A 288358-nucleotide genomic window follows, 5' to 3' on the forward strand; every position below is an offset into this window, starting at 1 on the left:
TGGCAAGTAAGAATCCAGCAATGATTTTCATCAAAACATCATATACATCATGAATCGAGGAGAAATATAAATCAACATCAAACTTATTTTCAGCATAACTCGAGCAATAGTCAACCATTTTCAAAAACAAACATATCATGAGACTCAGCATGGAGAGATCTACACTAAGCAAGGCATGGATTTGAGAAATTGAGAGGTCGATTTCTTACCAGTTCTGAAGAGCAGATGAGGATTCAAGTGTTTTCTGGCCCTTAATGCTTGAAACAGATGGAGATTATACTTCCACAAGTTGAATGGTGAAGAAAGCTTGATTCATGGATGCTTGCTCGTGCTTGAAATCCAATCTGCCATGGATGGTCCTTTGAAAGAACAGAACTCGAAGCTGCTATACAGTTGATGTTTGCTGCTGCAAAAGGCTCTCAAATGTTGGCCAAGTGATGGAACAATGAAGATTTGCTTGAGTGCTTTGAAGGTTTTGAACAGAAATTGCAATTTGGTGAAAAATGCAAATTCAGAGAGAATGAGGATTTCTGTCGTGTTAGAGGCTGCTACTAGGGTTCACAATGACAGAAAATCATCTTTTAATTCTCTGTTTGAAGGTACAAATCAAAGTCCATGGATATGTGGGATAGAGTTGTTGAGAAATGTACTTTTTTTCCAATTTTCAAGCAACTAGGTGATGGGTGTATGTACTTGCACGAATTTGACTTTGAACATGTCCAAAATACAATTTCAGATCAATTCCCAATGGCCAAAATGATGGAAAAGGTTTATTTTAAAAAGTCAAAATTTCACTTCACTTGAAATTAATTCAAGTAAGTCAAAAAATGCCATTTTGATCCATAAGGTTTTGGTACATGAAAGTTACATTTTTGGAAAGAGGGGATCAAATGTGACTTGTAGGAAAAAACCCCACCCAAATTGGCCAAATGGTTTGGGAGATATGGCCTTTTGAAGTTCAAGAATTTCTGAAAACGATTCGATCATAACTTGCCAACCATACATGGGAATTGAGAGTTCTTGGACTTTTTGGAAATGGGAGAACAAGATCTTCAACTTTCATGTTAGGCAAAAATTCATTTGAAGCTTGTATCATGATGTAAGTTTGAGGATCAAGACTTTCCATTTTGGGCAGGTTTCAGTTACAGGTCCAGTTTCCATTTTTGGAAATTTCTGATCTGGCTTCAAATTCTTCCATGATGGTGTTTGACATGATATATGAGGACTATTGGGACATGAATAAGCTCTCTCAAACCAAATCCAATCATCAAATCACTGATTAAATGGACAGTTGACCAACAGTTGACTTTTAGGGTTTCTGACCGATTGTGCATTGACTGATGACTTCTGAACATCCAATCTTTGACCTAAACACTTCAAATGGATCCCCAAGTCATGTGAACATGTTGGACCAACCCTGAGGCCTTGGCTCCTTGAGAATTGTGCTTGCTTGCTTGGTTGACTGATCTCCTGATCAGTTTGACCTAATTTCTTGATTGGCTTGCACTTGAGGCAAATGGGACAATGCAATGCTATGCAGTGGACCATGTTATGCTATGACCTAATATGAGAATGTATGTACTGAAGGTGAGAAAAACAAGAAAGGGGGGGTTTGAATTGTTTGAAAAATAAGCGCTTTTGCAAAATGAAATCACACAATGATTTTATACTGGTTCGCTTATAACACAAAGCTACTCCAGTCCACCCGGCCAAGGTGATTTCGCCTTCAACAAGGACTTAATCCACTAATCTTGAAAGATTACAAACAACCCCTAAGAGAAAAGAAAATCTCTTAGTCCTCTCAAGTCTACAGACTACAAAGAGTCACTTGAGGAAATCAAATAAAAATAGATACAAGATGTGTAATCTAGAGTGCTTCTAAGAAAGCAAATATTACAAACTTAAGAACAATTTTTCACTTAATAAGCAAAAGCTTAGTGAAAATCTTTGAAGAACAAAGATGTTTTTCTTGAGCGTGATATGATTTCAGTATAGTTTTGGCTAGTGATTTCTTCGTGTATACTGAATGAGATTTCTTCTCTATTTATAGGAGTTGAAGTGGAGTTGAAGTAGCGTTGAATCTGTTGGATATTGAGATGTAATTACGCCATTCCATTAATAGCTTCTGCAGTAGACTTTTTCACTTAGAAGTGACTACTTACCACAATTAGTATCTTTTCTCTTGGAAGAGGAGATTAACGTCTCTTTCTAATTGAGGAAATCCATTTGCAGAACTTTAACTTGGCTTAAACGTTACTTCATCATGATTAACAATTCTGATTAGAGTCTTTGTGTATCTGGAGAAACTGGCTTCTGATGTTATCTCTTGAAAGTTCAGATGGCGCTGATAACTTCAGAATTTACAGAAGGCATTTGTTCAGAGTCAGAGCTTCTAGACTTTACTTCATGTTCAGATGCTTCTGATACTTTGCAGTTTTGTCCAGAGTCAGAGTTTCTTGAAACGAGATTCCACTTTAGATGCTTCTGATACTTGAGATTTTGCATCTGATCTTGTTGTACATCTGATGACATCATCAGATTTATTTCTTCTTTCTTTAGAACCCTGCACACTTAGAAACTTTTCGTTAGGGTGCCATTTTTGGTTTCATCCTTTGTTATCATCAAAATCATGGAATCTATTGTAGAACTATTTTTGTTCTTACAATCTCCCCCTTTTTGATGATGACAAAACAAATAAAATTATCAGATGAAACATGAAAAATATTAGATCAGATAGACAAAAGCTCCCCCTGAGTTAGTACTAGGGAGTTCAGAAGTTCTTACCAGAGCTTTCCAAGCAATAAGATTTCTGAAAACTTTCTGCAATTTCTTAATTTAATGTTAGAATTATTTAATCAGAGCTATTATTTAATCAGAGCTATTTATATCAGAACTAATTCTAAAATTGTTGCAGAATGCTTAAGGTTTTTAGACATAGTTTTCATCAGAGCTATTTAATAATTTCTCCCCCTTTTTGGCATAATCAAAAAGGCATAAAACATAAAAAAAATAAAATAGAGAGAAAAACACTTCATTAAACAAAAGCACAAAGGCAAGCAGCAGTCAAAACATCAGATTCAACAGAAATATCAGAGCTAAAAAAGAAAAGACAGAAGCAAAAACACTAGGCAAACAAAAGAAATCCTAAGTGCCTAAGGGTTTGGAGGAGGAGGAAGTCTCTGTAGTAGCATAGCAAACATATTCTGGAGGTTTTCATTCAGAGCGTCTTGCTTGTCCATCCTTGCCCGGAGCTCACTCTGATCTTGCTTGATCTCTTTCTGATCTTGCTTGATCTCCTTCAGAGTGTTAAGAATCAGAGGGATCGCAGAGGAAGACTCCCCCTGAATCAGAGCCTGCTGAGTTTCAGCTTCAGCAGCAGCTTGGGCTTCTGCATCTGCCTTAGCCTTGGCTTCAGCTTCCTGAATTCTCAGAAGTTCTGCTTCCTTTGCCAGGCGTTCTTCTTCCAACCTCTTAGCTTCTTCTTCAGCTTCCCTAGCCAATCTTTCTTCTTCTAATCTCTTGGCCTCAGCTTCTCTAGCCAGTCTCTCTTCCTCTAACCTTCTGGCCTCAGCTTCTCTAGCCAGTCTTTCCTGGAGTCTTTCCTCAGAGTCTCTGATGTAGCCATTTCTGACTTGTTCAGAGATACTCTTCAGCCTATAAGACTCAGAGGTCATCCAACTAATAACTCTGTTCCAGTGTGTCCTAACAGATTTAGGATCATCACTGACTTCAGAATTTTTAGCCAGAGACTTGATCTTCTGGACTGAGGATTCTGCAACCTGTATAATGGCCTCCTCAAGGGTAGGTGTGATAATTTTAGGTTCAGGTTCAGGTTCAGGAGTATTAGTTGGAGAGTTTGGGGAGCTGAGATTCAGAGAGGGAGTTTCAGTTTCTGGTTCTGGCTGGGGTTCAGATTCTGCTTCTGGTTGAAGTTCAGAATCTGGGGAAGAAGCATAGAGTGGGTTTACATCTAAGGGGTCAGAGTCTGGTTCAGGTACAGCGGGAATAAGTGGTGGAGTGATATAAGGTTCAGATGGTTGAATCACAGGTGGTTGGGTTTCAGAGGGTGTGGTGGTTGTTTGTGGTGGAAGGGAAGTTCGGAGGGGAGAGGTTACTTCAGTTTGTGTTTGAGTTTGTGGGGCGAAATTTTTAGCATAGATTTCAGCTATTGTTGGGGAGTTTGGGTCAGAGTGTTCTTGATCAGAGGACTCATGATCAGAGAACTCTTGGTCAGAAGAAGGGGAAAGGTAAGGTGGTGATTCATATTCAGAGGATGAGGAAGAGCTGTGGTGATATAGTTGATTAGGGTCAGAGGTTGTTGTAAAAGTACGGGCAATTTTTAGAACAGGTGGAGGTTGAGAGGTTCTGATGGTAGAAGGTGGTATTTCAGCGGTGGTATATATTGGTTGAGAGGAGAGAGGGTTAGAGAAAGCCATTACAGATTCAGAAGAGACAGGAGGAATGGACTTACCAGAGGAGACATTCAGAGGTGCTGAAGCTTTGGTGCCAGAGGTTTCTCCAAGTCTGGCTTTCTTTGCCTTCCTTGCTTCCTCAGCTATCTTCTTCTCAGAAAGGCCTCTTTTGTATCTGACCAGATCTTCTACAGAGTCCAGACAGTCTTCAAGGCGGAAATCAGAGATATCAATGCCTTCATCCAGACGATCCTGAAGATAGATAGCAATGGCATCTCTGGGTTCATTCTTGAAGAACCTTTCAAGGCCATGAGGCATCTTCCTCTGATCCTTCAGAGCTTCCCAGGTCACATTCATAGTGGGCTTGACTCTGATGTCCTTGATGATTCCCATACTCCTCAGATTTCTGGCATTCAGAGGCTTTCCAACGTCAATTGCCAGATCATCCATACATCTGGTCTTCTCCAGAGCATCTACCAGCCCATGCTCAATGAAGATGTCAGAGAGCAATCTTCCCAGAGGAATGTAGGATCTGGGCTTCATATTGTTCCTTGTTTCTCTGACTGAATCCCTCAGATATCTGAAGAGAAGAACAGGGAGGTTGATTGGAATACCCTTCTGAATACAGTAGAGGATGCACTTCTGATCAGCATTTATATAATCTGAAGAGTTGGAGGCTGGACGATGATGGATTGTTCCCAGAATAATCTTCAACCAAACTCGGAGGTTCTGATGAAGCTCCTTGTTCTTAGATGGGTTTCCTTCAACATTTGCTTTGAAGATAGTAGGGTTAATGACTTCTGTGATGCGCTTGGACCTTGGAGGAATGTTGTAAATCCTTTTACCTCCAGCTTTCTCCATATTCAGCAAAGAAGCAATAGACGCTTCTGTGATAATGATCTTCACACCCAGAACAAAAGAAACGATGAACTCATCATCAGCATCTGCACATCTCCAGAATTCCTTCACCAGAAGAGGATAGATTGGACCATACAATCTGTTGAAGTAGGTTTCCCAACCTTGCTTGCGAAGATCTTCAGTTAAATCAACGCCATTTCTTTTCAAATTCTCAAAATCCACCAGCGATTCACACAGTACATCCAAACCTTCAAAGGGAGTTGAAAGATGAATGTGTTGTTCACGTTCCAAAATGTGAGGTTCTTTGTAAACTGGGGTCGTGGTAACATCTACAACCATGGGTGTTTGAGTGTTTGAGGTTTGGGGGTTAGAAGCAGCTTCCATTTGTTGGGAGAAGTTAAAAACTGCTTGCTCTTGAGGATTCATGACGAAGATTGATGAAGAAGATGAAGAACTGAGAAGGTTGCAGAGAAAACTTCGAGAGAGGGTTTAGGGTTTAAGAGTGAGTGAGAGTGATAAGTGTGTGAAATGTGAGAAAAGTGTTTATATACTAAGGGTAAAAACACATGCAAAACGACACACATACCAGCGTTAGCACAAAAACCAAAATAGCACGTTTGGGGGAAAAATGATTACAGCTCATTAATGAATGTCTAATCCCAACAGTAAGCACACTGCTCAAGGAGATTTCAAGCGTTCTGACCTTTGATTTCTTTTGACAGCTGTCTAGAAGTTCTAGGGTTAGACGCATGTTCCCCACGTGTTGATGTTTCTGATCTTCAGGAATACCAAAGGATTTCTGAAGATTTCTAACTCAGATATCTTCTTAACTTGGTAGAAGTATCAGAGTCAGAGGCAGAAGTATATTTGTTTTGATCAGAGTCTCATTTTACATGTTCAGAGCCAAATTTTACTCAGGACAATTTTTAATGTTCATATTTTCTAAGATAAAAAGAAATCTATCTTCAGCTAGAGGCTTAGTAAAGATATCTGCCCATTGATGTTCTGTATCAATGAACTTCAGCGTTACTATCCCTTTCTGAACATAGTCTCTAATAAAATGATGTTTTATTTCTATGTGTTTGGCTCTGGAATGCAAAATGGGATTCTTACTCAAACAAATAGCAGCAGTATTGTCACAAAGGATAGGAATGTTACTCTCAAAGATTTGTAGATCTTCTAGCTGATGTTTCATCCAGAGCATCTGAGTTGTGCACAGTGATGCTGAGATATATTCTGCTTCTGCAGTTGATAGAGCGATAGTTGACTGTCTTTTGCTAGCCCAGGAGATTAGATTGTTTCCCAGAAGCTGGCAATTTCCAGATGTACTTTTTCGTTCTATTCTATCTCCTGCATAATCTGCATCACAATAACCAGAAAGCCTATACTCTGATGTTTTCTCATACATCAGGCCCAGGTTAGGGGTTCCTTTCAGATACTTAAGAATTCTCTTAACAGCTGTTAAATGAGATTCTCTAGGATCTGATTGGAATCTGGCACAAAGACAGACGCTAAAGAGAATATCAGGACGAGTAGCAGTCAGATAGAGAAGAGAGCCTATCATACCTCTATAGAGCTTCTGACAAACCTTGTTGCTTACCTCTTCCTTCTCCAGAATGCAAGTTGGATGCATGGGAGTCTTTGCAGAATTGCATTCAGACATATCAAACTTCTTTAGAACGTCTTTAATGTACTTGCTTTGATGAATGTACGTGACTTCTGGAGTTTGATTGATTTGAATTCCCAGAAAGAACTTTAGTTCTTGCATAAGACTCATTTCAAATTCTGCCTGCATTAACTTAGAAAATTCTTGGCAAACAGAGATATTAGCAGAACCAAAAATAATGTCATCAACATAAATTTGGCATATCATGAGATCATTTTTATGATTTTTACAGAAGAGTGTAGAATCAACTTTCCCTCTGATAAAATTTTGTTCCAGAAGAAAATTACTTAAGCGTTCATACCAAGCTCTGGGAGCTTGTTTAAGTCCATATAAGGATTTCTTAAGTTTGAAAACATGTTCTGGAAAATTTGAGTTTTCAAAACCAGGAGGTTGATTTACATACACTTCTTCTGAAATATAACCATTTAGAAATGCACTCTTGACATCCATTTGGTATAATTTTATAGAGTGATTAATAGCAAATGATACAAGAAGACGAATAGACTCTAACCTTGCGACTGGAGCAAAAGTTTCATTATAATCAATACCTTCTTGTTGACTATAACCTTGAGCTACCAGTCGTGCTTTGTTTCTGACAACTTCTCCTTTCTCGTTCAGTTTGTTTCTGAAAACCCATCTGGTTCCAATGACATGAGTGCCTCTGGGTTTAGGAACGAGATCCCAGACATCATTCTTGGAGAATTGATCTAACTCTTCTTGCATAGCTGCCACCCAATCATTATCTTGAAGAGCTTCATCACAGGACGTAGGCTCAATCAGAGACACTAGTCCCAGAGGAATATCTTCAGAAGTTCTGAAGGTAGATCTGGTTCTAACAGGTTCATCTTTGTTTCCCAGAATCAAATCTTCAGATACGTTGCTACGACTCTTGACTTTCCTTGGAATTTCTGGAGATTTAATTGCTTCAGAGTCTGGAGTGACAGTTGCTTCTGGAGTTTTCTCAGATTCTACCAGAGTGATCTCTAAATCTGCAAACTTTTCAACTAGCTTTGACTTTTCAGGGTCAAGCTTATCATCAAATCTAACATGAATTGATTCCTCCACAATTTTGGTTTCTGTGTTGTATACTCTGTAGCCTTTAGAGCGTTCTGAGTATCCTAACATAATACCTTTCTGTGCTTTGGAATCAAACTTGTTCAGATGTTCTTTAGTATTTAATATAAAGCAAATGCATCCAAAAGGATGAAAATAAGAAATGTTGGGTTTTCTTCCCTTACACAGTTCATAGGGAGTCTTATCCAGAATAGGTCTAATAGAGATTCTATTCTGAATGTAACACGCTGTATTTACAGCTTCTGCCCAGAAGTGCTTTGCTACATTTGTTTCATTGATCATGGTTCTGGCCATTTCTTGGAGTGTCCTATTCTTCCTCTCTACAACTCCATTTTGTTGTGGAGTTCTAGGGCAGGAGAAATCATGGGATATTCCATTAGAATCAAATAATTCTTCAAAATCTTTATTTTCAAATTCTCCACCATGATCACTTCTGACTCTAATAATTTTAGAGTCAAATTCTTTTTGCACTTTAGAACAGAAACTGGTGAATACAGAGTGAGACTCACTCTTGTGCTTTAGGAATTTTACCCATGTCCAGCGGCTGTAATCATCAACGATTACAAGTCCATACTTCTTTCCATTGACTGATGCTGTTTTCACAGGACCAAATAAGTCAATGTGAAGAAGCTCCAGAGGCTTGGAGGTAGAAACAACATTTTTCTTTTTAAAAAATGTTTTTGAAAACTTTCCTTTCTGACAAGCTTCACACAGAGCATCTGAAGAAAACTTCAGTTTAGGTAAGCCTCTGACTAACTCAAGTTTAGTTAGCTGAGAAAGTTTCCTCATGCTAATGTGGCCTAAGCGTCTATGCCATACCCATTGCTCTTCGTGAACTGACATTAAACATTTAACATTTTGATCTTTTAAATCAGAAAGATTTATTTTATAAATGTTGTTTTTCCTCTTGCCTGTGAAAAGGACAGAGCCATCGTTCTGATTAATGGCTTTACACGTTTTTTGATTAAAGATTACATCATAACCGTTATCACTTAATTGACTTATGGATAACAAGTTATGCATTAATCCTTCTACATAAAGAACATCAGATATAGAGGGAAGAGTACCATTACCAATAGTTCCGGAGCCTCTGATCCTTCCTTTCTGATCTCCTCCGAAGCCTACAAAGCCAGCGTCTTTAAGTTCCAGGCTTTGGAACATAGACTTTCTTCCCGTCATATGTCGCGAGCATCCAGAGTCCAGGTACCATGACTGGTGTCTGAACTTTGCTGCATAGGATATCTGCAACATAGATAATCTTATCTTTCGGTACCCAGAATCTCTTGGGTCCTTTTAGATTAGTCTTCCCAGAGTTTCTTACAACTTTGGGTCTTCTAGCATTTTTAAATTTGTGTTCTTGTGTGTGTGTATAGTGGTATGAAAAAGGTGATTTAATTTGGTTACTGATAGAAGTTTTATCAGAATCAGAATCATACCCAATACCCCTTTTATTATTCTGACCTACTCCATAAATCATGGATGCCATAATACTCCTATTTATCCCATTCTTCAGAAATTGTTGAAAGGCTTCTTCATATTTATAAATAATTTCATTTGAAGTTTGTGGTGCTTGAGACAACACTTCTTCTAATTTTAAGCTTTTTGTTTTAGCTCCATCTCTTTCTAACGTTAAAGATTTGATTGTATCTTCATGTGCTAGAATTGTTGTCTCAAGTTCACTACATTCTTCAGATTTTGCTTTAAGAAGGCCTTTAATGCTTTTAACTTTTTGTTTTAATTTCTGAAGAGAGGTAAGAGTTTCTGATAAACATGATTCTAAGTCAGATCTAGAAAGTTCAGAAAATACCTCTTCAGATTCTTCATCTGAGCTGCTGGATGTGGTAGCCATAAATGCTACGTTGGCTTGTTCATCAGAGTCAGATTCTGATGATCCTGATTCACTATCGTCCCAGGTCGCCATTAATCCCTTCTTTGTTCTGAAGGCATTTTTCTTGAAGCTTTCTTTCTTAGAGTTATCTTTCTTCAGCTTGGGGCATTCATTTCTATAATGACCTGTTTCTTTACATTCAAAACAGGTAATATCTTTATTAGGTTTACCTTTTGAAGTTGACTCTGATCTATCCCCTCTGGGTCTTGATCTTCTGAAGTTGTTGTTGTTCCTTCTTTTCCAGAGTTGCTTAACTCTTCTGGTTAGTAAGGACAGTTCTTCTTCATCATCAGAGTCTTCAGGTTCAGAGTCGTCAGTATCTGCAGTTTCTGCCTGGAGAGCTTTGGTTCTGTCTGACTTCCGTCTTTCAGGTCTGGACTTCAGCGCCACTGACTTGTTCCTTTTCTGAGGCTCATCCTCCTCTAGTTCTATCTCATGACTTCTGAGAGAACTAACAAGTTCTTCAAGGCTGATATTGTTCAGATCCTTTGATAACTTCAGAGCAGTAACCATTGGTCTCCATTTCTTTGGCAGACTTCTGACTATCTTCTTAACATGATCTGCAGTCGTGTATCCTTTGTCTAGCACTTTAAGACCTGCAATAAGAGTTTGGAATCTGGAAAACATAGCTTCTATAGCTTCGTCATCTTCCATCTTGAAGGCTTCATATTTCTGGATCAACGCCAGAGCCTTCGTCTCCTTGACTTGGGAGTTTCCTTCATGGGTCATCTTCAGAGAGTCAAGTATATCTTTAGCCGTCTCTCTGTTGGTGATCTTTTCGTATTCGTTGTATGATATAGCATTTAGAAGTATTGTTCTGGCCTTGTGATGATTTTTGAACTCACGTTTCTGATCTTCTGACATTTTGCTTCTGGGAACTTCAACTCCATTTAAGGTTGGAGGTTTGTATCCATCTGTGACAATGTCCCAGAGGTCAGCATCATAACCAAGAAAGAAACTTTCGATTCTATCTTTCCAGTAATCAAACTTTTCTCCATCAAAAACAGGAGGCTTGGCATTGTAAGAATCTTTCTCATTTGAGTGGGCCATTTGTTTTTCTCGCACTGGATCTCTCTACACGGTTAAGTGTTTGATTTGAAAATCAATAACAGAGCCGGAGCTCTGATACCAATTGAAGGTGAGAAAAACAAGAAAGGGGGGGTTTGAATTGTTTGAAAAATAAGCGCTTTTGCAAAATGAAATCACACAATGATTTTATACTGGTTCGCTTATAACACAAAGCTACTCCAGTCCACCCGGCCAAGGTGATTTCGCCTTCAACAAGGACTTAATCCACTAATCTTGAAAGATTACAAACAACCCCTAAGAGAAAAGAAAATCTCTTAGTCCTCTCAAGTCTACAGACTACAAAGAGTCACTTGAGGAAATCAAATAAAAATAGATACAAGATGTGTAATCTAGAGTGCTTCTAAGAAAGCAAATATTACAAACTTAAGAACAATTTTTCACTTAATAAGCAAAAGCTTAGTGAAAATCTTTGAAGAACAAAGATGTTTTTCTTGAGCGTGATATGATTTCAGTATAGTTTTGGCTAGTGATTTCTTCGTGTATACTGAATGAGATTTCTTCTCTATTTATAGGAGTTGAAGTGGAGTTGAAGTAGCGTTGAATCTGTTGGATATTGAGATGTAATTACGCCATTCCATTAATAGCTTCTGCAGTAGACTTTTTCACTTAGAAGTGACTACTTACCACAATTAGTATCTTTTCTCTTGGAAGAGGAGATTAACGTCTCTTTCTAATTGAGGAAATCCATTTGCAGAACTTTAACTTGGCTTAAACGTTACTTCATCATGATTAACAATTCTGATTAGAGTCTTTGTGTATCTGGAGAAACTGGCTTCTGATGTTATCTCTTGAAAGTTCAGATGGCGCTGATAACTTCAGAATTTACAGAAGGCATTTGTTCAGAGTCAGAGCTTCTAGACTTTACTTCATGTTCAGATGCTTCTGATACTTTGCAGTTTTGTCCAGAGTCAGAGTTTCTTGAAACGAGATTCCACTTTAGATGCTTCTGATACTTGAGATTTTGCATCTGATCTTGTTGTACATCTGATGACATCATCAGATTTATTTCTTCTTTCTTTAGAACCCTGCACACTTAGAAACTTTTCGTTAGGGTGCCATTTTTGGTTTCATCCTTTGTTATCATCAAAATCATGGAATCTATTGTAGAACTATTTTTGTTCTTACATGTACAATGATAGGTGCAAATTTGAGGTGCTACATGAAGGTATGAAAAATACAAGAAAATAGGGGGTTTGAATTGGATTTTAAAAACAATTTTTTTTACCAACTCAAAAACACCACTTAAATGTTAATAACAAAGAGATAAAAACATAAGTATTTTTATCCTGGTTTGCTTGAAACTCAAAGCTACTCCAGTCCACCCGCCAAAGGGATTTTGCTTTATACACATGGACGTAATCCACTATAATAAACTGATTACAATAATCATCAAGAATAACCTTCTTTGTCTTCTCAAGGATCCGACTATACCCTAGTCTCCTTAAGGAATCACAAAGAATAACCTTCTTTGTCTTCTCAAGGATCCGACTACACCCTAGTCTCCTTAAGGAATCAAACAAACAATTTGAACAATATTTTGTGTGTTACAAGTTGCTTCTACACAAGCAGATTTTACACAAATGAATTACAAACACTTAAAGGAAAACTGTGTACAAAATTGATCGCTTTCCAAAAAGAAATAAACTTGTCAAATTATTGTAACACTTTAGCATTCAGCATTTTCTTCAAGTCTCCAAGTCCCACTTATATAGCATAAGAAAAGAGACGGTTGGAGGGAAAATGGGGCAACCAAATATAGTGGTTGTCCACTATTGGGCATGTGAAAAGAGTGATACTACGTACTGTCCTTCGCCCAAAATTTCAGTGACAAGTGTGATGAATAATACTGTCCTTGCCCATGATATCAGGCAGTGGAAAGAATATTTGATTTATACTATGTACTATTTGATCACGTACCCATTTGATCTTATCTTTAAGTTCATTGGCTTCTGATGAAAGTTGATGAAGCATGAAATTAAGAAACATATAACTCGACTTAAAAACTTCGGAATCCTCAGTCAGAACCTTGACAGCGTTAGCAGTCTGACTTGAGATCTTCAGTATCTTTAGAATCTTAAGAGTCTTCAGAATCTATAGTCAAAACCTTGATAACATCAACGTCTGGCTTAAGATCTTTAGAATCTTCAGCTTAGTAACAAAACTTCAGAAGCTTGCCATTCTTCAGAAGCTTGACTTATCAGAGTCACGTCCAGAAGCAGAAGTGGAGAGAACGTTGCAGCAACAACCTAGCGTCTCTTCAGAAAAATTCTTAGGAGTGAATCAACAGAGAAGAAGAAAGAATATTGCAGCAACCACTTAGTATCCTTCAGAACTTCTTATGATTAGCGCAAAAGCGAAATTTAAAACACAATGTTCAGAAACTGATGACATTGCACAACTGGTTGTTAAAGCTACACAATAACGAACCATTAGGGTAACAAAATTGTTCTCACACAAATACAACATTGTTATAATAAAAAACTCAAGGTATAGATGCAAAATCAAATCTTGTTCTAACAATCTCCCCCTTTTTGATGATGACAAAAACATGTATTTTAATGAACAGGGTACTTACATAAGGATACATATTACATAAGCACAAAGCTCCTCCTGAGATGTATAATCCTAAAAAGATAAAATCAGAATGAAAGAATACTTTCTTGATTAACCTTTTTGAAGTACCAGAATGATCTTCCATTAGAATCTGGTTTATCTTCAGAAGTTGCTTGAAATCATCTAGAGCACTGGTTGTTAAGCTCAACATTCTGATGAGCTTCACTTCAGAAGCTTGATTGAATTATTTTGAAGATGCTCCAGAGTATGGTTGTCTTTTAAATTCTCTTTAAGAACTTCGTTACTTTTGACAAAATCTTACATTCTGATCTTAAACACTTCAAGAGCTTCTGTTGTTTTGAACTTATCCTTGTAAAACAATTAACAAATTATTCTTCGAAGTAGTTGTTATCAGAAACATAAAAAAATGTTTGGGTTCTTATTTAAGAATATAGGTATATCAAAATTGATTACGGTTTTCCCCTTAAATATGTTTATACCCCTTTGTCATCAATCAAAAAGACATAGATAAAATGTAAAGAATATATTGAAAGAAACAAACTAAGATTTTCATTAAAAATGCCAGAAGGCAGAAATGATACAATCATGATTGCAGGAACGAAAATACTTCAAAACATAATAGAGATACAAAAAATACTTAATGATATAAAAAGCACACACACACACTTAGACAAAATAAGGACACACGTGTGCGAAAACTATTTTTAAAACTAAGGGTTTTGGGGAGGAGGCGGCGGAACAACTGGGTAGTCATCCGATAGATTTAAGGGATCCACCAATGGATCAGTATTATCCTCGAGGCAAGTTTCCATGTAGTACGCCAATATTTTCGGAGGATCGATCTTGGTGAAGATAGGATAGTTTTTTGATGGGATATTAATACCACAAATTTCTTCCTTGGAGGGATGAGTGTTCTTATTGGCGACTGACTGAAAAGAAGATTGAGGTTGAGCTTGTTGTCATTGTTGTTTTTGACCAGCCATTGACATAAGTTGAAGGAGAGGATGAACTGTTGCAGAGAAGGGTGGGAGTATAGTGTGTGTAGTGTGAAAATGTGAGTGAAATGGGTTTATATAGGAGCTTTTTTTGCAAGATGACAAGTTAAAAAATAATCACACATGGGGGGAAGCATAAAAGATTTTAACTTAACTCCGAAAAGTGTGAAACCCAATGTGTCACACCATTATTACGCATGCTCAGGAAGTGGGGCAACTATCACCACTAAGAACCACACGATATCAATTGACAAGACAAGCATTTAATGCAACAACTGTTCATAATCAAGAAGACAAATTGATAAGCTTGCTTATGGAAGAACCTTTCTGATTCATGAAACTTTCTTACTTCAGAAATCTCATGTTTCAGAATCAACAAATAAATTGTCAGAACCTTAGCTAGAGTTCTGAAGACTTATCATTCTGAAATTCATCTTTTAATTATGGACAAAATTCCATAAATAAGTTTTTTAGAATGAAAATGGATCTATCTTCAACAAGGGGTTTTGTAAAGATATCAGCCCATTGATGGTCTGTATCAATAAATTTTAAGTGAAAAATACCCTTCCGAACATAGTAATGTAAAAAGTGATGTTTAACTTCAACATGCTTAACACTAGAATGCAAGATAGGATTCTTAGATAAATAAATAGCAGAAGTATTATCACAGAGAATAAGAATATTACTTTCGAATATCTGATAATCTTCCAGTTGACTCTTCATCGAGAGTATCTGAGTGTTGCATCTAGAAGATGCAATATACTCAATTTCGGATGTTGAAAGCGTAATTGTTGACTGTCTCTTACTGGACCATGAAATCAGATTGTCTCCCAGAAATTGATAACTTCCAGAAGTACTTTCCCTTTCTATTCTGTCTCAGTATAGTCAACATCACAATATCCTACTAATTTATATTCACTTCATTTTCTATAAAACAAACCAAGGTTAGTAGTACCTTTCAGATACCTAAAGATTCTCTTAACAGCAGTTAGGTGAGTCTCCCTAGGACCTGATTGGAAGCGAGCACATAAGCAGTCACTGAATAAAATATCAGGTCTAGAAGCGGTTAGATAAAGGAGAAAGCCTATCATACATCTGAATAGCTTTTGATTTACCTTACTGCTTACCTCTTCCTTCTCCATAATGCATGTAGGATGCATTATAATCTTTACTTGCTTGCATTTTGACAAGTTAAACTTCTTCAAAAATTCCCTTGTATATTTTCTCTGATGGATGTACGTTCCTTCTAAACGTTGATCAATATGGATTCCCATAAAGAACTTGAGTCCTCCCATCAGACTCATATCAAATTCTTCCTGCATTGACTTAGCAAAATCCTTGCACAACAAAGCATTAGTAGAACCAAAAATAATATTATCAACATAAATTTGCACAACTAGGGGGTTGGTGCACATACACTTCTTCAGAAATGTATCCATTTAAGAATGAACTCTTAACATCCACATGATAAAGAGTGATGTTTTGATTGGCTGTAAACAAAATTAAAAGATGAATAGACTCTAACCTGGACACTGGAGCAAAGGTTTATGTGTAGTATATACCTTATTGCTGACTATAACCTTGTGCTACTAGTCGAGCCTTGTTTCTAGTGACTTCTCCCTTCTCATTGAGCTTGTTTATGAAAACCCAAATGGTTCCAATGACATGGAAACCCCCTGATTTTTGAACAAGATCCCAGACGTCATTCTTGGTGAATTGATTCAGTTATTCTTGCATAGCCAGAATCCATTCATTATCCAGAAGATCTTCATCAATAGATGTGGGCTCTATCAAAGATACCAAACCCATAAGAGTTTCTGTATAACCTAAACCTTTCTTTCCATTTCTGCTAACTCCATAGATCAAAGAAGCCATTTTGCTTCTATCTATGCTTTTAGCCAGAAAGTATTGGAATGCTCTATCATATCTAATGACGCAATAAGTACCGAAAGCTTTTGAGACTATTTCTTCCTCTAACTTTGAAATTTTACTTTTCAAAGTAGAGTTGTTACTTTCTACAGAAAATACGTTTTCATTTAGAGAAGAAATATCTTTCTCAAGTTCATTGCGAGTTTCAGAAGTAGCTACTTGGACTTGTTTAAGGTCCTTCTACCCATTTTGAAGACTATGGTACTTGTCGTACCCCTAATTTTGACCATTTTCTCAGCTAACTTAGAGTTTAAATTACTCACATGTCCAAAACTTCTTACAGGCTATCTGGTCAACCCAAAGACTTAAAAAGTTAAAGGACCCTTTTGACTTTTTAGTCTCCCCTAAGGAGTTTGATCTTACATTAAGGTTTAATTGCTATTTTAGAATTTTTTTCAGGGTATAGTTTAATTTGTCAAGCTAACATATAATTGTATTAACTACTGAAAAAAACATATAGTTTGCAATCTATTAGAAAATATCGGTTAAAGTCATTTGGTCATTTGTTTAGTTAAGTAATTAGGCTAGAAAAATTATTAATTATTATTGACTAGGATGGTATTTTAATTAATGAACTATCTAAGTTTAAAATAGTTAAGATTGTTTCAAGGTTATTGAGATATTTAGATTGTTAACATATATGTTTGTCAAAGGTACTTTATTTCAGTTAATTAAAATAGCATAATTGGTAGAAGAGCATGTATAAGGGGTTGTTAGTGTGAAAAGACATGAGTTCAAATCCTATGTTTCTTCTATTTAGTATTTTTTTTCCTTTTATTTGTTTTAGATTCATTGGCTTGGACTTTAAGAAATTGAGAAAATCAACAGTTTAATTTCATTTAATTTTTTTAACCTAATTTTACCTATAAATAGTACCAACTTTTCACATTTTTGACCATCCACAATTTACAAACTCAGTCCCTAAAAGTTCTTGCTCTTCACACTGAAGAACAAGAACACCAAAATCCTAAAGCCTCCACCATCATCACCAATCTTTTTGAAAAGACAAGAGCAAAATAAGGGAAATAACGAGAAAGCCAAAAGCATGAAGAGCAAGGAAAAGTAAATGAAGAATCTTATCACCAGGGACAATCTCCTCCCCGTAGGTTGGTTGTCTCATATCGCGTAATTATTTAAAGTATTGTCTTGTTTGTTGTGGAATGAATATTGAATTTTTTTCTTCTATTTAGTGGTTAACTTGGCAATTAACATTATTCTAATCATATCAGAAAATTTCATAAAGAAAAATTATTTTTACAAACAATCAAGTTTCATCATATTTTAATAATTGATTTGTTTTGTACATATCTCCACTAAAATAAATATAAAAAAACAATAATAATTTTGATTAAATCATTTCAAATAAAATAATAGTTTTGATTAAATCATTTCCAAAATATTTATTTTCCCTTTAAATTAAAAAAAAATACAAAAATAATCTTTCTTTTAAAGTCAAGAATCAAAACAAAAACATATGTAATTAAATGTTTATTCAGGATTTTTAATTAAGATAAGAATATAACTAAGATAATTAGGCATAGTTAGGGTTAAATGAGACTATTATAATTCATATATAACTAATATAAAAAAATAAAAAGAACAAAAAATATAATTAAGGAATTAGGGTTAACTTGTGGGATAACATTATGGATAATTTTTTGGGATAATTATGGGATAGAAATTTGGGATAAAAAAATTAGGGATAATATGGTATAAGGTTATGGGATAAAACCCTAGGATTTTAAGGGATAAAAATTTATGGGATAAGTATAGGATAATTTAGGGATAAATTTTGGGACAATAAATAGGGATAAACTTTTAGGGTTTTAGGGATAAAAAATTAGGGATAAGGGATATAACACTTGGGTCTTTATAATTATCCTTTTAATTTTTTTCTTAAATAAACTAATGATTATATTTTTTGCAAATAATTAATTTGGATAATTTTAGGATAATATGGGATAAAACCTCAGACTTTTAAGCGATAAATATTTATGAGATAACTACGGGATGATTTAGAGATAACCTATGAGATAACTATGGGATAATTTAGGGGATAACTTTGGGATATTTTTGAGACAATAAATAGGGATACATTTTTAGGGTTTTAGGGATAAGGGATATAACCCTTGGATTTACATAATTACCCTTTTAATTTATTTTCTTAAATAAATTAATAATTATATTTCTACAAATAATTAAATGAGATAAAATTCTATAACAATTTCAAGGGATAAAAAACAAGGGATAAAAAACAAGGGATAAAACACAAGGGATAAAAAGAAGGGACAAATCAAGGGACAAATATATATATAATATCACGATATATATAATATGGGTTTACTTTCTTAAATAACAATAGTTAGATTTTTTTTATCAATCAAAAGGGGTATGTCATATAAATATATAATATTTAAGTATTATAACTTTTTGTTTATAATTAATGGGATAATCATTGAATAACTTAGGGATAACATGAGATAAAATTTATAACAATTGTTAGGGATAAAATCAGGGATTAAAGTCAGGGATAAGGGATACGGTCTTTGGGTTTCTAAATCAAACTTTTAATATTGGAATAATGATATAATATCACTATGGGTCATTTTCTTAAATCAAAGTAATGAGATTTTTTTTTTGCAATCAATCAAAGAGGGATAAAATCAAATTCAACACACTTCAAATTGTAAGACCTCTACCCTATTGTATTGAGACATTTTCTCCAAATTAATTACTTCTCCGCCCCGATGCGAGAGAATCTTTAAGGGATAAAAACAATAAACTAACCAACATTTTTTAAGGCGAACTACGGGGCTCTGATCCGTCAATAAATTTGAGGGTACGTAGGCATAGAGTTGTAAGACTCTAGCGAGTATAATAATCAAAAAACAATTTTTAGGGCTTCCATTATTAAAATAATAAAGCATTTTTGTAAATAATTAAACAATTAATAAATATTAAAGCAGACATTCCTTAGAAACACACTAACCCTAAAATTAGAGGAGGATCCCATTGAGTACAATGGAGGTAAAGGGTGCCTAACACCTTCCCCTTACTTAACCGACTCCCGGACCTTGTATCTCACCTTTAGTTAATAGGTTTCATCATTATTTCCCTGTTCCTTATGAACGAATAAAGGATGGTGGCGACTCTGTCAATTTTCCAGCCGCGACAGCTGGCGACTCTACTGAGGAATTCTTATACTTTCCCTAAAGAGAGTTCGTCTTAACATTTGGTTTTAGGGTTGTGTGTTCTTTATTTTCTTGTTTAGTTTTTATTTATTTATTTATTTACTCTTTTTATTTTTTATATATTTTATTGTATATTTCAATATTATATTATTATTCACATATCATATGAATGGGATTGTTACATGTGTGAAGCCAAAACCCAGGCTTGAGGAAAAAGTAATAAGCTTAAGTAAGGGGTCGTCCTGTCTCGGCCACCAGGGTTCTTATCCTGTAGGGTCTTTGATCACGATTCCACCCAGAATAGATCAATTCAAAAGGGTTGTCATGAGAAGGACAACACTTCTTCATGATAAAACTTTGAGTTCGGTCCATGACTCTGAGGACCTCTTCTAGAACCCTCTTAACTTAGGGTGACCTTATGTTATCAACCTACAAAGGTCGTTACTAAGGTCCTGCCTAGATGAGACTTATCCCGGAGGATTACTGTAGGAAGGCTTGCTACTTCTCATGATAAAACAAGGGTATAATCCATGACTCTAGGGCTATTATCCTACAAAAACTTTATATCCTACAAGTGAGGGGATTGGGTATTCTAAACTTAGAACTGACCTGTCATAAGAAGACCACTTTAGCTAGGTCATGCTTGCATAGTACCTTATTGTAGCGGGGTATTCGTTACCTTATGGTTTATTGACTAAACCAAAAGTAAACATACAATTCGAGTCGCCACCACACTTTTATTTGTCCAAAGGAAAGGCTAAAAAGCGAACAAAAGCCAAGTAAGAAGTTTTATCAAATCAAAAACTAATAAAAATGTCAGAGATCTGGGTAAGGGGGTTGGTTATGAAATGGGAAGGTTTTACGCACCCAAAACATCCTTAGTACTCTAAGGGAACCCTTTTTGCAAATATGTGTTGTAGGTTGGTATTTGTGAAAATATTTGTGCAAAGGATTTGAGGGATGAGAAGAGAATGAATTATATTTACAATTTTGTTGTTTGAATGGATGAACCCATTGCCTACGTACCATCACAAAGGTAGGATCAAAACCTCGTAGTTCGGGGTAAAAATCTCAAAGATTGGTGAATTGATGTGATCAAAATCCTTAAGGTCTTTTGTTATCAAAGGAAGAAAACTCAACCTAAACCAACAATCCACCATGTGAGGAAGGCTTCAACATGCTAGTGAGGGGTTAACCCTATAATAAGCATGGAAGACTTATAATCCAACCACTAAGGATAAGGTTAGGTTTACATCAACCACTATGATAACTCAAACCTATGACTAATGTTTATGAAAAGGTTTAACAAAGGTGGCCATTGGAACCACAAAAACAACTTGAAGTGAGTTGTATTTACAAGTTAGATTTATTTACAAAAATGAGGTCAAAGTTGGATTAAGATTTATTCACAAATGAGTATTAATGAAAATATTTTGAAAAGTCAAAGGCATAAGGCATAGGTTTCTAGTTTGAAAACAATGTCAAAGTTTGCACAAAAAGAGTTTGGCTTGGGTTAGAGTGAGGAGAAGAAGAGAAGGACTAGTCCTAAAGCATACAAGGATAAGAGAAGAGATAAAACCCTTGGAGTTCCTTTTCTTGAAATCATAGAGATGATTCAAGATGCTCATTTCCTTTGGACTTAGCAATCACTCAAGCAATCAAACAAATATAAGTTCAAGCTCCTAGGATATCCATTTGGTTTGTCTCTCTTAACTTGGCTATTCATGACAATGGTCCTTCTTACTATCTCAAGATGGAATCCCTATCACACAAGAACAAACATCAAAAAGTTCACAACACAATAAGAGGAACGAACAAAGAATAAGTTTGGAAAAGGAAGTCCTTTGAAGTCAACTTTGAGATTTAGCATTCTAAAGGCATGAAGCCTAGTTCCTCTTGAACAAGTTTAGCATTCTAAAGGCATGAAGCCTAGTTTCTATTGAACTCCTTTAAGCATAGGTAAGTCCTAATTCTAAGTCCTTTCTCCTTTTTGCATTGGGTTCACACAAACAAAGACAAAACAAACACAAGGCAACAATATATTTATATACAATAATGAGCTCAAATGAGAAAAGGAAAAATGACATAAAAATAAAATATGTGCTCAAGCGAGCGAAGTGAAAAGCAATATGAATAAATGAGCAAGAAAGTAAATTGCATTAAAGTAAATTGCAAGAAATTAAATGCTCAAATTAAAGTTAGTAGTTAGTATGGTTATGTTAGTTTGTCATAAGACAATTTAGCGATATGTTAAGCAATCGTAAGTGGACTAATGTAGTAGTCACACCTATCTGAGGCCGGTCAATAAAACTATAGGAAAATAAACACAAGTTAGAGATCATGACTAGTAAGCCAAGCTCCTAAAACTTGCCATGCCAAAAGAAAAGAGGAAAGACCTTGTATGGACTTTAGGTTTTTTGCTTGACCAAGAAGCAACCTATCTTGGACACAAAGCAACCCACTTGATCTTGGATCAAGTTGAGTTTGATTTGGATCAAAGAAGGTTAAACCTCTCATATGTCAAGACCAACCATAAGACATTAACTCATTGGCCAAAATAAAAAGAAAGAGATGAAGATGAAATGGATGGAAAGAGAAATAAAGTATCAAACACAATTGGTCAAAAGTGAATCAAACCATCATCAACCAATGCTAAACAGAAGAGAAATGAAGGTTATAAGTCAACAAGTCAAACATATTTTTTTGGTATTTTTGAATTAAAAATAAATGCAAAAATAAAATGGACAAAATATGGCCAAACCTCAAATTCAATTCAAATCAACTTCAACAAGTTCAATTAAATTCTCATAGGTCTAACATGGTCAAACAAGCTTTGACAAGATTTTTCAACAATTTTAGAAATCAGAAACTATTTTAAAACAATTAAAAACAATCAAAATAACACAATATGAATTAAAATCTCAAATAAATCTCAAACCAATAAAGAAATTGATGAGACCATTTTTCATTGACTTATCATGATCCATATGTGTTAAGAAAATATTTTTTGGATTTTTCAAATATCAAAAAGTATTTTAAAATGAATAAAAACTATTAAAAACCAAATAATTCACAAAAAATATTAAATGAAGTCACAAAAATAATTAAAAATCAAAATATGAAACTAGATTTTTCAAGAAATTTTTTGGCATTGGTCTCATATTTTTGTGACTTCAAATAAAATATTTATGAATTTTTGAAAATAAAATGGAATTAAAACATAAATAATGAAAATAGAAAAAACCAGCGCGCTTGGATCATTTCATTAAATGATGTGGCCATGATCTGAGGGTTCAGAGGCGCGGTCACACGGTGATCCTTGGTTAAGCGCGCAACATTTTGAATTAAAACAAGTCATAACAAGCAAGGGCCAGGATTATAACATTTGAACATCATTCAAAGACCATGAAGCTTCCACGTGGGGATGGTGGTGGAAACCACCATCTTCTCCTGCCAGACACCTAATTCCGGCCACCACGCGTAGGGATTTCAACTTTAATGAAAATGAAAAAGCAAGGTATCAAAATGAAGCTGAGGTGATGTACATCACCCCTGTAACCATGGATCCTTCTCAATGTTCCTATTTAGAGAGAAACAAGAGCTTGAAGATCATGGTGTTTGATATGAAATGTCACAATTTATGAAATTAAGACCACCACTGGCCTGCCTCATGCTTGAGGACTTCAGAAAACAGCACAAACTCAAGCAATTCACATTGTATTTCAAGATCTGAATCAAAAAAGTTTGGTGATATACCTCTGAAATGGAGCTTTAAACAACACGATTTGTCCAAGCTCTTGATCCAATTTTGATCAAGAAGTGTGATGATGATGCAAGGTTAAGGAATTAAGACTTGAAGATCAACTAATGATGTTGAAATTCAAGCTTGATATTGAAAATGAAAACTGAAATTCCTTTGAGTGAGGGTTTGGTTTTCAATCCAGCAGCGTTTCAGATCTCCTTCAGGTTGATTTTTGAATGAGCATGAGCTTCTATTTATTGCTGGAATGGATGCAAGGTGGTGTTTGGCTCGTGTGCATGAAACTTGGATCCTTCATGCATGGGCTTGTACAGGCGCGTGCAAAGCCCAATAATGAACGGAAATGCATGCTGAGATCAAATGTAGTTGAATTGGACGTGCACAAGAGGCTGCACAAGCTTGCATTCCAAGTTATGATGTGAATTGCAAAAATGATCATAAACATTAAGCTCTTCGAAACTCCCACATGGAAAATCCAAAAATGGTCATGTGAGTAATGGTTGGAAAGCTCTTGAAATAAGGAACAAAAGTCATGTTGGGAAAAAATTCATTTGGAGTTTGGAAATTTATGAAAACTGGCTGTGAAGTTAAGGGTACAAAACATGTTTAGGTTCCCCTTTGAAAAATTTGCCAAAAACAAGCAACTTCAATCCCTTATGTTTCAATGATGAAAGTCTCAAATGGAAAAACCTCCAACATAAAAGTTGTATATATTTTCAATATGATAAATTTAGACTCAAAATTTACATCATTTGGAGTTTTCATGAGAAAGTTATGGGCACTTGAAGTTGGACATTTTTCAAATTCAATGACTTTGGTCCAAAGTGACCTATAATGTTTTGTATTATCATATGTATTTATTTTAGGATTATGAAATTTTGTCCAACATAACATTTGAATTATACATCTTAATATTTCCAATTCATTTTGTCTCACCTCAAAATCATAAAAAATAAGGAAGTTAGGTCCTTGGGAAGTTGACCCAAAATTAGGGTTTCAGTCAAAATAACCTATAATGTTTTGAAATGAATGATGACCTTAAAAGTTTCAAATGGATTTTTGATGAACATGAAAGTTGTTCATATGGGTCTTAAGAATATTTTTTCTCTTGGGGTCATATTCATTTGACAAACACATCACAATTTGTGTCTCAATGATCCTCAGTTTAGTCAGATGACTTAACTAGTCAACTTCTCAAGGCCAAACTTCAAATCTTGATGAATGAATGATTGAGGATCCTCACATAGGCTCATATATGCATAAAATAATGAATGAAAGAACTTCCCTTTATTAAATTTGATCATAGGTTGAGGTTGCTTCATGAGCAAGGCATAGTCAATGCATAGTTGAATTAGGGTTTCCTTGGGAAACAATCCTCAAGCCCTTTGGGTTATCTTGATCAAATTGGAAAATTGAAATACTTGGGAGACATATATGATGATTAAGCACTTTGTGGACCATTGTCATGCTTGTTCTCCTCTTCATCTAGCCACTTCATTGAGCTTAGGAGCCTCTTAGGAGCATGGGATCACATGATTACTTGAGCTTCAAAACAAAAAAGAGTTAGTGACATATTTTTGTGCTTTTGGTTAGTAATCAAAATAATAAAAGCAATAACATTCAATACAAGCATGCCTGGTGGTCTCAAACCACTCACACAAGTCCCACCCCTAGGGTTAAGGAGCCACACATGCTATGATCCTTGAGGCAATGCAATGAGCAATGATATGATGCCATGAGGGATCTTAGGGTCAAAATTAGGGTCTTACAAATGCCCCTATTTAAGGTCATTCTAGCCGGAGATATGAAGTTTAGAATCTTCGTCTCGACGAGGTAGAATGGGCTTAAATAATAACAAAGAGACGAATTTTGGTCCCTAAGAGACCTCATGATGCAAAACGCATGTATGCAAAATAGAATCTTCATGGTGAATGATTGCCACAAAGGAAAAGAAATCAGAAAAAACTGAAAAATCCCTAGGAGTAACATGCTCACTAAGGAGACAGAGACTCTGGGGGAAAAGTAGGGTAAAATGCGTGAGCAGGTCAAGACTTGAAAACTTGCTGAGAGACACGAAGGGATTCCACGAAAATAAATCGATGGAAAGACTCGAGCTGACGCAAAGATGTATTGGGGAATATGCCAATACAGCGAAACTATCCGCAAAGGATACCTCGGATAAAAATCCGGACTCATACGGGAATGTCCACAAAGGACTCAGCTAAGAAAGAAACAACGAGATATCATCGGCTACTGGGTAATAAACTCAAAAGGGAGACATAGTGTCACATCACCAATTACTGGGTGAGAAAACGACATGCTCAGGGAGGAAGAATATCTAAGAACGGTATAAGGGTGAGAGATATCAATCATCTAAAAAATCTGAGGAGGACCTAAAAGGCACATCTCAACTCAGGAAAGTCTGACTCCATAGGGGACAAAAGTCATAATAGGGAGCAGAAGGAAGGAACACCAGCGATACCAGTTACTGGGTATATAATAGGTGACCAACCAGGCGTGAATTGGGAACATATCCAAGACACTCATCATCTGAAAGGAGGGCTGAAAAAGCAAACTCGATTTACAGGATGGACATTCGAATCCACAAGGAAATACGAATCTTACTCGACTGGGGAAGACAAAGACTTCGACTGAAGAGCGCATGAGATATATTATCTATTACCGTCATAACGTAGATAACATACTCGCATGGAAGATTATCCACAACCGGTTACTGGGTTAATAAAGGATAAATCGACCGAAAAGAAAGGACATCGGGATACCGGATACTGGGTATAAAATGATGACCAATCAAAAGGAGAAACAATCATCACCAAACAAGGGTAAATGAAATATGACTCGCAAGGGGATGAATTGCTTGATAAGAGCAATTATCTAAGAGATATATCATCGGCTACTGGGTGGTATACTCAGAAACGAAGGAATATCAATATCGAATATTGGATAAAGATAACCAACAAAGAGGGGATTACATCTACCGGTTACTGGGTAGAAAACCACAGAAATAGGACTTACAACTACCGGTTACTGGGTAGAAAGCCACAAAAATAGGACTTACAACTACCGGTTACTGGGTAGAAAGCCAAAAAGTTCACTGGGAAAAGATGGACAATTATTGGTTACTGAGCAATTGAACAACTAAACCACAGGGAACTGCAGGGGAATAAAAAGAAAAGAGTCAATCTAGGAACAAACTAGAAAGACACAATTAAACAAGACTCAACCCGATGAGGATATAACTCAGGGGAGTAATTCCATCCCAATACACGACTGGGGAGGAAACTGAAATAATAATCATCCACGAGGACGTAACTCAGTAGGGAATAAAGAAAGGAAGATAAACACTTTCTGCCTATGGGGCTGACTCTATATGGAGAGATCAGACACAAACATCTGCTTTGGGAAGAATATTTCACCAATAGCAGGAGATAACAAGCAAAAATATATGGTAAAGAATGCAATATGAATATCTGAATGCTATGATTATGCATGTATATGCATGGTTTATGTATGATTAATGCTGACGAACAGACATATCTAACACAAACAGGCTCAAGAGCCACGAACGTACATCTGGTATAACATCTTAAAAAAGACAAGGCCCAAAGGAGAAATCAGTTCTGGTGGGGATGCATCAAATACCAGGAGACACCAATCACCATTGGGGACATAGATCACTGCTAGGGATGGGCAAAGGTCACAACTTCCGACTGTCGGGGATATTCCAACAATTTTCGGGAACAGGTGACTGGATATCAATAAAATCTGTCGCAGAAGAAACTCTACTGGGGATCTTATCAAGGGATGATGTGAAATTCTGTGGGGAACAACCACCAAACAGATAGATATCAATCAAGCACTCCTTTCTAACTGTTGGAGAGACATCTCTGCTAAGGGGAGAGAGAACAAATGTTCCGCTGGGGGAAGGAAATAACACATCTTCCTCATCATTGTCAAATACTGGAAGAGATCTTCAACCACGGAGGGGATACAAATTATCAAGCTCGGATTGGGCAACCCTATTGGGGATGGACTGTAAGCAACCATACTAGGGATAAATTGCTAGTATTCCCGAAGGAACTGTCCTGGCCGAAGGAAACAGAAATGAATCCTTCATCAACAAGTGTCATGTTGGGGATAAAAAGGGACTCAAGCCCTTCACCAACTACTCTAATCAACTTCCTGCTTGAAGAGACAATTTATCTGGAAAGGCAGCTATGCAGGGAACACTTGCTTACTCCGCTGGAAACTTCTATTCATACTAGGGAAAGACAAACTTCCTCGTGAATAGATAGCATATCAACTTTTATCAATCTATAAGGGATTTTAGGTCAGTCCGCACAAGGGATGACAACCATATAATTGATAAAATACAAATGTTAGTGCCTGATATAGAGGGATACACGTCTCTAAAAGATCAAGGCGAGAACTGGAACAGAAGGGATCATCCACGGATCAACCATACAACCAATCATGAATTGCTAAGACTCCGCAGGGGAAACAAGCATGTATGCACAAACAAACTATCCGGGAATGTGTTGGATAAACATCCACAAATTCTGCTAGGAGAAAGCAATCCAATAAGATAGATCCACCCACTGCCATCAAGGAGAACTTCTCATATCAAACACTCTGGGAAGCTGATGAAGTATCACTCTTCTCTACGCTCGCTGGGGAGACAACTTGAAAGCTGATGAAGAGGATATACGAATTCCAGAAAATGAACAAATGTTCTACCCTTTTGGAAATCGTACTATCCTTGGGAGAGCACTGAAGACATTCCAACTATCCTTTTAGTCATCGTGAATGTTCACTTTGTTTAAAACAGTTTATAAAAACTTTATTTGTTTAAAACAATGATATTTATCAATTAAAAAATGCAAACATTTGTTAAACAGAAACAAATAAGAGTGCAAAAAATTGGATAAAGGCTCAAATTTATTTAATGGAATGGTAGTCCACAAATGGCGAGACTCCATGGATCTTTACAAATTTGAAATTGGTGATATATATTGGAAAAAGGGCTACATTGAACATAATGACCATTTCTCCACCAATTCTGAATCCAATGTATTTGAAGCTTCAGTTGACGATGACTGAGCGAGAATCTTTGACAAACAACAGGTTGTAGAATAAAAGTCTTGTCAGGATGCAGTTACTTGCCAAATCCCTAATTTTTGCCTAGATTGCCCCAGGGTGAGGTACTCAATCTAGCGGGATATATATTCATTTTTTTCATGTCTTTAACTTTTTCCTGGACCGTCCTTTCGGGTTTTCAATCCACCGAGACGCTCATTTTTGCCTAAGCCGCCCTTTCGGGTTTTCAACTTAGCAAGCTATTCTGTTTTTAGGCAAAGTATTTCTTGACTGCATCTGAATTCACAGGACGAGTGAAATCCTCCCCATCCATAGTTGTAAGCAACAAAGCACCGCCTGAAAAGGCTTTCTTAACAACATATGGACCTTCATAGTTTGGAGTCCACTTGCCCCTGGAATCGGGCGCGAAAGACAAGACTTTCTTGAGCACGAGGTCACCTTCTCTGAACACACGAGGCTTGACCTTCTTATCAAAAGCTTTCTTCATCCTCTGCTGATATAACTGACCATGGCACATGGCAGTTAATCTCTTCTCTTCAATCAAATTCAGTTGGTCATAACGACTCTGAACCCATTCAGCTTCAGTCAACTTGGCTTCCATCAAGACTCTCATTGATGGGATCTCAACCTCCACGGGGAGCACAACCTCCATGCCATATACAAGGGAGAAAGGGGTTGCCCCTGTTGAAGTGCAGACATATGTACGATATCCATGCAAAGCAAATGGTAGCATCTCATGCCAACCTTTGTACGTAACAACCATCTTTTGAATAATCTTCTTAATGTTCTTGTTAGCCGCTTCAACAGCTCCATTCATCTTGGGTCTATAGGGAGAAGAATTATGATGCACAATCTTGAACTCGCTACACAGCTCTTTCATCATCTTATTGTTCAAGTTAGATCCATTATCAGTAATGATCTTGTCTGGCACACCATATCGGAATATAAGTTGATTCTTGATAAACTTCACAACCACCTGCCTGGTCACATTTGCGTACGATGCCGCTTCAACCCACTTGGTGAAGTAATCAGTAGCTACGAGAATAAAACGGTGACCGTTTGAAGCCTTTGGCTCTATCATGCCAATCATGTCAATTCCCCACATGGAGAAAGGCCATGGTGAGGAAATAACATTCACAAGTGTCGGGGGAATATGAATCTTATCCGTATAAATCTGACACTTGTGGCATTTCTTCACATATTTGCAGCAGTCAGACTCCATTGTCAGCCAATAGTAACCTGCTCTCAACATCTTCTTTGCCATGGCATGTCCATTGGAATGAGTACCAAATGAACCCTCATGGACTTCAGTTATCAACAGGTCTGCTTCGTGTCTACCCACGCATCTGAGCAGAACCATGTCAAAGTTCCTCTTATAAAGCACATCACCATTAAGGTAAAAATTGCCAGATAATTTTCTCAAAGTCTTCTTATCTTTAACAGATGCCCCAGGCGGGTAAATCTGACTCTGAAGAAAACACTTGATATCATAATACCATGGCTTATCATCTCTCACTTCTTCAACTGCAAACACATGAGCTGGTCTATCCAAGCGCATCACGGTGATATTGGGAACTTCATTCCAATATTTCACCATAATTATTGAAGCAAGCGTAGCGAGAGCATCTGCCATCCGATTCTTATCTCGAGGAATATGATGGAAGTCAACCTTAGTAAAGAAAGTTGAAATCCTCCTCGCATAATCTCTATACGGGATGAGGCCAGGCTGATTCGTCTCCCATTCACCCTTAATCTGATTAATAACAAGGGCCGAATCACCATAAACATCAAGATGCTTGATTCTAAGATCAATACACTCTTTCAAACCCATAATACAAGCCTCATACTCCGCCATATTATTCGTGCATTTGAAAGTTAGCCTTGCTGTAAAAGGAAAATGTGTGCCTTGAGGAGTAATAATCACTGCCCCAATACCATTTCCATACTGATTAACAGCACCATCGAACACCATACCCCATCGTGAACCAGGCTCTGGCCCTTCATCGAGCGTAGGCTCATCACAATCTTTCATCTTCAAATATAGAATATCCTCATCCGAGAAGTCGTACTGCACAGACTGATAATCTTCAATTGGTTGATGTGCCAAATGGTCAGCCAAGATACTACCTTTAATAACTTTTTGAGCTCGATACTCAATATCATACTCAGATAACAACATCTGTCAACGGGCAATTCTCCCAGTTAAAGTAGGCTTCTCAAAGATATACTTGATTGGGTCCATTTTGGATATCAACCAAGTTGTATGATTCAACATATACTGGCGTAAGCGCTTAGCAGCCCAAGCCAAAGCACAACATGTCTTCTCAAGTGTTGAGTACCGAGACTCACAATTAGTGAACTTCTTACTCAAGTAGTATATCGCATATTCTTTCTTCCCTTATTCATCTTGCTGACCCAATACACAACCCATGGAGTCATCAAGCACGGTCAAGTACATAATCAATGGTCTCCCTTCAACAGGAGGAGACAGAATCGAAGGCTCAGACAGATACTCTTTGATACTGTCAAAGGCCTTCTGGCAATCCTCGGTCCAATCATAACGCTGATCTTTTCGGAGGAGCTTGAATATAGGCGCACATGTGGCAGTCATGTGGGATATAAATCTAGAAATGTAATTCAAGCGACCAAGAAAACCTCAGACTTGCTTCTCTGTTTTGGGCGCATGCATCTCTTGTATTGCTTTGACCTTGGCAGGGTCAACTGAAGGTGAGAAAAACAAGAAAGGGGGGTTTGAATTGTTTTGGAAAATAAGCGCTTTTTCAGAATACGAACACCCAGGATTTTATACTAGTTCGCTTATAACACAAAGCTACTCCAGTCCACCCGGCCAAGGTGATTTCGCCTTCAAAAAGGACTTAATCCACTAATCTTGAAAGATTATTACAACCAACGTCTAAGAGAAAGATCTCTTAGTCCTCCCAAGTATACAGACTGTGCAGAGTCACTTGAGGAACAATCAAAAAACAATTTAGGCAAAATAGAGTTTGTAATCTAGAGTGCTTCTAGGATAAAGCAAATATTACAGTAATTTGAGCAAGTAAAAGGTTTCACGTTATGAGCAAAAGCTCGTGAAAGACTAAGAGAGAGAGTGGAATATTTCTGTGCGTTCAGTTGTATCTCTCAAAGAAGTTTGCCGTCCTTTATATAGAGGTGAAGGGACCGTTGTTGATGGCAGATATTTTGTCTTTGATGAGAGTTTAATGCCATAACTTCTGTGTTTCTTGCCAAAACAAGTTTGTCTCCCTGAATAACTTCTTTCCAAATATAATTTCTTTCCATTTGTAGTTGTAGTTTCCGTTACTCTTTCTGGATAAGGAAATGTTTCGTCAGAGTCTGCGTTACTCTGTTAATCTGAGATCTTTGAGATGTGACATTAGAGCTTCTGATAGTCCTGTTCTATTAGATCCTCAGTGTTGATTCAAGAGGAAGTTGAGAGCTTCTGATATTCTGCTATGCTGTTTTTCTCAGAGTCAGAACTTCTAGAGCGCGCTTCTTCTTCAGATGCTTCTGATATTATGATATGTTGTTTTGCTCAGAGTCCTGCACACTTAGAAATTTTTCGTTAGAGTGCCATTTTTGGTTTCATCCTTTGTTATCATCAAAATCCTGGAATCTGTTGTAGAACTATTTTTGTTCTTACATCAACTTCAATACCTCTTTCACTGACAATAAAGCCCAATAACTTGCCGGAACGGACTCCAAATGTACACTTGTTCGGATTTAGGCGGAGTTTGTACTTCCTCAAATGCTGGAAAAGCTTCAACAAGTGTTCCACATGTTCAACTTCCGTTTTCGACTTTGCAATCATATCATCAACATATACCTCGATCTCCTTATGCATCATATCATGAAACAAGGTAGTCATAGCACGTTGATACGTGGCTCCAGCGTTCTTCAAACCGAAAGGCATCACTCGATAATAGAATGTTCCCTAAGGTGTGATGAATGTTGTCTTCTCCATATCCTCAGGTGCCATTTTAATCTGGTTATAATTAGAAAATCCGTCCATAAATGAGAAGACATTGAATTTAGTTGTATTGTCTAGCAACATATCAATGTGTGATAGAGGAAAATCATCTTTCAGACTAGCTTTATTCAAGTCACGGTAGTCCACACACATTCGGACTTTTCCATCTTTCTTAGGCACGGGTACAATATTGGCCACCCATTGAGGATATGTAGAACTCACCAGAAACCCCGCATCAATTTGCTTCTGAACTTCTTCTTTAATCTTCACTGCCATGTCAGGATGAGTTCTTCTGAGCTTCTACTTCACAGGCACACACTCAAGCTTCAATGGCAAGAAATGTTGCACAATATCAGTATCTAGTCCAGGCATGTCTTCATATGACCAGGAAAAGACGTCGACATATTCTCGTAGCAACTCAATCAACCCCTTCTTAACAGACTCTCCAAGGAGTGCCCCAATCTTCACTTCACGAATGCAGTCTTCTGACCCCAAGTTGACTGTTTCCGAATTCTCAAGATGCGGCTGAATGATCTTCTCCTCGTGCTCAAGCATACGGGTAATCTCATCAGGAATCTCTTCAACATCATCTTCTTCGGCCTCAAATACAGGGAACTCAAAGTTGGGAGATGGTGTTGGATCATTATGTTCAATGGGTTTGATCAACCTGCATAATGATTTTGAGTATAAAAGAGATTTCAAAATTCAAACAAGGCAAATCATTATGCAGATGAAAAGATTGATTTTATTCTCTTTTTAGGGTTTTATGGTGATCACCAATTTCATGCAAAAAGCAAAAAGGAAAAATAATTTGGAAAAAACAAACATTTAACATGTGATTATTTAATGAATATCATTGTATTAATCAAATTGCCAACAATGTTTCCACTTCTCCTTTTGGCATGGAAGAAGAGTTTTCAAAAAAAATGAACACATTACGTTGACTTATGGATAACCGTTGGAACATCAAAAGCGACCCAATTATTGCAGATTCCGCCAGGTATGAAAAAGTTGCAAAGGTCTTCCTCTTCATCATCTTCAACAATGGCAGCAACTTCCTGATCTTCAACCGTGTGGTTAAATCCTCCACTCTGGAACAACCCACACTCATTGGAAACACCAGAAGAGTACCCTATGCCAGCTCGGGATTTATTATCTTCCAACTTGATCATTTTCCCCAAACCAGTAGTTGCACCATGCTTAATGGCCAACTTAGCATCATTATAGGAGACAAATGAAGAAAGTCCTTTCCTCGAAGGCTCGACAATAGACAAGGTTTAGAACGGAGTCCCAACCTCATCCTTAACATCAATGTAGGATAAGGAAGATAAACGACTGACCAAGAGAGCCTTCTCTCCCCCTATCACCACCAACTTTTTGTTTTTCACAAACTTCAACTTCTGGTGTAGGGTGGATGTCACGGTTCCTGCCTCGTGAATCCATGGTCTGCCAAGCAAACAACTGTAAGACAGATGAATATTCATGACCTGGAAAGTGATCCGGAAATCACTAGGTCCAATCTTGATCGGGAGTTCTAATTCGCCGATCATAGTTTTGCGCGATCCATCAAACGCCTTCACAACCACTCCACTCTGCCTCATGGGAGGCCCCTGGTAAGAAAGTTTAGCCAGAGTGGATTTTGGCAACACATTAAGTGATGACCCTGTGTCCACCAACACATTGGACAAGGCATCATCCTTACAGTTCATTGAAATGTGTAGAGCTAAATTGTGGTCTTTTCCCTTCTCGGGAAGATCAACATCACAGAAGCTCAAGTTGTTGCAAGCAATTATATTTGCAACAATGCTATCAAACTGTTCTATAGTGACATCGTGGTCCACGTATGCCCCGTCCAACACCCTCTGCAAAGCTTCGCGGTATGGCTCAGAATTCATCAACAAAGATAAGACAGATATCTTTGATGGAGTTTGTAGCAACTGATCAACAACATTGTATTCACTCTTTTTGATGAGCCTCAGCATCTCATCCCCATCCTCTCTTATAATGCCAGACTGGCCAACTAGGATAGGAGTACTATTATTCTTCACAGCAATAGGGTCAACACCCTTCACAACAAGATTATTTGAAGAAGAAGTCCCCACAAGACCGACAGGATTAACAACTGTTCTCTTCACGACATCTTCGTGGGATTTCGGCGGAGCCAAGAAAACACGAATACTATGGGTCACACCACTGACATCTGAAATACTAACAACAGAGGTTGAGGGCAACGACACCTCCTTCCCATCTTCTAGCATTACAACACTATATCGATAGGGAACAACTTTGTCTGATGAATACGGGACAGGACCCGCTAGCTTGATCACAAGAGCTGGTGATACCTTCTTCTTGCTTCCATCATACTTGACAATAATAGGCTCAGGAAGTTTAAACACCGGGGTGATAACATCAACTTCGTCCTCATTACGATTCTGAAGTATTTCAATCATTCCCTGATCCAGCATCTCTTGGATGTCCTTTCTAACTTGTCGACATCCTCTCTCGTTGATAGTGCACACCTGGCACCTATCATGGTCATGCTCATAATGACTGTGTTTACACAACAACTTATGCATCTCGACCAAAGATTGCCTTATGTCATTAACATATAGGACTTTATACTTGCCAGGGCACCCCTGGACCATGTTAACTGCTGCCTTCCCATGCTCGGGCAATGGGTTCTTCTTAATATTAGGACCTACGTCCTCGAAAAACAATATACCGCTTCTCACAAGGTCTTGCACCTTGGTCTTCAACGGGTAACAATTCTCCACATCATGTCCGGGAGCACTGGAATGATATACACAATGAAGTTCTAGCTTATACCACCACTGAGGATTGGTTGGTACAGCAGGAGGGCCCATACCTCTTTGCTGAAGAGCTGTCATCCCTAGAGAAACCTTCTTCTCGGACCCCTTCTTCTAATCTCATCTCCATATTCACCATTTCGGTGAAGTCTGAGGGAGCAATGACGATCATTCTTTCATAATAGAAAGAGCTCAAAGTCTTCAAGAAGATCTTTGTCATCTCCTTATCTTCTAGGGGTGGCATTATCTGAGCTGCCAACTCTCACCATCTCTGGGCGTATTCTTTGAAGGTCTCTTTGTCCTTCTGCGACATCGCCCTCAACTGGTCCCTATCCAGAGCCATATCCACATTATATTTGTATTGCTTGACGAAGGCCTTGCCAAGATCATTGAAAGAGAGGATGCTCGCATTCTCCATCCCCATATTCCACCGTAGCGCAGCACCTGACAAACTATCCTGGAAGTAGTGGATAAGTAGTTGATCATTGTTAGTCTGAGTTGATATCTTGCGAGCATACATCACAAGATGGCTGAGCGGCATATGTTTCCCTTGTATTTCTCAAAGTCAGGCACTTTGAATTTTACAGGGATCTTCACGTTGGGCACTAGGCACAACTCAACAACACTTTTACCAAAGAGGTCTTTACCCCTCAGAGTCTTCAGTTCCTTGTGCAGCTCAAGGAATTGGTCTTTCATCTCGTCCATCTTTTCATAAACGTCTGGGCCCTCAGATGGCTCGGAATGATAGATGGTGTCTTCAACACGGGGTAAGGTGTGCACAACGGGAGGTGGCACAAAAAGGACCGGGCTAAATGCCGGCAAAGAAGCGAGAGTAGGAGCAAAACCCTCAGGCACAAAATTAGCGGGCATTCCCTAGGGGAACCCGGCTGGCATAGAAGGAGCGAAGTGGGCTGTTGTAGCAGGCACAGTCGAGGTAGCAACCTCAGAAATGACAGTCCTCGCGGGAGGAGTTGCAGGAGTTGGCGAAGCTTGGCTCTGGGCAGCCAGCACTGACTCCATCATGGCAGCCAACCTATCAATCTCTTCCTTCAGCTCTCTGTTCTCTTGCTCTAAGTGCTCCATTATCCTTGGATGATTAGTTCTTGTGTTATACTGGTGCGTCAGCTTGTCTTCAAAATAAATGAAGAGCAAAGTGTTAGACCACTGGTCGAGCTCAGAACAAAACCTGCTTATGCATATGATGCATACAATGTTTGTGCATATGATTTGTTTTTATCAGAGGAACTTTATAGAGATCTATTTGCAAATATTTGAAAATATTAACTTTTTAAGACATATATGGAATACTCATAGCAATAATTGTTTGGAAACTTTTTACACCAAAGAAATAGTACAGTTTTGGTAACCAAATACAATACAAGAGAAAAGGAGAATGAACATCCTATGGAGCCCTAGAAACAATCGTCCAAAGCTCTCGAGATCTGAAGATAAGCTGCACGAAGCCTCTTCACCTCTCTCTCATAAGCTGCTTCCATATCAGCCTTCTCCTTGGCGAGTCGATCATACTTCCTCTTCCAAAACCTAGATGACTGAGGAAGAAGAGAAGTAACCACATCATCGGGCTCATCAATAACCTGATGCTCCAGAAATTCTATCACTGCATCCTTATCTTTGAGCTGCTGAAGAAGTTCCTCTCGCTCACGAACCTAAGCACGCGATCGGTCTTCATCTCTCAACCCCTTTACTCCTTGGTTAGGGAGGGTTGAAGGCCCAACCATAACCATAGGGGTAGGTCTCGGATAATCATATGGCATGCGATACTCAAGAGCTCTCTTCCTCACCCAAGCGGTGTAGGGTTCCAAAGCAATACAATTCTTCGGACCAAGCTCTTTCCTTCCCTTCCTATGAACTTTCTAGGTCAAAGAGTGTTAGATAGATTTTTATTGAATAGTATGTTTGCAGAATACTTAAGGATTTAGACAATTTTTCATCAGAGCTGTTTGATTTCTCCCCCTTTTCATCAGAGCTGTTTGATTTCTCCCCCTTTCAGCAACGACTTTAGCTTCAGCTTCAGCAGTAACTTTTGCTTTGGCTTCAGCAGCAGCAGCGTCAGCTAGAGCTTTGGCTTCAGCTTCCTTTACCCTTTGAAGTTCTTCTTGTCTTGCTCTTTCTTCTGCTTCCCTTCTGGCTTCTTCCTCAGCTTCTCTGGCTAAGCGCTCTTGTAGTCTTGCCTCAACATCTCTGATGAAGTCGTTTCGGACTTGCTAAGAGAGGTTTTTCAGCTTGAAGGCCTCAGAGGTCATCCAGCCAATAACTCTGTTCCAGTGTGTCCTAACAGAGGAAGGATCATCACTGATGCCAGAGTTGAAGGTCAGAGACTGGACCTTTTCCACTGATGCTCCTGCAAACAGCATAATTGCCTCTTCTAGGGTTGACAGGGAGTGTTCAGGTTCAGATGGTGGAGGTGAGGAAGGGGGAGGGCTTAGGTTGAGAGTTTGAGGTTCAGTAGAAGTGTTTGGAGGGGAAATGTCAGAGGTGTTGGGGTCAGAGGGTTGAACGTCAGAGGGAGTGATGGTTGGTTGTTCTGTGGGTGGTGAGGTTACTTCAGGTTCAGGTGGAGGTTGTTGTGGTTGTTGTGAGGCACGGTTTTGAGTCTGAAGTTGGGCTAGAGTGGGAGAAGAGGGGTCAGAGAATTCTGTGTCAGATGAGATGATACAGTAAGGAGGTGATTCTGGGGCTGAAGATGAGGAGGTGGTTTCATTCATTTGTTCAGCTTCAGATAGGGGTAAGGAGGTATTGGCGAGGTTAAATTTTGGGAGTGGTTGAGATGTTCTGGTCGTTGAAGGAGGGGTTTCAGATGGGGTGTATAGAGGTGTTGGTAGAGGGATAGAAGAAGCAAGTTGCTGTACAGAAGGAGCAGGAAAGGCAGACTTACTAGAAGACTTATGCAGAGGTGCTGGAGGTCTTGATTCAGAGGGTTCTCCTAGCTTCGCTTTCTTCGCCTTCGATGTCTTCTCAGATGGACCTCTTTTATGCCTCATGAAGTTGGGAGCTTTATTTGGCAGTTCGCTCAACTTGAATTCTGAGATATCCACTCCTTCATCTTTCAGACCTTGGAGATAGTGGAGAATTGCTTCTTTGGGTTCTTCCTTGGAGAACAGATATAGACCATGGGGAATTTTCCTCTGATCTTTTAAGGCTTCCCAAGAGGTGTCCAGAGTAGGTCTAACGTTGACCTTCTCCAAAATCCCCATGCTCTTCAGATTCCTGGAGTTCAGAGGCTTTCCAGTGTCTATTGCCATGTCTTCCATGAGCCTGAGCTTTACCAGATGGTCCACGAGACCACTTTCTATCAGTACATCTGAGATGAGTCTTCCCAGAGGAATGTAAGTTCTGGGCTTCATGTGGTTTCTGGTTTCTCGTACAGAGTCTCTGAGGTATTTGAAGAGAAGTGCTGGGAGGCATAGCTTCAGACCTTTATGAATGCAGTACAGAATACATTTCTGATCTGTATTGATGTAATCTGATGAGTTTGACACTGGGCGATGATGGATTGTACCCAGAATGATCTTCAGCCAAACCCGGAGGTTCTGAAGTAGTTCCTTGTTCTTTGAGGGGTTGCCTTCTGCATTTTGTTTGAAGATTGTTGGATTGATTTCTTGAGATATGTATTTCTCCCTGGGGTTGATGTTGTAAATCCTTCTGCCTCCATCTTTCTCCATGTTTAGAAGAGCAGCGATGGACTTTTCAGTTATCACCATCTTTACTCCCAGAACATAGGAGACGATGAAGTGATCGTCAGCATCAGCAAATCTCCAGAATTCTTTAATGAGATTTGGGTAAACTGGACCGTAGAGGCGTTGAAAGTAGTTTCCCCAACCTTGTTTGCGAAGTTCTTCAGTGAGGTCTACGCCATTTTTTCTCATGTTATCGAAATCCACCAAGGATTCACACAACACTTCCAGTTTGTCAAAGGGCGTTGCAAGATGAATGTGAGGCTCACGATCAAGAATGTGAGGCTCCTTGTATACTGGTGTTGGAACTACGCCTGTAACCGTTGGAGTAGGGTTGCTTGTGCTTGGAACTTGATTGCTTGAGTCCATTTGCTGAGAGTAGTTGAACACAACTTGTTGTTGAGCATCCATGGTGTTGATGAGGAACTGAGATGAAGATGAACTGCTTGCAGAAATGCCTTGAGAGAACTGGGGTTTAAAGAGTGAGTGAGAGTGAAATGTGTGCAAAGTGAGAAAAGAGTGTTTAAATACCCAAATTTTGGGCGCATGCAAAACGACATAAAAATTAGAGTTTTAGCACAAAAACCAAGTTAGCACGTTTAGAGGGAGAAATGATTATAGCTCATAAATGATGTCTAATCCCAACAGTCAGCACACTGCTCGAGGAGATCTCAAGAGACTGTTCCTTGATTACTACTGGACAACTGTCTAGAAGTTCCAAGGTCAGACGCAAGACACTCCACGTGTTGATTTATCTGATCTTCAGGAATACCAAAGGATTGGTTCCTGGAGGTTTCCAACTTAGATAACTTCTAACTGAGTAGAAGTATCAGAGTCAGAGGCAGAATCCCTTTGTTTATGTCAGAGTCTCATTTAACAACCTCAGAGGCACATTTTATTCAGGGCAGTTTTGAATGTTCATATTTTCTAAGATAAAGAGGAATCTATCTTCAGCTAAGGGTTTAGTAAAGATATCTGCCCATTGATGATCTGTATCAATGAACTTAAATGTTACTATCCCTTTCTGAACATAGTCTCTGATAAAATGATGTTTTATTTCAATGTGCTTAGCTCTGGAGTGCAAAATGGGATTCTTACTTAAACAAATGGCAGCAGTATTATCACAAAAGATAGGAATGTTACTCTCGAAGATTTGCAGATCTTCTAACTGATTCTTCATCCAGAGCATCTGAGTAGTGCACAGTGATGCTGAGATGTATTCTGCTTCTGCCGTGGACTGGGAGATAGTTGATTGCCTTTTGCTTGCCCAGGATATCAGATTGTTTCCCAAGAGCTGACAATTTCCAGATGTGCTTTTACGTTCCAATCTATCTCCTGCGTAATCTGCATCACAATAACCAGAGAGTCTATACTCTGATGTTTTCTCATACATCAGGCCCAGGTTAGGAGTTCCTTTCAGATATTTGAGAATTCTCTTAACTGTTGTTAAGTGAGTTTCTCTAGGATCAGATTGAAATCTGGCACAGAAACAAACACTAAAGAGAATATCAGGTCGAGTAGCAGTCAGATAGAGAAGAGAGCCTATCATACCACGATAGAGCTTCTGACAAACCTTTTTACTGATTTCTTCCTTTTCAAGAATGCACGTTGGATGCATGGGAGTCTTTGCAGAGTTGCATTCAGCCATGTCAAATTTCTTCAGAACATCTTTTATGTATTTGCTTTGATGAACGTACGTGACTTCTGAAGTTTGGTTAATTTGAATTCCTAGAAAGAACTTTAGTTCTTGCATTAAGCTCATTTCAAACTCTGCCTGCATTAACTCAGAGAATTCTTGACAAACAAAGGCGTTAGCTGAACCAAAAATGATATCATCAATGTATATCTGGCATATCATGAGATCATTGTTAAGGTTTTTACAGAAGAGTGTGGAGTCAACTTTCCCTCTGATAAAATTATGTTCCAGAAGAAAGTTACTTAAACGTTCATACCAAGCTCTGGGAGCTTGTTTAAGTCCATATAAGGATTTTTTTAAGTTTAAAAACATGTTCTGGATAATTTGGTTTTTCAAAACCTGGAGGTTGGTTGACATACACTTCTTCTGATATATAACCATTAAGGAATGCGCTCTTGACATCCATTTGATACAATTTGATAGAATGATTTATAGCGAAGGATACAAGAAGACGAATAGATTCTAACCTGGCGACTGGAACAAAGGTTTCATTATAGTCAATACCTTCTTGTTGACTATAACCTTGAGCCACCAGTCGAGCTTTGTTTCTGACGACTTCTCCTTTCTCATTCAGCTTGTTTCTGAATACCCATCTGGTTCCGATAACGTGAGTACCTCTGGGCTTAGGAACAAGATCCCAGACATCGTTCTTTGTGAATTGATCTAGCTCCTATTGCATGGCTAGAACCCAGTCGTTATCTTGAAGTGCCTCATCACAGGACGTAGGATCAATCAGGGATACTAGTCCCAAAGAAGTTTCTTCAGAGGTCTTGAAGGTAGACCTGGTTCTGACAGGTTCGTCCTTGTTACCCAGAATCAACTCTTCAGATATGTTGAGGCGACTTTTAGCTTTCTTTGGGATTAATGGAAGGTTAATTTCTTCAGGATTTTGAATGGCAGTTGCTTCTGGAGCTTTGTCAGATCCTGCAAGAGTGATTTCCAAATCTGCAAAATTCTCAACTAGCTTTGACTTTTCAGGGTCAAGCTTATCGTCAAATCTGACATGAATTGATTCTTCCACAATTTTGGTTTTTGTATTGTATACTCTGTAGCCTTTAGAGCGTTCTGAGTATCCTAACATAATACCTTTCTGTGCTTTGGATTCAAACTTGTTCAAATGTTCTTTAGTGTTTAAAATAAAGCAGGAGCATCCAAAAGGATGAAAATATGAAATGTTTGGTTTTCTTCCTTTACACAGTTCATAGGGAGTCTTTTCCAGAATGGGTCTTATGGAGATTCTATTTTGAATATAACACGCTATATTTATAGCTTTGGCCCAAAAGTGCTTAGCCACATTTGTTTCATTGATCATAGTTCTTGCCATCTCTTGGAGTGTCCTATTCTTCCTCTCTACAACTCCATTTTGTTGTGGAGTTCTACGGCAGGAGAAATCATGGGATATTCCATTAGAGTCAAATAATTCCTCAAAAAAATTGTTTTCAAATTCCCCATCATGATCACTTCGGACTCTTACGATTTTAGAGTCAAATTCTTTTTGCACTTTGGAACAGAAGCTAGTGAATACAGAGTGAGACTCACTCTTGTGCTTTAGGAATTTCACCCATGTCCAGCGACTGAAATCATCAACAATGACTAGTCCATACTTCTTTCCTTTGACTGATGCTGTTTTCACAGGACCAAATAAATCAATGTGAAGAAGTTCCAGAGGCTTAGAGGTAGTAACAATAGTTTTCTTTTTGAAAGATGTTTTTGAAAATTTTCCTTTCTGACATGCTTCACATAGAGCATCTGAAGAGAACTTCAGTTTAGGTAGGCCTCTGACTAACTCGAGTTTATTTAGCTAAGATAATTTCCTCATGCTAATGTGGCTCAAGCGTCTATGCCATACCCATTGCTCTTCGTGAACGGACATCAGACACTTCATATTTTGTTCTTTTAAATCAGATAAATTAATTTTATAAATATTGTTTTTCCTCTTGCCTATGAATAGGACAGAACCATTGTTTTGATTTATGGTTTTACATGTTTTTTTATTAAAGATTACATCATAACCGTTATCACTTAATTGACTTATGGATAACAGGTTATGCATTAATCCTTCTACGTAAAGGACATCAGATATAAAGGGAAGAGTACCATTACCAATAGTTCCGGAGCCTCTGATCCTTCCTTTCTGATCTCCTCTGAAACCTACGAATCCAGCGTCTTTAAGTTCCAGGCTTTGGAACATAGACTTTCTTCCCGTCATGTGTCGCGAGCATCCAGAGTCCAGGTACCATGACTGGTGTTTGAACTTTGCTGCATAAGATATCTGCAACATAAACAATCTTATCTTTTGGTACCCAGAGTCTCTTGGGTCCTTTATGATTGGTTTTCCCAGAGTTTCTTATTACCTTGGGTTTTCTAGCATTATCAAATTTTTGCTCTTGTGTGTGTGTATAGTGATATGAAAATGGAGATTTAGGTTGATCACTAGTAGAAGTTTTATCTTCTTTAGGATCATACCCAATTCCTCTTCTATTGTTCTGACTGACTCCATAAATCATGGATGCCATTACACTCCTTCCTATCCCATTTTTCAGAAACTTTTAAAAGGCTTTTTCGTATTTATAAATTATTGTGTTTGAAGTTTGTGGAGCTTGAGATAACGCTTCTTCTAGTTTTAAACAATTTTTCTTTGCTGCATCTCTTAGTGATGTTAAAGCTTTGTTTTCATCTTTTAGTTCTAGAATTGTCATCTCAAGTTTCCCACATTCTTCAAATTTTTCTTCAAGACAACCTTTTATTGCTTTAAATTTTTGTTTTAGTTTCTGATATGAGCTAAGACTTTCAGACAAGCATGATTCTAGGTCAGATCGAGAGAGTTCAGAAAATACCTCTTCTGATTCAGATTCTTCATTTGAAGTGTTCCTGGATGTGGTAGCCATGAACGCCACGTTGGCCTGTTCATCAGAGTCAGATTCTGATGAGTCAGATTCACTATCATCCCAGGTGGCCATCAATCCCTTCTTGGTTCTGAGGGAGTTTTTCTTGAAGCTCTCTTTTCTGGAGCTGTCTTTCTTTAACTTGGGGCATTCGTTCCTATAGTGACCTATTTCTTTACATTCATAACAAGTAATATCTTTGTTAGTTTTACCTTTTGAGGTTGATTCTGATCGATCCCCTCTGGGTCTTGGTCTCCTGAAGTTATTGTTCCTCTTTTTCCAGAGTTGTTTAACTCTTCTAGTTAGGAGGGACAATTCTTTTTCATCATTAGAATCTTCCTGTTCAGAGTCCTCAGTATCTTCTGTTTCGGCCTGGAATGCTTTGTTTCTGTCAGATTTGCATCGCTCAGATCTGGACTTTAATGCTACAGTCTTGTTCTTCTTCTAGGGCTCATCTTCCTCTAGTTCTATCTCATGACTTCTGAGTGAACTGACAAGCTCTTCAAGACTGATGTTGCTCAGATCCTTTGAAATCTTTAAGGCAGTGACCATGGGTCTCCACTTCTTTGGCAAGCTTCTGACTATCTTTTTGACATGGTCTGCAGTTGTGTATCCTTTGTCTAGAACTTTGAGTCCTGCAATAAGAGTTTGGAATCTAGATAACATTACCTCTATGGCTTCGTCATCCTCCATTTTGAAGGCTTCGTATTTCTGGATTAGAGCCAGAGCCTTTGTTTCTTTGACCTGAGAGTTTCCTTCATGAGTCATCCTCAGGGAGTCGAGTATGTCTTTAGCTGTTTCTCTGTTGGTAATTTTTTCATACTCGTTGTAAGATATGGCATTGAGAAGTATCGTTCTGGCTTTGTGATGATTCTTGAATTCTCGCTTCTAATCGTTAGACATCTTACTCCTGGGAACTTCAACTCCAGCATCTGTTACAGGAGGTTTGTATCCATCTGTGACAATGTCCCAGAGATCAGCGTCATAGCCTAGAAAGAAACTTTCTATTCTATCTTTCCAGTAATCGAATTTCTCTCCATCAAAGACAGGAGGCTTAACATTGTAACTGTCTCTTTCATTTGTGTGGGCCATAGTTTTTCTCGTTCTGGATCTCTCTACACTGTTAAGTGTTTGATTAGAAAATCAATAACAGAGCCGAAGCTCTGATACCAATTGAAGGTGAGAAAAACAAGAAAGGGGGGTTTGAATTGTTTTGGAAAATAAGCGCTTTTTCAGAATACAAACACACAGGATTTTATACTGGTTCACTTATAACACAAAGCTACACCAGTCCACCTGGCCAAGGTGATTTCGCCTTCAAAAAGGACTTAATCCACTAATCTTGAAAGATTATTACAACCAACGTCTAAGAGAAAGATCTCTTAGTCCTCCCAAGTATACAGACTGCGCAGAGTCACTTGAGGAACAATCAAAAAACAATTTAGGCAAAACAGAGTTTGTAATCTAGAGTGCTTCTAGGATAAAGCAAATATTACAGTAATTTGAGCAAGTAAAAGGTTTCACGTTATGAGCAAAAGCTCGTGAAAGACTAAGAGAGAGAGTGGAACATTTCTGTGTGTTCAGTTGTATCTCTCAAAGAAGTTTGCCGTCCTTTATATAGAGGTGAAGGGACCGTTGTAGTGATGGTAGATATTTTGTCTTTGATGAGAGTTTAATGCCATAACTTCTGTGTTTCTTGCCAAAACAAGTTTTTCTCCCTGAATAACTTCTTTCCAAATATAATTTCTTTCCATTTGAAGTTGTAGTTTCCGTTACTCTTTCTGGATAAGGAAATGTTTCGTCAGAGTCTGCATTACTCTGTTAATCTGAGATCTTTGAGATGTGACATTAGAGCTTCTGATAGTCCTGTTCTATTAGATCCTCAGTGTTGATTCAAGAGGAAGTTGAGAGCTTCTGATATTCTGCTATGCTGTTTTTCTCAGAGTCAGAACTTCTAGAGCGCGCTTCTTCTTCAGATGCTTCTGATATTATGATATGCTGTTTTGCTCAGAGTCCTGCACACTTAGAAATTTTTCGTTAGAGTGCCATTTTTGGTTTCATGCTTTGTTATCATCAAAATCCTGGAATCTGTTGTAGAACTATTTTTGTTCTTACATCAACTTCAATACCTCTTTCACTGACAATAAAGCCCAATAACTTGCCGGAACGGACTCCAAATGTACACTTGTTCGGATTTAGGCGGAGTTTGTACTTCCTCAAATGCTGGAAAAGCTTCAACAAGTGTTCCACATGTTCAACTTCCATTTTCGACTTTGCAATCATATCATCAACATATACCTCGATCTCCTTATGCATCATATCATGAAACAAGGTAGTCATAGCACGTTGATACGTGGCTCCAGCGTTCTTCAAACCGAAAGGCATCACTCGATAATAGAATGTTCCCTAAGGTATGATGAATGTTGTCTTCTCCATATCCTCAGGTGCCATTTTAATCTGGTTATAATTAGAAAATCCGTCCATAAATGAGAAGACATTGAATTTAGTTGTATTGTCTAGCAACATATCAATGTGTGATAGAGGAAAATCATCTTTCAGACTAGCTTTATTCAAGTCACGGTAGTCCACACACATTCGGACTTTTCCATCTTTCTTAGGCACGGGTACAATATTGGCCACCCATTGAGGATATGTAGAAGTCACCAGAAACCCCGCATCAATTTGCTTATGAACTTCTTCTTTAATCTTCACTGCCATGTCAGGATGAGTTCCTCTGAGCTTCTGCTTCACAGGCACACACCCAGGCTTCAATGGCAAGAAATGTTGCACAATATCAGTATCTAGTCCAGGCATGTCTTCATATGACCAGGAAAAGACGTCGACATATTCTCGTAGCAACTCAATCAACCCCTTCTTAACAGACTCTCCAAGGAGTGCCCCAATCTTCACTTCACGAATGCAGTCTTCTGACCCCAAGTTGACTGTTTCCAAATTCTCAAGATGCGGCTGAATGATCTTCTCCTCGTGCTCAAGCATACGGGTAATCTCATCAGGAATCTCTTCAACATCATCTTCTTCGGCCTCAAATACAGGGAACTCAAAGTTGGGAGATGGTGTTGGATCATTATGTTCAATGGGTTTGATCAACCTGCATAATGATTTTGAGTATAAAAGAGATTTCAAAATTCAAACAAGGCAAATCATTATGCAGATGAAAAGATTGATTTTATTCTCTTTTTAGGGTTTTATGGTGATCACCAATTTCATGCAAAAAGCAAAAAGGAAAAATAATTTGGAAAAAACAAACATTTAACATGTGATTATTGAATGAATATCATTGTATTAATCAAATTGCCAACAATGTTTCCACTTCTCCTTTTGGCATGGAAGAAGGGTTTTCAAAAAAAATGAACACATTACGTTGACTTATGGATAACCGTTGGAACATCAAAAGCGACCCAATTATTGCAGATTCCGCCAGGTATGAAAAAGTTGCAAAGGTCTTCCTCTTCATCATCTTCAACAATGGAAGCAACTTCCTGATCTTCAACCGTGTGGATAAATCCTCCACTCTGGAACAACCCACACTCATTGGAAACACCGGAAGAGTACCCTATGCCAGCTCGGGATTTATTATCTTCCAACTTGATCATTTTCCCCAAACCAGTAGTTGCACCATGCTCAATGGCCAACTTAGCATCATTATAGGAGACAAATGAAGAAAGTCCTTTCCTCGAAGGCTCGGCAATAGACAAGGTTTAGAACGGAGTCCCAACCTCATCCTCAAAATCAATGTAGGATAAGGAAGATAAACGACTGACCAAGAGAGCCTTCTCTCCCCCTATCACCACCAACTTTTTGTTTTTCACAAACTTCAACTTCTGGTGTAGGGTGGATGTCACGGTTCCTGCCTCGTGAATCCATGGTCTGCCAAGCAAACAACTGTAAGACGGATGAATATCCATGACCTGGAAAGTGATCTGGAAATCACTAGGTCCAATCTTGATCGGGAGTTCTAATTCACCGATCACAGTTTTGCGCGATCCATCAAACGCCTTCACAACCACTCCACTCTGCCTCATGGGAGGCCCCTGGTAAGAAAGTTTAGCCAGAGTGGATTTTGGCAACACATTAAGTGATGACCCTGTGTCCACCAACACATTGGACAAGGCATCATCCTTACAGTTCATTGAAATGTGTAGAGCCAAATTGTGGTCTTTTCCCTTCTCGGGAAGATCAGCATACAAAAGCTAAAGTTGTTGCAAGCAGTTATATTTGCAACAATGCTATCAAACTGTTTTATAGTGACATCGTGGTCCACGTATGCCCCGTCCAACACCCTCTGCAAAGCTTCGCGGTATGGCTCAGAATTCATCAACAAATATAAGACAAATATCTTTGATGGAGTTTGTAGCAACTGATCAACAACATTGTATTCACTCTTTTTGATGAGCCTCAACATCTCATCCCCGTCCTCTTTTATAATGCCAGACTGGCCAACTAGGATAGGAGTACTATTATTCTTCACAGCAATAGGGTCAACACCCTTCACAACAAGATTATTTGAAGAAGAAGTCCCCACAAGACTGACTGGATTAACAACTATTCTCTTCACGACATCTTCGTGGGATTTCGGCGGAGCCAAGAAAACACGAACACTACGGGTCACACCACTGACATCTGAAATACTAACAACAGAGGTTGAGGGCAACGACACCTCCTTCCCATCTTCTAGCATTACAACACTGTATCGATAGGGAACAACTTTGTCTGATGAATACGGGTCAGGACCCGCTGCCTTGATCACAAGAGCTGGTGATACCTTCTTCTTCCTTCCATCATACTTGACAACAACAGGCTCAGGAAGTTTAAACACCGGGGTGATAACATCAACTTCGTCCTCATTACGATTCTGAAGTATTTCAATCATTCCCTGATCCAGCATCTCTTGGATGTCCTTTCTAACTTGTCGGCATCCTCTCACGTTGATAGCGCACACCTGGCACCTATCATGGTCATGCTCATAATGACTGTGTTCACACAACAACTTATGCATCTCGACCAAAGATTGCCTTATGTCATTAACATATAGGACTTTATACTTGCCAGGGCACCCCTGGACCATGTTAACTGCTGCCTTCCCATGCTCGGGCAACGGGTTCTTCTTAATATTAGGACCTACGTCCTCGAAAAACAATATACCGCTTCTCACAAGGTCTTGCACCTTGGTCTTCAACGGGTAACAATTCTCCACATCATGTCCGGGAGCACTGGAATGATATACACAATGAAGTTCTAGCTTATACCACCACTGAGGATTGATTGGTACAGCAGGAGGATCTCCTGGAGTGATCAGCTTTCTATCGATCAAAGAAGGATAGAGTTCAACATAAGTCATTGGAATCGGATCAAAAGTGACCCTCTTCCTCTCGTAATTGATGGTGCTGGTGTTGTTATTGTTTCGAGGCTGGTAGGCCTGTTGTTGTTGACGATGTTGTTGTTGTTGTTGTTGATGATGATGAACTTCTAGAAAAACAGGTGTTATATGAGCCACCTGGTGTTGGTTAACGGCAGGACGCACGTTCTTCCTCTTCACAAAGGGTCTTCTTTTAATATGGGAGGACACAACATGTGTCTCTCCCTCCTTCTTAGCAAAGCCCCCATACCTCTTTGCTGAAGAGCTGTCATCCCTAGAGAAACGTCCTTCTCGGACCCCTTCTTCTAATCTCATCCCCATATTCACCATTTCGGTGAAGTCTGAGGGAGCACTGACGATCATTCTTTCATAATAGAAAGAGCTCAAAGTCTTCAAGAAGATCTTTGTCATCTCCTTCTCTTCTAGGGGTGGCATTATCTGAGCTGCCAACTCTCGCCATCTCTGGGCGTATTCTTTGAAGGTCTCCTTGTCCTTCTGCGACATCGCCCTCAACTGGTCCCTATCCAGAGCCATATCCATATTATATTTGTATTGCTTGACGAAGGCCTTGCCAAGATCATTGAAAGAGAGGATGCTCGCATTCTCCAGCCCCATATACCACCGGAGCGCAGCACCTGACAAACTATCCTGGAAGTAGTGGATAAGTGTAGCACCTCAAATTTGCACCTATCATTGTACATACCATTTCATATTAGGTCATAGCATATCATGTTCCATTGCATAACATTTGCATTGTCCCCAGTTGCCTCGAGAGCAAGCAAGCAAGAATTAGGTCAAACTGATCAGGAGATCAGTCAACCAATCAAGCAAAGGTGTTTCTCAAGGAATCAAAGCCCTAGGGTTTGCCCAACAAGTTCACATGACTTGGAGGTCTTTTTGAAGTGTTCAAGTCAAGGGTTGAAGGCTCAGAGGTCAACAGTCAATGCACAGGCAGGTAGAAAACCCTAAACAGTCAACAGTCAGTCCAAGCAGTGGATGGTGGCCATTCTTGTGGAATTTGGGCACCATGATCAATCATTAAGAGTTCATATGTCTTGGGACATCATTTGAAGTCAAGGTCTCAAGGAACTAGGGTTTGGAATTCATCAGAAGTGCACAGTCAAGTCCAAAACCCTAGAAAGTCAAAGTTGGTCAACTGTGGTTGATTCTTTGGATTTGATGGATAGAAATAGTTTGAAGGAGCTTATTCATGTCCTAATAGGTCTTATATGTCATGGCAATCAATATCATGGAAGAAAATCAAGTCAATCAGAAACTTTCCCAAAATAGAAAGTGGACCTGTAATTTCAACTGCCAAAAATGGAAACTTCTTGATCCTCAACTTACATCATGATACAAGCTCCAAATGAATTTTTGCCCAACATGAAAGTTGAATATCTTGTTCTCCCATTTTCAAAAAGTCCAAGAACTCTCAAATCCCATGTATGGTTGTCAAGATATGATCAAATCATTTTCACCAATTTTTGAACTTCAAAGAGCCATATCTCTCAAACCATAAGGCCAAATTTGGTGGGGTTTTTTCCTACAAACCACATTTTTCATCCTCTTTCCAAAAATATAAATTTCATGACCTAAAACCTTGCCAATCAAAATGGCATTTTTGGACCTATTCCTTTAAAAATCAAAGTTTGACTCACAGTTGACTTTTTGATTTATGGACTTTTTCTCATTTTTGCCAATTGGGAAAGGTTTAAAATCACATTTGAAACTTGCCTCAAGTCCTAATTCATGCACATTCCATCACCATACCACAATTTTGGATAAAAATGCAAACTTGAAAATTTTGCAAGAAGCTTCACAAAAGCAAAACCAGTACAGCATTTCACATGTACAACCAAAATAGCAATTGGCAAGGTACTTGGCAGCCTGTTTAGAGCCCAAAATCGTGCAGCCACTACACCCCCATTTCCACATGCTCAAGTTTAGCAAGTTTGCAAATATTGGCATTAAGGCTAAACCAGTTTAGGCTTTGGATTAACTTGGCTAAACAGGGAGATAAAAGTTCATTTCTCAGCATTTCTAACCCTAGACTCAGCAGCCACAAGGACAGAACTCTCTCTACTCTCAAACCTCCATTTTTCACCAAATTGATTTTCTGTACAAAACCTTGGAAACCTTCGAGTAACCCTTCATTGGTCCTTCACTAGGACAACTTTAGGAAGCTTAATCAACCTCCATTCTCATACTGTAAAGCCATTTCTCACTCTGTTTTTTTCATCAAGCTCAACAATGGCAGATGGTTATTTGTTTGTTTCCAAGCATCCTTGAGTCAAGAGAACTTCACCATCCAACATCTCCAAGCATAAGGGCCACCTGTTTTGAGCTTTGAAGGCCAAGGAAGCACTGCATCATCACTGAACTTCAGTTGTGGTAAAATTTCGATTCATACATTTTTCCAAATGATGCCATGCTTTAAGTAGTTTACATCTTGCTGATTCCAACAAACTATAGATTGCTTGATTTGGTTGACCATGTTGCAAGAAATCTGGAATTTCATGTTCATGAGCAAATATATGTTTCTTCGATTTGGCTTGTTTACATTGATTTAGTGAAAAGTGATGATATATTTGTGATGCTTGAAGTATATTGATGCTATTGGTATGCATGATTTGGATTTCTGGACATTTCGAAATTTCCATGTTTGAACATTGAATGATGAATGCACTGTTGTATTGAACCCTACCCTGTCCAGGATTTTTCTCATGATTATGTGTGTTTTGTTGTTAGTTGATGTACATGTTAATGGTGTTTCATAGGTCATGATTATTGATGATTCTGTTTATGTTTTGGTTGTTCATAATTTTTGGTTGATGTTGATGATGAACATGAGCTGCCATGCTAGTAGAAACCCTAAAGTATGCATGAGAACCCAGAAAAATTGTGAAGTTCATTGGCTGTTGTTGCTTGTATTTGTATGAACATATTGTTATTGCTGTGCTGTTGGTTATGCTGTAGACTGATAATGAATTGATACTACTGCTGTCCAAACTTATGCCCTGTCCAGAATTTTCTCAGGATTTTGTTTGGTTTGTTGCTAATGATGCATAATGATGTTCCATTGGCCATGCTGTTGATTGTGCCTGTTTGAAGTTGTCTGTGTGATGATGAACACTGTTGATGATGAATATGCTATGCTGTTATAATGGCTGGTCGATTTCTGTGTTGCTGTTGATTACAAATGCCAATGCTGCTGTATTTGAAACCCTGGTCTTTTTCCAGAAATCATGTCTCTATGTATGCACAAGTTTGGTTGATGTTGTTGCTTGTGATTGTGTGATTGATTTCCATGGCCATGCTATTGTATCGTGTTACTTGATCTGTTGATGAATTTGATGAGCACATGCTAATAAAACCCTGCTGCTGTTTTGCTGCCTTAAGCTGCCAAGAAAATCTCATGAACATGTTTATGCTGTTGTTGGTTGATGATGCATGAGTTTGTATGCTTGGTCGAATCATGATGTTTGATGTTGCTGATACCATGAAGATAATGAACATTGCTGTTGTTTGCTTGCAAAACCTAGCTGTTAGAAACCCTAGGGTTTTTCCAAAACCAGAAATTTGAATGGATTGGTCGGTGCACTGTTCCATTGGCTGAGAGCCAATGAGAACATTTCCTCACACTCACCCAAAACGCACAGCTTAAGTAAGTAAGCTCGATATTACAAGAATGCCACGGTTGACCTTGGTTTGACCCCATATGCCTTGCTTATTTGCTCATGTTTCATCCAAATATCATCCAACTTCCATAATTCATTTTTAATTCATTTCAACTCCAAAAATTGTGGGATTTTTTGCATTAAACTCATGAATGTGTCCTTTATTTTATGGTGAATTTTAATTAATTTTTCAGTGGCTGGATTTTAAATGATAATTATTTTCTTGACATGTATGCCAAAATGATACATTGTGCCATTTCAATTGTGAAATACTCATGTCATATCCTTTGAGCCTGAAATTTTTTTGTGATGAAACTAGACACATTGTCCTTCATTTCCATATAAAGTTTGTGCATTTCTCATTTGTGGATTGAGAGTTATGATTTTCTGAAGTTATGTGTTACATTTGGTGCTATACCATGATCATGTATTTTCCCAATTTTCGTCCACATGCTTCCTCTCATCCAATTGACCCCAAATTTTGCATGAATGATCTCTTACATGTCTAGTGTGTGTATGAATTTTCTTGGAATTAATCTTGCTGTTTTCCATTTGATTGAGAATTTTCTTCCATGCTTAGTCATTTGTTGACTTTTTGTGCTATACATTGCCAAATCTTTTGTGAAATTCTCATATCATATTGTATGTTCATGAAATTTCATATGTGATAACTAGACATCTCAAGCTTTGCATTGGTGTTAATCTCATTCATTTCTCATCTGTTTTCAATTTGATATGATTTTTTGAAGTTGACCCATGCTTGTTGACTTTCTTTGTACATGCTTGAACTTGGTTTGACTTCATGATTTTAATTGACTGCCTTCCTCTCATCCAAATGCCATGAAATTTTGCATGTCTACCATGTTAGATGTTAGGATTGAGTGTGATTTATTTGATGATTTTTGAAATTGTTTGAGTTGACTTTTGATGCAAGTCATTCTGTTGACTTTTGTATGGTTTCCTTTGCCTTACTTTGACTTCAAATGTTCATGAAATGATCATAATGCATGATTTGAATGTGGGCCCAATTGTGTTAGCTTCTCAAATGTTTGACTTTGGTTTTAGTTGACTTTTACTTGCTGCTTTGACTTTTTTCTTTCATCTTTGACCCTAGGCTAGTCCTAGTGGTCTTCTAAGCTTATGTTGAGTTCATCTGTTTCAGGTTAAGCACTAATGCCTTGAGGATCACTCAAATGTGTTTTAGTGTGATTGTTTCATGTGCTAACACTTGTTTTGTAGGTGGCTCATATTGCTTGAGTCTTTGTGCCTTGCACAATTGATCCTTCTGTAGTTGACTGTTTATCCATTCCTTTGGTTTTAATTGTGGGACTGTGAACTGATCTGTTTGACTTTTGCAGGTACTTTAGTTGCTTAAGTTCTCTAAACTTGATTTGCTTTGCTTTTTAGCGACTTGCTTGAGGTATAATCTCTTTTACTACATGTAGTCTGGAGACCCGGTCTGTTATTTGACCGGGCAAACTGTCTGAAGTCCTCCTTAAGAGGCAATGCCTGTGTTTGTTTAAAATTGTCCCAAGCAGGAAAAGTCCTTCAAGTAAGGCAATTGGTGGAAGGTAGGGATATGCAATCTATCCCCCACTACTCTTGTTGTGTCATCCCTCTGCTCACACTGCTGTGTGTTGATGCATTGGGATACAAACCCAAGATCTTGTACAAAGTGTACAGTGTCAGAGTCTTCGAGTATAGAAGGGTTCCCACTTTCTGGACCCATGCTCATTTGTCTACTAGCTCTCCCTGGCCAGGGATAAGAGCTGTGAGGTCTCATCCTCACTTCATCCTTTCATCTGCTTCACCTTAGCCTCTCAATGGCAAGGTTAAGAGCACACTTACCCTATTCCAGTTGGCCCTAGTGCCTAACCCTTGTGTGAGCCTCTTGTATGCATATAGAGTGTGCTTCCTGTGATTGTATTTGCTTGCTTTGCCTCTTAGGTTTAGCTTAGACTTGCTCTTGTGCAAGATAGGTTTAGTTAGACTAATCCTTTCTTTCGCCCTCGTTGCGATCCTTTCTCTCGCCCTCGTTGCGATCGAGCCTTTTCCTTTCTCTCGCCCTCGTTGCGATAGAGTCCTTTTTCCCTGCCTGCCGAACTATGGCAACTCTGATTCTCACGTTCAGGTGAGATACGTAGGCACGAGACGCGATGTCTTGCCGAGTTTGACTAACCACTAACACTAACTCTTTTCTCTCACCCCTGTGTGATTGAGATATTTCTTTTCTCTCACCCTTGTTGTGATTGAGACCTCCCCTTTCTCTTGCCCTAGTTGCAATCGAGACCCCTGCTTCCTGTGCAAGCCGTGTCTAGGATAGGTTGGCCCGTGTGCCATTTAGCTAGAAACCTTAACTTAGGGTTGACTTTGCATGACAACATCTAGGCTCGAGTCGTAGTCTCCCTAGTGTTGTGTCTCCCTCTGTTATCTGGTTAGGCTAGATCTTTGTCCCTGCGTAGGGGAACTACATCGCCCTGATCTTCACACCAGATGAAGTATGTAGGCAGGAGATTGAGCTGATCTCTCCGGGCGCCTTTTTTTCTTTTTGTGTGTGTCGTCTGACCTTTGCTAGGCTCGAGTCCCCGTACTCCTTAGCATTTGCTGTCTGTCTGTTTGTGTGTGTTTGACAGTCGTAGGCTGAGTCCTCGACTCCCTATCTATCTGTTGTGTGTGTTTAGGTTCGGATGTCAATGTAAGTCCAGTGATTGGCATTTGGGCTCCATGTTTGCCTCTTTGTGTGTGTTTTAGGTTCGGATGCTGATGTAAGTCCAGTGATTGGCATTCAGGCTCCACGTTTGCCTGTGTTTGTGTTTGTTTGTGTGCGTGTCAGCCGAGCTACGAATGTTCTGATTCTTCTCTCGTCCGAGAAGATACGTATGCATAGGATGCGACATCCTAGCGAGCATGTGTCGTTTCCCCGGTCCGAACTACTTCGACTCTGATGTCTATGCCTGATAGACTAAGTAGGCCCAGGATGCGACATCCTGCCGAGTCAGTTTCAGTCAGTCTCTTTTGTCTCTTTCAGCCAGTGTGTGTGTGTTTGAGCAGCGTTTTAGCAACCATTTTCCTTCCTTTTGTGCGTGGATCCCGTAGAGTACTACGGATGCGTAGGGTGCCTAACACCTTCCCTTCGCATAACCGACTCCCGAACCCATCCTCTTTGGTCGCGAGACCATGTTCTTTCCTAGGTTTACTTCGAGCGTTTCCTTTCCCTCTTTTGGGATAAATAACGCACGGTGGCGGCTCTGTTGTTTCTTTCTTTTCCCGCTGGTTTTTCGCGCGATGCGACAGCTGGCGACTCTGCTGGGGACTAGAAGTTGACCTATGCTGGTCCATCTTCCCTGAGCGAGTCTCTCCTAGCGCTCTCTAGGTTAGGGTTTTGGTTGCTTTCTGCTTGTTGTATTTTATTGCATTCATTGTATATATTTGCATTTACTGTTTGCATTTATTGTTTGCATTAATGTTTGCATTCATATTCATTATTCATTCTGCCTGGCTGTGCTGTCTATGTTTCTCTGTTTGGGGGTGGGAGTCAGTTGAGGTAAAAGGTCCAATACCCAGACCATGAGTGAAATCTAGGAAACCTAGGAATAGAGTGATTCATGGGAAGCGGGTGGTATGGCGCCACTTAGCGGAACATTGATATCACGAGCAGTTCAGACCCTGGTGGGATATTATCGGTGCATACATCGGGTGTGCACAGGATGATATTCTGCGAAAGGTTATTTATGCTGCGTTTCTCTTGACCTTACCCTGGCCTAGACTACACCCGTGAGTGGGGAAGGGTTCATTTTAACAGGTACAGTTGGTGACTCCTGGTACTGATGGTGACTACGAGTTATATTTCTGGACGCCGGAGGTTTGACCCTGGTATTGATCCGAGGGTTCCGTTTATTTCGGATCCCTGGGCTGAATTTGAGGGTACTCGCTCAGATGGTGACTCAGTTCTCCAGACTTGGGTTCAAATGCCAGCTCCTCAGATGACTTTGGGGTTTCAGATGGTTCCTCAGATGCCAGTTCCTGCCAGTCTTGGCTCCATCATTTGCATCATAGCATATTTATTTTCAAAAAATAGTAATGCATGAAAAAAGTTAACTCGCATACGCATATCCTTTTCGGGATCATTCATGATAAAATAGCATCCGCATCATACACATATCATGTACATATCATCCTTGCATTACAGACATGTTTGGGGACGTGACTTCTCACTTTGGGTTTTGACTGAGACAGGATTGTTGATCACCGTCCGCACCACGACCAGACTCAATCATCAGAGAAGTATGGATCAGGTTCAGACGGAATTGGCCGAGATGAGGGCAAACATGGCCCAGTTCATGACGATGATGCAAGGAGTTGTTCAGGGGCAAGAGGAGCTGCGTGCCTTAGCCCAGAGACTGGAAGTCGTGATTCCTCCAGTCCACCATGCTCCACCAGTGGATGTACCCGTTCATGAGAATGCTGCTGCCACTATTCTCGTCAATAATTATGCCGTGGGTGATGAATTGAAGGGGATCAGAATCAGTGAACAGCCTCTTGCTGCAGAGACTGTTAATGTCAGAGCAACCCGCGCTCCGGTTCGCCATCCTGGCTCTTCAAGTTCTTCCAGTTCTAAGAAGACATACTCTGGGGCCTCCAAAAGGGGAGAAAGTGAAACAAATGTTGTGCACCGTCGGAGGAGTGCAAACAGAGGACAGAATCGTCAGGCTGCTGCTGTGACTATCCCAGCAACTCAACAACAGCAGAGAAGGCCAACTCAGCAGTATCAACATCAGCAACATCATCCTCAGCAGCAGGTTTCCCAGCAAGCCAGTACGAGTAATGAGAGGAAGAAGATCATTTTTGATCCAATCCCCACGTCCTACGCCGAACTGTATCCCTCTCTGTTAGAGCGGAACTTGATCACTCCCAGAGACCCGCCGCCCATACCCGTCAACCCGCGGTGGTGGTATAGGCCTGAACAGCATTGTGTGTATCACTCGGGCGCTCCTGGTCATGATGTGGATAGTTGTTTCCAGCTGAAGATGAAGGTTCAAGACCTTGTGAGGTCAGGTATTCTGATCTTGGAAGACTTAGGTCCCAATGCTAATCAAGCTTGAAGATAACAAGTCCTGGGCTGGTGCCGACTTTTTCTTCAGAAGGGTTGCTCAAAAACCAGAAGCTGCTGATGCAAGAGATACTGACAGTTGTCATCCCCGGTGGGATCTATCACAATTGGGTCACTGTGGGCTTTCCTACAGTTGTTCATAAGTCTTTGTAATAATCACTTTGTTTAAAAACCCTTCTCCCATGCCAAAAGGAGAAGTGATGGCATTGTTGGCAACATTTTGTGCAATGATATTTTCATTCAAATAAATTCATGTTAAACATTTGTTTTTCCATTTGTTTTCCCTTTTCGCCTTTTTGCATGAAATTGGTGATCACAAAAAACCTTAAAAACAAGAATAAAAGCAATCTTTTCGTCTGCATAACGATTGTCTTGTTTGATTTTTAAAAAAGCTTTTCATATCAAAATCTTTATGCAGGTTGTTTCTCAAACCCATTGAACATAATGATCGGACGTCATCTCCCAATTTTGAATTCCCTGTATTCGAAGCGGACGAAGATGATGTTGAAGGGATTCCTGACGAGATTTCCCGACTTCTTGAGCAAGAAAAGAAGATCACTCAGCTGCATCTCGAGAATCAGCAGAACAGCCAACTGGGGCATTTATCAAAAAAAAAAAAAAAAGAAAAAAAGAAAGAGGAGGGTGCAAAATCAAAAGAAATCAAGAGAAAATCAAAAGCAAAATCAAAAGAAAAAAAAACAAAAGAAAAAATAGCACCCTCAAAGTCCCAAGTTGGCTGATGCTGAATTCAAGCAAAAACAAGAGATCAACTGCCATGTGTCATGGTCAGTCATATCAGTAGAGAGTGAATAAGCATTCAACAAGAAGATCAAGCCTCGTGTGTTCCGAGGAACCTTGTGCTCAAGAAAGTCTTGTCTTTCGTGCCCGATTCCAGGGGCAAGTGAACTCTACAAATTATGAACGTCCGTATGTTTTCAAGAGAGCCTTTTCAGGCAGTGTTCTGACACTTACAACAATGGATGGAGAAGTTCACTCGTCCTGTGAATTCCCGATGCAGTCAAGAAATACTTCGCCTAGAACAAAAAAAAAAGCAAACAGCTCGCTAAGTCGAACACCCCAAAGGGCGACTTAGGCAAAAAGGAGCGTCTCGGTGGATTGAAAACCCGAAAGGGCGATCCAGGCAAAAGTTAGAGACATTGAAAAAAAAAAGAATTTGCATCCCGCTAGATTGATCACCTCACACTGGGGCAATCTAGGCAAAAATTAGGGATTTGGCAAGTAACTGCATCTTGACAAGACTGTGCTGTACATCTGTCATCTGTCAGGAATTCTCGATTCGTCGTCGACTGAAGCTTTGAATACATCGAAAATTCGGAATGGTAGAGGAAAGGTCATTATGTTCGATGTAGCCCTCTCCAATATATATCACCGATTTCAAACTTGTACAGATCTATGGAGTCTCGCCCTTTGCAGACTACCATTCCATCACATCAACTTGAGCTTTTATCCAATTATTTACATTCTTATTTGTTTCAACTCAACAAATGTTTTGCATGTTTTAATTGATAAAGTATCATTGTTTTCAAAATAAACAAAAAATTTTCAAAAACTGTTCTTAAACCAAGTGAACATTCACAATGATGGAAGAATACTTAGGAGACCCGCAGTGCTCTCCCGAGGGTGGTATGATTACCAACAGGTAAGACAATTGTTCGTATCTCGAGCATGACTGTATCTCTGTCCTGCAGAACCTCGTATGGTCTCTCCTCGGTGATTTTGCCCGATGCAGTGTTGGTTGAAGTTGTTCATCTTCATGTTCCCGGCAGTACAAATTCTTCCTCCAAGTCCCAATTAGCACCTATGGTGGGGCATCCCCAGTAGAGTGCTGCTTGCGCCCTACCGTGGGGCATTCCCAGCAAGGTTGCTGTTGAAATACTTTTGTGGGGCAGCTCCCCTAGCAGAGTGTTTATTGAAGACTTCAACTTTCGCCTCTCCAGCAGGCCAGTCTTCCTCTCCACCAACATGGGTGTTTTTCTTTGAAGATTCAGTGTTCGGTGGATCGACATCCCCATAATCCGGCATTCCCTCAGATAGATCCCTAGCGGAGTTGTTGGCATGATGAGCTTTATCAATGCCTATCTACTCTCGTCAGAGATCTGGTTGCTTCTTGGTATCCCTGATTTCCAGCACAAGTTGTTGTGGCGCATCCGCCTGTATGTTAAACTCTGTTCTCCGGTTGTGACCGACGATCCCTCCGGAAGCCTCTGGTGGCCTTCCTCCCCTGCAGGATAAGTGTTCCCTGATATCCCAGTCCCCAGTGGATTTTCTTTGCTCTCTGGTGGCTTTGGTTTTCTCTCCGGACGGTTGATTCCCGGACCTGCGTGTTGAGCATGTCTGTTTGTCAACATTCATCATGCATAATGCATACATGCATAATCATAAGCATTCGGATACTCATGTTGCAGCTGTTGCCGGGTATCTGTTGATTGTTACCTCCTGCTATTTGGTAATACAGATCTCTCCAGTAGATTTCCTTAAGCAGATGTGGGTGTGTCCGATCTCTCCATGTAGAGTCTACCCCTTAAGCAGAAAGTGTCTATCCTTTCTTGCCATTTCCCCACTGAGATACATCCTCGTGGATGACGGTTGTTTCCGTTCCCTCCCTACACGGGATGGGTTTTTCCCTATTGAGTTCTTTCCTCATTAGGATGAGTCTTGTTTCAGTCTGCCTTTTTGGATCAATCCTGAATTGGCTTCCTATTGGCTGTCTCTTGTGCTTCCCTGGGGCATAAATGAATAGTCGCTCACTAACCGGCACTCATTCATCTTATCCTCAGCGGAATTTGTGGGCCTCTACCACCAAACGGGTAGTTGTAAGTCCTATCTTTGTGGTTTTCTACCCACTAGCTGGTAGTTGTAAAATCCCACATTCCTCCCCTTGGTGGAGTTAACCCTTTGTGCTCATCCCGATGATGACTGGTTACCTTTCCATTGGCCTCTACCTACAAACCGGTAGTTGTAAGTCCTATCTTTGTGGTTTTCTACCCACTAGCCGGTAGTTGTAAAATCCCACTTTCATCTTATCCTCAGCGGAGTTTGTTGGGCCTCTACCTACAAACCGGTAGTTGTAAGTCCTATCTTCGTGGTTTTCTACCTACAAATCGGTAGTTGTAAAATCCCACTTTCACCCCCTAGCAGAGGTAACCTTTGTGGTTCATTCTGTTTGTTGGCCTCTACCTACAAACCGGTAGCTGTAAGTCCTATCTTTGTGGTTTTCTACCCACTAGCCGGTAGTTGTAAAATCCCACTTTCATCCCCTTGGTGGAGTTAACCCTTTGTGCTCATCCCGATGATGACTGGTTACTTTTCCGTGGTTTTCTGCCTACAAACCGGTAGATGTAATCCCCTCCTTGCAGTTATCAGTATCCAGTTTGCGGTATTGATATTCTTTCCCCTTTGGATACTTGCTCCGAGTTAGCAACTTTATCCTCTTTTGATTGGTCATCTTTGGCATACCTAGTCCTGGTACCCTGATGCCTTTCTTTTCGGTCGTTTATCCAGTTAACAACCTTCAACCCGGTTAGGGATAATCTTCCTTGCGAGTGTATCATCTACGTTTTTGACGGCTATAGATAATATCTCTCATGCACTCTTTGGTCAATCTTTTGATTGTTATCTCCAGCAGAGTAAGATTCGTATTCCTTGTGGAATCGAATGTTCGTCCTCTAACAAGACTGCTTTTTCTAGCCCTCTTCAGGATGTTGTGTGTTTTGGAAAACAAACAAATTCACGTTTGGTCGGTCACCCGTTTCATACCTACAACCCGGTATCCTTGGTGTTCCTTCCTGTTTGCTCGCTGTCGTGACCTTGTTCCCCAGTGAGACCCCCTGCAAGTGTTCAACCTTGCCCTGTCATCTTGTGGATGTCAGTATCCCGTCAGCACCCGCGTGTGTTGTTTCTTTGGTGTCGGTAAACACCATCCTTCGGTGATTTCCAGTCATGCGTAACTGTCTGGTCTTCTTTGGTGTCGGTAAACACCATCCTTCGGTGATTTCCAGTCATGCGTAAGTGTCTGGTCTGCTTTGGTGTCGGTAAACACCATCCGTCGGTGATTTCCAGTCATGCGTAAGTGTCTGGTCTTCTTTGGTGTCGGTAAACACCATCCTTTGGTGATTTCCAGTCATGCGTAAGTGTCTGGTTTTCTTGTGATGTCGGTAAACATCCTCTTTCGATGTTCATAACGTCGCTATCCCTTCCCTAGTGAAGATTCCTCCTCTCCGTTGGTGTCGATAAACGTGAGTCTCCCTTTCGTCCTATGATGTCTGGTTGAGTTTTTCCTCCTCTCCGTTGGTGTCTGTCATACGGTGAACTGGACTTTATCGGATTTGTAATCGCAATGTCGCGGTTAGCAAGAGTCGCCACCGACTTTTCTTTTATCCCCATAAGGAAAGGTGGAAAAGAACAGGAAAGACCTTAATTTTAAATTCTTAGGTTCGGGAGGTACTTTATACGAAGGGAAGGTGTTAGGCACCCTTCGTATCCATGGTTATCCATGGGCTCTTAATTGCTCAATCATTTATGTTTTCTAGGTTTGAAAAAGTGGTTGAGAAATGTGTGAAAAATGTTTTGAAAATGAGAATTTAACTTTGTAATGATTCTTGCATGAATGTATACAAAGTGGTTATCCCTCTTAATTTTGAAAATGGTTTAGAAAAATATAACTTGGCAATGATCCTAGTACGGATGTATGCTAAGTGGTGATTTTCTAAAAAAAGGAATGTTTGAAAGGTGTAAGGTGGGAAAAGTATTTTTTATTATGAATGAGCAATTAAGGTTGCACCTATCCGAGGTCTTTCCGGGCATTTCCCGTCCTTATGAGGGTAAAACCGTCCTTACTATTGAGAAGTAAGTAATTTTATCCTTGGGATGTTGAAGGGTCATCGTAGGGTCATCGATCGGTCATTGAAGGCAACAGTTGTGAGGATACCTTAGCATTCGAAGGGACTATCATCATTTAACCGTAGGCTACGCCGAAGGGACATCGAGGGACAAAATCGTATTTTCGAAGGCAACATCCGAGGGACCATGATTTATTTTATGATGATTTAACCGAAGGGTCTTTGCTAAGGGTATCCCCATATTCGCGGGACATGACCGTTTTATACCGTAGTACCGTAAGGCCGCAAAAAGAGGTCCAAGATCACTTATTTAAAGGTCATATTTTAAAGTCAATTAAGTAATTAAGTCCATACTAAAATCAATACATTAAAATTAATACATTGAAATTAAGACATTAAAATTAACACATTAAAATTAATTAGGCCACTTAGGGTGAGTCTCCACAAGGGTATCCCACAAATAAAGTGGAAGACCTAAACAGCAATCTTTTCCTGGGACATATGAACCTTTGCAAAATTCAGCAAACGGGTTAGAATACCAAATCGGGGTGTAATCGAAGATTACACCAAAACAGTAATAGTATCAGGTAAGCAAAGCATAGTTATAGTAAAACAGGTCAGGTGGGCAAGGATCAAAACAGAGCGAAGAAATAGCGGCATCCATTATAACAATTCAAAGTATCCAGGCATACTTAAGTCCACATGCAAACCTCAAATATATTTATGAGTTAAATTATGATATCACACGCGAGTTAAGAACATAAAGCGATATCGCATGCAAATTGAGAAAATGAAGCTGTAATAATAATGCAAACCTGTTTGCAATCGAATTGCACCCTTGAGTTGGCGAGCCGGATTGAATTGGACGGTGGTAGCTTTGCGGCCGCCGGCTTTTCCTTCAGGGTTTCCTTTAGGGTTACCCGGGGTAAGTTAAACAGTAGTCTTGTAAAACACAATGCCTAAGCTGTTGGAAAAGTAAATGCGCAAAAGCGAAAACGGCCACGGAAAAAGGAATGTGAAAAAGTCCCCTTTTTAGGTTTTCAAGGTGGCTATTTATATTAGTGTCATTAGGTCATGCATGCTGCCCAAAAAAAGTCTTCAACGTGCGCATGGATATAGTGGATGCAGGGCCCAACATTCCTCAACGGATCTTCAAGTCTCCGAAGCGTTACCTGCGCCTACAAAGTAGGGGAATGGTGTGACGTTCATCACACCATGTGTGACGCCCGTCACAGGGGTGTGTTGCGTGACGCTCGTCACGCCTTTTGTGACGCCCGTCACAAGGCTGTGTTGCGTGACGCTCGTCACGCCCTCTGTGACGTCCGTCACAGGCACAACATTTGTGTCTTGCGCTTTGGGCTGGGCTTTGCTGTTTGGTTCGTTTTATTTTCTTTTTGCACCCCTTTTCCTCCGCTTCCAAATAAACCACTTTCATATTATCACTGGGTGAGCGTGTAGGCCAGTTTGGGTCATACGCGAGCTGGGCCTGTGTTCCTTTAAGTGTCATAAAATGAGTCGGAGTGCCCTGAAATGTCTTGAAATATTAATGGGCAAATTTTGGGGTATGACAGCTGCCCCTGTTCAATATTCTTGAACCGAGAGAGTAGAATGGTATGTGCCGTTCGTGGTCTGGAGGTGAAAGATTATTGAACACTAGAATGCCCCGAAAATTTGCGCTTGCCAATTGGTCTTGGTGGAGATGGGCTTAAAGATGCCATCCAGGAAATTTGATGAGGGGAGCTTCAGACTGTGTCGTACGTTAGGCCAATTTGAAGACATGGGTGCCACACTGGGTCGTACATTAGACCGAATAATGAGTCATCCATTAGGCTGCCGACTTCGCTGGGGAGTCGGAGTGTGTCATATGCTGTTGGGGATAAAGGATCAGAATGGGTCATACACTGGACCGTATCTGAATACCAGAGTGAGCTGTTCGTTAGGCAGGTGACTTTGATGGGGATGAAAGATCAGAACGGATCGTACGCCAGATCGGTTTTGAGTTGCAGAATGAGCCGTCCGTTAGGCTGAATCTGCTTGAAGAGGGAGTAGTCGTATACTAGACTACCATTCAGGAATGTGCCTGTCCGAAGGTAGCACCTGAGAAAGGGAGTAGTCGTATACTCGACTACCATTCAGGAATGTACCTGTCCGAAGGTAGCACCTGAGAAAGGGAGTAGCCGTATACCAGACTACCATTCAGGAATGTACCTGTCCGAAGGTAGCACCTGAGTAAGGGAGTAGCCGTATACCAGACTACCATTCAGGAATGTACCTGTCCGAAGGTAGCACCTGAGTAAGGGAGTAGCTGTATACCAGACTACCATTCAGGAATGTACCTGTCCGAAGGTAGCACCTGAGTAAGGGAGTAGCCGTATACCAGACTACCATTCAGGAATGTACCTGTCCGAAGGTAGCACCTGAGTAAGGGAGTAGCCGTATACCAGACTACCATTCAGGAATGTACCTGTCCGAAGGTAGCACCTGAGTAAGGGAGTAGCCGTATACCAGACTACCATTCAGGAATGTACCTGTCCGAAGGTAGCACCTGAGTAAGGGAGTAGCCGTATACCAGACTACCATTCAGGAATGTACCTGTCCGAAGGTAGCACCTGAGTAAGGGAGTAGCCGTATACCAGACTACCATTCAGGAATGTACCTGTCCGAAGGTAGCACCTGAGCAAGGGGAGTAGCCGTATACCAGACTACCATTCAGGAATGTACCTGTCCGAAGGTAGCACCTGAGAAGATGAAGGTTTAACTTGGTCGTGCATTAGACTGTCTTTGAGTTATTGAAGGTCAGACTGGATCGTACGTTAGATCGTATCTGAGTTGAAAGAGTCATATGTTGAGCTGAATCAGAATGAACCGTATGTTAGGCTGTATCTGTATACGTTGTACTTGCAATAAATGTCTGGGATGGGCTTAAAGATGCCATCGCTAGGAGGATATCGAAGTGTTGTCAGAATGAATGTTCCCATGAATTGCATCTGGAATATGTATCTGAATTTTGTCTGTGATTGATAAAGGCGTCTGCCTGAATGAGCCTTTTACTTTGACTATATCAGGAGGATAATTAATCTGCAAAGAAAGGTTAGCGCTATGCTATGTCATGATGCGTGAGATGTTTTATGCTTTCGAAAATAAATGCGAATGTTGTATGCATGCGTATGTTGTGAAACGATGTAATGAATGAGTTATGCGTATGAGAAGTTCTGCTTGGGGACTCTACTGGGGAAAATAAATCCCCATCTACTGATTGGAGATATTCGTGTTGAGGACCCTCTCTCGGCTGGGGGTTCTGATTGATGGTAGAGATATTCAACAGAGCCTGGCTGGGGGTGGATGAGATGATCAATCTGTCTGATGATGCCGACCTCTGTTGGGGAATACTGCCAACTTCTTCTGGGGAAAAACAGGCTTGCTGGGGGAAGAGAATTGGTAGTGGATTCATTGGAAGCATGATTAGACCTTTTCCTTGATCCTGAAGTAGGGTAGTAATTGCTATTGCTATTCTATGCATGTATTTTGGTAAACATTGGTCATATTCAAATGCACATATTAATTCAAATTAAATCAATGGACATTTACGCAACCAAAACAGAAAAGTAAAAAACAAAAGCATCTTTTTTTGAAAGAGGGTTGTATTGATTTTTGAAAGAAGGCCTATAAACAGGCAAATTGTGTACAAGGAGACAGAAATCCTAGTAAGAGGAAATTGTCAAAAACAAAGAGAAAGCTATGCAGAAAAAGTCCTATTGATTTTAAGTCTACTACTGCCATTATGTCTTCAAGCATCTCATCCCCTGCTATCGGATAGAAGTGATTGGCTTGTTCAGTCCCTGGAACCGGGTTGAAGGGGCAGAGAACGAGACATAGTCATACGCTTTAATCCCTAATTTTTACCTGGACCGCCTTTTCAGGTTTTCAGTCCACCGGGATACCCCTTTTTGCCCAAGCCGCCTTTTCAGGTTTTCGACTTGCCGGGTATACGTCTTTATATATTTATCCCTAACTTTTGCCCGAACCCTTTTGGCTCGCCGGGATGCCCTTACTTTTGCCCAGGTACGTCGACCTAGCGGGTCTCTTTTATGCGTAGTATTTTTTAACTATGTCCGCGTTCACAGGATGCGGGAAGTCTTCGCCATCCATTGTAGCAAGTATCATGGCTCCACCAGAAAATACCTTCTTAACCACAAATGGCCCTTCGTATGTGGGGGTCCATTTGCCTCTGGGGTCAGTTTGTGGTAGGATGATGCGTTTGATTACCAAGTCGCCAATTTGATACACTTGTCTTTTGACCTTTTTGTTGAATGCCCTGGTCATGCGCTTCTGATATATCTGCCCGTGACATACAGCCGCAAGTCTCTTCTCATCCATCAAATTTATCTGATCGAGTCGAGTCTGAATCCATTCGTCCTCGTCTAAGCCCGCCTCTTTCATGATTCTTAGAGAGGGAATCTGGACTTCCACTGGTAAAACAGCTTCTGCTCCGTAGACTAAAGAGAAAGGAGTTGCCCCTGTCGAAGTGCGTACTGAGGTGCGATAACCATGGAGAGCAAATGGTAACATCTCATGCCAGTCTTTGTATGTTACTGTCATCTTTTGTATGATCTTCTTGATGTTCTTATTGGCAGCCTCCACGGCGCCATTCATCTTTGGCCGGTACGGAGAAGAATTATGATGCTTTATTTTGAACTGCGTGCAGAGTTCAGTAATCATCTTGTTGTTCAAATTAGTACCATTGTCAGTGATAATTCTTTCGGGGATGCCATACCGACAAATAAGACCATTCTTGATGAACCGTGCCACCACATTCTTAGTAACAGAAGCGAAGGAGGCTGCCTCCACCCACTTCGTGAAGTAATCAATAGCGACGAGAATGAAGCGATGTCCATTAGAAGCCGTAGGTTTAATCTCTCCAATCATATCGATGCCCCACATTGCAAAGGGCCAAGGCGCTGTTAGCACGTTCAATGGAGCAGGAGGTACATGTACTTTATCCGCGTAAATCTGACACTTGTGGCAGGTTCTGGAGTGATGGTGGCAATCAGCTTCCATGGTAGACCAATAATACCCTGATCTCAGAATCTTCTTGGCCATTGTATGTCCATTAGAATGAGTCCCAAAAATGCCGTCATGCATGTCTCCCATAATTCTTTCTGCTTCCTTTCTATCCACGCAGCGAAGCAGAGTCGAATCGTGATTGCGTTTGTATAACACTCCATTACTCAGAAAGAATTTAGCGGAGAACTTCCTCAGGAATTTTCTGTCCTTGATGGATGCCCCTTCAGGGTATTCCTGAGTTTCTAAATATCTTCTTACGTCGTGGAACCAAGGTTTCTCCTGTACCTCCTCAGTGTCAAGTTCATAGCAGTGTGCTGGTTCATCTAATCGTCCAATGGTAATCATGGGAGCTTCGCTACCCCATCTGACTCTGAACATAGATGACATGGTAGCTAATGCGTCTGCCAACTGATTCTCCTCTCGTGGAATATGTTCAAATGTAATCTTCTCAAAGTATGGGATCAATGTCATCACCCGCTCTCGATAAGGGATGAGATTTGGATGTTTAGTCTCCCAATCTCCGTTGATCTGACTGATTACCAAGGCCGAATCCCCGTACACACTCAAAAACTTGATTCGCCAATCTATAGCAGCTTTGAGTCCAAAGATACATGCTTCATACTCAGCCATATTATTGGTACAATGAAAACATAGTCTAGCAGTGAGAGGCGTATGGTAACCTCCAGGAGAAATGAGTACGACCCCAACACCATGGCCCAATGCATTAGAAGATCCATCAAAGACCATAGTCCATCGGGATCCCCATTCGGGTCCTTCATCTGGTTTAGGTTTTTCATTATCAGTAACAAACATGACATCCTCATCTGGGAACTCAAAATTCATGGATTGGTAATCATCCACCGCTTGATGAGCCAAATGATCAGCCAACACGCTTCCTTTGATTGCTTTCTGGGTAGTATACTGGATATCGTACTCTGTCAAGATCATCTGCCACCTTGCTATTCTTCCGGAGAGGGCAGGCTTTTCGAACATGTATTTGATGGGATCCATCCTAGAAATCAACAAAGTGGTATGGTTCAACATATACTGTCTTAGTCGGCGAGCAGCCCAGGCCAAAGCACAGCAAGTTCTCTCGAGCAGTGAGTATCTTGTTTCACAGTCGGTAAACTTTTTGCTCAGGTAGTATATGGCATGCTCTTTTCGACCAGACTCGTCATGTTGCCCCAATACGCACCCCATTGAATTTTCTAACACGGTCAAATACATGATTAGAGGTCTTCCTTCCACTGGGGGTATCAGAATCGGAGGTTCCTGGAGGTAGTTCTTGATTTTGTCAAAAGCTTCTTGGCATTCGTCATTCCACATCATCTCTTGATTTTTCCTCAGTAATTTGAAGATGGGTTTGCAGGTAGCGGTCAAGTGGGAGATAAATCGAGCAATGTAGTTCAAGCGTCCCAAGAAACCTCTGACCTCTTTCTCCGTACGGGGAACTGGCATTTCCTGAATAGCTCTCACTTTAGCCGGGTCAACCTCAATTCCTTTACCACTGACAATAAAGCCCAAGAGTTTACCGGATCTTACTCCAAAAGTGCATTTATTCGGATTCAATCTCAACTTGTACTTCTTCAACCTCTCGAACAGTTTGTATAAGTGATCGAGATGTTCTTCTTCAGTATGAGATCTAGCTATCATGTCATCCACATATACTTCTATCTCATGATGAATCATATCATGGAACAAAACCACCATAGCACGCTGGTACGTTGCCCCGGCGTTCTTTAGACCGAATGGCATTACTCTGTAACAGAAAGTGCCCCATTGCGTCACAAACGTAGTTTTCTCCATGTCCTCAGGTGCCATCTTAATTTGATTGTAACCTGAGAAACCATCCATGAAGGAGAATACTTTGTGTTGAGCGGTGTTATCTACCAGAACATCAATGTGCGGGAGTGGAAAGTCATCTTTGGGACTCGCTTTATTCAAATCTCTGTAATCTACGCACATTCGCACCTTACCATCTTTCTTTGGCACTGGCACCACATTAGCAACCCATTGCGGATAAGAAGTAACAGCTAAGAAACCGGCATTGAATTGTTTCATAACCTCGGCTTTGATTTTCTCGGACATTTCAGGACGCATGCGGCGAACCTTTTGCTTAACGGGACGACAGTCTTCCTTCATGGGCAGCCGATGCACCACTATATCAGTATCCAACCCGGGCATGTCTTCGTAAGACCAGGCAAAAACCTCTACATAGTCATGTAACATCCGAATCAATCTTTCTTTGACACTGTTTTCCAATCCTGCTCCTATTCTGACTTCTTTTCTTTCCACTTCAGTACCTAGATTTACGACTTCGAGTAACTCTTCATGCGGCCGTATAGTCCTTTCCTCTTGCAGTAACAGTCTGGCAAGCTCTCCAGGGACTTCACAATCTTCCTCACTTCCATCTTCGGCTTGGTAGATCGGATTTTCAAAGTCATAATGAACAGTAGCGGAATTATTGTCAATAGGATCCAGAGTGGATACGGATCTGCGATTTATGACGTGAGTGTGTGTAAGAATGCATAGCTTGTTTGAAAGACGACAGGAAAAATAAAGAGCGCAATATTTGAATGCGGAAAAGTCCATTGATTTATTGAATATGAATATGCTTATGAAATGACAAAACCCTTAACAAATTAGCTATTGTGCCCCGGGCGTAGACACAATGCTTTAAGAGGTTCAATTGAAAAAATAAAGATTTGCAATACTAAATGGACAATAACAATTACTCCTGACTAAAGGAAATCGGGATAGTGTCTTCAGCCTTCCAATTATTGAGTCCGTCGCCAATTGTTGGGTAGATCCAGCTATCCAGGTCGCAATCATCGTCAGCATCTTCTACAGCATTGATTTGATCTTTGACCATCCTTTCAGAGCTAAATCCCATACCAGCTTTGTCAGACTTGTACGGTACGTTGATCAGTTGACCCCAGCCAGTACAGCCACCATCTTCGACCACAGCTTGAGCATCTTTCAGAGAAATCATAGCAGGAGGAGCACGAATAACCTTGGGCACACAGGGAGTTGGCTTAAGGACAGGATCGGGCGGAGAAACCACTTCAAATGACTGAGTTGGAGTCTCGAAGAATTCACCATCCATCTCAACGTATCTGAAGGTATGCACACTACTGACAATGTATTCTTCTTCCCCACACACAGTGACAATCTTTCCCTCTATTGGATATCTCAGCTTTTGATGGAGAGACGAAGCTACAGCACCTGCCCCATGAATCCAGGGGCGTCCCAGCAAGCAGGAATAGGCGGGGCGAATGTTCATTACATGAAAGGTAGTGTTGAAGACTTGAGGTCCTATCTTGATAGGGAGAACAACTTCACCGTGGACAACACTCTTTGCACCATCGTAAGCCCGCACCACAATGTCACTAGGCTTCAGTTCAACGCTCTTGCAGTCAAGTTTCTCGAGCACGGTTTTTGGTAACACATTCAAAGAAGAGCCATTATCGATCAGCACATGAGACAGGGTGATCCCTTTACACTCAATGGAGATATGCAGAGCTTTATTGTGGTCTTTTCCTGCTGGTGTCAGGTCAGCATTGGAAAAACCTAGGCCGTCGTCAACAGTCAGGTTAGCAACATAGTTTTCGAACTGATCGACGGAGGTCTCCTGAGGTACATGGGCAGCCTTCAGGAATTTCATCAAAGCATGGGCATGAGATTCAGAGGATAACAACAAGGACAACATCGAGATTTTGGAAGGAGTATGCCCCAACTGTTCTACCACATCGAAATCACTCTTGCGGATGATTTTCAGCATTTCTTCCATTTCTCGTTTGGCAACATCTCCAGTAGTAGCTTTGATCGGTGTCTCTGACTGAGAAGGGTTGACTGGTTCTTTTCCTCGGTTTTCGGGAACCGGAGGTGAGATTTCTGGAGAGAAGATCCTTCCGCTTCGAGTAACTTTACTAGTCCCAACAATATCATTAGGATTAGCAGAATTGCCAACTTGCTTTACACCATGGATGTAAACATCACCTCCATAATTCCACGGAATGGCTTTGCTCGAGGAATATGGTACTGGGCCAGGTGTAGTAATGATCAGGGGAGCTACTCTGGGCTCAGCAATAATCTTCACAGGTATTCTGGGAGCAGTTATCTTCACTGGAATCTTGGACCTCGCAATCACAGATACTTCTTCAATAGGGTTTTCTGCCTTAGAAACCCTTTCAAAGAGGATTGTACGATCGTCCATCAGTCGTTGGATACCATTCTTCAATTCCAAACAGTCTTCGGGCCGGAGCATGCAGAGATTGCAATCTTCAGTACAACCTGGAAATAAACCAGCTTGCAATAAATTCCTCTTTATAATCGGGAGAGGAGATGTTAAATCTGCTACAGTAGTGATGAGAGGATTGTCATCGAGAGCATTAACAACCTTGTCATGATTAGGCATAGGAGCAGTGATGACATTAGGAGTCTCCGGAGGCTCGAACTCAATTTCCCCCGCGTCGATCATATCCTGAATTTTATTTTTTAACAGCCAACAATCGTTTGTATCATGTCCGGGGCTATCAGAGTGATATGCACACCTGGCATTGGGATTATACCGAGGCGAAGCAGTGTTGATATTTGCTGGAGGACCTCTGAGAGTGATTAAGTTTACCTTTAGCATACTTTGCAGTGCTTGTGCTAAGGTCATATTGAGTTTGGTAAACTGCCTTCTTGGTCTGTCTTGTCTTTGCTGGAAGTTTTGAGCTGGCGGGGCTGCGATTGTCACTGCTCCAACGGCGTGGTCACCATTTTTCTTATTATGATTCTTCTGACCATACACAGCATTCGATTCATTCTTCCCATGATAGGACTTCTTACTGCTTGTAGAAGTAGCTGCCTGTAACTTTCCACTTCGAATGCCGCTCTCTACCCGTTCACCTGTCAGTATAAGTTCAGTGAAGCCTGATGAAGAACTCCCCAGTAGGTGGCTGTAGAATGGGCCAGTCAGGGTACCCATGAACAGGTCTACTAATTCTCGGTCAGTCATAGGGGGTTTGACTCTGCCAGCCAAATCTCTCCATTTCTGAGCATACTCTTTGAAGCTTTCTTTAGATCCCATGGCCATGTTTTGCAACTGTAGCCGAGTAGGTGCTAATTCAGAATTGTACTGGTACTGCTTATAGAAAGCCGTTGCTAAATCAGTCCAGGTGCGGATGTCAGAGCTCTCGAGCTGATAATACCATTCCAACTGAGTGCCAGACAGACTTTCTTGGAAGAAGTGGATCCACAGTTTCTTATCAGTGGTATGCGGCTGAATCTTTCTCACATAAGCCCTTAAATGCATCTGAGGACAAGACGCACCATCATACTTAGTGAAAGTGGGGATTTTGAATTTGCGGGGAATGGTCACATCGGAGACCAGACCCAAACTTTCGAAATCCAGATCAGGTGTCTTCTGACCCTCCATGGCTAGCATGCGTTCTTCCAGCAGTTTGTACTTATCATCTCTCGGAGAGTACTGTTCATCTTCATACTCTTCATCTTCATCCTCAGGGTTAGAGAAATCAGGATTCTCCTCTTCTGAATCAATTTCCGCCCCCTCTTCTGGACCATTCGGGATTCCAAATTTGATTCCCGTAGCCTGTCCTTTACGCCTTCTGCCCGGGTTAATGAAGCTCACAGCTTTCTTGTCCTTCTTCTTTTCGGCCAAAAGAGCTTTCAGTTCCTCCTGCCCCTTGGATAAGCTTAGCATCATCTCCTTGAACTGAGCATTCTGAGTCTGGAGATCTTTGACAGTTTGTTCGAGATCCATTTTTCTGTTTAAGAGGCAGACCGTGAGAATATGGTCCTTTAGAACACCTGTTATGCAATGTTATGTTATGCGATGCAATGCATGAAATGTTTTCAAGGACTTTTGGGAATTTAACTTTGCGTAAATCATCTAATAAGAGAGAAATGTTTATTGCTAACTTTTTTCATTACAAAAGGAACAATAATAAAATATAATGAAAGCTCAAATCTCCCAGGGGCGACTTCTTTTTGGGCGAAGATATGCATTGAGCCTTCGTTCCTCGTTAAGCTGACCGGTGAGCTCTAGTACTTTCTTCCTTTCTGCATTGAACTGAGCTTCGAAAGTATCTCTCTCCTCCCTCAACTGGGTCCAGGATCTTTTCAATTCTTCATCATCAGTAGGCATATCTGGATAAGGAATGATCTGGGAAGTACCTCCTTCGACCTCGGATTCAACAATCAATGGTCCGACTGCAAGATATGGCATGACAAGTTCGCGAGCTCTGGCGCGTACCCATCTGAGATAAGGCTCCATAGGAATAGAATTCTTCTTTCCTAAATTGCTTCTTTTCACCATGCCCCAAGCTCGTACAAACCTTTGGCGGAGACCTTGAGAGTCATTGTCATAGTCAAACACTATACCTTGAATAATCATTTCATGTGGACCATCTCTTCGAGCATGCCCAAACTGACGTAGGGCTAAGGCAGGATTATAAGTAATACCTCCCCTTATCCCCATGAGTGGTACATTAGGGAATTCCCCACAACGGTCGATGATGATAACATTTTCTCTGAGGCTAGAACACCACCGGATGTCTGAATGGGAGAGTGCCATTATCCTTTGAGACCACTTCAGATTTTGATTACTCTTCAAGACTGATTGAGGAAGGTGCGAAATAAACCACCTAGACAATAAAGGTATGCAGCACATGAGAGTCCCTTGCCTTTTCGTAGTACGGGTGTGAAGGGAATGCAAGATGTCTCCAAGCAAGGTAGGCACAGGGTTATGAGTGAGGAATATCTTAATAGCATTCACGTCTATGAATTGGTCCGGATTAGGGAATAGCACCAAACCATAGATTAGCAATGCTAAAACATCTTCAAAAGCATGGACATTCATAACTTTTAGGAATTCTCGGGCCTTACTTATCAGAAATTTGGCAAGTAAACCTTTAATTCCACTTCTTGTTACCCAATTAGTTTCAATGTCGGACTTTGTCATGTGTAAAACTGCGGCAACTTCTTCGGCCTTTGGCATCTTTTCTAAACCACTGAAAGGTATTTGATCCAGGATAGGTATCCCAAGCAGCTTGGAAAACTCTTCCAATGTGGGTACCAACTGATAATCTGGGAAAGTGAAGCAATGATGCTTAGGATCGAAGAACTGGAATAGGACTCTCATCATATCTTCTTTGAAACCAGTGGTAACCAAATTGAGGAGATGACCATGTTTCTTGCTGAACTGAGCATGATCAGGGAGTTCTGACACCAAATCCTTGAGTTGAGGAGAGATTGCTACAAGATTGATCCGGATAGTCTTCCTGGAAGCCATAACCTGTTTAACAGAGCAAAGCTAAATTCCTAAGTCCTTGAAATGGTTAGTATGATGATGTTATGATGTTATGATGTTATGATGTTATGTAAGCACAAGCATGTCACCCAACAATTATTCCTAGATTTTAAGGCTTGCATGAGTTCCATAGGTAAGTACCCTCCCCACTGAAGTTTGGTTGGTTCAACCTGTCCTAGAATAGTAACCGGGTTCTAGAAGGATCTCAGATCATCGACCTTTCTTTAGGTCCACTTCAGTGCAACACCAAGTGGTTGACCGAAGCTTTCCTAAAGTCCAATCTCAAAGAGTGTAGTATCGAGTATCAACCAACCTCAGTCGGAACCGAAGTCAGTTATCTCACTACTTTCTAATGGCTAGGATGAGTCAATTAGGGTTCTAAAGGTCTGGTTAATGCTTTGAAGACACCACGCGGAAGCCAAATTTTTCCTCAAGTAACATGAGGAACATCAGGACAACCAAAGTGTCGCATTAACCGTAGCTATCATTTTAACCATTCCAGTATACGCCGGATAGTCGCGATGATCTATTGCTACTTACCTAAGGTACACTAGATCCGGGTGTAAGATCTTTCACTCAAAGCCCCCCTTAAAAGAAGGAAAACATAAATGATATTTTTTTTTTTTTTAAGATGGACCTCTCTTTTTAATCCCCAGCAGAGTCGCCAGTTCTGTCATACGGTGAACTGGACTTTATCGGATTTGTAATCGCAATGTCGCGGTTAGCAAGAGTCGCCACCGACTTTTCTTTTATCCCCATAAGGAAAGGTGGAAAAGAACAGGAAAGACCTTAATTTTAAATTCTTAGGTTCGGGAGGTACTTTATACGAAGGGAAGGTGTTAGGCACCCTTCGTATCCATGGTTATCCATGGGCTCTTAATTGCTCAATCATTTATGTTTTCTAGGTTTGAAAAAGTGGTTGAGAAATGTGTGAAAAATGTTTTGAAAATGAGAATTTAACTTTGTAATGATTCTTGCATGAATGTATACAAAGTGGTTATCCCTCTTAATTTTGAAAATGGTTTAGAAAAATATAACTTGGCAATGATCCTAGTACGGATGTATGCTAAGTGGTGATTTTCTAAAAAAAGGAATGTTTGAAAGGTGTAAGGTGGGAAAAGTATTTTTTATTATGAATGAGCAATTAAGGTTGCACCTATCCGAGGTCTTTCCGGGCATTTCCCGTCCTTATGAGGGTAAAACTGTCCTTACTATTGAGAAGTAAGTAATTTTATCCTTGGGATGTTGAAGGGTCATCGTAGGGTCATCGATCGGTCATTGAAGGCAACAGTTGTGAGGATACCTTAGCATTCGAAGGGACTATCATCATTTAACCGTAGGCTACGCCGAAGGGACATCGAGGGACAAAATCGTATTTTCGAAGGCAACATCCGAGGGACCATGATTTATTTTATGATGATTTAACCGAAGGGTCTTTGCTAAGGGTATCCCCATATTCGCGGGACATGACCGTTTTATACCGTAGTACCGTAAGGCCGCAAAAAGAGGTCCAAGATCACTTATTTAAAGGTCATATTTTAAAGTCAATTAAGTAATTAAGTCCATACTAAAATCAATACATTAAAATTAATACATTGAAATTAAGACATTAAAATTAACACATTAAAATTAATTAGGCCACTTAGGGTGAGTCTCCACAAGGGTATCCCACAAATAAAGTGGAAGACCTAAACAGCAATCTTTTCCTGGGACATATGAACCTTTGCAAAATTCAGCAAACGGGTTAGAATACCAAATCGGGGTGTAATCGAAGATTACACCAAAACAGTAATAGTATCAGGTAAGCAAAGCATAGTTATAGTAAAACAGGTCAGGTGGGCAAGGATCAAAACAGAGCGAAGAAATAGCGGCATCCATTATAACAATTCAAAGTATCCAGGCATACTTAAGTCCACATGCAAACCTCAAATATATTTATGAGTTAAATTATGATATCACACGCGAGTTAAGAACATAAAGCGATATCGCATGCAAATTGAGAAAATGAAGCTGTAATAATAATGCAAACCTGTTTGCAATCGAATTGCACCCTTGAGTTGGCGAGCCGGATTGAATTGGACGGTGGTAGCTTTGCGGCCGCCGGCTTTTCCTTCAGGGTTTCCTTTAGGGTTACCCGGGGTAAGTTAAACAGTAGTCTTGTAAAACACAATGCCTAAGCTGTTGGAAAAGTAAATGCGCAAAAGCGAAAACGGCCACGGAAAAAGGAATGTGAAAAAGTCCCCTTTTTAGGTTTTCAAGGTGGCTATTTATATTAGTGTCATTAGGTCATGCATGCTGCCCAAAAAAAGTCTTCAACGTGCGCATGGATATAGTGGATGCAGGGCCCAACATTCCTCAACGGATCTTCAAGTCTCCGAAGCGTTACCTGCGCCTACAAAGTAGGGGAATGGTGTGACGTTCATCACACCATGTGTGACGCCCGTCACAGGGGTGTGTTGCGTGACGCTCGTCACGCCTTTTGTGACGCCCGTCACAAGGCTGTGTTGCGTGACGCTCGTCACGCCCTCTGTGACGTCCGTCACAGGCACAACATTTGTGTCTTGCGCTTTGGGCTGGGCTTTGCTGTTTGGTTCGTTTTATTTTCTTTTTGCACCCCTTTTCCTCCGCTTCCAAATAAACCACTTTCATATTATCACTGGGTGAGCGTGTAGGCCAGTTTGGGTCATACGCGAGCTGGGCCTTTGTTCCTTTAAGTGTCATAAAATGAGTCGGAGTGCCCTGAAATGTCTTGAAATATTAATGGGCAAATTTTGGGGTATGACAGTGTCGATAAACGTGAGTCTCCCTTTCATCCTATGATGTCTGGTTGAGTTTTTCCTCCTCTCCGTTGGTGTCGATAAACGTGAGTCTCCCTTTCATCCTATGATGTCTGGTTGAAGTTTTCCTCCTCTCCGTTGGTGTCGATAAACGTGAGTCTCCCTTTCATCCTATGATGTCTGGTTGAAGTTTTCCTCCTCTCCGTTGGTGTCGATAAACGTGAGTCTCCCTTTCATCCTATGATGTCTGGTTGAAGTTTTCCTCCTCTCCGTTGGTGTCGATAAACGTGAGTCTCCCTTTCGTCCTATGACGTCTGGTTGAAGTTTTCCTCCTCTCCGTTGGTGTCGATAAACGTGAGTCTCCCTTTCATCCTATGATGTCTGGTTGAAGTTTTCCTCCTCTCCGTTGGTGTCGATAAACGTGAGTCTCCCTTTCGTCCTATGACGTCTGGTTGAAGTTTTCCTCCTCTCCGTTGGTGTCGATAAACGTGAGTCTCCCTTTCATCCTATGATGTCTGGTTGAAGTTTTCCTCCTCTCCGTTGGTGTCGATAAACGTGAGTCTACCTCTCGTCCTATGACGTCTGGTTGAAGTTTTCCTCCTCTCCGTTGGTGTCGATAAACGTGAGTCTACCTCTCGTCCTATGACGTCTGGTTGAAGTTTTCCTCCTCTCCGTTGGTGTCGATAAACGTGAGTCTTCCTATTCGTCCTATGACGTCTAGTTGTACCTGTCCCCTTGTGGATTTACCTCTCCGTTGGCCTTGGTAAACGTTGAGTTTTCTCCTAGTTGTCCGTTGGCATCTAGTTGGGATTTCTTTTCCCATTCGTCATCGTTGAGATGTCTGGATGTGGTTATACCCGTTAAAAAAAGAAAAAAAAATAATAATAATACCCAGTAATAAGAATCAAATCCCAGTGGACGTTTCCATTGGTGGATCCCAGTCGGTGCAAATTTCTACGGTTCTTTTGTATTCAATCCCTGTTTACCCTGAAAGTCTGACAGCCGTTGCTCTCATCCGTTCGGGTTCCCAGCTGATTGAATAGGGGCAGCTGTAGCACCTCAAATTTGCACCTATCATTGTACATACCATTTCATATTAGGTCATAGCATATCATGTTCCATTGCATAACATTTGCATTGTCCCCAGTTGCCTCGAGAGCAAGCAAGCAAGAATTAGGTCAAACTGATCAGGAGATCAGTCAACCAATCAAGCAAAGGTGTTTCTCAAGGAATCAAAGCCCTAGGGTTTGCCCAACAAGTTCACATGACTTGGAGGTCTTTTTGAAGTGTTCAAGTCAAGGGTTGAAGGCTCAGAGGTCAACAGTCAATGCACAGGCAGGTAGAAAACCCTAAACAGTCAACAGTCAGTCCAAGCAGTGGATGGTGGCCATTCTTGTGGAATTTGGGCACCATGATCAATCATTAAGAGTTCATATGTCTTGGGACATCATTTGAAGTCAAGGTCTCAAGGAACTAGGGTTTGGAATTCATCAGAAGTGCACAGTCAAGTCCAAAACCCTAGAAAGTCAAAGTTGGTCAACTGTGGTTGATTCTTTGGATTTGATGGATAGAAATAGTTTGAAGGAGCTTATTCATGTCCTAATAGGTCTTATATGTCATGGCAATCAATATCATGGAAGAAAATCAAGTCAATCAGAAACTTTCCCAAAATAGAAAGTGGACCTGTAATTTCAACTGCCAAAAATGGAAACTTCTTGATCCTCAACTTACATCATGATATAAGCTCCAAATGAATTTTTGCCCAACATGAAAGTTGAAGATCTTGTTCTCCCATTTTCAAAAAGTCCAAGAACTCTCAAATCCCATGTATGGTTGTCAAGATATGATCAAATCATTTTCACCAATTTTTGAACTTCAAAGAGCCATATCTCTCAAACCATAAGGCCAAATTTGGTGGGGTTTTTTCCTACAAACCACATTTTTCATCCTCTTTCCAAAAATATAAATTTCATGACCTAAAACCTTGCCAATCAAAATGGCATTTTTGGACCTATTCCTTTAAAAATCAAAGTTTGACTCACAGTTGACTTTTTGATTTATGGACTTTTTCTCATTTTTGCCAATTGGGAAAGGTTTAAAATCACATTTGAAACTTGCCTCAAGTCCTAATTCATGCACATTCCATCACCATACCAAAATTTTGGATAAAAATGCAAACTTGAAAATTTTGCAAGAAGCTTCACAAAAGCAAAACCAGTACAGCATTTCACATGTACAACCAAAACAGCAATTGGCAAGGTACTTGGCAGCCTGTTTAGAGCCCAAAATCGTGCATCCACTACACCCCCATTTCCACATGCTCAAGTTTAGCAAGTTTGCAAATATTGGCATTAAGGCTAAACCAGTTTAGGCTTTGGATTAACTTGGCTAAACAGGGAGATAAAAGTTCATTTCTCAGCATTTCTAACCCTAGACTCAGCAGCCACAAGGACAGAACTCTCTCTACTCTCAAACCTCCATTTTTCACCAAATTGATTTTCTGTACAAAACCTTGGAAACCTTCGAGTAACCCTTCATTGGTCCTTCACTAGGACAACTTTAGGAAGCTTAATCAACCTCCATTCTCATACTGTAAAGCCATTTCTCACTCTGTTTTTTTCATCAAGCTCAACAATGGCAGATGGTTATTTGTTTGTTTCCAAGCATCCTTGAGTCAAGAGAACTTCACCATCCAACATCTCCAAGCATAAGGGCCACCTGTTTTGAGCTTTGAAGGCCAAGGAAGCACTGCATCATCACTGAACTTCAGTTGTGGTAAAATTTCGATTCATACATTTTTCCAAATGATGCCATGCTTTAAGTAGTTTACATCTTGCTGATTCCAACAAACTATAGATTGCTTGATTTGGTTGACCATGTTGCAAGAAATCTGGAATTTCATGTTCATGAGCAAATATATGTTTCTTCGATTTGGCTTGTTTACATTGATTTAGTGAAAAGTGATGATATATTTGTGATGCTTGAAGTATATTGATGCTATTGGTATGCATGATTTGGATTTCTGGACATTTCGAAATTTCCATGTTTGAACATTGAATGATGAATGCACTGTTGTATTGAACCCTACCCTGTCCAGGATTTTTCTCATGATTATGTGTGTTTTGTTGTTAGTTGATGTACATGTTAATGGTGTTTCATAGGTCATGATTATTGATGATTCTGTTTATGTTTTGGTTGTTCATAATTTTTGGTTGATGTTGATGATGAACATGAGCTGCCATGCTAGTAGAAACCCTAAAGTATGCATGAGAACCCAGAAAAATTGTGAAGTTCATTGGCTGTTGTTGCTTGTATTTGTATGAACATATTGTTATTGCTGTGCTGTTGGTTATGCTGTAGACTGATAATGAATTGATACTACTGCTGTCCAAACTTATGCCCTGTCCAGAATTTTCTCAGGATTTTGTTTGGTTTGTTGCTAATGATGCATAATGATGTTCCATTGGCCATGCTGTTGATTGTGCCTGTTTGAAGTTGTCTGTGTGATGATGAACACTGTTGATGATGAATATGCTATGCTGTTATAATGGCTGGTCGATTTCTGTGTTGCTGTTGATTACAAATGCCAATGCTGCTGTATTTGAAACCCTGGTCTTTTTCCAGAAATCATGTCTCTATGTATGCACAAGTTTGGTTGATGTTGTTGCTTGTGATTGTGTGATTGATTTCCATGGCCATGCTATTGTATCGTGTTACTTGATCTGTTGATGAATTTGATGAGCACATGCTAATAAAACCCTGCTGCTGTTTTGCTGCCTTAAGCTGCCAAGAAAATCTCATGAACATGTTTATGCTGTTGTTGGTTGATGATGCATGAGTTTGTATGCTTGGTCGAATCATGATGTTTGATGTTGCTGATACCATGAAGATAATGAACATTGCTGTTGTTTGCTTGCAAAACCTAGCTGTTAGAAACCCTAGGGTTTTTCCAAAACCAGAAATTTGAATGGATTGGTCGGTGCACTGTTCCATTGGCTGAGAGCCAATGAGAACATTTCCTCACACTCACCCAAAACGCACAGCTTAAGTAAGTAAGCTCGATATTACAAGAATGCCACGGTTGACCTTGGTTTGACCCCATATGCCTTGCTTATTTGCTCATGTTTCATCCAAATATCATCCAACTTCCATAATTCATTTTTAATTCATTTCAACTCCAAAAATTGTGGGATTTTTTGCATTAAACTCATGAATGTGTCCTTTATTTTATGGTGAATTTTAATTAATTTTTCAGTGGCTGGATTTTAAATGATAATTATTTTCTTGACATGTATGCCAAAATGATACATTGTGCCATTTCAATTGTGAAATACTCATGTCATATCCTTTGAGCCTGAAATTTTTTTGTGATGAAACTAGACACATTGTCCTTCATTTCCATATAAAGTTTGTGCATTTCTCATTTGTGGATTGAGAGTTATGATTTTCTGAAGTTATGTGTTACATTTGGTGCTATACCATGATCATGTATTTTCCCAATTTTCGTCCACATGCTTCCTCTCATCCAATTGACCCCAAATTTTGCATGAATGATCTCTTACATGTCTAGTGTGTGTATGAATTTTCTTGGAATTAATCTTGCTGTTTTCCATTTGATTGAGAATTTTCTTCCATGCTTAGTCATTTGTTGACTTTTTGTGCTATACATTGCCAAATCTTTTGTGAAATTCTCATATCATATTGTATGTTCATGAAATTTCATATATGATAACTAGACATCTCAAGCTTTGCATTGGTGTTAATCTCATTCATTTCTCATCTGTTTTCAATTTGATATGATTTTTTGAAGTTGACCCATGCTTGTTGACTTTCTTTGTACATGCTTGAACTTGGTTTGACTTCATGATTTTAATTGACTGCCTTCCTCTCATCCAAATGCCATGAAATTTTGCATGTCTACCATGTTAGATGTTAGGATTGAGTGTGATTTATTTGATGATTTTTGAAATTGTTTGAGTTGACTTTTGATGCAAGTCATTATGTTGACTTTTGTATGCTTTCCTTTGCCTTACTTTGACTTCAAATGTTCATGAAATGATCATAATGCATGATTTGAATGTGGGCCCAATTGTGTTAGCTTCTCAAATGTTTGACTTTGGTTTTAGTTGACTTTTACTTGCTGCTTTGACTTTTTTCTTTCATCTTTGACCCTAGGCTAGTCCTAGTGGTCTTCTAAGCTTATGTTGAGTTCATCTGTTTCAGGTTAAGCACTAATGCCTTGAGGATCACTCAAATGTGTTTTAATGTGATTGTTTCATGTGCTAACACTTGTTTTGTAGGTGGCTCATATTGCTTGAGTCTTTGTGCCTTGCACAATTGATCCTTCTGTAGTTGACTGTTTATCCATTCCTTTGGTTTTAATTGTGGGACTGTGAACTGATCTGTTTGACTTTTGCAGGTACTTTAGTTGCTTAAGTTCTCTAAACTTGATTTGCTTTGCTTTTTAGCAACTTGCTTGAGGTATAATCTCTTTTACTACATGTAGTCTGGAGACCCGGTCTGTTATTTGACCGGGCAAACTGTCTGAAGTCCTCCTTAAGAGGCAATGCCTGTGTTTGTTTAAAATTGTCCCAAGCAGGAAAAGTCCTTCAAGTAAGGCAATTGGTGGAAGGTAGGGATATGCAATCTATCCCCCACTACTCTTGTTGTGTCATCCCTCTGCTCACACTGCTGTGTGTTGATGCATTGGGATACAAACCCAAGATCTTGTACAAAGTGTACAGTGTCAGAGTCTTCGAGTATAGAAGGGTTCCCACTTTCTGGACCCATGCTCATTTGTCTACTAGCTCTCCCTGGCCAGGGATAAGAGCTGTGAGGTCTCATCCTCACTTCATCCTTTCATCTGCTTCACCTTAGCCTCTCAATGGCAAGGTTAAGAGCACACTTACCCTATTCCAGTTGGCCCTAGTGCCTAACCCTTGTGTGAGCCTCTTGTATGCATATAGAGTGTGCTTCCTGTGATTGTATTTGCTTGCTTTGCCTCTTAGGTTTAGCTTAGACTTGCTCTTGTGCAAGATAGGTTTAGTTAGACTAATCCTTTCTTTCGCCCTCGTTGCGATCCTTTCTCTCGCCCTCGTTGCGATCGAGCCTTTTCCTTTCTCTCGCCCTCGTTGCGATAGAGTCCTTTTTCCCTGCCTGCCGAACTACGGCAACTCTGATTCTCACGTTCAGGTGAGATACGTAGGCACGAGACGCGATGTCTTGCCGAGTTTGACTAACCACTAACACTAACTCTTTTCTCTCACCCCTGTGTGATTGAGATATTTCTTTTCTCTCACCCTTGTTGTGATTGAGACCTCCCCTTTCTCTTGCCCTAGTTGCAATCGAGACCCCTGCTTCCTGTGCAAGCCGTGTCTAGGATAGGTTGGCCCGTGTGCCATTTAGCTAGAAACCTTAACTTAGGGTTGACTTTGCATGACAACATCTAGGCTCGAGTCGTAGTCTCCCTAGTGTTGTGTCTCCCTCTGTTATCTGGTTAGGCTAGATCTTTGTCCCTGCGTAGGGGAACTACATCGCCCTGATCTTCACACCAGATGAAGTATGTAGGCAGGAGATTGAGCTGATCTCTCCGGGCGCCTTTTTTTCTTTTTGTGTGTGTCGTCTGACCTTTGCTAGGCTCGAGTCCCCGTACTCCTTAGCATTTGCTGTCTGTCTGTTTGTGTGTGTTTGACAGTCGTAGGCTGAGTCCTCGACTCCCTATCTATCTGTTGTGTGTGTTTAGGTTCGGATGTCAATGTAAGTCCAGTGATTGGCATTTGGGCTCCATGTTTGCCTCTTTGTGTGTGTTTTAGGTTCGGATGCTGATGTAAGTCCAATGATTGGCATTCAGGCTCCACGTTTGCCTGTGTTTGTGTTTGTTTGTGTGCGTGTCAGCCGAGCTACGAATGTTCTGATTCTTCTCTCGTCCGAGAAGATACGTATGCATAGGATGCGACATCCTAGCGAGCATGTGTCATTTCCCCGGTCCGAACTACTTCGACTCTGATGTCTATGCCTGATAGACTAAGTAGGCCCAGGATGCGACATCCTGCCGAGTCAGTTTCAGTCAGTCTCTTTTGTCTCTTTCAGCCAGTGTGTGTGTGTTTGAGCAGCGTTTTAGCAACCATTTTCCTTCCTTTTGTGCGTGGATCCCGTAGAGTACTACGGATGCGTAGGGTGCCTAACACCTTCCCTTCGCATAACCGACTCCCGAACCCATCCTCTTTGGTCGCGAGACCATGTTCTTTCCTAGGTTTACTTCGAGCGTTTCCTTTCCCTCTTTTGGGATAAATAACGCACGGTGGCGGCTCTGTTGTTTCTTTCTTTTCCCGCCGGTTTTTCGCGCGATGCGACAATAAGTAGTTGATCATTGTCAGTCTGAGTTGATATCTTGCGAGCATACATCACAAGATGGCTGAGCGGCATGTGTTTCCCTTATATTTCTCAAAGTTGGGCACTTTGAATTTTACAGGAATCTTCATGTTGGGCACTAGGCACAACACAACAACACTTTTACCAAAGAGGTCTTTACCCCTCAGAGTCTTCAGTTCCTTGCGCAACTCAAGGAATTGGTCTTTCATCTCGTCCATCTTTTCATAAATGTCTGGGCCCTCAGATGGCTCGGAATGATAGATGGTGTCTTCAACACGGGGTAAGGTGTGCACAACGGGAGGTGGCACAAAAAGGACCGGGCTAGATGCCGGCAAAGAAGCGAGAGTAGGAGCAAAACCCTCAGGCACAAAATTAGCGGGCATTCCCTAGGGGAACCCGGCTGGCATAGAAGGAGCGAAGTGGGCTGTTGTAGCAGGCACAGTCGAGGTAGCAACCTCAGAAATGACAGTCCTCGCGGGAGGAGTTGCAGGAGTTGGCGAAGCTTGGCTCTGGGCAGCCAGCACTGACTCCATCATGGCAGCCAGCCTATCAATCTCTTCCTTCAGCTCTCTGTTCTCTTGCTCTAAGTGCTCCATTATCCTTGGATGATTAGCTCTTGTGTTATACTGGTGCGTCAGCTTGTCTTCAAAATAAATGAAGAGCAAAGTGTTAGACCACTGGTTGAGCTCAGAACAAAACCTGCTTATGCATATGATGCATGCAATGTTTGTGCATATGATTTATTTTTATCAGAGGAACTTTATAGACTATTTGCAAATATTTGAAAATATTACTTTTGAAAACATATATGGAATACTCATAGCAATAATGTTTGGAAACTTTTTACACCAAAGAAATAGTACAGTTTTGGTAACCAAATACAATACAAGAGAAAAGGAGAATGAACATCCTATGAAGCCCTAGAAACAATCGTCCAAAGCTCTCGAGATCTGAAGATAAGCTGCACGAAGCCTCTTCACCTCTCTCTCATAAGCTGCTTCCATATCAGCCTTCTCCTTGGCGAGTCGATCATACTTCCTCTTCCAAAACCTAAATGACTGAGGAAGAAGAGAAGTAACCACATCATCGGGCTCATCAATAACCTGATGCTCCAGAAATTCTATCACTGCATCCTTATCTTTGAGCTGCTGAAGAAGTTCCTCTCGCTCACGAACCTAAGCACGCGACTGGTCTTCATCTCTCAACTCCTCTACTCCTTGGTTAGGGAGGGTTGAAGGCCCAACCATAACCATAGGGGTAGGTCTCAGATAATCATATGGCATGCGATACTCAAGAGCTCTCTTCCTCACCCAAGCGGTGTAGGGTTCCAAAGCAATACAATTCTTCGGACCAAGCTCTTTCCTTCTTTTCCTATGAACTTTGCGCCAGGCGCGGACCATCCTTCCCTTCAAGTTTTGGGGATCTTTACCCTCTTGAAAGAACACACTTTCCAACAAAAGGTTGTTAGGTTTATCCTTTAAGGAGAACCCAAGCTGACGGCGAGCCAAAACAGGGTTGTAGTTAATTCCATCACATGTACCAAGAAGAGGCACATTGGAGAATTCATCACAAGAGTCAATAATTTGAATGCCATCATACACACGGTTATACCAAGAGATATCATCATTAGTGAGAGACATAAGTCTTACAGACCACCGTAGACATCCCTTGTTCTCCTTGAAGGCGAGCGTCTGAGGCAAGTGCGAAATAAACCACTTGTACAACAGAGGCAGACAACACACAATGGAACCACCACCCTTTGCATTCCTCATATGCAAAGAGAAATAAGTGTCACCCAACAGAGTAGGAACAGGATTAAGAGAAGAGAAAATCCTAAGAGCATTCACATCCACAAAATTGCCTATGTTGGGAAATAACACTAGCCGTAGATGAGTAGTACAAATATGGCTTCAAAAGCATCCTCACTCATGGCCTTCCCAAACAAAGTAGCTTGGGCGATGAGAAAATCAGATGGGAGACCTTGAATTCCATCTTTGGTAGTCATATGAGCAACAATATCAGATACATCTATGTGAAGCATGTCAGCAATCTCTTGGGAAGAAGGAACCCTCTCCAAACCACTGAACGGCAATTGATCCAAGATAGGTATACCCACATGATAGGCATACTCCTCAAGTGTAGGTAAAAGCTGGAAATCCGAAAAAGTGAAGCAACGATATAGAGGATCGTAGAACTGCACCAACACACTCATCAAACCTTCATCCACCTTGGTAGAAAGAATAGACAGAAGCTTCCCATGACGAGCTTTGAACTCCAAAGGCTCTAATACATAAGATGTCAAACTCCTTAAGTCTTTCAAGTCGGGTTGTCTGAAACTGTACTTCTTCGTATTCCTTCTTTGCTTATTCATGTCTGAAAATTTGCAAATAGGCCTCTTAAGTTCCTTGAAAATTCTCATTATTGATGATATGGATGTAAATGAATGCATGAATGCATGGATGCAATAATCACACTCAAGGATCAAGCAAGTTACACCATACAAAGGTTGCGGGGTGGCTCAATGCATCATCAATATCAATCATCCATTTTGGTGGATTATGGTTTACACCTTATCAACACCCAAGTTCCATTGATATTGAGGATGTACGAGAACAGATCAACCGTGAATCAAGGGTTTGTTGTAAGTCACGAGCATGGAGTCTCGGTTAAGAACCACCCAATGGGAGTGTACTATGGTTAAACCTGACAATCATGTTCTAACAAGGTCCTCATAGTCATCATCTCATCTTTAGGATGTTATCGGATAAAACGACTACTCGTATTCCAAAAATATTCTCAAGAGAAACTCTTATGAGTGTAGTATCGCGTAACAATCGTATCAAATCTTACACTTGAACGACCCTCGTACTACGTCCTAAAATAGGCCAAGATGGGCTAGGTATCTAAGGTCCTTGGCTTCTAAGGTTTATATTGGAAAGAGTAGTGCCTAACCACGACTACTCATGTGACATTATTGATCCCAATAAGACCTCCACCAAGTGAATGGGCTTGCAAGTAAACTTGCTAAGGAATAACTCCACACAAGTCAACAAGATTATGCCATTCTCCTATCATAAGTGCACTCGAGTTCGGGTATAGAACTCATCTCACAAGAGACCACCAAGCACACAAGCAATTAATATATCAAGCAATTCATACATTACAAACAATACAGTCATCCCAAATTTGCATAAAAATATGTCACAAAATAAATATACAACACACATAAGCAAAAAGTAGGCTAAACCCACTAGGGTAATTGGTTCCCCAGCAGAGTCGCCACTTTTCTGTAGCGGGGTATTCATTACCTTATGGTTTATTGACTAAACCAAAAGTAAACATACAATTCGAGTCGCCACCACACTTTTATTTGTCTAAAGGAAAGGCTAAAAAGCGAACAAAAGCCAAGTAAGAAGTTTTATCAAATCAAAAACTAATAAAAATGTCAGAGATTTGAGTAAGGGGGTTGGTTATGAAATGGGAAGGTTTTACGCATCCAAAACATCCTTAGTACTCTAAGGGAACCATTTTTGCAAATATGTGTTGTAGGTTGGTATTTGTGAAAATATTTGTGCAAAGGATTGGAGGGATGAGAAGAGAATGAATTATATTTACAATTTTGTTGTTTGAATGGATGAACCAATTGCCTACGTACCATCACAAAGGTAGGATCAAAACCTCGTAGTTCGGGGTAAAAATCTCAAAGATTGGTGAATTAATGTGATCAAAAGCCTTAAGGTCTTTTGTTATCAAAGGGAGAAAACTCAACCTAAACCAACAATCCACCATGTGAGGAAGGCTTCAACATGCTAGTGAGGGGTTAACCCTATAATAAGCATGGAAGACTTATAATCCAACCACTAAGGATAAGGTTAGGTTTACATCAACCACTATGATAACTCAAACCTATGACTAATGTTTATGAAAAGGTTTAACAAAGGTGGCCATTGGAACCACAAAAACAACTTGAAGTGAGTTTTATTTACAAGTTAGATTTATTTACAAAAATGAGGTCAAAGTTGGATTAAGATTTATTCACAAATGAGTATTAATGAAAAGATTTTGAAAAGTCAAAGGCATAAGGCCTAGGTTTCTAGTTTGAAAACAATGTCAAAGTTTGCACAAAAAGAGTTTGGCTTGGGTTAGAGTGAGGAGAAGAAGAGAAGGGCTAGTCCTAAAGCATACAAGGATAAGAGAAGAGATAAAACCCTTGGAGTTCCTTTTCTTTAAATCATAGAGATGATTCAAGATGCTCCTTTCCTTTGGACTTAGCAATCACTCAAGCAATCAAACAAGTATAAGTTCAAGCTCCTAGGATCTCCATTTGGTTTGTCTCTCTTAACTTGGCTATTCATGACAATGGTCCTTCTTACTATCTCAAGACGGAATCCTTATCACACAAGAACAAACATCAAAAAGTTCACAACACAATAAGAGGAATGGACAAAGAATAAGTTTGGAAAAGGAAGTCCTTTAAAGTCAACTTTGAGATTTAGCATTCTAAAGGCATGAGGCCTAGTTGCTCTTAAACAAGTTTAGCATTCTAAAGGCATGAGGCCTAGTTGCTCTTGAACTCCTTTAAGCATAGGTAAGTCCTAATTCTAAGTCCTTTCTCCTTTTTGTATTGGGTTCACACAAACAAAGACAAAACAAACACAAGGCAACAATATATTTATATACAATAATGAGCTCAAATGAGCAAAGGAAAAATGACATAAACATAAAATATGTGCTCAAGCGAGCAAAGTGAAAAGCAATATGAATAAATGAGCAAGAAAGTAAATTGCATTAAAGTAAATTGCAAGAAATTAAATGCTCAAATTAAAGTTAGTAGTTAGTATGGTTATGTTAGTTTGTCATAAGACAATTTAGCGCTATGTTAAGCAATCATAAGTGGACTAATGTAGTAGTCACACCTATCTGAGGCCGGTCAATAAAACTATAGGTAAATAAACACAAGTTAGGGATCATGACTAGTAAGCCAAGCTCCTAAAACTTGCCATGCCAAAAGAAAAGAGGAAAGACCTTGTATGGAATTTAGGTTTTTTGCTTGACCAAGAAGCAACCTATATTGGACACAAAGCAACCCACTTGATCTTGGATCAAGTTGAGTTTGATTTGGATCAAAGAAGGTTAAACCTCTCATATGTCAAGACCAACCATAAGACATTAACTCATTGGCCAAAATAAAAAGAAAGAGATGAAGATGAAATGGATGGAAAGAGAAATAAAGTATCAAACGCAATTGATCAAAAGTGAATCAAATCATCATCGACCAATGCTAAACAGAAGAGAAATGAAGGTTATAAGTCAACAAGTCAAACATATTTTTTTGGTATTTTTGAATTAAAAATAAATGCAAAAATAAAATGGACAAAATATGGCCAAACCTCAAATTTAATTCAAATCAACTTCAACAAGTTCAATTAAATTCTCATAGGTCTAACATGGTCAAACAAGCTTTGACAAGATTTTTCAACAATTTTAGAAATCAGAAACTATTTTAAAACAATTAAAAACAATCAAAATAACACAATATGAATTAAAATCTCAAATAAATCTTAAACCAATTAAGAAATTGATGAGACCATTTTTCATTGACTTATCATGATCCATATGTGTTAAGAAAATATTTTTTGGATTTTTCAAATATCAAAAAGTATTTTAAAATGAATAAAAACTATTAAAAACCAAATAATTCACAAAAAATATTAAATGAAGTCACAAAAATAATTAAAAATCAAAATATGAAACTAGATTTTTCAAGAAAATTTTTGGCCTTGGTCTCATATTTTTGTGACTTCAAATAAAATATTTATGAATTTTTGAAAATAAAATGAATTAAATGGAATTAAAACATAAATAATGAAAATAGAAAAAACCAGCGCGCTTGGATCATTTCATTAAATGACGTGGCCATGATCTGAGGGTTCAGAGGCGCGGTCACACGATGATCCTTGGTCAAGCGCGCAACATTTTGAATTAAAACAAGTCATAGCAAGCAAGGGCCAGGATTATAACATTTGAACATCATCCAAAGGCCATGAAGCTTCCACATGGGGATGGTGGTGGAAACCACCATCTTCTCCGGCCAGACAACTAATTCCAGCCACCACGCGCAGGGATTTCAAAATGAAGCTGAGGTGATGTACATCACCCCTGTAACCATGGATCCTTCTCAATGTTCCTATTTAGAGAGAAACAAGAGCTTGAAGATCATGGTGTTTGATCTGAAATGTCACGATTTATGAAATTAAGACCACCCCTGGCCTGCCTCATGCTTGAGGACTTCAGAAAACAGCACAAACTCAAGCAATTCACATTGTATTTCAAGATCTGAATCAAAAAAGTTTGGTGATATACCTCTGAAATGGAGCTTTAAACAGCATAATTTGTCCAAGCTCTTGATCCAATTTTGATCTGGAAGTGTGATGGTGATGCAAGGTTAAGGAATTAAGACTTGAAGATCAACTAATGATGTTGAAATTCAAGCTTGAAATTGAAAATGAAAACTGAAATTCCTTTGAGTGAGGGTTTGGTTTTCAACCCAGCAGCGTTTCAGATCTCCTTCGGGTTGATTTTTGAATGAGCATGAGCTTCTATTTATAGCTGGAATGGATGCAGGGTGGTGTTTGGCTCGTGTGCATTAAACTTGGATCCTTCATGCATGGGCCTGTACAGGCGCGTGCAAAGCCCAATAATGAATGGAAATGCATGATGAGATCAAATTTAGTTAAATTGTACGTGCACAAGAGGCTGCACAAGGTTGCATTCCAAGTTATGATGTGAATTGCAAAAATGATCATAAACATTAAGCTCTTCGAAACTCCCACATGGAAAATCCAAAAATGGTCATATGAGTAATGGTTGGAAAGCTCTTGAAATAAGGAACAAAAGTCATGTTGGGAAAAAATTCATTTGGAGTTTGTAAATTTATGAAAACTGGCTGTGAAGTTTAGGGTACAAAACATGTTTAGGTTCCCCTTTGAAAAATTTGCCAAAAACAAGCAACTTTAAGCCCTTCTATTTCAATGATGAAAGCCTGAAATGGAAAAACCTCCAACATCAAAGTTATATATCTTTTCAAGATGATAAATATATACTCAAATTTTGCATCATTTGGATTTTTCATGAGAAAGTTATGGGCACTTGAAGTTGGACATTTTTCAAATTCAATGACTTTGGTCCAAAGTGACCTATAATGTTTTGTATTATCACATTTATTTATTGTAGGATTATGAAATTTTGTCCAACATAACATTTGAATTAGACATCTTAAGATTTCCAATGAATTTGGTCTCACCTCAAAATCATAAAAATAAGGAAGTTAGGTCCTTGGGAAGTTGACCCAAAATTAGGGTTTCAATCAAAATGACCTATAATGTTTTGAAATGAATGATGACCTTCCAAGTTTCAAGTGGATTTTTGATGAACATGAAAGTTGTTCACATGGTTCTTAAGAACATTGTTTATCTTGGGGTTATCTTCATTTTATAAACACATTACAAGTTGTGTCTCAGTGATCCTCAGTTTAGTCAGATGACTTGACTGGTCAACTTCTCAAGGCCAAACTTCAAATCTTAATGAATGAAAGAACTTCCCTTGATTAAATTTGATCATAGGTTGAGGTTGCTTCATGAGCAAGGCACAATTAATGCATAGTTGAATTAGGGTTTCCTTGGGAAACAATCCTCAAGCCCTTTGGGTTATCTTGATCAAATTGGCAAATTGAGATACTTGGGAGACATATATTATGATTAAGAACTTTGTGGACCATTGTCATGCTTGTTCTCCTCTTCATCTAGCCACTTCATTGAGCTTAGGAGCCTCCTAGGAGCATGGGATCACATGATTACTTGAGCTTCAAAACAAAAAAGAGTTAGTGACATATTTTTGTGCTTTTGGTTAGTAATCAAAATAAGAAAAGAAATAACATTCAATACAAGCATGCTTGGTGGTCTCAAACCACTCACACAAGTCCCACCCCTAGGGTTAAGGAGCCACACATGCTATGATCCTTGAGGCAATGCAATGAGCAATGATATGATGCCATGAGGGATCTTAGGGTAAAAATTAGGGTCTTACACTTACCTATCCTTAAACCCATATATGGGTTCCATTACCTTTCATTATCCCTATGTACGTCACTATCTTAAACCCGTAAGGTTTTCCTTTTATCCGTTACTATCATAATGTGACACTTGCATTGCATAAAAAACACTTCTGGCATACCTTCAAAAAAAATATTTTTGCATACACATACATTTGCATATCCTTTCCGCTTTCACCCTTATCCAACTATCATCCAGCTAGCATACATCCTGATACTCACGAACGGACTCGAAGGACGTCTCAAGAAAATATAAAGGGACTCAATAAGGGCAAGTACCATTGAAGAGAGAAGGTAACCCTTTTCCATGCCATCCACGACCTACCTAGAGCCTCAAATACAACACTGGATGATACCACCGCAACAAGGTCTGCAACAGTATCTTCTTCAGCAGTAGCCTCATGTGCCTCATCAATCACAACAAATAAAGCCTGGAAGGAAACTGGATCCTACACCAATCTCTCATGACTTACTCAGAAGTGTCATAGTAAAGCTACAATCATTTGGTCTTTCTCCTCGTCTATACCCTATAAGTCATGACGAGAATGCCTGATGTAAGCACAAAGTACAAGACCTACAATTGACTTTCGAAGAAGGAGCTCCATTGGTGAACGACCACCCTTACTTTAACAAAGTGCAAGAACATCAAAAAGAATCCCCTAAAGACAGTGGATCAACAATGAAGCTCATCCCTGGGATCAAAAGAATTTATCAGTTCCAGTTGTAATTTCTTTTTTGCTAAGTGGTTTTTGTATTAAAAGTTGTACTCTTTGGGAAATAATTTTAGTAAAATGAGCATGCATGTTTTTGAAATCAATCCATTCGTTTACACTCTCTTTCTTATGCCATCATGAAAATAAAAATAAAAAACAATCAAACCTTTTATTTTCACTTCTCACCTATTAACAAACTTATGAGGAGAATGAAATAAAATAACTAAATTTTGCTGACTATGCTTTTAATAGTAAGACCTGACTGACGATGTAAGGCATTGTTTCACTTCCCAAACACTGGAGAAATAAGGAGATAATCCGTAGTCAACCCCCTCGAGCCAGAAGTTGGTGTTTATTTTTCTATTCATAAAACCCTTAATATTAACCGGGGGCAGGGTAGTTTTTCAATTAAGTGAATGATGCATTATGATCTCAAGAGAATTATTCCATCTAATCACAATGATAATAGGTTTAAGCACATCTTATTCCTCGCATACATCATCTACTATCAAGGAAGCAGTGAAAGAATAAAGCTCACAATAATTAACATGGAAGTCACAACCTTCAAAATCAAAAGCAAATATCACAAGAGTTGTTTCAAAAAAAGAAGCCCGCTAAGTCAAAAACTAAAACGGAGTTGACTTAGGAAAAAATTAGGGCATCCCGATGGACCATAATTCAAAAGAATTGGTCCATGCAAAAATATGGATTAAAAATAAAAAAAAATAAAAAATGGAAACAAGCTTGTAAGTGAAAGTAAGTGACTGCCACCTAGAGAATCTCACCAGTACTTGAATCATTACATCCACTTCCATCATTATCTATCAAAATTCTCTTGCAGACTAAATGCATTTGTTGAATTAATTGGATTTAGGAATGAAGATCTTTAAGGAGAAGGGTTGGGATAAAATTAAAATTTGAGCCTTATATCTTTTGTTTCATAAACCGTGAACCAGACCACATTATAACTGTTGATTCTAAGTGTTGGCAGCAATTTTGGTAAAACAAAGAGTGTTCACAAGATGTTATGTGTGATGTCTTAACATGAGATATCCTATGTACCTGCTGGAGTTCAAGAACATGTTCATGCTGGATTGTTTCAGAATGTCATACACAAGGTCATGGCATCTAATATATGTGTACCTGCTGGAGCTTAAATGAAAGACATGTTCATGCAGGATTGTTTCAAGATGTCATACACAAGGTCATGGCATCTGATATGGTTGTACCTGCTGGAAGTTATAAAAGGAATTATGGAATTATGCAGGATTTTTCCAGGATGTCAGACCCGATGTCATGACATCATGTACATAGAACATTCAGTGTGAATGTCTGGTGTTTTGTGATTGCACATTTAATGGCAATCTATGTATGATTGAAGATCTGATTTGCAGGCGCATTCAATCATGGATTACAACCTGATTTACTTATTTTCCAAAGAGATCTAACCAACTGTCATAAGAAGATTTGATTGGAAAATAGATTTAGGGTTTTCAAGATGTCCAAGCCCAGCTGAAAGCTTCTATAAAAAGGGACTTAGAAAACCTGTTTTACAACACAAACCAATACTTAGCAAAATATATAGAGAGAGATAGGGTTTGTGTCTGTTTAGTCGTGAGACTTGTAAGCCATTCAAGTCATCTTTTGATGATTGAATTGGACTGATTTGTGGTTGTAATTTGTCACTCTAAAGCTGTTAAGCAAGAGTGTGTGTCTACTTGATCAAAGCTGTGAAGCAAGATCAAGTGTGTGTCTTCTTGATCAAAGTTGTGAAGCAAGATCAAGAGTGTGTCTTCTTGATTGAAACTATGAAGTAAAATCAAGAGTGTGTTATTGAAAAGTGTTTTCTTTTCTCAAGGGATTGTTGTTTAAGATCACAAATGTGATTGTAGGGAAGTGAGTGGGTTCTCATATCTAAGAGTGCTTAGGTAGAAATTGCACGGGTAGAGATTAGGTGAGAAAGACTGTAACTTGTTGAAGTGTACGGAGAGTCTTTGAACTGATTCTATTTTAGTGAATTTTCTTCCTAGCTTGGTAGCCCCCAGACGTAGGTGAGTTGCACCTAACTGGGTTAACAATTGCTTGTGTCATTTGCTTTACCATTCTGTATCTCTATCTTGTTTGTGTTAACAGATATTAGTGTCATGACATTACATTCGACATCTTATATCTGATACCAGAATTTCAATTGGTATCAGAGCAGGCATCCTTCTCTGGTTCTGGGTGAGATCTAGGGACAATACTTTTTGGTACAATGGAAAGAGATGGAGGATCTGTTCATAGGCCACCAATTTTGGATGGTTCTAACTATGACTATTGGAAACCTCGAATGGTAGTCTTTCTAAAATCTCTTGATAACAAGGCTTGGAAGGCAGTGGTAACAGGCTGGGTGTATCCTGTAATTACTATAGAAGGAGAAGCCACTACTGAGAAGAAGCCTGAAGAACAATGGTCCAAGGAGGAGGATGATCTAGCCCTTGGAAATTCTAAAGCATTAAATGCAATATTCAATGGGGTAGACAAGAATATTTTCAGGTTGGTAAACAACTGTGAAGTGGCCAAAGATGCTTGGGACATTCTCAAGACCACTCATGAAGGCACCTCTAGGGTAAAGATGTCTAGACTTCAGTTGCTCACCTCCAAGTTTGAAAATTTAAGGATGAAAGAAGATGAGAATATCCATGAATTTCATATGAGTATCCTTGAATTAGCTAATGCCTCAGGAGCCCTGGGTGAAAAGATGTCAGATGAAAAATTGGTAAGAAAAATACTCAGGTCACTACCTAAGAGATTTGCTATGAAAGTAACTGCAATAGAAGAATCTCAAGACATCTCCAACATGAGAGTTGATGAGCTGGTTGGTTCTCTCCAAACATTTGAGATGGGATTAAATGATGGCTCTGAAAAGAAAACCAAAAACATTGCCTTCATATCAAACACAGAAGAAGAAAATAGTCAGGATGTTGATGAAGATTTGGCCAATGAAGTTGCAATATTGGGGAGACAGTTCAACAGATTGTTAAAAAAATGGATGTAAGATCCCAGGCAAATGTCAAGAACATCTCTTCTGACATCAACAATGGAATAAGAGCAAGGTCAGATGAAAAGCCCAAAGAAGGAAAAGAAGTAAAGTGCTATGAATATGATGGGTATGGACACATTAGAACTGAATGTGGAACCTAACTCAAGAAGCAGAAGATGAGTCTTGCTGCCACCTGGTCTGATGAAAGTGATACTGAGGAGGCTGCAAATCTAGTGACTGCATTGACAGGAAAATGGGGCTCTGATGAAGACTCAAGTGATGAAGAAGTGACTTTTGAAGAGTTGGCCTCTACCTACAGAAAGTTGTGTCACAAAAGTATGGAGTTGTGTAAACAGGTTGAAAGCCAAAAGAAGGGGATAACTCAACTTGAGAATGAGAAGGTAGAACAATTGGAAACCATCTCCAAATTAAAAACAGAAGCAGTGGCCCTAAAGGTCAAGCTAGATGAAAGTCAACAAGTTGAAAGCCAGAAGATAGTGCAGCTGGAGAATGAAAAGGCAGAACATGTGGAAACCATCTCCAAGTTAAAAACTGAAGCTATGCTCTTAAACTCAAAACTAGAAGAGATGATGTCGCATCACGCGAAAAACCGGCGGGAAAACAAAGAACAACAGAGCCGCCACCGTGCGTTATTTATCCCAAAAGAGGGAAAGGAAACGCTCAGAGTAAACCTAGGAAAGAACATGGTCTCGTGACCAAAGAGAATGGGTTCGGGAGTCGGTTATGCGAAGGGAAGGTATTAGCACCCCTACGCATCCGTCGTACTCGACGGGATCCACGCACAATAGAAAGGAAAATGGTTGCTAAAACACGCTGCTCAAACACACACACACTGGCTGAAAGAGACACAAGAAAACAGACAAAACTGACTCGGCAGGATATCGTATCCTGGGCCTACTTAGTCTATCAGGCATAGACATCAGAGTCGAAGTAGTTCGGACTGGGGAAAACACATGCTCGCTAGGATATCGCATCCTATGCATACGTATCTTCTCGGACGAGAGAAGAATCAGAGCACTCGTAGCTCGGCTGACACGCACACAAACAAACACTGGCAAAGGCAAACATGGAGCCTGAATGCCAATCACTGGACTTACGTCAGCATCCGAACCAAAACACACGCACACTGGAACCCAAATGCCACTCGATGGACTTACATCAGCTTCCAAGCACACAACAAGACAAAACAAAGACACAGGTGCCCGGAGAGATCTGCTCATCTCCTGCCTACGTACCTCATCTGGTATGAGGATCAGGGCGACGTAGTTCCCCTACGGAGGGATAAAGGACTAGCCTAACCAGATAACAGAGGGAGACACAACACTAGGGAGACTACGACTCGAGCCTAGATGTTATCATGCAAATTCATCCCTAAGTTAAGGTTTCTAGCTAACTTGCACAGGAAGCAAGCCTATCCTAAACATGACTCGCACAGGAAGCAAGCCACACACACACTTAACTTGCACAGGAAGCAAGCCAAGCAAAACCTAACTTGCACAGGAAGCAGGTCTAAACTAACCCTAACTTGCACAGGAAGCAAGTCAAACAAACATACAAGCACAAGTAGCACACACTATACACAAGCAAGTGGCTCAAACAAGGGTTAGGTTTTAGTCGAGGGGTCATATCAACCTCAACAAACAAACCTCTGGAACTGGGTGAATGTGCTCTTAACCTTGACATTGAGAGCCAAGGTGAAGCAGATGAAAGGTGAGTGAAGATAAGACTTCACAGCTCTTATCCCTGGCCTAGGAGAGCTTAAGACAAGAATGTGTGGGTTCAGAAAGTGGGAACCCTTCTACACATTTGAAACTGACTCAACTGTACAATTGTACAAGATCTTGGGTTTGTATCTGCAATGCATCAACACAGTGGTGTGAGCAAAGCAGATGACACACAGAATAGCAGGGGATAGGTTGCATATCCCTTGGGTTCTGCCCATTGCCTCTTCACTTAGGAGGTCTTTGACTCTATGCAAGGACAAAAGTAAACAGTCACAAACATTGCCTCTTAAGGAGGACTTCAGACAGTTGCCTGGCCAAGTAACAGGCCAGGTCTTCCAGACTACATGAAGATTAGAAGTATACCTCAATGCAAATTGCTTATACAAGCAAAGCAAAGTAAAAGTTCACAAGGAACTGAGCAACTAAAGTACCTGAAACCAGTCAAGCACAGTTAGTATACAAGTCAAAGTTAAATCCAAATGAAACAGATATCAACCAGTCAACACAAGCAAGTGAATGTGCAAGGCACAAGGCTCAAGGCATATGAGCCAAGCAACCTACAAAACAAAGAGGTTAGCTCATGATAATCAAATGAACTCAATCAAATTGTAATGATCTCTTTGAAGCATTTGTAGCTTAACCTGAAAACATGAACTCAAACATAAGCCACAGGACCACTAGGACAAGCCTAGGGTCAAAAATGAATGAGAAAGTCAAAACAGCAAAGGGCAAGTATCCAAAGTCATGTTCAAACAATCAAGGAACAAAACCAATTGGGTTCACATTCATATCAATCATCATCATCATTTCATAAGCAAAAGAAGTCAAAGCATGGCAAATGAGAGCTCATAGGAGTCAACAGAAAGACTTACATCAAAAGCAAACTCAAACATTTCCAAAAATCATCAAATAAATCATGATCAATCACAACCCACAGCATGGTAAGCATGTCAAATTTCATCTCATTTGGACGAGGGGAAGGCAGTCAATGAAAATCAGAAAGGCAAAGCAATTTTGAACATGCTCAATGAAGTCAACCAAACATGCATCAACTTAGAAAAATCATAAATCAGGGATGGTGTATGATAAATGAATGGGACTAAAACCATGGCAAATATGAGGGTGTCTAGTTATCTCATGTAAAATTTCAAGTCCATCTAATAAAGTATGAGAATTTCACAAATGAAATGGGAACATGTGTCACAAAAGGTCAACATATGACTAATCAGGGGAGAAAATCTCAAACAATTAGGAAATGCCACAAATAAATCCAGGAAAATTCACATGTAAACTAGACATACAAGAGTAGGTTCATGCAAAAAATCAATCCATTTGGAGGTCAGGAAGCATGGTATCAAAAATCATGAAGTTGCACATCAATGGTGTGACACAAATTGTCACACCCTACTTCAAAAATTCATAACTCACAATCCAGATAAGATAAATTCACAAGCTCTACATCAAAATCACCATGAGTGTGTCTAGTTTAAGCACAAAAATTTTCAGGGCCATTGGATAATGCATCACAATTTCACAAGAGATTTGGCAAAGTGTACAAAATTTGGTCACATGTTACAAATCCTAATGCCAAACAAAAACCAATGATCAGAAAATTCATTAAAAATCATGACAAAAAAGTAGGCATTCATGTGAATATGATGCAAAAATTCCCACTGGATTTGGAATTAAAATGAACAAGTTATGAATTTTCAAAGATTGATGATCAAATGAAATAATTATTGAAACAAAAATGAATTAAATTGGAATAATAATGAAGCGGATGGCATTGTTGTAATTTGGGAACTCACTAACTCAAACGACCGTGTTTAAGTGCAGCCAGGGGAATATTTTGATTGGTCAGCATGTCTCTACAATACCATGCACACGCGAAAACACAAGTTTCTGGGCAAAGGCAAATGAAGCTAGGGTTTATGCATTCAACATGAATGTTCATCTTCCCCAAATCGAGTTTTTTCACAAAAATCCCAGAATCCAAAATTAGATATACACAAATGTTCAGCATGGCATGGCAAACAACAATCTATCATTAATTTCCATTAAAGCATGTTGTGCATCATGAATTGAACAAAGGAAGATTCAACACCAAACTTTGCTCAAGAACAAACATTCCCAGAAATGATCAAAGAGCATATCAATAGAACCATTAAACCATATACATGACAAATCCACACTTCATTTTCATGGAAACAAGTTGTGGAGAGAGAATCGAACAAAAGATCACATGAACATCAACTTTCATTTCCAGATTTCTTGCTAAATACATAACCAAATTCTACCATTCAAAGCTCATAATGATCAGGGTACTAAGACCTACACTAAGCATGGCAAAGTTTTGGAAATAGAGAGAATCGAATACTAACCAAATCTGCAAGGCAGATGAAGATTCAGGTGTTTTCTGGCCCTTAATGCTTGAAACAGATGGAGATTATATTTCCACAAGTTGAATGGTGAAGATACTTGGTTCAATGAAGCTTGGAAATAACTCAAATCCGATCTGCCATGGAAGTGGTGTTGGAAGAACAGTCGAGCATAAACTCCTTCCAGCTGTGAAATGGCAGTTGAAATGTGTCCACAATGATGTTTGGATGATGAATGAACAAAGGCTTGCTCGAATTCTTTGGAGCTTTTTGACTGATTTTGGAAAATGCAAGCAAGATGGAATTTGAGAGAGAGTGGATTTCTGAGTGTTTTGGCAGCTGCTAGGGTTCTCATTTAGCAGAAAAAATGATGTACATCTGCTGTTTTTGTGGTACTAATGATGGTTCATGAAAATATGGAGTAGAGTGGGTGAAAAGTGTACTTTCTTTCCAATTTTCAAGCAACTAGGTGATGGCTATGTGTACTGCATAAAAATGGGCTTGCAACAAGTCATAAACCACATTTCTGAACTATTTCAATTGGCCAAATGGTTTAAAAATGATTATTTTGAAAAGTCAAAATTCAACTCACTTGAAATTAATTAAGGCAAGTTCAAAAAGGCCATTTTGATTGGTGAAGTTTTGGTACATTAAAGTTACATTTTTGGAAAGAGGGGATCAAATGTGACTTGTGGGAAAAAACCCCACCCAAATTGGCCAAATGGTTTGAGAGATATGGCCTTTTGAAGTTCAAGAATTTCTGAAAATGATTTGATCATAACTTGCCAACCATACATGGGAATTGAGTGTTCTTGGACTTTTTGGAAATGGGAGAACAAGATCTTCAACTTTCATGTTGGGCAAAAATTCATTTGAAGCTTGTATCATGATGTAAGTTTGAGGATCAAGACTTTCCATTTTGGGCAGGTTTCAATTACAGGTCCAGTTTCTACTTTTGGAAATTTCTGATCTGGCTTCAAATTCTTCCATGATGGTGTTTGCCATGATATATGAGGCCTATATGGACATGAATGAGCTCTCTCAAACCAAATCCATCCATCAAAACCACAAAATCAACCATAGTTGACCAAGTTTGACTTTTTAGGGTTTCTGACTGATTGTGCATTGACTGATGACTTCTGAACATCCAATCCTTGACCAAAACACTTCAAATGGATCCCCAAGTCATGTGAACATGTTGGACCAACCCTAGGGCCTTGGCTCCTTGAGAATTGTGCTTGCTTGCTTGACTGACTGATCTCCTGACCAGTTTGACCTAATTTCTTGATTGGCTTGCACTTGAGGCAAATGGGACAATGCAATGCTATGCAGTGGACCATGTTATGCTATGAACTAATATGAGAATGTATGTACAATGATAGGTGCAAATTTGAGGTGCTACAGATGACCAAGTATGTAAGGATGTTAAACAATGGATCTGACTCCTTAGACAAGATTCTCCAAACTGGACTAATCACAGGAGACAAATCTGGAATAGGGTACAATAATAGTAAGAGCAGTCTTGAGATGTCACAACATTACAGGAGAAGACAGCAGAAAGGGAAACACCAAAGATGGAGATGCCATTACTGTGGGAAATTTGGCCACCTAAAACCCTTCTGCTATAAGCTGTATGGTTACCCTACATCTGTCCATCAACAGACTCACTATCAACAGCACATGCCTATTAATGAGAAGCAATGGGTTCTTAAAACTAATGTTACAAGTCTATTAGCTCACATTCCCATCAGAATCTCAACCAAAGAAGAGTGGTATTTTGATAGTGGATGTTCCAGACACATGACTGGAAACCAAGACCTGCTAACTGACCTGCATCATCATACCATAAGCCATGTATCCTTTGGAGATGGAGCAAAAGGTGAAATCAAGGGAACAGGTAAGCTTGATTGTCTTGGAGTTCCTAAATTTGACAAGATTCTACTTGTTAAGGGCTTGACTGCAAATCTAATAAGCATCAGTCAATTATGTGATCAAGGTCTGAATGTTAACTTCACCAAAACTGAATGTCTAATTTTTAACAAAGATAGTGAAGTGATTATGAAAGGAATCAGGACCAAAGACAACTGTTACATGTGGAGCTCTCAAATGGGTTTTTCCTCAAAGTGTTCCTATGACAAAGAGGAAGAGATGAAAATAGCTACTAGAAGAACCCTCGAGTAATGAGAGACAAGTATGTGGGAAATGTCAGACAAGGATGTCGCATCAGAAGCTCAGACTTAAACTCACTTTCAAAGGAGAAAAGGTCACGATGGCCCAAATAGCTGAGAAGTTAGATCAAATGGGTGGACATGTGACTAAGCATATGCAATATGAAATTGGAAAGAGATTTGTTGGAACTGGACCACAAGGGACTATGTGTCTATCTCAAAGCAAAAGTACCAAGAACAATATGGAGAAGATTGAGATGAAGAGTGAAAGAACTCCTGCTCCTACACATTTAAAAGAAAAAAATGATGTTGATGATGAAAGTATATCAGATGAAAGCAGCTGTTCTCAACTAGGTTGGATAAAACTACTGATAATTGCATACAATGTCACACACGATGTCATGACATTGTATTATGACAACCTGTATGTTGCAACTATGTCCAAAAATCATATTCAGCACAGTTGGACCAAGTACATTATTTGCTGTCATCACTCAATCAGAAAATATGTGGAAAACAAATTCTTAGTTCTAAAGCATGAAATGCAACTAGCTGACAAGGCTGCAGGGGATTTGGATGATATTCACCTTAAATATGTAAGAGAGAAATTAGGGATTTGGATTCTTGAGAAATTATGGCAATTAATATGGAGTGGAAAAGGTAATAAAAATAGTGTCTGCCCAATTTAAAGAAAGAGCCACATTAATGATGAATCATTACCTTATATTGGAAATAGTATCTATGTCATATGCACACGCTACCTGAACACAACTCTTTCCATCTTCATCAAAACTCTCAGAGGACCTCTGCTAGGGCAAAGAACTTTCTCTCAAAAGTTCAACAACATGTCTCAACATCCTTCATCATCTGGGTCAAAACCCTCTCATCATGCAAATACTCCCTCCATGGAATTTCTAGATGAAGACGTGTTGGACGTCACTCCTCTGTGTGTGATACCCAGTGACGCCCCCGGTCCCTCTTCCACTGCTGGAAGTAAACAAGGTAATATCCCTGATAAATCTCCTCTTCCAAAGGACATGCATTATGCTGATCGTGCCATTAGGAACCTAGTTACTAGGATACTAAGTGAAGGGCATTCAGTCAAGGGTGTTTCTACCCCTCTGTTCAGAAGGGACCCCTCTTCTGAGGAGGAACCCCAAGCTGAGAAAGATGATGACTCATCTAGGTCAAAAAAGGAAGTGATTGTTGAGGGGCTATGTTCCCTAGGAAAAACCCTACCTAGCAAGAAACCAACAAATATGTCTCAGGAGAATAATATTAACCTAGAGGTAGAAAGCTCTGAAGAAGAGGATGACACTTTGGTCCATCTTGTAAAACCAAGTGTAGCTGAGAAACTGAGGACTAGAAAAGGAAAAAGTGTGGCTAAAATGAGAACAGCAAGAAGAGTGAAAAAGGCTGTTGGTGTAGGACCCTCCAAATCTTGGAGTAAAGTGGAGGTTAGGAAAAGGAAAGAAAGAGACAGTTCTGACTCTGATAAGGATGTCGAAGACGATGTCCCAAACATCTCCCCTGCAAAAAGGCAGGCTGTTAAGAAGTCTCCTGGCAAAGTTGCTGCTGTGCACCTAGACAATATCTCCTTCCATTTAGAAGATGGTGCTGCAAAATGGAAATTTGTCATTCAGAGGAGGGTAAATGTTGAAAGAGAGCTTGGAAAAGAGGCTGTAGAGGTAAAGGAAGTAATTGATTTGATCAAAAATGCTGGACTAATGAAGACTGTGGTTGCTCTACCCCAATGTTATGAGGGGTTAGTAAAAGAGTTTATTGTGAATATTCCTGAGGATATTTATGAAAGGAGCAGCAGGGAGTTCTGCAAGGTGTTTGTAAGGGGTAAATGTGTGAAATTCTCACCAAGCATTATCAACAAGTTCCTAGGAAGAGGAACTGATGGAGGAGTGGATCTAGAGACTACAGACAATGAGGTTTGTAGGATTATTACAGCTAGCCAAGTTAAGGAATGGCCTAGTAGGAATCACTTATCAGCTGGCAAGCTCACTGTCAAATATGCCATCTTACACAAGATTGGTTCAGCCAACTGGGTGCCTACTAATCATATCTCTACCATCTCCATTGGTCTTGGCAGAATCATTCATGCAATTGGAACCAGGATAAACTATGACTTTGGAAGGTTTGTATTTGATCAAACTATCAGACATGCCTCCATAAATGCTGTGAAGATGCCCATTGCCTTCCTGTCGCTCCCCGGATTTCCCGAATCCAAGTATAAACGCGAAAAAGAATGGCGAGGAAAAAAAGAATAGAGTCGCCAGCTATGTACTTTTATCCCAAGAGGAGGGAAAGGTAGTACTGCATAACCAAGAGGGAACGGATAAAACAAAGTCTCGAACCAAAGAAAACTGAGTAAGGGGGCCGATTACGTGAAGGGAAGGTTATCGCACCCCTTCACGTCTGTGGTACTCCACAGGATCCACACTCGCTATTTATGTCTAAAGTGTGCGTATAAAAAGTCCTATATGCGATGCGAAAAAGAGAAAATCAAAGTAGGGAAAAGAAAGAGTTATTGCTCGCACAGGCCCTACCCTGCTGCATACGTATCTCAGGAAGGATTGAGAATCAGAGCACCGTAGCTCGGCTAACCTATTTTTGTTTGTTTTGTGTTTTTTAGATGAACGACGTTACTACGCAATCTACCGGATGCTCGACCTTTGGAGACTTATTCACCTGTAGTAGAAGGAGTTAACATGTTGTTAGGAGAAGAAAAATCAATGAGTTTGTTTGTGTTTTAGGAATGCTCATGCAAAAAGGAAGTCCTAGACGAAGGAACCGTGCTACCTTAATTGACATGCAAACGAGAGACTATACGAAGTCTAGCAGTCCTATGGGTGAGACGATCACACCATACAAAAACATATAGCATAAAATAAACACACCAGCAAGCGGGTTCAAACATACATGGGTAGGGATTTAGTCAAGAGGGATCATATCAACCTCGACAAACAAGCCATGGAAAGGTAATCAAATGGGCTCTTAACCACTGACATTGGACGTCAGGGTGAGCAGATCAAAAGGGTAATGGGGATAAGACCTCATAGCTCTTAACTCTGGACAGGGTGAGCTCACGACAAAAAGTGGGGATTCAGGAAGGTGGAACCCTCTCCACTGGCTGACCGGACAAAAGATCTTAGGCTTTTGTTCTGAAGCATCGACACGTAGTGCGAGCATAAAGAATGACACACTGAATAACGGGGGATTGACTACTAATCCCTTTTATCCGTCAATTGCCTCTTCATGGAGGTCTTTAGCACTGGTGCCTCTTCTTGGAGGTCTTTGGGCACAAAAGTAAACACACAAGAACATTGCCTCCTATCGAGGTCTTCCAGCTAAGAAAACGGTAAAATGTTGAAAAGATGTAAAAGGGATCAAGAGATCTACGACACGGATAAAGACCCGAAGTAACAGTAACTAAAGAAATAAGAAACCCAGAGATCTCTCAAGCTAGCATCATCAAAGAAAGCAAGTCAGCAAAGTAATCAGAATAAATCTCCAAATGGTATCCCACAAATAAAGTGGAATACCAAGCAAGCTATCTCTTCAAGAGTCATGTGAGCCCTCACAAAAACTCAACAAACAAGTTAGGATAACAAGATGGGAGGCAATTAAGAGTTGCACCAGACAAAAGAATCATAGCAACCACATGAATCATGCTGTTAAAGTTCACAAAAAGCTCACAAAAAGCAACCAAGGATAGGAGGCCTAAACCTCTTGTCAAACAAATGCATCAAAAGGGTATCAAAACTCAAAGTCAGGGGGCAAGGATCCATACATCAAGACATGACATACATACTAAAACATGTGCCCGAATGCAATAGAAAGCATGTCATAACAAACACAAAACAAATTAGAGAGCAAACACGAAAACCAACTACTGTCACGATCGCTACTGCTTCGCTTAGCGAAGGCTTAGCGAAGCTTCGCTACAGGTTCGCTTAGCGATGGGCTAGCGAATGCCTGCGGGTTCAGGGTTCTTCATTGATAACAGTACGATTTCCGAAACCCCTAAATCCTATGGTACCCATTTCAGAAACTGAGTGATCAAACATTCAAGGCATTGTTCTACGCATTCATGCATATCTAAAGCCACATGTGAAACCTAACGATACCCACTCTTCCAAATTCACCCATGATGCCTCATACATTCAGAAATTTCAAATTGAAAGCATAAAGTAATGGAAATAGGGCAAACCTGATTGGAGAGATCGAATGAAATTGAATTGCACCGTTGGGTTTGCAGAGCAATGTTAGGGTTTATGTGAGATGGAATTGATAGAGGTGATTTCGTGCCAGTGAGTTCTTCAGAGTGTATGGAGGCTGCCTGAATTTCTCTTAGCTAGGTCTTCTCTTCTCCTCCTCTTTCAGGGTTTTTAGAGATGGAAGTGTAGAATTTATACTCTGATTTTCGTGGCTTTGTGGGCTCAAAAAGAGGGCAACTCAAACCCATGATTCTTCTGTTATATTTTTTTTATTTTTAAAAATGCGTGGGCATGACAGTTCAAACTTGGGACTCGCTAGGCGAATCATTCTGCTCGCCTAGCGAGCATAACAGTTCAAGTCATCTTTCCAAATTTGTAACTTGTGCGCTGGACCTTTGTTCCTTCAAGAGCAATATGTTGACTGATAAATAGACCCTATTTGAACATGTTGGAAGTAACTCAAGTCATTCCCTGGCCATTTCACCTTCAGTTGACCAACAGTTGTGAAATTCTGGTGTAGTCAGAGTTCAGATGTTCTACTCCAAGTAATGACATCTGATCCAACATTGTTACTAATACAGCAAGACAGTTATACAAATTAAAACCCAGTACTGATATGCACACTTTCACAGATGTTACGACATCTGCTACTATATCACCATAGAATGGAAGAACACCCAGTTCTGTCTATCTGGTACAAAGACACAACAGAGAATAACATTGGATGTTATGACATCCAATTCTGCGCAGACAAGAATGATGCAGAACTTAAATTTAAAGTGCAGTTAATAACACAAGGAATTGTTTACCCAGTTCGGTGTCACACACACCTACGTCTGGGGGCTACCAAGTCAGGGAGGAAATCCACTATTAGCAGTATTAATTCAGGCCTTAAACCACCTATTTAATCCTATCACTTAATACCTATCCAATGCAATTTCAATCTAAGCTAAGACCAGAGTTCCTACTCACTCCCCCTCAATCACCACAGTGATTACAACCTTTAAATAAGTTTAAAGTCAATTTTGAAGTTACACTTCAAACAACTCTTGATTGTGCTTAACAACTTTAATCAAGATACACGGCACTCACGCTTAAAAGCTTAGAGTGACACAACACTTACAACTCAATGAACACCCTAGTCCAATGCAATCATCTAGGTGATAATTTCTTGGCTCACAAGATACACCTAATACAAGACACACATAAAATACAGCAGTGAAGGGTACTGGAACAATGAATGCTTCACGCTAAAAACTCCTGAGTTCTGAAAGAAGGATTGCCATCCTTTTATATTGCAGCACTTGGGCCTTGTACTTGTATTTCCTAAAATTAAGGTTAAGCAAGTTAACCTAATTTCCACATATTAGGGTGCTAACAAATAGGCTATTTCTTAGGTTCATTGATTGTAGCTCAGTTGTTAGTTTCCTGGATTTTAGCTCAGCTGTTGGATTCCTGAAGAATAGCCTGAGAAAAATACTGAAACAGAAAAACTAACCATCCTACACTTTAGCATATGCTGTCAGGAATGAATGTCACAACATTCAGTTTGACGTCCAAAACATAGGCCATATGCTAGGTCTGTTATTTTCCTGAAAACAGACTGTACTAAATGTTGTACTGTAAAAGACCAACCAGTCTATACTTCAGTTTCAGCTGTCAGAGATAAATGTCATAACATCCAGTTTGACATTTAGACAATGAGCCTTATGCCAGGTCTGTTATCCTCCGGAAGAACAGACTGAAATAAATACTGAGCTGAAGCAGAAAAACCAACCTGCCTATTATTCAATATATGCTGTCACTGATGAAAGTCATAACATCCAGTTTGACATTCAGACAGTAGGCCTTATTCCAGGTCTCTTATCCCCTTGATAAACAAACTGAATTAAATACTGAGTTATAACAGACAACCAACTATTCTATACCTCAGTATCTGCTGTCAGGGATGAATGTCATAACATCTAATTTGACATTCAGTAAATCCTATATTAGCTAAACCTGCAGCATACTACTCAAGTATGTCATGACATCAGTCAAGACATCAGAGTACAATTAGATGTTTTAACATAAAATGCAGCCAATCAAACATCTACAAAGCATGTCATGACATCAGTCAAGACATCAGAGTATAGCTAGTGTTTTACCATAAAATGCAGCCAATCAAACATCTACAAGTTGTCTTTCGATTTCGCAGTTGAATTTTGAACTGTACTGAGCCCATTAAGCTTGGTCCTTTAAAGAAAAACCTCTGAAAATGAAACCAAGTGACTTGGATGATATCCGAGCTTCTCGGAAGATAAAATCTTGGAGCTAATTCTGATTGACATGCTGAAATGCAATATGAAGTGTTAAATGACCTAAAATGAATGCATGAATGAGGAGGGCAAATTTGAGGTGCTACAGCTGCCCCTATTCAATAAACTATGAACCTGAACGGATGAAAGCAGCGGCTATCAGACTTTCAAGGTAAATAGGGATTGAATACCAAAAGAACCGGAGAATTTGCACTCTGTATGTGATGAATCAAGGAAAGCGGGGCCATTTACCGATGGCAGCTTCAAAACAAAATTGATATTTACCGATATCAAGGAAAGCGAGGCCATTTACCGATGGCGGCTTCAAAACAAATTTGATATTTACCGATATCAAGGAAAGCGAGGCCATTTACCGATGGCGGCTTCACTGGGGAGGAAAAAGATGTTTACAAGTGAAACAAGACCAGACATTTACCGATGACTGGGAAGGGACTCGATGTTTACCGACATCGAACAAAGATGTTTACAAGTGAAACAAGACCAGACATTTACCGATGACTGGGAAGGAACTCGATGTTTACCGACATCGAATAATGATGTTTATAAGTGAAATAAGACCAGACATTTACCGATGACTGGGAAGGAACTCGATGTTTACCGACACCAAGGAAAGAATACGTTTATGAAACGAAAACCATTTACCGATGGCGAAAATGAGATACTCGATATTTACGGATAGCGAATCTGCTGGGGAATCTTAAACGACAAAACCATTTACCGATGGTTAACAAGTGGCTGATGTTTACCGAGATCGAATCAATGATGTTTACCGACACCAAAAAGGGAAAGGACACACACGGGTGTTGACAGAACGATTTTTTGTAGACACCACGAGAGACATGCCATTCACTGATGGCCAACGATTGGGATTCGACGTTTACCGACATCGAAAGATGATGTTCGCCGACACCAAAGAAAAGCACAAACATTTACGGGGATCAACACGACACTTACCGGTATCGCAAGGATGATATTTACATATGTCAAAATAAGGCAGACACTTACTGGTGACTAAATCGGAAGAGAATCAAGCTTTCCTTTCACGGACTGGTGAGAAAATAAATCTCACTGGGATTATCGATTCTGAATGTTGCCAAGAGCAACTGCTGCGAATGTGCTACACTGATGTTGAAAAATGATCCGTCTCTTCCGGAAATATGATCCAATCTGGTGTAATGCATGTATGCATATGCTTGAGTTTTTCATGGCGTAATGCTCCATACTGAATGGAAATGCTACGCGATTTGAGAATGCGAATGCAAATGATGATTACTACATGCAAGATGCAAAGGGAGGAAAACTCCTGCTGGGAAAGCAAATTATCACTTTACTGAGCATACAATTTCTGATTCGATCTTCCAGCTCTGTGGGGACATACAACAATTCTGCTGAGGATACTTACTGATCTGACATTCTCGGAACGGTAGAGAAACCAACTCAACTGGGGAGTCACTTGTTGGGAAAACACCAACCTCTCGACCATGCTGGGGAAACAAATCCTGAACTCGACCTAGACAACCCAACTTCTTACACGACTTGACAGTGTTGATACAAAAGGGTCTTCCTTCGAACAAACTTTGGCTCATCTGCTTTAGCCATCAATCAAAGATAGTAACCTGCAAAACGACAAGACATACATGCCCCAGGGGATCGTATGGACAAAATATACTCAAGTGTACTCAACATTCAAAATGATTTTCAGATGTTTTATCTTTCCGCACGTCATTGTCTAGCCTTCATGTTTTTTAAATGCAATGTTTATCAAAAATTCGGATGTTTTTTGCAAACAAAACAGTAGAAATAAAAAACAAGAGAGCAATTTGACTGAATAACGACTTTTATTGATTGAAAATGGCCTATAAAGGCAAATACATCAGGAAGCAATTCCTAGGAAGAGGTAATTGCGCCAAAAGAGAAAATAAACTATCCTATTGGCAATGTGAACACGGCATTCCACTATTTTCCAATTCTGTTATGACTCATAGATCTTCACTTTCCCCCAAATTCTTTGCTTTCTGAGAAGAGTGATTGGACCGATCATATCCTTCAAGATGGTAGACACTGAAACGCGATGAAGTACAGATAACTCAGACTGTAGTCTTCGCTTTAATCCCTCTTTTGCCTGGACCGCCTTTTCAGGTTTTCAATCCACCGGGATACCCATTTTTGCCTAAGCCGCCTTTGCAGGTTTTCGACTTACCGGGTGTACATATTATTTTTATTCTTTATCCCTAACTTTTGCCCGAACCTTTTCTTTTCTTTTTCTCTTGGTTCGCCGGGATGCCCTTTTTTGCCTGGACTTTCTTTTTTTTGTCCAGCGGGTCAGTTTATGCGAAGTATTTTTTGACTACCTCTGAATTCACAGGAGACGGAAAATCTTCACCATCCATAGTTGTAAGCATCAAGGCTCCACCAGAAAAGACCTTTTTAACAACATATGGACCTTCATAATTCGGAGTCCACTTGCCCCTGTTATCTGTACCGGGAGGAAGGATCCTCTTCAAAACTAAGTCACCTATCTGATAACTTCGAGGACGCACTTTCTGATCAAAGGCCTTCTTCATCCTTCTCTGATATAGTTGTCCATGGCACACAGCTGCTAATCGCTTTTCCTCAATTAAATTTAACTCATCAAACCTGGCTTGAACCCACTCAGCCTCGTCAAGTTTTACATCCATCATCACCCTCAAAGAAGGGATTTCAACTTCTACTAGTAAGACTTCCCCCATGCCGTACACAAGTGAAAACGGAGTTTCCCCGGTTGACGTACGCACTGAGGTACGATACCCATGCAAAGCGAAAGGCAACATCTCATGCCAATCCTTGTACGTCACAACCATCTTTTGCACAATCTTCTTAATGTTCTTATTTGCCGCCTCTACAGCACCATTCATCTTTGGTCTGTAAGGAGAAGAATTGTGGTGTTCGATCTTAAAGTCTTTGCAAAGCTCTTTCATCATCTTGTTATTGAGATTCGAACCATTATCAGTGATGATTCTCTCAGGAACCCCATAACGACAGATAATTTCTTTCTTAATGAATCGAGCAACCACTTGTCTGGTAACATTGGCATAGGAAGTTGCTTCCACCCACTTGGTAAAGTAATCAATCGCGACCAGGATGAAGCGATGTCCATTAGAAGCAGTAGGTTCAATCTTTCCAATCATATCGATGCCCCACATCGCGAATGGCCAAGGAGAATTCATAATATTCAGAGGGTTTGGTGGTACATGCACTTTATCTGCATAGATCTGAAATTTGTGGCACTTCCGAGCGTATTTGAAACAATCAGATTCCATGGTTATCTAGTAATAACCGGCTCTTAACAACTTTTTGGCCATTACATGACCACCAACATTGGTACCGAAAGATCCCTCGTGTACTTCCTGCATTAACATGTCTGCTTCGTGTCTAATCACGCATCTGAGCAGAACCATGTCAAAGTTCCTCTTGTACAACACATCATCCTTGTTCAAGTAAAAGCTTCCAGCCAGCCTTCTCAGTGTCTTCTTGTCTTTCTTTGACGCTCCTTCAGGATACTCTTGGCTTTTGAGGAAATTCTTAATATCATAAAACCACGGCTTCTCATCAATAACGGACTCGGCTGCAAACACATACGCAGGCCTCTCGAGTCGATTCACAGCAACGTGTGGCACATGATTATGCCAATGAACTTTAATCATGGAAGACAATGTGGCTAAGGCATCAGCCATTTGATTTTCATCTCGGGGTACATGATACAACTTTACTGTCTTGAAGAAAGTCAGGATCCTTCTGGTGTAATCTCTATAAGGAATCAAATGTGGCTGATGAGTATTCCAGTCTCCTTTGACTTGGTTAATCACTAGGGCAGAATCTCCATAAATGTCCATAGTTTTGATTCTTAGATCGATGGCTTCCTCAATCCCCATGATATAGGCCTCGTACTCAGCTTCGTTGTTGGTTACTTCAAAAGTCAATCTGGCAGAAAAAGGTAGGTGTGCACCTTTAGGATTAACGAGTACTGCCCCAACACCATTTCCATTCACATTTATCATGCTGTTAAAGTTGCACCAAACAAAAGAATCATAGCAACCACATGAATCATGCTATTAAAGTTCACAAAAAGCTCACAAAAAGCAACCAAGGATAGGAGGCCTAAACCTCTTGTCAAACAAATGCATCAAAAGGGTATCAAAACTCAAAGTCAGGGGGCAAGGATCCACACATCAAGACATGACATACATACTAAAACATGTGCCCGGATGCAATAGAAAGCATGTCATAACAAACACAAAACAAATTAGAGAGCAAACAGGAAAACCAACTACTGTCACAATCGCTACTGCTTCGCTTAGCGAAGGCTTAGCGAAGCTTCGCTACAGGTTCGCTTAGCGATGGGCTAGCGAATGCCTGCGGGTTCAGGGTTCTTCATTGATAACAGTATGATTTCCGAAACCCCTAAATCCTATGGTACCCATTTCAGAAACTGAGTGATCAAACATTCAAGGCATTGTTCTACACATTCATGCATATCTAAACCCACATGTGAAACCTAACGATACCCACTCTTCCAAATTCACCCATGATGCCTCATACATTCAGAAATTTCAAATTGAAAGCATAAAGTAATGGAAATAGGGCAAACCTGATTGGAGAGATCGAATGAAATTGAATTGCACCATTGGGTTTACAGAGCAATGTTAGGGTTTATGTGAGATGGAATTGATAGAGGTGATTTCGTGCCAGTGAGTTCTTCAGAGTGTATAGAGGCTGCCTGAATTTATCTTAGCTAGGTCTTCTCTTCTCCTCCTCTTTCAGGGTTTTTAGAGATGGAAGTGTAGAATTTATACTCTGATTTTCATGGCTTTGTGGGCTCAAAAAGAGGGCAACTCAAACCCATGATTCTTCTGTTATATTTTTTTTATTTTTAAAAACGCATGGGCTTCGCCTAGCGAAGGGCTTGCTCGCCTAGCGAGCATGACAGTTCAAACTTGGGACTCGCTAGGCGAATCATTCTGCTCGCCTAGCGAGCATAACAGTTCAAGTCATCTTTCCAAATTTGTAACCTGTGCGCTGGACCTTTGTTCCTTCAAGAGCAATATGTTGACTGATGAATAGACCCTATTTGAACATGTTGGAAGTAACTCAAGTCATTCCCTGGCCATTCCACCTTCAGTTGACCAACAGTTGTCTTTCGATTTCGCAGTTGAATTTTGAACTGTACTGATCCCATTAAGCTTGGTCCTTTAAAGAAAAACCTCTGAAAATGAAACCAAGTGACTTTGATGATATCCGAGCTTCTCGGAAGATAAACTCTTGGAGCTAATTCTGATTGACATGATGAAATGCAATATGAAGTGTTAAATGACCTAAAATGAATGCATGAATGAGGAGGGCAAATTTGAGGTGCTACACTTCCCATCCATTATTTGTGGTATTATATTGAGTCAACAACCAGACATACTCAATAAAAATGACATTCCAAGCAGAAGAAAGCCCCCACTATCCATTCATTATAAGTTGTTTGAGGGAAGTCATGTCAATGATGTTATCATGACATCTGCCAGAAGGGAGCCTGCATCTCAAGGAAGCTTAATTGATCAACTAAAAGATACCTGCAAGGAACTGGATAATGGTATAAGGGTAGCCAAGGCAAGAAAAGAATCTCTGGAAGTTCTTATTAGGAGCCTAGAAAAGGAAGAAATAAAGAAGGCTGGTGAAGATTCAGATGCCAATACCTCAAGAGAGAGGTCAAAAGCTCAATCCAGTGACAGCTCTGAAAGCTCTGAAGGCTCTGAAGGTGAAGGTGATACTTCTTCCTCTGATTGATGGTTCCCCTTTTGTGTTGAAGACTGAAGGTTGGGTGAGGTGTGCTGTGAAGATTGATGTTTTGGAAGCTGTTCTGATGCTGATGTTTGGAAGACTGAAGTTTTATTGTTTTTTTGAAAAATGTGTAATTTGTGGCAGTCTTCATTGATGCCTGTTTGTAATATTTTGGGCTCTTAATGAGTTCCTTGGATTTGTTCATTATCTCAGCTATCACAGTTGTGTATGATGATGGTTTGTATCTCCTAAACAATTATGTTTTAACATATTATATGTTATGACATCTGTGCTAACATTCTCCGCTAGGCTAATTGACATTTATTTTGTCTAATTGGTCACCTTTGGTCAATTTTGACTAAAAACGGGGAGAAGTGTTGATGTGGAGCTGGAGATGTGAGAAGATGTATGTGGCTGGACAGAAGGACAACTATTATTGAAGGAAATGCACAGGTGTTAAAACAGAATGTTGTTCTGTTTACAGATGTCAAAGGGGATGTCTGATGTGGTGAACAGGTGCTGTCGTTACAGTAGTTGTTATTTTCATAGAGATGAATGCACAGATTTAAGGGGAGAAGTAGTACCCTTGTGCATTTGTGTGTCTTACTAGTTGCATCCATAACTAGTAATTCTGTTTTTGTTGCACAGATTTAGGGGGAGGAGAAGTACCCTTGTGCATGTGTGTATTACTAGTAACTATAGCTAGTAATTGTGTTGCTTCTGCTGCTGTTTAAACTGTTGTTTAACTGCTGATAGTTGTCTTGTGAACAAAAAGGACAGATATATGTTTTAGCCAAAATTTTCCAAAGGGGGAGTTTGTTGATTCTAAGTGTTGGCAGCAATTTTGGTAAAACAAAGAGTGTTCACAAGATGTTATGTGTGATGTCTTAACATGAGATATCCTATGTACCTGCTGGAGTTCAAGAACATGTTCATGCAGGATTGTTTCAGAATGTCATACACAAGGTCATGGCATTTGATATATGTGTACCTGCTGGAGCTTAAATGAAAGACATGTTCATGCAGGATTGTTTCAAGATGTCATACACAAGGTCATGGCATCTGATATGGTTGTACCTGCTGGAAGTTATAAAAGGAATTATGGAATTATGCAGGATTTTTCCAGGATGTCAGACCCGATGTCATGACATCTTGTACACAAAACATTCAGTGTGAATGTCTGGTGTTTTGTGATTGCATATTTAATGGCAATCTATGTATGATTGAAGATCTGATTTGCAGGCGCATTCAATCATGGATTACAACCTGATTTACTTATTTTCCAAAGAGATCTAACCAGCTGTCATAAGAAGATTTGATTGGAAAATAGATTTAGGGTTTTCAAGATGTCCAAGCCCAGCTGAAAGCTTCTATAAAAAGGCACTTAGAAAACCTGTTTTACAACACAACCAATACTGAGCGAAATATAGAGAGAGAGCTAGGGTTTGTGTCTGTTTAGTCGTGAGACTTGTAAGCCATTCAAGTCATCTTTTGATGATTGAATTGGACTGATTTGTGGTTGTAATTTGTCACTCTAAAGCTGTTAAGCAAGAGTGTGTGTCTACTTGATCAAAGCTGTGAAGCAAGATCAAGTGTGTGTCTTCTTGATCAAAGCTGTGAAGCAAGATCAAGAGTGTGTCTTCTTGATTGAAACTGTGAAGTAAAATCAAGAGTGTGTTATTGAAAAGTGTTTTCTTTTCTCAAGGGATTGTTGTTTAAGATCACAAATGTGATTGTAGGGAAGTGAGTGGGTTCTCATATCTAAGAGTGCTTAGGTAGAAATTGCACGGGTAGAGATTAGGTGAGAAAGACTGTAACTTGTTGAAGTGTATGGAGAGTCTTTGAACTGATTCTATTTTAGTGAATTTCCTTCCTGGCTTGGTAGCCCCCAGACGTAGGTGAGTTGCACCGAACTGGGTTAACAATTGCTTGTGTCATTTGCTTTACCATTATGTATCTCTATCTTGTTTGTGTTAACAGATATTAGTGTCGTGACATTACATTCGACATCTTATATCTGATACCAGAATTTCAATAACATTTAAAAGTCCTAATTGAAGCTAGGTTCACTATGAAAGCATACTCAGAAAAATTGTTAAACTAACTCCAAATATTTGTTAAATCATTGATAACCATCTTGTTTTATCACATTTTCACATATTCATTTGTGCCAACCTCGTGGCCAGATATCATCTGTGTACACCATATCCATTTTCCATAACAATTTTCGATTTCAAAAACTTGCATGAGCATGATGTTAAAATTACTTTTCAAAAAGAACATTTTTCTCAAAAATCAATTCTTGGCATCAAGAAAATATCAGCAATAGTCTGATCAGAGGCACGCCACTTCGAGACATTATGGAGTAGGGGAAAGTCACCTAAGGATCCTTCCAATTAGAGGGAAAATCCTTATAATCATAGGGGCACATCATCTGAAGATCCTACTGATTAAAGGAGAAACCTTTTAATATTTGATACACCTATGTAAAATAACATCCATGACCCTCATGATTCAAGGAATACCTTTCAAGACTCTCATACTGGGGCATACCAACTCAAGGGCATAGTGAGGCCAATCACTCCAAAAAGTCAGCTAATCCGGGGTATACTTTTCAAAGAGTCAAATACTTGGGCAATTCATATAAAGGTCATATCGCAACATTGTGGGATCCAAGTTCCTTCTCAGGACACTCCTCCAAATCCTAATAATCAGGGACATACTTTTCAAGATTCATATACTAGGGCACTCCATATCAAATGCAAACTACAACATGATGGGATCCAAGTTCCTTTTCAGGAAATGCCCTCAAAGGCTCTATCAATCTGGGGCAGACCGCCGCAAGGCTTGATCAAAAGAGACTGCTTCAAAAGAACAGTTTATCAGGGGCAAATCATTCCAAGGGTCGATTAGTCAAGGACAAGTATCTCCAAGGATAATACTACAAAAGGGGTTCTATCAAGGGGTTCTACCAAGGGATTTTACCAAGGGGTTCTACCAAGGGATTTTACCAAGGGATTTTATCAAAGGAGTTTTATCAAAGGGGTTCAATCAAGGGGTTTTCATCAGAGCATTATCCATCAAGGGTTCACCAGGGTTTTACCAAGAAGTTTCAACAAAGTGTAATTATCAAGGGGTTTCATCATGGATTTATCAAAGGGTTTCACCAGAATTTTCTATCAAAGGCTTCCACTAGAATTTTATCAAGGGATTTTATTAAAAGGGTTTTGTCTGGGGATTTTATTAAAAGGGTTTATCAGGAATGTCATTGAAAGATTCCATCGAGGGGTTTTGCCAGAATTTTACCAATGGGTTTCATCCAGAGTGATCGGGGTATGGGTAAAGTACTACCCGATGCCCATAAAATGATTGGATGATCATGGGAATCGTATGCAAGTTTCACCCAAAAGGGTTAAAATTGATTAAAAAGGGTTTCATCAAGAGGTTTCATCAAAGGTACCATTAAGGGTTTCATTAGGGATTTCATCATACGTTTATCATAAAGGTTACATCAGGGTTTTATCAAAGGGTTCCACTAGGGTTTCACCGTGGGTTTTACCAAGGATTTTATTAGGGGTTTCATCAAAGGATTCTATAAAGGGGTTATATTAGGAGTGTCACCAAGGGGTTTCACCATATTTCTATCAAGGGGTTTCATCAAGGGATTTCATCAAAAGGGTTTAATCAAGGGTTTCACCTAGGGATTCTATCCAAAGTTTCATCAAAGGGTTCCATCAAGGGGTTCTACCAGAACCTTATCAAGGGGTTTCACCAGAGTATCACCAGAGAGGTATCAACCAGAGTTATTTTGATATTACTAAAGTTCTACCTGACTCCATCGACATGATCAAATGATTATAGGAATCATAAGCAAGTGTCACCCGAAGAGGTTGAAATTGATCACCAGGGATTTAGTCAAAGGGTTCCATGAGGGATTTGTCAAAAGGGTTTCCTCAAGGTCTTATCATCAAGGGTTCCATCAGAAGTTGTATTAGGGTTTCATCAAGAGTTTTGCCAGGGATTTTATTAAGAGTTTCATCAGGGGTTCTACTAGGGTTATCAAATAGAGACCGAAGGATCGTCCGAGTCCTGCCTGATTTCTGTGATTATGGGAATCGTGTGTAAGAAGATATTATCAGGGATACATCAAAGTGGGATGCCAACAGAGCACCAAGGAATGGTCAATCCTTGCTCGGCTCCGGAGTATATTAACCTCGCTATCAAAATTAGGGTTCCTCTTTATATTTAACTATCTCCTCTCTGAGAAGATGAAGACTCGACATCATCATCATCTCAGTTTGAAGCTGATTAAATAGGGGCAACTGTCGTACCCCTATTTTTGACCATTTTCTCAGCTAACTCAGAGTTTAGATTACTGACATGTCCAAAACTCCTTACAGGCTATCTGGTCAACCCAAAGACTTAAAAAGTTAAAGGGGGACCCTTTTGACTTTTTAGTCTCCCCTAAGGAGTTTGATCTTACATTAGGGTTTAATTACTATTTTAGAATTTTTTTCAGGGTATAGTTTAATTTGTCAAACTAACATATAATTGTATTAACTACTTAGAAAAATATATAGTTTGCAATCTATTAGAAAATATCGATTAAAGTCATTTGGTCATTTGTTTAGTTAAGTAATTAGGCTAGAAAAATTATTAATTATTATTGACTAGGATGGTATTTTAATTAGTGAACTATCTAAGTTTAAAATAGTTAAGATTGTTTCAAGGTTATTGAGATATTTAGATTGTTATCATATATGTTTGTCAAAGGTACTTTAATTCAATTAATTAAAATAGCACAATTGGTAGAAGAGCATGTATAAGGAGTTGTTAGTGTGAGAGGGCATGAGTTTGAATCATATATTTCTTACTTTTAGTATTTGTTTTCCTTTTATTTGTTTTACTTTTATTTGTTTTACTTTATTTCTAACTTTTCTATTCATTTTCAAAACTATAAAAAATTACAAAAATAACATTTTTTATTATTTAATTACTAATTTTTGTATTTTTATTTAAAGCATATTTTAAAATATTATTTTTCCATTAAAATTATGGTTTTATGAATAAAATCTCAAAAAATCAAAATAAATCAAAATCTTTTATTACTATTAGGGAATTAGCTTATTTTTATTTACTTAAAATATTTTTTTCATCTAAATTCACCAAGCCATGAATCCATCCAGATTCATTGGCTTGGGCTTTAAGAAATTGAGAGAATCAGGTTAAATTAAAATATTCCTAAACAGTTTAATTTCATTTAATTTTTTTAACCTAATTTTACCTATAAATGGTACCAACTTTTCACATTTTTGACCATCCACAGTTTACAAACTCAGTCCCTAAAAGTTCTTGCTCTTCACACTGAAGAACAAGAACACCAAAATCCTAAAGCCTCCACCATCATCACCAATCTTTTTGAAAAGACAAGAGCAAAATAAGGGAAATAACGAGAATGTCAAAAGCATGAAGAGCAAGGAAAAGTAAATGAAGAATCTTATCACCGGGGACAATCTCCTCCCCGTAGGTTGGTTGTCTCATATCGCGTAATTATTTAAAGTATTGTCTTGTTTGTTGTGGAATGAATATTGAATTTGTTTTTTTCTATTTAGTGGTTAACTTGGCAATTAACATTATTCTAATCATATCAGAAAATTTCATAAAGAAAAATTATTTTTACAAACAATCAAGTTTCATCATATTTTAATAATTGATTTGTTTTGTACATATCTCCACTAAAATAAATATTTAAAAAACGATAATAATTTTCATTAAATCATTTCAAATAAAATAATAGTTTTGATTAAATCATTTCAAAAATATTTATTTTCCCTTTAAATTAAAAAAAACATACAAAAATAGTCTTTCTTTTAAAGTCAAGAATCAAAACAAAAATACACAAAAACATATATAATTAAGGGCTTGTTTGATTGTGTTTTGATTTTTAGTTTTTGAAAATTCTATTATAAATCAATTTTTATAAACTCTTTTTAAGAATAAAACTTGTTTGGTAATCTAATTTTTGAAAATAATTTTAGAAAAGAAAAAAGAAAAAATTTGTTTGGTCATTCTATTTTTGAAAATGATTTTAAAAAAGAGAAAATAAAATATTTGTTTTGTAAATTTGTTTTCATTATAAATTTTTTAAAATTAAAAAGTTAAAATTATATTTGCCTCATATTATTAAATAAATATAGTTGTAGGTTATTGTTTACATTTTTTTTAAGTAATGTTTATCTAAGTTATTGGTTGGTTTCCAATATATTCATGTGGCACAAATATTTCATGTAAAAAGATAGGGTGTCGTAGATGTTATTATTAATAAACTGACATTGTAATTTAAATGTTAAACTTATTTTAAATCAATTAAAAAAGATTTTAAAAGAATGTTGGTGTTCTTTTTAATAAATCTACTTAACTAAAAATGTAAGACTATAAGTACATGATAAAAAAATATTTTAAATATATTATGTGGATTTATTTAAATAAAAATGAATAATATTTTTTATTATTAATATTATAGTTATAATAATCTAATGAATGACATATTCAAATAAATATTTATATAAAATAAGTAGATGTGATAATTCAAGTTTGACTTTATAATTTTAAAAAAAATCAAACCTCATTGAAAGCAGTTACAAAATAGTCATTAATGATATTTTAATTCATAATAATTTATTTATTTTTATTTTTTATTTTAATTTAATTTAATAATTTAATTACATTAAATATTATCCACGGATTAAAATTATATTTATTTAATAAAATATATTTTTTTTGATAAGTTATTGTTCAAATAATTTAATTTACATGAGATGAAATACTAATAGTTTTTTACTAAGTAATTATTAAATAAAATATATTAATATTACTATGGGGAACGGGGGCAAGAAGGAGTTTAAGGTATCAAGAAATATTTTTGTATACTTGTGCACATTAATATGATAAATGCATTTTTTTATCCATTTAGCAAAAAAATTAACCATGAAGTTATCACCCCTTGTTTGAAGTCCCTTTGAGTATATTTATCTAATTTTAATTGCTTAAAATATATTTAAAAACTAAATATACATTTTTCTAATTTTTATTATTTGTTTAATTTTTAATCAATTATGAAAAACTATTTTTCTCATCAAAAATGAAAAGTTGTTATTAAAAGAAAAGAAAAATATTATAATATTAATAATAATAAATGCTATTCAAATTCAGTGAAATCTTTTTATAAATAATGATAATAAAATAAAAGAATATTGAATCTTGTTATTCTCCACACTTAAAACAATTACAAAAATATATTTTTACTATTTTTAAATTGACAATTATTACATTAATGTCATTAATGAAAAGTGTCATGTTTCTCCGTGTTTTTTTAAAATTAAAAAGTAAAATTGAAAACAAAAACTAGTTTTTGATGTTTCAATATTTTAGTTTTAAAAACATCAAAATTGCAAACAGTTTTTGAAAACTATTTTACAAAATCATATAGCCAAACAAATTTTTAATATTTAAATTTTTAAAAACTAAAAAACTGTTTTTAGAAAGAGAATCAAACAGGCTCTAAATGTTTATTCAGGATTTTTAATTAAGATAAGAATATAACTAAGATAATTAGGCATAGTTAGGGTTAAATGAGACTATTATAATTCATATATAACTAATATAAAAAATATAAAAAGAACAAAAAATATAATTAAGGAATTAGGGTTAACCTATGGGATAACATTATGGATAATTTTTTGGGATAATTATGGGATAGAAATTTGGGATAAAAAAAATTAGGGATAATATGTTATAAGGTTATGGGATAAAACCCTAAGATTTTAAGGGATAAAAATTTATGAGATAACTATAGGATAATTTAGGGATAATTTTGGAACAATAAATAGGAATAAACTTTTAGGATTTTAGGGATAAAAAATTTGGGATAAGGCTTGGGTCTTTATAATTATCCTTTTAACTTTTTTTTCTTAAATAACCTAATGATTATATTTTTTGCAAATAATTAATTTGGATAATTTTAGGATAATATGGGATAATTATATGGGATCAAACCTCAGACTTTTAAGCGATAAATATTTATGAGATAACTACGGGATGATTTAGAGATAACCTATGAGATAATTATGGGATAATTTAGGGGATAGCTTTGGGATAATTTTTGGGATAATAAATAAGGATACATTTTTAGAGTTTTAGGGATAAGGGATATAACCCTTGGATTTACATAATTACCCTTTTAATTTATTTTCTTAAATAAATTAATAATTATATTTCTACAAATAATTAAATGAGATAAAATTATATAACAATTTCAAGGGATAAAAAACAGGGGATATAAAACAGGGGATATAAAACAAGGGATAAAACACCAGGGATAAAAAGAAGGGACAAATCAAGGGACAAATATATATATATATATATATAATATCACGATATATATGATATGGGTTTACTTTCTTAAATAAAAATAGTTAGATTTTTTTTATCAATCAAAAGGAGTATGTCATATAAATATATAATATTTAAGTATTATAACTTTTTGTTTATAATTAATGGGATAATCATTTAATAACTTAGGGATAACATGAGATAAAATCTATAATAATTGTTAGGGATAAAATCAGGGATTAAAGTCAGGGATAAGGGATACGGTCTTTGGGTTTCTAAATCAAACTTTTAATATTGGAATAATGATATAATATCACTAGGGGTCATTTTCTTAAATCAAAGTAATGAGATTTTTTTTGCAATCAATCAAAGAGGGATAAAATCAAATTCAACACACTTTAAATTGTAAGACCTCTACCCTATTATATTGAGGCATTTTCTCCAAATCAATTACTTCTCCGTCCCCGATGCGTGAGAATTTTCAAGGGATAAAAACAATAAATCAACCAACATTTTTTAAGACGAACTACGGGGTTCTGATCCCTCAATAAATTTGAGGGTACATAGGCATAGAGTTGTAAGACTCTAGCGAGTATAATAATCAAAAAACAATTTTTAGGGCTTCCATTATTAAAATAATAAAGCATTTTTGTAAATAATTAAACAATTAATAAATATTAAAGCAGACATTCCTTAGAAACACACTAACCCTAAAATTAGAGGAGGATCCCATTGAGTACAATGAAGGTAAAAGGTGCCTAACACCTTCCCCTTACTTAACCGACTCTCGAACCTAGTATCTCTCACCTTTAGTTAATAGGTTTTATCATTATTTCCCTGTTCCTTATGAACGAATAAAGGATGGTGGCGACTTTGTCATTTTTCTAGCCGCGACAATACTTTTCCAGTATTTCAAAGAGACGTGATTCTAAATCAGAGCGAGATAGTTCAGAAAATACCTCTTTAAAATTGGAGTCTGATTCTGATTTTGACAACATCTTGTCTTTTAGTTCGTCAGAACCTTCTAGACTAGTTGTTGTTTCCATCAATGCAACATTAGCTTGTTCTTCGTCAGAATCTTCTTCTTCGGATTATGAGTTATCCCATGTAGCCATTAGTCCTTTCCAGCCTTTAGAAAATCTTTTCTTAGGTCTTCTGTCCTTTTTATGCTTAGAACATTCATTTTTGTAGTGACCTGACTCCTTACACTCAAAGCAGGTAATTTATTTACCAGAACCTTGCTTCTTCTGTCCATACGAAGAATTAGAACGACCAACAGTTCTTCTAGCTCCTATGAACTTCCCTTGCCCATTCTGCCTATGTTTCCAGAATCTGCTGACCCTCTTAGAAATCAAAGACAACTCATCATCATCTTCTGAGTCTTCATCAGAAGCATATTATTCTTCCTCGGCTTGATAAACTCTTGTCTTATTAGGCCTGGACTTTAAAGCAACAGATTTCCTCGCTTATGAGGTTCATCTTCCTCGAGTTAAATCTCGTGACTTCTCAAAGAACTAACAAGTTCTTCAAGACTGATATTATTAAGATCTTTTGCCAACTTCAAAGAAGTTACCATAACTCTCCATTTTTTAGAGAGACTTCTAATTATATTTTTGACATGGTCAGCTGTAGAGTATCCTTTATCCAGAACTTTCAGTCCTGCAATAAGCATCTGAAATCTTGAGAACATAGTCTCATAGGTTTCATCATCTTCCATTCTGAATGCTTCGCACTTATGGATTAAGGCCAAAGCCTTTGTCTCATTTACTTGAGCATTCCCCTCACGAGTCATCCTTAAAGAGTCAAATATGGATTTGGTAGAATCTATGTTTGTTATATTCTCATACTTACTATAAGAGATAGCATTTAGCAATATAGTTCGGACCTTGTGATAATTTTTGAAATCCTTTTTCTGTTGATCTGTCATAACACTTCAGTCAACCCACCAAGGTGATTTCTCCAACTCACCAAGGTGATTTCTCCAACTCAATCCTTTTTCTGACCTTGTGATAATTTTTAACAACAAAAGCTTTTTACCAACTCAAAAACACCACTTAAATGTTAATAATAAAGAGATAAAATCACAAGTATTTTTATCCTGGTTCCCTTGAAACTCAAAGTTACCCCAGTCAACCCACCAAGGTGATTTCTCCTTATACACAAGGACTTAATCCACTATAATCAATTGATTACAATAATCACAAAGAGTAAGATTCCTTGTCTTCTCAAGGATCCTATTATACCCTGGTCTCCTTAAGGAATCACAAAGAATAACCTTCTTTGTCTTCTCAAGGATCCGACTATACCCTAGTCACCTTAAGGAATCAAACAAGTAATTTGTATAATATTTTGTGTGTTACAAGTTGCTTCTACACAAGCAGATTTTACATAAGTGAATTATAAACATTTAAAGAAAAAATGTATACAAAATTGATAGCTTTTCACAAAGAAATAGACTTGTGAAATGTTGTAGCGCTTCAGCATTCAACATTTTCTTAAAGTCTCAAAGTCCCACTTATATAGCATAATAAAAGAGATTGTTGGAGGGGAAAATGGGGAACCAAATAGAGAAGTTGTCCACTGTTGGATAAGTGAAAGGACTGATATTGCGTACCATCATTCGCCCATAAATTCAATGATATGTGTGATGAATAATATTGTCCTTGCCCGCGGTATCAGGTAGTGGAGATAATATTTGATTTGTACTATGTACTATTTGATCACGTATCCATTTGATCTTATCTTCAAGTTCATTGGCTTTTGATGAAAGTTTTTGAAGCATGAAATGAAGAAACATACAATTGAATTCAGAAACTTCGGAATCCTCAATCAGAACCTTGATAACATCAGCAGTCTGGCTTTAGATCTTCAGTATCTTCAGAATCTTCAGAGTTTTCAGAATCTATAGTCAGAACCTTGATAAACTCAACGTCTGGCTTAAGATCTTTAGAATCTCCAGCTTAGTAACAGAACTTCAGAAGCTTGTCATTCTACAAAAGCTTTACTTATCAGAGTCACGTCCAGAAGTAGAAGTGGTGAGAACGTTGCAGTAGCAACCTAGCGTTTCTTCAGAAAATTTCTTAGGAGTGAATCAACACAGAAGCAGAAAGAACATTGCAACAACACCTTGATATCTTTCAGAACTTTTCATGATTAGCGCAGAAGGCTAATTTGGAACACAATGTTCAGAAACTGATGACGTTGCGCGTCATATACTTAGAATCAGAACTTGTTGTTAAAGCTACACAATAACAAACCATTAGGGTACCAAAATTATTCTCACACAAATCCAACATTATTATCATCAAAACTCAACGTATAGATACATAGCCAAATCTTGTTCTAACACATTCAAATTAGAATACTTAGAAACTCTAAGCTTTTTCTGATTCTTTCAAATAAAATTCAGTCTCTCTAATTCCATCATAGTAAATCCATCAACTAAAAGTTATTGAAATAACCGCCTTGAGCGGAACAAAGTTTGAGGTTCATTGCTTCTTGTTTGAATTCTAAATGTAAGCCATTCTCTAATGGTAAGGTTATTCCTCTTGGTTACCTTCTTCCCGTTTATTTCCCTATAAAGCATACCATTTCAAAAACCATCATCGCCTCTTGGAAACAAAAGTGGATATTGATATGCCGTATAACTTGGATGAAACTCACTAATTATTTTCAACCTACCACTCTGTCTTTCAAGTATAATATATCTTTTATCCCTTGTATCAACATCACCAATAATAAGTCCAGCTACCTCTGAAACTGTTGGTTGGTTGTAAATTCGTCCATCCGTGGATCTTTCAGAAATTAACTTTAACTTCAGATCAAGAAATTCATAGTGTTTTAATCTTTTGGATGCCATTTGAAAAATACTTTGCATCTGGGTTGACATCATCCAACATACATTTCAATTCTTTAACAATGTTTGACAGAATATTAGATTTGTTGTTGCATGTAGGAACAAACTATTTATTATAATAACACAACTAAAGGTTAAATCATTATAAAGCTTATGATAATATAATGTATTTGTAATAATTTCTTTATAGTTAAGTAGAATTATAATACTTACCCAAGACCTTGTATCCTATTACCAATCCCATTGTCGGTGTCGTATATATATAACTGAGTAAACTTTGGTGAATGTCTAGGAAAAGGAAGCATTCTTAAAATTTTATGGCAATTATGTCCTTGAATTCTTATGTTAGGCGGTCCTCTTCCTCTTTGATTGTTAACAATTTTTATTCCAGGCGATGTGAATGTAAACATGGTGTTGTATAATCTACAGTGCTTTTGGTAATTTTGACCGTTTGGTTCATTGTTGTTAAATAACAGATGCTAAAGTAATAATGGATGTGTTTTTATAAATGGAAACTGAACCTTACCATTTCAATAACATAACTGGTACTTAGGCACTCTGGTGTATTTTTTTTTAGTCCTCTCTTGATACCACATAAGGGCTCCACAACGAACGCATTCAATGAAAGGATCACCAATGTCTGAATATTCTGCACCAAATGAAATGTTGTTTAGCAAAATACTCAACCCTAACAAATGGATTCAAATTATAAGACATAGCTTTATTATATGATATGTAAATAAGAACGAAAAACTTAAATACGGAAAATACTAATGTTAATGATACATACATATATTTTCAAAACCATCAATTGTAAATTCTAAATCATATACTTCATCATCATCATTAATAACTGAACTTGAATCAGAATAATCATCTACATCTTGGTATTCACCCATTTCTTCACTTGAATAATCATCAAATGAGTCTTCATCATCTTGTAACACCTCAAAATTTGCCCTCCTCTCTTGGGACTAGCTTAGCATATTGCATTTCATCTTGTAGGTCATTAGTCATTGCATCTTTGCATATCATATGGAGACAATAAGCAAGTCATCCTCCTAAGTCTTGTTCAGAAGATAAAGAGGTTAAAAGATTCAAGCCTGAGGGTTTCATTAGATTGATCACTAATCATCTGAGGGTTTGTGCTTCAGATTAGGGTTTCTTGGCTCCTCAAGGAGATTGATCATTATCCTGGTTGAAATGGTATATCACCATCATCATGGATACATCATCATCACCAAGAGGTTCATTGTGCTTGATCAGATTCCTTGAGATCAGGGTTTTGACCTCTGGTCAACCCTAATCATCTGCATTATGCCAATCAGGGCTTGTCAAGGAGATGAGGTCTTCATTGAGATGGGGATCATTATATGGTTTTATTGAGCTTGTGGAAGCTAGGGTTTCATTTTTGGAGCCATGTCATCAGGAGATTGAGGCTCAAGCTCAACAGTCAAGCTGAAATTCATCTATCAACTGAAAAAGTCAACCAAAAGTCAACTGATGGATTTGGAGGTGGGAGAGGGTTAGAGAGACTTCATTCATGTTCAAACAAGTCTCATTTGACATTTCAAACATCATCATGGAAGAAAATAAAGTCAGATGAAAACTTTCCAAAAATAGAAAGTGACTTGTAATTCAAGATTGCCAAAAATGGAAAGGTTTTCTCCTCAAGATTACATCATCAAAAATGCTTCAAATGAAATTTTTTCCAACATGAAAGTTGTAGATATTGTTCTCCCATTTCCAAAAAGTCAAAGAACATGAATTTCCCATGTGTGGTTGGAAAGTTATGGATCAATCTTGGTCAAGATAATTTGAACTTCAAAAGTGCATAACTTTTGAACCAAAAGACCAAATGGAGTGGGATTTTTTTCCACATTCTTGTTTTGACATGCTCTATCCAATTCAAGCATCATAATCCATGAATTTCCATTGCAAAAAAAATTGACTTTTCATTTGAAATTTGGAGGGAAAAGTCAAGTTCAAAAATTATTCATTGAATTCACTTCCTAACACTTGCCTTGGTTTCTGCACAGCATTTTGAAGTGAATTGAAGCCTAAAACTTGCACTGTTCCATTGGTATATGCACATGAGGGTGAATTGCAAAATTGGTCATAAAACTTGGTTTTTGCTTAATCTTTTGCATTTTGGCTAATTGTGATTAGCAACATCATTAACAGAACATATAAGAGGCTAATCATAACTGTTTTCTTCATTAGCATAACAGAATTCTGAAATCTAGATCTAGATCCAAAAACTCTTCATTTTTTCTCTCTCACTTTTCTCCAATTTTCTTCGCAAACATAGCATTGTTCTTGATCCAATCATCATCTACTAGCATAATCGAGGCTATTGGAAGCAAGATTCAGAGGATTAACACAAGATTCGAGGACTGTTGCAAGTTAAGCTCATCCATGGCAGTTTGATTTTCTGGACATATCAAGCGCGATCAACTTCCAAACCTTGCTTCATTCATGCATATGAGAGCTGAGGAATTTCTGTTTTGACCTTACCAAGCCTGAAACAACCGATTCCACTTTTGTACATCATTGAAGGTCAGTTTTCGAATGTTATAATTCATAAAATTGATGTGTGATTCTGGTAGATCTTTGAACATAGATCACACTGAGCTTTAGATCTTGGAATTTCGTTGAGAAATGAGAAAGTTACATTGATTTTAAGTTTGATGAGTGAAACTTCCATGGCTCGAATCTTTGAATCTAGGATGAATTAGGTCAAATTGAGTTTAGATTGATGATGTACACTGAAAGATGAACACAATGATATATCCATTTCGCATTTCTGGCAAAAATGTTCTTGATCTGGAAATTTGCGAAGAACATGGATGAACACTAGGGTTTTCAATTCCAGAAATTGTTTGATCTTCATAGCCTCGTGTTTGCATGCGTTTTGTGTTTCTAGGCCATGTATTGGACCACGTGTCCTGGTGCTTTAAGTGAAACGGTGAGTTTCACACTGTAGCGCGCTCAATTTCAAAACCAGCCTCCCTTCGATACTTGGCTCTAGCAGTTTCCATTTTGCCTTTTGCATTATTTTCATGTTATTCCATGTAGTTCATACCATGCCTTGTTCATGCTTTTTAATTTTTTCTTTCATTTAAAAATTCATAAGTGCATGAATATTAATCCAAATAATGTGTGGTTTTTTTTGTTGTTTTCCTCATGATCTCTAGAATTTTATGGTGATTTTTCCAGAAATTGTGCACGCATGAATTTTTATTTTACTTAGGGATTGTGTATGTGTATGTTTTCTTGACCTACTTTGCCATTTTGATTGTGAAATGATGAGATTTTATCCAACACTCTTGAAATTTTGCATGCTTAAAATAGACACCTTAATGGACGTTTTGGTATAAAGTTTGCATTTTTCTCATTTCTGGTTGTTGAGATATGATATGATAAATGTAGGTGAGACAATGTGTGTCACACCTTTGCTTGCTTGACTTGTTGATTTTATTTACTATGCCAATTCAATGCCAAATGATGTGAATTTTTGCATGATGCTACTTCTGGATGTTAGGATTGCTTGTGAATGTTTGTAGAATTTTTGGAATGATTTATGATTTGTTTGAGATTTTCTCTTCTGGCTTGTCATTTGTGGACTTTTTGATAGTCATGAACTTAAAAGATTTGTGAAATGCTTGATGTTTCTCCTATGGGCTTGAAATTTTGCACATTGATTCTAGACACTTTAAAGTTTATCTTGGCTTTGGTTTGAGACATTTATCATTTGTCAATTCTGTTTTAGGCTTGTGTGAAGTTGATGTATGAAATTGTGCCTCATTTGAGCTTGTTTTGCCTTGCCTTGCCTTATGGAATTTATTTGACATGCTTCCACTTGTCCAAGTGCCTTGAATTTTGGTATAATGATCTTGTGATGTGTGCTGTTTAGCCATGATTTTTCTTGGGATTTATTGAACTATTTTTGAGTGGATATGGATTGGTTCATTCTGTTTGCTTCAATGAGCTTTCAACTTGCATGCTTTTCCTTAGATGCTTTGTGAAATGAAATTGGTTGATGATATGGACATGAGACCACTTGGATTTTGTTCTACTTTGATCGAACTTGATTCTTGCCAATTTTCATGTTCTGTTTTGAATTATTTCTCCCTCTTTGACCCTAGGCCTTGTCCTAGTGGTTAGTGCTTATGTTTGAGTTGTGTTTTCAGGACAAGAAGCATATGGCCTTGAGGAGTTTGATTCATTTGCTCATTTGGATTGATGTTTGATTGATATTGATTAACATTAAGTTGTTTTGCAGGTGGATTAGCTCCTTTGAGTTGAGCTTGTGCTTTGCTTTGATGCATTGCTTATTGTCTGTTTGTATAGTTAACTGTTGACCATTAGTTTGTCTGTTTGACTGTTTGAGTTGAATACTAACTGAGCTAGATTGTTTTCAGGTACATTAGTTGTTATAGTTCTTTTGAACTTGCTTTTGCTGTTGCTTGGTTGCTTAACCAATTGAGGTATAACTCACTGACTTCATGTAGTCTGGAAGACCTGTCCTGTTACTTGGGCAGGCACCTGTCTGAAGCCCTCCTTAAGAGGCAATGCTTGTGTTTGTTTATCTTTGTGCCAAGCAGGAAAAGACCTTTGATAAGGCAATTGGCAGATACAAGAGATGTGCAATCCATCTCCTGCTATTCAGTTGAGTCATCCCTTTGCTCACACAACTGGTGTTGATGCATTGTGGATATTAACCCAAGATCCTTGTTGAGTCAGTCATAAGTGTAGAAGGGTTCCCACTTTCTGAACCCACACTTTCATTTGTCTGAAGCTCTCCCTGGCCAGGGATAAGAGCTGTGAGGCACACCCCTCACTTCCCATTTCATCTGCTTCACCCTAACTCTCAATGTTAGGGTTAAGAGCTAACATCACCCGACTACAGTTGGCTTGTGTTTCACAGCCTAACCCTTGTGTGAGCCCACTTTGCTTGTATATAGTGTGTGCTAATTGTGTGTATGTTTGCTTTGTTTTTGCTTGTTTGCTTTGTTTGTCCTGATTAGGATAGCTTGCTGTCTGTGCAAGTTAGATAGAAAACTCAACCTAGGACCATTGTGGAATGCATGATAACTATTAGGCTCGAGTCAGTCTCCCTTCTAGTTTGTCATTTCCCAGTCTCTGGTTAGGAGAAAGTTTCTCCCCTGTTAAGGGGAACTACGTTGCCCTGATCCTCATACCAGATGAGGTACGTAGGCAGGAGGTCGTACGAGATCTCTCCGGGCATCCTTTTTTTTCCTTTGTGTGTGTTTGCTCGACAGTTATTAGGCTCGAGTGCCAGACTCCCTATTAACTTGTTGTTTGTCATCCTTCTTGTGTGTGTAGGAGATGGATGTAAGACCAGCGATTGGCATTCCGTATCCTATTGTTGTGTGCTTGGAGTCCGATGTAAGTCCAGCAATTGGCATTTGGTTTCCAGTGTGTGTTTGTTTGGTTCGGAGTCTGATGTAAGTCCAGCGATTGGCATTCGGTTTCCATGTTTGCCTGTTTATGTGTTTGTTTTGACGTCTCAGCGTCTGTGCGTGTGTTTTGTTTCGGCGTGTGTGAGCTGAACTACGGTAGCTCTGATTCTCATTTCAGATGAGATACGTAGGCATAGGATGCGATATCCTAGCGAGCCCTTTTCCCTCTTCTCCCACCTGTGTTTCTTTCTAGTGTGTGTGTGTGTGATGTTTGTGAGCAACTTCTGTTTTAGCAACCTTTTTCTTTCCTTTTGAGCGTGGATCCCGTCGAGTACGACGGATGCGTAGGGGTGCTAATACCTTCCCTTCGCATAACCGAATCCCGTACCCTGTTATCTTTGGTCGCGAGACCATGTCTTTTCCAGGTTTACTTCGAGCGTTTCCTTTCCCTCTTTTGGGATAAATAACGCACGGTGGCGGCTCTATTTGTTTTGTTTTAGCCCGCCGGTTGTTTTTCGCGGATGCGACAGCTGGCGACTCTACTGGGGACTATAGAAGTTGACCTATTGCTGGTCCATCTTCCCTAAGCGAGTCTCTCCTAGCGCTCTCTAGGATAGTTTAGGTTGCTTGTGTTGCTCTATTTATTGCATTGATTATTATGTTGTGTATATATTTGCATAAATATTTGCATGCATCATACTATCATGTTGCTGTCCTCTGTACAGGTGGTTCCTATGATTTGGGGTGGGTGTTCTGAGTGGGGCTAAAACCCAGGCCCGAGTATACACCTAGGATTAGTGTGGTCTCACGTTCCTCACATGCTGGTTGGGCATGTTGTTGCGACGTGACATACCACATGCCGGACGAGGTTCATCTGAGAGAGCTCTTCCATTGTGGAGTATTCCACTTTGGTCTGGTTAACTCTTTTGAGCTATTGACTTCGGTGACCGACCTTTCCCGGATCTTTGGTTTAGACGATCTTAAGAGAGCTACAACGGCACACCCGAAAGGGCAAACCCGTTGAGTATCATTGCCCGATTGTCGAGACTATTATCCGCCTTAGCGTGACCTGATTAGAATTCACCTGTGAGGGGAGGGTTGATTCTTACAGATGCATGTTCTGATGGTGACTTTGGTGGTGACTAATGGTTCCGTTGATCAGAGTCCTATTTATAAGTCGGATTTATGGACATTTATTTCTGAGACGCCGGAGTTCTGTCCGTGTTATTTATCAGTGGGGATCCGTTCATTTCAGGATTCCCCGGGCTGGTTCAGAGGGGCTTGTGGTTATCAGATCAGTAGTTCTCTGGTGATGATGGTGATGTATCTTTCAGTTCCGTTTATTTCGGAACCCTGAGTCGGATTTGTGGTTACATATTCCTTCAGATGGTTGTGATCAGTTCAGAGATCAGGCTTCAGTGTAGCAGTTGTTCAGATGACTTGGAGGATGGCACAATACATTACATTCATTCATCAGCATCATTCACATTTTGCATTTACCTGCATCTAACTCATGTTTATCCATATGCAGGGACATTCTTGATCGAGATTCTGGTTAAGAGACTTCTTTGCTCAGATATGAGGCCCGGTTTGAAAGACGATGTTGTCTATAGTTTCTTTGATCCAGAGATCAGTATGCTGAAGGATATAATAGCATTGATTACGCCCGACCATGTGGGGATGTTTCGTGAGATGTATGGGGGTATTCTGAAGATGGTTTTCAAGCTCACTGACAGAGATAGGAGTGCCATCCATACTCTTCTCCAGTTTTATGACCCTGGTTTGAGGTGTTTCGTCTTCCCGGATTACTTATTGGGGCCTTTGATGGAGGACTATGCTGGTATCTTGGGCATTCAGATCAGAAATCAGGTTCCTTTCTATGCTACTAAGAAAGAACCTGATATTGGCGGGATCTCCCGTGCTCTTTATTTGAGTCCAGAGATGATTAAGGGGAGTCTGAAAGAGAAGGGGAAGTTGCCTGGTTTCCATCTGAGTTTCCTAGAGGTAAAGGCCAAGGAGCATGCTGAGTTGGGTAACTGGAAAGCTGTCTGTGCTTTGATTGTTGTGGGCATCTATGGTATCATCCTATTCCCCAACCAGAAGAACTTTGTGGATATTAATGCCGTCCGTTTGTTTGTTCAGAGGAATCCTATTCCTACTTTGGTTGGAGATGTCTATTACTCGGTCCACAATCGGAACGAGAAGAGGCGTGGGGGATTGATCCGATGTTGCACTCAGCTACTATACAAATGGTTTATGGGATATTTGCCTTCCAGGGGTGCGTTTGTTCTTCTCGACCATACGGTCAATTGGGCGACCAAGCTGATGGGTTTACGGGCCAAAGACATAGCTTGGACTCACAGTAGAGGGGTTGGACAGGACTTCATTTGCAGTTGTGGGAGTTTTCCCAATGTGCCTCTTATAGGAGTGCAGGGTTGCATTAATTATAACCTGACACTTCTTAAGAGACAAATGGGATTCGCTATGGAGGTTCCTCCTCTCAAGAGTGACATTCAGGAAACTTTGTACTTCCCGGTTGAGGGCAATCAGGCCAGGTTGAAACAGGTATCTGATGCATGGCGCAGCATTCAAAGGAAAGGCAAGTTTTCTTGGGGTAGAGCTAATAACAGGTCTTTTCCTCCGTTTGATGACTGGCTCAGCAAGAGAGTGGAGCTTACTTGTCTACCATTTCCTATGGTTGATCCTTGGTATCCGTTGATTGAGGAATCTCCTTCTTCTGTCAGTATGGAAGAATTCTTAGAGATGAAGAGAGAGAGAGATCAGCTGCAGGCAGAGAAGACTGAATTAGAGATGAGGGTTGTTCGGGTTCAGATGGCTAATCAGGAGATCAGAGGGAGGATGGAAGATCAGGATAAGAGACATGCTATTGTGGTGAAGCGCTTTGAGATGGATACCGCTTATTATGGTAAGGTTAGCCAAGCTTTAGAGTCGTCCACGAGGGAGCACGACATCACCAAGGAGAGGTTAGCCAGAGCTTCGAAGGTCATTGAAGATGAGAAGAGGAGGCAAATCCTTGTGAGAGATCAGAGAGATGCCAGAGTTAGAGTCCTTATCGCTGAGTGGGAGGCAAAGCTGAAGATTAAGGAAGCGGAGAACGTGAAGATCATTGCTGAGAGAGATCATTATCTCGCTGAAAGAGATCATTACTTCAGACAGATGAAGATTGGCCAGAAGGAGGTCGGGAGATTGCAGCAGGAGAACACCGAGCTCAGGTTCGCCGCAGAGTTTGCTAGGATGGTTGATGATGTAGGGCCTTCTGTGGGACCTTCGTCAGGCTAGACCTTTCTCATTTGTGTGGATTACCGTCAGGCTTGTTGACGGAATTCATTTGCTTGTATTTCCTTTCTGATTCTGGAGAATTGTATTTGGTTTGTCTCAGACTTGATGTATGACTGTGGCACTTATCGTGCATTTTTGATATGCAGTGGTTTTTTTCATTCAATGATTGATCGTCAAGCTTTATTTGCTTTCCCGTATGCACTCACACAACACACACATGGTTGGGTGATATCTTTGCTAAATCATATATCTCTGATCTGTACGATGAATCAAATGGTGAATATCGAAATATTGCTGCCGGATTATTATCTGTCTCGATGAAGCCAGGATCAAAAGACAGAGTGTTCCTCATGTGGATAAACACTGCATCCATGCATGATCATAATAACTTGTTTTTTATTTTGCAGGTATCAGTTCTAACGTGCTTGATTGTTACAGGAATCATTGCTCGTGCTCGTAGAGTTGTACCTTTGCACTCAACACGTCCTCACAGATACTTCACCAGACGCAATACTCCAAGATTGATGGATCTACCTAATGCAGATGTTCTCGAACTGAAGGATAAAATGAATGAGCTGATTAACATCATACAAGGTTTTGCTGTGGGCCAGAAGGCACTGGATGATAAAGTTGAGAAGCTCGAGCGGGCTTCAGCTGCCAACAGCGGTGTCAACCTGGATGGTGTCTCCAACCAGGGGCTTGGTGGTTCTAGGGAAGGCGGAAAGAGAACGACTGTGGGTGTAGTGAACAATGCTGGTGGTTTTGGTGCTGCCACAGGGGGTCAACCTGGTCCGATGGGTCATAATATGAAGGACAGTCTGTTTCCTCCGTTCTTTGGGGCTGAGGATGATAGGGAGGAAGACAGAGAAGCTGATCAATTCTCTATGCATAATGAGCCGTTTGGGCAGTATGGTGTCCAGCCACCCAATAAAGAAATTCAGTTGTTGGGAGAGAAAATCAGAGCTCTAGAAAGCTATGCCACTCCCGGGGTTGTGAACATGTCGAATATGGGGCTGGTTGAGGGGATTGTGATCCCACAGAAGCTCAAGGCGCCCGCATTTGATAAGTACAATGGAAGTTCCTGCCCAGAAACTCACCTTCAAGCTTTTGTTCGCAAGATTTCTACGTATACAATGGATCAGAAGCTTTGGATGTACTTCTTCCAGGACAGTCTGTCTGGAGGATCCTTGGAGTGGTACACCAAGCTGAAGTCTTCCGACATTAAGAGCTGGCAAGATCTTGGCGATGCCTTCTTTAAACAGTATCAATTCAACGCTGATATGGCTCCTAGTCGTACCCAGCTGCAGGGTATGTCTCAGAAGCCTAGTGAGGGGTTTAAAGAGTATGCTCAAAGGTGGAGGGAGTTGGCTGCCAGAGTTCAACCTCCCCTGGTGGATCGGGAGATGTCTGACTTGTTTATGGGTACCCTGCAGGGGGCATTTGCTGAGAGAATGGTCGGTTGTCCGGTGACCAACTTTGCTGATATTGTGGTAGCTGGAGAGAGAATAGAGAGTTGGCTGAAGTTGGGGAAGATTCAGGGTAATGCTTCGTCATCTGGTGCGAAGAAGCCCTTTGGAAATGGCCAAAGGAAGAAAAAGGGTGATACCAGTGCTGTATACGCTCAAAGAGGACAAAGTAGGGATCGTTACTTTCAGCACACTGCTGCGGTAACTATTCCTGCTGATAATCCGCCTGCACAACAACTACAACAGCAACAACCGCAACAACAGCGTCAACCGTTTCAACAGAGGCCACAGAGGGCTGGGTATCAAGTCAGGGGAAGAATGAATGATCGGCAGTTTGATAGGCCGCCTGTAACCTATTCTTTCCTGTTGAAAAAGTTGAAGGACTTGGGGTTGGTACAATTGAGAACTTTGGCTCCTTTGAGACCTGATCAGAGGCCAGCCAGTTTTGATGAGAATGCAAAATGTGAATTTCATTCAGGTGCTCCGGGGCATAACGTGGAAAACTGCAAAGATTTTAAGCATGTGGTTCAAGACCTGGTGGATTCCAAAGCGATCAACTTTGCACCATCTCCCAATGTGAATGTTAATCCCATGCCTGCGCATGGTCAAATGGGGGTGAATGCAATTTCTGAGGAAAGCAGAATTTGGCTGTTGTCTGTTGACCAGTTGAAGACTCCGTTGGCTGAGGTCAAGAGGCAGTTGTTGTTGAATGGGGTCTTTCCGGGCTGTGGTGTTGGTTGTGCTGCGTGCACTGTTACTTCTGAGGGGTGTATATTGTTGAGAGAGGCTATCCAGAGGCTGATGGACGAAGGAAGCCTCAGGTTCGAGAAGGTGGATTTGGGGAAGGAAGAAGTCTCCACCATAACTATTTACTTCGACCCGGTTGATTTGTCAACTCTGGCTGAGGCGGCTCCAGTTACTATCACGGTACCTGGGCCGATTCCTTATGACAAAGATGATGCCGTGCCGTGGCATTATGGTGGGGAAGTTTATTGTAATGGAGAAAAAGTGGAAGACCAAGCTGCAAGTGAAACCACCGTTTCAAGGGTGGATAATACCGGACCTAGTGGTTTCACTCGTAGTGGGAGGTTATTTGCACCGGAGGCTTTGAGAAGTGAGGAAGGAGAAAAAGAAAAGAAAGAAAAGGCCGAGGCTTTAGCCAGGGCAAAAGGAAAACAAGTAGTAATCAATGAAGGTACTCTTGTGGTGACACCGGCGCTTGGTGGGTCGGAGAAAGAACTTGATGATGAAGCGGAGGAATTTTTAAGGATCATCAAGAAGTCTGAGTACAAGCTTGTTGACCATCTGCAGCAGACCCCATCTAAAATCTCAATTTTGTCGTTGTTGCTGAGCTCTGAGGGGCATAGAGAGGCTTTGCTGAAAATTCTGAAGAGAGCCTATGTTCCTCAAGAGATAACGATTAATCAGTTGGAGACGGTGGTGTCTAATGTTCATGCCAGCCACGGGCTGGGTTTCACCGATATGGATCTGACTGTGGATGGGAGGAATCATAACCGGGCTTTACACATTGCGATGGAATGTAAAGGGGCCGTGCTTTCGCACGTGTTGGTTGATACCGGCTCCTCTTTAAATGTATTGCCAAAGAAAGCCTTGGCAAAGCTGAATTGTGAAGGGTTGATCCTGACGCCCACTGACCTGATAGTGAGGGCTTTTGATGGGTCGAAACGGGCGGTGTTCGGAGAGGTTGAGCTCCCGGTGAAGATCGGACCTGAGGTGTTTAAGTCGGTATTCTATGTCATGGATATTCAGCCGGCATACAGTTGCCTGTTGGGTCGACCATGGATCCATGCTGCAGGGGCAGTGACTTCGACTTTGCACCAGAAACTGAAGTATATCTGGGACGGGCAGGTCGTCACCGTTTGCGGAGAAGAAGATATCTTCGTCAGCCACCTGTCATCGTTCAAGTACGTGGAAATGGACGGTGAGATATGGGAGACCCCGAGTCAAGCATTCGAAACCGTTAAGGTGGAGAATGCTCTTTTTGCAAAAGAAGAGGAGAAACCGTCCATTTCTTCATACAAGCAGGCTGCCGAGGTGGTGAAGAGTGGAGAAGCTCCTGGTTGGGGGAAGATGATGGACATCTCCGCCAAGAAAGGCCGATTTGGAGTGGGTTATCAGCCGGGCCGAGGCTCGTCAGGACAAGGCAGAGGACGCCGTACGTCATTCACATTCACCAGTGCTGGAATGCTAGATCCAGATCACATCTGTATGGTGGATGGAGAAGTCGACAGTGACTGTGAAATGGATCAGTGGATAAAGTCGTGCGCACCAGGGATGGGAGTCCAGAACTGGAAGGCTGAAAGGATCATCACTGTCACTCTGCTCGAAGAGTAATATTTTCCTATTTTCAATTTTATGTGCATGAAAGCCATACGTGTTGCCCGACACGTAATGGTTCATTGTAAGGGCCACCTCATGTTTCATTTTGCAACTTTTTTGCATCATAAATAAAAGGATGTTTTTCAATTAAAAGCGGTGTTCCCTGTTTTTCATTTATTTTTGCAGTTTAAAAACAACAAAAAATGGCAATGTTTTCATTTTCCTTTTCAATTTGTCTCGCTCCGGTTCTAAAGCAGTGCATGAATCCACATTCATGCAGATGCGGTCTTCCTCCGGATCTCATTGATAACAATTCGGTTACACCCTCATATGACTTCGACAATCCGATCTATCATGCCGAAGAAGAAGGCGAAGAAGATTGTGAACTGCCAAGGGAATTATCCAGGTTGTTGAAACAAGTAAAGAAGGTGATTCAGCCGCATGAAGAGCAAGTTGAAATTATGAATCTGGGTACCGAAGAGGTCAGAAAAGAGGTGAAAATCGGGGCTGCTTTGGAGGCAAGTGTTAAGAGCAGAATGGTGGCATTGTTGAAAGAGTATGTCGACATCTTTGCCTGGTCTTATCAAGATATGCCAGGGTTGGATTCCGATATTGTTATGCACAAGCTACCGTTAAGAGCAGATTATCCTCCAGTGAAGCAGAAGTTGCACAGAACTCGACCTGAGATGGCGATGAAAATTAAAGAGGAAGTGCAGAAGCAGTGGGATGCTGGTTTCCTTGCTGTCACTAATTATCCACCTTGGGTCGCGAACATAGTGCCGGTGCCGAAGAAAGATGGGAAGGTAAGAATGTGTGTGGACTACCGGGATCTGAACAGAGCTAGCCCGAAGGATGATTTTCCGCTACCTCACATTGATGTGTTGGTAGATAATACAACTCAATTCGCGGTGTTTTCCTTCATGGATGGCTTTTCTGGCTATAATCAAATCAAAATGTCGCCAGATGATATGGAGAAAACAACGTTCATCACACCGTGGGGCACTTTTTGTTATAAGGTGATGCCATTCGGTCTCAAGAACACCGGTGCTACTTATCAGAGGGCCATGGTGACTTTGTTTCATGATATGATTCATCATGAAATTGAATGTTATGTTGATGACATGATAGCAAAGTCCCAAACGGAAGAGGGGCATTTGGTAGATCTGGCCAAGTTGTTCGACCGGTTGAGACAGTTCAGACTGAGGTTGAATCCGAATAAGTGCACTTTCGGAGTGCGGTCCGGTAAATTGCTGGGGTTCATTGTGAGTGAAAAAGGAATCGAGGTTGATCCTGCTAAAGTAAAAGCAATAAGAGAAATGCCTGAACCGAGAACGGAGAAAGAGGTTCGTGGTTTCTTAGGTAGATTGAACTACATTTCACGGTTCATATCTCACCTAACAGCCACGTGTGAACCTATATTCAAGTTGTTGAGAAAAGATCAAACGGTCAGGTGGAATAATGATTGCCAAGCGGCATTTGAAAAAATAAAAGAGTATTTGCAGGAGCCTCCGATTCGGATGCCTCATGTGGAGGGACGACCGTTAATTCTGTACTTAACGGTCCTCGAGGGGTCTATGGGGTGTGTATTGGGGCAGCATGACGAGTCTGGCCGAAAAGAGTATGCCATATACTACCTTAGCAAAAAGTTTACCGACTGTGAAACAAGATATTCACTGCTCGAGAAAACTTGTTGTGCTTTGGTCTGGGCTGCTCGCCGACTGAGACAGTATATGCTGGTTCATACCACTTTATTGATTTCCAAGATGGATCCAATCAAGTACATTTTTGAGAAACCAGCATTGACCGGACGGGTTGCGAGGTGGCAAATGATTTTGACCGAATATGATATTCAGTATACCTCTTAGAAAGCAATCAAGGGGAGCGTATTGTCTGATTACCTCGCCCAGCAACCCATTGAGGATTATCAACCAATGAAGTTTGAATTCCCTGATGAGGACATCATGTTTCTCCAACCAAAGGATTGTGAGGAACCGATCCCGGAGGAGGGGCCTGACCCTGAATCCGAATGGATTCTGATGTTTGATGGGGCCGTTAACGTGAATGGTAGCGGTGTTGGTGTTATTTTGGTTACGCCGAAAGGATCCCACATTCCTTTTGCTGCCCGGCTAACATTTGAGTGCACCAACAACGTGGCTGAATACGAAGCTTGTATCCTGGGGATTGAAGAGGCGATTGATTTGAGGATCAAGAACCTTGTTATATATGGAGATTCAGCTTTGGTTGTGAACCAGGTTAACGGAAAATGGTATACGCATCAGTCTCATTTAGTTCCATACCGGGATTATACGAGGAGATTATTGACGTTTTTCACCAAGGTGGTATTGCATCATGTGCCGAGAGAAGAGAATCCTTTGGCAGATGCTTTGGCTACTCTGGCTGCCTTGATTAAGGTGCAGTGGTGGAATCAGTTCCCTAGTGTTGAGGTGGGACGTCTGGATAGACCGGCTTATGTGTTTGCTGTTGACACAGTGCCTGATGATGAGAAGCCATGGTATTACGATATCAAGCGCTATCTAGAGACTCAAGAGTCTCCTGAGGGAGCATCCAAGAAGGACCGAAAGACTCTGCGGAGGTTGGCCATGGTGTTCTACTTGAATAAGGATGGGGTTCTGTATAAGAGAAATTTTGATTGGGTCTTGCTCAGATGTGTTGATGATAAAGAAGCAAGCCAGTTGATGAAAGAGGTTCATGAGGGGTCGTTCGGTACACATGCCAGTGGGAATGCAATGGTGAAGAAGCTGCTAAGGGCAGGTTATTACTGGATGACAATGGAGGCCCAATGTTTCAATTTCGTGCGGAAGTGTCATAAATGCCAGACTTATGCTGACAAGGTGCACGTGCCTCCAAATCCGTTGAGTTTGATGTCGTCTCCATGGCCGTTTGCTATGTGGGGCATTGATATGATCGGAAAGATTGAGCCTACGGCTTCGAATGGGCATCGGTTCATATTAGTGGCTATTGATTATTTCACCAAGTGGGTGGAAGCAACCTCTTATACGAAAGTGACGAAGCAGGTCGTTGTCAGATTCCTGAAGAAGGACATCATTTGCAGATATGGGGTTCCCGAAAGAATCATTACTAATAATGGTTCTAATTTGAACAACAAGATGATGGCAGAACTGTGCCGGGAATTCAAGATCGAGCATCACAATTCTTCTCCTTATCGTCCGAAGATGAATGGGGCGGTTGAGGCAGCCAATAAGAATATAAAGAAGATTGTGCAGAAAATGGTTGTGACCTATAAAGACTGGCATGAGATGTTGCCGTTTGCATTGCATGGGTATCGAACTTCGGTGCGTACATCTACTGGGGCAACGCCTTTCTCGTTGGTATATGGAATGGAAGCGGTGCTACCGGTCGAGGTTCAAATTCCCTCTTTGAGAGTCCTGATGGACGTGAAATTGCAAGAGGCGGAATGGGTAAGGACCCGGTATGAAGAGTTGAGCTTGATTGAAGAAAAGAGGCTGGCAGTCATCTGTCATGGGCAGTTGTACCAGCAGCGGATGAAGCGTGCTTTTGACCGAAAGGTGTGACCTCGAGTATATCACGTAGGTGATATGGTGTTGAAAAGGATCCTTCCTCCTCAAAACGATCGTAGGGGCAAGTGGACACCCAACTATGAAGGCCCATTCGTGGTCAAGAAGGTTTTCTCTGGCGGAGCCTTGTTGCTGACGACCATGGATGGCGAAGATTTTCCATCCCCTGTGAATGCGGACGCAGTTAAAAAATACTTCGTATAAGAGACCCGCTGGACGAAAAGAATAAAATAGTCCAGGCAAAAATGGGCATCCCGGCGAACCGAAAAAAAATGATGGAAAGGTTCGGGCAAAAATTAGGGATAAAAAGAAAAAATGTACACCCGGCAAGTCGAAAACCTGAAAGGGCGGCTTGGGCAAAAAAGGGTATCCCGGTGGATTGAAAACCCGAAAGGGCGGTCCAGGCAAAAGAGGGATTGAAACGAACAACTGCGTCTAGCATGATCGTTTGTACTTTGGATATGACATGGATAATACCCGGCAGGGATCAATCAGAAACGTCTTGTTCAGAAGGCAGAAAGCGGAGAGTCTGAGGACATATGGGGTGTAACCGAGTTGGAACTCGATGAGATCACGGGTTTCACATTGCCATTAGGATAGATTTTTCCTTTTGTGCGCAATTACCTCTTTTCAGGAATTGTTTCCTTTGTATTGCTCATTTATGAGCCACACTTTTTCAATCAATAAAATGCATATTCAGTCAAATAATTTTGTTTTTGTTTTCATTACCGCTTTGATTGCGAAAACATCCAATTGTTTGTGATAAAGAATCTTTGCATTTTAAGACATACAGGTCCCTTCCAATGCATGTTTATAAGATTGGAAATTTGAAATCTTATTCGGAAGGTTGAGTGACCCAAGTGTTGAAATCTTGACACGCCTGGGGCACGGTTTTATCTAACGATCTCTTTTGCAGGTGCTGTTAGATCTTTTCACTCACTTGCAGGTTGTGATGTGGAAGCTTTTGACAAAAGATCTCCACGGAGTCTAATCAGGGACGAATGAATAGAAGAATGGTGAAAAGACGGCGAGAGACGTACGACGATCCTGGATATTAATCAAGAAGACTCTTCAAAGTCTGAAGATTGGAAAGTCTGTATGAATCCCAGGAATTCGATCGTCGTGGAGTACGGAGACGTCAGGGATACAAGGTGATGAATCAGAAAAGTCCAGACGAGTCTGGGAGCTCTCAAAAGTGGAAAGCTGACATTGGGTTTAGATGTTGAATGCCAGGGTTCGACGAGTCGACGGGTGTTCTGTACCAGACTTTCCTCATTTCCCCAAGCAGAGTCGGATTGTTGCATCCTCAGCAGATCCAAGGTCTGTGTCTTTCCTAGCAGGGTCAGGATGGTTATCTCCCCGGCAGGTTGGAGATCGGTGTTTCCTCAGCAGCCAGGCTTGGAGGTTGTTATTTCCCAGCGAAGGTATCTGTTGGTAAGGGTTTCCCCAAGCAAGAGTCGCGATTGATATTCCCCAGCAAGTCAGAGACCGTTGTTTCCCCACAGAGTGCGTTGGTGGTTCCTTCCCTAGTGATGTCCCCAAGTGGATCGGGTGCAGAGGAGGTTTTCCCGAGCAAGGGTTGCCTATTTCCCAGCAGCAGTGCTATTCCCCAGCAGGGTGGAGATCGGAGTGTTGTCGAGTTCCTCAGCAGAGTGCCTCGAGCTCCTTAGAGGAGTCCCTGGAGGGGGATACTTTTTCATGCATTCATCATGTAGATAAGCATAGCATATTGCATAATAAATCGCGTAGCATTTCCATAATTGTGGAGCATTACGCTAAAAATCATGCATCATCATTGCAAGCATAGGCTAGTCTCAAGTCGTGGTTATCGTTTGAGATTTGGTTTCACCAAGGTGAAGATGCTGCTCAAGCCGTGGTTACCGTTTGAGGAGTGGTTTTGCTAGTTGGGAAATCAGCAGCATTGCAAGTATCAGTTATTCGAGTCGTGGTTACCGCTTGGGGTTTGGTTTCGCCGGATGGTGAAGATGTTACTCTGAGGAGTTTAGCATCATGACGTCAAATCAGCAATGTTCCCCAGTAGTACGATACTGGAGGAAACTTTTCCGTCGGACAGAGATGGAAATGAAGATCGCGATCAGCGCGACTCGAGCCGTGGTTACCGCTTGGGGTTTGGTTTCGCCGGATGGTGAAGATGTTACTCTGAGGAGTTTAGCATCATGACGTCAAATCAGCAATGTTCCCCAGTAGTACGATACTGGAGGAAACTTTTCCGTCGGACAGAGATGGAAATGAAGATCGCGATCAGCGCGACTCGAGCCGGGGTTACCGCTTGAGGTTTGGTTTCGCCAGATGGTGAAGATGTTATTCTGAGGAGTTTAGCATCATGACGTCAAATCAGCAGTGTTCCCCAGTATTGCGATACTGGAGGAAACTTTTCCGTCGGGCGGAGGTGGAAATAAAATCAAAGGATGTTACGCGATCAGCGCAAAAATACAGTTCAATTGGAGAAAAGGAAGTGTTGAGACATTTTCTGGAGAACGGGGTTCAAATGGAGATTGGAGTTGAAGATTATATCTGGGATGAGGTCCTCAGGATTATCTTCTGTTCATGTGTCACCTAAGACTTTGGGCCGAGGCTGATAGAGGTCGTTATGGGTGTCTTCTGAGGAAGAGATGCACATGTTACTTTCCTTTTGTGAAGGTTTACCCTCTGATATATCGCCATCAGAGCGGTGTTTTGGTGTTATTTCCGGCGTTGCCAGCGGAATTATCACAAGAAAGTGGAGAGCGGGGTTTAAATGGAGAAAAGGAAGTGTTGAGGCATTTTCTGGAGAACGGGGTCCAAATGGAGAAAGGGAGACACGAGGTGTTTTTTGGAGAACGGGGTTCACAATGACGATCACAAGTTATCGTCAGGCGACTGGGGTTCGAATGGACAGTGGGCTTCATTATTGGCAAACAAGATGTTGGGGTTCAAACGCGGTGATCCGGGATCATACGCAAGAAAATGTTTGTTCGGGGTTCAAGAAAACGAAAAAGAGGAAATCATCAGAAAGTTTTGGGGTTCAAGAAAAGTAAAAAAAGAAGAAGTAATAATGATCCCCAGCGGATGTGGTGTTCAGGCCATGGTTATCCCTGTGTTACCATTTATTTTGGTATACAGGTCAAGTTTCTGTTTCAGTATTCCGGCCGACTTTCTCCGTACCAGACGGGTTTTTCTTTCAAGATTGCTTCTTCGCCGATTCTGACAGGCATGGTTAATTATTTCCCATCAGAGTGCAAATTGTTCGTCTGTTCTTGGTATTCAATCACTCTTCACCCTGATCATCGGAAAGCCGAGGCTATTCATATCAACAAGTTCACAGTGGATTGAATAGGGGCAGCTGTAACACCTCAAAATTTGCCATCCTCTCTTGGGACTAGCTTAGCATATTGCATTTCATCTTGTAGGTCATTAGTCATTGCATCTTTGCATATCATATGGAGACAATAAGCATGTCATCCTCCTAAGTCTTGTTCAGAAGATAAAGAGGTTAAAAGATTCAAGCCTGAGGGTTTCATTGGATTGATCACTAATCATCTGAGGGTTTGTGCTTCAGATTAGGGTTTCTTGGCTCCTCAAGGAGATTGATCATTATCCTAGTTGAAATGGTATATCACCATCATCATGGATACATCATCATCACCAAGAGGTTCATTGTGCTTGATCAGATTCCTTGAGATTAGGGTTTTGACCTCTGGTCAACCCTAATCATCTGCATTATGCCAATCAGGGCTTGTCAAGGAGATGAGGTCTTCATTGAGATGGGGATCATTATATGGTTTTATTGAGCTTGTGGAAGCTAGGGTTTCATTTTTGGAGCCATGTCATCAGGAGATTGAGGCTCAAGCTCAACAGTCAAGCTGAAATTCATCTATCAACTGAAAAAGTCAACCAAAAGCCAACTGATGGATTTGGAGGTGGGAGAGGGTTAGAGAGACTTCATTCATGTTCAAACAAGTCTCATTTGACATTTCAAACATCATCATGGGAGAAAATAAAGTCAGATGAAAACTTTCCAAAAATAGAAAGTGACTTGTAATTCAAGATTGCCAAAAATGGAAAGGTTTTCTCCTCAAGATTACATCATAAAAAATGCTTCAAATGAAATTTTTTCCAACATGAAAGTTGTATATCTTGTTCTCCCATTTCCAAAAAGTCAAAGAACATGAATTTCCCATGTGTGGTTGGAAAGTTATGGATCAATCTTGGTCAAGATAATTTGAACTTCAAAAGTGCATAACTTTTGAACCAAAAGACCAAATGGAGTGGGATTTTTTGCCACGTTCTTGTTTTGACATGCTCTATCCAATTCAAGCATCATAATCCATGAATTTCCATTGCAAAAAAATTTGACTTTTCATTTGAAATTTGGAGGGAAAAGTCAAGTTCAAAAATTATTCATTGAATTCACTTCCTAACACTTGCCTTGGTTTCTGCACAGCATTTTGAAGTGAATTGAAGCCTAAAACTTGCACTGTTCCATTGGTATATGCACATGAGGGTGAATTGCAAAATTGGTCATAAAACTTGGTTTTTGCTTAATCTTTTGCATTTTGGCTAATTGTGATTAGCAACATCATTAACATAATATATATAAGAGGCTAATCATAACTGTTTTCTTCATTAGCATAACAGAATTCTGAAATCTAGATCTAGATCCAAAAACTCTTCATTTTTTCTCTCTCACTTTTCTCCAATTTTCTTCGCAAACATAGCATTGTTCTTGATCCAATCATCATCTACTAGCATAATCGAGGCTATTGGAAGCAAGATTCAGAGGATTAACACAAGATTCGAGGACTTTTGCAAGTTAAGCTCATCCATGGTAGTTTGATTTTCTGGACATATCAAGCGCGATCAACTTCCAAACCTTGCTTCATTCATGCATATGAGAGCTGAGGAATTTCTGTTTTGACCTTACCAAGCCTGAAACAACCGATTCCACTTCTGTACATCATTGAAGGTCAGTTTTCGAATGTTATAATTCATAAAATTGATGTGTGATTCTGGTAGATCTTTGAACATAGATCACACTTAGCTTTAGATCTTGGAATTTCGTTGAGAAATGAGAAAGTTACATTGATTTTAAGTTTGATGAGTGAAACTTCCATGGCTCGAATCTTTGAATCTAGGATGAATTAGGTCAAATTGAGTTTAGATTGATGATGTACACTGAAAGATGAACACAATGATATATCCATTTCGCATTTCTGGCAAAAATGTTCTTGATCTGGAAATTTGCGAAGAACATGGATGAACACTAGGGTTTTCAATTCCAGAAATTGTTTGATCTTCATAGCCTCGTGTTTGCATGCGTTTTGTGTTTCTAGGCCATGTATTGGACCACGTGTCCTGGTGCTTTAAGTGAAACGGTGAGTTTCACACTGTAGCGCGCTCAATTTCAAAACCAGCCTCCCTTCGATACTTGGCTCTAGCAGTTTCCATTTTGCCTTTTGCATTATTTTCATGTTATTCCATGTAGTTCATACCATGCCTTGTTCATGTTTTTAATTTTTTCTTTCATTTAAAAATTCATAAGTGCATGAATATTAATCCAAATAATGTGTGGTTTTTTTTGTTGTTTTCCTCATGATCTCTAGAATTTTATGGTGATTTTTCCAGAAATTGTGCACGCACGAATTTTTATTTTACTTAGGGATTGTGTATGTGTATGTTTTCTTGACCTACTTTTCCATTTTGATTGTGAAATGATGAGATTTTATCCAACACTCTTGAAAGTTTGCATGCTTAAAATAGACACCATAATGGACGTTTTGGTATAGAGTTTGCATTTTTCTCATTTCTGGTTGTTGAGATATGATATGATAAATGTAGGTGTGACAATGTGTGTCACACCTTTGCTTGCTTGACTTGTTGATTTTATTTACCATGTCAATTCAATGCCAAATGATGTGAATTTTTGCATGATGCTACTTATGGATGTTAGGATTGCTTATGAATATTTGTAGAATTTTTGGAATGATTTATGATTTGTTTGAGATTTTCTCTTCTGGCTTGTCATTTGTGGACTTTTTGATAGTCATGAACTTAAAAGATTTGTGAAATGCTTGATGTTTCTCCTATGAGCTTGAAATTTTGCACATTGATTCTAGACACTTTGAAGTTTATCTTGGCTTTGGTTTGAGACATTTATCATTTGTCAATTCTGTTTTAGGCTTGTGTGAAGTTGATGTATGAAATTGTGCCTCATTTGAGCTTGTTTTGCCTTGCCTTGCATTATGGAATTTATTTGACATGCTTCCACTTGTCCAAATGCCTTGAATTTTGGTATGATGATCATGTGATGTGTTCTGTTTAGCCATGATTTTTCTTGGGATTTATTGAACTATTTTTGAATGGATATGGATTGGTTCATTCTGTTTGCTTCAATGAGCTTTCAACTTGCATGCTTTGCCTTAGATGCTTTGTGAAATGAAATTGGTTGATGATATGGACATGAGACCACTTGGATTTTGTTCTACTTTGATCGAACTTGATTCTTGCCAATTTTCATGTTCTGTTTTGAATTATTTCTCCCTCTTTGACCCTAGGCCTTGTCCTAGTGGTTAGTGCTTATGTTTGAGTTGTGTTTTCAGGACAAGAAGCATATGGCCTTGAGGAGTTTGATTCATTTGATCATTTGGATTGATGTTTGATTGATATTGATTAACATTAAGTTGTTTTGCAGGTGGATTAGCTCCTTTGAGTTGAGTTTGTGCTTTGCTTTGATGCATTGCTTGTTGTCTGTTTGTACAGTTAACTGTTGACCATTAGTTTGTCTGTTTGACTGTTTGAGTGGAATACTAACTGAGCTAGATTGTTTTCAGGTACATTAGTTGCTATAGTTCTTTTGAACTTGCTTTTGCTGTTGCTTGGTTGCTTAACCAATTGAGGTATAACTCACTGACTTCATGTAGTCTGGAAGACCTATCCTGTTACCTGGGCAGGCACCTGTCTGAAGCCCTCCTTAAGAGGCAATGCTTGTGTTTGTTTATCTTTGTGCCAAGCAGGAAAAGACCTTTGATAAGGCAATTGGCAGATACAAGAGATGTGCAATCCATCTCCTGCTATTCAGTTGAGTCATCCCTTTGCTCACACAACTGGTGTTGATGCATTGTGGATATTAACCCAAAATCCTTGTTGAGTCAGTCATAAGTGTAGAAGGGTTTCCACTTTCTGAACCCACACTTTCATTTGTCTGAAGCTCTCCCTGGCCAGGGATAAGAGCTGTGAGGCACACCCCTCACTTCCCATTTCATCTGCTTCACCCTAACTCTCAATGTTAGGGTTAAGAGCTAACATCACCCGACTACAGTTGGCTTGTGTTTCACAACCTAACCCTTGTGTGAGCCCACTTTGCTTGTATATAGTGTGTGCTAATTGTGTGTATGTTTGCTTTGTTTTTGCTTGTTTGCTTTGTTTGTCCTGATTAGGATAGCTTGTTGTCTGTGCAAGTTAGATAGAAAACTCAACCTAGGACTATTGTGGAATGCATGATAACTATTAGGCTCGAGTCAGTCTCCCTTCTAGTTTGTCATTTCCCAGTCTCTGGTTAGGAGAAAGTTTCTCCCCTGTTAAGGGGAACTACGTTGCCCTGATCCTCATACCAGATGAGGTACGTAGGCAGGAGGTCGTACGAGATCTCTCCGGGCACCCTTTTTTTTCTTTTGTGTGTGTTTGCTCGACAGTTATTAGGCTCGAGTGCCAGACTCCCTATTAACTTGTTGTTTGTCATCCTTCTTATGTGTGTAGGAGATGGATGTAAGACCAGCGATTGACATTCCGTATCCTATTGTTGTGTGCTTGGAGTCCGATGTAAGTCCAGCAATTGGCATTTGGTTTCTAGTGTGGGTTTGTTTGGTTCGGAGTCTGATGTAAGTCCAGCGATTGGCATTCGGTTTCCATGTTTGCCTGTTTATGTGTTTGTTTTGACGTCTCAGCGTCTGTGCGTGTGTTTTGTTTCGGCGTGTGTGAGCCGAACTACGGTAGCTCTGATTCTCATTTCAGATGAGATACGTAGGCATAGGATGCGATATCCTAGCGAGCCATTTTCCCTCTTCTCCCACCTGTGTTTCTTTCTAGTGTGTGTGTGTGATGTTTGTGAGCAACTTCTGTTTTAGCAACCTTTTTCTTTCCTTTTGAGCGTGGATCCCGTCGAGTACGACGGATGCGTAGGGGTGCTAATACCTTCCCTTCGCATAACCGACTCCCGTACCCTGTTATCTTTGGTCGCGAGACCATGTCTTTTCCAGGTTTACTTCGAGCGTTTCCTTTCCCTCTTTTGGGATAAATAACGCACGGTGGCGACTCTGTTTGTTTTGTTTTAGCCCGCCGGTTGTTTTTCGCGGATGCGACACATCTGACATAGCATTTGCAGTATGTGGACTTGGAGTAAAAGTAGAAGGTGTAGAATCACTTGTTGGTATATGACTTGTTGATGAAGAAGCTTCATGATGATTTTCATTTATAATTTTTTTGAAGAGATTGACACCAAGAGATCTTACCACATCAACTTTGATTCTTCTTACAGATTGCAATATTACTTCACTTGGATGCGTGTTATTACACTGATTTCTCATATTAAGAACTGTAGAAGTTACATCATTAAGTGGTGTGGTGTGGTGAATGGAAGATTTGTTGGAGCTATGAATGTATCAATACTTTCATCTGTCCTTTTGAAATTTTCATAAGTTTTCTATTTTCTTGATCTTCTTTCTTTAAGAATCTATTTTCTCTTATGACATGCAACTGCGACATTGTAATGTCTTTTAACACTTAAAATATCCATCGGGAAATTGTAACGAACATTACCTGTTGCATAAACAAATCATACGACAGAAATTTAAGGTATGATATAAATGTTACAACATAAGTTGAACTCATATGGTTACAATTGTAGGTTGGTTGGATATCATGAAGATTCTGTCTAAAAATAACTACAACACATGGTAGAGTGGAAAGGTTAACACGTAGAAAATTGTTTTAGTTTAAAAAATGTGATTGTATTCATTAATTGCTTCAATTATTATTACAGTAAAACATTTAATTAAGGCGAAAGAGAAACTTTACAACTATTATTATAGCAACTAACAATCTGCAAAAAAAAAAAACTGTTAACTTAATGTGTATATTTAGTGATGATAGCAGCCAATGTTTAGTAACCGAAACATGAGGTAATACATCATCAGTTTATTGTTTATACATCGTGTGATTAACACATAGTACAAAGCATTGTAATTTAATGCATACATTAGTTAAATGTAATATTGGTTTAATGCAATACATGATTATTACATAAAGCATCTTTAGATGAAATGATGTGATTAATGACAACCGTTCAATTACTCCATTAAGGTGTTGGAAAAGAATAACAATCGACTATTTTTTAAAGTATCAACTTAAGCTTCATCAAAGATCAATCTATCATATCTTCTTCCTCGTCTAGCAGGTTTTACAGTTCAAAACTCACATATCTAAAAAAAATACTTTTGTTGTTTCTGTGTAACATAACATGTACTACTATGATTAAATGAAATGGCGATCTTTCTCTATTTGCACCATTTCTTCAATGGACACAGATGAAATCAGGGAAATAATAGGTGGAATGGTTAGAGAGGTGAGGCAACCACAACCTCAAAACGTAGGTATGGATGCTGCACGGTTTCCTAAAATAAACAGGGTTGAAGTGAATACGGTACATGGGGAAGGACATCAACATAACACAGTCGAAGACATTGCTCAACAGGTGAATGTAGTACAAAATATCCCAGCTTAGAAGAACGTGAATGTGGATAACTTGGAACCAGATTTATACTGGGAGAAATGTATCACAAAGGCTTTAAAGGGTGGAATTGTGATTTCTTAACCAAATGTATCTTGCATGGAATTTTTCCATGACATACACTATAATTTTTCTTAGTTATTCAGTTTATTAATAATATAAAAACTGACAAAACCTTATAATTATGTAGCATTTTCCAGCTGAAATTGTTAGGAGGGGACTACGTGTGGACCAGACTGAACTCACATTGATGGACATTGAAACAATGAGATTCTGGGACCGTGTCATTTTGAAAGCCAACAGACCAGATAGGGAGAACAAACCAAATATGGAGAAAAAACAAACCCAAATAAGTAACATTGAAAATACTATTAATATTGGATAAAGTAGTTAAAAACATAACAACAAAGGATATATATATATATATATATATATATATATATATATATATATATATATATATATATATATATATATATATATATATATATATATATATATATATATATATATATATATATATATATATATATATATATATATATATATATATATGAAATTATAGAGTCAACTGCAACATCATCATGAGTGGATGGTTCATCGGGGTTTAGTTTGGACATATGCTAAAAAATAAGAAAGATAAAAAATTTATCTGATTATAGAAAAATTCTACAACCACATAGGTTAGTGTTTAATATAAGAACCCCTATTTAGTTGGAAACTTGTCCCTTAACTTTTTAATAGAATCTTCACTGTCTCTGAAACAACCAATAGATAATCTACCATACTTAGGCTGATAAATACCCCTGATTTCTAACCTTATTCAACATTGAGTCCGATGGATATGGAAATTCAAGTGGATCGTCTTCACCAGCCTAATATATATCTCAACTTAAAATCACTTTAACACAGACATTCAACTTTTTTTTTGCTATGTGTACCATTCATTTGAACTTGAGTTACTTTATTAACTCCGCCAATTACATCTAAGACTGAATCAATAAACCAAATAAATGAAGCAAAATTAAATAGCTATTAACAATGCATCTAAAGAAACTGATAATAGATTACCAACTAAAATTTATGGTTGAAACTTCCCCGCAAGCATGTCTTCGAAACTTGTGAACCCAAAATTGTTCAAGGGAATATTTGAAAAATCTGCAGCCCTTGCAGAAGTTTCTCCATAAGAATCATCTTAAAGTTATGTGTTGTAGCCTTAAATGTCAAATCATTTTTAGCCACCTTGAAGTTTTGAATGATGTATGTCTTTCCTATTTAAAAGTATCTTAGTGCTTTGGAACCAAATGTGGTGGTACAATAACTTTGGATCATGCCTTTCTGAAAAATCAATAAAAAAACAAACAAGCATATTAATCCCAAAACATAACAATGAAATATCTGCCATTAAGATATCAACTTCCTGTAAAAAAATTGCTTAAACAATGAAGAAATTGACTTTAAAAATTAAAATTGTAATGGGTGATTACATGATACCTTTGAATCAATCACCACCATTTCAAAATGTTATTTGTTAGCCATGGTTATAACAAACCATAAATCTTTGATTCTAATAGCAATCTTCCATAAATCCTTAAAATCATTTATGTTCTTAATATCTTCAACTGGGCGAGCAATTCTAAAATGTATAGAAGCTGGGACAAAAACATGAATTAGAAAAACTTCCACAAAACATATTTAAATAGATTTCATTTGAACGAAAAATTGAAGCAAGTGAACGAAGCACGAAGAAGGAAGACGAAGGAGGAGGAAGAAGAACGAAACATGAAGAAGAATCATACCAACCTGAATCATGGAGAACGGACGTGACCACTATCATTTTGACGATTAACCGGAACGTTGGAGGAAGAAGAAGCAGATTAATGGAGGAAGAATGGAAGTAAAAATAGTGAAGTTGAGAGTTGGAGTGAGAGGTTCGGTTGATGATATGAGTGTATAATGTGTAGTGTAAATTAAACTTCCAACATTGTAATAATGAGTGCATAGTGTGTCATGTAAATTAAATCATATACATTGTAAATCTAAAATATCTTCATGTATTCTATAGGTATTCCATTGGTAGTAGTTAAAAAAACGGTTGCAATAATAATATACTATTGAGCTATGCTATTTTGACACTCCTTTTGCATACATCATATTTTACATAGTAAATTTTATCAAAGGAAAAAGTTCTTGCACAAAAATCAAGACAAAATAAATTGTTAAAAAGATAGAACTTGTGCATGGTATGTATACATATACGATGTTAATGTAAGAAAACTGTGCCAAGTTATCATTTCTTTATATTATTGTTGTAGTAAATTTTGAATTTTAATTAAATAGACTGAATCGTCCTTGATTTTAGAAGCCTGAAAGAGCATAATCGTCAGATCAATATATTAATCTTTTACAAGTTAGATATTAGATAAATTTGCATCATCAAGATAGAATCATAAACTAGCATAATTCGAGAGTGTATTCCTCTCAAAATTTTAGATTTGAATTTTATTTGGTGCTAACAATTTTTCTACTAAGTTATTTCATACAACTTGTTTGCTATCATATGATGACCATGATGACCACGATAAGACCAAAAGTGCATTGTACTATTTTTTTAAATTTTTTTGAATGATGTTAAGATTAGATATACATCTATTAAAAATTATTTATCTCTATTTTATAACAAAATTAAATATTATTTATTGGTTAGTGAGATTTTGGTTAATAAGGTCAATTAATGAAATTGATCATCAAATTTAATAACTTTTGCATTGAAATATATGCCATTATGAATGCTCCGTTGTGATAGAGTTTTTAACACAATATTTTTTTAATTAAATTTTAGGATTCATTAGTCGAGCTAAAACTTGTTATTGTCAAATCTTGACATTAATGTTTGATGGATCTAGAACTCGGGGAAGTACTAGAGCTAACATGATCATCGTTATCCCATAAGGGAGAAATGGAAATTCAAATGCCTAGTAGATTATAAGTTCTATAACAATAAAGTCAAGTGTGAGAATATAATCATAGGACTTAAGATAATAGAAAACATGGTTAGAGACTATGATCACATATAAGTGATGGTGAATCTCCGTTAGTGATAAAATACGTTGCATGAGAATATGATTGTCTGATCTCAAAACTTCGAAGGAACTGCAAAATAACTAGCAAACTATTTGTATGTTTGCCGATGAAGAGGTCTAACATGTACTTGTGAGGAAATGGAGAGGCTAGTAACTTAGGAGTATTCAATAGGCCTCAAGTTACAAGAAAACATGTTCTAACTTTTTACATAAGGAAAAATAATGTGGAATGATGCGTGCATTTGGTTTGAAGTTGGATCTACTTGAATGATGGATATACTTCAACCAACTTCAAGTTGAAGAAAAAAACACTTAACTACATGTTGATAAATGCGTACTTATAAAAGAGAAGATTTTATTGTGTCCTCCAAATATGTATGGGAAAGACATAGTGTTTCAAGGTCATGGGTCAGGTCTATAAGGGGATTTATGGATCCTAAAGAGTTGGTCCTATGATAAAATGGACCATCTATCTCCATGAATATTGTCAAACTACCTATGGGTTTCAATATTATAAAGGATATATGTTAAAATTGATTAGTTCATATGGATCGGTCCGTCAAACCTGATAAACATAATATTCGAACATTAAAATTAGGGTCTTAATTATTTCAATTTTTTGCTTAATTCTAAAAAAACCCAGGTATGAGTCGTGGGTATCTCAGTTGTCCCGCATATTTACAAATTATAAAAATTATATTGATATTTATGTTGTCTCACTAAAAATAACACATTGAATTTCATCACATCACTAAGTTCACCCTTTTTCTTATATCCAATATTCCTATTTAAAATATTAAACATGAATATATTTAATTTAACATTAAATTGTTTCATGTTTCACTTTACTACTTCTTTATATTCTATTAGTGTGTTATGTTTGATATTTATACATTATTTTCAATTAATTCATACATATATTATTTAAAAACATGTCATAGTATTTTAAAAAGTAATATAGTACTTGTTTTAATTTGTTGACTCACAATAATAAAAATTCTTCTATGCTTATTAGTAAATATTTTAGACATAAAAAAACAATCATGTATCATATTTCTTCTTCAATATGGAATGTCATTAAACGTGTTTTTTTTCCTAGAGGAATATAATAGATAATAGGTTGGTTTACACATCATATGTTCCTTTAGGTTAGTCAATGCAAGTTATTTTTTTGTTGATTTTGACAATTTTTTTAGGGATAGGTTGAGCATGTTCAATTATCATTTTTCTAGTTGTTTAATAAGTTAGATTTTATGCCCCTTATTTGTTATTCCCTTTTTATTCAATAATTTTCCTTGAACCATACTCATCAAAGAAAGAAGGTAGTCTTTCCAAGTAGCTAGCATGACCAATAATATGTCTCTTATAATATGAAGATGATGAGTTCTCCATTTTCCTATGAATATAGAAACTCTAAGATAGTTAATGGTGTATGGTCCTATTGACCTGAGATTTTCTACCTAGTAGGAAAATTAAGTGAATGTTACATTTGATGAAGTACTAAGTATAAAAGTGAGGGACAAGAGTCGACAATGATGGTTTGAGTGCAACTTCCGTTAGATATATCTTGCATGATGTCAAAACTAGGATATTTTAGTGTTAATGTATATTGGATGAAATCATCTGATTCTCTATGTGCATCTTAGCATTATGAAGCATAAAAGCATTTGGAAACAAGTTGGAAAAGGTCTCATGCATCAAAAGTACATGAAAAATAATTTTTGTGTAAAATTGCATTATAGGTCGGCACATACGACTACATGTCGACCTATAGAAAGATATTTTTCTGCTATAGGTCGACGCCCATACTTCATTATTAAAGCCTGTAGGTTCTGTTCCATGTGCCACCTCTTCAGGTCGACACATAAGCAGCACATGATATTCATGGGTCGAAGCATGACCTTATAGAGGCTGGCCTATGCGTCGAATAGGTCGGCACATGACTTTCATAGGTCGACCTACGCAACAAAAATTTCTAAAATTTCACAATTTTTTCGAATCTTTTGCATTCCTTTTGCCTTCAAACCATATAAATACTTCATATATGCATCATTTACGAGTAAGGTTTATAGTGAGTAAAACTTATATGAAACTGAGATTCCAAAGCATTCTCATCATGTTCAACACTTCTTCTATGCATACACACAATCAAACTACACATAATTATTTTTTGATTGAGTGTCATCTAGATTAGGGTTGATAACGTCCAATTTGGGTTTGTTGTATTATAAAATTGGGTTGAGAACTTTGAGGGTTTCAAATCAGAAAACCAAGGTGAGGTTTTCCTTCCAGATCTTTTAGGGTTTTAAGGTTTTGGACAAAATTACTCAATTCAGATATGATAGAGTGAAGTCTTTGAAGAATGGAAGGTTCTTGCAAAGGAGTAATGTTGAACAATGGATCGCATTGGTAAATCACGGGTTTCAAAACTGTGCGCTTGGAATTAATTCGACCGAGTCAAAGATTTGAAGAACAAGAGGTTTTGCTCAAAGAAGTAGCGTGAGATGGTGAATTGAAGTGACATTGTTGGTTACTTGATCAATCTTTAATCAAGGGAAGAGAATATGATGAAATCAACACCAAGCATAGGGTTTGTAGGGTTATATTGCTACATCTCTCTTATATTTATACATTTATAAAGTAAGTTATATTACACTATCTCAATTTGCATTCGAATTGAGGGTAGACGTAAGCATGAAGAGGTTGGTTGGGGAACTTCCTAAGCAAATCCTTTTGCACTTTCTCTCTCTCTCTCTCTCTCTCTCTCTCTCTCTCTCTCTCTCTCTCTCTCTCTCTCTGTCTCTCTTTCTCTCTTATTTTAGGTTTGCAAATTGTCGATTGTATTGATCGTTTGATCAATTTTGTTTAAATCATAATTTTGAACATATTTTGAAATTGGTGTTGTTGTGTAGATAAAACATCATTTGGTTGTGATTGGATTTTTAGAACAACAATAATGTTAGTTCTATGTTTTTATGATTGGAAGCAATTTTGTTAAAACTTGTATCACAACAAGATGTTGAGCAAGATGTCGTGACATGTTGATCATACATCTTTGCATGTTTTATTTTACTTCTTGGAATACTTATTTTGTCATGAGATATCCGAAGATTCTCTGAATATTTAGCTATCATATCTGACTGTCTAAGAAGGTTTATTTTAGAAACTCTTGTTTCGTTTCCAGCTGTGCACATGTTTCATAAAAGGGATGCTGAGATTTGATTTGATTTTGAAGAAGATTGTGCATAATGTATGTCGAAACATTTATTGAGACATCAAATTTGATTATGCAGAACAGATGTCGAAACATTTATAGAGATGTCAAATTTGATTATGCAGAATAGATGTCGAAATATTTAAGGAAACATTTGATTGTGCAGACTGGATGTCAAAACATTTATGGAGACATCATATTTGATTATGCAGAACAGATGTTGAAACATTTAAGAAAACATTTCATTGTGCAGACTAGATGTCGAAACATTTAATGAGACATCATATTTGATTTGACCATATTTGATTTGATTTAGTTTGTTTGATCTACTATTTTTTTAGCCCGAAGCTCATGCTTACCAAAGGCTATTTAACGAGGACGTTACTAAACCTAATTGACAAGAAGAAGAAGCACTGGAAATTGTCTTTGTTAGGGTTTAGTTGTAATTGTTATTTGTGAGCCATTCTAGTATCTCTTTGATACTTGAATTAAACTGGGTTTATTGAGTTGTAATTGTGAATCACTTATGAGATTTTAAGCAAAAGTGCATTCTGTCTCATTGGAAGTGTATCTTCTATTCTTTGATTGTTTTTCAGTTATTATCACTGTTGTGTGATTGAAGGAAAATGAGAAGGGTCTCATATCTAGGAGAGTCTTAGATAGAAATTCCACGGGTAGTGATTAGGTGAGAAGTTTGTAAAACCAGAGGCTGTTTAGAACTTCAAACTAATATTGTTATAGTGGATTTCCTTCTTTTCTTGGTATCCCCCAGATGTAGGTGATGTTGCACCGAACTGGGTTAACAACTGATTGTGTCATTTCCTATCATACTGTTATTTAAATCCTGTTACTGTTTGTGGTGTGATAATGTGCTGACCCTAAGGTCGTGACATCGTGTACGACATCATGGATATGCTTTCCAGAATCTCAATTGGTATCAGAGCAGGCATCCTACTCTGTTTCTGGGTGAGATCAGGGAAGATACTTTCTGGTACCATGGAAGGAGGATTTATTAATAGACCATCCATCTTAGATGGCACCATCTATGACTATTGGAAGGCACGTATGGTGGCATTCCTATAATCTATGGATAGCAAGACTTGGAAAGCTGTCATCAAGGGTTGAGAACATCCTCTTATGAAGGACAAAGATGGGAAAACTACTACTGACTTGAAGCCTGAAGAGGACTGGTCTAAGGAAGAAGATGACTCGACCCTTGGAAACTACAAAGTTTTGAATGCTCTATTCAATGGAATTGACAAAAACATATTCAGGTTAATAAACACCTGTACTGTGGCCAAAGATGCATGGGAAATTCTCAGAACCACCCATGAAGGCACATCTAAAATGAAGATGTCTAGACTTCAACTTCTCACTACCAGATTTGAGAATCTAAAGATGAAAGATGATGAGGTATTCATGATTTTCACATGAATGTTCTTGAAATTGCAAATTCATCTAGTGCCTTGGGAGAGAAGATGTCAGAAGAAAAACTGGTTAGAAAAATTCTTAGGTCCCTACCTAAGAAATTTGACATGAAGTCACAATCATTGAAGAAGCCAAAGACATCAATAATATGAGAGTAGATGAACTTGTTGGATCACTCCAAACTTTTGAATTGGGTATTAGTGACAGATCTGAAAAGAAGAATACAAGCATAACTTTTGTATCCAACACTGAAGATGAAGAGGACTAATGTGACTTGGATACTGATGAGGGAATGTATAATGTTATTGTACTACTTAAGAGACAATTCAACAAGGTGTTGAAGGGAATGGACAGGAAGTCGAGATCAAATGTCAAGAACATCTCATCTGACATCAGCAAGAATAGTGATTCCCAGAAAAAAAAAAGAACACAAGAAAATCATAATCAAGGAAAAGGTATTCAATGTCATGAATATGAGGGTTTTGGTCACATTAGATCAGAATGTCCCACGTATCTCAAGAAACAACAAAAGGGCTTGTCTATTTCTTCGTCTGATGATTCTGAAGGTGAAACTGATGATGGAACTGCTAAGCATGTTACAACTTTCATTGGTAGATATTGTAGCGGTGTATTCGTTACCATTGGAACTATTAACTAAATCCAAGGTAAATCATACAAAGTCGAGTCGCCACCGCACTTCTATTTATCCAAAGGAATGGCTAGAAAGCGAACAAAAGCCTATAAAGTTTTACAAACAAAACTAGTAAAAGGGGGTCAGAGATCTGGGTAAGGGGATTGGTTATGTCATGGGAAGGTGTTAGGCACCCACAACATCCTAGGTACTCCTAGGGATCCCTTTTCACGCTTGTTGCAAAAGGTTATTGTTTATGAAATATTTTGTGCAAACATGATTGAAGAGATGAGAAAAGAATATACAAGTTTATTTACATTTTTATGTTTGGATGGATGAACCCATTGCCTACGTACCCTCTCATGAAAGATAAGGATCAAAACCCCGTAGTTCGGGTAAAAGATTTCAAAACAAGTGAGTGGATTGATTTTAAACAAAATCCTTTAAGTCTTTCATTATCAAAGGGAGAAAACTCGACCTGAACCAACAATCCACCATGTGAGAATAGCTTCGACATGCTAGTGAGGGGTTAACTCTATAATAAGCATAGAAGGCTTACAATTCGATCACTAAGGATGCGGTGAGATTTACATCAACCACTAAGATAATTCAGATTTATGGCTAATGCATGAAAATTTGATTAAGAAGTGGACAAGGGCCACAAAAGCAATTGAGTGGGTTGAATTAACCAATTAGAAGTATTCACAAAGATGGTCAAAGTTGACTTAAAGTTCAATTCAAAATGAGTATTATGAAAAGAAAGTTTGAAAATCAAAGGCATAAGGCCTAGGTTTCTAATGTTGAAAACAAGTCAAATGTTTGCACAAAAGTTTTCTGGTCTGAGTTAAGGATGAAAAAAGGTTAAGCATGAAAGGGTGAGGGTTAAGGGATAAAGCCACAAATAGGAGTTCCTTTCTCGAGACCATAGAGATGATCCAAGTAAGTTCCTTTGGAATTAGGCAACACAAGGTAAAAGCAATAAGCTAGTCTCATAAGAGAACAACAAAACTGGAAACAGAAGGCCAATAAATGGACTTACATCCAACTCCACAAAGCAAAATAGGAAACAAAATGCCAATAGATGGACTTACATCTAACTCCACAAACAAAATAGGAAACAGAATTCCAATAGATGGACTTACATCTAACTCCACAAACAAAATAGGAAACAGAATGCCAATAGATGGTCTTATATCCAACTCCTAACAAACAAAAATGCATGAAAAATAAACACATGAAAGATTCACAAGTAAGCCAAACAAGCAATCAAACATCACACTCTATATACACACAAGAGGCTCAGACAAATGGTTGGGCTTTAGTCAAGAGGGGTCATATCAACCTCGACAAACAAGCCAAAACTGTAGGGGTGTTCTGAAGCTCTTAACCACTAACATTGAGAGTTAGGGTGAAGCTGATGAAAGGAAATGAGGATGAGACCTTATGCTCTTAACCCTGGCCTGGGTGAGCTTATGAAAAAAGAAAGTGTGGGGATACAGAATGAGGGACCCTATTCCACTTGACTGACTCTATACAAAGATCTTGGGTTATGTTCAAGAGCATCAGCACGTAGTGCGAGCATAATGAACGACTCACTGAATAACAGAGGATTGATTGCTAATCCCTTCTATCTGTCAATTTCCTCTTCACTTAGGAGGACTTATCAAGTAACATGCCTCATTTGGAGGTCTTTAGCACAAATGTAAACAATCACAAACATGCCCTCATAAGGAGGACTTCAGCCAAATGCCTGCCAAAAAGGCGACAGGACTTCCAGAATACATGGAGTAAGAGGGATAAACTACCTCAGTGGTGTATCAACCACACTCCAAAGCAAAGGCTAAGCAAAATCTAGCTAGCAACTAATGTACCTGTACAAAAGCCAAACAGTTAATATTGTATTCAGAAAACCAACAGACAAACAACAGTGGAACTTTCCAATATCTACACAATGTAAGTCACAAGTGCAAGCACTCAAGTGAGTTCATCACATCAATGGACCTACAACACAACAAGAGTTAGTGATCAAATCAAATGGCGTCTCAAATAATGAGGCCACACCAACCATTAGTGCTAAATACCTGAAACACAAAACATAATTGGTGAGTACAACCCACTAGTACAAAGACTAGGGTCAAAGGCAAGTCAAATGACCAAAACAGAAGCCAATATTTTGCATAATGCAATTTCAATCAATCAAGAAAATGTCCTCAAAAGTACCAAGTTCAATTCACATGGCAAAGGCATAAAATGATCATGTTAAAGCAAAGGCAAACAATATGCACAAAGTTGGACATCCAAAATAGAAAATCCAAATCAAAACAGAAAAGCATCCAATGATCATGAAATTTTTTATGTGAATTCAACACGTTATGAACAAGCATCATGAAAATATTTAGGTCCAGAAGAGCTCAAATGATATGTAAATGAAAATGCACAAATGCAACATCAAATATGTGACACAAATTGGCACACCATATGTTCATGTGTCCAAACCAGTGATGGCATATGATAAAAATCTCAAACCAAAGCTCAAACATCAAATCATATGTTAGGATCATGCATGTCAAATTTCAAAGCAATTGGATAAACCATGAGCATTTTACAATCAAATGAATGCAACATATCAATATGGCATCATGTTCAATCACAAATTCACAATTTAAAATCCAGCAACAAACAAATCATGAAAATAACATCAAAAAATAATAGACATCAACACAAGTATGTGAAAAAAATTTGGATCAATTTGGACATGTTTAAAATTTTTTGTGATTTTTTGAAGTTGAATGAATAAAATGGATTAATATGAAATAATGTGGAAAATAAAATGTGAATGGAAATCAGAATGTACATCATCAGGTCTCGAACACATGCAAGCCAGGTTAATAAGAGAAACACAAATGCAATTCAGAAAATGCTTGAGCGGAGGATCGAACCAACGCTCTAAGGCTCAAAGGCGCTGGATCAAAACGCAGTGTTCCAATCCAAATGAGGAATCAAATGGAAATTTCAAAACGCTCGCGCCAAGATTCGAACACAGGTATGCACGGTCAAATGCACGCTCAAACGAAATTAAAAAAAAGCAAAGCGAAGGTTCGAACACAGGTCTGGACGGTTCAAGGCGCATCAAGCCAAAACCCTAAGGCACTGAACCAGACGGCCGGAATAGTGATTCCTGTCGTCTTCTCCGGTTGCATCTCCGGTGGAGGTTCATCAAAAATTTCCAGAATCGCACGAAAAGCATACCATTCGAAAGCTCTCACAATGCACAGTCCAAATCCATATTTAATTCAAACTATTTCTTCCTAACAAGAGCGGATCGAGCAAAAACAAATTGAACATCCAAACTTCAAGTTCATGTATTTAACTCATTTATCAACCAAATCGAAATCTAAAGCTATCAGAATTCTCAGCAAAGCACGATCTATCTAATCATGTACATGAAACAACAAATGGTGAAGATCCAATTTCACTTACTTGGAACTTGCAGTGTTCAAATTCGTGCGTTCAAGCTTTTATACTTTCCAGATCTTCTCCTATAACCTCAACTTGAAGCTTGATGCAAGAAAGGATGGTTGAAAGCACTCAAATCCAGCTCAATTTCAGAACTCCATCTTCATGTTCATGCACTTGTATAGCTTGAATCTGCACTGAATTGCCACGAATAATGGATGAATCTTGCCCCAAATTCTACCAGGATCATGAATGTGCAAAGAGATTCAAGGTTTGTGTGAAGAATTTTGAAATTCAAGGAGAGAAAAAAATGGAGGGAATGTGAATTTTCAGATCTAGAATTGTTGTTATGGCAAATACAGTTAGGTTTTAGTATTTATATGATGTGTTAATGATGCTGTAATCAAGATTAGGCTTTGGCTAATTGAAAATTAAGGAGATGTAAGGTGTAATGCCAAAAATGCAAGTGTGAGGTAGCATGATAAATGTGCACGTGAACAGTGCCATGCAAGGTGCAATTTCACTCAAAATCAATCCATAAACATCATGGAATGGTTAAATGGCTTGTATGATTCACTAATTTTGAATTCTCCATTTTCCCTCCAAAATGTACATGTTTGGACACTTGATCATGTGAGCTTCTTTCATGCAAGGCAATGATTGATTTGAAATCTCTTGGTCATAAGGAGCATTTTGCAAAAAGAGTGGCTCAATTTGGAGTTTTGAATCAAAAGTTATGGCATTTTGAACTTCCATGTATACTTTGTGATCATTTGTTCATAACTTCTCAACCAATTATCAGATGGACATGATATAGGACTTTTTGAAAAGAGGAGAGAAAGATCTTCAACTTTAATGTTCACCAAAAATTCATTTGAAGCTTCTTTGATGTTGGAAAGTCAAGTTGAATATGGACAAAAAACTTGCCATTTTTGGAAACTTGAAATTACAGGTCACTTTCCATTTTGGGAAACTTTTGATTTGACTTCAAAAATCTTCAAGATAGATGTTTGACATGATGAAAAGGCCTTGTATGAACATGATTAGGATGAGGAAATTCCATTCCTCAACTCAAAGCCCTCAGTTGACTGCATAGTTGATAATATGGTTCTCAGATGACCTTGACAATGCCTGATGAACTTGAGCCTTTACCACTTGGGGAATTTGTTTCAAAATGAACCTCTAGCTCATATAAGCTCAATATGATCAAATGGTCCTCATCTCAAGGAAATGCCTCATCTTGTGCACAAAGGGATTCCTTGAATTGCTTGACCTGTGGTTTCTTAGACTGCAAAACAAATGTTTAAATGACATATTTTTGGTGCCTTTGGTTAGTGATTAAAACAAGAAAAGCAATGATATATAATGTAAGCAAGTATGGTGATCTCAAACACTCACAGGAGATCCCACCCAAGGGGAAAGGAAGGCAAGATGCTCAAAGATCCTTGAGGCTATGTAATGAAATGATATGATGCCATGAGGGATCTTAGGGACAAAATTGGGGTCTTACAGATGCCCCTATTTAAGGTCATTCTTGCCGGAGAAATGAAGGTTAAGATCTTCATCTTGACGAGGTAGAATGGGCTTAAATAATAACAAAGAGACAAATTTTGGTCCCTGAGAGACCTCATGATGCAAATGTATCTATGCAAAACAAACTATCTTTGTGGGGATATGTGTCCACAAAGAAGAAAAGAAATCAGGAGAAATTGAAAATCCATAGGAGTAATACACTCATTGATGGAACAGAGACTCTTACGGGACTCTTACGGGGATAAGAAAGAAGAAAAATGTGTGAGCAGGACACGACTTGAAACTGGAGACTTTACTGGGGAGAAGAATTCGAAAGGAAAACAAATCTGATGGAAGGACTCAAGTTGACTCAAAGATGCATGTGCTGGGGAATACACCAACACAGCAAAACTATCCACAATGGAAACATCGGATAAAAATCCGGACTCAGGTTGGGGAAAGAGCTGACAAGACAACTCTGCCGGGAAAATGCATGTATTGGGGAATATGCCAACACAGCACAAGGCGAATCACAACAACAACTCCGCTGGGGAAATCTAAGAGACTCTCCAGGGGAAGCAAAAGGATGAGGTGTTACCGGTTAGTGGGCAACAAGCTCAGGAAGAATGAATATCTAAGACCGGTATAAGGGTGAGAGATATCAATCAACCAAGCATCTGAGGAAGACCTGAAAAGGTATATTTCAACTCAGGGAAAGCTGACTCCACAGGGGACCGAGGTCATAATAGGGAGCAGACAGGAAGGAACACCAGGGATACCAGGTAGTAGGTATATAATAGGTGACCGACCGAGGCGTGAATTGGTGTGTGTTCCAAAACACTCATCATCCTAGAAGAGAGCAAAAGCAAACTTGTTAAAGGATGGACATTCGACTCCACAACGGGAAAACGAATCTTACTCGAATGGGGAAGGACAGAAGGCTTCAAGCAAAGAGCGCATGAGATGTATTATCTATTGCCGTCATAACGTAGATAATATACTCGCATGGAAGATTATCAGTAATCGGGTTGTAGGTTGTTAAAGGATAATCGACCGAAACGTGAATTGGTTTGTGTTCCAAAACACTCATCATCCTGGAAGAGAGCAAAAGCAAACTTGTTAAAGGATGGACATTCGATTCCACAAGGAATACGAATCTTACTCAACTGAAGAAAGACAAATTTTCGACTGAAGAATGCATGAGATATATTATCTATTGCCGTCATAACGTAGATAATATACTCGCATGGAAGATTATCCGTAACCGGGTTGTAGGTTGTCAAAGGATAATCGACCGAAAAGAAAGGCATCGAGATACCGAACTAGGTATGTAAAGATGACCAATCAAAGGGCACAACAAACATTATCGGCAAACGGTAAATGAAGGAGGACCCGCTGGGGATAAAATTGCTTACTCGGAGCAATTATCCACAAGAAGGAGGGAATATCAAGACCGAAAATTGGATAATGATAACCGTCAAAGAGGGGATTACATCTACCGGTTACTGGGTAGAAAACCACAAAAAAGTAACTGTCATCAACTGGGATGAACAACAAGGGTTAACTCTGTAAGGGGAGAAATATAGGGTTTACAACTACCGGTTTGTAGGTAGAAAACCGCAGACTCCGACGGGGAGAAAAAGATGTAGGATTTACAACTACCGGTTAGTAGGTAGAAGACCGAAAATTCCGCTGGGGAAATAAGATGGATGAGTGTCGGTTAGTGAGCAACTATTCATTTATACCACAGGGAAGCACAAGAGACAGTCACAAAAAAAGCCAATTCAGGATCGAACCAAAAAGGCAAAACTGAATCAAGACTCATCCTAATGAGGAAATAACTCAAATAGGGAAACCCGTCCCAATATATGCGTTGGGAGGAAACGGAAACAACCGTCATCCACGAGGATATAACTCGGTGGGGAAATGGCAGAAGGAAAGATAAACATTTTCTGCTAAAGGGGCTGACTCTATATTGAGAGATTAGACATCCGACATCTGCTTGGGGAGATCTACTGGGGAGATCTATATCACCAATTAGCAGGAGACAACAATCAAAAGATATATGGCAAAGAATGCGACATGAATATCTGAATGTTAATGATTATGCATGTATATGCGTGGTTTATGTTTGATGAATGCTGACAAGCAGACATATCTAACACAAACAGGTCCAGGAATCAAACACCCGGTACTACATCTCAAGCGAGAAAGCCAGGATAACCGGAGAACAGTCAATCTGCCGGGAGTCCAAAACAACAAAATCTCTGCAGAGATGAATCATCAGTCTCAGCTGGGTAAAGGAGCTTATTGCACAGGCAGAAACTGTCACAACAACAACTCCAAGCAACTCCACTGGGGAATCTACTAAGGGGTATAATAGGAGTCTGGGGAACAACCACCAAAAACCAAACTCACTAAGGAGATCACACTCGCTGAGGAGCAAAGATCACACAAGTAGAATCTGCCACACACGCAACTTTACTGGGGATCAGAGACATCAGGGAATCACCCAACCCCTGTAGGGGAGGAAAACATAAGATGTTCCGGAGGGATCATCAGTCACAACCGGAGAAAAGAGTTCATCGCACAGGCAAAAACGGCCACAAAACAAACTCTGCTGGCAACTTCACTGCGGAAGAGATGAGAGGAAACTGGTGATCAAACACCGAGTACCCAACCTGCTGAGGAAATTACATCCTGCTGAGGAGAGAGGATCTCTGCTCTGCTGCCGAAAGGGAGAATGGTGAACCTCTCAACAAACATATCACTCAGGGATGAACCAACATAGATAAAGTTCACCACACCAACCACTCTGATGGGGATATATCCGAAGGAAATCTGGGGATCAACCACCAAATACCAAATCTTCCAGAGAGTATCACACCTGCTGGTGAGGAAAGATTGTTGCTCTGCTAGAGAAATGAAGGTTTAAATCTTCAACAAGCGCTCAGCTTAGGAACTGCCCCACAATAGTGTTCAAACAACACTTTACTAGGAATGCACCACGAAAGGGGCCCGGAGGAGGAAGATACAAAGATGCAAGGGATACGAACAGATGCGTTACCCTGTTGGGAATCATACCACCCTTGGGAGAGCACTGAGGATCTCTTAAGTATCTTTTATCATTGTGAATGTTCACTTTGTTTAAAAACAAGTTATGAAAAATTCATTTTTCAAAACAATGATATTTTATCAATTAAAACATGCAAAACATTTGTTGAATAGAAATAAATAAGAGTGCAAATAATTGGATAAAAAGCTCAAATTTATTTGATGGAATGGTAGCCTACAAATGGCAAGACTCCATAGATCTGTACAAGTTTGAAATTGGTGATATATATTGGAAAAGGGCTACATTGAACATAATGACCATTTCTCCACCAATTCCGAATTCGATGTATTCGAAGCTTCAGTTGACGACGAATCAAGAATTTCTGGCGAATGACAGATGTAGAACACAGTCTTGTCAGGATGCAGTTACTTGCCAAATCCCTATTTTTTGCCTAGATTGCCCCAGGGTGAGGTACTCAATCTAGCGGAATGAAAAATATATTCTCTTTTTCAATGTCTCTAATTTTTGCCTGGATCGCCCTTTCGGGTTTTCAATCCACCGAGACGCTCATTTTTGCCTAAGCCGCCCTTTCGGGTTTTCAACTTAGCGAGCTATTCTGTTTTTATTTTTAGGCAAAGTATTTCTTGACTGCATCTGAATTCACAGGACGAGTGAAATCCTCCCCATCCATAGTTATTAGCATCGAAGCACCGCCTGAAAAGGCTCGCTTGACAACATACGGACCTTCGTAGTTTGGAGTCCACTTGCCCCTGGAATCGGGCGCGAAAGACAAGACTTTCTTGAGCACAAGGTCACCTTCTTGGAACACACGAGGCTTGACCTTCTTATCGAACGCTTTCTTCATTCTCTGCTGATATAACTGACCATGGCACATGGCAGACAATCTCTTCTCTTCAATCAGATTCAGTTGGTCGTAACGACTCTGAATCCATTCAGTATCAGTCAACTTGGTTTCCATCAAGACTCTCATTGATGGGATCTCTACCTCTACTGGGAGTACAGCCTCCATGCTGTAAACAAGAGAGAAAGGGGTTGCCCCTGTTGAAGTGCGAACAGATGTACGATATCCATGCAAAGCAAATGGCAGCATCTCATGCCAATCTTTGTACGTGACAACCATCTTCTGGATAATCTTCTTGATATTCTTGTTAGCATCTTCAACAGCCCCATTCATCTTGGGTCTGCAAGGAGAATAATTATGATGTGCAATCTTGAACTCACTACACAGCTCTTCCATCATCTTGTTGTTCAAATTAGATCCATTATCAGTAATGATCTTATCTGGCACCTCATAACGGTATATGAGCTGATTCTTGATAAACTTTACGACCACCTGCCTGGTCACATTCGCATACGATGCAGCTTCAACCCACTTGGTGAAGTAATTAATTTCTACGAGAATAAACCTGTGTCCATTGGACGCTTTCGGTTCAATCATGCCAATCATGTCGATTCCCCACATAGAGAAAGGCCATGGTGATGAAATCACATTCAGAAGTGTCAGAGGAATATGAATCTTATCCGCATAAATCTGACACTTATGGCATTTCTTCACGTATTTGCAGCAGTCAGACTCCATTGTCAGCCAATAGTAGCCTGCTCTCAACATCTTTTTAGCCATGGCATGTCCATTGGAATGAGTACCAAATGAACCTTCATGGACCTCAGTCATCAACAGGTCTGCTTCGTGTCTATCCACGCATCTGAGCAGAACCATGTCAAAATTCCTCTTATAAAGCACTTCGCCATTGAGGTAGAAACTACCTGACAACCTTCTCAAAGTTTTCCTGTCCTTCACAGATGCCCCAGGCTGGTAGATCTGGCTCTGAAGGAAACACTTGATGTCGTAATACCACGGCTTATCGTCTTGTACTTCTTCAACTGCGAATACATGAGCTGGTCTATCCAAGCGCATCATGGTGATATTGGGAACCTCAATCCAATACTTGACCACAATCATTGAAGCCAGCGTAGCAAGAGCGTCTGCCATTCGATTATCCTCTCGAGGAATATGATGAAAGTCAACTTCTGTACAGAACGTTGAAATCCTCCTCGCATAATCTCTGTATGGAATAAGACCAGGTTGATTTGTTTCCCATTCACCCTTGATCTGATTGACAACGAGGGCCGAATCACCATACACATCGAGATGCTTGATCCTCAGATCAATGCATTCTTCCAATCCCATAATACAGGCCTCGTACTCAGCCATATTATTCGTGCATTTGAAAGTTAGCCTTGCTGTAAAAGGAATATGTGTGCCTTGAGGAGTAATGATTACTGCCCCAATACCATTTCCGTACTAATTTACAGCGCCATCAAATACCATACTCCATCTGGAACCAGGCTCTGGCCCTTCATCGAGTGTAGGCTCATCACAATCTTTCATTTTCAAATACAGAATCTCCTCGTCTGGGAAGTCGTATTGAACTGACTGATGATCTTCAATCGGCTGGTGTGCCAAGTGGTCAGCCAAGATACTACCTTTAATAGCTTTCTGAGCTCGATACTCGATATCATACTCATATAACAACATCTGCCAACGGGCAATCCTCCCGGTTAAAGCAGGCTTCTCGAAGATGTACTTGATTGGATCCATTCTGAATATTAACCAAGTTGTATGATTTATCATGTACTGGCGTAGACGCTTAGCGGACCAAGCCAAAGCACATCATGTCTTCTCATGCATTGAGTATCGAGACTCACAATCAGTGAACTTCTTACTCAGGTAGTAAATAGCATATTCTTTCTTCCCGAGTTCATCTTGCTGACCAAGGACACAACCCATCGAGTCTTCAAGAACAGTCAGATACATGATCAGAGGTCTTCCTTCTACAGGCGGAGACAAGATCAGAGGTTCAGACAGATACTCTTTGATACTGTTGAAAGCTTTCTGACAATCCTCGGTCCAATCATGAGACTGATCTTTCTGGAGGAGCTTGAATATCGGCGTACATGTGGCAGTCATGTGGGATATAAATCTGGAAACATAATTCAAGCGGCCAAGAAAACCTCGAACTTCCTTCTCAGTTTTGGGCGCAGGCATCTCTTGTATTGCTTTGACCTTTGCAGGATCAACCTCAATACCTCTTTCGCTGACGATAAAGCCCAATAACTTGCCATAACGGACTCCAAATGTACATTTGTTGGGATTCAGACGAAGCTTGAACTTCCTCAAACGCTGAAAAAGCTTCAACAAATGCTCTACATGTTCAACTTCCGTTCGTGACTTAGCAATCATATCATCAACATAGACCTCGATCTCCTTGTGCATCATATCATGAAACAAGGTAGTCATAGCTCGTTGATACGTGGCTCCGGCGTTCTTCAAACCGAAGGGCATCACTCGATAACAGAATGTTCCCCAAGGTGTGATGAATGTTGTCTTCTCCATATCCTCGGGTGCCATCTTGATCTGATTATATCCGGAAAATCCGTCCATGAATGAGAAGATATTGAATTTAGCTGTATTGTCTACCAACATATCAATGTGTGGTAGAGGGAAATCATCTTTCGGACTAGCTTTATTCAAATCACGATAGTCCACACACATCCGGACTTTTCCGTCTTTCTTAGGCACGGGCACAATATTGGCCACCCATTGAGGATACGTAGAAGTCACCAGAAACCCCGCATCAATTTGCTTCTGAACTTCCTCTTTGATCTTCACTGCCATATCAGGATGAGTTCTTCTGAGCTTCTGCTTCACAGGCACGCACTCAGGCTTCAAAGGCAGGAAATGTTGCACAATATATGTATCTAGACCTGGCATGTCTTCATACGACCAAGTAAAGATATCGGAATATTCTCGTAGCAATTCGATCAACCCCTTCTTAACAGACTCTTCAAGGAGTGCCCCAATCTTCACCATTCGAACACAATCCTCAGACCCCAAGTTGACTGTTTCCAGATTCTCGAGATGCGGCTGAATGATTTTCTCTTCATGCTCAAGAAGACGGGTAATCTCATCAGGAATCTCTTCAACATCATCTTCCTCTGCCTCGAATACAGGGAATTCAAAATTGGGAGATGGCGTTGGATCATTATGTTCAATGGGTTTGATTAACAACCTGCATAATGATTTTAGATATCAAAAGCTTTTTAGAAATCAAACAAGGAAATCATTATGCAGATGAAAAGATTGCTTTTATTCTTGTTTTTAGGGTTTTTTGTGATCACCAATTTCATGCAAAAAGCAAAAAGGGAAAACAATGGAAAAACAAACATTTAACATGAATTTATTGAATGAAAATATCATTGTATTAAATGTTGCCAACAATGTCATCACTTCTCCTTTTGGCATGGGAAAAGGGTTTTCAAACAAAGTGATTATTACTTTGATTTATGGATAACTGTAGGAACATCCACAGCGACCCAATTGTTGCAGATCCCGCCAGGGATGACAAAATTGTCAGAATCCTCTAATCCTCTTCCAGAATAGCAGCAACTTCCTCACTCTGACCGGTGTGGATAAAACCTTCACTCTTGAACAACCCTTTCTCATTGAAGACCCCAGAAGAATAGCCAATGCCAGCCCGGGATTTGTTGTCTTCAAGTTCGATCATTTTTCCTAGACCAGCAACTGCACCACATTCAATGGCCAGTTTTGCATCTCAATAGGAAGCAAATGAAGGAGTTCTCTTCTCAACAGGCTCAGCTATAGATAAAGCTTAGAAAGGCGTTCCAACTTCATCCTAAGCATCTATGTATGAGAAGGAAGACAAATGGCTAACCAGGAGAGCCTTTTTTTCCCCTACCACAACCAGTTTCTTGTTCTTCACGAATTTCAGCTTCTGGTGTATGGTGGATGTCACGGCGCCAGCCTCGTGAATCCATGGTCTGCCAAGGAGACAGCTATAAGATGGGTGGATATCCATAACCTGGAAGGTAACCTAGAAATCACTTGGTCCAATCTTGATTGGGAGATCAACTTCCCCAATCACGGTCTTACGCGACCCATCAAAAGCTTTCACAACAACTCCACTTTGCTTCATGGGAGACCCTTGAAATGACAATCTAGAGAGAGTGGATTTCGGCAATACATTTAGGGATAACCCAGTGTCCACCAGCACGTTGGACATGGCATCGTCTTTGCAATTCATGGAAATGTGTAAAGCCAAGTTGTGGTCTCTTCCCTCCTCGGGGAGATCAGAGTCACAGAAACTCAAAGTGTTACAAGCAGTAATGTTTGCAAAAATGCTATCAAACTGTTCTATAGTGACATCATGATCAACATATGCCACATCCAAGACTTTCTGCAGAGCTTCTCTATGCGGTTCTGAATTCAGAAGCAACGATAACACGGAAATCTTGGATGGTGTTTGTAGAAGTTGGTCTACAACACTGTACTCACTCTTCTTGATGAGCTTCAGCATCTCATCACAGTCTTCTTTCGAATTGCCACTAGGGCCAACAGAAGCAGGAGTCTTTTGTACAGAGGAGGGTTTAGCAACAGGTGCCGGGTTCGGAGAATTCGCCGCATTCCCAACCGGACGCTCAACAGAGTCAGCAACAGCCTGAGGCTTCGGGGGTGTAGAAAACACACGACCGCTACGGGTCAACCCGCTCACATCAGCAATATTCACCACAGAGGAGGATGGCAAAGGCACTTCTTTCCCATCTTCCACAGCAACAGCATTGTATCGGAATGGAATCGCCTTGTCGGAAGAATACGGCACGGGGCCTGCAGGTTTGATAATTAGGGAAGGAGAAACCTTCTGCTTGCTACCATCATACTTAATGATAACAGGCTCGGGTATCCTGAACACCGGAGAAATCACGTTAACCTCTGGTTCATCTTCATCAACATTCTTGTTTTGAAGGATCTCAATGACGCCTTCATCCAGCAATTCCTGAAGATCTTTACGCACTTGGCGACAGCCCAAACGGTTAACAGAGCAGATTCGGCATTTATCATGGTCGTGCTCCAGATGACTGTAATCACACAGTAAACGATGCAACTCGACCAATGACTGTCGAATATGGCTAACATATTTGACCTTGTACTTGCCAGGGCAGCCTTGGACCATGTTAACTGACTTCCCATGCTCGGGCAACGAGTTCTTTTTAACATTAGGACCTACGTCCTCAAAGCTCAGAATACCACACCTTACAAGGTCTTGCACCTTGATCTTCAGCTGTAAGCAATTATCCACGTCGTGGCCGGGAGCACCCGAATGATACACACAATGCAACTCAGGCTTATACCACCACTGAGGGTTAACAGGTATAGCCGGTGGGTCTCTGGGAGTAATCAGTTTCCGCTCTATCAAAGAGGGATACAGTTCTGCATATGACATCGGAATCGGATCAAAAGTGATCTTCTTCCTCTCATAACTCGTACTGGCTTGATTACTATTGCGAGGCTGGTAGGCCTGCTGTTGAGGACGATGCTGAGATGGTTGCTGATTATGATGTTGATATTGCTGATTATCTCGGAAAACAGGTGCTATATGAGCCACCTGATGCTGATTGCTGGCTGAACGCACAGGCTTCCTCTTCACAGAGGGTCTTCTGGATTTCACATGGGATTGCACAGCATGTGCCTCTCCATCTTTCTTCTTCGCAAACGCCCCATATCGTTTGGTAGAAGAGCCTTCATCTTTGGTTAGCCGTCCTTCACGGACTCCTTCCTCTAGACGCATCCCCATGTTCACCATCTCGGTGAAGTCCGAAGAAGCGCTACCAATCATCCGCTCGTAATAGAATGAGCTCAAGGTCTTCAGAAAGATCTTGGTCATTTCCTTCTCTTCCAGCGGAGGCACAATCTGAGCTGCCAACTCTCGCCACCTCTGGGCGTACTCTTTGAATGTTTCCTTGTCCTTCTGGGACATGGCCCGCAACTGATCCCGATCGGGAGCCATATCCATGTTGTACTTGTACTGCTTGACGAAGGCTTCGCCAAGACCATTGAAGGAACGGATGTTCGCACTGTCCAGACTCATATACCAACGCAGTGCAGCACCGGACAGACTGTCCTGGAAATAATGAATGAGTAGCTGATCATTATCCGTTTGAGTTGACATTTTCCTGGCATACATTACCAGGTGGCTGAGAGGGCAGGTGTTCCCCTTGTATTTCTCAAAGTCAGGGACTTTGAATTTCACAGGAATTTTAACACCGGGAACCAAACAAAGCTCGGCTGCAGATTTGCCGAAGAGGTCCTTTCCTCGAAGATTCTTCAATTCCTTGCGCAGCTCAAGAAATTGGTTATTTATAGCGTCCATCTTTTCATGAACATCTGGGCCCTCAGACGGCTCAGAATGATAGATGGTGTCGTCTACCCTAGGAACGGTATGCACGACAGGAGGAGGAACAGCAAGGACCGGGCTAGATGCTGGCATCGAAGCAAAAGTCGGAGCGGGAATATCAGGCATAAAGCCGGGAGGCATCCCCCACGGAAACCCGGACGGCATGGCTGTTGGCACAAAGTGAGCACTGGCAGCAGGCACACTAGAGGAAACAATCTCAGAGATAACTGTCCTCTGGGGAGGAGTTGAAGGTGTTGGAGACGACTGATTCTGAGCTGCCAGGAAAGATTCCATCAAAGCACTCAGTCTGGCGACTTCCTCCTTGAGTTCACGGTTCTCTTGCTCTAGATGATCCATCAATCTGGAAGAGTTGGCTCTGGTGTAGTACCGGTGAGTCAGCTTGTCTTCAAAATAAATGAAGAGCACAGAGTTAGACCACAAGACCAGAGGCTGAGAACAACACCTGCTTATGCAAATGATGCATGCAATGCTTGTGCACATGATTTGTTTTTATTTCAAAGGAACTTTTAGGGTATTATTTGCAAACTTTGAAATATTAAGCATTTTATCGCATATGGAAAATATCTCATCAAATATATCTGAGAAAAGAAGTACAACATTGTCAATCATTACAAGAGAAAAGGAAAATAACATCCTATGGATCCCTAGAAGCTCGGGACGCAGGAAGATAAGCTGCACGAAGCCTTTTAACCTCTCTCTCATAGGCTGCTTCCATATCCGCCTTCTCTTTGACGAGTCTGTCATACCTCCTTTTCCAGAACTTGGAAGACTGAGGAAGTAGAGAAGTCCATGCATCATCAGGATCATCAATGACCTGATGCTCGAGGAACTCGATCAGAGCATCCTTCTCCTTAAGTTGTTGAAGTTACTCTTCTCTTTCACGGATCCAGGCACGTGAAAGGTCTTCGTCTCTCAACTCCTCTACTCCTTGGTTAGGGAGGGTTGAAGGCCCAGCCACAACCAAAGGTGTAGGTCTCGGATAATTGTAAGGCATGAGATACTCAGACGCTCTCTTCCTTACCCAAGAAGTGTATGGCTCCAAAGCAATGCAATTCTTAGGACCCAACTCATTCCTGCCTTTCCTATGGATCTTGCGCCAAGCGCGAACCATTCTGTCTTTCAAGCCTTGGGGATCTTTACTCTCCTGAAAGAACACACCTTCTAACAGAATGTTATTAGGTTTATCCTTTAGGGGGAACCCAAGCTGACGACGTGCTAACACAGGGTTGTAGCTAATCCCACCACATGTACCAAGAAGAGGCACATTGGAGAATTCACCACAAGAGTCGATAATCTGCACACCATCATATACACGATTATACCAAGAGATATCGTCATTAGTGAGAGACATAAGTCTCGTGGACCACCGTAGACATCCATTGTTCTCCTTGAAGGCGATCGTCTGAGGTAAGTGAGAAATAAACCACTTATACAACAGAGGCAAACATCACACAATAGCGCCACCACCCTTTGCATTCCTCAAATGCAAAGAGACATAGGTATCACCCGACAGAGTCGGAACGGGATTAAGAGCAGAGAAGATCCTAATAGCGTTCACATCCACAAATTTGTCGATGTTGGGGAACAATACCAATCCATAGATGAGAAGTACAAATATGGCTTCAAAGGCATCCTCACTCATGGCCTTCCCATACACGGTAGCTTGAGCAATGAGGAACTCAGAAGGGAGACCTTGAATTCCACCTTTGGTAGTCATATGAGCATGAATCAGAGCTTCATCTATGTGCAACAGGTCAGCTATCTCTTGAGAAGTAGGAATACTCTCCAAGCCACTGAACGGCACCTGATCCAGGATAGGTATACCCACCAGATAAGCATACTCCTCAAGGGTAGGCAACAGCTGAAAGTCCAGAAAAGAGAAGCAATGGTACAGAGGATCATAAAACTGCACCAAAGTACCCATCAACCCTTCATCAACCTGAGTAGTCAGAAGAGGAAGAAGTTTCCCAAAGCGAGCTTTGAAACCCAAGGGATCTAGTACATAGGATGTCAGATTCCTTAACTCTTTCAGATCGGGTTGTCTGAAGCTGTACTTCTTTGTATTCCTTTTTTGTCTTTCCATATCTGAAAATTTTGCAAATAACCCCTTAAGTTCCTTGAAAATTTTCTTTTTATCTGATGATATGGATGCAGATGAATGCATGAATGCATGAATGCAGCAATCACACTCAAGGATCAAGCAAAGCACACCAGACAAAGATCATGGGATGGCTCATATTATCCTTAATATCAATCATCCATTTTGGTGGATTATGGTTTTCACCTTATCAACACCCAAGTTCCATTGATATTAACGATATATGAACGGTTCAACCCTCCTTAATATCAATCATCCATTTTGGTGGATTATGGTTTACACCTTATCAACACCCAAGTTCCATTGATATTAAGGATGTATGAACGGATCAACCATGAATCACGGGTTTGTTGCAAGTCACGAGCATGGAATCTCGGTTAAGAACCACCCAAAGGGAGTGTACTAGGGTTTAAATCTGCCGAGCATGTTCTACCAGAGGTTCCCATAGTCATCATCCCATCTTTCGAATATTATCGGAGGAACGAATACTCGTATTCCAAAAATATTCTCAAGAGAGACTCTTATGAGTGTAGTATCGCGTAACAATTGTATCAAATCTTACATTTGAACGACCTCCGCACTACGTCCTAAAAATAGGCCAAGATGGGTTTGGTAAACTAAGGTCCTTGGCTTCTAAGGCACATATTGGAAAGATAATGTCTAACCACAAATGACTTGTGTGACATTATTATCCCAACATGACCTCCACCAAGTGAATGGACTCGCAAGTCAACTTGCTAAGGAATAAATCCACACAAGTCAGTGAGACTATGCCATTCTCCTATCCTAAGGTGCACTCGAGTTCGGGTACATAACTCATCTCACAGAGATCACCAAGCAAACAAGCAATTGATATATCAAGCAATTCAATCATTACACTCAATACAGTAATCCCAAATTGCACCAAAAATATGTCAAAAACAATATAACACAACAATTGTGAAAAGTTGGCAAAACCCACCAAGGATTAAGCAATGTTGTCCCCAGCAGAGTCGCCACTTTTCTATAGCAGTGTATTCGTTACCATTGGAAATATTAACTAAATCCAAGGTAAATCATACAAAGTCGAGTCGCCATCGCACTTCTATTTATCCAAAGGAATGGCTAGAAAGCGAACAAAAGCCTATAAAGTTTTACAAACAAAACTAGTAAAAGGGGGTCAGAGATCTGGGTAAGGGGGTTGGTTATGTCATGGGAAGGTGTTAGGCACCCACAACATCCTAGGTACTCCTAGGGAGCCCTTTTCACGCTTGTTGCAAAAGGTTATTGTTTATGAAATATTTTGTGAAAACGTGATTGAAGAGATGAGAAAAGAATATACAAGTTTATTTACATTTTGGTGTTTGGATGGATGAACCCATTGCCTACGTACCCTCTCATGAAAGATAAGGATCAAAACCCCGTAGTTCGGGTAAAAGATTTCAAAACAAGTGAGTGGATTGATTTTAAACAAAAGCCTTAAGGTCTTTCATTATCAAAGGGAGAAAACTCGACCTGAACCAACAATCCACCATGTGGGAATAGCTTCGACATGCTAGTGAGGGGTTAACCCTATAATAAGCATGGAAGGCTTACAATTCGATCACTAAGGATGCGGTGAGATTTACATCAACCACTAAGATAATTCAGATCTATGGCTAATGCATGAAAATTTGATTAAGAAGTGGACAAGGGCCACAAAAGCAATTGAGTGGGTTGAATTAACCAATTAAAAGTATTCACAAAGATGGTCAAAGTTGACTTAAAGTTCAATTCAAAATGAGTATTATGAAAAGAAAGTTTGAAAATCAAAGGCATAAGGCCTAGGTTTCTAATGTTGAAAACAAGTCAAATGTTTGCACAAAAGTTTTCTGGTCTGAGTTAAGGATGAAAAAAGGTTAAGCATAAAAGGGTGAGGGTTAAGGGACAAAGCCACAAATAGGAGTTCCTTTCTCGAGACCGTAGAGATGATCCAAGTAAGTTCCTTTGGAATTAGGCAACACAAGGTAAAAGCAATAATCTAGTCTCATAAGAGAACAACAAAACTGGAAACAGAAGGCCAATAAATGGACTTACATCCAACTCCACAAAGCAAAATAGGAAACAAAATGCCAATAGATGGACTTACATCTAACTCCACAAACAAAATAGGAAACAGAATGCCAATAGATGGACTTACATCTAACTCCACAAACAAAATAGGAAACAGAATGCCAATAGATGGTCTTATATCCAACTCCTAACAAACAAAAATGCATGAAAAACAAACACATGAAAGATTCACAAGTAAGCCAAACAAGCAATCAAACATCACACTCTATATACAAACAAGAGGCTCAGACAAATGGTTGGGCTTTAGTCAAGAGGGGTCATATCAACCTCGACAAACAAGCCAAAATTGTAGGGGTGTTCTGAAGCTCTTAACCACTAACATTGAGAGTTAGGGTGAAGCTGATGAAAGGAAATGAGGATGAGACCTCATGCTCTTAACCCTGGCCTGGGTGAGCTTATGACAAAAGAAAGTGTGGGGATCCAGAATGAGGGACCCTATTCCACTTGACTGACTCTATACAAAGATCTTGGGTTATGTTCAAGAGCATCAGCACGTAGTGCGAGCATAATGAATGACTCACTGAATAACAGAGGATTGATTGCTAATCCCTTCTATCTGTCAATTGCCTCTTCACTTAGGAGGACTTATCAAGTAACATGCCTCATTTGGAGGTCTTTAGCACAAATGTAAACAATCACAAACATGGCCTCATAAGGAGGACTTCAGCCAAATGCCTGCCAAAAAGGCGACAGGACTTCCAGAATACATGGAGTAAGAGGGCTAAACTACCTCAGGGGTGTATCAACCACACTCCAAAGCAAAGGCTAAGCAAAAGCTAGCTAGTAACTAATGTACCTGTACAAAAGCCAAATAGTTAATATTGTATTCAGAAAACCAACAGACAAACAACAGTGGAACTTTCCAATATCTACACAATGTAAGTCACAAGTGCAAGCACTCAAGTGAGTTCATCACATCAATGGACCTACAACACAACAAGAGTTAGTGATCAAAGCAAATGGCGTCTCAAATAATGAGGCCACACCAAGCATTAGTGCTAAATACCTGAAACACAAAACACAATTGGTGAGTACAACCCACTAGTACAAAGACTAGGGTCAAAGGCAAGTCAAATGACCAAAACAGAAGCCAATATTTTTCATAATGCAAGTCCAAGCAATCAAGAAAATGTCCTCAAAAGGACCAAGTTCAATTCACATGGCAAAGGCATCAAATGATCATGTTAAAGCAAAGGCAAACAATATGCACAAAGTTGGACATCCAAAATAGAAAATCCAAATCAAAACAGAAAAGCATCCAATGATCATGATTTTTTTTATGTGAACTCAACATGTTATGAACAAGCATCATGCAAAAAAAGTAGGTCCAGAAGAGCTCAAATGATATGTAAATGAAAATGCACAAATGCAACATCAAATATGTGACACAAATTGGCACACCATATGTTCATGTGTCCAAAACAGTGATGGCATATGATAAAAATCTCAAACCAAAGCTCAAACATCAAATCATATGTTAGGATCATGCATGTCAAATTTCAAAGCAATTGGATAAACCATGAGCATTTTACAATCAAATGAATGCAACATATCAATATGGCATCATGTTCAATCACAAATTCACAATTTAAAATCCAGCAACAAACAAACCATGAAAATAACATCAAAAAATAATAGACATCAACACAAGCATGTGAAAACAATTTGGATCAATTTGGACATGTTTAATATTTTTTGTGATTTTTTGAAGTTGAATGAATAAAATGGATTAATATGAAATAATGTGGAAAATAAAATGTGAATGGAAATCAGAATGTACATCATCAGGTCTCGAACACATGCAAGCCAGGTTAATAAGAGAAACACAAATGCAATTCAGAAAATGCTTGAGCGGAGGATCGAACCAACGCTCTAAGGCTCAAAGGCGTTGGATCAAAACGCAACGTTCCAATCCAAATGAGGAATCAAATGGAAATTTCAAAACGCTCGCCCCAGGATTCTAACACAGGTATGCACGGTCAAATGTGCGCTCAAACGAAATTAAAAAAAGAAAAGCGAAGGTTCGAACACAGATCTGGACGGTTCAAGGCGCATCAAGCCAAAACCCTAAGGCACTGAACCAGACGGCCGGAATAGTGATTCCGGTCGTCTTCTCCGGTTGTATCTCCGGTGGAGGTTCATCAAAAATTTCCAGAATCGCACAAAAAGCATACCATTCGAAAGCTCTCACGATGCACAGTCCAAATCCATATTTAATTCAAACTAATTCTTCCTAACAAGAGCGGATCGAGCAAAAACAAATTGAACATCCAAACTTCAAGTTCATGTATCTAACTCATTTCTCAACCATATCGAAATCTAAAGCTATCAGAATTCTCAACAAAGCACGATCTATCTAATCATGTACATGAAATAACAAATGGTGAAGATCGAATTTCACTTACTTGGAACTTGCAGTGTTCAAATTTGTGTGTTCAAGCTTCTATACTTTCCAGATCTTCTCCTATAACCTCAACTTGAAGCTTGATGCAAGAAAGGATGGTTGAAAGCACTCAAATCCAGCTCAATTTCAGAACTCCATCTTCATGTTCATGCACTTGTATAGCTTGAATCTGCACTGAATTGCCACGAATAATGGATGAATCTTGCCCCAAATTCCACCAGGATCATGAATGTGCAAAGAGATTCAAGGTTTGTGTGAAGAATTTTGAAATTTAAGGAGAGAATAAAAATGGAGGGAATGTGAATTTTCAGATCTAGAATTGTTGTTATGGCAAATACAGTTAGGTTTTAGTATTTATATGATGTGTTAATGATGCTGTAATCAAGATTAGGCTTTGGCTAATTGAAAATTAAGGAGATGTAAGGTGTAATGCCAAAAATGCAAGTGTGAGGTAGCATGATAAATGTGCACGTGAACAGTGCCATGCAAGGTGCAATTTCACTCAAAATCAATCCATAAACATCATGGAATGGTTAAATGGCTTGTATGATTCACTAATTTTGAATTCTCCATTTTCCCTCCAAAATGTACATGTTTGGACACTTGATCATGTGAGCTTCTTTCATGCAAGGCAATGATTGATTTGAAATCTCTTGGTCATAAGGAGCATTTTGCAAAAAGAGTGGCTCAATTTGGAGTTTTGAATCAAAAGTTATGGCATTTTGAACTTCCATGTATACTTTGTGATCATTTGTTCATAACTTCTCAACCAATTATCAGATGGACATGATATAGGACTTTTTGAAAAGAGGAGAGAAAGATCTTCAACTTTAATGTTCACCAAAAATTCATTTGAAGCTTCTTTGATGTTGGAAAGTCAAGTTGAATATGGACAAAAAAACTTGCCATTTTTGGAAACTTGAAATTATAGGTCACTTTCCATTTTGGGAAACTTTTGATTTGACTTCAAAAATCTTCAAGATAGATGTTTGACATGATGAAAAGGCCTTGTATGAACATGATTAGGATGAGGAAATTCCATTTCTCAACTCAAAGCCCTCAGTTGACTGCACAGTTGATAATATGGTTCTCAGATGACCTTGACAATGCCTGATGAACTTGAGCCTTTACCACTTGGGGAATTTGTTTCAAAATGAACCTCTAGCTCATATAAGCTCAATATGATCAAATGGTCCTCATATCAAGGAAATGCCTCATCTTGTGCACAAAGGGATTCCTTGAATTACTTGACCTGTGGTTGCTTAGACTGCAAAACAAATGTTTAGATGACATATTTTTGGTGCTTTTGGTTAGTGATTAAAACAAGAAAAACAATGATATATAATGCAAGCAAGCCTGGTGATCTCAAACACTCACAGGAGATCCCACTCAAGGGGAAAGGAAGGCAAGATGCTCAAAGATCCTTGAGGCTATGTAATGAAATGATATGATGCCATGAGGGATCTTAGGGACAAAATTGGGGTCTTACAGATATGAATCTGATGAAGATTCTTGTGATGAGGATGTCTCTTATGAATATTCGGTTTCTTCCTACAAAGAGCTTTGTGTAAGAAGTGAAGAGGTGTGTAAGACAGGAGAAGAGCAAAAGAGAATCATAACTCAACTACAAGCTGAAAAAGAGAAACTTTTATCTACTGTAACTGATCTTGAAAATGAGGTAACTCTATTGTCTTCTAAACTTGAAAACATGACCAAACCCATAAGAATGTTGAACATTGGGTCTAATATGCTGGATGAAATTCTTCAAGTTGGAAAAGAGGCTGGAAACTTAAAAGATATATGTTTTAATCACCAATATCAAAATAAACAAGGAAAAACCCATGTGACAAAATTTATTCCTCAAGAAAGGAAGTATGAGCCCATGATGTTGACTAAATGTTACAACATCCTGCCAGACATCAGAAAACTCAAACTAAAGTCAAGTTTTTGCCTTGGAAATATCATTACTATGGTAAATATGGACATATAAAGCCTTTCTGCTACATACTGCATGGTTATCCAAAACATCCAACACATCCCAGGTCTAATCATGTAATGATTAAAACTAGAAAGGAGTGGAAACCTAAGGTTGTTCCACATGAAACTACTTGTTCTTCCACATGCCTAGTGTCCAAGGAAGATGAAGTCAAGTTGTGGCACCAGAAACTTGGACATCTGAATCTCAAAGGGATATCTCTTGGTTACTCTATAAATAGTAGAGCTTACAAAGTATTTGACTCCAGAACCAAGGGCGTGATGGAATCCATTAATTTTGTGGTTGATGATTCAATTATTGTAAAAGGGATTGATGTTGATGAAGATGTTAGAACATCATCTCAGCAGACTGATGCTTCAAAAAATATGGAAAACATTGAGTCAAACATTGAGTCAGTGAGGAATGAATCAAACATTGAAACAGTAGATAAATTTTCATCATCAAGATAGAATCATAAATTAGCATAATTCGAGAGTGCATTCCTCTCAAAATTTTAGATTTAAATTTTGTTAGGTGTTAACGATTTTCCTACTAAGTTATTTCATACAACTTATTTGCTATCATATGATGACCATGATGAGCACGATAAGACCAAAAATGCATTGTACTATTTTTTGTAAAATTTTGAATGATGTTAAGATTATATATACATTTATTAAAAATTATTTATCTCTATTTTATAACAAACTTAAATATCATTTATTAGTTAATGAGATTTTGGTTAATGGACATACATTATAAGGTCAATTAATGAAATTGATCATTAAACTCAATAACTTTTGCATTGAAATATATGCCATTATGAATGGCTACGTTATGGTTGAGTTTTTAGCACAACATTTTTTTGTATTAAATTCTAGGATTCATTATTCGAGCTAAAACTTGTTATTGTCAAACCTTGACATTAATGTTTGATGGATCTAGAACTCGGGGAAGTACTAGAGCTAACATGATCATCATTATCTCATAAGGGAGAGTTTGAAAATTCAAATGCCTAGTAGATTATAAGTTCTATAACAATAAATTCAAGTGTGAGAATATAGTCATAGAACTTAAGATAATAGAAAACATGGTTAGAGACTATGATCACATATAAGTGATGGTGAATCTCTGTTAGTGATAAAATGCGTTGCATGAGAGTATAATTGTTTGATCTCAAAACTTCGAAGGAACTGCAAAACAACTAGCAAACTACTTTGTATGTTTGCCAATGAAGATGTCTAACATATACTTGTGAGAAAATGGAGAGGCTAATAACTTATGAGTATTCAATAGGCCTCTAGTTACAAGAAAACACGTTCTAACTTTATACATAAGGAAAAATAATATGGAATGATGCATGCATTTGGTTTTAAATTGGATATACTTGAATGATGCATATACTTCAACCAACTTCAAGTTGAAGAAAAAAATACTTAACTACATGTTGATAAATGGGTACTTATAAAAGAGAAGATTTTATTTTATCCTCCAAAGATGTATGGGAAAGACATAGTGTTTCAAGGTCATGGGTCAGGTCTATAAGGGGATTTATGGATCCTAAAGAGCTGGTCCTATGATAAAATTGACCATTTATCTCCATGGATATTGTCAAAACTACTGATGGGTTTCAATATTATAAAGTAGATATGTTAAAATGGATTAGTTGATATGGGTCAGTCCGTCAAACCTGATAAACATAGTATTCGAGCATTAAAATTAGGGTCTTAATTATTTCAAATTTTTGCTTAATCCTAAAAAACCCCATGTATGAGTCATGAGTATCTCAGTTGGCCCGCATATTTGCAAATTATAAAAATTATATTGATATTTATGTTGTCTCACTAAAAATAACACATTGAATTTCATCACATCACTAAGTTCACTTTTTTAATTATATCCAATCTTTCTATTTAAAATATTATACATGAATATATTTAATTTAACATTAAATTGTTTCATGTTTCACTTTACTACTTCTTTGATTCTATTAGTTTATGTTATGTTTGAATTTATATATTATTTTGAATAAATTCATACATATATTATATTTAAAAACATGTCATAGTATTTTAAAAAGTAATATAGTACTTGTTTGAATTTATTGACTAACAATAATCAATAATCTTCTATACTTATTAGTAGATATTTTAGACACAACAAATCAATCGCGCATCATATTTATTCTTCAATATAGAATGTCATTAAGCATTTTTTTTCTTTCTAGAGGAACATAGTATATGGCAGGTTGGTTTACACTATATGTTCCTTTAGGTTAATCATTGCATATTTTTTGTTGATTATGATAATTTTTTGAGGGATAGGTTGAGCATGTCCAATTATCATTTTTCTAATTGTTTAATAAGTTAGATTTATGCCCTATTTATTCTTCCCTTTTAATTCAATAATTTTTCTTGAACCCTACTCATAATAAAAAGAAGATAGTATTTCCAGGTAGCTAGCATGGTCAATAATATATCTCTTATGATATGAAGATGACGAGTTCTCTGTTTGCCCATGAATATAGAAACTCTAAGATAGTAAAATGGTGTGTGGTTCTATTGACATGAGATTTTCTAACTAGTAGGAAAATTAAGTCAATATTGCATTTGATGAAGTACTAAGTGTAACAAGTGATGGAAAATAGTTGACAATGATGAGACGTCGGCTAGAGCTTTTCGACTCACATATTGAGATATAGTTTGGAAGAATCTTAAGAGGATGTCTTGAGAAATTAGTTGAAGGAGTACCAGGAATAGACTTAAGTGACTATTCGACACCATGTCAAGGGAGTACTCTCTAACAGACTCTGGATACTTAGAAGATTGAGGAAACCAAAGATGAAGAGCTTTATCGACTCAGTGACCGTCTTCGACGAGTAGGCAGTTACTAGCCTCTAAGAAGTTAGAGAATGCAGGGTAATGGTTTTAGCAGTTTCAAAGCCTTGACCACGTGGCAAGATGAGAAGATAAAAGTTGCATGCATTTGAATGACGTGTCCGCTTTTGTAGAGTTAAACTATCGAAGGCAGTTATTCTTAGTTAATATTTATAGCAGACTCATGTATTATAAGAACGGTTTGCAAGTTTTCACTTCCATTCTCTATAGAACTGGAGTACCCAAGGCAAAGAACGAAGCTATTTGTGAGCAATTAAGTCAGTTTGTGTCCCCTTTTTATTTTTTACTTTATGTACTCTTAACTGAAACACCTCCATATTCTTATCATTTACTACATTTCATTTAATGTTGCTTATTTCAAGTTATTTTTACTTTAATATAAGCTTTACTGTCTGTAAAGTTTATTTTCACTTTGTCTGCAACTAGACACTTTTAGTTACGTTTTACACGTACGTCATATTAATATTTTTCAAAATGCTGTTGGTGGCCTAGGCTATTCCATCAAGAAAAAACTAGATACTCAGTACCTTAGAGATATGGTCCAACTAGCAGATAGGGTACGACAGGTTGAGCGCTTAAAGGCTGAAAATGCCAAATCAAGTAAGTACATAAAAATGAAAAAGTAGCTTTTGTGGAGATAGATGAAATATATAGTTTATTCGACACAAATAACGACTGTTTTGAAGAGAATGAGGTAAATATGGCAGAACTAAAGCCATGAACTCCTTATGTGTGTAAATTATTGAAGCCTTCAAATGGGAAAAACACCATAAAACCAAAAAACAAAAAATTCGTCACAAAGACTTATACATTCGATGTAAGTAAGTGTGACGAGATTTTTGACCTTTATTTTCTGATGGCCAGATAATGATTCCTAACGGATTAAAAACTCCGCCGTTAGAATAGAGAAAGAAAAAAGGTTTTTGTAAATTTCATAATTTTCTTGGACATAAAACCTCACAATGTGTACTTTTCAGGGATTTGGTTCAAAATGCATTGAAGGATGGAAGACTCAAATTTGCTGAAAAGTCGAATGCTCGACCAGAAGACCATCAAGTTATTTAGCTAAACCAATCTTACTTAAATCCTTCCTTGTCTATATTATACATTTGTCAGTTTCAAAAATAAGATTGTAATCCCACTCTTTACACATTTTTGAATATGAGATCAAGTTAACTTTAAATTTAGGCAACTAAAGAACATCTTCAGTGATTAAATCATTAGATAATTTGACAATCCCACATATAGGTGCAACTATTGGATTTCCATTTGGTAGATTAACCAGTATAAGACTGATTGTAAGTTTATGCACGCTATCTAAGAGGGGGTGAATTAGATTTATTGGATTTTTCACAATTTGAAGCGTTAGCAATGGGTTTGTTATTTTTCAGAAACGATATGAAAGTAAACATGCTGGAAAATAAATGCAGAAAATAAAAGACACAACGATATATCCTGGTTCCCTCACAATTCGAGAGTACTCCAGTCCCCTCACTCTCTGTGAGAGATTTTCCACTATGTCAAATCTTTTTACAAGTCTTCCACCAAGACCTATCCTACAATCTTCCAACATAAGCAACACAACCAAAAAGGACAATCCCCTTATGATATTTACGATGTGCAACAAGGGAACAATCCTCCCTTATTCACTCTCTTGCTTCCAACAATCATGGATGGCGAGGAAATCACAACAATTTGAATTTTTACAAGTGTTTGAAGTTGTATAACAATGTATATCAATTCCTAGAATTGATCTTCTCTATCAAGTAGACAATTCACAATATGTAGCACAAGTGCTCAATGATTATAGTGTTGAAACTTTCAGAGATGAATAAAAATGTATACAGAAAGTTTCAAACAAAAAGTTAAGTCACAAGACACTTGTTTTGAAAATGAGAGAGTAATGAGTTTGAATTGCTATGAAAGAGATATGAGTTTCAAATTTTGAAATGCATGATATATATAGTGTCTTAACACATCTCTGAAAACTTGTGTATGCATGAAAAGATACCATAGTTGATAATAGCATTCAAAAATTCGTTTGGATCAGAAAATGAGTGAACCATTGTCACTGCTTCAATGGTAACCGATTACCAAAAAAAGCGTAACCAGTTATACCTGAAGCAGTACTCAAACATGAAATTTTTTGAATGTGTAACCGGTTATCAGAAATTGTGTAACCGGTTACACCTGACATATTTTCAAAAAATAAGGTATTTTTACATTTGGAGTAAATGGTTAAAATTATGGCGATTATTTAGTACTGTTACGGCGTTTTCAAATGCCATAATTTACCAAAAACAGAATGGTTAATTTCAAAATCATTTTAGAAGATGCATGAAAGGTCTAATATGAATATGCATGATTTTTATGAGAAATTAAGAGATATATACTTGAATTCTAATGCATATTCAACCATCTTAATTCTTTCATTAATTTTTCAAAGTTTTTTGATAATTTGAACTTGATTGCTCTAGTATTCAAGCTTTGACTTCTTCTTTTTATTGATGTGTTTGTCTTCATCAAAACTATACCCAATGACAAGAAGAACTCTTCTTTACACTGATCTCGCCATAATTAATAAACCAACCTAAAGAATGACATATATGATGTGTAGCTCTAGTGTCCAATATCCAATTTACACTACTATGAACATTTAAGCTAACAATGTAAGGTTTACCTCCCCTAATTAGGTTAATGGATCATGTGTTCTTCTTCAACAATTCCACCAGGTTCTAGTATTGGCTTTTGGTCAGGTCATGCTTCCATTGTCACTAGTTGATCTTATTGCTGATTTTGCTTCTCCATCTTCACCCTCTACTTGATTTACATATGAATTTCCTCTTCCAACATTGGTTGGACATCCATGCTTATTGTAGCAACTATCAATGATGTGGCATGTTTTTTCACAGTAAGTGCAAACCTTCATGTTTCCTCAACCTCTTCCTGCATAAGAGTTGTTATTTCCTCTTCCTCTTCCACTTCCAAATTGTCTTTGTCATTCAACTACATTCACCATACATGTGCCATATTCTACGATAGTTGCATTTGAAGAACTTGCACCATATTGTATCTTTCTTGCTGCATAACTAGAGAGAAACCATTGTTTATTTGTGGCAACGGATCCATCAACAAAACTTGTAACACCACTCCTTGATATTCTTCATTTAATCCAATAAGGAACTGGATTATCCTATTCTCAGCTCTAAAATTTTTGGCGTTCCTCATTACTGAACAAGCACAAGCCACGCGACAAGTGCAACTAGGCATTGGTCTATATTGATCCAATTCCTCCCATAAGCTTCTTAGTTTAATAAAGTAATCTGAAACTTTCTTGCTACCTTGATGCAACTGAGCAACTCTAATTTGACCGCCTCTTATGAATCTATCCTTGAGATCATTCCACATATCGACTGCATTATCAACGAACACCACACTTTGAGCAATTGATGGTGTAATGGAATCGATTATCCATGTATGCACCAAATTGTTACACTTCTGACATGTTGTGTAATTCAAGCCGCCTTCATCAGGAACCTCAATTAATCCATCCACAAACTTGAACTTGTTCTTCATCGCCAAAGCTTTTCTCATCTTCATCGATCAAGCATGATAATTTTCACCTGATAACGTAAGAGTTACATATACGATAAATTTTATGAAGGATGAAAATAGTAAGGATCAAGCTGATCCTCCTGACCTTGATTATTGTTGTTATGATTTCTCGTCATTGAGAACAAAGAAAAACTTTCACACAAATGGAACATAAAAAGAATGAACTTCAAGAACGAAGTTTCAAACAAAATTCAAATCTTTAAAATTTATATATATATATATATATATATATATATATATATATATATATATATATATATATATATATATATATATATATATATATATATATATATATATATATATATATATATATATATATATATATATATATATATATATATATATCACCGTGAAACAAGATGCCATCTAAACAATTTGATAACCATGAAAGAGAGACAAAATAAAAATAAAAAAGATGAAAACTAAATTGATTCATTGATTGATGAATAGAAAGTAGTTACATGAACTCTTGTATAGTTGCACTAATCACAAAAACAATTATGCGAACTAAGCATGTTATAACAAATTTACTAAAGCCGCATGATGAATGATACATAGAAAGATAAACAACAATGCATAATAGCATAGGGCTATGTATGGTGAAATAAAATGCCCGGTATCATAAGCAACAAACTGTCCAATCTATAGTAATGAATATATGCATTAGTATGATTATAAATACACTATGATAGTACTTGATCAGAATAATTTAATAAAAATGTTATTTAATAAAAAAATAATATTATATTCTTTCTCTATATTATATGTATTTTTAATCAATGTAAAATAGTAAAATTAATTACTTATTATAGATCAATGGAAGTTGTAAAAAAAAGTTCAATAAAATACATTTTTTAAAATAAAAACGCCATTTAGCCAAAAGTATATATAAGAAAATTGTTGTCATGCATTAATAATATATTAATTTTATCATACAATAATTACTTCTCTCTTTCTTCTTATTCTGCCATTTTTGGTTAACTATTGGATCTAGAATATTCGTACTGTATTGTTTTTTCTCAATTATAATATAAATCTTTTCTCATTTTAATATTATTATATTTTAAGAATTTATTTGAATAATCTATATTTTTAATTAAATTTTCTAAACTAATTTATTTTCAAATAAAAAATTAAAACTAACATGAATATAGCCAACAATTCCAACACCGATTTTTATTTATTTAAAAATAACTACTTATTCCAATTTAAATATCAAAATAATTGATTTTTTAAATTATTTACCAAAATAGCTATCTATCACTACTGATGTGCCAAATGAACTGGCGCATCCAATAACCATTCAAAGGAGACGTCATTGGAGCTGACACATGCTTGCAATGCATTGTCCTTAGGCGTCCATGTATTTGGCGCATGCATGTGCGCTTGTGAGTGTGCGTCACATGATGCATGTGTTATGTGTGTGTGACGCCTAGGGCATTACGCCTAAGGACATGTCGCATAAAGCAAGGCATGCATGTGTTATGTGTGTGTGACGCCTAGAACATGGCGCATAAAGTAAGTCATGCACCCTTAGCTTTGGCGCCACTCCCTTGCATGCTTAAAAGTAAGTCATGCGCCCTTAGTCTTGACGCCTACTACCATGCATGCCCAATTACATGCATGCGCCCTTAGCCTTGGCGCCTACTCTCATGTTTCACATGTATGCGTCCTTAGCCTTGACCCCTACTCCCATGCTTCACAATATTCACATGCTGCAAATTGCAAACCTATCTCATTTATAAATATTGCAGCAACTCACAACACTCAACATCTGCAACACTCAATATTTGTAACACTCAATATCTGCAATACTCAACCTCTGCAACACTCAATCTCTCTGCAACATTATGTCTCTATTGACTATGTGTGATGAATATCGATGAACAATCGATAATATTACGACATTTGTATGTTATCACTTATTCTCATTCTTATTCTTATTTCGTAACAAAATGTCTCTATTATTTATTACTTCTTCTTACTTATTTCTTACTTATGTTTTATTAGAACCCAAAGAGATTTCGATGTCGTGTACATGAATATGTACCACACGATCCTTTCATAGAACCATATATTCGAGGATGCGGTTTTGATAATCTACTCAACATAGTCTCATACTCGGTTGACTACATATTTATTCTTGCTTTATTGGAGAGATGGAGACCTGAGACCCACACATTTCACATTCCTTTCGGTGAGTGTACCATCACACTTAAGGACATCTACATGTTCTTGGTCTATGTATCGATGGTAAAACCGTAAATGATAGAGTTAACCAAGATAACTCTATAAGCGATGAATTGTTAGGTGCCCTTTGTGTGAAGACACAACTACGAGAGAGACTTCTGGTTAAGCTAGGGGTCAAGGTATTAATTTAAAATATCTTAAACAATATTATGCAAGTATAACACTAACAGAAGAATCTATTGAGTATGAAAAGATAATTAAAGCTCGGTGTTATATTATGATTCTATTTGATACCTTTTTATTTCCTGAAAGTATTGGTAATACGGTAAATATTATGTATTTGTCGTTGTTACGAAACATAAATAAGGTAAGCACATATAGTTGGGATTCATCTATTTTGTCTCATCTATATAGTTCGTTGTGTAAAAATGCCAAAAAAAATACTTGTACGTTTTATTCATGCGCCTATTTGCGACAAGCATGGGGTTGGTCAAGAATGTCGTCACTCGCCCCGGTAAACGAGAAGTCATTCATATTCCCCTTTTCAATAAAGTAAGTTTAAAATTTTACCATCTAATTTATTAGACTTTATATTACAACCAACTGTAAATAATATTTTTCAAATCTTTTCGATCTAGGTGGTCAGTTAAAAGGATGAACTACAACAGGTGTCTGAAACACGCTGTAGTAGTCTATCGCAATCTATTAGACCATATTGGACCAGACGATGTAATACTACTACACAACTCTACATTTGATTTAAAAAAATTATCCAATTACATATCATCTAATCATGTCATATTCTTGTACAGTTTATCTGGAGGTCATATCTGGGTCTTGATCATCAGGTTAACCATGATGATGTTGTAGTTTGGACAACAAAAACATCAATTATCCGGTTCACTACTGTGGAGATGCACCAGAGTGACCGTGTACAACTGCAGTTCGACATGCAACAACAAATTCCAGAACCTCCGACGTGTTTGGGAGATTGACATCAATAAAGAGTCGATGACCAATGAGATTATTCCGACTGGAGAGACTTCGCAAAAGAGATGTGTCATCATTGGAGGAGTCGACGACAACACATCTTAAACGAACTAGTCATACATGGTGCTAGACCAACTCAACATTATATGGCACGGTTTAAGTTGGTTACAACGCCACAATTTATGTCTGAGCCAATGTATTTGATTGATCCACGCCAACGTGCTTCATCATCATACACCCAACAACAAATCCTCGTCCAAGAACAATATCAACCCACCCAAACCCAACGACCAACCTCACACCACCACCCTACCATATACACTCAACCACCAAAAACCTAACCTCACAACCAATTCATGCCACACACCCAAACTCAAAACCAAGAATCAAACCCTAACCACCAACAACCATACACATCCACCACAGCAGTATGTAGTCCAAATGATTCATACGATTCAGCATCATGCCATCGTATCCCCCACCAATGAACACCCAAACATCCCATCGCCACAACACCCAACCATTGTTTGACTTTAGTACACCACAAGAACCATTGCTTCGTTTCCGAAATGATTCAATATTCCAATTCGGGCAACCATACCGTCCACAATTCACCTAATCACAACGACCCAACTATGACAACATGGGCACCGAACTCAATTACGGAAGCGCCGTTGGCAACAACCCCCCAGCTATTGGGGACAAATGATGACAAATCTATCAAATACCGCTGAACCTTCCACCGGACCTTCATACTTGCCACCATTGGATCATGTCAGCATTCAAAGACCCAAAACACCTCAGGAAAATCGCAGGAGACCTCGAAGACATGCTAATGCACCTGGATGTGGAACATGGGACATTTCAATCAGGCGGGTCATTGAATTTCTTGTCAATTCTATGTATTTTTACTTTATAATATAATATAAATTTTTATTTAAGTATTTAATTTAATTAATTATAATTATAATTATTTTTTTAAAATGGAAGGTGCATGCGCCACATGTATTGGCGCATACACTGTGTAGTGTATGCATTCACCAATGCATGTGACATCAAGGCATGCATGTGGCAGATGCATGGGTGTCTACATGCATTGACATTACAAACATGCGTCAGCTCCAATGTCGCATTCTTTGAAAGGTAATTGGATACGCCAATTCAACTGACACATCAATAGAGAAAAAATATTATTTTAGTAGTTAATTAAAAAAATTAATTATTTTGGTATTTAAATTTAAAAAAATGATTATTTTAAAAAAAATCTCCAACACCTCTTAGTTTTATATACTTTTTTAAAATAATTAGTTTGAAAAATAAATAAAAACATTAATTACTTTGAAAATTTAATTAAAAATATTAATTATTTGGATTAAAAAAAATCATTAAAAGTTAAATGTTTCAAAAATGTAATTTTTAAATCAATGTATTTTATGATTTAAAATGTATTTTTTAACATTAATTCAATTTTATCACTTTATTATGCCATTTTATCACATTTATTCTGAAATATTATTATAATTATATACTTAAAAAATAGTGGGAATCAATTTTTTTAAGAATAAATATTTTAGTTTATTTAAAATTATAGCCTTTAAATAAAATTTAATTAAATAAAAATACTAATTAATTATTAAATTCAATTCAATTTAAAAATTATAAGATAGAGTAAGCTAAAAAAAAATATTTCGAAAATAGATTATGTCCACTGTTTATAAAAATAAAAATGAGTGAAAAAGATTGATACAAATAAAAATTACCATTTTCTATCATTTTCCACTTAATTATTATAATTAAATAAAAATAAAGTCACTGTCGTTCCAGACAATCTTAACATGAAAATAACATAAATACTTATAGAAATAAAAATTAGCTACCAAAGGTGAAAAAAAATTCCTTTCCCATTATAATTTAAAAACAAACAGTTCAATGCACGCCTCTATTCTATACACAGTGTAAAACCATTTATTATTAAAAGATTCACACACAGCTTTGAAAAAATATACCGCATAATTAATGGTAACAGAGATAAAAGCAGTAACCATTCCTAATTTTCACACTGTCCCAATTTATTTAGTTTTTCTCAAAATAAAGAGAAGCATGTACAGTTGTTTCTGTTTTGCCATTGTGTGAGAAGAAAAAAAAGAGAGAGAAATGAGAGGAGGAAGAATGCACAGAAAAACAGACTCAGAAGAAACAACCAACAGCAACGAACAATCTTCCTCCTCTCCGCCGCGTTCACCTCCGCGGCGACCACTTTACTACGTCCAGAGTCCTTCAAACCACGACGTCGAGAAAATGTCTTACGGTTCGAGTCCTATAGGTTCACCGCATCATCAAAATTTCCACTACTACATCTCTTCTCCCATTCATCACTCTCGCGAATCTTCCACCTCTCGTTACTCCGCTTCGCTGAAAAACCCTCGCAACATTCCAGCTTCCTCTTGGAAGAAACTGAATAACAGGAACAGTCATGACGATCTTGACCTAGACGAAGACGAAGACGATGGAGGCGTTTATGACAATACTCGCAATTTTCGGTTGTATTTTTGCTTCTTCGTGCTCTTCGTGGTGCTTTTTACTCTGTTTTCGTTGATTCTTTGGGGTGCTAGCAAAAGCTACAAGCCTCGGATCGTTGTTAAGGTTCGTGCTTTTTCGTACTGAGTTGATGTTTCGCAACTCGGTTAAATTACATTGATTATTAATTAATTTAATTTATTTGATGATTATTATTGTCATCATGCGTGCATGCCTCGTAACACTGCCCTTGGATTCTTTTCTTTTAGCTTTTCACTTTTCACTTATCACTTTTCAGTATCAAAAGTATGTGATTGTGTGATGAAATACCAGAATTACCCTCTAGCTGTGTTTTTTTTTCATTCTTCTGATATTTGTTTTTATTTTAATTTTTAAATTAACAGAGTATAGTGTTTGAGAATCTGAATGTACAATCTGGGAACGATGGAACGGGAGTACCAACAGATATGTTGTCATTGAATTCAACGGTTAAGATCTTATACAAAAATCCTGCAACTTTCTTTGGTGTGCATGTCACGTCAACTCCTCTGCAACTTAGCTATTACCAGCTCACACTGGCTTCTGGCCAGGTACCACCTTCGTCTATCCTTTATTGCTTAAATTAATTTCGAATATTCACTTTCTAAACCGTTTATCTTATTTTTAACTAAATTTTAAGAGATTAGTCTCTCCATTTGTACTGGTTTATAAGAAAAAAGAAATAGTGTTACAATATGAAAATAAGGGCATATTTGAGAGTTTCGGAGTCTCCAACGGTTGGTTTGTTAGAATCTGTGGGGTGGGGACAAATTTGTGCATCGATTGGAGACCAATGAGAAAAAAAATGTGTGTGGGAACATAGACATGTATGCTGAAAAAGTTCAAATTAATTGGTCCTCTTTATGGGGCAATGGGACTCAAGCTCCTACTTGTAGGTAGGGGACCCCAAAAAATGAATAAAGTGAGTATTTCTTTTTTGTTTATGGAGTAAAAAATTGGTTGATTATTCGTTTGATGAACTGCGATTCTCATTTTTCACATTGGAATGGTTAATACTTAATGGTAATGGGCAATTACATACTGTACTCTCACGTGGGTTCACATAGGCTTTATTGCATCACAGTTATAGAATCATTGGAATTATTACAGTTTTTAGTAAAACAAGGGTGTATCGTATAGTGTACTTTTTGTGTATTTGAAGAAAGATTTGTGTACAAAGGAAAGATTTTAAAGGTTGCTTATGTAGATTATTTGATGTAATTTTAGCAACTTGGTATTTATCAGCTATTTTTATATCCGAACAAATGAGATGAAAAGTAATGTTAAGGAGTATGTATGGTTGAAAATTGAAAATTGAAAAAGAGAACTTTGAGTTTTATCTTGAAATTTTCTGTGTTATAGATGCAGGAGTTCTATCAATCAAGGAAGAGTCATAGGATGATAGCTGTTGTGGTGTTTGCATACCAAGTTCCACTCTACGGTGGGGTCTCGGTTCTTGGAAATAGTAACACAGAACACATGAACAGTGTTGCATTACCAATGAACCTAACGTTTGAAGTGAGATCAAGAGCTTATGTTTTGGGAAGATTGGTTAAGTCTACATTCTACCGGAGAATCAGATGTTCAATCACCATCCATGGAAACAAGCTTGGAAAACATCTTAATTTGACTGATTCATGTGTCTACAAGTAATCATTTATTCATGTCTACTGGGTCCTGCTTTTGGTGATGATACAAAGTGTTCTTGTGTTCTATGTCCTTTTAATTTCTTGCTTATGCTGTATTTGTTGAGGCCTAACATGATTGTATCACTTTTACTACAAAACTAATGAAATTAAACTGCTAATCTCACCTAGCTTTATGCATGTCAAACATCTTAAAATCGGTGTTGTTATGTTTCATACGTTTGTTCCACGACAAAAATTGGAGTCAGTTGATGTGATTCAAACTGTTCATGTGTTCTGTTAGATGGGATTGTCCAAGATTCATGACATGCAGTACATATGTGAAGTCTAGTTGAATTCAAACTGTCCAAGACGCAAAAAATTGAGAACACTAGACTGTAAAACTAGGGGCTAAAACACATAGCAGTCTTAAGTTTTTTAAGACATGCTTAGATAACCCTTGGTTCAACTTTTATAAAACAAATAGAGATTTTATTTAAAATATTCTAATAATAAAAAATATTTTATGAGGTCTTATTGAACTATCATTTAACTATGATAGATTTTGAATCAATAATCCATCTTACAAGCATTCAAAAACAACATTGCTAAAATAGGCGAAGTTCTAGAAGTGAATATCTATGAACTATTACACAGGGGTCCTATTCTCAAAGCTATAATTAAGATGGATGCATAGATTTCTTTGGTGGATTTTTGGAATGATAAGATGTCAATGTTTTGTTTTCTTTGTGGCATGGTTGGACACAAATGATGAGTGCTGCAAAAGTTCAAAGAAACCATGCCAATGTATTACTAAAATAAACCCGTTGGAACATCAGTCAATACAACCTTGCCCCTCAAGCTATTATAGACCAAATGGCTAGATTGACAATAAAGGACAAGGCTAAAAATATTACTTCTTTGGTCTCAAAATAATTATCATATTTGAAAAAAATGTTTTGTCTAAAAATATTTGGTACTTTGGCTTTCTAATACAATTTTAATTTTTATCTTTTAATTAAATCATCTAATTAATACTTTTAATTTATTATTTTTTAACATAACATTAATGCTAATTCGAATACACCAATATTCGATAAGGATAGTTTGGTAAAGTCATTATTCTTTCTCTTTCATTTCTTACATTTTCTTATCTATTTGAAGTGTTAAATATGACACTTATTTTAAAACGAATGAAGTATTGTACAACAACAATATGAATAGAACATTAAAGAACAATTACAAATAACTGAGATGATGAGTGTTCTAGACAAAAGTTTTAGAAACTTGCCACGGTGGAAAATTACCGGACCATAACATTGGTAAAGAAAAATATGACAAGCCTTGTGATCAAATCCTTTCTTGAAACCGTCATGGTCTAGATAATCCATACATTGTTCGAGCTTAAAAAACTCATTACTCTTAATACATCTGATACTTTATTTATGTTAAAGCTATTTTGAGTAATTCAAGTATTGTAATAGGTTAATACGAGGATGTAATTGGTTACAATAAGATAAAAAAAACATTTGAATTGTAGAAAAGTGAAATCTTCGAGGGTGTAACCGGTTAACATCAGAGGTTAACCGATTACTACCGAAAGTGTTATTATTTTCATGTTAGTTGTAACCGGTTACATATTTAGTATAATCAGTTATAGACTCGAGTTTTTACATTTTTCTGTTACGTAATAGCTAATAGGCTAAAAACCCTTGTAACAATGAGCTTAAAAGTATTAGAAGCGATTTCTAAAGTAGAAACAAAGAAGGAGGGTCATGCTTTTAGAATAGAGCACAAATAAGTTGTCATCATTCTGGTTGGATTGTGACCGAGCTTTCAAATCTACTGAGCTCCTAGACAACACAACTCATCAAAAATTTGTTCCCACTCAGCATCATATGGTACATTATGCGAGCCCTTTCTCATTTGGATGCCAGACTCTTCTGGTGCTTGCAAATCCAACAACTTGTTAATAGCATCACTATTATAATCAATGACCTTACCCCTTACAAAGGAAACAAGTTGGCTAGGAGCTCTGTTGTGAGAGTTTGCATAAAATTCAAAAGCAATCGTTCGATTGCTATCATTGATCTGATTTTTCAGCTTCATATAATTTCTAGGCCATAGCTCCCCAAGAAATATCGGATGGTCATGCAAGACTTTAGCTTTAAACCTTCTCTCTTGAATGCATAAATATTTAAGTGCAAAAAACTCCCAAGATGATCTCTTGAGACAAACTTATCAGATGAGAAACGAAAAGGCGTTGAACGCTGTGAAGTAGTGTTTCTTGATGATCCCACTTTTCTTCCTCTCTTGGTAGGTGTAGCCATTGCTATTAAGACAATGTTAGAACAAAGACACACAAAAAGAAGCTTGTTATGAGGTTAGTAGATGAATGAATAAGAGAAAATATGGAAATAATAAGGACTGAGGCAAGGTTTTGAGGTAGAGCGTACGAACTGATCAACATCTACTATTTATAGGCAATTGTTTCTTAAAATTGTGCCTCTCATTAAGTGCTTTTTTAATGTCATTAGCATGATTGTTATGGCTCTAAGGCTTAGACAATATTAAGGACACATTTTCTGTAAGAAACCCGCCTCTAACATAATTCTTTAGCGTCTGACCATTTATCGTGAACGTGTGTGCATCTCCCAGGTCTTGAATCTACACAACATCATTCAGAGATTTGTCCTTGACGATAAAAGGCTCTATCCATTTAGATTTCAACTTCAAAGGGAACAATCTCAGACTAGTGGTATAAAGTAACGCCTATTGTCTTGGATAAAACTCTCATTTAACTAGGTTTATATCATGGTACATTTTTGTCATCTCTTTATAAATTGCAACATTCTCATAAGCTTGCATTCACATATCTTGCAATTCATCCAAATTTAGAAGCATTTTCCTTCAATCCATTTTCTCATAAAAAATAAAAAATTTAACCTTGTGTTCTAGTTCGACCGAAAAGTGATAAACTTTTCCATAGACAAGATGGTAAGGAGAAAATCCCAAACGAGTCTTAAAACGTGTAATATATCCCCAGAGAACATCATCTAGCTTTTTCGATAAATCTTTCCTTGATGCAACAACTATTTTCTATAAGATCTGATTTACCTACCTATTTGATTCTTATACTTAGCCATAGGTCGGAAGGTGATATGGTTTTGACACTTTATGTTTCATGTTATACTTTATAAACACACATTATAAATACTTGCTGCATAAATGCTCCCCCCATCACTGGTCAAAACTCTAGGGACTATGAACCTAGCAAAAACATTCTTTTTTAAAAAGTTAATCACAGTGTGGGCATCATTAGCTACACAATCAATCAATTCAAACCATTTAGTTACATAATCAACACAAACAAAACTGTATTGATTAGAATGAGATGAAAGAAAATGACCCATAAAATCTATTCCCCAATAGTTAAAAGGTTCTACATCAAGGATTCCATTTAAGGGCATTTCATCCCTCTTAGAAATATTATTTGTCTTTTGGAATTTAGGAAAAGTTTAAACATATTGCTTACAATCCTTGAATAATGTAGGTAACCAAAAACCACATTGGAGTACTTTTGCAGTAGTTCGCTCACCACTATTAGAACCTCCATTAGTTGAGCTATGGGAGTTCCACATGATACTACTAGTTTTTTTTACCTATAATACATCTTATAATTAAACCGTCAGGACTTACCTTAAAAAAATATGAATCATCCCATAAATAAAAGTTTGCTTCCTTGTATAATCTCTTCTTTTTGGTTACAATTGTACTCTTTCGAGGCACTTTTTGTTGCTTTGTAGTTATCCATATCTCTGAACCATAATCTTTCATTTACCGCTAATAAAAATGCTCATCCGAAAACTCTTCAATGATGTTCTTTTCCTTTTAAATCACTTTTGTGTTATCAAACCTTGACCAATGATCAATTAATACATTGTCAAATCCTTTTTTATACTTGACCTCCAAGTCAAACTATTGTAGAAACAATATCCACCTTAGCAACTGGGTTTTGGAGTCTCCCTTTGTGAATATGTAATTGATTGTTGCATGATCTGTAAAAATAACACCCTTGGAACCAATTAGGTACGAGCAAAACTTTTCCAATGAAAATACTACAAATAGCAACTCCTTTTAGGTAGTTTTATAATTCACTTGGTTTTTATTCAGGACCTTGCTAGCATAGTAGATGACATGGAAAAATTTCTCATTTCGTTGGCCTAAGTCTGCTTCGACTATGTAATCACTTTCATTGCACATAAGCTCAAAAGGAAGTTCTCAGTTAAGAGAAATGATTACAGGTGTGGTAACCAACTTTTCTTTAATAGCATAAAAATAATTTAAACAATCATTATAAAAAATAATTCTCTTTCACAAGGAGGTTGCTTAAAGGTTTTGCAATCTTAAAGAAGTCTTTTATGAAACAACGGTAAAAACTAGTATGTCCTAAGAAACTTCTCACTCCTTACACATTAGTAGGAGGAAATAATTTTTCTATCGCTTATATCTTTGCTTTATCAACCTCAATACCTTCTGAAGAGATTTTATGCCCCAAAACAACTCCTTCATTCACCATTAAGTGAAATTTTCCCAGTTTAAAATAAGGTTCTTTTGATATATCTCTTAAGAACGACATTTAGGTTATCAAGACAATCATCAAATTTATTATCGAAAATAGAAAAATCATCCATAAATACCTCAATTGAGCTTTCAATCATATCATCAAAAATAGAATGCATGCACCTTTGGAAAGTAGCCGAAGCATTGCATAAACTGAAAGGCATCCCCCGAATGGACATGTGAATGTAGTATTTTCCTGATCAGTGGGGTTTACAACAATTTAATTATAACCTGAATAGCCATCTAGAAAACAATAATTAACTTTTCGTGCTAGTCTCTCCAACATCAGATCCATGAATGGTAAAGGAAAATGATCATTCCTCTTTGCTTGGTTTAGCCACCGGTAAGCAACACAATACTAACCCATGAGATATCCTTATTGCTTGGTTTAGCCGTCGGTATACCACCCCATAACTGTATGAATCAAAATTAACTCATTTTTCTCATTTCTGATGACTGTCATTCCTACCTTCTTTGGAATCACATGAACCATAGTAACCCATGAGCTATCATAAATAGTATAAGCCATATCTGCTTCTAGTAACTTATGTTTCTCCTTTTTCACTACCTTTTTATTGTAGGATTAGGTCTTTACTAATGTTGAACCAATGGTTTGAATTCTTCCTCCAGTTTGTTTTATGCATACAATAATTTGGACTTATTCCCTTAGAATGAGTGATGTTCCATCTAAGAGACTTTCTATTTTCCAAAACTCTCATGAGCTTTTCTTCTTCCACTTTAGATAAGGCTCTACTGAAGGAGAAGAGCGATCCAAAACACAGCAGAATTTAACAATTTCTCCTTTAGTGATCCTTACGAATGGGCATGATCAGTGATAGAATCGTTACCTCTTGTGGCGATTGAAACCTTTGATGCAGATCTACGAAGCAATCACGAACGTTGAATGGTGATAACGCCTCTACTCAGTCCATACGAACGGATTCCTTCAATCTCAGTGCTAACTGCTACGAATGAAGGCTTTAAGTGAGTGAGAGTGAGAGAGAGAGAAACGAAATTACAACTGCACAAATGCTTTTGCACAAGGGTTCTATTTATAAAACCACTTGTGTGGGCTGCAAGCTAAAAAGCCCATTTAAGTGTATGTGGCCCATATCATATGCCAAAATCACTTAATCGTGTGGTACCTTACCATATTTCGTATTCTACTTAAGTACACCGTACCTTACGATGTTCTACAATTCACTTAAGTGCACCGTGCCTTACGGTGTTCCTTAGTTACTCTATCTCTCATCAATCCATCCTTTTGTGTGTGACCCTGTAGGTTTTCGCGACATTAGCAATTATATTAAATCACGCATTTAACATGATAAATAGTTAGTGGTATCTAGCAACAAATCACTACTACCTGTCGCATCTCGAAAAATACGATTCCTCGTGATGGTCGTGGAAAAAATTACGTTCGAACAGAGTCGCACCGAACTTTATTTATCCCAATGAAGGAATAGGAAAATATCGATAAAACCTTTAGGAAATGGAATAATGGTCGTCGCAACCATATTCGGGTTCGGGAGTGGATTACGTAAGGGGAAGGTATTAGCACCCCTTACGTCCGTTGTACTCAACGGGAACCTTTTAGTTCTAATTTGCGTTTCGAGTGTTAATTTATGTTTGTTCGTTATCTTTGGGTTATAAAATTATTAAAAATAGAAATGGATGAGGATCTCAAAAAGGGAAATGGGAGGTTTTTTTATTAGTGTGCTCACGAAGATACATCAATCTCCTGCCTACGTATCCTTATGGTGTAATAAGGAAGTCAGAGCATTCGTAGTCCTGGAACTACGGTTGGTTGGTGTCTTTTAGTGAACAACTGTTTTAAATCGCGTTCTAAAGGCTAAACGCTGACTTGTCTACTCTCGCCTGAGGCTTAAGCATTGGTTTGTTGTGCGTATTAGAAAGGATTAACAGTGTTCTGAAAGAATTTTGGTCATGCGGAGGGTGACGAGTTGGTTTGATGTGTTTGATGTTTTTTTGGTTGGATGACGATTACTCGGATAATCGAGTAAGACAACTCGTATCCTAATAGTCGGGAAAGGGAATGGAAGACTCTATACCGCTTTCTGTTTCATCTGAGTAATTATGAAAATAAGGTTGTACATGGCTGACGTATTTTTATAATAAACGACAAGTACTTGAATGATTGAGTAAAACAACTCATATCCAAGCATTTGAGAAGAGGAGTTGAAAGCTCAAAACCATCTCATTTTTCGTATAGTTCGTTAAGAAAATGATTTTATTAAGTTGTATATTTGTGGAAAAATGACAATTGTTCGACTGATCGAGTACAAGAGTTTGTGTTCAAATAATCGAGGAGAGGAGTTGAAAACTCAAAACCATTACCTCTTTTATTCTTAAGTGAAATAGTATTTGATTGTGATTAGGTGTTTTTAATTCTTAATAAAGAATACTCGATGTTGGATCGAGGTTTTTTAAATTTTTATTTTTTGTGAATGAATTGAATTTATTTAGTGAATAGTTCATCTAGTCGATTAATGAAAACCGAATAGGTCTCATTGTAAGAAGGCCCAAGAGTAAGCCATGTGAGATTGATGGCGATACTTTTACAAGTAATCGACTTACAAAGGTGTTTTGAATTGATTTGGAAAAGGCGCACTCTATATTGACCGAGGTTTGTATTTATATGTGTATATGAATTGAATTATGAAAATGGTCTCGAAATGAGATTGCTTGTGAATTTTAGCTTATGCAACGTGAATGCAAAGTAACCAACAAGAAATTAAAGAGTCTCATTGTAAGGTAGCCCAAGAGAAAGCCTTTTGTGTGCAAAAGTGACCTATGCTAAACAAAGGATAATGGTCTTACAAACATGTCCCTCTAAGGTGGTGCCATGATGCCATTCTTACAACATGCATGTAAGTTACGGATGAAAATCTAAGTGTTTACAATGTATCACAAAGAATAAAGGAAGGCTTCCAAGCAAAGGTCCTAAGATGAAATCCTCTAAGTCCTAGTTGATTAAGAGTGGAGTGAATATTTTTGGTCTTACCATTTTATCATGTTTTTGTTATTTTTAATGTATGATGACAATAAAATAAATAACAACTAAATAAACATGCATGATGAGTTTGTACAATGATGATGATAATGAGTACTTGAATGTAAATTACAAGGTAATGACATAAAAGTAAATCACAAGATAAAGAATGACAATATCACAATTATAATGGTTAGTGAATGTAAATGAACAATAAAATAAATTGCAAGGAAGTAAAGTGCAATAATGTAAATGTTAGGAGTTAGTAGTTAGTAGTTAGTGGTTAGTAGAATAACAATAAGCAAATAGAATAACAAGTTAATGTAAAGAAAAATGGTTTCATCTATGTATCAAATGACCCAAACATGGTTGAAATAAAGGCAACCTATCAATGCCTCAAAGTATCATGAAGGATCTATTGATCAATCATTAATAGATTTGAAACATTGAAGGTTTTATCAACTCTAAACAATCATGGCCATGATCTAATAGATCTCATCAACCAAATAAATGTAACAACAAGCCAACAATAAATATTAAATGATAACAAGAAACAAATTTTGATTAAAAATGGTGGATAAAAAGTAGTAAGAGCAAAAAATCCCCAAAAGGGTGTAAGCCCAACAAAAAAACCACTTGTCTCAAAGTTGACTCAAATCTCTCTCAAAACACAACCCAAGAGTAAAAACTCATTTTCAAACAGAAAACAAAACCAAAAATGTTAAGGAGTTTGAGTCCAAAATATTACCAAGAGTGTGGTGTCAAAACTAGGTTATTGTTGTGTTTAGGTTTGAGAAGGAAGCAAAAAGCTTGGAAGAGGGTGGCTATGGTTGTTGTGGTAGGAAAATGGAAGAGAAGGAAGGTGTATGTTTATATGGTGGTGGTGAATGATTATGTAAGTGAAGGTCATAAGTTTGCTATTGTTTTTGTTGTGTGGAGATTGTAGATTTTTACGTCGTGGTTGGGTGGTTCAAAGAAGAAAAGAGGGTTTGGGTGAGTTAGGGTTTAGGTTGAAAAAAGGGAGCTTGAATGTGATTTGGACAGAGGTTTTGTGGCTTTCCAGCTTGAAAAATGAGTGGGGATATGACTCTATTTATAAAGGAAGCAAAGGGGTTTAAGTGGGTGAACTAAAAGGTACTCTAAGTAAAAAACAGAGCTACTACTCTGTCTGCGCAGGTGTAATCGATTACCATGATTAGGGTAATCGATTACACAGTCCAAAATGGCTAAAAAATCAATTTTTTGTCTGTGTAATCGATTACCATGATTAGGGTAATCGATTACACAGTCCAAAATGGCCAAAAAATCAATTTTTTATCTGGGTAATTGATTACCATGATTAGGGTAATCGATTACCCAGTCCAATTTTGTTTTCTTTAGAACTTTAACCGGATAACCCTAGTTTTTCCGGGTGTAAACACCATGCCTTGAGTCCGTGTAATATGTATTTGGTTATGAAAGTTCAATGAAATTATGACAATGAAATAATGAAAGCATGCATGTGAAGTAGGGCTATGGATCAGATGAAAGTTGTATTATGGTAGAGACAAAATTGGGGTATGACAGCTGCCCCTATTTAATTACCTTGAACCAGAAAGTACGAATGACAGCAGTCTTCGTACATTCACGGTGGAAGATAATTAAATACTTGAAAGACCCGAATTTTGTCCTTTGAAATGTAAGGAAGAAATGCGGAAACAAAATGCAGTGAGAAATATAGTAAGAAAAGGTTATCGAAAGGTAAAATAAAACAATCAAGACTTTCTAGGAATTATTAGAGCAACATCTTGGATGCCATGATCGAGATATTTCGACAATAGAACGATACCTCAATGGTATCTAAGACTTTTTTCTTTTAAATTAGCAGAACATTGTTTTGAACAGAAACATAATATTCTCTGGGGATCAACGGAGCAGTTGCTTACATGATATAATCGAGATATTCCAACAAGGGAATGATACCTCAATCGTATCTAAGATTCTTCGAGGATATTAGAGCAATATCTTGAAAACAAAAATGAGATTCTTCAAATGAATGAAGCAGTATCTCAAACAGACAAATGAGATTCTTCGGATAAATGAAGCAGTATCTCAAACAGTAAAAATGAGATTCTCTGTATTGAGTCGAAACAGCATCTTATATGATAGAATTAAGATATTCCAGCAAGGGAAAAATACCTTAACCGAATCTAAGACTCTCCGATGATATTAGAGCAGTATCTCTAAAAGAATCTGAAATGAGACTCTTCATATTGATGAAGCAACATCTCAAACAGTAAAAATGAGATTCTCTGTATCGAGTCGAAGCAGCATCTTATATGATAGAATTAAGATATTCCAACAAGGGAAAGATACCTTAATTGAATCTAAGACTCTCCGAGGATATTAGAGCAGTATCTCTAAAAGAATCTGAAATGAGACTCTTCATATTGATGAAGCAGCATCTCAAACAGTAAAAATGAGATTCTCTGTATCGAGTTGAAGCAGCATCTTATATGATAGAATTAAGATATTCCAGTAAGGGAAAAATACCTTAACCGAATCTAAGACTCTCTGAGGATATTAGAGCAGTATCTCTAAAAGATACATGAGATTCTTCAGATAAACGAAGCAGTATCTCAAACAGATAAATGAGATTCTTCAGATAAATGAAGCAGTATCTCAAACAGATAAATGAGATTCTTCAGCAAAATGAAGTAGTATCTCAAACAGATAAATGAGATTCTTCAGATAGATGAAGCAGTATCTTAAACAAATAAATGAGATTCTTCAGATAAACGAAGCAGTATCTCAAACAGATAAATGATATTCTTCAGATAAATGAAGCAGTATCTCGAATATTCGTCTGTTGGGGGAATTTTTGAAAAGAAAGGACTCCTTTGAGGGAGATTTACTAGAAATGCTCTGCAGGGGGAAAAGCTTACAAGAGACTTTTTAGGGTAACCTCTGCTTGGGGAGCAATGATTTTAAAGAAAAATGCTGGGAATATCATAATTAATCATAAAGTTGAAAAATGATTTGCTACGAAATAATCCCACGAGCATATGTAGGGTAATAACTTCATTTGGAAATGAGAAATGTCCAAGATACACACGAATGACCTTGGATCCTGATATTTTATATTTGATTTTTGTATGATGTTCCACTTTAGGTGGGAATTCCATGCATGGGATGGTGCATGGGATGTATGCAAGTATGCAATTTGCTGGGGATATTTGGATGTGCATGTAGGAATGCGAATGATTTTTATCTTATTGAAATTCCCATTTTGTGGGAGTATTATGCATGAGTATGTTGATGACTGGTACGACTGTGTTTTTTAATTTTCTGTTTGGTAGGAAAACCATGTATGGATGATTCATGTGATGCATGTGGGAATGCAACTGGGTAATTAGATATTTTTGTAGGGTTTAATTCTTGATTGCCAACGAGGTTGGACTTTAAATGGGAACTGTCAGATGAGAACTGGTGAAGGATATTGAATTGCCAAATGAGGACAACACTTGAAGGATATGTTACCAGACGCGAACTGGTGAAAATAATTGAAATGTCAGACGGGACTGAATTTGTTTTTGTTTGTCAGATAGGAACTGATTTTTTTAAAGTAGGCTACCAGACGAGAACTGGTGAAAATAATTGACTACCAGACGAGAACTGGTATCAAAATAGGTGACCTACCAGACGAGAACTGATATTAAGAGATAACTTACCAGACGAGAACTGGTATTAAGAGATAATTTACCAGACGAGAATTGGTATTAAGAGATAATTTACCAGACGAGAACTGGTATTTGGAAAATGATTTGTCGTACAAGAACTGATTTTTGATATAGTTTTCCAGACGAGATTTGGACTTTGGAATAAGTTTCCAGACGAGAACTGGACTTTGAAATAAATTGCCAGACGGGAACCAGGCTTTGAAATTAATTTCCAGACGGGAACTGTTTTTTTGAAAAAGGTTTGCCAAACGGGAACTAGGCTTTGAAATAAATTGCTAGACAAGAACTAGACTTTGAAATGGCCAAGCGATGTTGGGCTTTGGTGTCAGATTTTGTGTTTCAAGGCTTTTTGATGCCAGGTTCATGTTATGGGGTTAGACCCGATGAATCTTATGATATGCATGGTTTTATCTTAGAGCAAAGTGACATGACTAGTGCATGATGATGATTCATGTAATGATTTGCAGGTTTTCAAAATGCCCCTGCGTGGGTATTGGGAGAGAAGGTTCTTTGCAGAAAGGCTTTTGTCTGCTAGATGGTTGTTTTATGGGATGATATCATGATTCCCCGACACTTGTCTCGAACTCCATGGTTGCTGACGTGCAACCAAACTTTTTGATTGACCAACTTGAAAACATGGAGAGGACTTGCTCATATGTGGCTCATCTTGCCCCAGTTTGTTGGGTCTTTGCGGACGTTTACCTCAAAAGGATTTCGAAAGAAATTGTACCATAATTTGGAGATGGCTTGCCCCAAAATTTAAAGTCATGAAAATATTTTTCCTTGAGTAACCGACTCTCGAAGTGGTTTACTTTTCTATACTTTTGAGGTAGCTTGCCCTAGTATGAGCGTTGAAGTGACTTAACTCACCCTGATTGAACATTGAAGGGGTTTGCCCCTGGCCAACATAACCTCTAGGTGATCTTCCCCAGTTAATAGAATTCTGAGGTGATCTACTCTGGATTAAATGATTCTTGAAATGACTTGCCCTTGATTAACAAATGTTTGAAGATAGTCTTGATTCTGGTGAATGATCAGGTTCCATTGGTTGCTCTTTATTGAAATTTCAATGATGTCGAGTACTGAATTGCAATTAAAATTGTTCGCTTTTAAATGGTAATCTTAATGCGATATTCATGCAAGTTTTGAAAAAGAATCATTTATTGGAATGATGTGATAGCGTGTGACGAGTGGACCATGAGTCCAAATGTAATGCTGATTTAGCAATTTAAAGTGTGAAAGACACAGCGAGAATAATGACATTGATGTTGAATATTAGCAAATCTTTAGGAGTCAGTTTACGCAATTTTGCTGTAATATGCTTTCGGAAATAACCTTACCTCAATTAGGTCTTTTGAGGGTTGTAACGTGGCTTGGTTCATGGTTATTGAAACAAAAAGATATAAGGCTCAAAGTTTATTTTAACCCACCCATTCTTCATTATGATCTCCAATCCTACGTTCAATTAATTCAACATACACTTACTCTTACGAGATTTTAGCAGTGTAAGATCTTTTTGAAATGACAGTCACTTACTTCGCTCTTTATGGATGTTGGTGATCTTTTCATTTGGATATGGTAGTCACTGAATCTCGTTTTGTTTTGTTGAGGGTTTTTCGTGACCTTTTTTGATTTTTTTTCTTGATCCCTAACTTTTGCATGGACCGCTTTTTGAAGCTTTAGTCCATCGGGATTGCCCCAGTTTTTGCCTAAGTCTCCTTTTGGGGTATCGACTTAGCGGGCTTTTTTATTGATTCCCTTTTTTAGAATGTGACTGCCAAGTCATTGGTCATTGAAGAACAACCTTCATAACTTTTTGATTTTTCAAGGTTCCTTCGACACTTTAGGATGTGTGCGAAGAATGGCATGTAGTTGATCCACAAACGAGATGTTTCATCTTGAAATTTGAATGCGTAGTCAGATTAACTGAACACTACCCTTCCCCAGGTTAAACATAAGGGTTTGTTCATCCGAAAGAAACACCTACTTCTAGGCTCAAAGTGGTTGACTAGGGATTAACTCCTTATCTCTCCAGTGTTTGGGAATTTGAAACAATGTTTGTACATCATCAGCAGGATTTTATCCAAAAGCATATAGTCAGCAATTATGGGTATCTTGTTTTCGTTATCCTCCCTCAAATCTTTGCTAAACCAAAAGTTATGATAAAGAAAAGTGAATGGGAGAAACACTGATGTATTTTTTGTTTTTGATATAAGAGAAGAAAAATGAGAGAATGCGAGATAATTAATCCAAAACATGCATCATTACTTCATCAATATTACCATTAAAAACAACAATGTTTAAACACAAGCAACTTTTAACAACAAAGAAACTACAAATGCAAAAATAGAAACAAATAAGTCCAACGATTGCCAGTGTTGAGGATGTCTTCCTGTCTGAACTACTGGCATTAGGAGATACTCTATGAAATCTTTGAACTCATTCTGACGAGAGGTTAACATGCACCAACAGGCTTCCTTATAAAAAGGGTATGTACCTTTTGTCGATCAATTGTTGCACTTTAACCTTGAAAGCATTGCAATCTTCAGTTGAATGCCCTATTGTTCCGACATGATATCCACATTGCACATCAAGATCATATCTTGGTGGGTATGGTTCTAACAATGGCCTGAGAGACATGGGCTCCACTAGCGAGCTTTGAATCAGACATGGAAAAAGTTGACTGTATGACATAGGGATTGGATCGAGAGGAGCGTTCCTTCTTTCCAGATTGTTTCGAGGCCTATGCTGGTTTTGATGCTGATTTTTTTGATATCCTTGACCACGAGATCTTTGATTTGTATGAGGAACAATCCATGGTTGCTTGAATGGTGCTCTAGGCCTTGCCGGTTTCCTATAAGGATAACGTGGTGTTGGAGATGGTGATTGCTGAGAAGGTGGAGAACCATAAGGTATGGCTGGTGCATCGTGAGAATACCTAACATCTACCATGATTGTATTTGTTTCATCATCTTCTTCATTTTGGGAATCACTGAGGGATTCTGTCTCGCTAGCTTGGTTGCTCGAGGTGCCTTGGATTCTTCCATTTTTTAGGGCACTCTCGATGCATTCTCCAATTGTCACTAAGTTAGCGAAGTCTGATGCTGCACTGCTAATCATCCTTTAAGTATGGACTTTGCAGGGTGTCCCTGAATAATTCCATCAATTCTTTGTCTAAGAGAGGTGGCTCAACGTAAGCCGCTAACTCTCTCCATCTTTGGAAATACCCTCTGAAGGATTCATTGCTCTCTTTAGATAAGGCTCTCAGCTGCATGCGATCAGGAGCTATGTCCAAATTATATTTGTAGTGCTTCAAGAAGCTGTTAGCTAGGTCCAACCATGATTAAATGTGACTTCTTTCTAACTTCATGTACCAACTCAACGATGCCCCGGTCAAGCTGTCCTGAAAATAGTGAATCATTAGCTTATCATCGTGGGCATGAGAGGTCATTTTTCGAAAAAACATCACCAAATGGTGCTTTGGAAAACCATCCCCTTTGTACTTCTCAAATTACGGTACTTTGAATTTTAGGGGTATAACCAGGTCAGGTACCAAACACATGCCTAAGGCATTCAGTTCAACCGTATCTTGCCTTTCTATCGCCTTGAGTCTTTTCTCTAGCACGCAGCATCTTTTAGCAATCTCATCATCTTGTGGTTGTTCAGCATTAACCACTAGGCTTGTTCCATGAGAATTTGGCATGGAGAATGCAAAACTGTGATACTCAACAACATCATGACGTGAGGAATCTTGAACAACATGACATTCTTGTACAATAGAGTTATCAACTGGGGTTCACACAAGCTGAGGTTGAGTAGGACCATTTACTGGAGCTAGAATAACATTCTCTACGACTGCAGTCTGCTGAATGTTGTCCTCCCTCTTTTCTAAATCTATCATAGCCTCCACAAGTTGGTCTACCTGGTTTTCATCGAGTCAACATCTCCTCTTAATGCAATGTGATTTTGCTCCAATGGATCCATGGTTTTTCAAGAGCTACTTTTAGTCTGATATAAGTGTCGGGAAATCAACTGCAGGTTATGGACGAAGGATGGATGAGTTTTTTTGTATTTATTATTTTTTTTGGTGAAAAATGATATGCAATGCATGACGATTGCAGATGCAATGATACGTGTATGAGTGTAGTGACATGTTCAGGATCACAGGTTCAAAGTGTTTTTAGATAGATCAGAATAATAGGTAAATAGTGGGTATCTCTGGTTAATGTAACCCTAGGGGTAGGCTCTACAGTTGGTAGGTTCCTAGAGTCACAAATATTTCTTGAGAACGTCACTGCCGTGACGAAGACTCGTTGGACAATAATATCCTTAAGAAGATCTCGTCTAGGTGAGGTCTTCGTATTGTCCCAACAAGGAAGGCTCCATGGGGATTCTACTACACGACTCTCGAGTCCAGGGTTCTAACAAGGTTCTCAGAGTCGTAGATCGAGATTGGAAATATTACTGTAAGATAATAATACGTCCAAGGGATCTCATCTGATTGGGGCTTTCGTATTAACCCAACAAGTCTGAAACTTTGTAGGTTGATACTACATAACCGCCGGATAGAGTGGGTTAAAAGGTACCTAGAGTCATTGATCCAACTTGAGAATAATATCTTCGTGACGAAGACTTGTCGGGCAATAATATCTCAAGAGAATCTCCTCTAGGCGGGGTCTTTATTTCTTCCCAGTAAGGAAGACTCCTTGTGGGCGCCCACTACGCAACCACCAACTTAATCTTATGGTTTTTCTCAGACTCGGGTGGAGAGCCTATCTCACAAAGTATCACCAACCAGAGAACCCCAAATAAGACATAGTTAATAAATCACAATATAATAATTATGACAGAATAATAATAGCAGAATAAAAAATAACAGATAAACAAACAAGATTAACACACAATACAGTAACTGAACTAAATTAGACTTCACTCTCTTTTGCTTGGAGCTAGTCCCCAGCAGAGTCGCCATATGTCGCATCTCGAAAAATACGATTCCTCGCGATGGTCGCGGAAAAAATTACGTTCGAACAGAGTCGCCACCGAACTTTATTTATCCCAATGAAGGAATAGGAAAATATCGACAAAACCTTTAGGAAATGGAATAATGGTCGTCGCAACCATATTCGGGTTCGGGAGTGGATTACGTAAGGGGAAGGTATTAGCACCCCTTACATCCACTGTACTCAGCGGGAACCTTTTAGTTCTAATTTGCGTTTCGAGTGTTAATTTATGTTTGTTCGTTATCTTTGGGTTATAAAATTATTAAAAATAGAAATGGATGAGCATCTCAGAAAGGGAAATGGGAGGTTTTTTTTATTAGTGTGCTCGCGAAGATACATCAATCTCCTACCTACGTATCCTTATGGTGTAATAAGGAAGTCAGAGCATTCGTAGTTCTGGAACTACGGTTGGTTGGTGTCTTTTAGTGAACAACTATTTTAAATCGCGTTCTAAAGGCTAAACGCTGGCTTGTCTACTCTCGCATGAGGCTTAAGCATTGGTTTGTTGTGCGTATTAGAAAGGATTAACAGTGTTCTGAAAGAATTTTGGTGACGCGGAGGGTGACGAGTTGGTTTGATGTGTTTGATGTTTTTTTGGTTGGATGACGATTACTCGGATAATCGAGTAAGACAACTCGTATCCTAATAGTCGGGAAAGGGAATAGAAGACTCTAGACCGCTTTCTGTTTCATCTGAGTAATTATGAAAATAAGGTTGTACATGGCTGACGTATTTTTATAATAAACGACAAGTACTTGAATGATTGAGTAAAACAACTCATATCCAAGCATTTAAGAAGAGGAGTTGAAAGCTCAAAACCATCTCATTTTTTGTATAGTTCGTTAAGAAAATGATTTGATTAAGTTGTATGTTTGTGGGAAAATGAAAATTGTTCGACTGATCGAGTACAGGATTTCGTGTTCAAATAATCGAGGAGAGGAGTTGAAAACTCAAAACCATTACCTCTTTTATTCTTAAGTGAAATAGTATTTGATTGTGATTAGGTGTTTTTAATTCTTAATAAAGAATACTCGATGTTGGGTCGAGGTTTTTTAAATTTGTATTTTTTGTGAATGAATTGAATTTATTTAGTGAATAGTTCATCTAATCGATTAATGAAAACCGAATAGGTCTCATTGTAAGAAGGCCCAAGAGTAAGCCATGTGAGGTTGATGGCGATACTTTTACAAGTAATCGACTTACAAAGGTGTTTTGAATTGATTTGGAAAAGGCGCACTCGATATTGACCGAGGTTTGTATTTATATGTGTATATGAATTAAATTATGAAAATGGTCTTGAAATGAAATTGCTTATGAATTTTAGCTTATGCAACGTGAATGCAAAGTAACCAACAAGAAATTAAATGGTCTCATTGTAAGGTAGCCCAAGAGAAAGCCTTTTTTGTGTGTGCAAAAGTGACCTATGCTAAACAAAGGATAATGGTCTTACAAACATGTCCCCCTAAGGTGGTGCCATGATGCCATTATTACAACATGCTGTAAGACCCTAATTTTGACCCTAAGATCCCTCATGGCATCATATCATTGCTCATTGCATTGCCTCAAGGATCATAACATGTGTGGCTCCTTACCCTAGGGGTGGGACTTGTGTGAGTTGGTTTGAGACCACCAAGCATGCTTGAATTATGTATTATTGCTTTTATTATTTTATTTACTAACCAAAAGCACAAAAATATGTCACTAACTCTTTTTGTTTTGAAGCTCAAGTAATCATGGGATCCCCTGCTCCTAGGAGGCTCCTATGCTCAATGAAATGGCTAGATGAAGGTGAAAGCAAGCATGAAAATGGTCCAAAAAGATCCCAATCATCATATATGTCTCCCAAGTATCTCAATTTGCCAATTTGATCAAGATAGACCAAAGGGCTTGAGGATTGTTTCCCAAGGAAACCCTAATTCAACTGTGCATTGATTGTGCCTTGCTCATGAAGCAACCTCAACCTATGATCAAATTCAATCAAGGGAATTTCTTTAATTCGTTATTTTATGCATATATGAGCCTTTGTGAGTATCCTCAATCATTTATTCATCAAGATTTGAGGTTTGGCCTTGAGAAGTTGACCAGTCAAGTCATCTGACTAAACTGAGGATCACTGAGACACAACTTTTGATGTGTTTGTCAAATGAAGATGACCCCAAGAGAAACAATGTTATTAAGAACCATATTAAAAACTTTCATGTTCATCCAAAATCCATTTGAAACTTGGAAGGTCATCATTCATTTCAAAACATTATAGGTCATTTTGACTGAAACCCTAATTTTGGGTCAACTTCCCAAGGACCTAACTTCTTCATGTTTTATGATGTTGAGGTGAGACCAATTGCATTGGAAATCTTGATATATATAATTAAAATGTTATGTTGGACAAAATTTCATAATCCTAAAATAAACACATGTGATAATACAAACCATTATAGGTCACTTTGGACCAAAACCATTGAATTTGAAAAAAGTCCAACTTCAAGTGCCCATAACTTTCTCATAAAAAATCTAAATGATGCAAACTTTAAGTCCAAATTGATAATATTGAAAATATATACAACTTTAATGTTGGAGGTTTTTCCATTTGAGGCTTTCATCACTGAAACAGAAGGGCTTGAAGTTGGTCACTTTTGGGGAAAAATTTCAAAGGGAACTTATACATGTTTTGTACCTCAAACTTCAAGACCAGTTTTCATAAATTTCCAAACTCCAAATGGATTTTTTCCCAACATAGCTTTTGTTCCTTAAGTCAAGGCCTTTCCAACCATTACTCACATGTCTATGTTTGGATTTTCTATGTGTGACTTTCGAAGAGTTGAACATTTGTGATCAAATATGCAATTCACATGGAATATTCATGCACAAGCTATTACAGTCCCAATTGCACGTCCAATTCAACTTGGTATGATATCATCTTGCAATTACACTTGATTTTGGGCCTCACATGCGCCTGTACAGGCCCATGCATGGTGGACCCAAAGCTTCATGCACACGAGTTCTTCACCTCATTGCTTGCAACTCAGCTATAAATACAATGCCTTGCACATTCAAATGGGAACCCTTTGGTGATCTGAAGCTCTGCTGAAATCCATACCCAACCATACTCAAAGGAATTCTGATTTTTATTTCTCAATTTGAAATTTGAATTTCAACTTCCTTGGTTGATCTTCAAGTTCCAATTCCTAAGCCTTGCATCATCATTATCTCCTGATCAAAGTAGAAGCAAGAATTGGAGTGGATCGTGCTGTTTAAGGCTGCACTTCAAAGGTTTACCATCTAACTGTTTTGATCTATATCTTGCTCCATGATGTGAATTTCTTGTGTTCAAATTGTTTTCTGAAGTCCTCGAGCAAGAGGCAGGCCAGTGGTGGTCTTGATTTTGTGTTTTGAAGCATTTCAGTTTGCACACCTTGAATTTCAAGCTCAAATTTCTCACTTGATAGAGATCTTGAGGACAATCCAAGGTTACAGGGGTGATGTACATCACCCCATCTTCATTTTGGTACCTGACTCGTGCATTTTTATTGAGGTTCAAAAACCTGCAACTGGTGGCCGAAGTTGGTTGGTCCACCGGAGAAGATGGTGGTTTCCACCACCATCCCCACGTGGATGAGTCTGATCCCTTGGATCTCCTTCCAACGTTTTAATCATGGCCTTTGATATATTTGACTTTTTTAAATTCAGTGTGTGACGCGTTTGACTTGAGACTATGATGGAAACGCGCTTCTGAGCCCTTGGATGTTGCCACGTCAATTAATGAAATTGATCCAAGGGGCGCTGATTTTTCATATTTGCTATTTTCTTTTAATTCCATTTTATTTCAAAAATTCATAACTATTTTATTTGGAATCACAAAAATATAAGACCAACACTAAAATTTTTCTTGAAAAATCTAGTTTCATAATCTGGTTTTTAATTATTTTTGTGATTCCATTTAATATTTTTTGTGAATTATTTTGTTTTTAATAGTTTTTAATTCATTTTAAATACTTTTTGATATCCAAAAACTCCAAAAATATTTTCTTAATACATATGGATCATGATAAGTCTATGAAAATATTATCATCAATTTCTTAATTGATTTGAGATTTATTTGAGATTTTAATTCATTTGTGTTATATTTTATTATTTTTAATTGATTTTAAAATAGTTTCTGTTTTCAAAAAATGTTGAGAAAATTTGTCAAACCTTGTTTGACCATGTTAGACCTATGATGATTCAATTGGACTTGTTGGAGTTGATTTGAATTGAATTTGAGGTTTGACCATATTTTAACCATTTTAATTTTGCATTTATTTTAGTTTCAAAAATACCAAAAAAAATATGTTTGACTTGGTTGACTTCTAACCTTCATTTCTCTTCTGTTTTACATTGGTTGATGATGATTCCATTCACATTTGATCATTGTGTTTTGATTATTCCATTTGAATTCTTCTTTATCCATTTCATTTCAACTTCATCTTCATCTTCTTTTTATTTTGGCCAATGAGTTAATGATTTGTGGTTGGTCTTGACATATGAGAGGCTTAACCTTCTTTGATCCAAATCAAACTCAACTTAATCAAAGATCAAGTGAGTTACTTTGTGTCCAAGATAGGTTGCTTCTTGGTCAAGCAAAAAGCCTAAAATCCATACAAGGTCTTCCTTATTTTCTTTTGGCATGGCAAGTTGTAGGAGCTTGGCTTACTAGTCATGATCTCTAACTTGTGTTTATTTGGCTATAGTTTTATTGACCGGCCTCAGATAGGTGTGACTACTACATTAGTCCACTTACGATTGCTTAACATAGCGCTAAATTGTCTTATGACACACTAACATTAACTACTAAATACTAACTTTAATTCAAGCTTTTAATTTCTTGCAATTTACTTTAATGCAATTTAATTTCTTGCTCATTTATTCATATTGCCTTTTCCCTTTGCTCACTTGAGCTCATATTTTATGTTTATGCCATTTTTCTTTTGCTCATTTGAGCTCATTATTGTATATAAATATATTGTTGTCTTGTGTTTGTTTTTGTGATTGTTTGTGTGAACCCAATGCAAAAAATGAGAAAGGACTTAGAATTAGGACCTTACCTATGCTTAAAGGAGTTCAAGAGCAACTAGGCTTCATGCCTTTAGAATGCTAAACTTATTGAAGAGCAACTAGGCCTCATGCCTTTAGAATGCTAAATCTTATAGTTGACTTCAAAGGACCCCTAATCTAAACTCATTCTTTGTCCATTCCTCTTATTATATTGTGAACCTTTTGATTGTTTGTTCTTGTGTGATAGGGATTCCAAACTTGAGATAGTAATGAGGACCATTGTCATGAGTATCCAAGTTAAGAGAGACAAGCCAAATGGAGATCCTAGGAACTTGAATATTATATTTGTTTGATTACTTGAGTGATTGCTAAGTCCAAAGGAAAGGAGCATCTTGAATCATCTTTATGATCTCAAGAGAAGGAACTCCAAGGGTTTTATCTCTTCTCTTATCTTTGCATGTTTAGGAGTAACCCTTCTCTTCTTATCTCCACTCTAACCCAAGCCAAACTCATTTTGTGCAAACTTTGACATCATTTTCAAATTAGAAACCTAGGCCTTATGCCTTTGATTTTTCAAACTCTTTTCACTAATACTTATTTTGAATGAATCTTAAGTCAACTTTGACTTCATTTTATGAATACTTCTAACTTGTAAATACAACTCACTTCAAGTTAATTTTGTGGTTCCAATGGCCACCTTTGTTAAAACGTTTCATAAACATTAGCCATAGGTTTGAGTTATCATAGGGGTTGATGTAAACCTCACCTTATTGTCGCATTACGCAAAAAACCGGCGGGAAAACAAGAACAACAGAGCCGCCACCGTGCGTTATTTATCCCAAAAGAGGGAAAGGAAACGCTCAGAGTAAACCTGGGAAAAGGCGTGGTCTCGCGACCAAAGAGAATGGGATCGGGAGTCGGTTATGCGAAGGGAAGGTATTAGCACCCCTACGCATCCGTCGTACTCGACGGGATCCACGCACAATAGGAAGGGAAATTGGTTGCTAAAACACTGCTCAAATAAACATCTATACAGGCTGAAAGAGACACGAGGAAACAAACAAGACTGACTCGGCAGGACATCGCGTCCTGGGCCTACTTAGTCTATCAGGCATAGACATCAGAGTCTAAGTAGTTCGGACTGGGGGAAACGACACATGCTCGCTAGGATGTCGCATCCTATGCATACGTATCTCCTTTGGACGAAGGAGAATCAGAGCATTCGTAGCTCAGCTAACACGCACACAAACAAACACAGGCAAAGGCAAACGTGGAGCCTGAATGCCAATCACTGGGCTTACATCAGCATCCGAACCCAAAACACACGCAAGAAGGCTAACATGGAGCCTGAATGCCAATCACTGGGCTTACCTCAGCATCCGAACCAAACGAACTCACACTGGAACCCGAATGCCACTCGATGGACTTACATCAGCTTCCAAGCACACAACAAGACACAGGATGTGGAATGCCAATCGCTGGGCTTACATCCACCTCCTAACACCAACACAGGAAGAAGGAGGGTCTCGATTGCAACTAGGGCAAGAGAAAGGGGAGGTCTCAATCGCAACGAGGGCGAGAGAAAAGAATTAGTGTTAGTTGTTAGTCAAACTCGACAAGACATCGCATCTCGTGCCTACGTATCTCATCTGGACATGAGAATCAGAGTTGCCGTAGTTCGGCTAAACTATTCCTGTTGGTTTGTGTTTTTTAAGTGGACAACGTCACTACGCAATCTACCGGATGCTCGACCTTTGGAGACTTACTCACCTGTAGTAGAAGGAGCTGACGTATCCTTAAGAGGGGATAATGTTTGTTTGTGTTTTAGGAAAGCTCAAGCAAGAAAGGAAGTCCTATACGAAGGAACCGTGCTACCTTAATTGACATGCAAACGAGACTACGCGGAGTCTAGCAAACCTAGGGGATACAATCACACCACACAAACATATACAGCATGAAATAAACACACTAACAAGGGGCTCAAACATCAGGGCTAGGCTTTAGTCGAGGGGTCATATCAACCTCAACAAACAAGCCTCTGTATCGGGGTCAGGTTAGCTCTTAACCTTGCCATTGAGGGGCTAAGGTGAAGCCAGATGAAAGGTGATGAGGGGTGTGCCTCATTGCTTCTATCTCTGGTCAGAGAGAGCATCAGACAAGGGAGCGTGGGTCCAGAATGGGGGGACCCTTCTACGCTCAGGACATAGACTCGACTGTACAATGTACAAGATCTTGGGCTTGGATCTCGATGCTACAACCATGTAATGGGAGCAAGGAGAAGACTCACAGAATAGTGGGGGATAGATTGCTTATCCCTACCTTCCACCAATTGCCTCAAATGAGGACTTTTCCTGCTTGGGACAAATATAAACATACACAAGCATTGCCTCTTAAGGAGGACTTCAGACAGTTTGCCCGGCCCGGTAACAGCCGGGTCTCCAGACTACATGAAGAAGAAGGCTCTATACCTCAATGCCAATTGCTTATAAGCAAAGCAATGCAAGTTCTTAAGAGAACTGAGCAACTAAGGGTACCTGGAAACAGTCAAACAGAATCAGCATCCCATTCATAATCAAACAACAATACAATAATCAACAATGTACAATCATAATCAAACAATAATGTGCATAGCACAAAGCTCAACATGAACCATCATCCTACAAAACAGCCACATTAGTTTACAAGTCAAGTAAGATAATCCCAAATGTGAAACAATTCCTTTAATCATTAACTTCTTAACCTGAAAAGCCAAAAACAAGTTCAAATGTAAGTGACAAGACCACTAGGACTAGCCTAGGGTCCAAAAGAAGGAAAAATCCTAAAACAGCAACCAATCCATGATCAAAGTCAAGCTATTTCAACAACAAAGGGATCCCAATTGGTCCCATATCCAAACTATACACCTATCTCAATCTATGCAACATGTAAGGCAAAGTGAGCAATGTTAAACCACATATGAGCAATCAGCAAGATCACATCACAAAAAATATCAAAACAGCATGGAAAATTCCACAAAAATTATATCCTAAACAGAGGACATTCAACAAGCTACATGTCAATTTTCAAGCAATTTGGACTAGTGGAACTATCGGAATTAATTAAACATGTCAAAGCATGCAAAAACAACATCAAATGAAGTCCAAAGGTATACGTCAACTTCAATTAAATGGTAAACAGTGAGATTAAATGGGAAATGGATGGAACCAAAGCCAAATGAAAGCTACACATGTCAGGAACTATTCTACCAAATTTCATGGTCATATCATTCATCATGCTCATTCTATGCACAAAATAAGGCAAACTAGTTCAAAGGAAGCACTAAGCATACAAACAGAACTATGGCATTCAAATCCACATCAACACAATCCCAAAAATTCTCAAATAAATTACGCCTAAACAGGGGATAATCAAGGTCTACCATGTCAAATTTGAGCTCAATTGGGCAAATGGAACCATGTCAATAAAAATCAACAAAAACAGACACAATTATAGGCTCCAAATCACAACATCAACACATGCTCCCACTTCAAAAATCCATAACTCAATGAAAACAAAAAAGAAATGGATGAGACCAAAACAGGGAGGTCCTAACATGTGTCTATTACAAGCATGCCAAATTTCATGAATATCCAATACACTATGAGCATTTCACAATGATTCTATCAACCTAGGTCACATGGATTTGCAAATTCAACCACCAGAAATGAAAAATCATGATCAATTAGAAAACACAATGAACAATTCCACAAAAATTCACAAAGGATCCTAACATGTTAATGAGCATCCATACCAAATTTCAATCAATTCTAACAAGTATAGGTCATACTAAAAAATCCAACAAATTGGCATCAAGAGGTGTGACACCAATTGTCACACCTAAGTTCAAAAATTCATAACTCCATAGCCAGGTATCAGAAACTCATAAAATTTATATGGAAATAAGCATCATCCAGTCAACAACCATCACAAAAATTTCCAGACATTTATTTTACAATATGAGAATTTCATGATCAAATTAGTCTAAGGTATCAAAATATACACATGTGGAAGAAACCCTAGGTCAAATGAAAAATATTCCATGCACAACTTTGACCAATAGGTCAAAATCATCTATACTCAATGACAAAGTCAACAAAATTATTTTCACAATTTTCTGATTTTTCTACATTTTTCTATGATTTTTCTAAGGTGTTAGGTATTTTTTATGATTTTTAAAGAATTTATTGAATTAATTAAATTATAACCAGTGGCAGAAACGTAATTATTGGGCGCGGGGGAGGGAAACTCCCAATTCAAATTTTCAAAATGCATTTCAGATCAAACAGCTTATCTTCTTCGTTCTCAACATGAAATTTCCCAGAATTTTCAACAATGGCTCAAGAACATCAAAACCACAAATCCTAACCAAAACTAGCAATCTTATATCCGTTGGAATCGCACGAGCACGTAGAACATGAATATACATTCCAATTAACCTAAAACTTCCTAAATCTCAAGAATCGTGCAAGTTAGGGTTCTAGATCTAAACTTCGAGTTAAGATTTCTTACACTACAGTTCACCATTCTCAATTCTAAAAGTATCACTGTGATCTACATAACATACTCTACACCACGCACACAACACTTCAACGAAGCATGCGATTCGAATTTTGGACGAACCTGCTATGGCAGTGGTATAATCGGTGGAATTGGCGCGCGTTTGGATGAAACAGAAGCAGTGCAAGCTCGTGGCAGCAGTATGTGATGCTCAGGTTTGATCAACTTTGCTCCAATTGTTCAAAATCAACAATCACCATTGAAGAAGCTTGGATGTACAGTTGGGAATGGCGCGGCAATGGAGGTTCTCGTGCATAAACAGACGGAGCTTTTGATGATGCAAGATTGATGCAACACGAATTTTGCAAATTGATGCAAAATTGAAGAAGTTTGATGAACTTTTGTCTTTGAATGTTCTTGAAGGATCTTGGAGATTTTTGGTGATTTTGGATCTGAATTTTTGGTGAATGAAATTCTGTTACGTTTATGAGATGTTTAAGCTTTTATATGTTAGCTTAATCATGATTAATCAATGTAATTAATCAAATTGGCATTGTAAGCAAAAATGCATTTTCCTTCAATTTGGCCAAAATGCCCTTCCTTCAAAACAGTCCAAATAGCAGCTCAATTTTGGTTCCAACAAGTCTAAAATACCATGTGTAATGTGTAGAAACAAGTTTCATTTCAATTGGATGCCTATTTTGCAATTTCACCATTTGATAGAAAAAGGTCCAATTTTCACACTTCCATTTTTCAAACCACATCTCAATTTACAAAGCCTAGCCATGAAATGAGGATTCAAACACACTCCAAATGCCATTCCTGAGGTGTTACAAAAAGTCCCATCTCAAAATTCCAAATATTTTGACATTTGGACAATTTTGCCCCTGATCCAATTTAACAGTCCAGTTGAAAAGTGACTTTTTGCATTGGCCCTTTTTGGAAAAATCCAATGATGCACCCTTGAAGTACATGTCAAATGGAGTTTGTGCATATAAAGAACTTGCAATTTGGACAAACCATGTGGAAATTATGGCCTCCTGATTACGGGTCTTTTTTGAAATTCATCTGACCATATCTTGCAAACGACACATTGGATTTTTGAGTTCTTGGACTTTTTGGAATGGTGAGAACAAGATCTTCAACTTTCATGTTGGACACAATTCCATTTGAAGCTTGTATGATGAAGTTATTTTGAGGAGAAAAAGTTTCCATTTTGGGCAGCTGAAATTACAGGTCATCTGCTATTTTTGGAAACTTTCTGTCTGGCCTCCAAATCTTCAACCTTGGTCTTTGGCATGTCAAATGAGACTTATATGGACATGAATGAGGCCTTTCAAACCATTTCCCACCTTCCAATCCATAGAATCGGGCACAGTTGACCACAGTTGACCACAGTTGACTTTCTAGGGTTTCTGGTTGACTGAACAATGACTGGTGACTTCTGAGCATTCAATCTTTGGCCAAACCACTTCAAAATGATCCTTGGACCATATGAGCTTGAAAAATCAACCCTAGGGCTTTGTCTCAATAAAAAATGGCACTTGCTTGCTTGATTGACCTGATCTCCTGACCAGTTTGTCCTGATTCATCAGCTGAGCTTGCACTTGGGCACATGGACAATGCAATGTTATGCAGTGGACATTGTTAATGCTATGACCTAATATGCAATGAATGTACACAATGGTAGGGTGCAAATTTGAGGTGCTACAGCTGCCCCTATTCAATCAACTGGGAACCCGAATGGATGAGAGCAATGACTGTCAGACTTTCAGGGTAAACAGGGATTGAATACCAAGAACCGTAGAAATTTGCACACTGCTGGGAATTTTTCTTATTTTCTTCTTTCTCCTATCTTCTCTTCAAAAGCACAACCACATCCAGACATCGACACACGATGACTGGGATCAGAAATCTCAACTAGATGCCAGCGGACAACTAGGAAAAACTCAACGTTTACCAAGACCAACGGAGAGGTAAATCAACTCTACTGGGGATAACCAGGAAAGGATACAACCATACGTCAGCGGACGCAATGGGAAAAACTCAGCGTTTACCAAAACCAACGGAGAGGTAACCAAACATCATCGGATGAATGGGAAGAGAGATACAACCATACGTCAGCGGACGAAATGGGGAAAAACTCAACGTTTACCAAGACCAACGGAGAGGTAACCAATCATTAATGAATGAATGGAAAGAGAGATACAACCATACGTCAGCGGACGAAATGGGGAAAAACTCAACGTTTACCAAAACCAACGGAGAGGTAACCAGACATCATAGGATGAATGGGAAGACTCGACCAGACGTCATAGGATGAAAGGGAGAAGCTCGACGTTTATCGACACCAACGGAGAAGGAGAAAACTCAACCAGACGTCATAGGACGAAAGGGAGACTCAACCAGACGTCATAGGACGAAAGGGAGAAGGAGAAAACTCAGCCAGACGTCATAGGACGAAAGGGAGACTCAACGTTTATCGACACCAACGGAGAAGGAGAAAACTCAGCCAAGACGTCATAGGACGAAAGGGAGACTCGACCAGACGTCATAGGACGAAAGGGAGAAGGAGAAAGCCATTTCACGAGGGAAAGGCACCACAACCGGAAACCGAATAGGACGTCTACTGGGAATTCTGGCTGGGGAATCAACCAGACATTAATGAATGACTGGGAATAGAGTATACAATCAAACGTCATCGGACGAATGAGAAAAACACAACGTTTATCGAAACCAACGGGGAGGTAAATCCACTTGGGGAAAGGTACAACTAGGCATCATAGGACGACTAGGAAAAACTCGACGCTTATCGACACCAACGGAGAGGAGGAAACTCTGAGGGGAATCATCTGGCATTACCAAATGACCTGCGGGGAATAAGCAACCAGACGTCATAGGACGTACAGGAAAAACTCGACGTTTATCGACACCAACGGAGAGGAGGAAACTTCACTAGGGAAGGGACGACGTTATGAACATCGAAAGATGATGTTTACAGACACCAAAGAATACCAGACACTACGCATGACTGGGAAAACACCGAAAGATGGTGTTTACCGACACCAAAGAAGCAACACACGCGGGTGCTGACAGGACGACATCTACACATGTCAAGGCAAGGCTACACACTTGCAGGGGATCTCACTGGGGAACAAGGTCACGACAGTGAGCAAACAGGAAGGAACACCATGGATACCGGGTTGTAGGTATGAAACAGGTGACCGACCAAAGCGTGAATTGGTTTGTTGTCCCAAAACACTCAACATCCTGAAGAGGGCTAGAAAAGCAGTCTTGTTAAAGGATGGACATTCGATTCCATAGGGAATACGAATCTTACTCTGCTGGAGAAAACAATCAAAAGACTGACCAGAGAGTGCATGAGACATATTATCTATAGTCGTCAAAACGTAGATAACACACTCGCATGGAAGATTATCCATAACCGGATTGCAGGTTGTTAAATGGATAAACGACCGAAAAGAAAGGCATCAGGGTACCAGGAATAGGTATGCAAAAGATGACCAATCAAAAAAGGATGAAGTTGCTAACTCGGAGCAAATACCCAAAGGAAGTGAGAAACCCACTGGGGACAATACTGCTTGATCAAGGCAAGTATCCAGGGGAAAAGAATATCAGCACCACAAACTGAAGACTGATAACTGCAAAGAGGGGATTACCTCTACCGGTTTGTAGGTAGAAAACCACAGAAAAGTAACCAGTCATCAATAGGATGAGCACACAGGGTTAATTCCACCAAGGGGAGAACGTGGGATTTTACAACTACCAGCTTGTAGGTAGAAAACCACAAAGATAGGACTTACAGCTACCGGTTTGTGGGTAGAGGCCAACAACCAGAACGAACCACAAAGGTTATCTCCGCTAGGGGGATGAAAGTGGGATTTTACAACTACCGACTGATAGGTAGAAAACCACAAAGATAGGACTTACAGCTACCGGCTTGCGGGTAGAGGCCAACAAATTCCACTGAGGATAAGATGAATGAGTGCCGGTTAGTGAGCAACTATTCATTTATGCCCCATGGAAGCACAAGAGACAGCCAACAAGAAGCCAATTTAGGATCGATCCAAAAAGGCAGATTGCATCAAAACTCATCCTAATGAGGAAAGAACTCAATAGGAAAAACCATCCCGTGCAGGGAGGAAACGGAAACAACCGTCATCCACGAGGATCTAACTTAGTGGGGAGTGCAGGAGGAAATGGTAGACACTTTCTGCTTAAGGGGTAGACTCTACATGGAGAGATCAGACACACCCACATTTGCTAGGGGATTTGGCCCAAGCTCTGTAAAATGCTGCCAACTTCTGGGAGTAACACTGCTGGGGATACCCACTTCTGAAGCCGATCCAATGGCGCGATGCTAAACTCTTTCCAACAACCCAATCTCGGCTGGACACCACGGTCTAGGGCTAATGGATATGTTTGCAATGTTGGTGCACGAGTTTTTTTTTTGTTCTACACAATGCCCCATGATTATGGAATGCTATTAATGATGCAATACGCCATGTTTATCTACATGATGAATGCATACACACGTCTCCTCCAGAGACAACACCGGGGAACTCCAGGAACTGTGCTGAGGATCTCATTACCACATCAATTTCCACCCTGCTGGAGAAAGACAACCCTTGCTGGGAGTATCAAGACAACTTGCTAGGGATAATCAGGCGCCTTCACTGGGGAGAGCCAACCAATCCACAAGTAGGACCAACTCTGCTTTGGGAAATAAATACTACTTCGCTGGGGACGATCCCCACAACCCACAGATAGAATACACTCAGCCGGGGATGCAAATATCAATTTGCTATGAAAACCCGTCCAATCCGCAAGTAGGATTGACTCTGCCGGAGAAATATTTCATTGAAACCCGCTCCGCTCGGGGAACTTGCTGAGGAAAAACCACACCGTTCTGCTGAGGAGAACAACTCTGGTGGGGATGATAACACATCATATCATACTGGAGATAGACCTTCACAACCCTGCTGGGAGAAGCTCTCACGGCCGTGCTGGGGATAACATATCACAAACCCAACTGTTGGGAATCGACATCCTCATGACAAACTCCGCTGGGGAAACCTGCCAACACAGGCCTGCTGAGGGTATGCAATCCTTACATCTGCTGAGGAAAGAAGGTACTATCCACAGACATTTCCGTAGGGGAACACAGCTCGGACAGCTCTCAAACTTGCTTTGGAGAAAATATCTGCTGGGGAACGTCCTCAACCCTGCGAAACATTATGCTCCTGACATCCCCACTGGGGACATGGCAACCTTCACTGCCTACTGAGGAGACACTGATCTCGAATCTGTCGGGGAGATACGGCTTGTTTGACATGGGATGCCAATCGACTTATCGAACACTGGTATTCATCATCCACCCTTTTGAGAACTCCCCGACTCGCCTGGACTTTTCTGCTCCGTCATCTGGTATCCCCCACTTGTCCGTACTTCACGGAGATCGAACTTTTGGGATCCACACATACTTTCCAATCATCAGACTTTGAAGAGTCTTCTTGATTACCCTTCCAGGATCGTCGTTGTAATCCTTCGCCGTCTTTTCACCGTTCATCTATCCCTTGCCCCTGGTCGGGCTCTGTAGGGATCTCTTATCAAAAAGGGGTTCACACTACCACTGACAAGTGAATGAAGATATCCAACAGTACCTGCACAAGAGATCGTCAGATAACAGCGTGCCCCAGGTATGCCCCAGGCGTTCCAATGTTTCAACACTTAGGTCACTCAAACTTCCGAATAAGATTTCCAGATTTCAATCTCATAAGCATGCATCGGAAGGGACCAGTATGTTTCAAAATGCAAATATTCTTATCAAAATAAACAAACGTTTTCGTAATCAAAGCGGTAATGACACAAAAACAAAATTTATTTGACTGAACACACGCTTTATTGACTGGAACAAAAGATAGCTCACAACCGAGCAACACACAGGAAGCAAACCCTGGAAAGAGGTGATTGCACACAAAAGGAAAAATCTATCCTAATGGCAACGTGAAACCGTGATCTCATCGGGTTCCAACTCAGTTACACCTCATATGCCCTCAAGACTTTCCGCACTTTCTGCCTTCTGAACAAGACGTTTCCGATCGGTCTCTGTCGGAGATTAACCGAGTCTTCATGAGCACAAACGATCATGCTGGACGCAGTTGTTCGTTTCAATCCCTCTTTTGCCTGGACCGCCCTTTCGGGTTTCAGTCCACCGGGATACCCTTTTTTGCCCAAGTCGCCCTTGAGGGGTTTTCAACTTGCCGGGTGTACAGTTCTTTTCTTTTCGTATCCCTAACTTTTGCCCGAACCTTTCTCTTTTTCTTGGTTCGCCGGGATGCCCATTTTTGCCTGGACTCTTTTGTTCTTTTTGTCCAGCGGGTCTCTTTCACGAAGTATCTTCTAACTGCGTCCGCATTCACAGGGGATGGAAAATCGTCGTCATCCGTGGTCATCATCAACAAGGCTCAATCAGAGGAAACCTTCTTGACCACGAATGGACCCTCATAATTGTTCATCCACTTGTCCCACGATCGTCTTGAGGAGGAAGGATCCTTTTCAACCAACTCATATGGTACGCACGAGGTCGCACTTCCCGGTCAACAACACGCTTCATCCCCTGGGCCCAACTGCCCCATGACAAGTAACTTCCAGCCTTTTCCCTCAGTTGGGTTCAACGTGTCATACCGAGTCCTTATCCATTCAGTCTTCTCTGATCAAGACATCAGATGGTAGCATCAATTCCCTCTCGGACACCTATGAGGAAGACACTGCCCCAGTAGATGCACATCCTGAGGTTCAATACCCAGGATACATACTTTATGTTCAGCCACCATCGTTGGTGCAGTCGAATGTGATCCGGGAAGTACTACCTCATCCGCCTCTTAACCTCCCCATCAGACATCAGAATCCGTTCGGATTCAGGGTCAAGCCCCTCCTCCGGGATCGGTCACTCTCAATCTTTCGATTTGAGTACCTCGAGATGTCCTCATCAGGGACCTCAAACTTCCTTGGTTGATAATTCTCCATGGGTTATTGGGCAAGATAATCAGGCCTCACACTTACTGCTTTCCGGGAGGTTTGAACACCATGTTCAATCAACAGCATTCGCCCTCATCCAGTCACTGCTAACTTCTCAAGCACACGCTTGACCAGATCCATTTTGGACATCCACAAAGTGGTATGAATCAGCATACACTGTCTCAGTCGGCGAGCAGCCTATGCTAAAGTACATCAAGTTTTTTCGAACAGTGCGTGTATTGTTACACAGTTGATAAACTTTTTGCTAAGGTAAATTGCATGCTCTTTTCGACAAGACTAGTCATACTGACCCAATACGCGCCTCATAGACCCCTCGAGGGCTGTCAAGTACCAGATTAATAGTCGTTCCTTTTACTGGAGTATCGGAATCAGAGGTTCCTGCAACTTACTCTTTTGTTTTTTTCAATGCCCCTTGGCGATCATTATTCACCTGACCGTCTGATCTTCTCTTCTTTTTTGGTTTCGGTTCAGGCATTTCTTGTATTGTTGTTTTTTTTATTATTTTTTTTTTCAACAGGATTAAACTTGATTCCTCTGACTTGCTCACAACAAGCCTCGGTAGCTTGACGGGCAGCACTCCATAAGTGCACTGATTCAGACTCAACAGTATGAGTGACCTTGGTCGGCCAAACACCTTGCCCCGGCCTGCCGGATGCTCCTGTTCTGTTTGGGACTTTGCCATCATGTCATGAAACAAAGTCACTATAGACTTCTGATACGTGGCACCGGCCTCTTGCGACTGAATGGCATCCCTTCATACCAAGGAGGTGCCCCTTGTGTGATGGACATTGTTTACTTCATATCATTTGGCAGCAACGCAATCTGGTCCTGGCCCAGAATCCATCCATGAAGATAAACACTGAGACTTGAGCTGTATAATCAACCGATACTCATTGTGACGTACCGGGAATCCATCTTTCAGATTAGCTCCATTCTCACTTTGGGGGTCCATACACCTTTTCTCTTTCTCATCCTTTTCAGGCCTCAGCTTCTGTTTCAATGGAGAACAGTTTTCTCTTGATGGTAGCTTGTGCCCCCCAACATTAGTATTCCACCTTGGTGTATCTTGATACAACCAGGCACAACTATCAAACTGCTCTTTCAACAGGGCTACCACTCTGTTCTTGACTTGTCTCTGAAGCGGCCTCAACTTTCACTTTCTGACCTCGGCGGAGCTTGGAATAACAAATCTTGAATCGCCCCTCGAGCGGTTGAATCACCTTCTCCTCTTGTCTTAACAACTTGGCTAGTTCCAGCAGATCACAATCTTCTGCGCCTTCTTCTTTGGCATGATAGATCGGATTGTCAAAGTCATACAGAGGTGTAACCGAATTGTTATCGATGAGATCCGGAGAATAATCACCGGTGAGGTGAGACCAATCTCAAAAGGAAAAACAAAAGAAAAACATTGCCATTTTTATTTGTTTTTGAAACTGCAAAAATAAATGAAAAACAGGGAATACCGCTTTTAACTACAAAAACATCCATTTATCATTGATGCAAAATGTTGCAAAATGAAACACATGAGGTGGCCCTTACAATGGACCAATACGTTTCGGGCAAAACGTATGGCTTTCATGCAAACAAGAATTGAAAAACAGAAATACTACACTTCTGGATGAGTGACAGTGATGCTGTTGGAAGCCTTCCAGTTGTCTGGTACGCACGACTTTATCCACGCCTCAAGCTCGCGGTTGCTGTCAACGTCTTCATCCACTGAACGGGCATGACCAGGATCCAACATTCCCGCACTGACGAAGATATACGGTGAGCGACGTCCTCTGTTCGGTCTAGACGACTCTTGATCCGGATAACCAATCCCGAACATGTCTGCCTTCACCACAATGTCGATGATTCTTCCCCAGCCTTGGGCCTCTTGGTTCTTCACCACCTCTAGAGCTTGCTTGTAAGAAGAAATGGACAGCTTCTTCTCTTTCCCAGCCACAAGAGCACTCTCCGCCTTGACGGTTTCGATTACTTGGCTGGGTGTTTCTTTTTCATTGTCCAGTTCTACTTCCTTCATCCTTTGGGTCGTATCTCCTGTCAGCATACATCCCTCTGTGGTGACGGTTGCACAAGTATCATCAACAGCAGGGAAAGCTCCATCCTGCATCAGCGATTTGGGGACCACAGCCATTGGAACTTTTAACTGATCTTCCTCAGTCACCTCCATCCCTTTCTTGGCCTTCTTTACCATCTTGACTTTCACAGGACCCCGCCTGGGCACAGGGTTGACATCCCCCTTCATGATCTGTGCTAAGTTGATGGTCTTAGAGTCCACCATGTCCTGGATAACATGCTTAAAAGCTCTACAGCCCTCAATGCTATGTCCGGGCATCTCAGAATGAAACACACAACTAGCATTCTCATCATAGTTTGGAGGCCTGTTCTGCCGTTCTATGGGAATCAATATCCTTGGCCGGATTAAACCAAGATCCATCAACCTCTGGAACAGGAGGGCATAAGTCATCGGTGGCTCCTCAAACTGACGATCCTCTTTCTTCTTCTTCACCTGGCTTTTAGCTCTCGGTGCCTTCGGTTGAGGTGGTGGTTGTTGCTGTTGAGCAGGTGGATTACCAACAGGAATGGTTACAGCAGCAGCATAAGGATGATAACGATCCTTACTGCGTTCTTTCTTTGCTGGCACACCACCTGGCTCAACCTCCTTCTTGAAAGGACCACCGTCAGAGAATTTCTTTGCTACAGATTCAGAGGGATTTGTCACTTCGGATGATGGAGCTTTTCTCTGAACTTTCTCCTTGATCATCCAGCCCTCAATCCTTTCCAATCTCTCGGCCATGGCTTTCTGCCCCAAGGCAAGCCCTTGCACAATACCGAACAAATCTCTCACCATCTCTTTCAGTTCGAGGATATCGGCGTTGGGAAGACCCATCAGCTTGGATTTGGTAGACCTTTAGCAGGTTATCTGAACAGACAAGCTATGCGCACCGGTTGAGTACTGAAACCTATAAAACAACAAATGGGTTAGTATGACTCACACATGCAATGTCTGTCCGTACTAGGAATATTCTGTCCTTTGATTCCGGTTTCATCGAGACATATAAAATTTTATCAACAACATTCTGACATCTGGATGTCTCTCAACCTGAGCCTTAATTTAAAAATAATGGACTTTGAGTACGGACAGACATGGGTTGAATGCAGATGAATGCGAAATGAGACCGATGCAAATGCATGAATGCAGGTCACTGTGCCGTCAGGTCATCTGAAGACCCATTACTTCTCTGAACCAGTCACAGTTATCTGAGGGACTAGGTCACCATCAATCCAACTTGGGGAGTTCCGAAATAAACGGAACCGGAGATTACATCCCTATCTTCACAGGAACATCCATTGAACGGATGACAAACGGATCCTCTGAACAAGTACTCTCAACTCAACCCGGGGCTCCGAAATAAACGGAACCCGCTGATAAACCACGGACAGAACTCTGGCGTCCCAGAAACAAACGTCCGCAATTCATGGTCGCCATCAGTACCAAGAGTCACCAACAAGTCACCAGCAAATCAGCAACTGTACCTGTAACGATCAACCCCTCCCCACTCACGGGTGTCATCTAGGCCAGGGTAAGGTCAAGAGAAACGCAGGATAAACAACCCTTTCAAGAATATCGTCCTGTGCACACCAGATGTATGCACCGATAATACCCCATCAGAGTCTGAACTGCTCGTGATATCACTGTTCCGCTAAGTGGCGTACACCACCCGCTTCCCATGAATCACTCTATTCCTAGGTTCCTAGATTGCACTCATAGCCTGGGTATTGGGCTTTTACCTTGAGTATCACCCACCCCAAACAGAGAACACACAGCCAACACAGCAGATGAATATGAATGAATGCAAAATTAATGCACACAATAAATGCAAACAATAAATGCACATATATACAAATGAATGCAATAAATAAAGCAGCATATAACAACCAAGGCCCTAACCTAGAGAGCGCTAGGAGAGACTCGCTTAGGGAAGAAGGACCAGCACAGGTCAACTTCTCTATGATATCCCCAGCAGAGTCGCCAGCTGTCGCATTACGCGAAAAACCGGCGGGAGAAAACAAGAACAACAGAGCCGCCACCGTGCGTTATTTATCCCAAAAGAGGGAAAGAAACGCTCAGAGTAAACCTGGGAAAAGGCGTGGTCTCGCGACCAAAGAGAATGGGATCGGGAGTCGGTTATGCGAAGGGAAGGTATTAGACCCCTACGCATCCGTCGTACTCGACGGGATCCACGCACAATAGGAAGGGAAATTGGTTGCTAAAACACTGCTCATGTAAACATCTATACAGGCTGAAAGAGACACGAGGAAACAAACAAGACTGACTCGGCAGGACATCGCGTCCTGGGCCTACTTAGTCTATCAGGCATAGACATCAGAGTCTAAGTAGTTCGGACTGGGGGAAACGACACATGCTCGCTAGGATGTCGCATCCTATGCATACGTATCTCCTTTGGACGAAGGAGAATCAGAGCATTCGTAGCTCGGCTAACACGCACACAAACAAACACAGGCAAAGGCAAACGTGGAGCCTGAATGCCAATCACTGGGCTTACATCAGCATCCGAACCCAAAACACACGCAAGAAGGCTAACATGGAGCCTGAATGCCAATCACTGGGCTTACCTCAGCATCCGAACCAAACGAATCACACTGGAACCCGAATGCCACTCGATGGACTTACATCAGCTTCCAAGCACACAATTCAAGATGACAGGATCTGGGAATGCCAATCGCTGGGCTTACATCCACCTCCTAACACACATGCACAGGAAGAAGGAGGGTCACGATTGCAACTAGGGCAAGAGAAAGGGGAGGTCTCAATCGCAACGAGGGCGAGAGAAATGGGAATTAGTGTTAGTTGTTAGTCAAACTCGACAAGACATCGCATCTCGTGCCTACGTATCTCATCTGGACATGAGAATCAGAGTTGCCGTAGTTCGATCTAAAAGTATTCCTAAGTTTGTGTTTTTTAAGTGGACAACGTCACTACGCAATCTACCGGATGCTCGTGCTTTTAAGACTTACTCACCTGTAGTAGAACTGTTTTGACGTATCCTTAAGAGGGGATATTGTTTTGTTTGTGTTTTAGGAAAGCTCAAGCAAGAAAGGAAGGCCAGTGGTGGTCTTGATTTTGTGTTTTGAAGCATTTCAGTTTGCACACCTTGAATTTCAAGCTCAAATTTCTCACTTGATAGAGATCTTGAGGACAATCCAAGGTTACAGGGGTGATGTACATCACCCCATCTTCATTTTGGTACCTGACTCGTGCATTTTTATTGAGGTTCAAAAACCTGCAACTGGTGGCCGAAGTTGGTTGGTCCACCGGAGAAGATGGTGGTTTCCACCACCATCCCCACGTGGATGAGTCTGATCCCTTGGATCTCCTTCCAACGTTTTAATCATGGCCTTTGATATATTTGACTTTTTTAAATTCAGTGTGTGACGCGTTTGACTTGAGACTATGATGGAAACGCGCTTCTGAGCCCTTGGATGTTGCCACGTCAATTAATGAAATTGATCCAAGGGGCGCTGATTTTTCATATTTGCTATTTTCTTTTAATTCCATTTTATTTCAAAAATTCATAACTATTTTATTTGGAATCACAAAAATATAAGACCAACACTAAAATTTTTCTTGAAAAATCTAGTTTCATAATCTGGTTTTTAATTATTTTTGTGATTCCATTTAATATTTTTTGTGAATTATTTTGTTTTTAATAGTTTTTAATTCATTTTAAATACTTTTTGATATCCAAAAACTCCAAAAATATTTTCTTAATACATATGGATCATGATAAGTCTATGAAAATATTATCATCAATTTCTTAATTGATTTGAGATTTATTTGAGATTTTAATTCATTTGTGTTATATTTTATTATTTTTAATTGATTTTAAAATAGTTTCTGTTTTCAAAAAATGTTGAGAAAATTTGTCAAACCTTGTTTGACCATGTTAGACCTATGATGATTCAATTGGACTTGTTGGAGTTGATTTGAATTGAATTTGAGGTTTGACCATATTTTAACCATTTTAATTTTGCATTTATTTTAGTTTCAAAAATACCAAAAAAATATGTTTGACTTGGTTGACTTCTAACCTTCATTTCTCTTCTGTTTTACATTGGTTGATGATGATTCCATTCACATTTGATCATTGTGTTTTGATTATTCCATTTGAATTCTTCTTTATCCATTTCATTTCAACTTCATCTTCATCTTCTTTTTATTTTGGCCAATGAGTTAATGATTTGTGGTTGGTCTTGACATATGAGAGGCTTAACCTTCTTTGATCCAAATCAAACTCAACTTAATCAAAGATCAAGTGAGTTACTTTGTGTCCAAGATAGGTTGCTTCTTGGTCAAGCAAAAAGCCTAAAATCCATACAAGGTCTTCCTTATTTTCTTTTGGCATGGCAAGTTGTAGGAGCTTGGCTTACTAGTCATGATCTCTAACTTGTGTTTATTTGGCTATAGTTTTATTGACCGGCCTCAGATAGGTGTGACTACTACATTAGTCCACTTACGATTGCTTAACATAGCGCTAAATTGTCTTATGACACACTAACATTAACTACTAAATACTAACTTTAATTCAAGCTTTTAATTTCTTGCAATTTACTTTAATGCAATTTAATTTCTTGCTCATTTATTCATATTGCCTTTTCCCTTTGCTCACTTGAGCTCATATTTTATGTTTATGCCATTTTTCTTTTGCTCATTTGAGCTCATTATTGTATATAAATATATTGTTGTCTTGTGTTTGTTTTTGTGATTGTTTGTGTGAACCCAATGCAAAAAATGAGAAAGGACTTAGAATTAGGACCTTACCTATGCTTAAAGGAGTTCAAGAGCAACTAGGCTTCATGCCTTTAGAATGCTAAACTTATTGAAGAGCAACTAGGCCTCATGCCTTTAGAATGCTAAATCTTATAGTTGACTTCAAAGGACCCCTAATCTAAACTCATTCTTTGTCCATTCCTCTTATTATATTGTGAACCTTTTGATTGTTTGTTCTTGTGTGATAGGGATTCCAAACTTGAGATAGTAATGAGGACCATTGTCATGAGTATCCAAGTTAAGAGAGACAAGCCAAATGGAGATCCTAGGAGCTTGAATATTATATTTGTTTGATTACTTGAGTGATTGCTAAGTCCAAAGGAAAGGAGCATCTTGAATCATCTTTATGATCTCAAGAGAAGGAACTCCAAGGGTTTTATCTCTTCTCTTATCTTTGCATGTTTAGGAGTAACCCTTCTCTTCTTATCTCCACTCTAACCCAAGCCAAACTCATTTTGTGCAAACTTTGACATCATTTTCAAATTAGAAACCTAGGCCTTATGCCTTTGATTTTTCAAACTCTTTTCACTAATACTTATTTTGAATGAATCTTAAGTCAACTTTGACTTCATTTTATGAATACTTCTAACTTGTAAATACAACTCACTTCAAGTTAATTTTGTGGTTCCAATGGCCACCTTTGTTAAAACGTTTCATAAACATTAGCCATAGGTTTGAGTTATCATAGGGGTTGATGTAAACCTCACCTTATTGTCGCATTACGCGAAAAACCGGCGGGAAAACAAGAACAACAGAGCCGCCACCGTGCGTTATTTATCCCAAAAGAGGGAAAGGAAACGCTCAGAGTAAACCTGGGAAAAGGCGTGGTCTCGCGACCAAAGAGAATGGGATCGGGAGTCGGTTATGCGAAGGGAAGGTATTAGCACCCCTACGCATCCGTCGTACTCGACGGGATCCACGCACAATAGGAAGGGAAATTGGTTGCTAAAACACTGCTCAAATAAACATCTATACAGGCTGAAAGAGACACGAGGAAACAAACAAGACTGACTCGGCAGGACATCGCGTCCTGGGCCTACTTAGTCTATCAGGCATAGACATCAGAGTCTAAGTAGTTCGGACTGGGGGAAACGACACATGCTCGCTAGGATGTCGCATCCTATGCATACGTATCTCCTTTGGACGAAGGAGAATCAGAGCATTCGTAGCTCAGCTAACACGCACACAAACAAACACAGGCAAAGGCAAACGTGGAGCCTGAATGCCAATCACTGGGCTTACATCAGCATCCGAACCCAAAACACACGCAAGAAGGCTAACATGGAGCCTGAATGCCAATCACTGGGCTTACCTCAGCATCCGAACCAAACGAACTCACACTGGAACCCGAATGCCACTCGATGGACTTACATCAGCTTCCAAGCACACAACAAGACACAGGATGTGGAATGCCAATCGCTGGGCTTACATCCACCTCCTAACACCAACACAGGAAGAAGGAGGGTCTCGATTGCAACTAGGGCAAGAGAAAGGGGAGGTCTCAATCGCAACGAGGGCGAGAGAAAAGAATTAGTGTTAGTTGTTAGTCAAACTCGACAAGACATCGCATCTCGTGCCTACGTATCTCATCTGGACATGAGAATCAGAGTTGCCGTAGTTCGGCTAAACTATTCCTGTTGGTTTGTGTTTTTTAAGTGGACAACGTCACTACGCAATCTACCGGATGCTCGACCTTTGAAGACTTACTCACCTGTAGTAGAAGGAGCTGACGTATCCTTAAGAGGGGATAATGTTTGTTTGTGTTTTAGGAAAGCTCAAGCAAGAAAGGAAGTCCTATACGAAGGAACCGTGCTACCTTAATTGACATGCAAACGAGACTACGCGGAGTCTAGCAAACCTAGGGGATACAATCACACCACACAAACATATACAGCATGAAATAAACACACCAACAAGGGGCTCAAACATCAGGGCTAGGCTTTAGTCGAGGGGTCATATCAACCTCAACAAACAAGCCTCTGTATCGGGGTCAGGTTAGCTCTTAACCTTGCCATTGAGGGGCTAAGGTGAAGCCAGATGAAAGGTGATGAGGGGTGTGCCTCATTGCTTCTATCTCTGGTCAGAGAGAGCATCAGACAAGGGAGCGTGGGTCCAGAATGGGGGGACCCTTCTACGCTCAGGACATAGACTCGACTGTACAATGTACAAGATCTTGGGCTTGGATCTCGATGCTACAACCATGTAATGGGAGCAAGGAGAAGACTCACAGAATAGTGGGGGATAGATTGCTTATCCCTACCTTCCACCAATTGCCTCAAATGAGGACTTTTCCTGCTTGGGACAAATATAAACATACACAAGCATTGCCTCTTAAGGAGGACTTCAGACAGTTTGCCCGGCCCGGTAACAGCCGGGTCTCCAGACTACATGAAGAAGAAGGCTCTATACCTCAATGCCAATTGCTTATAAGCAAAGCAATACAAGTTCTTAAGAGAACTGAGCAACTAAGGGTACCTGGAAACAGTCAAACAGAATCAGCATCCCATTCATAATCAAACAACAATACAATAATCAACAATGTACAATCATAATCAAACAATAATGTGCATAGCACAAAGCTCAACATGAACCATCATCCTACAAAACAGCCACATTAGTTTACAAGTCAAGTAAGATAATCCCAAATGTGAAACAATTCCTTTAATCATTAACTTCTTAACCTGAAAAGCCAAAAACAAGTTCAAATGTAAGTGACAAGACCACTAGGACTAGCCTAGGGTCCAAAAGAAGGAAAAATCCTAAAACAGCAACCAATCCATGATCAAAGTCAAGCTATTTCAACAACAAAGGGATCCCAATTGGTCCCATATCCAAACTATACACCTATCTCAATCTATGCAACATGTAAGGCAAAGTGAGCAATGTTAAACCACATATGAGCAATCAGCAAGATCACATCACAAAAAATATCAAAACAGCATGGAAAATTCCACAAAAATTATATCCTAAACAGAGGACATTCAACAAGCTACATGTCAATTTTCAAGCAATTTGGACTAGTGGAACTATCGGAATTAATTAAACATGTCAAAGCATGCAAAAACAACATCAAATGAAGTCCAAAGGTATACGTCAACTTCAATTAAATGGTAAACAGTGAGATTAAATGGGAAATGGATGGAACCAAAGCCAAATGAAAGCTACACATGTCAGGAACTATTCTACCAAATTTCATGGTCATATCATTCATCATGCTCATTCTATGCACAAAATAAGGCAAACTAGTTCAAAGGAAGCACTAAGCATACAAACAGAACTATGGCATTCAAATCCACATCAACACAATCCCAAAAATTCTCAAATAAATTACGCCTAAACAGGGGATAATCAAGGTCTACCATGTCAAATTTGAGCTCAATTGGGCAAATGGAACCATGTCAATAAAAATCAACAAAAACAGACACAATTATAGGCTCCAAATCACAACATCAACACATGCTCCCACTTCAAAAATCCATAACTCAATGAAAACAAAAAAGAAATGGATGAGACCAAAACAGGGAGGTCCTAACATGTGTCTATTACAAGCATGCCAAATTTCATGAATATCCAATACACTATGAGCATTTCACAATGATTCTATCAACCTAGGTCACATGGATTTGCAAATTCAACCACCAGAAATGAAAAATCATGATCAATTAGAAAACACAATGAACAATTCCACAAAAATTCACAAAGGATCCTAACATGTTAATGAGCATCCATACCAAATTTCAATCAATTCTAACAAGTATAGGTCATACTAAAAAATCCAACAAATTGGCATCAAGAGGTGTGACACCAATTGTCACACCTAAGTTCAAAAATTCATAACTCCATAGCCAGGTATCAGAAACTCATAAAATTTATATGGAAATAAGCATCATCCAGTCAACAACCATCACAAAAATTTCCAGACATTTATTTTACAATATGAGAATTTCATGATCAAATTAGTCTAAGGTATCAAAATATACACATGTGGAAGAAACCCTAGGTCAAATGAAAAATATTCCATGCACAACTTTGACCAATAGGTCAAAATCATCTATACTCAATGACAAAGTCAACAAAATTATTTTCACAATTTTCTGATTTTTCTACATTTTTCTATGATTTTTCTAAGGTGTTAGGTATTTTTTATGATTTTTAAAGAATTTATTGAATTAATTAAATTATAACCAGTGGCAGAAACGTAATTATTGGGCGCGGGGGAGGGAAACTCCCAATTCAAATTTTCAAAATGCATTTCAGATCAAACAGCTTATCTTCTTCGTTCTCAACATGAAATTTCCCAGAATTTTCAACAATGGCTCAAGAACATCAAAACCACAAATCCTAACCAAAACTAGCAATCTTATATCCGTTGGAATCGCACGAGCACGTAGAACATGAATATACATTCCAATTAACCTAAAACTTCCTAAATCTCAAGAATCATGCAAGTTAGGGTTCTAGATCTAAACTTCGAGTTAAGATTTCTTACACTACAGTTCACCATTCTCAATTCTAAAAGTATCACTGTGATCTACATAACATACTCTACACCACGCACACAACACTTCAACGAAGCATGCGATTCGAATTTTGGACGAACCTGCTATGGCAGTGGTATAATCGGTGGAATTGGCGCGCGTTTGGATGAAACAGAAGCAGTGCAAGCTCGTGGCAGCAGTATGTGATGCTCAGGTTTGATCAACTTTGCTCCAATTGTTCAAAATCAACAATCACCATTGAAGAAGCTTGGATGTACAGTTGGGAATGGCGCGGCAATGGAGGTTCTCGTGCATAAACAGACGGAGCTTTTGATGATGCAAGATTGATGCAACACGAATTTTGCAAATTGATGCAAAATTGAAGAAGTTTGATGAACTTTTGTCTTTGAATGTTCTTGAAGGATCTTGGAGATTTTTGGTGATTTTGGATCTGAATTTTTGGTGAATGAAATTCTGTTACGTTTATGAGATGTTTAAGCTTTTATATGTTAGCTTAATCATGATTAATCAATGTAATTAATCAAATTGGCATTGTAAGCAAAAATGCATTTTCCTTCAATTTGGCCAAAATGCCCTTCCTTCAAAACAGTCCAAATAGCAGCTCAATTTTGGTTCCAACAAGTCTAAAATACCATGTGTAATGTGTAGAAACAAGTTTCATTTCAATTGGATGCCTATTTTGCAATTTCACCATTTGATAGAAAAAGGTCCAATTTTCACACTTCCATTTTTCAAACCACATCTCAATTTACAAAGCCTAGCCATGAAATGAGGATTCAAACACACTCCAAATGCCATTCCTGAGGTGTTACAAAAAGTCCCATCTCAAAATTCCAAATATTTTGACATTTGGACAATTTTGCCCCTGATCCAATTTAACAGTCCAGTTGAAAAGTGACTTTTTGCATTGGCCCTTTTTGGAAAAATCCAATGATGCACCCTTAAAGTACATGTCAAATGGAGTTTGTGCATATAAAGAACTTGCAATTTGGACAAACCATGTGGAAATTATGGCCTCCTGATTACGGGTCTTTTTTGAAATTCATCTGACCATATCTTGCAAACCACACATTGGATTTTTGAGTTCTTGGACTTTTTGGAATGGTGAGAACAAGATCTTCAACTTTCATGTTGGACACAATTCCATTTGAAGCTTGTATGATGAATTTATTTTGAGGAGAAAAAGTTTCCATTTTGGGCAGCTGAAATTACAGGTCATCTGCTATTTTTGGAAACTTTCTGTCTGGCCTCCAAATCTTCAACCTTGGTCTTTGGCATGTCAAATGAGACTTATATGGACATGAATGAGGCCTTTCAAACCATTTCCCACCTTCCAATCCATAGAATCGGGCACAGTTGACCACAGTTGACCACAGTTGACTTTCTAGGGTTTCTGGTTGACTGAACAATGACTGGTGACTTCTGAGCATTCAATCTTTGGCCAAACCACTTCAAAATGATCCTTGGACCATATGAGCTTGAAAAATCAACCCTAGGGCTTTGTCTCAATAAAAAATGGCACTTGCTTGCTTGATTGACCTGATCTCCTGACCAGTTTGTCCTGATTCATCAGCTGAGCTTGCACTTGGGCACATGGACAATGCAATGTTATGCAGTGGACATTGTTAATGCTATGACCTAATATGCAATGAATGTACACAATGGTAGGGTGCAAATTTGAGGTGCTACAGCTGCCCCTATTCAATCAACTGGGAACCCGAATGGATGAGAGCAATGACTGTCAGACTTTCAGGGTAAACAGGGATTGAATACCAAGAACCGTAGAAATTTGCACACTGCTGGGAATTTTTCTTGTTTTCTTCTTTCTCCTATCTTCTCTTCAAAAGCACAACCACATCCAGACATCGACACACGATGACTGGGATCAGAAATCTCAACTAGATGCCAGCGGACAACTAGGAAAAACTCAACGTTTACCAAGACCAACGGAGAGGTAAATCAACTCTACTGGGGATAACCAGGAAAGGATACAACCATACGTCAGCGGACGCAATGGGAAAAACTCAGCGTTTACCAAAACCAACGGAGAGGTAACCAAACATCATCGGATGAATGGGAAGAGAGATACAACCATACGTCAGCGGACGAAATGGGGAAAAACTCAACGTTTACCAAGACCAACGGAGAGGTAACCAATCATTAATGAATGAATGGAAAGAGAGATACAACCATACGTCAGCGGACGAAATGGGGAAAAACTCAACGTTTACCAAAACCAACGGAGAGGTAACCAGACATCATAGGATGAATGGGAAGACTCGACCAGACGTCATAGGACGAAAGGGAGAAGCTCGACGTTTATCGACACCAACGGAGAAGGAGAAAACTCAACCAGACGTCATAGGACGAAAGGGAGACTCAACCAGACGTCATAGGACGAAAGGGAGAAGGAGAAAACTCAGCCAGACGTCATAGGACGAAAGGGAGACTCAACGTTTATCGACACCAACGGAGAAGGAGAAAACTCAGCCAAGACGTCATAGGACGAAAGGGAGACTCGACCAGACGTCATAGGACGAAAGGGAGAAGGAGAAAGCCATTTCACGAGGGAAAGGCACCACAACCGGAAACCGAATAGGACGTCTACTGGGAATTCTGGCTGGGGAATCAACCAGACATTAATGAATGACTGGGAATAGAGTATACAATCAAACGTCATCGGACGAATGAGAAAAACACAACGTTTATCGAAACCAACGGGGAGGTAAATCCACTTGGGGAAAGGTACAACTAGGCATCATAGGACGACTAGGAAAAACTCGACGCTTATCGACACCAACGGAGAGGAGGAAACTCTGAGGGGAATCATCTGGCATTACCAAATGACCTGCGGGGAATAAGCAACCAGACGTCATAGGACGTACAGGAAAAACTCGACGTTTATCGACACCAACGGAGAGGAGGAAACTTCACTAGGGAAGGGACGACGTTATGAACATCGAAAGATGATGTTTACAGACACCAAAGAATACCAGACACTACGCATGACTGGGAAAACACCGAAAGATGGTGTTTACCGACACCAAAGAAGCAACACACGCGGGTGCTGACAGGACGACATCTACACATGTCAAGGCAAGGCTACACACTTGCAGGGGATCTCACTGGGGAACAAGGTCACGACAGTGAGCAAACAGGAAGGAACACCATGGATACCGGGTTGTAGGTATGAAACAGGTGACCGACCAAAGCGTGAATTGGTTTGTTGTCCCAAAACACTCAACATCCTGAAGAGGGCTAGAAAAGCAGTCTTGTTAAAGGATGGACATTCGATTCCATAGGGAATACGAATCTTACTCTGCTGGAGAAAACAATCAAAAGACTGACCAGAGAGTGCATGAGACATATTATCTATAGTCGTCAAAACGTAGATAACACACTCGCATGGAAGATTATCCATAACCGGATTGCAGGTTGTTAAATGGATAAACGACCGAAAAGAAAGGCATCAGGGTACCAGGAATAGGTATGCAAAAGATGACCAATCAAAAAAGGATGAAGTTGCTAACTCGGAGCAAATACCCAAAGGAAGTGAGAAACCCACTGGGGACAATACTGCTTGATCAAGGCAAGTATCCAGGGGAAAAGAATATCAGCACCACAAACTGAAGACTGATAACTGCAAAGAGGGGATTACCTCTACCGGTTTGTAGGTAGAAAACCACAGAAAAGTAACCAGTCATCAATAGGATGAGCACACAGGGTTAATTCCACCAAGGGGAGAACGTGGGATTTTACAACTACCAGCTTGTAGGTAGAAAACCACAAAGATAGGACTTACAGCTACCGGTTTGTGGGTAGAGGCCAACAACCAGAACGAACCACAAAGGTTATCTCCGCTAGGGGGATGAAAGTGGGATTTTACAACTACCGACTGATAGGTAGAAAACCACAAAGATAGGACTTACAGCTACCGGCTTGCGGGTAGAGGCCAACAAATTCCACTGAGGATAAGATGAATGAGTGCCGGTTAGTGAGCAACTATTCATTTATGCCCCATGGAAGCACAAGAGACAGCCAACAAGAAGCCAATTTAGGATCGATCCAAAAAGGCAGATTGCATCAAAACTCATCCTAATGAGGAAAGAACTCAATAGGAAAAACCATCCCGTGCAGGGAGGAAACGGAAACAACCGTCATCCACGAGGATCTAACTTAGTGGGGAGTGCAGGAGGAAATGGTAGACACTTTCTGCTTAAGGGGTAGACTCTACATGGAGAGATCAGACACACCCACATTTGCTAGGGGATTTGGCCCAAGCTCTGTAAAATGCTGCCAACTTCTGGGAGTAACACTGCTGGGGATACCCACTTCTGAAGCCGATCCAATGGCGCGATGCTAAACTCTTTCCAACAACCCAATCTCGGCTGGACACCACGGTCTAGGGCTAATGGATATGTTTGCAATGTTGGTGCACGAGTTTTTTTTTTGTTCTACACAATGCCCCATGATTATGGAATGCTATTAATGATGCAATACGCCATGTTTATCTACATGATGAATGCATACACACGTCTCCTCCAGAGACAACACCGGGGAACTCCAGGAACTGTGCTGAGGATCTCATTACCACATCAATTTCCACCCTGCTGGAGAAAGACAACCCTTGCTGGGAGTATCAAGACAACTTGCTAGGGATAATCAGGCGCCTTCACTGGGGAGAGCCAACCAATCCACAAGTAGGACCAACTCTGCTTTGGGAAATAAATACTACTTCGCTGGGGACGATCCCCACAACCCACAGATAGAATACACTCAGCCGGGGATGCAAATATCAATTTGCTATGAAAACCCGTCCAATCCGCAAGTAGGATTGACTCTGCCGGAGAAATATTTCATTGAAACCCGCTCCGCTCGGGGAACTTGCTGAGGAAAAACCACACCGTTCTGCTGAGGAGAACAACTCTGGTGGGGATGATAACACATCATATCATACTGGAGATAGACCTTCACAACCCTGCTGGGAGAAGCTCTCACGGCCGTGCTGGGGATAACATATCACAAACCCAACTGTTGGGAATCGACATCCTCATGACAAACTCCGCTGGGGAAACCTGCCAACACAGGCCTGCTGAGGGTATGCAATCCTTACATCTGCTGAGGAAAGAAGGTACTATCCACAGACATTTCCGTAGGGGAACACAGCTCAGACAGCTCTCAAACTTGCTTTGGAGAAAATATCTGCTGGGGAACGTCCTCAACCCTGCGAAACATTATGCTCCTGACATCCCCACTGGGGACATGGCAACCTTCACTGCCTACTGAGGAGACACTGATCTCGAATCTGTCGGGGAGATACGGCTTGTTTGACATGGGATGCCAATCGACTTATCGAACACTGGTATTCATCATCCACCCTTTTGAGAACTCCCCGACTCGCCTGGACTTTTCTGCTCCGTCATCTGGTATCCCCCACTTGTCCGTACTTCACGGAGATCGAACTTTTGGGATCCACACATACTTTCCAATCATCAGACTTTGAAGAGTCTTCTTGATTACCCTTCCAGGATCGTCGTCGTAATCCTTCGCCGTCTTTTCACCGTTCATCTATCCCTTGCCCCTGGTCGGGCTCTGTAGGGATCTCTTATCAAAAAGGGGTTCACACTACCACTGACAAGTGAATGAAGATATCCAACAGTACCTGCACAAGAGATCGTCAGATAACAGCGTGCCTCAGGTATGCCCCAGGCGTTCCAATGTTTCAACACTTAGGTCACTCAAACTTCCGAATAAGATTTCCAGATTTCAATCTCATAAGCATGCATCGGAAGGGACCAGTATGTTTCAAAATGCAAATATTCTTATCAAAATAAACAAACGTTTTCGTAATCAAAGCGGTAATGACACAAAAACAAAATTTATTTGACTGAACACACGCTTTATTGACTGGAACAAAAGATAGCTCACAACCGAGCAACACACAGGAAGCAAACCCTGGAAAGAGGTGATTGCACACAAAAGGAAAAATCTATCCTAATGGCAACGTGAAACCGTGATCTCATCGGGTTCCAACTCAGTTACACCTCATATGCCCTCAAGACTTTCCGCACTTTCTGCCTTCTGAACAAGACGTTTCCGATCGGTCTCTGTCGGAGATTAACCGAGTCTTCATGAGCACAAACGATCATGCTGGACGCAGTTGTTCGTTTCAATCCCTCTTTTGCCTGGACCGCCCTTTCGGGTTTCAGTCCACCGGGATACCCTTTTTTGCCCAAGTCGCCCTTGAGGGGTTTTCAACTTGCCGGGTGTACAGTTCTTTTCTTTTCGTATCCCTAACTTTTGCCCGAACCTTTCTCTTTTTCTTGGTTCGCCGGGATGCCCATTTTTGCCTGGACTCTTTTGTTCTTTTTGTCCAGCGGGTCTCTTTCACGAAGTATCTTCTAACTGCGTCCGCATTCACAGGGGATGGAAAATCGTCGTCATCCGTGGTCATCATCAACAAGGCTCAATCAGAGGAAACCTTCTTGACCACGAATGGACCCTCATAATTGTTCATCCACTTGTCCCACGATCGTCTTGAGGAGGAAGGATCCTTTTCAACCAACTCATATGGTACGCACGAGGTCGCACTTCCCGGTCAACAACACGCTTCATCCCCTGGGCCCAACTGCCCCATGACAAGTAACTTCCAGCCTTTTCCCTCAGTTGGGTTCAACGTGTCATACCGAGTCCTTATCCATTCAGTCTTCTCTGATCAAGACATCAGATGGTAGCATCAATTCCCTCTCGGACACCTATGAGGAAGACACTGCCCCAGTAGATGCACATCCTGAGGTTCAATACCCAGGATACATACTTTATGTTCAGCCACCATCGTTGGTGCAGTCGAATGTGATCCGGGAAGTACTACCTCATCCGCCTCTTAACCTCCCCATCAGACATCAGAATCCGTTCGGATTCAGGGTCAAGCCCCTCCTCCGGGATCGGTCACTCTCAATCTTTCGATTTGAGTACCTCGAGATGTCCTCATCAGGGACCTCAAACTTCCTTGGTTGATAATTCTCCATGGGTTATTGGGCAAGATAATCAGGCCTCACACTTACTGCTTTCCGGGAGGTTTGAACACCATGTTCAATCAACAGCATTCGCCCTCATCCAGTCACTGCTAACTTCTCAAGCACACGCTTGACCAGATCCATTTTGGACATCCACAAAGTGGTATGAATCAGCATACACTGTCTCAGTCGGCGAGCAGCCTATGCTAAAGTACATCAAGTTTTTTCGAACAGTGCGTGTATTGTTACACAGTTGATAAACTTTTTGCTAAGGTAAATTGCATGCTCTTTTCGACAAGACTAGTCATACTGACCCAATACGCGCCTCATAGACCCCTCGAGGGCTGTCAAGTACCAGATTAATAGTCGTTCCTTTTACTGGAGTATCGGAATCAGAGGTTCCTGCAACTTACTCTTTTGTTTTTTTCAATGCCCCTTGGCGATCATTATTCACCTGACCGTCTGATCTTCTCTTCTTTTTTGGTTTCGGTTCAGGCATTTCTTGTATTGTTGTTTTTTTTATTATTTTTTTTTTCAACAGGATTAAACTTGATTCCTCTGACTTGCTCACAACAAGCCTCGGTAGCTTGACGGGCAGCACTCCATAAGTGCACTGATTCAGACTCAACAGTATGAGTGACCTTGGTCGGCCAAACACCTTGCCCCGGCCTGCCGGATGCTCCTGTTCTGTTTGGGACTTTGCCATCATGTCATGAAACAAAGTCACTATAGACTTCTGATACGTGGCACCGGCCTCTTGCGACTGAATGGCATCCCTTCATACCAAGGAGGTGCCCCTTGTGTGATGGACATTGTTTACTTCATATCATTTGGCAGCAACGCAATCTGGTCCTGGCCCAGAATCCATCCATGAAGATAAACACTGAGACTTGAGCTGTATAATCAACCGATACTCATTGTGACGTACCGGGAATCCATCTTTCAGATTAGCTCCATTCTCACTTTGGGGGTCCATACACCTTTTCTCTTTCTCATCCTTTTCAGGCCTCAGCTTCTGTTTCAATGGAGAACAGTTTTCTCTTGATGGTAGCTTGTGCCCCCCAACATTAGTATTCCACCTTGGTGTATCTTGATACAACCAGGCACAACTATCAAACTGCTCTTTCAACAGGGCTACCACTCTGTTCTTGACTTGTCTCTGAAGCGGCCTCAACTTTCACTTTCTGACCTCGGCGGAGCTTGGAATAACAAATCTTGAATCGCCCCTCGAGCGGTTGAATCACCTTCTCCTCTTGTCTTAACAACTTGGCTAGTTCCAGCAGATCACAATCTTCTGCGCCTTCTTCTTTGGCATGATAGATCGGATTGTCAAAGTCATACAGAGGTGTAACCGAATTGTTATCGATGAGATCCGGAGAATAATCACCGGTGAGGTGAGACCAATCTCAAAAGGAAAAACAAAAGAAAAACATTGCCATTTTTATTTGTTTTTGAAACTGCAAAAATAAATGAAAAACAGGGAATACCGCTTTTAACTACAAAAACATCCATTTATCATTGATGCAAAATGTTGCAAAATGAAACACATGAGGTGGCCCTTACAATGGACCAATACGTTTCGGGCAAAACGTATGGCTTTCATGCAAACAAGAATTGAAAAACAGAAATACTACACTTCTGGATGAGTGACAGTGATGCTGTTGGAAGCCTTCCAGTTGTCTGGTACGCACGACTTTATCCACGCCTCAAGCTCGCGGTTGCTGTCAACGTCTTCATCCACTGAACGGGCATGACCAGGATCCAACATTCCCGCACTGACGAAGATATACGGTGAGCGACGTCCTCTGTTCGGTCTAGACGACTCTTGATCCGGATAACCAATCCCGAACATGTCTGCCTTCACCACAATGTCGATGATTCTTCCCCAGCCTTGGGCCTCTTGGTTCTTCACCACCTCTAGAGCTTGCTTGTAAGAAGAAATGGACAGCTTCTTCTCTTTCCCAGCCACAAGAGCACTCTCCGCCTTGACGGTTTCGATTACTTGGCTGGGTGTTTCTTTTTCATTGTCCAGTTCTACTTCCTTCATCCTTTGGGTCGTATCTCCTGTCAGCATACATCCCTCTGTGGTGACGGTTGCACAAGTATCATCAACAGCAGGGAAAGCTCCATCCTGCATCAGCGATTTGGGGACCACAGCCATTGGAACTTTTAACTGATCTTCCTCAGTCACCTCCATCCCTTTCTTGGCCTTCTTTACCATCTTGACTTTCACAGGACCCCGCCTGGGCACAGGGTTGACATCCCCCTTCATGATCTGTGCTAAGTTGATGGTCTTAGAGTCCACCATGTCCTGGATAACATGCTTAAAAGCTCTACAGCCCTCAATGCTATGTCCGGGCATCTCAGAATGAAACACACAACTAGCATTCTCATCATAGTTTGGAGGCCTGTTCTGCCGTTCTATGGGAATCAATATCCTTGGCCGGATTAAACCAAGATCCATCAACCTCTGGAACAGGAGGGCATAAGTCATCGGTGGCTCCTCAAACTGACGATCCTCTTTCTTCTTCTTCACCTGGCTTTTAGCTCTCGGTGCCTTCGGTTGAGGTGGTGGTTGTTGCTGTTGAGCAGGTGGATTACCAACAGGAATGGTTACAGCAGCAGCATAAGGATGATAACGATCCTTACTGCGTTCTTTCTTTGCTGGCACACCACCTGGCTCAACCTCCTTCTTGAAAGGACCACCGTCAGAGAATTTCTTTGCTACAGATTCAGAGGGATTTGTCACTTCGGATGATGGAGCTTTTCTCTGAACTTTCTCCTTGATCATCCAGCCCTCAATCCTTTCCAATCTCTCGGCCATGGCTTTCTGCCCCAAGGCAAGCCCTTGCACAATACCGAACAAATCTCTCACCATCTCTTTCAGTTCGAGGATATCGGCGTTGGGAAGACCCATCAGCTTGGATTTGGTAGACCTTTAGCAGGTTATCTGAACAGACAAGCTATGCGCACCGGTTGAGTACTGAAACCTATAAAACAACAAATGGGTTAGTATGACTCACACATGCAATGTCTGTCCGTACTAGGAATATTCTGTCCTTTGATTCCGGTTTCATCGAGACATATAAAATTTTATCAACAACATTCTGACATCTGGATGTCTCTCAACCTGAGCCTTAATTTAAAAATAATGGACTTTGAGTACGGACAGACATGGGTTGAATGCAGATGAATGCGAAATGAGACCGATGCAAATGCATGAATGCAGGTCACTGTGCCGTCAGGTCATCTGAAGACCCATTACTTCTCTGAACCAGTCACAGTTATCTGAGGGACTAGGTCACCATCAATCCAACTTGGGGAGTTCCGAAATAAACGGAACCGGAGATTACATCCCTATCTTCACAGGAACATCCATTGAACGGATGACAAACGGATCCTCTGAACAAGTACTCTCAACTCAACCCGGGGCTCCGAAATAAACGGAACCCGCTGATAAACCACGGACAGAACTCTGGCGTCCCAGAAACAAACGTCCGCAATTCATGGTCGCCATCAGTACCAAGAGTCACCAACAAGTCACCAGCAAATCAGCAACTGTACCTGTAACGATCAACCCCTCCCCACTCACGGGTGTCATCTAGGCCAGGGTAAGGTCAAGAGAAACGCAGGATAAACAACCCTTTCAAGAATATCGTCCTGTGCACACCAGATGTATGCACCGATAATACCCCATCAGAGTCTGAACTGCTCGTGATATCACTGTTCCGCTAAGTGGCGTACACCACCCGCTTCCCATGAATCACTCTATTCCTAGGTTTCCTAGATTGCACTCATAGCCTGGGTATTGGGCCTTTTACCTTGAGTATCACCCACCCCAAACAGAGAACACACATCCAACACAGCAGATGAATATGAATGAATGCAAACATTAATGCACACAATAAATGCAAACAATAAATGCACATATATACAAATGAATGCAATAAATAAAGCAGCATATAACAACCAAGGCCCTAACCTAGAGAGCGCTAGGAGAGACTCGCTTAGGGAAGAAGGACCAGCACAGGTCAACTTCTCTATGATATCCCCAGCAGAGTCGCCAGCTGTCGCATTACGCGAAAAACCGGCGGGAAAACAAGAACAACAGAGCCGCCACCGTGCGTTATTTATCCCAAAAGAGGGAAAGGAAACGCTCAGAGTAAACCTGGGAAAAGGCGTGGTCTCGCGACCAAAGAGAATGGGATCGGGAGTCGGTTATGCGAAGGGAAGGTATTAGCACCCCTACGCATCCGTCGTACTCGACGGGATCCACGCACAATAGGAAGGGAAATTGGTTGCTAAAACACTGCTCAAATAAACATCTATACAGGCTGAAAGAGACACGAGGAAACAAACAAGACTGACTCGGCAGGACATCGCGTCCTGGGCCTACTTAGTCTATCAGGCATAGACATCAGAGTCTAAGTAGTTCGGACTGGGGGAAACGACACATGCTCGCTAGGATGTCGCATCCTATGCATACGTATCTCCTTTGGACGAAGGAGAATCAGAGCATTCGTAGCTCGGCTAACACGCACACAAACAAACACAGGCAAAGGCAAACGTGGAGCCTGAATGCCAATCACTGGGCTTACATCAGCATCCGAACCCAAAACACACGCAAGAAGGCTAACATGGAGCCTGAATGCCAATCACTGGGCTTACCTCAGCATCCGAACCAAACGAACTCACACTGGAACCCGAATGCCACTCGATGGACTTACATCAGCTTCCAAGCACACAACAAGACACAGGATGTGGAATGCCAATCGCTGGGCTTACATCCACCTCCTAACACCAACACAGGAAGAAGGAGGGTCTCGATTGCAACTAGGGCAAGAGAAAGGGGAGGTCTCAATCGCAACGAGGGCGAGAGAAAAGAATTAGTGTTAGTTGTTAGTCAAACTCGACAAGACATCGCATCTCGTGCCTACGTATCTCATCTGGACATGAGAATCAGAGTTGCCGTAGTTCGGCTAAACTATTCCTGTTGGTTTGTGTTTTTTAAGTGGACAACGTCACTACGCAATCTACCGGATGCTCGACCTTTGGAGACTTACTCACCTGTAGTAGAAGGAGCTGACGTATCCTTAAGAGGGGATAATGTTTGTTTGTGTTTTAGGAAAGCTCAAGCAAGAAAGGAAGTCCTATACGAAGGAACCGTGCTACCTTAATTGACATGCAAACGAGACTACGCGGAGTCTAGCAAACCTAGGGGATACAATCACACCACACAAACATATACAGCATGAAATAAACACACTAACAAGGGGCTCAAACATCAGGGCTAGGCTTTAGTCGAGGGGTCATATCAACCTCAACAAACAAGCCTCTGTATCGGGGTCAGGTTAGCTCTTAACCTTGCCATTGAGGGGCTAAGGTGAAGCCAGATGAAAGGTGATGAGGGGTGTGCCTCATTGCTTCTATCTCTGGTCAGAGAGAGCATCAGACAAGGGAGCGTGGGTCCAGAATGGGGGGACCCTTCTACGCTCAGGACATAGACTCGACTGTACAATGTACAAGATCTTGGGCTTGGATCTCGATGCTACAACCATGTAATGGGAGCAAGGAGAAGACTCACAGAATAGTGGGGGATAGATTGCTTATCCCTACCTTCCACCAATTGCCTCAAATGAGGACTTTTCCTGCTTGGGACAAATATAAACATACACAAGCATTGCCTCTTAAGGAGGACTTCAGACAGTTTGCCCGGCCCGGTAACAGCCGGGTCTCCAGACTACATGAAGAAGAAGGCTCTATACCTCAATGCCAATTGCTTATAAGCAAAGCAATGCAAGTTCTTAAGAGAACTGAGCAACTAAGGGTACCTGGAAACAGTCAAACAGAATCAGCATCCCATTCATAATCAAACAACAATACAATAATCAACAATGTACAATCATAATCAAACAATAATGTGCATAGCACAAAGCTCAACATGAACCATCATCCTACAAAACAGCCACATTAGTTTACAAGTCAAGTAAGATAATCCCAAATGTGAAACAATTCCTTTAATCATTAACTTCTTAACCTGAAAAGCCAAAACAAGTTCAAATGTAAGTGACAAGACCACTAGGACTAGCCTAGGGTCCAAAAGAAGGAAAAATCCTAAAACAGCAACCAATCCATGATCAAAGTCAAGCTATTTCAACAACAAAGGGATCCCAATTGGTCCCATATCCAAACTATACACCTATCTCAATCTATGCAACATGTAAGGCAAAGTGAGCAATGTTAAACCACATATGAGCAATCAGCAAGATCACATCACAAAAAATATCAAAACAGCATGGAAAATTCCACAAAAATTATATCCTAAACAGAGGACATTCAACAAGCTACATGTCAATTTTCAAGCAATTTGGACTAGTGGAACTATCGGAATTAATTAAACATGTCAAAGCATGCAAAAACAACATCAAATGAAGTCCAAAGGTATACGTCAACTTCAATTAAATGGTAAACAGTGAGATTAAATGGGAAATGGATGGAACCAAAGCCAAATGAAAGCTACACATGTCAGGAACTATTCTACCAAATTTCATGGTCATATCATTCATCATGCTCATTCTATGCACAAAATAAGGCAAACTAGTTCAAAGGAAGCACTAAGCATACAAACAGAACTATGGCATTCAAATCCACATCAACACAATCCCAAAAATTCTCAAATAAATTACGCCTAAACAGGGGATAATCAAGGTCTACCATGTCAAATTTGAGCTCAATTGGGCAAATGGAACCATGTCAATGAAAATCAACAAAAACAGACACAATTATAGGCTCCAAATCACAACATCAACACATACTCCCACTTCAAAAATCCATAACTCAATGGAAACAAAAAAGAAATGGATGAGACCAAAACAGGGAGGTCCTAACATGTGTCTATTACAAGCATGCCAAATTTCATGAATATCCAATACACTATGAGCATTTCACAATGATTCTATCAACCTAGGTCACATGGATTTGCAAATTCAACCACCAGAAATGAAAAATCATGATCAATTAGAAAACACAATGAACAATTCCACAAAAATTCACAAAGGATCCTAACATGTTAATGAACATCCATACCAAATTTCAATCAACTCTAACAAGTATAGGTCATACTAAAAAATCCAACAAATTGGCATCAAGAGGTGTGACACCAATTGTCACACCTAAGTTCAAAAATTCATAACTCCATAGCCAGGTATCAGAAACTCATAAAATTTATATGGAAATAAGCATCATCCAGTCAACAACCATCACAAAAATTTCCAGACATTTATTTTACAATATGAGAATTTCATGATCAAATTAGTCTAAGGTATCAAAATATACACATGTGGAAGAAACCCTAGGTCAAATGAAAAATATTCCATGCACAACTTTGACCAATAGGTCAAAAATCATCTATACTCAATGACAAAGTCAACAAAATTATTTTCACAATTTTCTGATTTTTCTACATTTTTCTATGATTTTTCTAAGGTGTTAGGTATTTTTATGATTTTTAAAGAATTTATTGAATTAATTAAATTATAACCAGTGGCAGAAACGTAATTATTGGGCGGGGGAGGGAAACTCCCAATTCAAATTTTCAAAATGCATTTCAGATCAAACAGCTTATCTTCTTCGTTCTCAACATGAAATTTCCCAGAATTTTCAACAATGGCTCAAGAACATCAAAACCACAAATCCTAACCAAAACTAGCAATCTTATATCCGTTGGAATCGCACGAGCACGTAGAACATGAATATACATTCCAATTAACCTAAAACTTCCTAAATCTCAAGAATCGTGCAAGTTAGGGTTCTAGATCTAAACTTCGAGTTAAGATTTCTTACACTACAGTTCACCATTCTCAATTCTAAAAGTATCACTGTGATCTACATAACATACTCTACACCACGCACACAACACTTCAACGAAGCATGCGATTCGAATTTTGGACGAACCTGCTATGGCAGTGGTATAATCGGTGAAATTGGCGCGCGTTTGGATGAAACAGAAGCAGTGCAAGCTCGTGGCAGCAGTATGTGATGCTCAGGTTTGATCAACTTTGCTCCAATTGTTCAAAATCAACAATCACCATTGAAGAAGCTTGGATGTACAGTTGGGAATGGCGCGGCAATGGAGGTTCTCGTGCATAAACAGACGGAGCTTTTGATGATGCAAGATTGATGCAACACGAATTTTGCAAATTGATGCAAAATTGAAGAAGTTTGATGAACTTTTGTCTTTGAATGTTCTTGAAGGATCTTGGAGATTTTTGGTGATTTTGGATCTGAATTTTTGGTGAATGAAATTCTGTTACGTTTATGAGATGTTTAAGCTTTTATATGTTAGCTTAATCATGATTAATCAATGTAATTAATCAAATTGGCATTGTAAGCAAAAATGCATTTTCCTTCAATTTGGCCAAAATGCCCTTCCTTCAAAACAGTCCAAATAGCAGCTCAATTTTGGTTCCAACAAGTCTAAAATACCATGTGTAATGTGTAGAAACAAGTTTCATTTCAATTGGATGCCTATTTTGCAATTTCACCATTTGATAGAAAAAGGTCCAATTTTCACACTTCCATTTTTCAAACCACATCTCAATTTACAAAGCCTAGCCATGAAATGAGGATTCAAACACACTCCAAATGCCATTCCTGAGGTGTTACAAAAAGTCCCATCTCAAAATTCCAAATATTTTGACATTTGGACAATTTTGCCCCTGATCCAATTTAACAGTCCAATTGAAAAGTGACTTTTTGCATTGGCCCTTTTTGGAAAAATCCAATGATGCACCCTTGAAGTACATGTCAAATGGAGTTTGTGCATATAAAGAACTTGCAATTTGGACAAACCATGTGGAAATTATGGCCTCCTGATTACGGGTCTTTTTTGAAATTCATCTGACCATATCTTGCAAACCACACATTGGATTTTTGAGTTCTTGGACTTTTTGGAATGGTGAGAACAAGATCTTCAACTTTCATGTTGGACACAATTCCATTTGAAGCTTGTATGATGAATTTATTTTGAGGAGAAAAAGTTTCCATTTTGGGCAGCTGAAATTACAGGTCAACTGCAGGTTATGGACGAAGGATGGATGAGTTTTTTTGTATTTATTATTTTTTTTGGTGAAAAATGATATGCAATGCATGACGATTGCAGATGCAATGATACGTGTATGAGTGTAGTGACATGTTCAGGATCACAGGTTCAAAGTGTTTTTAGATAGATCAGAATAATAGGTAAATAGTGGGTATCTCTGGTTAATGTAACCCTAGGGGTAGGCTCTACAGTTGGTAGGTTCCTAGAGTCACAAATATTTCTTGAGAACGTCACTGCCGTGACGAAGACTCGTTGGACAATAATATCCTTAAGAAGATCTCGTCTAGGTGAGGTCTTCGTATTGTCCCAACAAGGAAGGCTCCATGGGGATTCTACTACACGACTCTCGAGTCCAGGGTTCTAACAAGGTTCTCAGAGTCGTAGATCGAGATTGGAAATATTACTGTAAGATAATAATACGTCCAAGGGATCTCATCTGATTGGGGCTTTCGTATTAACCCAACAAGTCTGAAACTTTGTAGGTTGATACTACATAACCGCCGGATAGAGTGGGTTAAAAGGTACCTAGAGTCATTGATCCAACTTGAGAATAATATCTTCGTGACGAAGACTTGTCGGGCAATAATATCTCAAGAGAATCTCCTCTAGGCGGGGTCTTTATTTCTTCCCAGTAAGGAAGACTCCTTGTGGGCGCCCACTACGCAACCACCAACTTAATCTTATGGTTTTTCTCAGACTCGGGTGGAGAGCCTATCTCACAAAGTATCACCAACCAGAGAACCCCAAATAAGACATAGTTAATAAATCACAATATAATAATTATGACAGAATAATAATAGCAGAATAAAAAATAACAGATAAACAAACAAGATTAACACACAATACAGTAACTGAACTAAATTAGACTTCACTCTCTTTTGCTTGGAGCTAGTCCCCAGCAGAGTCGCCATATGTCGCATCTCGAAAAATACGATTCCTCGCGATGGTCGCGGAAAAAATTACGTTCGAACAGAGTCGCCACCGAACTTTATTTATCCCAATGAAGGAATAGGAAAATATCGACAAAACCTTTAGGAAATGGAATAATGGTCGTCGCAACCATATTCGGGTTCGGGAGTGGATTACGTAAGGGGAAGGTATTAGCACCCCTTACATCCACTGTACTCAGCGGGAACCTTTTAGTTCTAATTTGCGTTTCGAGTGTTAATTTATGTTTGTTCGTTATCTTTGGGTTATAAAATTATTAAAAATAGAAATGGATGAGCATCTCAGAAAGGGAAATGGGAGGTTTTTTTTATTAGTGTGCTCGCGAAGATACATCAATCTCCTACCTACGTATCCTTATGGTGTAATAAGGAAGTCAGAGCATTCGTAGTTCTGGAACTACGGTTGGTTGGTGTCTTTTAGTGAACAACTATTTTAAATCGCGTTCTAAAGGCTAAACGCTGGCTTGTCTACTCTCGCATGAGGCTTAAGCATTGGTTTGTTGTGTGTATTAGAAAGGATTAACAGTGTTCTGAAAGAATTTTGGTGACGCGGAGGGTGACGAGTTGGTTTGATGTGTTTGATGTTTTTTTGGTTGGATGACGATTACTCGGATAATCGAGTAAGACAACTCGTATCCTAATAGTCGGGAAAGGGAATAGAAGACTCTAGACCGCTTTCTGTTTCATCTGAGTAATTATGAAAATAAGGTTGTACATGGCTGACGTATTTTTATAATAAACGACAAGTACTTGAATGATTGAGTAAAACAACTCATATCCAAGCATTTAAGAAGAGGAGTTGAAAGCTCAAAACCATCTCATTTTTTGTATAGTTCGTTAAGAAAATGATTTGATTAAGTTGTATGTTTGTGGGAAAATGAAAATTGTTCGACTGATCGAGTACAGGATTTCGTGTTCAAATAATCGAGGAGAGGAGTTGAAAACTCAAAACCATTACCTCTTTTATTCTTAAGTGAAATAGTATTTGATTGTGATTAGGTGTTTTTAATTCTTAATAAAGAATACTCGATGTTGGGTCGAGGTTTTTTAAATTTGTATTTTTTGTGAATGAATTGAATTTATTTAGTGAATAGTTCATCTAATCGATTAATGAAAACCGAATAGGTCTCATTGTAAGAAGGCCCAAGAGTAAGCCATGTGAGGTTGATGGCGATACTTTTACAAGTAATCGACTTACAAAGGTGTTTTGAATTGATTTGGAAAAGGCGCACTCGATATTGACCGAGGTTTGTATTTATATGTGTATATGAATTAAATTATGAAAATGGTCTTGAAATGAAATTGCTTATGAATTTTAGCTTATGCAACGTGAATGCAAAGTAACCAACAAGAAATTAAATGGTCTCATTGTAAGGTAGCCCAAGAGAAAGCCTTTTTTGTGTGTGCAAAAGTGACCTATGCTAAACAAAGGATAATGGTCTTACAAACATGTCCCCCTAAGGTGGTGCCATGATGCCATTCTTACAACATGCTGTAAGACCCTAATTTTGACCCTAAGATCCCTCATGGCATCATATCATTGCTCATTGCATTGCCTCAAGGATCATAACATGTGTGGCTCCTTACCCTAGGGGTGGGACTTGTGTGAGTTGGTTTGAGACCACCAAGCATGCTTGAATTGTGTATTATTGCTTTTATTATTTTGTTTACTAACCAAAAGCACAAAAATATGTCACTAACTCTTTTTGTTTTGAAGCTCAAGTAATCATGGGATCCCCTGCTCCTAGGAGGCTCCTATGCTCAATGAAATGGCTAGATGAAGGTGAAAGCAAGCATGAAAATGGTCCAAAAAGATCCCAATCATCATATATGTCTCCCAAGTATCTCAATTTGCCAATTTGATCAAGATAGACCAAAGGGCTTGAGGATTGTTTCCCAAGGAAACCCTAATTCAACTGTGCATTGATTGTGCCTTGCTCATGAAGCAACCTCAACCTATGATCAAATTCAATCAAGGGAATTTCTTTAATTCGTTATTTTATGCATATATGAGCCTTTGTGAGTATCCTCAATCATTTATTCATCAAGATTTGAGGTTTGGCCTTGAGAAGTTGACCAGTCAAGTCATCTGACTAAACTGAGGATCACTGAGACACAACTTTTGATGTGTTTGTCAAATGAAGATGACCCCAAGAGAAACAATGTTATTAAGAACCATATTAAAAACTTTCATGTTCATCCAAAATCCATTTGAAACTTGGAAGGTCATCATTCATTTCAAAACATTATAGGTCATTTTGACTGAAACCCTAATTTGGGGTCAACTTCCCAAGGACCTAACTTCTTCATGTCTTATGATGTTGAGGTGAGACCAATTGCATTGGAAATCTTGATATATATAATTAAAATGTTATGTTGGACAAAATTTCATAATCCTAAAATAAACACATGTGATAATACAAACCATTATAGGTCACTTTGGACCAAAACCATTGAATTTGAAAAAAGTCCAACTTCAAGTGCCCATAACTTTCTCATAAAAAATCTAAACGATGCAAACTTTAAGTCCAAATTGATAATATTGAAAATATATACAACTTTAATGTTGAGGAATTCCATCTCGTGCCTACGTATCTCATCTGGACATGAGAATCAGAGTTGCCGTAGTTCGGCTAAACTATTCCTGTGGGTTTGTGTTTTTTAAGTGGACAACGTCACTACGCAATCTACCGGATCCTCGACCTTTGGAGACTTACTCACCTGTAGTAGAAGGAGCTGACGTATCCTTAAGAGGGGATAATGTTTGTTTGTGTTTTAGGAAAGCTCAAGCAAGAAAGGAAGTCCTATACGAAGGAACCGTGCTACCTTAATTGACATGCAAACGAGACTACGCGGAGTCTAGCAAACCTAGGGGATACAATCACACCACACAAACATATACAGCATGAAATAAACACACCAACAAGGGGCTCAAACATCAGGGCTAGGCTTTAGTCGAGGGGTCATATCAACCTCAACAAACAAGCCTCTGTATCGGGGTCAGGTTAGCTCTTAACCTTGCCATTGAGGGGCTAAGGTGAAGCCAGATGAAAGGTGATGAGGGGTGTGCCTCATTGCTTCTATCTCTGGTCAGAGAGAGCATCAGACAAGGGAGCGTGGGTCCAGAATGGGGGGACCCTTCTACGCTCAGGACATAGACTCGACTGTACAATGTACAAGATCTTGGGCTTGGATCTCGATGCTACAACCATGTAATGGGAGCAAGGAGAAGACTCACAGAATAGTGGGGGATAGATTGCTTATCCCTACCTTCCACCAATTGCCTCAAATGAGGACTTTTCCTGCTTGGGACAAATATAAACATACACAAGCATTGCCTCTTAAGGAGGACTTCAGACAGTTTGCCCGGCCCGGTAACAGCCGGGTCTCCAGACTACATGAAGAAGAAGGCTCTATACCTCAATGCCAATTGCTTATAAGCAAAGCAATGCAAGTTCTTAAGAGAACTGAGCAACTAAGGGTACCTGGAAACAGTCAAACAGAATCAGCATCCCATTCATAATCAAACAACAATACAATAATCAACAATGTACAATCATAATCAAACAATAATGTGCATAGCACAAAGCTCAACATGAACCATCATCCTACAAAACAGCCACATTAGTTTACAAGTCAAGTAAGATAATCCCAAATGTGAAACAATTCCTTTAATCATTAACTTCTTAACCTGAAAAGCCAAAAACAAGTTCAAATGTAAGTGACAAGACCACTAGGACTAGCCTAGGGTCCAAAAGAAGGAAAATCCTAAAACAGCAACCAATCCATGATCAAAGTTAAGCTATTTCAACAACAAAGGGATCCCAATTGGTCCCATATCCAAACTATACACCTATCTCAATCTATGCAACATGTAAGGCAAAGTGAGCAATGTTAAACCACATATGAGCAATCAGCAAGATCACATCACAAAAAATATCAAAACAGCATGGAAAATTCCACAAAAATTATATCCTAAACAGAGGACATTCAACAAGCTACATGTCAATTTTCAAGCAATTTGGACTAGTGGAACTATCGGAATTAATTAAACATGTCAAAGCATGCAAAAACAACATCAAATGAAGTCCAAAGGTATACGTCAACTTCAATTAAATGGTAAACAGTGAGATTAAATGGGAAATGGATGGAACCAAAGCCAAATGAAAGCTACACATGTCAGGAACTATTCTACCAAATTTCATGGTCATATCATTCATCATGCTCATTCTATGCACAAAATAAGGCAAACTAGTTCAAAGGAAGCACTAAGCATACAAACAGAACTATGGCATTCAAATCCACATCAACACAATCCCAAAAATTCTCAAATAAATTACGCCTAAACAGGGGATAATCAAGGTCTACCATGTCAAATTTGAGCTCAATTGGGCAAATGGAACCATGTCAATGAAAATCAACAAAAACAGACACAATTATAGGCTCCAAATCACAACATCAACACATGCTCCCACTTCAAAAATCCATAACTCAATGAAAACAAAAAAGAAATGGATGAGACCAAAACAGGGAGGTCCTAACATGTGTCTATTACAAGCATGCCAAATTTCATGAATATCCAATACACTATGAGCATTTCACAATGATTCTATCAACCTAGGTCACATGGATTTGCAAATTCAACCACCAGAAATGAAAAATCATGATCAATTAGAAAACACAATGAACAATTCCACAAAAATTCACAAAGGATCCTAACATGTTAATGAACATCCATACCAAATTTCAATCAACTCTAACAAGTATAGGTCATACTAAAAAATCCAACAAATTGGCATCAAGAGGTGTGACACCAATTGTCACACCTAAGTTCAAAAATTCATAACTCCATAGCCAGGTATCAGAAACTCATAAAATTTATATGGAAATAAGCATCATCCAGTCAACAACCATCACAAAAATTTCCAGACATTTATTTTACAATATGAGAATTTCATGATCAAATTAGTCTAAGGTATCAAAATATACACATGTGGAAGAAACCCTAGGTCAAATGAAAAATATTCCATGCACAACTTTGACCAATAGGTCAAAAATCATCTATACTCAATGACAAAGTCAACAAAATTATTTTCACAATTTTCTGATTTTTCTACATTTTTCTATGATTTTTCTAAGGTGTTAGGTATTTTTTATGATTTTTAAAGAATTTATTGAATTAATTAAATTATAACCAGTGGCAGAAACGTAATTATTGGGCGCGGGGGAGGGAAACTCCCAATTCAAATTTTCAAAATGCATTTCAGATCAAACAGCTTATCTTCTTCGTTCTCAACATGAAATTTCCCAGAATTTTCAACAATGGCTCAAGAACATCAAAACCACAAATCCTAACCAAAACTAGCAATCTTATATCCGTTGGAATCGCACGAGCACGTAGAACATGAATATACATTCCAATTAACCTAAAACTTCCTAAATCTCAAGAATCGTGCAAGTTAGGGTTCTAGATCTAAACTTCGAGTTAAGATTTCTTACACTACAGTTCACCATTCTCAATTCTAAAAGTATCACTGTGATCTACATAACATACTCTACACCACGCACACAACACTTCAACGAAGCATGCGATTCGAATTTTGGACGAACCTGCTATGGCAGTGGTATAATCGGTGGAATTGGCGCGCGTTTGGATGAAACAGAAGCAGTGCAAGCTCGTGGCAGCAGTATGTGATGCTCAGGTTTGATCAACTTTGCTCCAATTGTTCAAAATCAACAATCACCATTGAAGAAGCTTGGATGTACAGTTGGGAATGGCGCGGCAATGGAGGTTCTCGTGCATAAACAGACGGAGCTTTTGATGATGCAAGATTGATGCAACACGAATTTTGCAAATTGATGCAAAATTGAAGAAGTTTGATGAACTTTTGTCTTTGAATGTTCTTGAAGGATCTTGGAGATTTTTGGTGATTTTGGATCTGAATTTTTGGTGAATGAAATTCTGTTACGTTTATGAGATGTTTAAGCTTTTATATGTTAGCTTAATCATGATTAATCAATGTAATTAATCAAATTGGCATTGTAAGCAAAAATGCATTTTCCTTCAATTTGGCCAAAATGCCCTTCCTTCAAAACAGTCCAAATAGCAGCTCAATTTTGGTTCCAACAAGTCTAAAATACCATGTGTAATGTGTAGAAACAAGTTTCATTTCAATTGGATGCCTATTTTGCAATTTCACCATTTGATAGAAAAAGGTCCAATTTTCACACTTCCATTTTTCAAACCACATCTCAATTTACAAAGCCTAGCCATGAAATGAGGATTCAAACACACTCCAAATGCCATTCCTGAGGTGTTACAAAAAGTCTCATCTCAAAATTCCAAATATTTTGACATTTGGACAATTTTGCCCCTGATCCAATTTAACAGTCCAGTTGAAAAGTGACTTTTTGCATTGGCCCTTTTTGGAAAAATCCAATGATGCACCCTTGAAGTACATGTCAAATGGAGTTTGTGCATATAAAGAACTTGCAATTTGGACAAACCATGTGGAAATTATGGCCTCCTGATTACGGGTCTTTTTTGAAATTCATCTGACCATATCTTGCAAACCACACATTGGATTTTTGAGTTCTTGGACTTTTTGGAATGGTGAGAACAAGATCTTCAACTTTCATGTTGGACACAATTCCATTTGAAGCTTGTATGATGAATTTATTTTGAGGAGAAAAAGTTTCCATTTTGGGCAGCTGAAATTACAGGTCATCTGCTATTTTTGGAAACTTTTTGTCTGGCCTCCAAATCTTCAACCTTGGTCTTTGGCATGTCAAATGAGACTTATATGGACATGAATGAGGCCTTTCAAACCATTTCCCACCTTCCAATCCATAGAATCGGGCACAGTTGACCACAGTTGACCACAGTTGACTTTCTAGGGTTTCTGGTTGACTGAACAATGACTGGTGACTTCTGAGCATTCAATCTTTGGCCAAACCACTTCAAAATGATCCTTGGACCATATGAGGTTGAAAAATCAACCCTAGGGCTTTGTCTCAATAAAAAATGGCACTTGCTTGCTTGATTGACCTGATCTCCTGACCAGTTTGTCCTGATTCATCAGCTGAGCTTGCACTTGGGCACATGGACAATGCAATGTTATGCAGTGGACATTGTTAATGCTATGACCTAATATGCAATGAATGTACACAATGGTAGGGTGCAAATTTGAGGTGCTACACTTATCCTTAGTGATTGGACTATAAGTCTTCCATACTTATTATAGGGTGGATCCCTCACTAGTATGTTGAAGCTCTCCTCACATGGTGGATTGTTGGTTTAGGTTGAGTTTTCTCCCTTTGATAACAAAAGACCTTAAGGCTTTTGATCAAATCAATTCACCAATATTTTGAGATTTTTACCCCGAACTACGAGGTTTTGATCCTACTTTTGTGATGGTACGTAGGCAATGGGTTTATCCATTCAAACAAAAAAATTGTAAATATAATGTACATTCTTTTCTCATCTCCCCAATCTTGTTTGCACAAATTTTTTCACGGATACCAACCTACAATACACACTTGTAAAAAGGGTTCCCTTAGAGTACTAAGGATGTTTGGGTGCTTAAAACCTTCTCATTTCATAACCAACCCCCTTACCCAGATCTCTGATATTTTTATTAGTTTTTGATTTGATAAAAATTCTTACTTGGTTTTTGTTCATTTTCTAACCTTTCCTTTGGATAAATAAAAGTGCGGTGGTGACTCGAATTGTATGCTTACTTTTGATTTAGTCAATAAATCATAAGGTAAGGAATACCCCGCTACAGAAAAATGGCAACTCTGCTGGGGATAACTACAAGACCTAGTGGGTTTAGCCTACTTTTTGCTTGTTGTATTGTATGTATATATTTATTTGTGACATATTTTTGTGCAAATTTAGGATGACTGTATTGTTTGTAATGTATGAATTGCTTGATATATCAATTGCTTGTGTGCTTGGTGGTCTCTTGTGAGATGAGTTCTATACCCGAACTCGAGTGCACTTATGATAGGAGAATGGCATAGTCTTGCTGACTTGTGTGGAGTTATTCCTTAGCAAGTTGACTTGCAAGCCCATTCACTTGGTGGAGGTCTTGTTGAGATCAATAATGTCACACGAGTAGTCGTGGTTAGGCATTACTCTTTCCAATATAAACCTTAGAAGCCAAGGACCTTAGATTATCTAGCCCATCTTGGCCTATTTTAGGATGTAGTGCGAAGATCATTCAAGTGTAAGATTTGATACAATTGTTACGCGATACTACACTCATAAGAGTCTCTCTTAAGAATATTTTTGGAATATGAGTAGTCGTTTTATCCGATAATATCCGAAAGATGAGATGATGACTATGGGAACCTCTTGTAGAACATGATCGTCAGGTTTAACCATAGTACACTCCCTTTGGGTGGTTCTCAACCAAGACTCCATGCTCGTGACTTACAACAAACCCTTAATTCGTGGTTGATCCGTTCTCGTATATCCTTAATATCAATGGAAATTGGGTGTTGATAAGGTGTAAACCATAATCCACCAAAATGGATGATTGATATTGAGGATGACTTGATCCATCCTATGACCTTTGTATGGTGTGACTTGCTTGATCCTTGAGTGTGATTGTTGCATCCATGCATTCATTTGCATCCATATCATTAACAAGAAAATTTTCAAGGAACTTAAGAGGTCTGTTTGCAAACTTTCAGACATGGACAAGCAAAGAAGGAATACGAAGAAGTAAAGTTTCAGACAACCCGACTTGAAAGAGTTAAGGAGTTTGGCATCTTATGTATTAGATCCCTTGGAGTTCAAAGCTCGCCATGGGAAGCTTCTGTCTATTCTTTCTACTCAAGTGGATGAAGGTCTGATGAGTGTTTTGGTGCAGTTCTATGACCCTCTGTACCATTGCTTCACTTTTACGGATTTCCAGCTTTTGCCTACACTTGAGGAGTATGCCTATCTGGTGGGTATTCCTATCTTGGATTAGTTGTCGTTCAATGGCTTGGAGAGGGTGCCTTCTTCCCAAGAGATTGCTGATCTGCTTCACATAGATGTATCCGAGATTGGTGCTCATATGACTACCAAAGGTGGAATTCAAGGTCTCCCATCCGATTTTCTTATCACTCTAGCTACGTTGTTTGGGAAGGCCATGAGTGAGGACGCCTTTGAAGCCATATTTGTACTTCTCATCTATGGGCTAGTGTTATTCCCCAACATCCACAGTTTTGTGGATGTGAACGCTATTAGGATTTTCTCTACTCTTAATCCTATTCCGACTCTGTTGGGTGACATTTATTTCTCTTTGCATATGAGGAATGCAAAGGGTGGTGGTACCATTGTGTGTTGTTTGCCTCTGTTGTACAAGTGGTTTATTTCGCACTTGCCTTAGACGTTTGCCTTCAAGGAGAACAAGGGATGTCTACGGTGGTCCATGAGACTTATGTCTCTCACTAATGATGATATCTCTTGGTATAACCGTGTATATGATGGTGTGCAGATTATTGATTCTTGTGGTGAATTCTCCAATGTGCCTCTTCTTGGTACATGTGGTGGAATTAACTACAACCCGGTTTTGGCTCGCCGTCAGCTTGGGTTCCCCTTAAAGGATAAACCTAATAACATTTTGTTAGAAGGAGTGTTCTTTCAAGAGGGTAAAGATCCCCAGAACTTGAAGAGTAGAATGGTCCGTGCTTGGCGCAAGATTCATAGGAAGGGAAGGAAAGAGCTTGGTCCGAAGAATTGTATTGCTTTGGAACCCTACACCGCTTGGGTGAGGAGGAGAGCGTTGGAGTACCGCATGCCATATGACTATCCGAGACCTACACCTATGGTTATGGTTGGGCCTTCAACCCTCCCTAACCAAGGAGTAGAGGAGTTGAGAGACGAAGACCGTTCGCGTGCTTGGGTTCGTGAGCGAGAGGAACTTCTTTAGCAGCTTAGAGATAAGGATGCAATGATAGAATTTATTGAGCATCAGGTTATTGATGCGCCTGATGATGTGGTTACTTCTCTTCTTCCTCAGTCATCCAGGTTTTGGAATAGGAAGTATGTCCGACTCGCCAAGGAGAAGGCAGATATGGAGGCAGCCTATGAGAGAGAGGTGGAGAGGCTTCGTGTAGCTTATCTTCCGATCTCGAGAGCTTTGAGCGGTTGCTTCTAGGGCTCCATAGGATGTTATTTCTCCTTTCCTCTTGTATTGTATTTGGTTACTAAAACTGTATTTCTTCGTTGGTGTAAAATTTTTTCCAAATATTATTGCTATGAATATTCCATATATGATCAATATTTTCAAATATTTGCGAATAGATTTCTAAAAGTTCCTCTGATTAAAAATAAATCATATGCACAAACATTGCATGCATCATATGCATAAGAAGGTTTTGTTCATCTCTGATCAGTAGTCTAAATCTTTGCTCTTCATTTATTTTGAAGACAAGCTGACGCACCGGTATAACACGAGAGCCAATCTTCCAAGACTGATGGATCATCTGGAGCAAGAGAACAGAGAGGTGAAAGAGAAGGTAGCTAGGCTGACTGCCATGATGGAGTCAGTACTGGTTGCTCAAAGCCAATCATCTCCAACTCCTGCAACTCCTCCCGCGAGGAAGGTTATTTCTAAGGTTGCTACCTCCACTGTGCCTGCCGCCACTGCTCATTTTGCGTCTACTATGCCAGCCGGGTTCCCGTGGGGGATGCCCGCCAACTTCGTGCCCGAGGGTTTTTCTCCAACTCTCGCTTCTCTGCCGACATCTAGCCCGGTCCTTGTTGTGCCACCTCCCGTTGTGCACAACTTACCTAGAGTTGAAGACACCATCTATCATTCTGAGCCATCTGAGGGCCCAGATGTTTATGATAAGATGGACGCGATGAACGACCAATTCCTTGAGTTGCGCAAGGAACTGAAGAATCTGAGGGGTAAATACCTCTTCGGTAAGATTGCTGCTGAGTTGTGCCTTGTGCCCAATGTTAAGATCCCTATTAAGTTCAAAGTACCTGACTTTGAGAAATACAAGGGAAATACTTGTCCTCTCAGCCATCTTGTGATGTACGCTCGCAAGATGTCAACACAAACTGACAATGATCAACTTCTTATCCACTACTTCCAGGACAGCATGTCTGGTGCTGCACTCAGATGGTACATGGGTCTGGATAGTGCAAACATCCACTCTTTCAATGATCTTGGCGAAGCTTTCGTCAAGAAATATAAGTACAATGAGGATATGGCTCCCGATAGGGATCAACTGAGGGAGATGTCCCAGAAAGAGAAGGAGACTTTCAAAGAGTACGCCCAAAGATGGCGTGAGTTGGCCGCTCAGATTGTGCCACCCCTGGAAGAGAAAGAAATGACCAAAATATTTTTGAAGACTTTGAGTTCTTTCTATTATGAGAGGATGATTGCTAGTGCTCCCTCGGACTTCACCGAAATGGTGAATATGGGAATGAGGCTAGAGGAAGGAGTCCGTGAAGGACATCTGTCTAAGGATGAAGGCTCTTCCGTAAAGAGATATGGGGGCTTTGCAAAGAAGAAAGAGGGAGAGGCACATGTTATGTCTTCCCATACCAAAAGAAGACCCTCTGTGAAAAGGAAGATTGCTCGCCCTGCCGTCAGCCAACACCAGGTGGCTCATATAGCACCTGCCTTCAGAGAAGTTCATCAACAACAACAACAACAATATCAACAGCAACATCGTCCACAGCAGCAGGCCTGCCAGCCTCGAAATAACAATAACACCAACACCAGCTACGATAGGAAGAGGGTCACTTTTGATCCAATTCCAATGACCTATGCTAAACTCTATCCGTCTTTGATTGATAGAAAATTAATTACTCCATGTGACCCACCTGCTGTATTGACCAACCCTCAGTGGTGGTACAAGCCAGAGCTACACTGTGTATATCATTCTGGTGCTCCCGGACATGATGTGGAGAATTGTTATCCCCTGAAGACCAAGGTGCAAGACCTTGTTAGAAGTGGGATTTTGTTTTTCGAGGACGTAGGTCCTAATGTCAAGAAGAACCCATTGCTTGAGCATGGGAAAGCTGCTGTGAATATGGTCTAGGGTTGCCCTGGCAAATATAAAGTCTTGTATGTCAATGATATCAGGAAATCGTTGGTCGAGATGCATAGACTGTTGTGTGGATACAGTCACTATGAGCATGACCATGACAGGTGCCAGATGTGCATTGTCAACGAAAGAGGATGCCGACAAGTAAGGAAGGATATCCGAGAGATGCTGGATCAGGGTATGATCGAAATACTTTAGAATCGTAATGAGGATGAAGTTGATGTTATTTCTCCTATATTCAGAATACCAGAGCCTGTTGTTGTCAAATATGATGGCAGCAAGAAGAAGGTTTCTCCATCTCTTGTAATCAAGCCAACGGTCCCTGTCCCGCACTCTTCTGATAAGGATATTCCCTACAGATATAACGCAGTTATGTTAGAAGATGGGAAGGAGGTGTCGTTGCCCTCCACCTTTGTTGTGAGTATCTCAAATATTAGTGGTGTAACCTGTAGTGGTCGTGTTTTCTCGGCGTCGCCGAAACCCCACGAAGATGTCGTGAGAAGAACTGCTGTTGATAATCCTGCCGGTCCTGTGGGGACTTCTTCTTCGAATCTGGCACTTGTTGTGAAGGGTGTTGACCCTATTGTTGATAAATCCATGAAAACTCCTGTCCTAGTTGGCCATCATGGCATTCTGAAATAGGTCTGTGATGAGATGCTAAGGCTCATCAAGAGGAGCGAGTACAATGTTGTTGATCAGTTGCTACAAACTCCATTAAAGATATCTGTCCTATCTTTGCTGATGAATTCTGAGCCACACCATGAAGCTTTGCAGAGGGTGTTGGACGTGGCATACGTGGATCATGATGTCACAATTGAACAGTTTGATAGCATTGTTGCAAACATAACTGCTTGTAACAATTTGAGCTTCTGTGATGCTGATCTTCCCAAGGAGGGAAAAGACCACAATTTGGAACTACACATTTCTATGAATTGCAAGGATGATGCCTTCTCCAAAGTGTTTGTGGACACATGATCATCGTTGAATGTGTTGCCAAAATCCACTCTGGCTAAACTTTCTTACCAGGGGCCTCCCATGAGGCAGAGTGGAGTGGTAGTGAAAGCTTTTGATGGATCGAGGAAAACTGTGATCGGTGAAGTTGAACTCCCGATCAAGATTGGACCTAGTGATTTCCAGATCACTTTCCAGGTCATGGATATCCATCCATCATACAGCTGTTTGCTTGGCAGACCATGGATTCACGAGGCAGGTACCGTAACATCCACCCAACACCAAAAATTAAAGTTTGTTAAAAACAAGAAGTTGGTGGTGATAGGGGGAGAGAAGGCTCTCTTGGTTAGCCTTCAAGGAAAGGACCTTTATCATTTGCTTCCTACAATGATGCTAAGTTGGCCATTGAGCATGAGGTTGGGACTCTGTTCCAAGTCTTGTCTATTGCTGAGCCTTCAAGGAAAAGACCTTCTTCATTTGCTTCCTACAATGATGCTAAGTTGGCCATTGAGCATGGTGCAACTACTGGTTTAGGACAAATGATCAAGCTGGAAGATAATAAATCTTGGGCTGGCATAGGGTACTCTTCAGGCATTTCCAATGAGCGTGGGATGTTTCAGAGTGGTGGTTTCATCCACACTGTTGAAGATCAAGAGGCTTCAACCATAGTGGAAGATGATGAAGAGGAAGATTCTGGAAACTTCGTCATCCCTGGAGGAATCTGCAATAAATGGGTCGCTGTTGATGTTCCAACAATTATCCACAAGTCCACGTAATATGTTCATTTTGTTTAAAAACCCTTCTCCCATGCCAAAAGGAGAAGTGATGACATTGTTGGCACATATTAATACAATGATATTCATTCAAAAATTACATGTTAAATGTTTGTTTTTCCAAATTATTTTCCCTTTTTGCTTTTTGCATGAAATTGGTGATCACCATAAAACCCTAAAAAAGAGAATAAAATCAATCTTTTCATCTGTATAATGATTTGCCTTGTTTGAATTCTGAAATCTCTTTTATACTCAAAATCGTTATGCAGGTTGATCAAACCCATTGAACATAATGATCCAACGCCATCTCCCAACTTTGAGTTCCCTATATTTGATGCCGAAAAAGATGATGTTGAAGAGATTCCTGATGAGATTACCCGTCTGCTTGAGTACGAAGAGAAGATCATTCAGCCGCATCTTGAGAATCTGGAAACAATCAACTTAGGGTCTGAAGACTGCATTTGTGAAGTAAAGATTGGGGCACTCTTTGAAGAATCTGTGAAGAAGGGGTTGATTGAGTTGCTACGAGAGTATGTCGACGTCTTTGCCTGGTCATATACAGACATGCCTGGTCTGGATACTGATATTGTGCAACATTTCCTGCCTTTGAAGCCTGAGTGTGTGCCTGTGAAACAGAAGCTCAGAAGAACTCATCTTGACATGGCAGTGAAGATCAAAGAAGAAGTTCAGAAGAAAATTGATGCGAGGTTTCTGGCGACTTCTACATATCCTCAATGGGTGGCCAATACTGTGCACGTGCCTAAGAAAGATGGAAAAGTCCGAATGTGTGTGGACTATCGAGACTTGAATAAAGTTAGTCCGAAAGATGATTTTCCTCTACCACATATTGATATGTTGGTAGATAATACAACTAAATTCAATGTCTTCTCATTTATGGACGGATTTTCCGGTTATAACCAGATTAAAATGGCACCCGAGGATATGGAGAAGACAACATTCATCACGCCTTGGGGAACATTCTGTTATCAAGTGATGCCCTTCGATTTGAAGAACGTCGGAGCCACGTATCAATGAGCTATGACTACCTTATTTCATGATATGATGCACACGGAGATTGAGGTGTATGTTGATGATATGATTGCAAAGTCGAAAACGGAAGTTGAACATGTGGAGCACTTGTTGAAGCTTTTTCAGCGTTTGAGGAAGTACAAACTCCGCTGAATCCGAACAAGTGTACATTTGGAGTCCGTTCCGGCAAGTTATTGGGCTTTATTGCCAGTGAAAGAGGTATTAAAGTTGATCTTGCCAAGGTCAAAGAAATTTAAGAGATGCCTACGCCCAAAACTGAGAAGCAAGTCCGAGGTTTTCTTGGCCGCTTGAATTACATTTCCAGATTTATATCCCACATGACTGCCACATGTGAGCCTATATTCAAGCTCCTCCGGAAAGATCAGCGTTATGATTGGACCAAGGATTTCCAGAAAGCCTTTGACAGTATCAAAGAGTCTCTGTCCGAGCCTCCGTTTCTGTCTCCTCCTGTTGAAGGGAGACCATTGATTATGTACTTGACAGTGCTTGATGACTCCATGGGTTGTGTATTGGGTCAGCAAGATGAATCAGGGAAGAAAGAATATGCAATATACTACTTGAGTAAGAAGTTCACTGATTGTGAGTCTCGGTACTCGATGCTTGAGAAGACATGTTGTGCTTTGGCTTGGGCTGCTAAGCGTTTACGCCAGTATATGTTGAATCACACGACTTGGTTGATATCCAAAATGGATACAATCAAGTATATCTTTGAGAAGCCTGCTTTAACTGGGAGGATTGCCCGTTGGAAGATGTTGTTGTTTGAGTATGACATTGAGTATCGAGCTCAAAAATCTATTAAAGGTAGTATCTTGGCTGACCACTTGGCACATCAACCAATTAAAGATTATCAATCTGTTCAGTACGACTTCCCTGATGAGGAGATTCTGTATTTGAAGATGAAAGATTGCGATAAGCCTACGCTCGATGAAGGGCCAGAGCCTGGTTCCCGATAGGGCATGGTGTTCGATGACGCTGTTAATCAATATGGAAATGGTATTGGGGCAATGATTATTACTCCTCAGGGCACACATTTTCCTTTTACAACAAGGCTAACTTTCAAATGCACGAATAATATGGCGAAGTATGAGGCTTGTATTATGGGTTTGGAAGAATGTATTGATCTTAGGATCAAGCATCTTGATGTTTATGGTGATTCGACCCTTGTTGTTAATCAGATTAAGGGTGAATGAGAGACGAATCAGCCTGGCCTCATCCCACACAGAGATTATGCGAGGAGGATTTCAACTTTCTTTACTGAGGTTGACTTCCATCATATTCCTCGAGATGAGAATCGGATGGCAGATGCTCTTGCTACGCTTGCTTCTATGATTGTGGTGAAATATTGGAATGAAGTCCCCAATATTACCGTGATGCGCTTGGATAGACCAACTCATGTATTTGCAGTAGAAGAAGTGAAAGATGATAAGCGTTGGTATTTTGATATCAAATGCTTTCTCCAAAGTCAGATTTACCCGCCTGGGTCATCTGTTAAAGATAAGAAGACTTTGAGGAGATTATCAGGCAATTTCTACCTCAATGGTGATGTGCTTTATAAGAGGAATTTTGACATGGTTTTGCTCTGATGCGTGGATAGACACGAAGCAGACCTGTTGATGACTGAAGTCCACAAGGGTTCATTTGGTACTCATTCCAATGGACATGCCATGGCAAAGAAGATGTTGAGAGCAGGCTACTATTGGCTGACAATGGAGTCTGACTGCTGCAAATATGTGAATAAATGCCACAAGTGTCAGATTTATGCGGATAAGATTCATATTCCCCCGACACTTCTAAATGTTATTTCATCACCATGGCCTTTCTCCATGTGGGGAATTGACATGATTGGCATGATAGAGCCAAAGGCATCAAACGGTCACCGTTTTATTCTTGTAACTATTGATTACTTCACCAAGTGGGTTGAAGCGGCATCATATGCAAATGTGACCAGGCAGGTGGTTGTGAAGTTTATCAAGAATCAACTAATATGATGTTATGGTGTGGCAGACAAGATCATTACTGATAATGGATCTAACTTGAACAACAAGATGATGAAAGAGTTGTGTAGCGAGTTCAAGATTGCACATCATAATTCTTCTCCCTACAGACCTAAGATGAATGGGGTTGTTGAAGCTGCTAACAAGAACATCAAGAAGATTATCCAGAAGATGGTTGTTACGTACAAAGATTGGCATGAGATGTTGCCATTTGCTTTGCATGGCTATTGTACATCTGTCCGCACTTCAACAGGGGCAACCCCTTTCTCTCTTGTATATGGCATGGAGGTTGTACTCCCCGTAGAGGTTGAGATCCCATCAATGAGAGTCTTGATGGCAGCCAAGTTGATTGAAGCTGAATGGGTTCAGAGTCGGTACGACCAACTGAATTTGTTTGAAGAGAAGAGATTAACTGCCATGTGCCATGGTCAGTTATATCAGCAAAGGATGAAGAAAGCCTTTGATAAGAAGGTCAAGCCTCGTGTGTTCCGAGAAGGTGACCTTCTGCTCAAGAAAGTTTTGTCTTTCGCGCCCGATTCCAGGGGTAAGTGGACTCCAAACTATGAAGGTCCATATGTTGTTAAGAGAGCCTTTTCAGGCGGTGCTTTGATGCTTACAACTACGGATGGGGAGGATTTCACTCTTCCTGTGAATTCAGATGCAGTCAAGAAATACTTCGCCTAAAAATAAAAACAGAATAGCTCGCTAAGTTGAAAACCCGAAAGGGCGACTTAGGCAAAAATGAGCGTCTCAGTGGATTAAAAACCCGAAAGGGCGGTCCAGGAAAAAGTTAGAGACATGAAAAAATGAATATATATCCCGCTAGATTGAGTACCTCATCTTGGGGAAATCTAGGCAAAAATTAGGGATTTGGCAAGTAACTGCATCCTGACACGACTTTGTTCTACAAGATGTCTTCTATCAAAGATTCTCACTCAGTCATTGTCAACTGAAGCTTCAAACACATTGGATTCAGAGTTGGTGGAGAAATGGTCATTATGTTTAATGTAGCCCTTTCTCCAATATATATCACCAATTTCAAATTTGTAAAGATCCATGGAGTCTCGCCATTTGCGGACTACCATTCTATCAAATAAATTTGAGCCTTTGTCCAATTCTTTGCACTCTTATTTGTTTATGCTTAACAAATGTTTGCATGTTTTAATTGATAAATATCATTGTTTTAAACAAATAAAGTTTTTATAAACTGTTTTTAAAGCAAAGTGAACATTCACAATGACTGAAAGGATAAATGGAATGTCTTCGGTGCTCTCCCAAGGATATCACGATCTCCAATAGGGTAAGACATTTTTTCACATTATGGCATGTTTGTATCCTCTTCATCATCTTTCAGGTTGTCTCCCCAGCGAGCACAGAGAGGGTGATACAACATCAAATCCCCAGAGTGTCTGAGTCTAGCATTGGTGTTTTATCAATTATATGGTTGTCATCCCGTGTGTGGACTGAACTAAAATCCCTTATAGATTGATAAAAGTTGATATGCTATCTATTCACGAGGAAGTTTGTCTATCCCTAGTGAGCGGAAATTCCCAGCATGAGTAGAAATCCTCAGCAGGAGTGAGCATGTGTTCTCTGCAAAGCTATCTTTCAGATATCTCCTCAACAGTAGTTGCCTAGAGCCGGTGAAGGGATTGTTCCCCTTTTCATCCCTGGCATGACACGTGTTGACTAAGGATTCGTTTTTTATCCTTTTAGCCAAAACAATTCCTCAGGAGATACTTGTAGTTATCCCCAGCAGGTTGGCTTACAGCTCACCCCCAACAGGGTTGCTTACAGCAAACTATCCCCAGTATGGTCACCTACAGTCTATCCCCAGTGGATTTGCCTAATCAGAGGCTGGTAATTTGTTCCCCCTCCTTATTGGAAAATTTCCTCTAAGTTGAGCTGGTGGTGAAGATGTCGTGCCCTTCCCCAGCGGAGCATTGGTTCTCTCTCCCCTTAGCGGAGATGTCTCTCCAGCAGATAGAGGAAGATTGTTTTGATTGTTGGAACGTCTGTTTGGTGGTTGTTCCCCACAGGGTTTCATATCTTTCCTTGATAAGTTCCCTAGTAGAGCTTCTTCTACAATGGATCTTATCCGTGTTGAGCTCCCCGGTAGAGTTTCCTCTACGATGGATCTTATGTCTGTTCGATAGCAAATCCCTGGCGGTGACTCTGTAGCTTCCCCAGCTGAGACGTTGCCTGATCCCAGTTGGACGTTGGTATCCCCTCCGAGTGGAAGGCATTTTCCAGTATTGAGGGATTTTGAGGAAGATGTTTTGTTTCTTTCCCTAGCGGAGCAATTTGTTCCTTCTCCTAGTAGCAGAGATGTCTCTTCGGCAGTTAGAAGAGAATGTTTGATTGATGAGTCTGTTTGGTGGTTGTTCCCCACAGAATTTCTCATTATCCCCGATAAGATCCCCGATAGAGTTCTTCTGTGATAGATCTTATTGATATCTCTGCATGTTCCTGAGAATTATAGGAAGATCCCCAGCAGTTGGTAACTGAGACTTTGCTTATCCCCGACGGTGGTCCTTTTCCCTAGTGGTGATTGGTGTCTCTTGGTATTTGATGCTCCCCACCAGATTTGATTTCTCCCGTGGGCCTGGCTTTCCTCTCTTGAGATGTTATACCGGATGTCTGTCCATTGATTTTCATACCTGTTTGTGTTAGATATGTCTGCTTGTCAGCATTAATCACACATAAACCATGTATATACATGCATAATCATAACATTCAGATATTCATGTTGCATTCTTTGCCATATATCTTTGCTTGTTATCTCATGCTGTTGGTGAAATGTTCGTCCCCAAGTAGATGTCTGTGTCTAATCTCTCCATATAGAGTCAGCCCTATAGGTAGAAAGTGTTTATCTTTCCTTCTATATTCCTCACCGAGTTATGTCCTCGTGGATGATTTTGCTTCAGTTTCCTCCCTAATTATGTATTGGGATGGAATTACTCCCCTGAGTTATATCCTCATTGGGTTGAGTCTTGTTTCATTGTGTCTCTCTAGTTTGTTCCTAGATTGACTCCTTTTTTTGTTATTCCCCTACAGTTCCCTGTGGTTTAGTGTTCAATTGCTCAGTAACCAGTAATTGTACATCTTCCGCCCAGTGGATTTTTTGGCCTTCTACCTAGTAACCGGTAGTTATAAGTCCTATTTCTGTGGCCTTCTACCCAGTAACCGGTAGTTGTAAGTCCTATTTCTGTGGCCTTCTACCCAGTAACCGGTAGTTGTAAGTCCAATTTTTGTGGTCTTCTACCCAGTAACCGGTAGTTGTAAGTCCTATTTCTATGGCCTTCTACCCAGTAACCGGTAGTTGTAAGTCCTATTTCTGTGGCTTTCTACCCAGTAACCGGTAGTTGTAAGTCCTATTTATGTGGCCTTCTACCCAGTAAGCGGTAGTTGTAAGTCCTATTTCTGTGGTTTTTTACCCATTAACCGGTAGATGTAATCCCCTCTTTGTTGGTTATCATTATCCAATATTCGGTATTGATATTCCTTCAGTTTTTGAGTATACCACCCAGTAAACGGTGATATATCTCTCAGGGATAATTGCTCTTACCAAGCAATTCATCCCCAGCGAGTCATCTTTCACTTACCCTTGATTGGTAGTGATTGTTTCTCCCTTTGATTGGTCATCATTTTATACCCAGTAACCGGTATCCCGATGTCCTTTCTTTTTGGTCGAGTTATCCTTTATTAACCCAGTAACCAGTTGTGGATAATCTTCCATGCGAGTATGTTATCTACGTTCTGACGGTAATAGATAATATATCTCATGCGCTCTTCAGTCGAAGTCTTTTTCTTCCCCAGTCGAGTAAGATTCATATTTCCTTATGGAATCGAATGCCCATCTTGTAAATTGAGTTTGCTTTTTCAGCCCTCCTTTTTCAGCACGCCTGGTTGGTCACCTATTATATGCCCAGTAACCGGTATCCCCGGTGTTCCTTCCTTCTGCTCCCTATTATGACTTTTTGTCCCCTGTGGAGTCAGATTTCCTGAGTTGAGATATTCCTTTTGGGTCCTCCTCAGATTTTTCGGATGATTGATATCTCTCACCTTTATACCGGTCTTAGATATTCTTGCTCCCTAAGTGTGTTGTTCTCTCACCCAGTAACTGGTGTTTGGATGACACGTCTCTTTTTGAGTTTATTACCCAATAACCGGTAATATCTCGTTGTTTCCTTCCTCAGTTAGGTCCTTTATGGATTTCCCCGTATGAGTCCGAATTTTTATCCGAAGTATCCTTTGAGGATAGTTTTGCTGTATTGGCATATTTCCCAATACATGCATCTTTACGTCAGCTCGAGTCTTTCCATTGATTTATTTTCATGGAATCCCTTCGTGTCTCCCAGCAAGTTTTCAAGTCGTGACCTGTTCACGCATTTTTACCTTATTTCTCCCCAGAGTCTCTGTCTCCTTAGTGAGTGTGCTACTCCTATGGACTTTCAGTCTTTCTCTTATTTCTTTTTCCTTTGTGGTCATATTCCACCACAGAGCATTAAATTTTTCATGCATACATCTGCATCATGAGGTCTCTTAGGGACCAAAATTCGTCTCTTTATTATTATTTAAGCCCATTCTACCTCGTCGAGACGAAGATTTTAACCTTCATATCTCCGGATAGAATGAACTTAAATAGGGGCATCTGTAAGACCCTAATTTTGGCCCTAAGATCCCTCATGGCATCATATCATTGCTCATTGCATTGCCTCAAGGATCATAGCATGTGTGGCTCCTTACCTTAGGGGTGGGACTTGTGTGAGTTGGTTTGAGACCACCAAGCATGCTTGAATTGTGTATTATTGATTTTCTTATTTTGTTTACTAACCAAAAGCACAAAAATATGTCACTAACTCTTTTTGTTTTGAAGCTCAAGTAATCATGAGATCCCCTGCTCCTAGGAGGCTCCTATGCTCAATGAAATGGCTAGATGAAGGTGAAAGCAAGCATGAAAATGGTCCAAAAATCTCCCAATCATCATATATGTCTCCCAAGTATCTCAATTTTCCAATTTGATCAAGATATACCAAAGGGCTTGAGGATTGTTTCCCAAGGAAACCCTAATTCAACTCTGCATTGATTGTGCCTTGCTCATGAAGCAACCTCAACCTATGATCAAATTCAATCAAGGGAAGTTCTTTAATTCATTATTTTATGCATATATGAGCCTTTGTGAGTATCCTCAATCATTCATTCATCAAGATTTGAGGTTTGGCCTTGAGAAGTTGACCAGTCAAGTCATCTGACTAAACTGAGGATCACTGAGACACACCTTTTTATATGTTTGTCAAATGAAGATGACCCCATGAGAAATAATGTTCTTAAGAACAATATGAACAACTTTTATGTTCATCCAAAATCCATTTGAAACTTGGAAGGTCATCATTCATTTAAAAACATTATAGGTCATTTTGACTGAAACCCTAATTTTGGGTCAACTTCCCAAGGACCTAACTTCTTCATGTTTTATGATTTTGAGGTGAGACCAATTGAATTGTAAATATTGATATGTATAATTCAAATGTTATGTTGGACAAAATTTCATAATCCTAAAATAAACACATGTGATAATACAAAACATTATAGGTCACTTTGGACCAAAACCATTGAATTTGAAAAAAGTCCAACTTCAAGTGCCCATAACTTTCTCATAAAAAATCCAAATGATGCAAAACTTAATTTCAAATTAATCATCTTTAAAAGATCTACAACTTTTATGTTGGAGGTGTTTCAATTTGAGGCTTGCATCATTAAAACAGAAGGGCTTGAAGTTGGTCACTTTTGGGAAAAAATTTCAAAGGGAACTTATACATGTTTTGTACCTCAAACTTCAAGACCTGTTTTCATAAATTTCCAAATTCCAAATGGATTTTTTCCCAACATAGATTTTGTTCCTTATGTCAAGACCTTTCCAACCATTACTCACATGCCTATGTTTGGATTTTCTATGTGTGACTTTCAAAGAGGTGAACATTTATGATCAAATATGCAATTCACATGGAATTTTCATGCACAAGCTATTACAGTCCCAATTGCAGGTCCAATTCAAATTGGTATGATATCAGCTTGTAATTACACTTGATTTTGGGCCTCACATGCGCCTGTACAGGCCCATGCATGGAGGACCCAAAGCTTCATGCACACGAGTTCTTCACCTCATTGCTTGCAGCTCAGCTATAAATACAATGCCTTGCACATTCAAATGGGGAACCCTTTGGTGACCTGAAGCTCTGCTGAAATCCATACCCAACCATACTCAAAGGGATTCTGATTTTTATTTCTCAATTTCAAATTTGAATTTCAACTTCCTTGGTTGATCTTCAAGTTCATATTCCTAAGCCTTGCATCATCATCATCTCCTGCTCAAAGTAGAAGCAAGAATTAGAGTGGATCGTGTTGTCTAAAGATGCACTTCAAAGGTTTATCATCTAACTGTTTTGATCTATATCTTGCTCCATGATGTGAATTGCTTATGTTCAAACTGTTTTCTGAAGTCCTCGAGCAAGAGGCAGGCCAGTGGTGGTCTTGATTTTGTGTTTTGGAGCATTTCAGTTTGCACACCATGAATTTCAAGCTCAGATTTCTCACTTGATAGAGATCTTGAGGACAATCCAAGGTTACAGGGGTGATGTACATCACCCCAGCTTCATTTTGGTACCTGGATCGTGCATTTTTATTGAGGTTCAAAAACCTGCAACTGGTGGCCGGAGTTGGTTGGTCCACCGGAGAAGATGGTGGTTTCCACCACCATCCCCACGTGGATGAGTCTGATTCCTTGGATCTCCTTCCAACGTTTTAATCATGGCCTTTGATCCATTTGACTTTTTTTAATTCAGTGTGTGACGCGTTTGACTTGAGACTATGATGGAAATGCGCTTCTGAGCCCTTGGATGTTGCCATGTCAATTAATGAAATTGATCCAAGGGGCGCTGATTTTTCATATTTGTTATTTTCTTTTAATTCCATTTTATTTCAAAAATTCATAACTATTTTATTTGGAATCACAAAAATATGAGACCAACACTAAAATGTTTCTTGAAAAATCTAGTTTCATAATCTGGTTTTTAATTATTTTTGTGATTCCATTTAATATTTTTTGTGAATTATTTTGTTTTAAATAGTTTTTAATTCATTTTAATTAGTTTTTGATATCCAAAAATTCCAAAAATATTTTCTTAACACATACGGATCATGAAAAGTCTATGAAAATATTCTCATCAATTTCTTAATTGATTTGAGATTTTAGTTTATTTGTGTTATATTTTATTGTTTTTAATTGATTTTAAAATAGTTTCTGTTTTCAAAAAACGTTGAGAATATTTCTCAAACCTTATTTGACCATGTTAGACCTATGATGATTCAATTGGACTTGTTGGAGTTGATTTGAATTGAATTTGAGGTTTGACCATATTTTAACCATTTTAATTTTGCATTTATTTTAATTTCAAAAATACCAAAAAAAAATATGTTTGACTTGGTTGACTTCTAACCTTCATTTCTCTTCTGTTTTACATTGGTTGATGATGATTCCATTCACATTTGATCATTGTGTTTTGATTATTCCATTTGAATTCTTCTTTATCCATTTCGTTTCATCTTCTTCTTCTTCTTCTTTTTATTTTGGCCAACGAGTTAATGATTTGTGGTTGGTCTTGACATATGAGAGGCTTAACCTTCTTTGATCCAAATCAAACCCAACTTGATCAAAGATCAAGTGAGTTGCTTTGTGTCCAAGATAGGTTGCTTCTTGGTCAAGCAAAAAGCCTAAAATCCATACAAGGTCTTCCTTCTTTTCTTTTGGCATGGCAAGTCGTAGGAGCTTGGCTTACTAGTCATGATCTCTAACTTGTTTTTATTTGCCTATAGTTTTATTGACCGACCTCAGATAGGTGTGACTACTACATTAGTCCACTTACGATTGCTTAACATAGCGCTAAATTGTCTTATGACACACTAACATTAACTACTAACTACTAACTTTAATTCAAGCATTTAATTTCTTGTAATTTACTTTAATGCAATTTAATTTCTTGATCATTTATTCATATTACCTTTTCCCTTTGCTCACTTGAGCTCATATTTTATGTTTATGCCATTTTTCTTTTGCTCATTTGAGCTCATTATTGTATATAAATATATTGTTGTCTTGTGTTTGTTTTTGTGATTGTTTGTGTGAACCCAATGCAAAAAAGGAGAAATGACTTAGAATTAGGACCTTACCTATGCTTAAAGGAGTTCAAGAGCAACTAGGTCTCATGCCTTTAGAATGCTAAACTTGTTGAAGAGCAACTAGGCCTCATGCCTTTAGAATGCAAATCTTAAAGTTGAGTTCAAAGGACCCCTAATCTAAACTCATTCTTTGTCCATTCCTCTTATTATATTGTGAACCTTTTGATTGTTTGTTCTTGTGTGATAGGGATTCTAAACTTGAGATAGTAAGGAGGACCATTGTCATGAGTATCCAAGTTAAGAGAGACAAGCCAAATGGAGATCCTAGGAGCTTGAATATTATATTTGTTTGATTACTTGAGTGATTGCTAAGTTCAAAGGAAAGGAGCATCTTGACTCATCTTTATGATCTCAAGAGAAGGAACTCCAAGGGTTTTATCTCTTCTCTTATCTTTGCATGTTTAGGACTAGCCCTTCTCTTCTTCTCTCCACTCTAACCCAACTCAAACTCATTTTGTTCAAACTTTTACATCATTTTCAAATTAGAAACCTAGGCCTTATGCCTTTGATTTTTCAAACTCTTTTCACTAATACTTATTTTGAATGAATCTTAAGTCAACTTTGACTTCATTTTGTGAATACTTCTAACTTGTAAATACAACTCACTTCAAGTTACTTTTGTGGTTCTAATGGCCACCTTTGTTAAAACTTTTCATAAACATTAGCCATAGGTTTGAGTTATCATAGTGGTTGATGTAAACCTCACCTTATCCTTAGTGATTGGTACGTAGGCAATGAGTTTATCCATTCAAACAACAAAATTATAAATATAATGTACATTCTTTTCTCATCTCCCCAATCTTGTTTGCACAAATCTTTTCACAAATACCAACCTACAATACACACTTGCAAAAAGGGCTCCCTTAGAGTACTACGGATGTTTTGGGTGCTTAAAACCTTCCCATTTCATAACCAACCCCCTTACCCAGATCTCTGACATTTTTATTAGTTTTTGATTTGATAAAACTTCTTACTTGGTTTTTATTCGCTTTCTATCATTTCCTTTGGATAAATAGAAGTGCAGTGGCGACTCGAATTGTATGCTTACTTTTGATTTAGTCAATAAATCATAAGGTAAGGAATACCCCGCTACAAAAAAATGGCGACTCTGTTGGGGATAACTACAAGACCTAGTGGGTTTAGCCTGCTTTTTGCTTGTTGTATTGTATGTATATATTTATTTGTGACATATTTTTGTGCAAATTTGGGATGACTGTATTGTTTATAATGTATGAATTGCTTGATATATCAACTGCTTGTGTGCTTGGTGGTCTCTTGTGAGATGAGTTCTATACTCGAACTCGAGTGCACTTATGATAGGAGAATGGCATAGTCTTGTTGACTTGTGTGGAGTTATTCCTTAGCAAGTTGACTTGCAAGCCCATTCACTTGGTGGAGGTCTTGTTGGGATCAATAATGTCACACGAGTAGTCGTGGTTAGGCATTACTCTTTCCAATATAAACCTTAGAAGCTAAGGACCTTAGATTATCTAGCCCATCTTGGCCTATTTTAGGATGTAGTGCGAAGATCATTCAAGTGTAAGATTTGATACGATTGTTACGCGATACTACACTCATAAGAGTCTCTCTTGAGAATATTTTTGGAATACGAGTAGTCGTTTTATCCGATAATATCCGAAAGATGAGATGATGACTATGGGAACCTCTTGTAGAACATGACCGTCAGGTTTAACCATAGTACACTCCCTTTGGGTGGTTCTCAACCAAGACTCCATGCTCGTGACTTGCATGCATGGTGAGTTTGTACAATGATGATGATAATGAGTACTTGAATGTAAATTACAAGGTAATGACATAAAAGTAAATCACAAGATAAAAAATGACAATATCAAAATAATAATGGTTAGTGAATCTAAATTAACAATAAAATAAATTGCAAGGAAGTAAAGTGCAATAATGTAAATGTTAGGAGTTAGTAGTTAGTAGTTAGTGGTTAGTAGAATAACAATAAGCAAATAGAATAACAAG

The 288358-nt window shown here is 39.1% G+C and overlaps 1 protein-coding gene across 1 annotated transcript; it reads left to right on the forward strand.

The window, feature by feature from the left end:
• Positions 1-197704: 197704 nt before the first annotated feature.
• Positions 197705-200099, forward strand: LOC127108296 (uncharacterized). The gene is made up of 3 exons (XM_051045749.1): positions 197705-198360; positions 198639-198824; positions 199636-200099. The coding sequence occupies exons 1-3, from the start codon at positions 197872-197874 to the stop codon at positions 199924-199926; spliced, it is 966 nt and encodes a 321-aa protein (XP_050901706.1). The 5' UTR covers positions 197705-197871; the 3' UTR covers positions 199927-200099.
• Positions 200100-288358: the final 88259 nt, after the last annotated feature.

Source organism: Lathyrus oleraceus, chromosome 7 (assembly GCF_024323335.1).
Source record: "Lathyrus oleraceus cultivar Zhongwan6 chromosome 7, CAAS_Psat_ZW6_1.0, whole genome shotgun sequence".
NCBI classification, from domain to species: Eukaryota; Viridiplantae; Streptophyta; class Magnoliopsida; order Fabales; family Fabaceae; genus Lathyrus; species Lathyrus oleraceus.

Excerpts from the sequence above, each read along its gene's own strand:
- LOC127108296 (XM_051045749.1), top strand. The coding sequence starts at position 197,872 with ATGAGAGGAGGAAGAATGCACAGAAAAACAGACTCAGAAGAAACAACC. Across the intron at positions 198,361-198,638 it reads AGCCTCGGATCGTTGTTAAG|AGTATAGTGTTTGAGAATCT; the intron begins GTTCGTGCTTTT and ends TTAAATTAACAG. Across the intron at positions 198,825-199,635 it reads TCACACTGGCTTCTGGCCAG|ATGCAGGAGTTCTATCAATC; the intron begins GTACCACCTTCG and ends TCTGTGTTATAG.